The sequence below is a fragment of the Cololabis saira genome, chromosome 19, assembly GCF_033807715.1.
Source record: "Cololabis saira isolate AMF1-May2022 chromosome 19, fColSai1.1, whole genome shotgun sequence".
Classification (NCBI taxonomy): domain Eukaryota; kingdom Metazoa; phylum Chordata; class Actinopteri; order Beloniformes; family Belonidae; genus Cololabis; species Cololabis saira.
In genome coordinates this window covers 16,730,283-17,018,640 of record NC_084605.1, presented here as the reverse complement: position 1 = coordinate 17,018,640, position 288,358 = coordinate 16,730,283, and the positions used below count along the sequence as shown (strand labels likewise).

The window sequence follows — 288,358 nt, the reverse complement described above, 5'->3', positions numbered from 1 at the left end:
GGTAACAAAGTGCTTAGTAACCTTTCAGCCATGAATGTAACTGTTAAACACAGTACTTAACAAATGTACAAATATTGGGGGTACTGGCCAATAACATTTCCCAACTTGTGTCTTTACTAAAACCCTGAACTTACACCAGTCGACCAAATTCACTGCCTTCACTCAAATAACTAAGGATCTTACCAAGAAATATTCTTATTTCTAACCTAAAAATGCCATTACACCTGATAACACACATCACTTAAAAGGTTAGGTGTTTTTCCCACGTGTTAAAATTTAACTTTCATTACCGTTCTCCAATACCTGCTGTATTGGAGAAAATTTTCTTTTTTTTTTTTTCTTTACCGGGTGAAGGCTGATTTATGGTTACGCAGAGCCACGCCGTAGGCTACGGCGTGGCTCTGCGTCGATTTAAGGCGGAACCATAATTCAGGCGGGGAAGATATCGGAGAACAACCAGAAGAGTATAGAGTGGATTAAAAATAAAAGTTAAGCACTGAGCTACATGTGTCTCCCGTCTGGGCCATTGCAGACTCATTGCCTGAGCAAGATGTTACTAAAACCAAACATACCCGCCACCTCTTTCTTATGTGCGCGCCGCGGCGGCAGCGTGTTGTGTCGCATTAAATGTGGTCCGGGCGTAATACCTGCTTTGAGCTGGTGAAATTAAACGAAAAAAATAAATAGATCCCCCAACTCATTCCCTTTCACACTCATTGGCCTGCAATATGCGGGTTCATTGACGCACCCCTTCCACGTTTAACGTGTAAAAGAAAAAAAAAAAAAAAAAAAAACACTGGCAAATTTACTGGTCGCACGTGTGCGAGTGGACATGAAATTCAGTCGCACATACTCAAATTTTGGTCGCAAAATGCGAGCATTTGGTCGCAGTCTGGAGCCCTGTGAATGCTGTTTCCATAAAGGCCTCAACTGGGGTGTGGGCACTGCAAGCAACAAAAATTAATGTGAATGCTAACCTCCCCCCTTAAATAAAAAATATAAATACTTTTTTCTTCTTTTTTTTTTTTTAATGACAGAAACTGCAGAAATACTTGGATGTATTAGATTAAGCATATTACATAGATGAAAGTGTTCTGTGTTCAGAAACGAGTGGGCACATGCTCTCGTTTGAAGCAACAATAATGCACATCAGGAAATCTCAGATCTTACATAATGGCTCACAGAAGGAGCAATACAAATGTCGGATTTTCTTATCTGACTAGCACCAAAAGGTCCCCAGGTTTGTAGGCTTTTTATCTCTAACATGTTACAACTATGAGCACATAATCCAGAGAACATTTTCCTCCTCTGATCTCCGCCCAGTCGGCCAGTTAAAATGCCTGTTTGCCTGCTGCACGTGAATTAGGGTAATTGAAGCTGAGACTACTGCCTTTCATGCTTATAGCTCAACATTACTTGGCAGTCTGAGTGGCTTAGCTGTCTTTTTCCTTCTTTTTATTACTGTGGTGTACGTATGTATGTATGTATGTATGTATGTACATGAGTGCTTGTATAGGTTTATGTCCTGCTTGACACATCTGGATGTGTTTAGCTTGGCGCAAGTTCCCCCACACGAACCCACAGGAGTTACATAACGCCCCTCTTTTATGTAATGACTGTTGCAGCTCTCTGACTGAATTTGCCCTCTGTAGTTTTTCCTGCCCCACACCCTGTCCTGTCAGCCTGGCTCATTCACTGCTCCTGAGAAGTTTCTTCCTGTTAGTGATGAGTTAAACAAGCTGTTCATGGGAATTCTTCAGTAAGACATATTAGAATAAACCTGAAAAACAAGATGAGTTCATTCCCTAAATCTTCAATGTCAGGTTTTTCATTTCATTGTTTGAAAATCATTGCCTCTGGAGAGAAATAATATTAAGATGATAGTTGGTGCTTTGAGTTTCCTTGTTCTTCTTACAAAGAATATATGGTGACAGGGTTTGTAGTTTCACATGGGAAAGTAGTCTGCACGTCTTTGTTTGCTGTATTTTTCTATTAATGACCACATTCCTCTACCAAAAGATCTTTGTACGTAGAGTACATGATTTGAAATGACTGATTATTAAAGAGCAGAAATTCTGTTATCAGCAATAGCATGTTGTATTTGATGTGGAATTATCAGGATCTTTTGCTTTGTGTTAATAGTAAACTTTTGTCTTCCCTCACACAATTTTGGCTTCATAGATGTGACTCCACTTTTTATATACGTTAAATGTTGAGATGTTCCACTTGGAGGGAAAAGTAACATCTTGTTTTCTATCCTTAACAAAATATTACTTTTTATATCAGCCCTTGTTTTTGTGTGTCTGTGTGCGTGTGTGTGCGCATGTCTATTTCAAGATGGAAACTGAAGAGAGAATTTACTATATGCAACTCAATTTCTCTGATTATGGGAAGATGAGTTTAGAGCAACTTGGGTTAACAGATGTCAAAATAAAGTTAGCCACCCACTCTGATATTATCTTTCAGAAAGTTTTCAAAATGGTTAAATGTATTACTGTTGAACAATATGCGGTACTTGGATCCAGACCCTTCTATCTTTGGCCTGTTCAGGCATGTGTCAGATTGAACCTCTATTGTCTTGGTGCACACACAAACGGGATCAGTACATCATCCTGCGCAGTATGCATGCTCATATTGCTAAATCAACTACACTAGATTTAGAGACCGGTGTTTTTGTTTTTTTTACCTTCCTTTTTTTTAAGCAGCTGAGTAAAAGGTTGTTGGAAACTTACAACTTTTGGTGCATGACTCTTCCCCCTTTTTCGAGACTTTGTATATTATGTATATCATAATAAAACAGACACTTGTAAGGTGTCTTCAGAAGCTAATTTCAATCAACCAGTGCCTTTGTTGTCGGAATGAACTAGGACAGCAACATAACCGGTGACAAGTGTGTGAATATACAACTCTTTCAATGGCAGAAAAGGTGGTGTGGCTTGTTGATCCTGTATAGATAGAATTTATGGCTCAACCACATGGGATAGATAATGGTTATTACGTTGGCATTATGAACCTTTCTGATTAAATTACTGTCTAACATTCAACAACCACTATATTTAAGCAAACAGCTGTGCCATTAAACCAAAGCATCAAAACAAGCATCTGAATATATGATTAAATGAAGAAGGTACATCGATGTAACCATGAAAAATTAGGGTGTAAAAGGCGGTGGATGAACCATACACAGCCACAAGGACCTGGCACCACCTCCTCATGCTGGTCACACTGCTGTGGGATCACATCCCATTCTTCAACCAGCATTTGTCCCAAGTCAACCAACGTGGTTGTGTTGGTCATTCTGGCACAAACAACACACCCAAGCTGATCCCACAAGTCTTCAATGGGGTCGAGGTCAGGACTGCCGGCAGGCCATTCCATCCTCTGCACTCCCAGATTCTGCAGATAGTCTCTGATAAACCCCCTCTGTGGGGGTAACTGCTGTCATCTTGGAGGATAGAGTGAGTCCCAGACTGTGGAGATTGTGGCTCATCCCCATATCTCTCTGCATTGAGATGGCCTCTAATGATGACGAGCCGTGTTTTTCCATAGAGGGAGGTGCGGGGGGCATCTCCCTCTACTAAAAGATGTTACTCTATCAATGCAGCAGTCTGCATAGCGTTCTCCATGTCTTTTCCAGACTTTGGATTATATATGTGTGTGTGTGTGTGTGTGTGTGTGTGTGTGTGTGTGTGTGTGTGTGTATATGTGTATGTGTGTGTATATATATATATATATATATATATATATATATACACATACACATACATACAGGCTATATCTGTGCGTGTGTGTGTGTGTGATATCTATGGGGGGGTTGTTTTTTTTTTTTTTTCTCTTCAAATGAGTTTCCGGGACAGACCTTGTCCTGGTCGATGTTGTAGTCTTGCAGCATACACCAGGAGCGTTCTATGCAACATAGAAATTCTGTTTCTAATGCTGAATTAATATATATTGAAAGTTTGTTGCATAAACAAAAAACAAGCAAATGTTTTCACGAATTAGCAATTTCACAAGCTAATTTTAAATTTGTCCATGTTTTGTAACTCCTTTACAGGGCTTCAAGTATTCCGGCACCGTGCCGGATTTCCCGCGTATGGAGGGTTTTTTTTGTTTGTTTTTCTCGGTGTGCGGAGTTTGACTGCTTTGAAAAAAAAAAAAAATAAATAAAAGATAAGTAACTTTAACGGTTTACATTTAAATATGTGTTGATAGGCTACGGGATATTTTCAGTTTGAGTCAACTGAGTTTTTCTAGCAATGGAATGAGAGGAAAGCAGCTCTCGCGCTCAACCGAACTAACACTAGCCAATCAGAAGTAGAGGGGGGGGGCGGGTCTTTGACGGCAGCAGGGCACAGAGCGGTGTGTTTCAGCCGGCCGCAATATGAACACTTGCGTATCACCGACTTCAAGATGGAGAAAAAATTCATGAAGTCTGGACAGGATGCTTTGGTCGATAAAGGACTGAAAATTAGATGGTGCTGGGGATGGATGGGCGGAGACGGCAGGTGTTTCAGTAGATGGTGCCTGAAGAGAGCCAGGTGCTTTTGCACGCTCTGCTCTAAAACGCTACTGTACGCCAGTAGCGGGACAAAAGTTGTACCTCGCCACGAAGGAGATGCCGCTCATAGAGCTGCTGTCCGCGCTCTTCAGCACACGACTCGCTTACCGGGAGCAACAGCTGACGTACCGGCATCAATGGCCCAGCGGGTTTGTAATGCGAACATCCGTGTGTGCTCGTTCATTGCTGAACATGATGTATCCTTCACTATTGCTCAACCGCTTGTAAACCTATGTTAAAAGTTAGCTGTTGATAAAAAAGATTTGACGAACCTGACCATTTCTAATCAGCATGCCAGTTATATGAATACACATGGCACAGCAGCAGAGTTTTAAAAAAACGGCTATCGGAGAAGCTCAAAAAGAGTGTTTTCATTAAACATTGATGAACCCACCAACAACTCAACATCTGGCAAGCAGAAACGTTAATCTTGCCAATGCTTCAGCACTTATGCTGGAACTAAAAGATGTCCTGCAGTCTTATGAGCTTGAGTGGAAACAAGTCACAAGTTTTCTACTGGACAATTGTGCCGTTATGACGGGAAAGAGGACTGGACTTGAGACAGGAGCTAGGGGGGGAGAACCCCTTGATATCAAAAGCATCCATAGTGAAAAGGAAAATTATATTGTCATTTTTGTTGCTTGCAACAACCTCACAGGACGGCTTGTTTTTAAATAAACCTGTCTTGTAACTTGTCAACCTTTTAATGTAGATGGAGAGAGCTTGTGTTTTGCATTTTTGAGCTGTTGTGGAAGGAATCTGTGTGTGTTGAAGCAGGTGTGTTGTACTTCATACTGATGAGAGAAATGGTGTGCTGGCTATCTTGTATGACTTTTTTGATGATCCATAGTAATCTCTTTGAACCTTTGGCGACCTTTGTGCTTCTACTTGTACCGAAGAACTTGCATGCCAAAGGCTTTTTGACATACATATTTAGCTGTAATGTTGTCTTCCTAATTCCTGCAGTCGGTGTGCATCAACCTTATATTTAGATGTTATCAGCACAGAATTAGTTAACTTACTGAAATGCTGGTCACCAGTCATATCTGATAAGTCTAAAGGATTTATTTGCCCAGTTTTAATGGTGCAGGGACTTCTTACTTCTTCTTACTCTTAAAAGGAACCCTGGCTATTAAGACATGTAGGTCTTAAAAGATAAATGTTGGTATCAATTATAACAATGTGATATAAAAAACCTTTTTGATGTCTTCGTTTTTATAAAATTTGAAAATATAAATTTAACTCGTAGGTCGCCATTGTTGTTTACATTCTGGGTAGTGACGTCAGACGGTGGCTCCTGCTAGCCCCCGTCCACTGTTTTGACACCCAGAAACAGATTAAAACACAGCTAAACAGGTGACGGCGCACCAGAAACACGGATCAAAACACAGCTAAACATTAAGGTGACGGCGCACCTACAAAAAAAAAAAAAGAAAAGTGCCGCACCATAAAGCATGAACTATAAAAACACCATAAAACTCAGATAGACTAACAGACCACACGTTTCAACTAGCAGATAGCCGATGCTACAATAAAAACCCCAGCCAGATCTGGCGTCATTAAATTAAATAAAGATGTTCTTGCCTATTTGACGCGAAGTCTGCGCCTCCCGTTTTGTCAAAGTCCCGGGCCAGTCCCCTCAGCCTCTGGTCTGTCATCACCCAGCACCGAGTCCGGTTTTAGGGGGGGGCAGGGGTGGGCTATGCCCACCCAAACGTGCCTCCTGCCCAGTGGCGTCTCCATCCCGGCGGCGGCGAGAGCGGGTGGCGGTGCGCTGCAGGCTCTAGCCAGCCACGGCTACGCCGTAGCCCTGGCTGGCCCGGGACTTTGACGAAACGGGAGGCGCAGACTTCGCGTCAAATAGGCACGAACATCTTTATTTAATTTAATGACGCCAGATCTGACTGGGGTTTTTATTGTAGCATCGGTTATCTGCTAGTTGAAACGTGTGGTCTGTTAGTCTATCTGAGTTTTATGGTGTTTTTATAGTTCATGCTCTATGGTGCAGCACTTTTTTTTTTTTTTTTTTTTTTCTTTTTTTTTTTTCTTTTTTTTTTTACTTTTTTGTAGGTGCGCCGTCACCTTAATGTTTAGCTGTGTTTTGATCTGTGTTTCTGGTGCGCCGTCACCTGTTTAGCTGTGTTTTCAAACAGTGTAGGGGGTTAGCAGGAGCCACCGTCTGATGTCACTACCCAGAATGTAAACAACAATGGCGACCTACGAGTTAAATTTATATTTTCAAATTTTATAAAAACAAAGACATCAAAAAGGTTTTTTATATCACATTGTTATAATTGATACCAACATTTATCTTTTAAGACCTACATGTCTTAATAGCCAGGGTTCCTTTTAAACAATGTCCAAATTCAGTGCAATAGCCAAATTGTAATTTTAAGTCATTTACATCCAGCCCCTTCCTTACAAACGGGTTCCATTCAGAGAGATTCTTCTCATGTCTATTTTTAATAATGTGCCAGCATTTGTGCTATACTGTATTGGCAGTGTGGATAATAGTTTGTTTTTTTTACTCTAGATTTGGTTTATAAGCACTAATGGCATTCAATGTCATTATATTGTGAAAGTATGTTAATCATAGTTGCACTTTTAAGATAAGTAAATACTTTAAAGTATCCTGTTGATGTTTTCACAGCATTTTGTGTTACCTGGTAGCCTTTATACAGCAGTTGTGAAATGTCTGGAGGGCATAGCTTCAGTAATGAGACATCCTTTACACCTCTACATCTTAAGCCTGAATTATGGTTCTGTGCTACACCAAACCCAGAACATGAAAGAAATATTCTTAGTCATGTGTTAAACCTGAACTGAAATATTGTCTTATTTAGATGGTTAATAATTAGGTTATTGTTCTCCATGTAAACGTAGTCATAGCTTATTGGTTGTTTTAAAACGGCATCAGGTGGGGGATGGAGGGATGCTGATTTGAATATTGTAAAATCTGACGTTGATAGCATTGGTTCAGTCTGGGGCTGAATTAACAGCATGTGCGATATCGCAATATCATCAAACATGCTTTTGTAATCGCAATGTGAGCGGTTTATAAGGTTGTCGCGTGACGCAAGAGTGAGCGGAGAACTTGACTGCATGAACTTTTCATGCTACACTTTAATCTGTTGCGCAATGGCCTCTGGCTGGACTGTTTTCTACAGCCTATGAGCTAGACCAAACAGTCTTAAGTTGCAGCATCAGGTCTTCAGAGCAAGCCGTGTTAACGTGGCTTATTCACAGTTTAACTACAAATTTTTCCAGCATGTTGGAAGAAAAAACAAGCAAACAATAGACCCGCGTATGATATTTGTATGGCTAAAATGTTGAGCGCTAGTGCACCAGACATGCCAGAGACGGGGATCAACGCCCAAAAGGTTGCTCCATTTGAGTGCAGTTTAAACCGGCATGGGAAAAAATCACTCTGTCAATAGTATGGTGCCAGCGCGGTGACCAAGCCTGGCTTTACGGCATTGATAAAAAATACAGGGGTTGCATTTGTCTGTGGCTGAGCCCTGGTACATAAGCACCTGCTGCATTATCAGACACTCGTCTAAACAACAAACGATGAAATGAAACGGTTTTGAATAATTAAAACAATATTTTCAATCATTATGCCAAGGAAACTCCTTGATGGTTCTTTTCTCGCGGTAGGATATTAGATATTACACTATTAATAGGACTATTAATATTCTACAGCGCAATGCTGATTTACCTTTTTCTTTTTTCTTTTTTTTCCTCCCTTTGTGTGAGTCAGAGAAGTCATTCGTCAATCTCAGTTCACAGATGATTGATATTAAGATATTGGTAATTTAATTTAACTTTCTGTGAGCCTTTTGGTGAGTTCAACTGTCCCACTTTGAAATCTCTGCCAACACTGAAGTTAGTTTCTGGATCACAGCAAGACCAAAGAACTGTTCCAGTGCATTTTAGAGGAACGAGACCTTAGACCAGAACCAGTTCAGAAGCCGCAATACTTAAACTGTTCAAACTAAGATTAAATTAACTCTGGGACACATTTAATTTTGTTTATTATTCTACTTGTGAAAATCTGAATTAGTTCACTGTGTTTTCATTGGTCCCAATATTAAATATTTTGTCAAATTTGATTTATAAAATAAAAAAAAAAAAACAACTTCTTTCAAATTTATATTGACTTTATTTTTTTGTTGGTAATTTCACATTTACCGTATTTTCGCGACCATATGGCGCACTGTGTGGAAAGGCGCACCCTCAGTTTTGTGTGTCATTTTTGGTTTTAAAACATACATACGGCGCACCGACCCAAAAGGCGCCGTCTACGGAGACGGAGCTGCACACACGCGCGCTGCAGAACACACACGCGCTATAAATACAGCGGAAGCAAAACTTAGTTTGATATTTTATTTCACTTTTCACATCAATCAAACCCTTCAAAGGTTCATATTCTGTTTCTGCATTAAAGAATTTTAAAAAACCACCGGGTTGCTGCACATAAACCTGTCTCAGCCACTGATCATCTCCTCATCCATCCAGCCCTTTTCATTTCACTCTGGCTGGAAAAGTCTCTTTAGGGAACGCTTTTCTTTTAAAAATCCCGACCGCGGCGGTCCCGGGTCCCGCTCCCCGTCTGCTCCCTCGCGCTGGACCGGGTCCGCTCCCCGTCTGCTCCCCCGCGCTGGACCGGGTCCGCTCCCCGTCTGCTCCCTCGCGCTGGACCGGGTCCGCTCCCCGTCTGCTCCCCCGCGCTGGACCGGGTCCCGGGTCCCGGGTCCCGGTCCGCCCCCCCGCGCTGGTCCTGCGGCGGTCCCGGGTCCCGCGTCCCGGGACCGCCGCGCTGGACCCGCTCACAGGGGAGCCGGTACCGGGTTGTATGCGACAGGAGCTCCGTTAATTCAGCTGCGCCAGTCCGAATTTCCAGACCTGTCTCAGCCACTTGATCATCATCATCCCTTCATCCAGCCACCCCTTTTCATTCACCCTTATAATGACTCCGGCTGGAAACGTCTTATGCAAAGTTTTTCTTTTAAAAATCACCATACAGTTTCTGTCCATCAGCTGCGCCAGGCAAGCGCCACATAAACCAGTAAGTGTGTGTCGCGCCGCGAACACACACGCGCATGTCGGGACCCGGTACCGGGTTTGTAACCGACAGATTTGGCTGCAAATTTCGGAGGGTGAAGCTGATCTGACCTGAGACAGACCCCAGAAATCTCTGCTCGCAAAGCGGGCTGGAACCAGGTCGATCGGACCGCTTTGGGAACCAGGAAGTCGGGCTGCAGCAGCGCCCATCACCGCGGCTTTAACCGGGGAAAGTGACCGGTTCCGACCGACCGGGACCGGAGCAGCCCACATGGACTGGTAGAAGGGGTTCCCGGGGGAAGGGCACCGGCATTTCAGCCGGATCTGCAGCGGGGATGCGGCGATCGGACCCGCAAACCCACGGCAGGTGCTTCCTCGGTTCCGACATGCAAAACACACGCGTGCTGCAGAACACACACACACAAGTGTGCTTATTTAAATAGAGCGGAGCAAAACTTAGTTTGATTGTATTTTATTTCACTTTACACATCAAGCAAATCCTTAAAAGTTTTCATCATCTGTTTCGCATTAAACAGCTCAGTGGAGTCTCATTCACGTCGCAACTCACGGGGGCTTCACCCGCCCCCTTCTCCCTTTACCGTTCTCATGGTGGCCGGCCTTACATTACCGTAATTCAGGTAATAGACACGGCGCACCGTTTCAAAAGGCGCCCGGGACATTTAAAAAAAAAAAAAAAAAAAAAATGTGCGCCTTATGGTCGCGAAAATACGGTAAACTTTGTCTTTGAGGTAGTAGAGCTGTTTGGTGGTGGTGTTGAAGTAATCTGGCTAAAGCTTTAGTTATTGTTAGTCTGTATGTTTTATTTTCTGGCTAAATTAAAATATGCAATACTTGAAACAAAGATGCCTAGCCTTAAGGAGAAAATGTTATACTGAATGTAAGTAATATTGGATTAGTATTAAAATCATCCATTAGGTTTTATTGAAAAGGGGGGAAAATTGCGCATTAAATTGAAATCGCAATATTGGGGGGAAAAAACACAATAGATTATTTTCCAAAATTGTAAAGCTCTAGTTCAGGCTTGTGATGGGGTTCACATTGTCACGAGTCCCATCACAAGTCCCATTTGAGATAGTAATACTAAACAGCAGTGTGAACAGTTGCTAAAAGCGCCTAGCAGGCATTCAAATTACATGCATTATCCTTATCAATTCAGCATGAATTACCTTTTTTTGTATTAAAGAAAGCACTGAACTTGATGTAGGACACTATCTGTGCAAACTTCAGTTAACATGAGGCAACAGAGAGATGGAGTGTGGCAGCATGGATGACAGAGGAGGTCAAAGTAATGTCAGTGTCCTTAAGAAAATAGATTTTTAGGATGAAGAATCATCCCCTGCACCGATTACTTATGGAATGGACTATTGAGTGTAACTCATCCTGTTGATGTTAAACATAGCTGGGTCACACTTTTTAGTATCGTATAGGGGTGCTCGGCAACATACCACACGTGTGATCCATCCAGAGAAGCACTACAGTGGAGAATGTGCTGACTGCCAGAAAACAACGGCTGGAGCTGGAGCTTTGTGTGTGGAAATTGGGAGAGGAAAGTATGTCCTACCAAGTTTCACATGTGTCTACATGTTTCTTAGTAAGGTGAAAGTTTTCTCAATGCTGCTAGCCAGTTCCCCTCCTCTTCCTCATTCTCCTGCATCTTTGGTGTTTGGGCTCACTGGACTTCTAATTGTCTCCACGTGTTTGCAGTTTACTAAACTCAAATGCTGGCTCTTCCTCCATGACTTAGTGTCTAAAAATTGTATTTTCTTTTTCTCATTTAACTGAGAGGATTTGTTAGTTTTCTATTTGTAACAGTAATTAAACGTTAACTGGAGTAATGAGGTTAGTTCAGTGATAAGGAATGGTTTGGATCCAAAGCACAACAGTCTTCTTTTACCGTACTTCATAATATCTGTCATTTTCTGTGACGTTGGGACAACCAAGGTTTCTTTTGTAATCAAGTTGGTGGATTTTTTTTGTTTTGTTTTTAATATTCCTGTTTAAGGAATTTTAATTCTCTACTTTTCCAGTTCAACATCTTGGACATTGCACCTGGTTGATCTTTTTTTGTTGGCTCAATCCCAGGCTTAGAGCAATTTAGAGTGGTTGACGCAACAGTTTCTGCCACCAGTTTTGTTTTGAGAGGAGCCTCCACAGGGACTCATGGATGCAAATTAATTGCCCCAACCAGAGCATCAATCTGATACACCACCATAGGCAAGCTCAGGAGTGTTGCAGTGTTTGTTTAAAAAATGTACCTCACAGTGTGCGATAGCAGTACATGATTGTTTATCTGTGCAGAGCAAGATTGAGTCTGTAGCAGAACAAAAGGAAATGACACTAGCGGGAAATGCTGCAGCTGTATTTACCACACTGTCCTTGGTTCTGTATTGGAATGCAAAAACAGCCGCAGAGGTGCCCATTGAATAAAGGAAGGAATCAAGTGATCTTTGATTATTCCAATACTTGGCTGACTATATTTAAGTAAAACATTCTCTCTTCACTTGGTGAAGAGAGAATGTTTTACTTAAATATAGTATGACTACACAGTAAAGCAGGATTCCTGGTTGGATTATTGGTTATCCCAGTGTCTGCTGCGCTGTTCCCTGACCCATCCCCAGCCCAACCCCCATACTGTACTTTAGTCTGTAGATTGCTTTTAAAGCTCATCTGTTCCTCGCCAGAATGCCAGTGCTTCTCAGGCCTGTTGTCCCAGTTTTATTTCCTCCTTCCTTCGCCTCCCCCTCTCTCAGCACCCTGACTTTCTCGACTTCTTTAATCTGGATGGAGCTCAGAAAATTGAAAACAGGTTAGTTGGGGAGAAAAGAAGGAACTGAAGTGCAAGCTCTATCTTTGTGTAACATCCGAGTCATTTCCATTGTTCAGCCACAGTCAGTGCACCTCGTGTTTTGATGAAACAGTGCCCTCTGCGGCTGCTGCCTCTAAGCACAAGAGCAGACATTTTCCTCTCATGTCTGGCTTTGAAATGCCCATTCTGTGTGTCATACTGGTAAAATGGAGTACCCTGTCTTAGTTGGTCTGTTGTCTTTGCTATGCAACTTATCAGGGCAGTGGAAATGCCCCCCTTTTTTTTCTTCTATTTTTTTTAATTTCTCCTGTAATGACAGTGTCTTGTGTTTTGATTTTGACTATAATGCTTTTCCAGGCTGCCTGCAGGTGACATTGCAAGGAGCTTTCTGTAGTGCTGATTCACTGACCTCTGCAGTTTGACAGGGGAAAATGCTTTAATGATCAAAGTGTGTATTAGGTTTTTGTCATCTGCAGTCAGATGAGATGCTAGGGTCATATATGCCTCTATTAGTTGGAACCATCTAAGTTTCTGAGTAAACAACTTGGTTTAAAGAAAACAAATGATCATATTTTATAATAGTGGATTGGATTATTTTTTCTATATTTGTCCAGCTATTTCATGAAATCACTTTTAGACATGCACTATGCACTCAACTGCCTCTTTTTCCACAGATGGAAGCGAGCAGAGAGCCGCTACACTGTGGAGAGAGCTGCTATCATCAGCCACTGGAACTGGCTCCAGGCCCACATCTCGGACCTGGAGTACCGCATTCGGCAGCAGACGGACATCTACAGGCAGATTCGCGCCAGTAAGGTTAGTCACTCCTCTTTAGTACATAGGTCTCCCTTGGATTGAGAAACGTTCCAGCTCTTCTACCCATAGCTTAGCAGTTTTAACTGGGACAAGTCTTGTATTTAAACCAGCGTGATAATCAAGCTCCAGCCTATGTGACCAGGACTAAGCCTGTGTTGAAAAAAAAAAAAAGATTTTCCGATTCTAAATGGGTTCTCATATTAATTCCTAAAAATCGATTCTTATGTCTAAAGATCGAAAAAAAAATGTAAATTTATTTAAAAAATTTTTAATTATTTTTTTAAAACTCCTGAAAGGCTTAAAAGTTTGCGTTAAAGGTTTTTTTTTTAATTGGACTAAATTAACTTTTCTTTCAAGTAAATGCTCAAAGAGGGGTCACTAAAAGCAGGGGACACTGCACACTTCTCTGCCCCCTCCCGCCCCCGCTGCCCTCATGAACAAAACAAACATGTTGAGAAACCAGCGCAGAAGCTACAGAACGACCGGCCTACTCCGTACAGCTTCCCAGGACTGTTACTCTCAGGTACAGAGCAGCTTCCCAGGACTGTTACTCCCAGGTACAGGGCAGCTTCACAGGACTGTTACTCCCAGGTACAGAGCAGCTTCCCAGGACTGTTACTCCCAGGTACAGGGCAGAGCAGCTTCCCAGGACTGTTACTCCCAGGTACAGAGCAGCTTCACAGTACTGTTACTCCCAGGTACAGAGCAGCTTCCCAGGACTGTTACTCCCAGGTACAGGGCAGAGCAGCTTCCCAGGACTGATACTCCCAGGTACAGAGCAGCTTCACAGGACTGTTACTCCCAGGTACAGAGCAGCTTCCCAGGACTGTTACTCCCAGGTACAGAGCAGCTTCCCCAGGACTGTTACTCCCAGGTACAGAGCAGCTTCCCCAGGACTGTTACTCCCAGGTACAGAGCAGCTTCCCAGGACTGTTACTCCCAGGTACATAGCAGCTTCACAGTACTGTTACTCCCAGGTACAGAGCAGCTTCCCAGGACTGTTACTCCCAGGTACAGAGCAGCTTCCCCAGGACTGTTACTCCCAGGTACAGAGCAGCTTCCCAGGACTGTTACTCCCAGGTACAGAGCAGCTTCCCAGGACTGTTACTCCCAGGTACAGAGCAGCTTCCCAGGACTGTTGCTCCCAGGTACGGGGCAGAGCAGCTCCAGACTGTTAGGGCTGGAAAATACTTGCTGTTTGAGCCTGCGTCCGCTCGCACAGACAACTAGTTGCGTTAAGAAACGGACCTCGCTCGCGCACCACGTGAGGATAGTACATCATACTGTAATACAAAATTACATTCCCCCTATTACAAACGTTGCCGTTAAAATTCATGATCGTCAGCCTCTTTGTGTTGTAACATTTATGCTTTTCACTCTGCAAGTGATCCTCGCTCGTATCCTTCCATGTCCAGTCAACTGTGTGCTGGCAAAACTTGCAGAACATTTAATCGCCAGACACGTTACACACGGACACACTCTTACACACGCCCAAACCGTGCACAACCAGTGTTCAGTGCTTTGGATAATTCAGCTTAAATTTCCAAATGTTAAATTAGTTCAATGGAGTTCATAGTATCTATATTTACTATAGCTTGTTTGGTTTCTTCTGTTATCGGACACAGTTTGTCATTACATACCTGAAAAATGCCTGGTGGTTCATGGCAAGCTGTGTGTCTGGTAACAGAATAAATTAGACAAGCTAAAATGATGTTTACTGCATGAGCTGTTGCAATTTCTCTCTTTTTCTCCACTTTAAATGGATATTGAAAGGCCTATTTGAGTTATTTATTTGTTAGATATTTATTTCATACAAATAACTTCGGGATTTTTTTTGTTTATGCCCAAAAAAGGAATGTTTTGTTGGACACGAGAATAACTAGTGCCATGTTTTTGCCTTTAAATATGTTTAAAAGTATGAAAACAAGCCAGAGACCAGAAGTTTTCAGTTATAATTGCATGAATTGTCTATATTTCATTACTTTATATACTGTCTTGGGGTTAAATTAGCATAAAATGCTAAAAACCAAATTCTCAAAAATTAAAAACTGAAAAACAAAGAAATGGAAAAAATGAAAAGGGAATGTGGGGAAAAAATAAAACTGATTTCATAGGGCCTCTGTTTGCTGCCCTGGATGTGGATCCCACACGATGTTTCTAAAGCAGTTATATCAGCATACTGTGAGGTGATATGTCCTTACAGCATCATTAGCTGCCAAAACTTGCTGTTGAATTTCAATATAATACTAGTATTAATATGTTGCATAACTACACAGTCATATAATTCATGCAACAGCTCAAAAAACTGTTTTGATAACACTAACCCAAATCAATATCGGAATCTAATCAAATCGTGATAATTTATTCGGAATCTACATTTGAATCAATCCCCAGCCCTAACCAGGACCTCTGTGTAGTGTAATTTAATTGGTACTTATTTGTCTTACTTATTTTGGGGTAGAAATCTAACACACATCTCCACATTAAGGGCTCGGTGGAGTTGGGAGGTGTTGCCCCTGGCACTGTGCTCGCAGGTGGGACAGAGGTGAAGACGGAACCTGTAAATACACAGGTAAGCAAGGTGGTTTGCTTTTCTCAAAACTTTCCACAGTCTGTTTTGTGTCTTTGGCTTCGTGAACATGATACTAGTCTTATCAAGATCTTGCATTTTTTTTGTTGGTTTTGAATTATATTGTTTCCCACAGAAAAAATACCACTGATATTTTAACTTTTTAATTTGGACTCCAATAGAGCAATAGAATGCCTTAATTTCCCTGTCATGTCATATTCAATCCGTGTCAGCTCTTGGGAAGCTCCTTGTTTTTATCTTTTACCCACACTTTGACCAGGTACAAAAAAGTCTTAAATTCCATTTTCCTAAAATAAGGCCTTTAAATGTCTTTAATTTGTTTTAAATCTCCATCCAAGGGTCTTAATTTTTGAATCTTAATTTTAGAGGGAATTTATCCAGTCATTAAAAGGTTTTCTTACACTTTGTGTAAGAAAGTTTATTTAATCGTTTTGAGGAAAATCTCATGCGGAGGTTCTCAATCGGTTTACCAGTTGTTAGACACGGCTTACTTACTCTGTCAGTGTTGCCAGATTGAGCAGGTTTCCGTCCAATTGGGCTTCATTTGACTTTGGGCTGAAAAATATAGGACTAAGCGGATTGTTAAAATTTGGGCTGCTTTTCCTGGTTTTTACAAAATATTAAGGAGAAATTAACAAAGAGGTTGCCATTATGGCAAACAAAAGCAGAAACCTACACAATAAACTCACTGATATTTGATTTGCTTTAATCTACTCAATTTAATTGTAGTCTTTGTTTGGAGCCTGAAGTTTCTTTTACTATTTAGTGGTGTTGTGAAGATTCATTTGGTTATGCTTATGCATTTAATAATACGGTTTTAACATAGAGAATGTATGATCTGGGCTGGTTTTTCATTATTTAGGCAGGTTTTACATCGCGTTTGGGCTGGAACCTGTCAGCCAGATCTGGCAACCTTGACACCAGCGCTGGATTTCTTAGTGGGCGTAGTCTCGAGACAAGGCAAGCAAATATGAGTAAATGTAAATTTAGCAACAAATGTCTCAAACTCCAGTTTCTCGTGGTGGCTGAAAGCTGTGCCCAAAGATGACTGCGAGGCTACTGTGTAGTTTGCTGTAAATGATTGTAAATATCCCCACACTGGGGATCAAAGCGCTGGAGTCTCGTATGCAGAGTGGAAAACACGTAGCTTTTGCTACAGCCCGCCAATGCCAGCATCAAATCAACATCTTTTGCACCGCTAACGGAGTGTGTGTGTGTGGGTGTGGGGGGGGGGAGGGGGGGGGCTTCAGGTACCATAAAGGCTGGATTATGGTTCTGCGTTAAAGGTATAGTCAGTAATGTTGGAGAGCTAGCAAGATTTGAAAGGTGCACCTCCTCTAAGCCCCGCCCCTCCTCCCCCTCCCGTCAGTGCTCCGTCCAAAGCCACGCCCCCACAAACTTTGGGGAACGCGCATTTACAGGAGTCGAGTTTCCCTGGACATTTTGGACAGCACATTTTCTTTTTTTTATCCCCGATTTTTTTCCCATTATATCACCCAGTGCTCCTACCTAAGCTACAGTCCTGGTCATTGCCATCCTCTACCAACCCCGGGAGGGCCCTGCACTGAGCTCAGGTCTCCTCCTTAACCTGAGGAGTGAGCAGGCCGCATCTTTTCACCAGACAGGGTGGGGCTTCCCTGGCCGGACGTAGCGCGTGGAAGGATCACGTTATTCCAGCCGGATCCTCCCCACGCCATCTGGCGCCCTGGTTGGCCAGAGGGGGCATGTATAGCCCAGGACTCTGTGCATGTTTTTGTGGGGGTAGCTCACATTGCTACCCAAGGGAACACCAAGTGTTTGTGCATTCACGTTGTTACAGTTACATTGGGTTCAAAGTCTGTGACTTACTATTTGGTCTTGAATTTTTTTTGAAAATGGTATTAAAAAGTCTTAAATTTAACCCGTAGATACCCTGAGGTAGTCAGCTGCTACATTTAAAGTGAATGTGCCCGTTAGGATAATTACTGCACAGACACAATGTCTGTCTTTCTGCTCGAAGAAAAGAGGAGCAGCCTGAATGCCTCTCGGGACAGAAAGTAATTAAAGTTTTTACAACAGGTTAGGAGAGTTTTCTTTCATTGTTTATTTTAAAATGATAGTTGAGAACAGATTCTTCAAAAAGTCCTAAATATTCATTTCCTAAATATTTTTTCCTTCCATGCTTGATCATGTTTTGATAGATGTGTTACGCGGGTAGGGTTAGAAGTGATGGATTCACTCTTAAAGCTCAATTAACATGGCAACTTATGAATAATGGTAATCTAAATGAATGCAAACAGTTTGTCTGAGTCTTTATCCAGCTGTTTGTATAAGCCCTAAATGTCAGATTGGGCGATGCATGGAAAAGGATCTCAGATGTCCTTGTTCCCTGAGAGGTTTCACTGACTTACAGCCCGTTTGTTCGTGCAAATTGAGGTGTAAGGCTGGATATCAACACTCATTTCCTGAATTGATTCACAAGAGCCTCATTTGATTCGATTTTGATTAATTTCGGTTCAATATGGATTCATTTACAGATACTTACATAGCGCACATTTTTCTTGAACGTAAAGACATTTGTAGATACCCATTTTTATGAAACGCTGAGGCAACCTTTCAATTGTTTATATGTTTTTAAAAATATGCAAGTTTACAATGAAAAATGTCCAGAAGCAGTGATATGTTGCATAAATAACATTTATTTGTGAAAATAACCAGTTGACCAGTGACACATTATATCATTCTTGTTTGTTTTTTTTTTTTAATAATCTTGTCTGTTAGTTCCCACTCCAGTAAAGCACCAGACAGTAGATCTATAGTGTATAGCGTCTATAGTGTATAGCGTCTATAGTGACACGTTATTGGGAGTTATGAATCCGTGGATCTTGACGTCCAGCTGTCACAGGTTGGGGCAACCCTTGTCGTTATTCACGACACCTCGTTATTCACCTCTGCATGGCGCTTAGCTACGACCATCTCACTTACATTTTTGCATGTAGGTTTTAGTAAGTTAATGAGGCTTTGGAACCTGTCATTTTCAACAACTTATGTCTTTCTTATGTCTTTACATATGAACTGCGATCGCTTCAGTTATTTTCTGGGCCCGCTACGAACTTGAAGGCATCTAACACACAAATGCCTCTTCCAGTTGGGTTTGTTTTTGGTTGCAAACTTTCGGCTGTGTCTCGGGGTGATGCCTTGGTAAATGGTTTCTGAGATTGTGGGTATTTCCACAATATTTTACCTCCAGTTGCGAAGTTAGCTCATGGCTTTGGTTTTGTTCAGTTCACCTATGTTGTTGTTTAAATCTGTGGTGTTTATAGCGGCGAATCCCGCCATGATTCTTTTCAACACCTTAACTCAGACGTGCTGAGATCTCGCCGAGCATCGGTAAGTCACGCCAGAGTAGGGTCACTGTTGGAACCAGAAAAGTAAACATTAAAAAAATCTTATAAATCGGTTATGGCTTTATTAAATTTGAATCGATGAATCAATTTTTTATTTTTTTTTAACCCAGCTCTAGTATCTGAGATCCCCCCCCCCCCAATCTTTCAGCCTGGAATAAAAAAATGGAGCTCCTTTAGCATTCATATCCAAATGGTTTTTCTCAGGATGATTAGAGATGGTTTGTACACATGTTTAAATTTGAACTGTATTGAATTTCTTGCTCTTGACCACGGATTCTCTGGTTTGTATATTATGTCATTTCCTTTAATAGTGCGTCTGGTCTAGTGCTTGGAGGGCAAACTGGCCTTTGCCAGTTAACATAAGGTGTCGTCTCACTGGTTTTCTTATCTGTTGATGCAGGATGTTGGTTCAGAACGGCTAGAGCACACAGGCACCACCCCCATCACCAACACAGAGCAGGGCCCTTGGAAAGGTCAAAATGGGCAACCAGTTAATGGCATCCTCAGCAGGTACGGCTGGCAATGATTGCCTCATGTTAAGTTCCCAGAAAGGGCAGTTGGCTTTTCTGAGATACACATAATGGGGTTTCTTGAATGTAGAGGGTTCGTAATTATGAGATGCTGAACGTCAGAGCTGTAATGACTAGTCCTCGTATTTATATATTCACTGAGGTCGGACCTTGATTGAACACAAGTGCTGATCACATTAAAATCAGCTACATTCCATTTACATGACTTGCTCAAATTCTATTTATTGTTCAATGTGGTTCATTTATTGACTCAAGGATTACATGTAACTGAGTAATCATTAATAAGATTGGTCTTGATTTTACTTTTCTAAATGTCAAAATATCCCCAAGAACTGTTCAGCATGCAACTCTTTTAAACAGCTAAACTTTTTTTCTCAACTAGCAGCACTGCTTATAAAGCACTAGCAGCATAAAACAAGACGAAAAAGAAGAATTCAGCAGCAGAATAAGGAAAATAAGAAACACAAACAATGGATGCTACTTCCATTTTATTTATTTATTTTTTTTTTTTAAACGTACAGCACGGTCGTAGCGATTGAGATTAACAGAAGCACCTCCTGGACCTTTTACGTAGGCGTACTATGCCAACAAGACCCCGTTGGCCCATCGATTTTTATTTTTTTCTTGTAACCTCCAACTTCATCAAATATACTTGTAGGAAAATATCTCTTATCCAACTGCGTGAATGAATTGTGTTCACATGAATGTTCACATAAAGCAGAGACGAGGCAGCCACGAGGTTCCTGTTGGCCAATCTGAGTACCTCTCCTACGCCAGGGACGTTTTTTGCCCCATAAAGGTTCCTAAAAGGCCACTTTTTACAGGGCCGTTCCTGGTAATGTAGACACACGCAAACAGCTCCGCCCCAAAAAATCGACCCGCAACTCCTGTTAGTGGAAACGCACCTATATTCAGAACAAAGTTATGGTCGTTTCTAATATCTTCTCTAATACTTTGGGTTTTTTTTTTTTTTCACCACTTCATAATTTTGCTCGCTAAAGTCCTAAAATGTATCTTGTCATTTTATGGAATATAATTTCCGATGTATATGGCTAACTGGTTGTTGATGTGATAGGGTGGTGGACGGTGCAGACAGCAAGCACCAGCAGCCCATGGCCTACGACAGCACATGTGTGGCCGCCCGTACACGGCCGCTAGTCAGCTGTCGGCGGCGGCGGCTCATTCAGCCAAACACAGTGCCCAACCTCAACGGCAAGGTAAGTCGTGTTGTCCTGCCCCTCCCCCTCTATTTATTTTGCAGCTTTTAAGTGAATTAGTGAGTACTAAACACATTTGATTACTAAGTCTACAAAGGTGAGTCTTTGTAAAACAATATTTGATATTTCTGTAAGCATTTACACCTTCAGGAGCAGTAAATGGACTGTTAGTCGTGGGTGTTTAACACTGCACTTTGATTGGTTCCTTGTTTAGTAACGTAATAAGCTAAGTAAACAAGATGTCTGGCTCGTATGTATGGAAACAGTAGGCCACCGTACTTGGACTCCACCAACAAGGAACAGCCATCATCATGATGACTCACTGTTGGAATTTGGAGAAGTAAAAGAGCTGATTGTAAATACTTTTCCACCAAAACTAAAATAATGCATGAGATCATTGAAAATTGAAAAATGTTGTGTTTTTAGTACAAAAATATTCTTTGTCAGGTTCTGTTTTGCTCCTTCTTTTAATGTTTAAATATAGTCAGTAGGGCTGCAACTAAAGACTATTTTAATAGTCGACTAGTCACCGACTATTGAAACGATTAGTCGACTAATCGGATAATTAGTAATTTTTTCTTAAATTTAGTATGAGGTTGCTTTAATTATGTGGCAAATGATAATAAACAAAAGAAAGATGGGTACTTCAATGAAAAATAGATATTTTATTCAACTTCTTTGGACTGCATGCATTCAATTTAAAATACTTTTTGTCAGGCATAACGTTAAAGCTCTCTTTTAAAGCCAAAATACGCTTAATATCTTACCAAGGCGAGTCCTTTTCGTTCAACTGTCCACCGTGCTTTCTCTTCAAATGCTCGTGCATTACCGACGTGCTCCCGTGATAAGCAAGGTCTGCTTTGCAAACCTTGCAAGTAATATTTTTATTCGCCGTATCCAGGCTAAAAGGCTCCCAAACTTTTGAAGTTTTGTTACATGCAGCTGCTGTACAGGACGCCGTCATTTTTGTTTACCCGCTACCGCTCGGCAGAGACGCTATTGTGCATGTGCGACTCTCTGCAGAGATTGTATTGAAGTGAGACGCCTCACTCCATTGGAAAAACACGTCTGGCGACAATTGTCGACAATGGAATTCATAGTCAACAATTTTGATGATCGATTTTTGTCGACAACGTCGACGAATCGTTGCAGCTCTAATAGTCAGCTACTATGGCACCAGTGGCTCCAAAGAGTAAAATGTTTTCTGGCATGTTTCAATATGTCACATCTCTAGAGATGTTATCAATCAATCAATCAATCAAGCTCTTTTTATAAAGCACTTTTCATACATCAATGTAGCACAAAGTGTTATGAACGTTAACATTATGGCCTGAAATAATATGCAACCCGTGTTTGTCCCTCCACAGACCCCAAGAAGCAACTTTGTTCAGTGTAACTGCAGGGTGAACCCCAGCTGTGCGATGTGTGGTGGCTGGCCCACCCCCAGGGACGACCCACAGTACGAACTGCCCACCCTGGACCGCCTGTCAAGGCTGGATCTTGGCGTCCATCCCATCCTCTCATTCCCTGATGGTCAGTGCTGGGCTGCCCGCTCCAAAGAGCGCTTGAGTTTACGCAGGCATTTCCTACTTTACATCTAGAGGGGAAGACAAACAAGGAGTGGCTGTAGAGAAACGGCTTGGCAGGAAATTCTTGGAACATTTTTAGTCTTTTAAATCTCTTTGTATCTTTTCACTGACATGCTCATTTGAAGTGTTTTCTAAGTGCTCTTTTGTTTTTGTCATTTACTGAAACTGGCGTGCTCTCTGTATCTTCTTGTGTAAGATAACATTAAAGCAAATAGTAGTTTTCTATTTTTGAGGATTTGTTTTATTACAAATAAACATGCAGCTGCTTGCGCAGTTTGTAGAAATCGTTGACGTGTTCTCGTGTAGTTGATTGCCATAAATTTTCCATAGAGAAGGAAAATATGAAGAGTGAGGTGTTGAAAATGTATTAAAGACGTGTGTCCTGTATTCCAGATGTTTGTATAGGCCTGCGTCTGCAGCAGGTGATGAAGAGCCAGTGGCAGATGAAGTCACTGGAGAGGAGCAAACCACTGAAGAAGTTCTCGCTCAAACACAAGCTCTCCTCGTCCAAAGAGAAGCACAAGTTCACCAACTCGCTTATGGCAGTCAGTAAGTGCAGATGTGCTGTGGATTCCTTTACTTTCATACATGGGCCTACAAAGTGAAGCTTTTTGACTTTTTTATTTCTCAAAACTGCTTAAAGAAGCCTAGATAGCAATAACGTATTTGTGATTTGAATTGAAATACCAGATTTCGTTTACAGTAATTCTGAGACAGTTCTCAGTGCATCTGCTTTCTGAGAAACTCACAAGGGGAGTTGCTGATCTTACTAAGAACCGGTAGCTTAGGGGAGAGAGGTGTAACTGGCAACGACTGTGATGGTTGTTTTTACTTTATAATACTAGGATTTAAGGGTGTTAATGAGCTGAATTATGGATACCAAATATCACTGTAGTAAACATGTATGTGAGCTTGCAGACACCCTATAAAATACAAATACCTTTTCCACTGAACCACATGGCATTTCCTGATCACGTGACTGGCGCTTGCTGCTGCAGGACTTGGCCACTATAAAAACCGTGCTGAGAAGTCGAGGACTGTGGACAGCAGCATGGGCAGCAGCAGCGCTGTGCTGAGCACGGCCAGGCTGGAGGGCCAGGCTGGGTGCAAGACTGAGCGGCTGCACGGCCACTCCACATCCTTGGGGCCTTACGATAAGAGCTACAGTCGCAAGAGATTAAGAGAGCACTCACTGGACCGGGCTGACTGTAAGTTTTTAAAAGTGGGACCCTGGTGTTGGTTCGTCCTCCATATCTGCAGGAGAAATGTATTTATCATAAAGTTCTCAGTTTAAGCTTTCCAGTCATCTTAATCTGCTCATCTCCTGTCTTCCAGCCTCTCCTAAACTTTTCATGGACTTGAGCAGCCCATGCACGGCCGTGTCCAACATGCACTCATCCCTTCATAGCCCTCTAACACGCCAGCTGTCCACGTCTTCAGAGAACTCCACGCCGCTGGGCTCTAGCAGTCAGAGTGTCCCGAGTACACCTGTAAGAGCCAGGCTGTCTCTTTTCTTTTTCTTTTTTTTTTTTTAAGTATACGTTTGCTGGCTCGATAACTGACGGCTGACTGGACAGAAAGTTGTTGTTTGGAAAACAAATCTAAAAAAACTTCCCGCCTTAACATCTCTCTCCTGTGTGTGACCACAGATGAAACTGCAGTCTGTTCAGTTTTCTTCCCATGGTCATGTTTAACGGGGGGGTGAGCTTCTTTTGTTTTTAGTACTAATGGATGAAATGTCAGACTCAGTAAAGGCAGTAAGTGAATAGAGGGCCACTGCTAGCTGCAATGGGAACATCAAACATACTAAGAACTGGTCTAATTGATAGCAAATCAGTTTGATGTGAGCCTCTGATTTTGGGGGTTTCTGTTAATTTAGAGTAGTTAATGCATAATTAATAAACTGGAAGCAGACAGTTCTGGGGGCTTTCTGAAGATGATGTAACTGCCAGGCAGTGGTAGCAGACCGATGGAAATCAGTCATCACATATCAGCGCAATAACGTACTAGGCTTCACAATCGCTCCATTTATCCATATTTTTTATAGAAAAGGGAATCCACTTTAGTGTGTCTGTTTGCGTTAACGATTCAGACACTCAACTATTCAAATATTTAACAAGACAGCAGCTGTTCCCTGCACAGAAAAGACAGAAAAGACAGGACTGCAGTTGCTAGAGAGAAAATCACCCAAAACCCTGCCGGTACTTCAGTGTTGGAGGTGCAGCTGTGTGGTTGGGATATGGATGTGAGCGGCGTGAACAGGGGCCGGGTCTTCCTTTACTTGACCTGTACGGTGGCTGATTGGAAGTGCAATCGACCAATCAGACGGTATTGATTAGGGGTGGGTATTGGGAAGGACCTCACGATACGATACGCATCATGATACTTGAGCCACGATACGATACACATTGCGATATCCCGATTATGCGATATCCCGATTATTATATTCTACATAGTTCGCCGAAAAATTTAAAAATGCATTACACATCTTAAAATCCAAGTTGTATGTACATCAGATTATAGTGACAATTCATGGGACAAACTGAGTCAAAACAATGTTTTATTATAACTATACAAGCTAAAGTTACAACATATTTGTATATGTTTTTCATATTATTTACATCATATGAAATTAACATTAAATTTAGTATGAGGTTGCTTTAATTATGTAGCAAATGATAATAAACACAAGAAAGATGGAACTAAAACCAAGGACAGGCACAGTGATCAGTCAGTATAGATATAAATCCATAAATAAATAAACCTCTGTCCATTATTTTTCATTTTTTTAAGGACAGGCAATTGTGTTTATGTAAAAAATAAATTATAATATTAAATAAAACGTGGGGGTTGGTAGAGAGTGGCAATGCCCAGGACTGTCACTTAGGTAGGAGCACTGGGTGATATAATGGGAAAAAAATCGGGGATACAAATTTAAAAAAAAATCGATATTCAAATTTTGAATATCGATATTGAATCGGCTGGAAAAGTATGGCGATATATTGCCATATCGATATTTTTGCCCACCCCTAGTATTGATTGGTAATCACGGAGTATGCAGAGCTTGAAGTTTGGCTCCACAACAATGCTCAGATGAAATTTGTTGTCAAGCATGTTTTGTTGTCAAAGTAATTTTCTCAAGCATGTGCAAGAGGATGAACTGGACAGAAACCCAATGTTGCCATTTTCAGGCCCAATGCAATACGTGTTATATATAGTGCTTTTAGCTGGAGGAGTAACCCCTCCCCCCTCAGCCTGCGTCCCCAGACCCCGACCACCACCCCCTTCTCCACGACTACAGACACGTACCGTCAGCGTCTTCCAACGACAGAACCGTGTTTGCTGCCAACCCGCGTCAGGGGTGCTTCTCTCCTACAACTTCTGCTCTTATACATGCAGCTAAACTCAGAATAAAGTCCCTCTTTACTTTGTCATCAGCGCATTTGCAAAGAGTAAAATCCCGTAAAGACTGCACATTAAGAGTTACTAATTTTTTTACAAATTTGGTTTCATTTGTTGAAATCACATTTGTCACAGTCTTTATTTATTTATTAACTGATTCTCTCCTTTGCTTTCTCTACCAGACAATGAAAGAAAGAGCCTACCCAAGTTTACTTTTCCCCCTTATTTGGAAATGTGTATGAAGTTGAGTAGTAGTGAGGTTGTGAATGTGCAGCTTGTCTTGTTGACAGATGGAGATAGGTGTTAAGTGTTAAGGAGGAATACACACACTTGAATGTTTTTCAAAGAAAGCAGATAAGATTATCTTGAAGGTTTGAGTTAAAAAAGGTGGTGTAGTTGGAATCACGTCCGTGGTTTTTACGTATTGTGGTTGATAAACTAGAACAAGCGTGAGAAAACAAAAACACAGGAGCTTCAGTAAACATAGTCTTTCTGGGTTGTTTCTTCAAGACCAATAAACTTTCTTTTTTGACTATTATGGCCAGATGAATTATAATTGATAGTTATATATGTTCATGCTTGATACTTTAAGGCCTGTTGCCTTTGAGTACTTGTGAGATCATGCTGGAGTTTCTGTTCAGTCACATTTGTTTACATATTCTTTTGACCTCCAGCAGCAGCCGATCAAGAGGCGGCGAGGTGAAAGCTCCTTTGACATCAACAACATAGTGATCCCCATGTCTGTGGCCGCCACCACCAGAGTGGAGAAGCTACAGTACAAAGAAATTCTCACCCCCAGGTAAACAGCTCCTCTCACTGCCGGCCCCAGCTCAGTTCATCCTCCTCATCATCCTTAATGTCTTTATTATTGTCAAAGTTGTAACGGCCAGTTTCCTTTTATGGTACTTTTTTTCCTGTTAGTTGGCGATCAGTGGACATCTTCTCTCTGCCCATAACTGAGGAGGAGAATGAACGTGAGGTAAATGCAGCATCTCACAGCTGTCAGAAGTCCTGCTAGAACCCGATGGACATATGCATCAGTATTTAATATACCGCCCAGAAAAAAGAAGAAAAATCCCTCGCCCTGCTCCCTTTTCTGTTTGAATGAACAGTGACATCTGGTGGACAGTTTTACAACTCTTATTCAACTACCAGATATTTTTATCAAGGTCTATAATTTAGACTTTGAATATGTGAAATGTTATTAAAGCTTGGTAAAAATGGTCATCCTTGCTTTGTAAGGCATACACAGACAAATCAAAGTTGTTAATAGTGTTGGAACAACAATTCATGCTTCAAAAGATTGTGTAACACTAAGCCTAGGTAAGGCCAGTGTCTGTAGTGTGTATGAAGGTCATGATGTTCTCATGATTAAGTTGTAAATACCTTTAACATGCCCGTCTGTCATAAGGTGTAATGTATTTGTCTGAGAGACTGAGCAACGCTGCTAGTGAAGTGAATGTGGACCTTAATGTTGGACTGTACTGTCATGCTGGCATGAATGTCCACTTCTAACTCCTCCTTCCACTTTACTTTATTTTTCATACTTGTGCACAACTGATGCAAGCAACAATGTCATATTTGTATCAGTAAATGTGGCCTAGACTTGTCAGGCTAGAGATGTTTTTTCAGTAAATATAAACTCAATAAAGACGACGCGGATAGTCCTAATGCCGTGTTGACTCCCTGCAGGTGGAGGACCTCACAGACGCAGCCTTCGTCCAGATCCACCTGCCCTATGAGGAGCAGGAGCGTTCCCGCTGGTCTTGGATGGCCCTCGCTCCTGCTCAGAGGAGGGGCAGCAGGTGATCCTCGCAACCACCGCACTTTAACTTCCTTTATCTGACGAAGGACTGCAGATGTGACACTCTGGCCTGCATCCCTCAGGTCGTATAAATCCATCGATGGGCGAACCACGCCGCTGCTCTGCGGGACCAACCCTCCCACCCCTCAGCCTGCGTCCCCGGACCCCGGCCACTGCCCCCTTCTCCACGACTACAGCCACATACCGTCACCAATGAGCCCAGCAAGCCCGGATGCCTCCTCCAACCCCCACACGCCGTGTTCCAGGGACTCTCATCGGCTGCTGTCCAGTGAAGACACGCGCTGCTCAACGCCAGACTTCACCTTCGAAGAACGGGTATGACGCTCGCTGAATCTAATCCCTCTGTAGTAGGGACTAGACCCTGGAACAGCTGCTATCACATGACTGTTAGCACCTTCACATGGATCTTTCAAAAGGTCTTGAGTCTAGAATTTAATCTGTTGTATTAAAGATTTCTAGCTTGATTCATTTCACAGCTCAAAGATACAAATTTGTTTTGTAAAGATGGTCCAGGATTTTTTCTTTAGTTTCTCTGTTGGTCACATTCAAAAATGTATTTAAAGCTGCTTTCACAATACATGATTTTAAGCCTGATTTGTCAGTTACTGGGCTCTACAGACTGATCAGGGAAGAATCTGAGTGGTGTGTGAGACACAACACATATTAGGCGGTTCCTGATTCAAGCTCTGCAGCCAGACAGCAAAGCAGGAGTGGTGTTGGGAAGGGAAGCTGATCTAAACTTTACCCAGAAGCCAGCTAGTAGTGCTGGGTGGTATGACCAAAAATTTATATCACGGTATTTTTCAAAATTATATCGGTTTCACGGTATATCACAGTATTTTTTTTTTCATGCACAACTGGGTGTTAACCACATTTTCTAATGATTTGGAAAGGAATTGCTGGAGTAAATTGGCTTAGAATGGCCTATTTTACTGTCATGAGGAGGATGCCTAAATCAAATAAATTTGATTTAGGCATGCTTTTCAAAGAAAAAAATCTTTTACAAAATTACAAGGTAGAAAATATTTATTGAACATAAAAAACTGAACATTTTTTAATTTCCCAGCATTATGTTGTTTTGGTTCCACCTCCTGGTGAGTGTTAGGTAAAATTCTTATGTGGTTACTTTTTGGTTGGCCAACGATTTATGTTAGTGGTGCGCAACTGTTACGGGAGCGGCCAGTCTATTTCCTTATATTACAACGCCGTTATTAATTGTTCGTTTTTTTTCCCCACTTATTCCACCGAACACCGAAAGTGTTTTTTTGCCATTTTCGGCCGAACAATTTTGGTTGCCGAACAATTGGTGCATCACTGCTGCTAAACAGTTCCCTCACAAACAGTGTCCAGCGGCGCTACGTTCCCAACGTTGTGTGCGCTACTGTACATACTCACCGGTATTACGGTATATGAAAAATTCATATCATAAGAAAAACAAACACCGGTATTCGGTATGAACCGGTATACCGTCCAGCACTACCAGCTAGCATACTACAGTACAAGCCGGCAACAACTTTTAAAACTCACCTTAAATATTCTCTTAAGTAGAGTTCTGCTGATTGTAGTGTAAAAAGTTGATACTGCAGGATTGGAAGACTACTTGAAATCCATTCCTTTTTATTCATTTGGGTTCTGAACAAAGCAACAAAAAAAAAGCTCACACTACTCTTTTTGTGCTTCTGCCCTTTTTTATAGAAACCTATTTGTACCAGTGGTTTGTTTTAGATTGTTGACAAATGTCACGTTGGAAGGAAATTACACTCTTGTGCACTCTAAAGTGCAGGATCCTGGTTGGACGGCGCAGGATCCTAGAATAGAATACTTTATTGTCAATGTACCTGGGTACAGTGAGATTGAAAGCAGCATCACCTCTCCAGTGCAAGACAAATAAGAAATATAGGAATATAAATAATATAAAAAAGATTAAGGTGCATTTGAAGACCTGAGATCCTATTTACAGATGATAGTATATACATGTGTAGTGGAATAATCCTGGTCGTCATCAGATACATGTTTGTAATTTCCCACGTTCTTGTCTTCAGACGGTAGCGCCGTGGGAGCGGCGCAGCTTCCCCCTGGCAGAAGACCCAGCCCCCGAGCCCGAGGCAGACCCTGACCACATCAGGCCCAGAATGCGCACCATCTCAGGTTGCCGAGCAACAGCTTATGGACGTCTGGACTCCGATGACATGGAGCTGCCTTGTGGCGATGACAACGGCTCCAAACAGCGAATCTCTGCCCACCGATGAGAGGTGGACGTGCAGAGGTGGCCCGGCTGGCCCACACAGCTCCTCTCTGGCATTAACAAGCAGAACCTCAAAGCATAATAAGATATTAAATGGGTTCCTGTTGTTTGATATTCAAACATCAGTCTAATACTTTTCACAGTTTTTAGTGAATATTAAGGAGATAGAAGCCTTTCCCTACAATTGTTTTTGTCACAGGAAAAAAAAGATAAATATTTAAAAAAAAAAAAGTATAAAACAACACATTACAAAAAATAAGTTCTGTAGTAAGCTAAACAATGTACATGGGGGCTTAGTGGTGTTTCATATGTCGCGTATACACTTGTAGCGCACTATGTAGCGGACTCATCAAAATATGGCCAAAGGGTGTTTTCTATTGACTAGTTTGCTTGTAATTCCCATGTACATTTTTAGTGAAGTGACAAATAACAAAACAAGGAAAAAAAGTCCTTTCCCCACACCCTCATCCACCTCCTCCACAGAAACAGGTACATTTGAGATGTGGTTCCCTCCCTCTGCCTCTAGAGGTCGCCTAAAATCACCACAGCACTTCCCATACTGCCAGGTCTCATTTTGCTGGTTTGCTTGTTTTTTTGTTGTTTTTTTCCCCCCTTTCATGACATGTTTTTGTTTGTTTCTGTACCCGAGTAACACCATGTTCTTTGTGTGCGTTTTCTTTCTTTTTTCCTTTGTTCTTCATAATAAATCATTCCTCTTAAGCCTCCGCGGAGAGCTCCAATCTCGCCCCACAGCTGCCTCCTCTCGATTGTCAGCCGAGGTGGGTGTTTCTTTGTTTGTTTTGTTTTCTTTCCCTCCCCTACACTTAACCGGCAAAAAGCTGCTGCATGCTGAAAACAATAAAGCCAATCTTATCACAACACGGATCGCAGCTCCTTTCTCTCCTGCTGGGATGGCAGCGGCGCAGGGTCCGACTGGCACCGCCAGCAGGATAATATCACTGCTTTCATCTCGGGTTCCAGTTCAGCTCAACAGGTTTTCAGATCTTCAATATGTAGCAGCCACCCCGAGCTCAGGTTCTTCAAGGGAATATTTTCTTCTGTTCTCTGCTTCAACTTTTCCTCAGATTGATCAGATCTTGAACGGATTATTATTTTTTGTTCCATCTCATCCCGAACTCATCCTACAGTATCCATATAATTATACACTCTGACCCCACCCCCTCCACCTTAACTAATTGCTATGCAAAAAACAAAAAAAGATGTATGGGTTTCATTTTACACCTTTTTTATGTCACAACCATTCAGTCACTGTTTTTTTCTTTCTTTTTTTTGTAGTCAAGCAAGATGTCAATGTACCTGTTCGATTGTTGCAAGTTAACCTAATCAAAAATCAGAATTGTTTTTTTTGTAAATAGTACCATTAAAACATTTATGTTTAACTTGGCACAGTTGTTTTGGCCTTCATTCACCCTTTTTGAACATGTTAGAAGGTTTTGGTCTTAACTCAAAATATCACTAGGGTTGCCACCTTTCAGAAATAGAAATAAGGGACGCCCTGATTTCAGCAGCGCAGGAGCCAAAAAAAAAAGCCCCAAAACTTCTAAACTGAATAAAAATGTGTATTTTATATGAAAAAACGAAATGCTTTGATTTAAAGTTAATGTGCTTTAATAGCATTGAACTTGCATGACTGTACAGACAGACAACCATACTAGCAACTGAAATAGCCTCTTATGCTATGTATGTCCACATCAGCCAAGATGTAGAATATTGCCTACAGGTGAAGAATATGGTGTAAAAGTTAATTTATTTTAATAATTCAACTAGAATATGGTGTAAAAGTTAATTTATTTCAATAATTCAACTAGAATATGGTGTAAAAGTTAATTTATTTTAATAATTCAACTAGAATATGATGTAAAAGTTAATTTATTTCAATAATTCAACTAGAATATGGTGTAAAAGTTAACTTATTTCAATAATTCAACTAGAATATGGTGTAAAAGTTAATTTATTTCAATAATTCAACTAGAATATGGTGTAAAGGTTCATTTATTTCAATAATTCAACTAGAATATGGTGTAAAAGTTAATGAAAATACGGTACAAATCGTGTCCCGTATTAGTTCAATATGGGACGCAACATTTTTTTCTCAAATAAAGGACAATTCCGTATTTTACGGGACGGGTGGCAACCCTAAATATCAGTCACGTGAATCGCGTGTCAAAGAGCATCTTCAGTTACAGATCTTTGGTGGACGCGAGTCTCTTGGTTGGTTATGATAAAGGGATCTCGTCCCAAATACTCTGAACTGAAGACAATGTTTTATGCTACGTCACATTACTAATGACTTCAGTGGATGCCAGCATTAGTTTCGAGGTAAGTCCTTTACCTGGCGCTAAGCAGCTCAGCAACCTCGTAATCACGTGTTGGATGTTATTGCGAAGATGCTCTTCCGATTCCCGTGAATGGCAACGAGTCTGCAGGCGTGCTGGTGGGTTTAGTGGCACATTCACACTGGGTGACTTCATAGCATTTATTTCAAATACACATATACAGCAAGAAGAATCATAAACCAGTTATTGACCAAATGCACAAGAACAAGAACAACCACATTTCCACAACTGTACAGCGTCAGAAGTAACCAAAGTAAAAAAAAAAAAAAAAAAAAAAAGTGACACGTTTTGTTACTGTAGAACCATTTTAGTCACATCTACCACTCCTGTCCTGCACTCGGATGAACTACTGCAACTGAAGAATTGAGCATGCAAATAATGTTTCAAACACCTTTAATGACGACGTGCCTGATCCTCCGTCTGTGCCAGCAGAACCCAAACAGCTGAGAGCAAAGTGTGTGTTGACCCTGTATCAGTTTTCTTCAATACCCTTTATTAGTGTAGCTGTCGGAGTCCAGAGCACATCTGTTTATTCATATGTAGGATTTACAAGGAGATCACTTGGTGAAAGGGAGGCAACAGGCAGATGTGTCTTACAGGAGGTGAATGCAAGAAGCTGTTTCACTCAATGTGACAAATGGAGCTTCAGGTGATACTGATCAACAAGAGGATGTGTGAACATGTGAGCTGGGTGTGTTTCTGGGAGGGAACGCCTTTATCTGCTTGGTACAAACAGGGAAACTGTTAAATAACATCCTGAGGGCGACATGAACTTGGTGGTCAGCTGCTGCAGGATGTTTAGATCCAGGGAACTTAAAGGTGATAGAGAAAAATGAATGCTTCATAGCAAATAATCAACTAATTATTTATTCTGCAGGGAATTATACTTGTAGCTGAGATCGGCATATTCAAAAACTAACCCAGACTGGTCTCCTCTCGGAGCGTTGAGCGGGTCAGGGTTCCTAACCGGTGACTAGGTGGACTCCTCCCACTGGTGATTAACCATGAAAACTATGCTTCAAATGTTCTGAGGTGAATTTCCTCCTCGTGCGGCAAGCTTTAGAGCGTTTATGATGAGCAGTAAAAAAAAAAAGAAAAAAAAGAACACCGACAGTAGCAGGCACAATACAAATGTTTCTTCATATCAAATACATGTCATAATATCCACAGAGTACGATTAGAAAACTGTGCCCCACACAAACCAAAGTCTCTACTCTACATCCTGTTCTTTTTTGTTCTTTTTCTTTTATAGTCCAGGTAACACGTGTCAGCTGTGGTGCAGAGGGAGCGTGTAAAATAAGACCTCTGAGAGGCTGCCAGTGCCCCCGTTTTAAAGCCACATTATTTAGATCTTGGGGGGCTGAAAGTTCTTGTAATCCGTTTAGAAGATGACTTCCTCACATCAGAAAATTCATTTTGATCCAACTAAATGCATCCTCCTGTCGGATCTGTACATATGTACAAGTACCAACAGTTATCAGCCTCTTTAGCTTTATAAAATGAATTCCTGGGCTTGTAAATGGCATCTGAGCAGTTGCAATCCACAAATACCTCCTCTACTCCTGTCATTAGCGTTTGTTGGCCGGTAACCGGCATCTGGTTATGAAATACAAGCATTATTACTCCCCTCCGGGGCATCTGCAAACTCATCAATCACATCTTTAGATAAATCTCTAGCATCTGCAGACTGACCCTTAAGCTGTGAGGAGTCCTGTGATGAGCAGCAGCAGCAGCAGCTGCAGATGTGAACACTAATCATACTGATTCCTGCTGGCCGAGTAATGGCATCGTTATAGGCTACCAACTAGTCCTGTACATTAAACTTTAGCACCCCAGGACTCTACTGTACTAACAATTAGCAGCAATTATCATGTGTGGACTAGTTAGGAGCATTCCTGTATGTGGACCAGTGTCAGGACCCTGGAGGCCGAGCTGCAGAGGAGCCGGTGACTGAGCCGAGGGTGCAAACCACTAGTGATGCTGGAGATGTGTGTGGACCAACGAGCAGCAATGAATAACACAAACATGGAACTGAACTGTTAGCGGGATGTAAACGCTAACAAATAAAAGAGGTTTCCTTGGGGGAGAAATGAGCCTCAGGATGCTGCAGTTAGTGAAGGTGAGCCTGTTTATCTGTTGTCTGGCTGGATGGATGTCTGAGCTCAGGAGGGCGGGGGGAGTGACTAAATGAATGGCTTGAGCGCGGCCTCGGCGGCGGCTGCTCCAGCCTCTCAGCGGTCTTACTCTTGGCACGCTACCTGCCCCTGCTCCTACCCCTACCCCAGATCCTACCCCTATCCTGCCCCTGCCCCTACCGCGGCTCCGGGGGCAGCACATCAGGACTAACCAAAGCAGAGACAGCAGTGAGGGCTACATGAGAAGTTTGCTACTTTAAACAGTTTTTCTCTGGCCCGCGGCCCCCCCGGCCCCCCCGGCCCCCCCGGCCCCGGTAACTGCTCCTCCTCTTGCTAACAGTCTGCATGTCGCTCGGTTTTCAGGGCGGATATTCTGCATTTAAGAAGCAAAGCAAAAACATTAGCGCACACCTATCAGAGGTGAGTTCCTGGGGGCTGACTGTCTGGAGAACAAGTCGTCGTTACCATAGTTACAAGGACAAGTGCTGGAATAGAAAAGAAAGTGATTCATATGGAGATCTGAGCTCCGGGGTGCTTTAACTCTTAAAGGGTCACTATAAAAGGTTGAAATAATAGCAAGTAGAGATCAAAGACCACAGAGAGAAATGAAATACATCTCGGCCTACGTGTTAATCTGTGTTTTTTTTCTCAAGACCTGTAACAGCAACGCCTCAAGAACAGTTTCAAAGGTTAGTGGAGAATGAACAGTGATGGGTAGCTAAAAAAAAGTCCTGTGAAAACAAGGAGGAAGGCGTCACAACTCCTCTGGGTGGCGTGTGGCGGAGGCGCGCCCCGCCTTCACAAGCCCTGCTTGGCCAGGGAGGCGGACACCTGGTCGGCCAGCGTGGACAGCTGCGGGGCGTCGGCCATGTTGATGCTGCCGGAGGACGACACGGTGCTCAGCTGGTGGGGGGAGTCTTCCAAGGAGACGATCTCGGCGCCGTGGTCAGTGCGGGCCCGGGCCGTCTCGCGGAAGCTCAGCTTGTGGCTCTCAATCTGAGATCAGAGGAGGTCAGAGATCAGACAACGCTGAGGCGCGTGAAGCTCCTGCAGCCTGGAGAGCTGGGGACTCGTGTGGCAACCACGCCTGCATTTCTAATGTCCTAAAACCCTATTAAACTACTAGGGGTGTAACGATACACTAATCTCACGATACGATACGGTACGATACACGATATTGAGGTCACGTTAACAATACGATACGATATTATAGCAGTATCTTTTTAACAACCTTGAATGAGGAACATATGACTGGAAAAAATGGTCTTTTATTTGAAAGACACGAAATACAAAACAATGCTGTGCGTTTGCCCTTATTGTTACAGTTTGTAATGCTTTATAACTGTTTAAGTTTTAAAGAGCAAGCCAGGCCAACCATTTTCCACAAACTGAACTAAAAGTAAATGTCAGGTTTGCATTATGCATCTTCAGTTTCATACAAGTACAAATATTTTGCCACAAACTGAATAGTTTCTCTCATGTATGACTTGACTTTTTTCTTTTCCAGAAATGTAACAACTAAAATTAAATAAATAAATAAATAAAAGTAAATAAATAAACTATGAAAAGTCCCAAACTCAAAATGCAACATGACTGTTATTTAGCTTATGACTGAGCTAAGAGCTTCAGCCACATGCTCCCAGCCTTAGGCCGTAAGGTGAACCCTGTTATCGTTTCATCCCGCTCCACCTTTGGGGACGACACAATGTTTACATCATAAAAAACATTGATTCGTGATCAACTTGTAAGTAAAAGTTCGGAGCTCAAAACCCCGCTAGAGTCCCGTGATCGGGACCGCAAAACGGTACTAGTTTCTTCTGAGCGTAGTAAGATTTTGGTCCGCGGGTCGAGGCGCGGTCGTCACGTGATCCCGCTGCACCAATATGATGCGCGTTACTAGTAAACACAATATATTAATATTAATAACCCAATATCGCACTACAGTTTGTCACCTCCACGACACGTATCGTGATGTTTTTGTATCGCGAAATTTCGTGGCACGATATATTGTTACACCCCTATAAACTACCCACAAGACACACAAATCACACAGAGAAGCTGATCTAGTCCCTAGTTCCAAATCACCATGCCCAACAAGAACGGAGGGTGTTGTCTAAAATATGAAATACAAGTCGAAGTAATTGTGAGAATGTGCCTTCAAAACAAACGCGCTCACTCTTAATTTGATATCAGCAGAAAAGGAAAAAACAGCATGATTGCAGCTAAAAATGCATGTTGCATTTCACACATTAAAAAACAAAGGATTGGGATTTTTATTTCTGTGGAGGCTGAGAAATAAGATCTTTTAGTGAAATGTTAAACCAGGATTAAGAAACTTGAGACGCACTGAGCCAAAGTGGAAAAGCGTTCCCGTCGCCCAGACATCTGCAGTAAGGAAGGCCTTGCTTATCTCCGAGGGACAAACCAGCTGTGGAGCAGCTGGCAAACTCAAACCCTACATCCAGCTCTGAAGTTACAGTGTTGGAAAGGAAAAGATCATGAAACATAGCTCCTCCTGTAACACTGGAATAGTTCAAAATACAGTTTAACCTCTCCCAGTGTCTTTGTACGTCTAAACATTGCATTGAAATAATTTCCTCCGTCAGAAAAATGATCTGGAAGACTCATTTTCATTTACATTTTGAAAAGAGGGACCATATTTCAGGAATAAATGTTCCATCTTCAACATTCCCTGATTGAATTCAGTGAAAATAGGATGAAAGAGCCTCTTGTACTTCAGTTAGAGACGAGCAGCGCCCTGCTGCCGGAGTATGCCCTCTGCTGGGCATACTCCGGCACAACACAAGCCCACTGATGGAAGGCGGCAAAGTTTTAGTCGAAATGATTTAATGCAATTCAATGCAATCTGATTACACAAAAAAAGTAAATGGCCATGTTTTAGAACGACGCTCAAAAACCACACGAACAGGCTTTGTAAGTGTCTGCAAACTGAACATAATTGGTTTTATTTCTGGTGCTTTTTAAAGGCCGAATAAAATCAAGTCTCTGAGACGACACGTGTTGGATAAGCAGCTGCGTTCTTGCTGAGTTCAGGGCACCACGTGACACAGATACTTACAGGAGTCCTCAATCTTTATGAGGGGGTTCGTCAGGATGGGTGTGATGGGTGATGAAGGGACAGTCTGAGGTGACTGGGGGGGGGTGGTTGAGGGGGAGGGGATGGAAACGCTGTCGGAGAGGCTCCCCTCTGCGTCCTTCCCCTTCTCCCGCTACAGCCCCAGCAAGGACATGAGAAGGCATGCAACAAAAACACATGGGTGGTTTCAACAGAAAATCAAAAAAAGGCAACAGAACATGTGAAAAATGATAAATAAGCAAATGAAAACTTCTGAAGAAATGACAAGGAGCTGGATGGAGAACAGAAGAGGGAGAAAGCAGTGGTGGGAAAACGATGAGGCCAGAGAGCCGGCGGCTCTGCAGCTCTGCGGCTCTGCGGCTCCGCTTGCAGGCTCTGAACCTGCAGCCCCCTGGACCGCTGGAACTACAGTCTACGTCTCGGAGACCAGACTTGTCAGTTACAAACGGTGGGATGTTCAAAATCTGGATCCCAAAGCAATACTTCCAGTAAAATGCAGATTTGGAATGAATAAATAAATAATATCATTTTACTTTATACAACCTCAAATCTAAAAGATAATGGAACGGTTTGGAAAATGGAAACTAACCGACTTGTGTGAAAAATAATAATAATAATAATAATAATAACAATAATAATAACAACGAGTAATTACTCTGTGTATTTCTCTTACAGTTGTAATTAGGGCTGTTCGATTAATCGATTTTAAATCGTAATTGCGATTATGTAATTAGAACGATGTTAAAACGTGAAAATCGTAAAATCGATTTTTCACTTTTTTTTTTTTTTTTTTTTTACCTTGTCTGCACACATATTAATGATTGATACCATATTAATGATTGATGGAAATACCTCTCAATACCTGCAACAAGTGCCCCATCGGAGAGGCTCTTTAGTGTAGGAGGGGGCGTTGCCACCGGGCATCCCTCAAGCCAGATGCGGTAGACCGGCTCGTGTTCCTTGCAAAAAACTTGCAAATGTGAACAGCAAATGTAATGACTGACATTACACACCTCTACCTCCTTCATGGGTTGCATTATTATTTAGCATGCAAAGACCCAGTTTAGTTTAATTAGAAAATGTCTTGTTTTATTTAATAGGAAATATAACTTACTGTATGTTTGCAAGTGCTGATTTGCTGATTTTTTTTTCAGAGATAAAACTTTTTTTCAACTTATTTTACAGAGTTTTGCACTTTATTCATTCATTTTTGGTTTAATAAGAGCAAAGTTTGCACTTAAAGCCCAATGGGGCAAATGTTCAATAAAAAAACAGCATATTTGAAATCCTTTCTTTGCCTTTTGTCAATTCACAAAATAATCGTAATCGAAAATCGGATTTTGAGAGAAAAAAATCGAGATTTTATTTTTGGGCAAAATCGAACAGCCCTAGTCGTAATATGAAATGATTTAAGACCCTGGGTGTCTGACGGGGCAGCGAACCAACGCATGTAAGCCCCAACTCCTCAGTCCTGTCATCTCTTATTCACCTCTTCTATTTCTAAAAGCTGCGAAAAAATGTACTTTACAAATGAAAAAAGGCTCGTATTAACGTTGTCTGTAGGTGACAGGATGTCTCTGAGTGCCGAGGCTTCTGGGACGGCTCATCACACGCTGGAAACACCAACTGCCGTCAGCTGAATCCGGGTTTCAGGTATTTTTTGGAAGAAGGGCCATGGGCAGATACCAAAACACCACGACTGCACACATTTTAGACATTTTAAGAATGATGGGACAAAATGACGACCAAACTTCTTTGCTTCGGTCACCGATGGCAGAACACCTTGTACGTATTGTGACGAAGCTTTACTTTTTTTTTCTTTTTTAATGTGTTTTACAACTAAAATGCAAAAATTGGTTGTACGCTAACAAATGAAATGAAATGATACGTTTTCATAAAGTCCTCACCTTTTTTACCACCCTGAAATATGTTTATGGATTATTTTGTCAGTCGGGCACCATGAATTCATGAACCCGAGGAAGGTTCATGTTCCCGGTAGCTCTGCTAGATTAAAACATCATTTACTGCTCAGCTACAGCTCAGCTCTGACCCCAAGGCTTCACCCTGAACATCCAGCTGGGGGGGAGTTTTACCTTTCTCTGGCCGCCTCCAGGAACGTGGCCGATGTTGCCCAGAGAGCCGATTTTAGACTGAACTTTGAACTCCACTTTCTCGTTCTTGATCTCAACATTTCCACCGCCTGAAAGAGAAGAGAGGAAAAGTAGCTTTAGCAAGAACAGCAGAAGTAGTGAAACAGCCGCGCGTAGGAGACCCTAAACAGTAAATGTTCATTTCCACGCGTTAAACAGAGGCTGCGTGTCGAGCAGCAGGATCTCAGCAGGATCTCAGCAGGATCTCAGCCCAAAACAAAAGACAAAGCCAGGAGTGAAACCTAATTTAGAGCCCTTCCAGCAGATGATACATCTGTTTTTGGAAAACCAAATTAGGCTTCAATCTGGTGTCTGTGAGCTGCTGGTGAGCAGGAGAATGTGATTCATTTAGTGGAGTAAACAACGAAAGTCACGCACCACAGCTAGATTTACTCTGATTACCACAAACACAGAGAACGGCTACACTTTATTACACCGCTTTACTCCTTAGCATTTGTTCTGTAGACAGAGATCTCTGCGAAAGAAACTTAGATATGACTTCATAATAACTGAGGTGAGTACCTGAGATATCAGTGTACTAGCAGACCTGTGTGTTTGAGTGATGTGGAGCTGCTTTCAATTACTTAAAGCTTCAGAGATCATGTTTCATTTACAGCCTGGTCCTTTTTAAAAAGCTGCTCTGATCAAATTCAGATCTTCCTGTGAAAGGTCTTAGGATGCAGTGTAGATGTCATTAATGTTCTTAGGATGCAGTGTAGATTAAGGATGGGCGGTATGGACTAAAAAATGTATCACGATAATTTCTGGCATTTATCCCGATAAAAATGACAATAAAAAAAATACTAATTCAACTCCACCTTTGTAACTATAAACCTATCTCATCATCATTTCTTTCTTTCTTTCTTTCTTTCTTTCTTTCTTTCTTTCTTTCTTTCTTTCTTTCTTTCTTTCTTTCTTTCTTTCTTTCTTTCTTTCTTTCTTTCTTTCTTTCTTTCTTTCTTTCTTTCTTTCTGGCTCATTTCTTTCTTTCTTTCTTTCTTTCTTTCTTTTTTCTTTCTTCCTCGCTCATTTCTTTCTTTCTTTCTTTCTTTCTTTCTTTCTTTTTTCTTTCTTTCTTTCTTTCTTTCTTTCTTTCTTTCTTTCTTTCTTTCTTTCTTCCTCGCTCATTTCTTTCTTTCTTTCTGGCTCATGTCTTTCTTTCATCTTCCTTCCTTCCTTCCTTCCTTTATCGTTTTTACCGCGAGATGGCAATTTCTTACCGTGGGGAATGTTTTTGACGGTATATCGTGAACGGTAAAATATCGCCCATTCCTAGTGTAGATGTCATTAATGTTCTTAGGATGCAGTGTAGATGTCATTAATGTTCTTAGGATGCAGTGTAGATGTCATTAATGTTCTTAGGATGCAGTGTAGATGTCATTAATGTTCTTAGGATGCAGTGTAGATGTCATTAATGTTCTTAGGATGCAGTGTAGATGTCATTAATGTTCTTAGGATGCAGTGTAGATGTTATTAATGTTCTTAGGATGCAGTGTAGATGTCATTAATGTTCTTAGGATGCAGTGTAGATGTCATTAATGTTCTTAGGATGCAGTGTAGATGTCCCTATCAACAGGGTATTGTATTTCTCTGTGGCAGCGACCACCAGAGGGCTCCTAGGAAGACGGCTGTAGGATTGAGGGCTGGTTCCTGCAGGTGTGCTTTTCCACCTCCAACTCCTCACGCTTCATTCCAACCTGGATATAAGAGCTGCCACTGCCGCTGCCACTCACGCTTTGCCTGAGTGTTAACCCATGTGGTAATGCCAGCCCTGCTTGTGGCCTGTGTGCAAACCCCCTGTATTCTCTAGTGGAACTTCTTGTGCTGTTCTCCCACCTATAGCCCCCTGATATCCACCTGCTCAAAATCTCTGTGAACCTCCGCGTCAGAACCAACCATAACCACTAAAGTTCTTAGGATGCTGTGCAGTTGTGATTACAGTCGTCCAGGATCAATGAACATAGTCATCCTTTCTCTTTTGCTATATCCTTCATTCTCCTCCTGTCTAGGTCCTTCCCATCAAATATGAAAGCAGAGGGGGCAGAAAGACACACGGAGAGATGCTCTGACTTTACAGGAATATTTTAAACTGAGGTCCTTGCTCTGAAGCAGTCAGTTCAAACTACACATTTAATATGGCATATGGCAGTTCTTATCATTGTTTTGCTGTGGCATTGCGCCATGTTGTGTTATTTCTGACAGATTAATATAAAATAACTTGTACATTTCATATAAATTCCATGTGCAATGTGGGGTGAGTGAAACACTCCCTATACTCATCGTGGATGCCATAAACACTTCCACAACCAAAGCACCTATGTTCATGGGCGCCAGTTCAAGTAAACGCATGAAAACCTTTTATTTATTCACTGTTCTACGTGTACTCGGGTAATTACATTAAAGCAGGGGTGTCCAAAGTCGGCCCTCGAGGGCCGCAGTCCTGCATGTTTTAGTTGTTTCCTGCATCAACACACCTGATTCTAATTAACGGTCGTCACCACCTTGTCATCAAAGTCTGGATAGTTCTGTTGATGACCAAGCTCCTTGTATCACGGTTTGATAAAAAAAGGGACACATCTAAAACATGCAGGACACCGGCCCTCGAGGACCAGGATTGGTGACCCCTGCATTAAAGGGAACCATTTTGAGCGCCAGACGCTGTTATCGCCATGACCGCTAGGAGGCGCTTTTCCTCCAAACCTGGTTCTCAACTCCAACAGGCTCATTTTGGGACAAGTGTCTTTTTCTTCCAGAGCATTTTTGCAATTTATTTTTTGTGGGACTAATTTTCAGGTGAAAGGAGGAATGATGGAGAGAGGAAACAAGGAGGCCAGGAATCTCCTGTAAATAGTTTGGTTTGTGGAGTCCAATTAAGAGGGAGTTTGAGCTTTGTTTTTACCTTTGTATAGGTAATAATAGGTTTTACTAAATATTAATTTTGTAAAATGTTATTTTGACAAATAACCACTTAAATGTCAGATAAATATACTATAAGCCACATTATTCACAACAAATATTTGTTATAAATGCAATTAACCGGTAAAGTCTCCACTTTAGAGAAAACTAGACTGCTCCACGTGTGAATTCAATAGATACCACATTATGTCATACAATGCAGTGCTTTTATAGGTTTTTGATATTTTTACCACATGAAAATACGACCGATCTTTTACCTGGCCTGTAGCGAATGTTGTCTTTCGACCCACACTTGGAAGTAACGTTGCTCAGATCAATTTTTTTGTGCACAATTTGAACCTGAAGAGAAGACAAAACAGAAAGCAGAAGAGCGCTGCGTTAAGTCGGAGCGAGACGGAGCATCTCTCCTTGCATGCAGCACAGAGGAGCTGAGCCGCCAGCACTCTGAAACAGCCACAGAGAGGGAAACACACGGATCAATACCACACTGCTGGTGAGGGCATACCGGGTTACATGTGAAAGTTTAGAACTGGACCTGAGGGATCAGCAATTTTAAGTTTTTTAAGTTTAAGTAGGGCTGGGCGATATATCGAGATTTTAATATATATCGATATATTTTCAAACACGATATGGTACGAGACAATATCGTTTATATCTATTTAAAAAAAAATATATATATATATATTTAACTTTTTTTTTTTAAATGATTTTGATATAGCTTATTTTGTAACAAATTGACTTGAATGTTTTATTTGAGATTTGCACAAATGTTTTGTTATTTGCACAACTGTCAACCTCAGTGGAAAAGTCTGCCTGTTACTGTCTACATTGTATTAATTGCACAGTGTATTTTAATTTAATTGTTATGCAGGAAAGGGATATTTGTTTTATTTTATTCAAGAAGCATTTTTATTCTATATATGCAGGCAGTTTATTTTTATTTCATTTGTTTTATACATTTTGATATTGTGCAGACCTCTGTTAATAAATGTACCTGTGTGACATTTGGCACGAGGCTTTGTATTAAAACTGAAAATGATGCTAACAGAGATGCTATGCTATAATGCTTTGAGGGAAACCCCAATTAAGGCACAGAAAAAATATCGAGATATATATCGAGTATCGCCATTCAGCTAGAAAATATCGAGATATGACTTTTGGTCCATATCGCCCAGCCCTAAGTTTAAGATATATATTTGAGTGGATGTTAAGGGATTGTCTTCTGTTCTTTGATCTTCTGTGCGCATGCAGACTGGCTATAAAAGCCATGTTCCTTGTCTACGCATCACAATGCAAGCCTGAAAAGACCTCATCTAAATGCCAATTGTCTGGAGACACAAACCTCTCAGTCTTTCTGCACTGAGGTCATCACAGCATCGGGGATAACAGGCTCCGTTTGGCCGAGAGGCCAAGCACAGAGACTCTTTGTCACTTTGAACTATTAGTTCCCTCTGACGTCAGCCAATTGAAATGCTTCAAAAGTACCTTTTATGAGGGCTGAATTGAAACACCCACACTCAGGATTCATGCATGCTGCTTGGTTGGTTGATCACGGTCAAACAGACAGATTGAACAGAGTTATGGAGCTTACAGGCTACAAGCATCACACAGTACAGTCTGCTCCTTGTGAGAGCTGAACCACGACTGCACACCGACAAAAACATACACATTCATGCTGAATCATTGCAGGTGGAAACCAGCAAGGACGGCATGACGAGAAGGAAAGCAGTGGCGGTGTGGTCCAGCTGCAGTGTGAAATGCTCACGGCGTCCATAAGTTCAGTGATAAAACTGTTAGTAGCAGGGGTGAACGGGTCAGTGCTGGAGAACCACGGTCGGAGGAGATGAGGGGGACACACACGGGAGCTTTGGTGCAGTCCTGCTTTCAGCTGCTGCACACCTACAACCACTCACTCTTCTACTCACATTGCCACCACCGGGTACATGTTTTATATTATCTTTGGAGCCACACCGGGACTGCACATTGCTTAAGTCCAACTTCTTCTCAACAATTTGTACCTGGAAAGTCGATATGTGAAAAGAAAACACTGTTATCCTGCAGAAGCAACAGCAGCAGCAGCAGAGCTGCCATGAGCACCAGGGCTGGAGAGGAGAGGAGGTTTCACCAGGGCTAACCGGGGCTCTGCACTCATCAAGGCAGGCACTTTGCATCTGTTTTTAACAAGCATTTGTGTGAGGATCACGGCTGCAGAGAAACTTGTGACAAGATCAAATCAGATCACAAGGCTGTATGGGTTTTTTGCAGATGTTATAATCACGTCAGAGAGTAAAACCGAGGCTAACAGACGTCTGAGGTGGAAACAGGGTCGTTCAGGTGGTTTTCTGTTGTTTACCACATGGTGGAGTTAAGGAACGGCTTCAAATCAAACCAACTAAGTTGTAATTAAGAGTCAGCAGAACTTTCCAGAAACTAACCGCTTAGTTGATGCTGAGAAACGTATCTGTCACTACTTCAGTTGTGAATTATTCACTTCAAAAATAAAATGTGTCCAACTTGTCAAATGTAAAAAATGTTCTTTTGTTATTTAATATCAAAGTAAGTTGTTTTTTTAAACTGCTGCTTGGATTAAATGCTTGACAGCATCAGGTTTAGAGGTAGATAGGGGCTCAGTAGTGGCACATGTGTGCAGGGACTCACACTTTCTCCAGTAGAGCCCAGGAAAAGAAGAAAGAAAAAGGAGCGACTCAGCAAAGCTTTAACCAGGTATACATGGAGTCATGGTTCGGAAACAATAGAGGGAGAAGTGAGTTTTTGTCAGAGTGAGAGTGGAAATAGAACGTAATGACATGACAGTGTGGTCCAATGTCATGTAATATTCAGACTACAGACAAGGACGAGGTGGGAAGGTTCAGGTGGGAAGGTTCAGAACTTCAGGTGATAAGGTTTGAGGACGAACTTTTGTCCATTTTGAAAACTACTGCAGTTTTCCAAATAGAAATAGATAGTTTCTATTTTATTTAGAGCATCTTATTTCCTCGGAGCCGCACACTGGATATTACTAAAGTTAAGCTTCTGATCAACAGGTTTATCCTGGAGAAAAGCCCAGATGAGGGCCGGGGGCCGTAACCGCCCGGGCGAGGCTGCCAGTGAGGGCCCAGACACCGCCGTAGCGGCGGGAGGTCAGCCGTTGTTAATAAATCAGAATAACCTTAAGCAAGCTGTTCCTGTACTCATGGCATTGAGCCATCTGAAGCATTTAGATGAATACCAGTTTCAAAGTCAAGCAGATCTCTCACCTTGCCTCCACCAGGTGTATGCTTTAGGTTGTCTTTAGAGCCACAGCGAGCTTGGACATTAGATACGTCCATCTTCTTGTCCTGGATTTGAACCTGCAAAAGGCAAAATGAAAAAAAATAAAAATCTGATCCGGGATAAAAACGAGGAGAGCTGGATGAGCCCCAAGGGAAGGAAGGAGGATGTCAAAAGGGAAGAGAGCTAGTATACATATACTCTCTGCGTTAAAGCTGCCATTTGTAATTTTTCCGTAATCATTGAAGCTGCCCGGGGAACACAAGTCAGGATGAGCAACGATACAGAATGTAGAGTTGGGCCCTGGTTGCCAATCAGAGTACACTTGCATCGTTTAGACTGCTACTAATAAAAATAAGGCCAAAAATACTAGAACGGCCCGCCTTCTTTGGGGTGGGGGGAACATGTCAGCTAGTCTGATCACCTGAACGATCGCACCTCTGGCCATTCAGAACACCACTTCCTGTTACATCGGCTTTAAGAACTACAAAGCTCCTCTGAAACTGTCTAACGTGGGATACTGCTTCTTGGCCAAAATGTAGTGGCATCGTCAAATATGAAGTCAAAGTCTGCAAACGTGGTAAACAGATTAACCATAACATTAACAGAAACCACATGACAGGTGATAATGAACAACATCTGCCATGTTCTGTGATGCTTTTCTGGAAAATTCTGCAAGTCGTGCAAGTAAACAAGGAGGAGAAAAGCCTCCGAACTCTTGCATCCTGCAGCCCACTGAAACCAAACAAACCCGCTCCCAGAGTCCCCGCGCCAGAGCACGTCCACAGAAGGACGGCCACATGTGGAGGGTTTGGCTGCTATAGCTGATCCGTGTGTTTATGTATTCATTTTCCTATTTAAATAAAACAAAGATGTTACAGATGCCAGCTTTAATTCATTCAAGGACCGTGCTTTCTCCGAACTTCTTGAGTTTGAGTTCTTGCACAAAGTGCAAGAACTCAAAATGTGTGAGTATTTTATTGTTGATTATAGGTTCTATCATCTAAAGTGTAATTTAACATAGAAATGACTTACAAGAGAGAGTTTTTAATCCTAATCATTATTATATTAAACCATAAGTTGGTTTCAGTTGTCATAACTGCAGAGAAACTCAAGAGTCTGGTGTTGAGTTCATCCCTCAGTTACTCACTTTGCCTCCACCCGGTGCATGTTTGATATTGCCTTTGGAGCCACACTTAGACTGCACACTACTAAAGTCCAGCTTCTGATCAAGGATTTGAACCTGTAAAAATGAAAATGTCATCATTTAGATTTAGATTTTAGAGTGCACACAGCAATCAGATGTATGAAAACATTGTCAAGTCGTGCAACTGCATCCAAGCTGAGCGAGATGAAGTCCTCCTGCACATGAAGCTTCTGGTGAAGCGCGTTTCTATGTGCATGCTTTAGGCCTGCAGACCAGAACCCAGTCAGGCCTGAGGCATCTTCCCTTCTTTGAGCTGCCATTCTCTTCTCTAATTTGAACTTGGAATTAACAGATTTCTTTCATGTACTATTCATTTTCATCCCAAAATATCACAACGCGTAATCCTCTCGGCTTCACCTGAGAAGTCTTTAACATGTGACTGCAGGCGCTGTAAAATTAGACCAAAGCCTTGCAGCGCGTTGCAAACTAAAATAAAACTAGAGCTATACACTCGATGAGCACAGACGAGCACAAGTGCACGTAAACTCCTGTCACACTCACAGATATGGCACAAGCATGTTATAGTGGGCATTTAAACAGGACACATCAACATTTTCAGCACCACTCTCATGGAAGACAGATCAAAGCAGTTTTTTTTTAAGTTTTTCATCTTAAGATATCAGTTTATCAGCTTACAGTTTCATTTGAAGCGATATTTAATTAGGTCTTGTTGTCTCGCTCACGCCCCTACACCACCAGTAAAAACAACAAGCCCCCCAAGTAACGGCGGACCATTCTGGTCTTCTCTTGTGACAACTGCGCCTGGCTTTCCAGCTCAATGTCACCCATCAGCAGCAGTGGAACTAGCTCCCAAAGCTGCAGCTGACGTCACGGCAGAGGAGGCCAGGAAGCTGCATGACATGCTCAAAACATGACAGGAGAGTAGTGGCATAAACCAGACCAAACAAGAGGAAACAGTGTTGTTACTGAACTTCCACACTAGGAATGGGCGATATTTTACCGTTCACGATATACCGTCCAAAAAATTCCTCACGATAAGAATTTGTCAAAAAAAAAAGATAAATTCCCTTTGATAAAGTTTTTGTGTAAAAATGATTTATGGTTCTGCGTTAAATCCACAACGTACGGGAAGGAAGGAAGGAAGGAAGGAAGGAAGGAAGGAAGGAAGGAAGGAAGGAAGGAAGGAAGGAAGGAAGGAAGGAAGGAAGAAAAGAGGAAGAAAAGAAGGAAGGAAGGAAGGAAGGAAGGAAGGAAGGAAGGAAGGAAGGAAGGAAGGAAGGAAGGAAGGAAGGAAGGAAGGAAGGAAGGGAGAAAAGAGGAAGAAAAGAAGGAAGGAAGGAAGGAAGGAAGGAAGGAAGGAAGGAAGGAAGGAAGGAAGGGAGAAAAGAGGAAGAAAAGAAGGAAGGAAGGAAGGAAGGAAGGAAGGAAGGAAGGAAGGAAGGAAGGAAGGAAGGAAGGGAGAAAAGAGGAAGAAAAGAAGGAAGGAAGGAAGGAAGGAAGGAAGGAAGGAAGGAAGGAAGGAAGGAAGGAAGGAAGGAAGGAAGGAAGGAAGGAAGGAAGGAAGGAAGGAAGGAAGGAAGGAAGGGAGAAAAGAGGAAGAAAAGAAGGAAGGAAGGAAGGAAGGAAGGAAGGAAGGAAGGAAGGAAGGAAGGAAGGAAGGAAGGAAGGAAGGAAGGAAGGAAGGAAGGAAGGAAGGAAGGAAGGAAGGAAGGAAGGAAAGAAGGAAGAAAAGGGGAGAAGGGAGAAAACAAGGAAAGGAGGAAGGAAGGGAGAAAAGAGGAAGGGAAGAGGGAAGGAGAGAGCAGGAGGAAAGAAGGTAGGAAGGAAGGAAATGAGCCTGAAAGAAAGAAAGAAAGAAAGAAAGAAAGAAAGAAAGAAAGAAAGAAAGAAAGAAAGAAAGAAAGAAAGAAAGAAAGAAAGAAAGAAAGAAAGAAAGAAAGAAAGAAAGAAAGAAAGAAAGAAAGAAAGAAAGAAAGAAGGATGAATTCCCGTTGATGACGATTTGTGTAAGTTGAATTGGTATTTTTTAATCGTTATCGGGATAAATGCCGGAAATTATCGTGATACATTTTTTAGTCCATACCGCCCATCCCTACTCCACACCCGTCAGGAGACACTCAGACCTCAAAAACTGAATATGTTTCCTTGTGCTGCCTTGAAATCCGAACAAATCCACACTGATGTGAATAGAAAAGGGGCAATCCAAAGCAAGACAAGGCAAGGCCATATACGGCTGGGTATCGATTTGAATGTCAAGAATCGATTCGATTCCGATTCTTACGGTTCAGAAACAATTATCAGGATTTGATTCGATCGGATTCAATTCGATCCGATATTGATTTGGGTTACTGTTATTAAAATGTTTTTTGAGCTGTTGCCTGAATTATACGACTGTAGTTATGCAACATATTAATACTAGTATTATATTGAAATTCAACAGCAAGTATTGGCAGCTAATGATGCTGTAAGGACCAATAAACTTCCCAGATTGCTTTGGAGAAACATCGTGAGGCAGAATAACCAAACAGATCCAGGGCAGCAAACAGAGTTTACAGGGTTTTTTTTAACAGGGTTTACGCTCATAAACTGCCGAATGTAAGTATGAAGTTCCAGCTGATAACTACACCCATGCAGGATCCACGCATCTCTGGAATATCTCTTTTATAGTCCCAAACTTACCCTGAAGTATCGACAAGCACAAGCAAACACATTTTCATGGTTGATCTCAGTCTTTGACTGCATGCAGTTAAAATAATCACTGCTATATTTTCAGGTGAAAATCATGCACCTTTCTTTCTAAAAACTGGTCTTGAACCTCTAAAAATAACCAATACAATGAGCCTCTCTCCCATAGCTGCAGCGAAGTTTAAATCCATACGTGAATAAAATGTTGAAGACGAAGGGTCAAAGTTCAGAAATCAACATCACATGTGACGAAGCTGAGCAGAGATGAAGCGTGAGCTCCGTGTCTGTCAGGGTGGAGGTCGGAGCAGAAAACAGGACGTGTAGTCATCACGACTGCCACTGTTATGTGATCTCAGTGGGACCTAATGTAACATAATCAGAGATTACAGCTCTGCACTGCAGTATAAGTGTGTTATATTGTTATATCTGGGTCGTGTCGCTGCCTGCCATTGCACAATAGTGATTTAGAGAGCATGCAGTCACACGCCTTTCTTCATTTGTGTTATTTATGCAAGATTTCAACTTGGTTGCAGTGAAATATCAGTGGGTTGCAGTGTTTACGATGGTGAACTTCGGGGTTTTCAGGCAGAGGGTCCCGTGGAGGGAGGAAGTTGGATCCTGCTTACAAGTTTACTCTTGTTTGTTCTCCTGCATGGCAATGCTCTTGCTTTCTGTTACATCATCACATTCTGCCCACCGTGGGACAAATGTCCCTGTCGTCTAAAGTTAGCGTTGCTGGTTTTTGGAGACTGCGAGAACTAAACAAGGCTTGTTAAACATCTACCTTCAAATGAAACTTTAAAAACAAAAACAGAAACTACGATAACCCTTGGTGTTGCTTTAGAGCAGGGGTCGGCAACCCGCGGCTCTAGAGCCGCATGTGGCTCTTTAGCGCCGCCCTAGTGGCTCCTGGTGCTTTTTCAAAAATGTTTGACCTTTTTTTTTTCCTTTTTTTCGTCTTTTTTTCTTTTTTTTCCTTTTTTTCTTCACTTTTTTTCCTTTTTTCTTTTTTTTTTTCTCGAAATTTTGACTTTTTTTCTTGACATTCTGATTTTTTTCTCGATATTTCAACTTTTTTCTTAAAATTTTGACTTTTTTCTCGACATTTCGACTTTTTTCTCGAGATTGTACTTCAACATTAATCTCGACATTTCGACTTTTTTGTCGAAATTTCGACTTTTCTTGACATTTCAACTTTTTTCTAAACATTTCGTCTTTTTTCACCAAATTTTGACTTTTTTCTCGACATTTACGCCTTTTTTCTCAAAATTTCGACTTTTCTCTCGACATTTCCGCCTTTTTTCTCGACATTTCAACCTTTTTCTCAAAATTTTGACTTTTTTCATGAATTTTTGACTTTTTTCTCTACATTTCCGCCTTTTTTCTCGAAATTTTGACTTTTTTCACGACATTTTGACTTTTTTCTCGAAATTTTGACTTTTTTCTCGACATTTCGACTTTTTTCTCAAAGTGCATAATGAAAATAATATGCATAATAAAATGCAGCATGTGTTGCCTTCATTCTAAGGCTGATACAAGACTTTTCATTTTTTTGCGGCTCCAGACATATTTGTTTTTTGTGTTTTTGGTCCAATATGGCTCTTTCATTATGTTGGGTTGCCGACCCCTGCTTTAGAGGGACTGGTGTTTTTCTAATGTCAGTTTCTTCAAAACTTCCATCATGGGTGGTTCTGTCTAATGTGGCAAACCAAAAGAGAGAGAGCAGTCAGGAAACAACACGGTGGAAGAACGGCTGGAAGCAGTTACCCTTCCACCTCCAGGCTGGTGCTTCATGTTCTCCGTGGAGCCGATCTTGGACCTGACGTTCTTCAGGTCCGGCATGGGCGCTGCAGCGAGCGGCGCCGGCGAGCGGGTCTTCAGAGACCCCGGAGACTTGGGGGTGGAACGCACAACCGCCACCTTCTTCACTTTGTTGGCCTCGGCCGCGGACTGCGCTTGGCTGGCGGGGGACTTGGGAGTGCCGGGGCTGCTCTGTCCACTCGCATCTGCAGCAGTCGGAAAGACAACAGGGAGGTTTTAAACTTTTAAACTAAAGCTCATCGGTGGTGAGTGAGAGGACACTAGCTGCTGGGCTGGATGAAAGCGGAGCAAGCCTGATCCAGCGGATCAGTCTGTGGCCTGCTGGCCATGCTACGCTGGAAGCCATCGCTAATGTTTGCACACTGGTTTGTGTCTCTCTTTTACCTTTTACAGGTTTTGGAGTGGGAGGTTTCTTGGCCCTAGCTGCGTCACAAAATATACACCACATCACAAGACAATCCTCATAACTATGCTCTAAAATAAACTGAAAAAGATCAAATGAAATCGTATCACGGCAGCCGGGATTCGTACCTGGTTGAGCCGCGGCTTTGGCAGAAGTTTTGGCTCCTTGGGTTTGGCTCTTCGCAGAACCGACACTCTGAAAATGAGCAACACAAGCAGAGAGCAGTTCAACTTTCCAAGAAGAGTTGGTTGTGGCGGATCATGGGTGAGAGTTAAATCAAAAGGTAAATAAATAAACTTGATGTTTTAAAAACGGCCGAAGACGATTTGTGTATTCCTCTGAGTCGTGGAGGCGCGATGGCCCAGCAGAGGCCTGGCCCCCGTCCCTGGACCGGTACTTACTCCGGCCGGCCGGGGCCTCGGGCTCTTAACGGGGATGGAGCTGTGGCCGTTTCGAGGGGAGGCCTGTGTTTTGCTGTCCGTGGTGACAGGGGAGGAGGATGGTGAAGTGGCGGAGTGAGTCTTTGTCATGAGGAGGGAGAATGAATGAAAAACAAAACCGCTAATGAAACCAAACAGAAAACAGAAGAATGACTCAATGAACAAAGATGGCAAAAAGAGATGGTTTCATGTAAAGGATCATTCTGGTTCATTACAACAATGTTTTTGTTGCTTGAAAAACTTGTCTTTCTGCATTTTAAACAACATACTGCCGTTAGGAAACAAGGCATGGATAAAGATAAGATAAGTTACTAGTGATTACATCGTCAGTGATAAAACATATTCTCTGGTGGTGGACGAGTATCTCAATTGAAACTGGCTGATGCGACTACAGATGCTGAGGCCTCCACTTCAACCGCTGAACATATTTTTTCAGGTCTTTATACCTAATTCTCAGCTGCATTAGTGCGACTTGCTGCATTTGACCACAAAGCTTTATTTTGATGCCTTAAAACTAAATCTGGAACATTGCACACGAATCCTTTGTGCTCGCGAGGCCACAAAAAGCTTTTAAAATAATAGGAAGTTGCGTAATAGAGCGACTACATAATGGTGCTTAAGTCGTTTAAATCTTTCACCAAATGAACTTCCCCTCTTAATCAACACTTTTGTTGTGTCCCTGTTTCAAGTGCATGAGCTTATCTGAGAACAGATTCTCATCGCCACATTGCAGGTAAGAAACAGTCTGTGCATCATTGAGCAAACGCGTGGAGACTGGTAGAAAAGCCACTGTTCTCAAGTAATTCACATTACTGTTTCATCATGACATCAAAAGCTCCTCTTGATTGAATTGAATAGAAAAACCTGTTCTTAGCAGAGCTTTTATTGAGTAAATTCATACATACCTTACGCAGCAGCTTGAGCGCACGTTTTTTGCATCCATGAATCAAAATTCACCTTTGTGGAATAACAAGCCGATGAGAATAATCAATGAATAAGTACCTGGTTTTTATCAGAATCTGAGGAAGTGTGGAGGGTAAACAGGCTGCTCAGTGCAGATGAAAGTTTCATTCCCTCCTTTTATCCCCTAGCTGGCAAATACAGCTATTTTGTCAAGAAGTTCATAAGTGATGTTTGTATTTATTCAGAGGTAGGAGGGTAGAAGTTTGAGGTTCTGTCTACAAAAGCTTTGATAAACCAGAATGATCCACGAGTAAAACACTAACAAAAGTGACAGACAGCACTTAAACGAGGCTCCCGGTCACCTACCTTTTCCCCGGTATCCGCCTGAGCTTGAGCTGTAGAAACAAGACAGGAGAAAGCTTAGATCCGGACTCTTTTTTTCTTAGTTCAGCATCTATACTTTTTGGATCCACATCCACTCAGGTGCAGTAAGTTAACTCTCTCGTTTCCAAGCGTGTCACTAAATACATTCTCATGGCAAGAAAACCAACATGGACAGAGTGGTTAATGTTGTCTTTGCAGCATGCAGCGTGACACAAGGAAGCGGCGTGTTTTCAGGCTGCATATCCAGCAGTGAGCAGAGATGAAAGAAGGGAAAGAAAAGCTAAAGTGGGGGAGGACAACAAGCTTCTCCTCAGCTCCACGGTCACGTCCACTGAAATCATTTGGAGTAAGAGTGCTGCATAACAGAGAGCAGAAGCAGCTTTCAAATCAAACAAGTGGAAGGAGGTAACTGAGGAGGGCTGGTTTGGAACCGGTGAACGTGAGAGCAAACAGACCTTTGAAAACTGCAACGGGCACCAAAGACTTTCTGGCTGCCGGGGTTTGGGAGGGTGTTTTCTGGAGCCCAGCGGTGCCGGCGGTCTGAGCCACATTGCTCCTCGTCTCTGACTCATTACAAATGCCAGGCTTTGTATAGCTGGCCCTATGTAGCGATGACTCACCGCCGCCTTCAGCCCCCGGGTCACACGGCAGCTCGCTAGAGAGGCAATCGTTATCACAAGTGTTCCTGCCGCGTTGCTCTGGATGGAAATCTTCAGAATGTGATTCAGATTCCGACTGTGACAGACTCTGCGTCTGAGGAGTTTGCTGCGTTCCTGAAGTTATGACTTTGCTTCCAGAGTCGCTGCATGATTTTAAAGTTGTTCCATCAGTAATCACGCCATCATTTAGTTGCTCGGAGTTGTCGTCTGTTGCCTGGATGAGCCACAAGTTTCTGTCTCCGATGGATGTCAGGTCTTCCAAAGCGGCGCTGCGGACTAGAGAGGTCCCAGGAGGACTGTTCCCCTCTGCCAGGCATTCAGACGCATCCAGGCTGATGGCCCTCTGAGAATCAGCAGTGCTCGTGCTGCTGGTCTCCATGTCCCGTCTTAACTCTGACCTGCAGCCCAGGTCCTCAGAGACCCATTGAGAGTCACTTAGCCTCTTCCCACAGTCACCCTCCACCATGTTCCCTGATTCCTGAGAGCAGGCCGCTCTCATGAAGTCAACGCCATTCCCATCAGCTCCGGGGTCGGCAGGCTTGGCCAGTGCCAGCTCACTGGAGACTCCAGCAGCACGCCTCACTGGTTTGTTTAAAAAGCAGATTAAGGATGACATTCACAGCACTTGTTTTCCTCCCCGTTGCAACAAAAAGGTGAGAAAGTCAACAAGGAAAGCAAGACACCAGAAACTGAGAGAGAAGTTACGTGATCGATGAGTTCAGGTACAAACAGGGACAGTAATGGATATGGATCACGGTCCGGTGGGAGATGAGAGATGATGCAGTCCAGTGAACGTGATGAACAGACCATTTCATTTTAAGGATATAAACTGTATATAAATATATACTGTATATTAACTCCAAAAAAACATTTACTGATACTAAGCAGCAACATGACATAACTTACATAATATAAATACAGTATATATTTACACACACACAAACATTTATGTATGTGTATATACACACATACTGTATATATATGTAAATATATTTATATATACATATTTATACCACGGTCTGTGTGAATACTCGATTCTGATTGGCTGGCAGGTGCACATTAAAAGTGATAATCTACACCTAGAAAACAAGTTCGGTCAAATTGCCTGATAACTTTAATATCATTGCAATGGATCAACTGCCAGGTGGTAACCACGGCAACAGAGATTCAGAGAAGAGCCGGCTACCGCAGGACGGCGACATGAGTGATTTTGACGTTTCTTTTAATTTATTTGGTGAATTTAACAATTTTGATGACTGGGATGCAGAAGAGGAGAGAAAAGAAAATAGCCGAGCGGAGCTGAGCGGACTAGAATATCCCCCGTTACCAAAGAAACTGAGTTATGGCTTGTTAAAAAACTTTGTAACTTACCAGGTTACAACGGCTGCAGACGAGAGATTAAATAGTCCGCTCAGCCGCTCAGCTGTGGTTTGTTATAAAACTAATGATTTCAACTGAAAAAACATTAAAGCATGAATAACTGTTTTTATATTTATATTTTTTAGTAAGTGACCGTGGTATATGCGGGATAATGCCCTTCGAGGTGAATATTATCATAAATATATGGATGACGCGGGGGCATTTGCCTCCGCGAAGTCGGGCATTATCCCTTACATATATATATATATATATATATATATATATATATATATATATATATATATATATATATATATATATATATATATATATATATATATATATATACATATATATACATACTGTACATACATCTATATATTCAAATAAAGTGCATACACAAATTTGTATTAAAAAAAGGAAAATCATTAAACAAATGTTGTGAAAGCTTTCTGTTTATGAGCTGTGCATTAAGACATAAAAGTATGTGAAATTCAACCCTGAAAATGTACCTTAACCTCCTGAGACCTGGTGCAGTTACCTTTTCCCCATTAAGAAGTTGAATGTTATGACATTTTGGTCAAAAAACCAAAGAGATCCATAAACTTAATTCATAAACTTCATTTTCCACGTGTTAACCCACTGTGGAGTCAGCCCCTGGGCTTGACTCCTCTCTTCTCCTCTGCTCTTAAGGCTCAAACAGCAGCGATTTCAGCAAAACATGCAGAAGCTGGATGACCTTCCTCTGATCTTGGTCTGTGATACACAGAACCCCTATAAATGTAAGAGGATCACACACTAACACACTCACACACTCACACACTACGCTACAGAGGTGTGTTATGTTGGATTTCAGTACCCAAGGACAGAAAGAGTCATTCTGTCATAATACTGTATATCGCCTTAATTTTTCTCTTTTTTTAACTCAGATTTAAGGCATGTAATTAAATGAATGCTGCAACACCTTTCTGTTAATTAATGCATAATTTCTTGAAACTCATACTTTAATTATCAAATGATCTGGATTTATCTCTTCATATCAATAACACACAATGTATCTGCAATATCTGCAAGATAGTATATATCATACGGAAGCGTATTGCATTCACTTGAGAAAAAAAATCTGCTGTTTTTCTGAATTAACAAGATAATTATCTTAGAATTCCGAGAAAAGTTTTAATTAAAAAAAAAAAATCTGTTTTTCTGAATTAACCAGTCATTCACTTGAGAGCTCGATTTCATGGAAGGAAACATGTTCCGCTTGTCCAGTTTAATCCAGTTTTATTTTGCTTTTGGTTTGAAACATTGGGAGATACTCTTGTCTCTAAGTTATATAGAATATAGATGGTATTGTTATTAGTTTGTCAACTTTGCGCAGGCACCTCAGGACTTTGCGTTTGTTCAGACGGAAAGCCCATTCTGATCTGATGGACATTGCAACTTTTCTCCAGGATAATTATCTCGTTAATTCAGAAAAACAGAGCAGAATTTTTTTTTTTCATTAAAACTTTTTTTTCTCAAGTGAATGCAATACGCTTCCGTACATTCATATCCAACTTCTGCCGTAAATAAAACCAGGGAAGTCCGATCAATAACACATGTAACAGCCTACCTGAAGCGGCTCCTCCTGCTGCTGATGGAACACGACGACCGGAGGGAAAAGACAGAGAGCTTCATCAGTACTGAGGTCCTCACCACCGATCACCAGTCACTCATCTACATCAGTGCAGGTCCAGGTGAAGAGCAGCCTGAGTCAGCGCAGGAAGCCAAAGCAACGCAGAAAGCCAAAGCAGCGCAGGAAGCCAAAAAAACGGTGCAGCCACGTCTCCACAGTTTCTCTGCAGGTCTTACATCTGGACCACCCTTGAGCTTGAACTTTAGCGGTGTTTAAGGTAACGCAGCGCCGTTCACGTGGGCAGCGCATCACAGGAGTGAGTGCGTGCGGTTTGGCAGCTTCTGCTGCACAGGGACCAGCTCTGAACATCACAGGAGCTGTTTCTGCTGGCTGCAGGAGTCCGCTGGCGTATTCACCCTCACAGAGCGAGCAGGACAGAGAGCAAAGCCAAGCGGGACCCAATAATAATAAAAGAGTAATGTCCTATTTACATGGCTGGAAGGATCAAAACAGTGAGCTTTGTTTCACACTCACAAGAGAGCAGCTGATGGCTGAATATACTTATTAGCTTTTCTCTGATCAAAGTATTAAAATATAAATACAATGAACCTATTTGTACACTAAAGGGGACCTGGCCTGAATGTATTTTACTTAGAAACAAAGCTTATCTCTTATACGAGTGCTTCAAATGAAGTCCTAATGCAGCAAACATTGGCTCTGATTGAACTACAAGCAGCTGGCAGTAAGTCATCTTTGCAGATATGATGATGCCCACTGAGTGGCAGCGTAAACTTTCAGTTTGAGCAACTGGAAAACATCTAAAATGGGAAAGAGCTGTTGTTCAGACTGAGCTGTTGTTCGACTGTAGTCATAGATTTAGCAAGAAATCGGAGTTATCGTTTTACAGACTGACGAAAAATAAGCTTAATAGAGACAAATGCATCGCTGCAATTCGCAGAAACAACTGGATTCCAGGCACCGAAACGTGGATTTGCGGTTCCCATTTTGTATCAGGTAATGTTGGATTTTTGGGTAGCTAACGTTAAACGGTCAAATCATAAAGTTCGGTGTCCTCATCACTTTAATTTCTACAACAAATCCTGCCTTGAAGTAGGACCAAGCGTCAAGACTTTTGTATGCCTTCAAGCTTTGCTTCGTCCCCGGCGTAGAAATTAAGTCCATATAAATATCAGGAAACTCGATTCGTGTCCAAATATTAATGCACATTCCCTCTATTTCTGAGTGCTGGACTCCGAGGAAGTGGAGCTTGCAGCTTCCATCTCTGACCTGTGGGTCAGGAAGCGCTGAATCCACAAGCGTTTTCGTCGTCAACAACACAGCAGAAAAAACAAAGCTGAAATCAGTTTTAGGGGTGAGAGGCTAAACACGAAACCACAAATAAAACCAACAAAAGCAGCAATTCCCTGATGATATATCTGCAACAAAAACGTTATTGCAAAAAAGGCAAAAGGAATGCATAAAGTGAGAGGTGAACACAGATTAAACCATGCTAAATGAGGGTTAAGCAGCTTGTCAGGCGGCGGGACATGGGCGGTGGGGGGTTTCGGCGGCGTACCAGGCTCCCCTTCGTCAGCGCCGTGGCTGATGTCTGGCTGAGAGAGATCAGACACAGATTTCGCCCCATTTTCACTGAGCGCAGCTTCGTCTTCTGTGGATATGAGGTTAACCATGATCAGACCGGAGGTTATCACGAGAGTAACACTTTTAAATGCATTTCAAAGAAAATCTCTAACTACGACCTGTGAAGCAGAAAAAAGGACGGTTAAATGTTTTATGATCTATTCAGCTCTTTTTAGGGGAATAAAACGATTATAATCCGAGGAGTGAACCCATCACGCATGAGTCACGAGTCAACATACTGAGAGTGATTTCAGTTCACTGCTGATCACATACAGAGATGAATTTACATGTAGAATCTGTGCATCGTAAAAAGAGAGAAAGAGGACCACGGGCGCTACATCAGGACAACATCGTATGAGAAGGTTTCTTACAATTAAAAAGTTCAGACTGAGACATTTAATCAGAATTAGATTAAGATTAGATTAGATTAGATTATTAAAATTAGAAGACAGTAAATTATTAGACTCTCCAAATCTTCCATTAATGAGAGAAAATAAAATGAATGAGGATGTCCATTGATTAGGGGTGTAACGATACATTAATCTCACGATACGGTACGATACACGATATTGAGGTCACGATAACGATATGATATTTTAGCAGTATTTTTTTAACAACCTTGAATGAGGAACATATGACTGGAAAAAATGGTCTTTTATTTGAAAGACACAAAATACAAAACAATGCTGTGCGTTTGCCCTTGATTGATTCGTGCTCACCTTATAAGTAAAAGTTCGGAGCTCAAAACCTTGCAAGAGTCCTGTGATCGGGACCGCAAAACGGTACTAGTTTCTTCTGAGCAGCGTAGTAAGATTTTGGTCCGCGGGTGGAGGCGCGGTCGTCACGTGATCCCGCTGCACCAATAGGATGCGCGTTACTAGTAAACACAATATATTAATATTAATAACCCAATATCGCACTACAGTTTGTCACCTCCACGACACGTATCGTGATGTTTTTGTATCGATATCGTTTTTGCACGATATATTGTTACACCCCTACCATTGATCATCTTTAACATTGTGAGCGCCCAGTTAAAGATAACGTCCACCAGGGGAGTTCTGACCGGTCTGGTTCTGGTTCTGGGTCTGGTTCTGGGTCTGGGTCTGGTTCTGGGTCTGGTTCTGGGTCTGGATCTGGTTCTGGTTCTGGGTCTGGGATACTGGGAACAGATCCGTTAGCCCCTGTGTGAGGTCTCTGTGAACCGGGATTACTTCCCACAGATGGCTTCAGGTCCCATCACATTTCTGGTTTGCAACAACTCAAGACTCTTTTGTGGGCGTGCTCTCTGGGCTCTTCCTGAATGCAGATGTTCCCTGCAGAGCATCGAACCGTCACACCGTGGACAGGATTTACTCACGTTTCACGCTGTGTCTGAATATCACAGCTGATCAGTGTTTAAGGGCTGATGGATCAGAACCACATCTAGAGAGAAAAGCCTCCACAGGGCCTTCCCCCTCAAGGGCCGGCACCAGCCGGCGCTCACCTAACTGCCTCTGCACAGAGGGCCGGCGCTGCAGCCGATCAGAGCAACCAACCAGGCCACCCAATCAGAGGACAGAAATGAGTTGTGTAGGAACAGTGGGAATCTTTAACTGCTGATGCAAAAGCTGTTAATCCTCAACTGCAGCATCTACACTGTTTCTATCCAGATTACGGCGCCGGCGCTCTGTCGCCATCGTGTTAAACCCAGCCTGAGTCTCTAAAGGATAGACTGATTTGATTGGCTCCCCGAGACTTCTGGGCTTAGTTAATGGGCCCCGACAGCACGTTTTTTGTGCGCCGCACTCTTTGTACATGAGGCCCCTGGTCTCTGGGCTAGAAACTCACACTTATGACTTTATGTAAAAATGAAAGAAAAAAAAAGGTCACAATTAGTAACATTTCCTGCTATTATGAATTTTAAATAATGAGAAAATCATAATATTGTACTCATGAGATAAAAGGGATGAGATGGTATGAAGGTGAAAATAAGAAAGTGTCATTCTGAGATTCTTTTAATAATAAGAAACCATGTTAATACGAGCTTGTGAATTATGAGAATCTCAGAATCTTGTGATTATAAAATGCTTTCTCGTAGAATAAGATTCAAATAACCAAATGAGTTCTTGTGTGATTACAGTCCAAACTTCTAAACACAACATACAGGCGGGACGGCAGGAATGCTAACTGAGAACTAACCAAAAACCTCCCGCAGTGATTGAAGTAGCTAATAGACTAAATGATTATTTTGTAAATATGGGACCTAAATTAGCTAGTGAAATTCAAGAACCAGGAATACATAATGATAACTTAATAGATAGAAACTCAAACTCCCTTTTTCTCAAACCTGTCGTAGAAAAAGAAATAATAGACATTGTAAACATCTGCAAAAACAAGACATCCATGGATTATAACGACATAGATATGAAAACAGTAAAAAAAGTCATTCATGGGATTTCCAAACCGTTAACTCACATCTTTGACTTATCATTACAATTTACCAACAGTATGAAAGTAGCCAAGGTCATTCCTCTGTTTAAAACTGGTGACAAACATCTCTTCACGAACTACAGGCCTGTATCCATTCTCCCACGGTTTTCAAAATTCTTGAAAAATGTTTTGCAGTAGGTTAGACGATTTCATAGAAAAACATTCATTACTTTCAGACAATCAATATGGATTCCGGAACAACAGATCAACATCATTAGCATTAATTTAACTAATAGAAGAAATCACCAACACCACAGACAAAAAGAAATTTGCGGTCGGGGTATTCATTGATTTAAAGAAAGCATTTGACACAATAAATCACAAAATTTTAATTAACAAACTAGATCAATATGGAATCAGAGGTATTGCATTAAAGTGGGTCAGCAGTTACCTAAACAACAGGAGGCAGTTCGTGAAGTTGGGTGGCAGCCAGTCTACATGGTTGGACATTGTTTGCGGTGTACCACAAGGATCAGTACTAGGACCAAAACTATTTATCATATACATCAACGACATATGTAAAATATAAAAATTACTCCAATTAATTTTATTTGCCGATAACACCAACTTTTTTGCATCAGGTGAGAATCTACAGCAGCTTTTGGAAATGGTCACATCTGAATTCATTAAAATAAAACATTGGTTTGACAAAAATAAATTATCTTTAAATATAAGCAAGACAAAATTCATGATTTTTGGTAACAGGAATATGGATAACAGGGCTTCGATACAGATAGATGGGACTGACGTAGAAAGAGTACAGGAAATCAAATTTTTAGGGGTGACAATAAATGACAAAATCTGCTGGAAATCTCACACAAAATACATCTGTACTAAAATAGCTAGAAGCATCTCAATAATGGCAAAAGCTAGACACTTCCTATATAGCAAATCACTCCACACTCTGTACTGTTCAATGGTTTTACCTTATTTAAATGACTGCATAGAGGTCTGGGGCAATACATATAAAAGTGAATTGTGAATTAAGGGAACCAATTAATTTTAAATTACAGACATGTAGAACTACAAGCAAAACATTTTGCATTTTAAACGGTGGAGTGAGGCTATGGAACAGTCTGAGTAAAGAGCTGAAACAATGTCCAACCATCTACAGGTTCAAAAGCAAATACAAAGAAAAGATTTTTGCCAAATACAGGGAAGAGGAGACACGAGGTAGTGATTGTGTGGGGATTCAGCATAATGTACGTATATAAAATGGTATATATAATAATGATTATATTGTTTATGATAAGATGTGTATATATGTGTATATATATATATGTTGTATATGTATATTATTTATAATTGCTCTGGTATATCATTTATTTAGAATGCTCAGGTATAATATTTAGAATGCTCAGGTATAATATTGCAATGAAGTGCTGTAATATTTTTATAACGTACAGGACTGTCTCAGAAAATTAGAATATTGTGATTTTCTGTAATGCAATTACAAAAACAAAAATGTCATACATTCTGGATTCATTACAAATCAACTGAAATATTGCAAGCCTTTTATTATTTTAATATTGCTGATCATGGCTTACAGCTTAAGAAAAGTCAAATATCCTAAAAAATTATAATATTCTGGGAATCTTAATCTTAAACTGTAAGCCATAATCAGCTATATTACAATAATAAAAGGCTTGCAATATTTCAGTTGATTTTTTAATGAATCCAGAATGTATGACATTTTTGTTTTTTTAATTGCATTACAGAAAATAAAGAACTTTATCACAATATTTTAATTTTCTGAGACTGTCCTGTAATAAAAGGTATATTTTTTTGATAAAGTAAAGCTTGCTGTTATATTTTTTTTAATTTTAATTTTGTATTCAAGCAAAATTGAAATAGAAACAAGGGGTAGGACAAAAAAATAAGTTTTTTCTTTTTTTTTTTTTGTATTTTTAATTAATATGCTCGAAATAAAGATTTCAATCAATCAATCAAGCAGTGGGACATTTATCCACGCTAGCTGCAGCCTGCTGCTACGACTACAGCGTTCACACTCTGTCACCACGTCAGGAGATACTCACTCCGGGTTTCCCTGCTGGGTACGGTGCAGGTCAGCGCTGCGGGCGGAGCTGGCTCTCCCGGCCGCCTCCTGCTCAGACGCCAGAAGAGGGGGCGTGGGAACGGGGGGAACGCCTGCACTAACGAGGGCTGTAAACTGGGGTACGCTAGGCTACGGACTAGTTGGCCATGTGGTTTGTCGGGATAAAAGAAGAGAGACATTCAGCTGCTGACAGACTTCCAGCGGAGCATTAGCTACAAGACTGGCTGTAAAATCTAGTTCACAAGCTCATCCTCTGCTGGTTGTTACTGGACTGGAATGTGCTCTTTAATTGCAGCTCTGGAGCCCCGATGGTGCAAGAACTGAACCGGAGCAAACGGAGGAGGCCCAGGATGCAGACAGGCCTCATTCTGGGAGGCCGGACCCAGAACCGTGCAGCTGCACCCGGGCCTTCCAGGGCTCTTGTAGTCTGTAGACTGTAACTTCTCAAAACTACGCTGTTTTGCTCGTTGTGGAAGTCCCTCCAAACTGTGCATGTTTGTTCCGCCTTTCTGTGATTGTGCTGTCATTAACTCTAACATTGACTTGGCGAGTACTCCCTGGGAAGATGAACTGTTATCCACTTGTCAATAAACTTTCTCACAGCAGGAATGAATCCTCCGGACCAGCAAACTCACAGAAGTCCTGCCTTTCTGGAGGTCTGCAAACCTGCCTGTTATTATTAGATCAAGAGCACGTCATTAGCTCATCTATATGGTTCCTAGAGGCGCTGCAAGGGTGTGCTGAGATCTCCACATGCTTCCTCTGCATCTTGAATTGATGTTTGTCAAACACATGATAAATAGATGGTAAAAATGACGCAGAGTGATATGTCAGGTGGTGTCCAACTCCAACTGTGGCAGGGACCAGATGACTTGTCTTGTCCTAATGCACAAGACTTCAGGGGAACTGAGAGAGGGTGTACTTTATTTTTTAAATATGTGCAAAGACATTTTGTTTAAAGAAGAGAAGATTCTCCTATTTTTCTTCATTGAAATGGCTTACAGGGAAATAACAATGTGTTCAGGAATCTGAATGTGACAGAAAGAAGAAAGTGATGTGAAAGGATGTTGACTTTTGAAACAATCTGAGCTGAAATGTATTTTGGGACCAACGTCTCACTTCATGTCATTTCCCTCACTGTCTGGCATCTGGTTTCTCCGTGCATGTCATGTCTGACCTTTCATTTTGGTGACTCCGTTCTCCTGGCGGTGCTGGTCGCTGATGGCCATGTTGGTGAGGGAGGCGCTCACGGCGTCTCCGGGCCCGTAGCTGTTGGAGCTGTTGGAGCTGTTGTTCACGTAGTCCATTGCTGGTCACAGATCAGACTGCAAACGAGCAAAGATCAAACAAGATCAGGCCAAAGGGCCACAGCGAGTCACATCAATCTGCTCACAGGTTTCACGTGCAAAGCAGCTGAAAGGGAAGAGAGCGGCTGGCTGAAGCGGCTCAAAGCAATGACGGCGCACTTGTCGGACACTTTGTCTTCCGGCATGAAGAACCCAGTCCATCACCTCAAAATGTAAACAGACACTGTGCCTGTGAAAACCCAGTTATTTATACACACTGACGTGGGGTCAAGCGCTTCATGTTTCAACCTCACACAGACAGAAATAGTGGCTTCAGCTCATGTGCATGTGTCCTCACTGTGACAGGCTGCACTTTCTGAGCAGCCAGCGACCCGCTCTGGGCCTGGGCCTCCACCAGAGCCTTGAGGTCCCTGCAACGCCACGCTTCACCCACAACACAAGTCGCTGTGGTGCACAGGTGCCCCCCAGGTGCCCCCCTGGACCACCGGAGACAACCCCCCAGGCTCAACCAGCTAGCACGGAAATGCGTCAAACCGAATAAAAAGAGGATTACATATCAGATTAAAGTCAAGCCTCTGGTTACATCAGCCCTTTTCAGACCGAATCATATTTTTCTAACCCTCTTACTTACACACACACACACACACACACACACACACACACACACACACACACACACACACACACACACACACACACACACACACACACACACACACACACACACACACACACACACACACCACTCCAGTGTGGAGAGCTTATGCCATAATCAGTCTGGGCATCCAAACAGCTGGTTCTGTGTTGGCGTGGGGATGTAGATCTGGAAGCTTCTCGGCTTTAGTTTCCCTCTCAAGTCCACGATGGCGCAGCAACATGACGGTTTAATCTTTCTGAGGGGCACAGTGAAGCCACCCCCACCACAGACAGATCACATGATTAGTCTACAAACCCGTCTGGACGGGAACACAAATGTTCTCAGAACATTGTGCTTGCAAGACATGGTAAAAAAAATGAAAATGGACTTCCTGTGCAAGAGGAAAAGTTTGAGCTACTTAAAAGTAGAGGTGCACAAATCCATTCTGGTTCAGTTCAAACCAGACTGTTAACCAATCTGACCTCAGAGGCCTTTGGGTCGAGGTAAGTATCACAATCTGGGTATGTTGGGGCTATGAGACCAAGGCAACATTTGGGTATTGCAGTTTCAATGCCTAGACGATGCCATGGGTCTGAATGAGTTAAAAGAGAGAAAAACATACACTAAAATTCACTTTATTCATAGATATTCCACAGAAAAAGGATGTTTGAATGGATCGGGTAGCAGCAACAGCTGTACGATTTTATAACATTTCAAACATCTGAAATCATTCAATCCATCACCTAAGCTGAAATCAAGAGTATTTCATGTAACAGAGTAAATCAAGTGAGACTGTCGCCACGGCAACAATAAACAACTTAATCATTACCATCAATTCTAATATCTGATCAGTGAATCACATAAATACTGGCCTCCGATGATGACACTGGATCACATGGCTCCATCAGGGCTTTGTACTTTCTATCCTTACGATGATACTTTTATTTTGCAGGTGGTTTTTAATTACTTTTCAGACTTTTAAAAATGTTCTCAAAGCAAGAAAGCTGTCACTTTTGTTTTAGTGTTTGTCATTTATACCCACTGGAACCTGGGAGAGCTATTCAAAGTCAAAGTATCTTGGTTTACCTCCACGGCCTGAACAAGCCTGGACCCGGTTCTGTAGCACCATGATGAGGTTAAGTGGCTTCACGTCAGTGACATGACTGGATGTTAAAAGAGCTGTCTGGAGAGGCTCTGAGGTGTGAAACTAAGGAACAATTCACAATCAATAGTTAAATAAAGTCATAACAACTTTTCCTGATGTAGAATTTCAAAGTGAAAACATTCAGAAAATGGTGTTACACGTAAAAGCTGCTGAAAAGCAATGCTGTGTGTTGTTTAGGCCTTCAGGCAGCACTGCATCAGAAACAGACTCCCTGCATGGGTTTCATTAACGCTTCTGGAAACCATTGTCAGTGCATCACTGGATTCACAGATGAACATGAACACCACCATGCGAGGAAAAACACAGAAACCAGACCCAGAAACATTAGTTCCCCCTCTGAGGCTGAGGCTGAGATTATTGATAACAATGATCCGTCCCAAAGAGAGGGACCATCCCCACCATTAAAACAAATAAATAAATATTAGCACAAACTGCACATGTGCAGTATCAGCAGGAGCTACATGTGAAAAGTGTGTTATGCGGTGAAAGAAAGCAGCAGGAGGTTAAAACATGGCGAGTAAAAAATCAAAGGTTTGGAAACATTTCGAAGTTGTGAAGGCTGACCCTAAAAAAGTACAGCGTTTGATGTGTAAGCAAGAATTTGCTTACCATTCAGCAACGACAACCATGGGAAACCATTTGGCGAGGGTAAGCAAGGAGCTGCTCAGCCTATCATTTTCGTCAATAATGATTGATGTCAGCAAGTCTTTTAAGTAGTAGTTTATAGATTTATTTCATTTAAAATGCTTAAATCAATGTTCATATTACTGTTGCATGCACTGTATGTTCACATGGTTTAAACAGCACTTGGGAAAAAATCCAAATTGATACTGGGGGGGGGGGGGGGTACTTAAAAAACGAGCCGTCGACGCGTCGCATTAAACTCCCCGACTTGAGTCGACCAGCTAAATCCTGCGTCGGGGACAGCCCTAGAAGGCATGTTGAATTGCATTGTTGCTGAAATGTGCTACACAAATAAACTTGCCTTGCCTGACCTTGCCTAGCCTCGCCTCGCTTCGCCTCGCCTAGCCTAGCCTCGCCTTCACTTTCCATTAACTTAAAGGGGAACTATTATGGCATCTAATACCTATTTTAAACAGGCCTTGAATGTCTTAAAAACAAGCTTTTGATTGTTTTTGCTAAATAAATTAGAAATTCAGCCTCTGAGCCATGTCTTTATCTTCCCATTCTCTAACCTCATTATCTATGTGGGATTCTGAGTGGGCGGGGCTATGATAATGAGGCACTGTGCTGATTGGCTGCCTGAGTGACGCGATACACCGCTACGAAAAAATGGCGGAAGCTCCAGCCGGCGGAGTTAGTTGTGGGCGTGGTTTCACGAATCGGACCTCTGTAAATCGCGCCCATCGTTACGTAACAAAAGGGAGCAGAATCTGAATGGCTCGTAGATCCACATCACACTGGATGGCTCATCCGGGCGGCTGTACAGACACTGCAGAATTTGGTTGCTTTCCTACTTCTCTGAGTTGGCAGGCTGAGGGGAGACCAGTTTATATATGTTAAAGCAAGAGAAAACGTGTTTTTCATAATAGGTCCCCTTTAAGAAAAAAATATAAAAGATTCAAACGCGCCACCCTCTCCCACCTGAGTACTATAAGAAAGAATTTTAAGGTGGATCTTTGAATCACCGTGTCCTTTGAGACACATTTACAACGGCGCTCCTGGTTGCTGACGGCAGTCACGTCATGGAACAACGCAACCTGCATGAGACAAGGCCAAAGATTTAGAATAACATTAAACCTGTTGATTTTTGCAACTATGAGATGCAGGAATCCTGCCCCCGTCTGCCACGCAGCGACGGGGACCTCAGTAGTCCACCAAGACTCCCTGGGATTTTCTCTGCAACCTTAAACCTGTTTGTAGAGTCATAAAGTGTGCGGTCAGAATAAGAGAAGTAACACACCATACGTCTGAGACGATAACACACACACGTACATATATCACACTCAAACACTTTGTTGAAGGAAAACTTCTTAAAGAAAAGCTGCTGGAACACATAAATACCTGTTTCAGCTTTTTACAAACATGCATCTTGATGAGCTGGAGTGTATTTTTAGGGAAAAATTTATTTCAAAGTTTCAACTTCTTCTCACAACTTTCTAGATTCTTATGAAGCAAACTAACAATTTTCAAATCTGGCAACATTCACAGTAACCTTTTTTTAATATACTATAGGTGGCTTTTTGAAGTGCAGACTGTAGAGACCTGGGAAACAACGGCAACTGTTTGAGCGGTTGCCGTGGTTACTCTACCCTATAAAACCCAACTCTGAAGGCACAGCGGGCGCAGCGATGTGACCTTCGCTCTGTGTGCTCAGACCTTTCCACCTCAGCTAGTGCAGCACTTCGGCAAACAAATCCACCTGAAAACTTTTTCAGGAAAATATGAGTTTTCAGTCATACAGAAGGTCGGTGGATCGAGAAGATGAAGTCATTAACTCTGACTGTAATGTCAGGTTTACTTGTTTAACAGAACTTCGCGCTGTAGTTTACTCCTGCAACAAGTGAGTATTCATCCTCACCTAAAAATAGTACCCTGCAAATAGACTTCTTAATTTTCACCTATGTAAATAAAGTCTGACACAAAACATCAGACTATGTGCTTAAGGACATCCTTAAAAACGTGGAACCGTATCTGCAGAGCTCAGGTCAGTGGTCCAGTCACGTCCTGATAATGTAAACATCAGTTAATGTCTCTTTATTCAGCTTATATTGTGTCCAGTGAACACCCTTCATCTTCAGTCACCACTTTCTATAGAGGGAATGCGCATGACGTCACAGATGCGACTTCACAGTTGGTTACGCCCACTGAGTGGCAGAAAGACTGAGTGGCAGAAAGACTGAGTGGCAGCGTAGACTTTCAGTTTGAGCACTGGAAAACATCTAAAATGGGAAAGAGCTGTTGTGCGATCAACTGTACTCATAGATTTAGCAAGAAATCGTTTTACACACTGCCGAAGAATTAGCGTAAGAGAGACAAATGGATCGCTGCAATTCGCAGAAACAACTGGATTCCAAGCACCGAAACGTGGATTTGCGGTTCCCATTTTTGTATCAGGTAATGTTGGATTTTTGGGTAGCTAACGTGAAACGGTCAAATCATAAAGTTCGGTGTCCTCATCACTTTAATTTCTACAACAAATCCTGCCTTGAAGTAGGACCAAGCATCAAGAATTTCGTATGCCTTCAAGCTTTGCTTCATGTATTTCCCCGGCGTAGAAATTAAGTACATATAAATACCAGGAAACTGGATTCGTGGCCAAATATTAATGTCCATGGACCACTGGTTCTTTGGGTAACTGTACGGGTCACTGTCAAGTCCAACTGCCTTTAATTTAACCCCATAATCGGCTGTTATCCCGTCTTCTCCACTAGTTGCAGCCATTTTTGCTGATGTTTTGCCCCTCAGTGCGAGTAAGGGGGTGTGGTCCAGTGGGGAAGTGACGTCAATGCAGACCCTCTATTATTTTACGTGCTGCAAGACATCATTTTAAGACATTTAATTTTTTCTGAGCTTCTTGACATTTTTTCGCTCTTTTATTTATATTTATTTTGTGGTACCTGATACTTTAACATGCTTTCTGTTTCTTGATCCCTCTCAGTCGTTTGGGTTTTTTAGTTTGTAGAAAGTCTCCTTCATTAACAACACCAAAGACATCTGAAGTGTGAAAGCAGGATGTACTGAGAGCTTGTCAGAGAAGATGGAGAGCAACTAGTGTCATTACTCTTTTACTCATCAGTGAGTATTTTTATTAGTACGGTACTTTTCCACAAGACAGTTATCTCAATTATTTCCTGTTGTTAATTCCTGCTACAACACCACGGAATAAAAGTACCTCTGTTCTTTAAGAACGCAAGAGAAGACCTTCATTTAAGAGGAGGAGGTCCCTCTAGGTTATGGAGGGCAGAATGTGTGTCTCCCATAGAAATCCTGATGAATGGTGTCGTCTTACACAGCTCCCGCACAAAACGGTGATTGTAGCCTCACTGGTGACACAATCCAAACAACAAGCAGAAAGATGTGTACTTGCCAACAGAACAATCCCTCTGAGAGAGCGTTCACCCTGCATCCAGCTGGAGCGCAAACACTCCGCGGCTGTTGAGGGCCGCAGCCTCAACAGCGCCTTCAGCGGGCGATCGCTGACCACAGAGCAAGTGGATTCAACCCAAACGGGATCAAATACCACAGAATGGTAGCTGATAGCAGTTCAAGCTACAGTAATGATGATGAAGTAACACGAGTCCCTGTGATCAATACCGTTGAACCTTTTCTCTGAAGCAACAGAAATAAAAAGACAGTCAAGTTTTATAATGAAGGCTCAAAAACTGCAAAATCCCTTTGAAAGAGTTCCCTGCATACGTTTAGCATCATGGGAAACAGCCATGGAAGCACAAAATCGGCAAAGTTTCTGAGGCTCAAAAAACATTCCACCTCATTTCACCTCGGTACATGACCCATGTGCATCGTGTACAACTGGACCGACGTGCTCGTCACCATTTCCTTCAGGCCAAACGCAGAGAGCATCATTCAGATATGTGTACGAGCAAGCTGTGTCCTGCTCCTTGGTCTTGCTTGCAGTTGCAGAACCAATCCAACTGAGAAAACGGGCCACCACAGAGCCTACGGCGTACCATCAGGATCCCTCCGTGCACGTGGAGGTGGAGCTGAGTTCTGCTGAATCGTGGGAATCGATGAGTGGACCGAGCAGCTCCTGAAGGATCAATTCCAGTGTGAGCGCACACACAATGATGTCCACTTAAACTATGATTGACCGATAACTTTAATCACAGGAAGCCCAGATTTTTCTGATGGTGAAACCATCATCGTCAGTTGTTGATGTCTGCGCATCATCCAATCCCGCCTAAAGCCTGATTTAAGGTTCTGCGTTAAACCAACGCAGAGCCTACGCCGTTGCCGTGACGCCGTCGTGAACCCTTCGGACTTCTCCGTCACTCTATTTCGCCACGGTGCAAAACCCCCCCAGAGCGCTGGTTGATACTTTGTTTAGCTTCCGGCTTTTCCGGTCACAGTGAATCAAAGAGATAAGGACAACTATTGTGCAAAAAAACAACAAAAAAAATTACACACACGCACGAAGAAAAGGGCGCTGAAAGTTCACTACTGCTTCACGAACCGGAACCAAAAATGCGTTGCTACCAAGCAAACCAATCACAGCCCTCTCGGACTGCGTTGGGTCTGCGTCACCTCGACGCGTAGTTACATTTTTTGGGAGGTGCACGTCAGGCTACGTCGTAGGCTCTGTGTTGATTTAAAGCAGAACCATAATTCAGTCTTAACTTTTATGAACAGAACAGACGCGCTTTGTCGCCAGGTTTTGATACTTGGGCCTATGTTCCTCTGGATCCACCACTTCCTGCCGTTTAGTGCGCTGCACCCAGCGGTGATCGCAGCACACATGTCACACCAGGTGTGACGGAAGCCTAACGTGAGGGGCTGCAAAGGTCCTGCAGCAGCGAACGGTCAGACCCTCACCCGGGACCCTGCCGGGTGTGTCCAGCTCTGCTAGCAAAGGCTATCGTTCTTCTCTCCAGGTGCTTCATTCTGCAACCCCAGGTGCTGGATTTGTCCACAAAAATAACAGAACTTGTTCATGATCCTGTTTTATTGCTCTCTTAACATTTGACATAGATGTTGTTTCTAAGTGAAGCCGGCAGGCCGGCTGATGCAGGCTGATCCTCTCAGGGGCGTGTGAAAATGAAAACTTGGCTCAGACCGGCGCCCTGCGAGGAGCACGGTCAACAGAGATGTTGACACAGTTCCAGGATCTCTGAGCACACAGCAGGATACGCAGGGTGTGTGTGTGTGTGTGCGTGCGTGTGTGCGTGCGTGCGTGCGTGCGTGCGTGCGTGCGTGCGTGTGTGTGTGTGTGTGTGTGTATGTGTGTGTGTGTGTGTGTGCGTCTGTACGTGTGTGTGTGTGTGTGTGTGTGTGTGTGTGTGTGTGTGTGTGTGTGTGTGTATGTGTGTGTGTCAAACATGACAAACATGTAGATTTCTGTTGGAAGGAACCCAGTTGATTTCAACCCGTTTTCTGCAGCTCTGCACAGAGGAAGTAGGTCCAGATGTCATGGTGATGGCAGTGCTTCCAGCCCAGAGGTGTGTGCACCGCTGCAGCGCGGACAGCAGCTCTCACCATCATGTTTAGAGGGGATCGCATCATTTTGCCAAGAGCAGACTAGTAAAGGGGAAGACAAGAGTCCCGTGTGACAGAAAAGCATCTGTGCACTCATTTTCTGACTCCAAATCCAAAACGGACCCCCGTCATGAGACTTCATCCCCCAGAGAGAACAAGTTGTATGTGTATAAGCATTTGTATTCACAGTTTTCTTTGAACACTGAGCTTCACTTTTGTTTGATTTTGATTTACTGCTCAGACAAACTTCAGGAGCTCCATTCAGGTCACTTTAAGCATTCGATGGATTAATTACATAAACTGTTGATGTATTTATTTAAAATATTCAATAATATCAGATTAAAACCAATTGAATAAATAGAAAAACATTCCCTTTCCACCCACCAAAAAGGCATGTTCAGCATTTTTTCAATGCTAAATCCCTAAAAGTAACAGTTAATCTAATGTTATTTATCTAATAGCTTCACCGTGTCATAGACTGAGAGCTTGAATGGTTCCGACCAAAGAACCAAGGACGAGGTCTGAGTGGGCCTGCCGGCTCACCAGGTCTGCTGAGACGAGGATGCTGCTTAGCTCTCATGCTTGGCTGCTTCCGTATCTCTGACCTACTTTGCTCATCATTTGTCTCTTTGCAAGCTCGCCCTGCCTCCAGCCTCCAGCATCCGCACACTGACGCTACCTCCTTTAACGGTGGCCCAGTTCCAGCAGAGGAGCTGAAGGTGGGGCCTGTTTCCGCTTAGCTCGCCACGCAAGCCTCGGGAGAAGAACGTCTGCAGAACCTGCCTGCAGAGCAGCTGCAAGCATACTCCACTTAACAGTCACGGCTTCGTCATGATGCCAACTGTTACCTTCTGCTCTCACTTTAAATTGCTCGACCCTTTTGAACAATAATCATCATTATATAATCAATTCAAAACTTTCAGTCTGCAGAAGAAGACACACACTGAGACGTGTCTCAGGCTGCGATCTTTCAGTATGGAATTCAAAACATGAGGAGTTCATGTGTATTCACGCTGCAATTAAGACTGCAGCTGCTGAATGTTTGATACACACAAGACAAGCAGACACCATTCCTGGTGAAATGAGCCAAAGTCCTCCACCAGCATGGAGCCAGCTAACGGCACGCAACAATGGAGTTTACAGCCTGCCGTGCCATTTTTCCTCTCTAACGAGACGACAGATTCACAAAATGACATCTGAGCAGCTTCTGCTGAGAGACGTGACATCTCTGCCGGCCGCAGCTGGGTGTTTTTCTCCCAGAAATGTGAATCAATGCTCACGAGCAAGAAAGTACTTTGATAGAGTCCGAACCAGGGAATCCATCTGAAGAATCAATAAATCAGAAGTAGGGCCTTTCAGGATGGTTACTGAGACAAAAGGCACAAATTGTGCAACGCAATCTCCTAAATCTTATGTAATTAAATAAAAAAATAGCAAGAGGACACATTACAGAAGCTGGAGCAGAAGATTCTTGATTGCTTTTTAAATAAATATCTTGATGGAGTGTTTGAGCAGTAAATCAGATACAGTAAATCTGAGCAGTACGCAGAGACGGAGAGACGGAGAGACGCAGAGACGCAGAGACGCAGAGACGCAGAGACGCAGAGACGGAGAGACGCAGAGACGCAGAGACGCAGAGATGTGACTCCAGTGATGTTGTGTTGCTTTGGCCAGCCTAAGCTCTGCAGTCAGAGCCGTGCAAAGAGAGGCTGGCAGCTGAATGCGGTCAGCTTTGGACCGCAGCCAAAACCAGCCTGCCAGTGTTTCGCTAAATGCCCGAGAGTGGATTCATTTCATAATTGTTGATGCGCGAGGCCGGCCTACTGGATTCAATGATGCAGTGTCAAAAGACAGAGTGATGAGGGAGGCGGTGTGATTTAAAGGCACAGAGATCTACTGCTATACTGCCTGTTGGAGGCTGCGGCTACGGCACATTTTATAAAGCTTTTAATTTAGGATTCATTTCAGCCACTCCATCACTTGGAGTGAATTTGTGATTTTAACATTTAGTTTAGTGACTAAACTAATTCATGTGTCATTTTCAGCAAATGAGAGTGTCTGGACGGAGTATTGCATACCATGTCTTACAGCTCTGACCTTTAACTAGATAATGAGACTCAATGTTTCCCCGAACAAAAACAGGAAAAAAAATAAAAGCAGCACATTTTAAATGAAATCGGACATGATTGAAAGAAAATTTGGATTGTTTATTCATGTAAATCCACTAAAACCACAATATTAAACTGCCCCATTTACAAGTTACAGTCCTGAATTAATAAAAGAAATCTTCACTTCACTTGCTTTTCTATAATTTAAAGTACTTTGTGATTATATATCATCCTATATTGACATTTTCTGATGGTTAATACTAATGTGATCATGTTAATGCAGCTGCAGTTTCCTTTACTTTATCTACAATATTTAAGTGCAGATGTTTCCAGTCCACCAAAAGCTGTTTTGAATAAAGATGGAGAATGAAGATTTCATATAAAAGTAAAGGACTGCCACTTGGAAACGACCTGCTCACAGCTCAGCGCACCAAGCCGAGCCCCTGAGGTGTAGAAAAACACTTACTTCAGGTCAAAATGGACAAACTCTGATGGATTTCTCAGGAGATCTGAGAGGTGCTGCCACTCATGCTGCCAGCAGCTGTGTTGCTTCTCATTAACTTTGAACAATGTGAGTCAAGTGTTGCTAAACTGAATCGCAGGTCTGTTGGGTCACATCGGAAGTTGAAGAAAGGTTCAACTTTTCAGGCACCAACACAAGCATCAGCCAATCAGAGGCAGCCAATGACAAGCACATGGGACGATATTTGACTGGCTGTTTATTGATATAACGAAGCTGCGACAGAAACAGGAGTTGGTCCTGTGTGAAGGCTCGGAGAGGAGGTGCGTCCATCGGACCCCAAGCTCTTTTACATGCAAACTCCTTCTTTTCCCTAACGAGCCACAAAGAGAAATGCCTTAACAAACTTCCCTTGTTCATGACATGCAATGACATAGTAGGAGAACAACATCCACTATGTCTGGATTACATTCATTTACATAAAGTTCGGACATCTTTAACGGTTTGATGCAGCTCCCAGATGTGCTGCCCTGCATGGGTGTTGTGCACACCTTCTCCTTTCAGATGGATGTTTGCGATGCCATCCATCCATCCATCATCCTGTCTCCCCGGCAACAGCTCGCGCGAAGGCGCAGCACAAACTACTACTGTCATTTAGCAGACGCTTTTATCCAATGCGACTTACATCTGAGAGAACAACACAAGCAAGAAAAACACATACAGTAGGAGGGTACAGCTGGATCAGTGCCGGTAAAACTGCTGAGAGTCCAGTTGGACACAGGTGCTGTCATGTGCTAGTGCTAGAATATATATATATATATCTAAGAAAGCTACGTCTAAGAAGACACCATCTTGTCATAAGTGCATGCATCTACTAGATGACGAAGTGCTCCTTAAAGAGTATTTAGCTTGCTCTTAAAAGTAGGTCCAGACCTGCAGATCAGACAGAGTTTGGTAGGTCGTTCCACCATCGGGGAACAACGGAGGAGAAGAGTCTGGTACTGATTTCACACCACGTTGTGGTGGAAGAACCAGGCGTCTTTCACTGGCTGAGCGGAGCTGTGGAGAGGGAGAGTAGCTCTGGATGAAGGAGTGAAGGTAGAGGGAGTATCTCTGGATGAAGGAGTGAAGGTAGAGGGAGTATCTCTGGATGAAGGAGTGAAGGTAGAGGGAGAGTAGCTCTGGATGAAGGAGTGAAGGTAGAGGGAGTATCTCTGGATGAAGGAGTGAAGGTAGAGGGAGAGTAGCTCTGGATGAAGGAGTGAAGGTATTGAGGGGCCTTTGTGTTTGGTAAGCCAGAAGCCGAGCTTTAAACTTGCAGAAGGCTGTTTAAATAGCATGAATGAGGGTGAAATGTCTGTCATTCCTCTCGGCGGATCACCTGGCCGGCTGGAAGAACTCCGGTGTTGTGCCAAAAAGTGACTGCCTGCCAGAATCTGATTTCTTCTGATTTCTGGCCGCGGGAGCGCGCACAGCAGCCCGTTGAGCGATAGCGCTAAAACGTCAGATTTTCAGATTATGAAGCTCAAGAATGCATTCTTCTCATGAGATCAAGTCATATTTAGGCAGAAACAACTTTTCATTAACTGCATTTGGCCTTCAATCAATTTTTGGCAGGTGAAAATGCCTATTTTGTGTTGATATGGTCCTTTAAAAGAGTTAAAAGCATGAGCTCTAGTGTTTATATTATGTAGCTCAAGAATGAGATCCAATCATATTTAAGCAGAAACAACTTTTCATTAATTGTATTTGGCCTTCAATCAATTTTTGGCAGGTGAAAATGCCTATTTTGTGTTGATATGGTCCTTTAAAAGAGTTAAAAGCATGAGCTCTAGTGTTTATATTATGAAGCTCAAGAATGAGATCAAATCATATTTAGGTAGAAACAACCTTTCATTAATTGTATTTGGCCTTCAATCAATTTTTGGCAGGTAAAAAGACCCATTTTCAGGGGAGAAATCCGATTCTGGCAGACAATCACTTTTTGGCACGACACCGGGACGACAACACGTTAACATCGGTGCAGTGAGAGAAGCGCGCAGAGCCACGGGACAGAGGTGTGTCCCTGGAGACAGGAGCTCCTCAATCCCATAGTTTATCATCATGACTCACACAACACATTACACCGCTAGGTTTCCACGTGGGTCACACAAAGGGCTGGCATTTAAAGGCTCTCCTGCAGCCAGTGTGGATCAGATCGCGTCTGTGACCCGAGCGGATTACCCAGGCCCCGTATGTGACGGATAAGCGGCCCGGCTCAGTGCGCGGGCTCGCCAGATGAAAAATGGGCTTGGCTTTTTGCGCACAGGCGCAGCACCGTCTCCGACTCCTCAGTGTGTAAATAACGCAAGAATATGACAATATTCTGTTACAATAAAGCTGCTTGGAATCAATGCGACACACGTCCTCTTTTTTTGCACCCGTTTGGTGATGAATAGAGGAAGAAGAAGAAAATAGCGCGTGTGCAAGGCGCGCATTGAATACCCTAGAAACCATTTTGCTCCCTCGAATGAGTGTCATGCCGCGTTCCATTTGTCCTTGGAAGTGGGGATTTCCCAGTTCCCTGTTTGATTTTTCAACTGGAACGCCCCTCGAAGTGGGATTTCCCACTGGGAAAGTGGGAGAGTCTTCACCACCCCCGAGTTCACATTCCAAGATGGCTGCCCCGGTTGTAAACAGTAGAAGAGAGCTCTGTAAAAATTCGTAGCACTTCATTCTAGTTTTGGTCACAGTAAATCAGTCGTATACAAGTATTGTTCGGCATATATATGCTGCTATAGTGTACTTCACATTTTTCATGTGGTATATGAGAACTACAAACTTGTTTTCCGACTTTGTAACTGGAACGCTGATAACTCGGCTGTGACGTCATTCCCAGGTCCGAGTTCCAACTTCCGAGGTAAATGGAACGCAGCAAAAGACGCGAAAGATCCAGAATAACGAGCGAAGAGGGAGAGGATGAGGATGAGGATGGGGGGCGGGCAGTCTGAGTCCTTCAGCCACAATTTGCGCTCAAATAAATCACCGCAGACAAAGAAAATCTTGGTTCACAATCACCAAAATGGAGTAAATATGAGGCCAAAGACATGCGGTGAAAAATAACAATGCCGTGCTGTCTGTCCTCATGGGAGCCCTGAATAATGAGATTATGAATATTCTGGTGGATTAGTGGTGTCAGAGCGGGCCGGGGAGACGCACAACCTGCTCCGGAGGGTGATGATGGAGACGGTTGTCCTGGCTCCTGGGAACCAGGAGGAACCAGGAGGAACCAGGAGGAGTCCTGATGGGGAGGTGACCGCTCCTGCACGGCTGCAGCAGAACACGGAGCTGTTTTTATGGAAGATGAGCATCGATGGAGAGGAACCTCGAGCAAAAGAGCGCATCCGCACTGACATCCTTTGAGAGAAAAACGTCTTGCATTCATGTGCAAGATGTTTTCTTAACGCGGAGCGCGCATAGGCCCAGCCTATCCCACCTCATGCAAAAAAAAAAAAAAAAAAAAAAAATGAAGTGACAAGACGAATGCCGATGGAGAAGGACGCCGCGGCGCGAGCGAGGCGCGTCTCCCCCGCTCCCTGTCGTGTTCTGCGGGGATCACGCTTAGGTTGTGGTGGTTAAAGAGCGGGAATGTGTCGGGCTTTTCTTACCTGGGTGCAGACAGCGGTGTCGTCTCTTCAGCGGCAGTGGCTCACCGGGCGCGCACGGCTTCTGGTTGCAGTGCAGCGGCTGGCCGATAGGGGGCGCTGCGGCGCAGGAGCGGACTCTGTCCTGAAATGCAACCTGTCTGCTCGCAGCAGCCATCTGCTGTCAAGTACACAAAGAGCTGCACATACATACAAGCCCTCTTCTAGCCCAGAGAGATTCTTTTTTTTTTTTTTAATTATTATTGACAGATACAGAAAAGGTATGTTACAACCAAAAACGTAATAATGGCCAATAGCGTAATAACTGCCAATAACGTAATAATTTTGGCCATTTCAAATGTAATAAGGCCAATAGTGTAATAAAGTGCCAATAATGTAATAAAACTTTTGAGCCAATAACGTAATAACTTTTTGCCGATAATGTAATAAGGCATTACATTATTGGCTGGTTATTACGTTATTGGCCTGGTATTAAAAAATTATTACAAAATTATTACATTATCGGCAAAAAGTTATTACATTATTGACTCAAAAGTTTTATTACATTATTGGCACATTATTACACTATTGGCGTTATTACATTTGAAATGGCCAAAATTATTACATTATTGGCAGTTATTACGTTATTGGCCGTTATTACGTTTTTGGTTGTAACGAGGTACAAAACGTCAGGATAAAATGCAGTTACAAATTAAGGACAGTAAATTATATATCAAAATAAAATAGAAGGCTTGAGGTTTAAAGAGGAAAAAATACAATAAAATCAGGAAATGTTATATTTTTCACATAAGCTTCTCGTTTTAACCGCTTTGGGGTTTATGCTCTGTTTAAGACTGTCTGAATACGATATTAATATAGCTTTGAGAACAATTATATTTGGATGTTAGCTAGCAAATTTAGTACAGTGAATATGATATTTAGCAATAATTAAGAGAAGGTTGATTAAATATACTTGTCCCGGGCTTGTCATATCATTTTTTGATACACCAAATAGTACATGTTGAATGCTCAATATATAGGAAGAATCGACTTTAGCATTTATAAAATTATCAAGGTCAGTCCAGAGAATATGAGTATATTTGCAATTCCAGAATACGTGAGATATTGTTTCATCCAGATTACCACAAAAAGAACAGAGTGTGTCAATGTTTATCTTATATTTAATAAGATTGGTCTTGACTGGATAGCATCTATGAAGTATTTTAGAGGGAACCTCTCTTACCTTGTTTGTAATAATACATTTTCTTGACAAGACCCATGTGTTTTTCCAATCTATCTCATTATATAAGTTATTCCAATAGAAAACTGCTGCAGGTTTAGAACCAATATCTCTCTGTATAATATACCTAATGCAATGATTCGTAGCTTTATCACTTAGTAAAGGGCAAATATTATCAACATATATCATCAGGATTCAACCTAGGAATATTACAATTTTTACCTTTAGGAGCAGAACACAGTAAACTTCTAGTACCATCTGGTATTGCATCAAACACAATTGAATATTCTCTAGCAGTAACAGGAAAACCATAGATTGAAAGCAATTCTTCATAATTGAGTAATTGACCATTGTCATTCATTAGTTGACTAACCAGTAAAATATTATTATCAACCCATCTCTTAATATATAAAGATTTGTTTTTGAATCTAATATCTTGATTGTTCCAAATGAAATATTTGCGGGGAGAGAAATTGTGTGTGTACATCATGGACCAGGATAATAGAAGTTGGCTGTGAAAGTTCGATAGATTCACAGGTAATTTGGAAATATTGTAGTTACATGATCTGAGCAGAAAAATTAGTCCTAATAAATTAAACACAGGGGTAGCCCAAAGGAGCTTCACCACAGGAAAAACATACAATGACATTAAGGTATGCACCATGAAGACATGGTGCATACTTTAAATAGCCAATTTGCCAATTTTTCTCCTTTGGTTATTTCCAATTATATTAATTTGAAACACATTGGCAATTCTGGTGTTGCAGTCTGTGCATAAGAGACTCACCAAGTCATCTGGAGTTTGGAAAAAAATGTTTTACATCTCAGAGGTGATGAAAAACATTTGTTTACAAGTTCACTGATTTGATATTATTATTTTTTTTTAATTGTAAGAACGTTACCACATGAGGCAAACTGAGTTGGAGGTAACTTGGTCTCATATCTTGTTCTCATATCACTCCACAACACGATGCCCTCCCTCTAACAAAGTGTCATTTACTCTGGGGATACCATTGTTTTTTGAAAAGACTCAATCTGTTGTTAGTATCAATTCAATTCAATTTTATTTATATAGCGTCTATTACAACAGAAGTGTTCTCTAGGATCTTTCCAGAGACCAGAGCATGACCCCCGAGCAATTATTATATAAACATAACATAAACAATGGCAGGTACAAACTCCTCTAGTGGGAGAATAACCTTAAGCCAAACAGTGGCAAGGAAAACTCCTCTTTAGGAGGGAAGAAACCTGGACCAGGACCTGGATCATAAGGGGGGACCCTCCTGCTGAAGACCAGCTGGGCAGAGCAGAAAAGGAGCTCTGTTCCAGAGGAATTACGTCTGTAGATTCCCTCCACACCGTTATTGTATTCATGCATGATGTCTTGTATTCGACTTTGACAGTTTCAAGTTGGCTTGAAATTGACCCGAAAATGTAGTCAGTGACTGTCGTGAAAAAAAGGCCAATCTTCATGAACCTTCATGAGTTTATTTATGCAAACACAGAAGCGCTCAACCGCTCGGACACTAGGAGGCGCTGTTCCAAACACTTCTATATTTTCAGTGCTAACTGTATAGGCTGAATTATGGTTCCGCGTTAAACCTACGCCATAAGGTACGCGGCTACGCGGGAGGCTCTCCGTAGCCTACGCCGTAGCCTGACGTGCATCTCCCAAAAAATGTAACTACGCGTCAAGGCGACGCAGACCCGACGCAGACCCGACGCAGACCCGACGCAGACCCGACGCAGACCCAACGCAGACCCAACGCAGACCGAGAGGGCTGTGATTGGTTTGCTTGGTAGCAACGCATTTCAGGTTCCAGTTCGTGAAGCAGTAGTGAACTTTCAGCGCTCTTTTCTTCGTGTGTGTGATTTTTTTTGTTTTGTTTTTTTGCACAATAGTTGTCCTTATCTCTTAGATTCACTCAGTACGTTTACATGCAGCAAAGAAATCGGATTTCTGATCGTATCAGATAAAGAAATACAGAAGACCGAATCACTTGTCTGAGTATACATGCTGTTCAGAGAATCGGATAAATGGCCAGAGCATGGCTGACTCTGTGACGCTAGGTGTTGCTGTAACCATTGCAACCATTTCAACAAAGAGCCACTTCCGGTTTACCTGTTTTGTTTGGCGCCAATGTACGCCTTCCGTATATTTTTCCACTTTATTTTGATCTGCTCTGGTGTCCTGATGAATCCGGATCTGCCATCTCTTTTGCGATCTTCATGTTGGTGTTTAAACAACTATTTAACACGCACCGTCTCCTTTCACTTCCGGGTGAATGCCCCAGAGGAAATTCTCGAGCATGCGCAGACTGCAATATCCGATGTCTCCGTATACATGGCGTTAAAATTCCGACTCTGAATGAATTATCTAGGTGTTGCTATCCGGTTATTAAATGTCCGATATAGGTCCGAAATAGGTCCGAAGTAGATCGGATTAAGGTGTTTACATGCAGTTTAAAAGTCCGAACGATGTCTTATACGATCAGAAATCCGATTGAACTGCTGCATGTAAACGTACTGACTGTGACCGGAAAAGCCGGAAGCTAAACAAAGTATCAACTAGCGTTCTGGGGGGTATTGCACCGCGGCGGAATGGAGTGACAGAGAAGTCCGAAGGGTTCACGACGGCGTCATGGCAACGGCGTAGGCTCTGCGTTGGTTTAACACAGAACCATAATTCAGGCTTTAATAAGCATGGTCAGATGGTAGCATACAAATGATTTTTTTTGCTTCTGAATCCTTGGAAAGTCCCAGATCCAACACACTCGTAAATGGCTCAGTTTCATGATTTAAAAAATGTTGCCATTTAAAAAGACAAAACAAACTTAAAGTAAATTAAACTACTTTGAGGCTGCTCGCCTGATTTTCACAACATTTGGAACAATCTTCTTGAGACTGTGCTGACAAAAACTACTTTTTCAAAATTGTAACTTTTGAGATCATTTAAAGTTACGCGCCGTTTAAATTTGTAGGTTTTGGCCCAAAGTTGCTTTTTGGCCAATATGTTATCATCCAAATAACTCAAACATGGTATTTGTACCCCCTACAACTGTATCCGTACACGTACCATATTTGAGATAAAAACCTTAACCAGAGTTTGTGTACTTGTGTGAGGGTCAGCTGCAGGGAGGACCTCAAGTGATGCTCGCTGATGTGGAGCCTGCAGAGCTGCTTGAACTCTGATGATTAAATTCTTTTTTTTTTATATATTTTTTTTTGTTAGTATCTCATATTAAAATACGTGTTTTTTGGATGGACAAGTTTTCCCTTAAACCAATCAAAAAGCCCAATTATCCCCTTGTTGAGAATTGTTTTAAATTTGTCTCAAACTGCTTCTGGTCTGACTATCCAAGGTGGCATCTGCTTGACAGCAAAAACACATATATATATATATATAATTGTAAATATTTTAGCGGCAATAAAGGTTTAAAATGCATCAATGTGTACTTGGAAATTGGACATTTCATAGTTCGAACTGGAACCCTGAAGGCAGGATTCAGAGAAAACGAGAAAAATCATCTTGACATTCAGAATCTGACATGACTGATACTGGGATCAGTAATAAGCTAAATGGTTGACTAACTATACTGTTCTGTTGCATTGTATTCACTTAAAGTCAGACATACCACTACTTTATCAGTGTGTTACTTCTATTTGCTAAACACTGCGTAAAGTGTCGTAATGAATCTAACCTTGGTTTATGGTAGAAAAGTTTCAAGTACTCAGATTTGCAGATCAGCACAACAAACTAAAAGAACAATGGACAAATGGTTTACTAAACACTAACTAGATGTTTACTAAACACTAACTAGAGGTTTACTAAACACTAACTAGAGGTTTACTAACACTAACTAGAGGTTTACTAACACTAACTAGAGGTTTACTAACACCAACTAGAGGTTTACTAAACACTAACTAGAGGCTTTACTAACACTAACTAGAGGTTTACTAACACTAACTAGAGGTTTACTAACACTAACTAGAGGTTTACTAACACCAACTAGAGGTTTACTAACACTAACTAGAGGTTTACTAACACCAACTAGAGGTTTACTAAACACTAACTAGAGGCTTTACTAACACTAACTAGAGGTTTACTAACACTAACTAGAGGTTTACTAACACCAACTAGAGGTTTACTAAACACTAACTAGAGGCTTTACTAACACTAACTAGAGGTTTACTAACACTAACTACAGGTTTACTAAACACTAACTAGAGGTTTACTAACACTAACTACAGGTTTACTAAACACTAACTAGAGGTTTACTTACACTAACTACAGGTTTTCTAAACACTAACTAGAGGTTTACTAACATTAACTAAAGGTTTACTGAACAACAACTAGGCTTTACTAAACAGAAATGTTTGAAGTTTGGTTTTAGAGATGGGGTGGTGTCAGCCTCCCCCATTGACCAATTGTCCTGATAATGTAATCAATTGTTCCCATGTATAGAATTATGCTGATCAGCTTTGTATTGAAGAAGGTGATCATCCTCATTTAATCATATCCAACACTGTACTAAGGGAACTGTAATCCCACAACAGAGCAGGTGGACTTCAGTAACAGGATCTGTTTAAAAGTCAGGAATCAATGGATTAGAGCAAAATGATGCACATCTGAGAAGAATATTTTGATCTGCACATGGTCTTGACTATGTATTAGTTCATGTTGGTTCATAATTGTTTACATGTCACACCAGGTAGGATCAAATGCATTTATTTTTATGCATCTGTTGATGGGACAAATATTTAGGTCCTGTAAATATTTATTTTCAAAAACTTTACAACAAATGCACTTTGGTGATTCTGACCAATATGAATATAAGGCAAACTCAGGACACATACTGTAATAACGTTTCCATAAAGTTGGAATGTCAACAGCCTAAAAAGAAAAGTTAAAAATGCATACACATTTAATAGCTTTATTTATTTATTTTTTAAACTACAGTGAATGTGTACCGACTGAACAGAAGCCACAGTGATAGATCAGTGCAGTCGGCACACAAAGGTCAAGTCTTGGCACGTAAAACAGTGCACCCTTCTGTCAGCCCTCGTCCCCTGGCCTGCATGTGGCCTCGCAGCGTCTCAAACTCGCTGCCAACTTTTACACTGAGCCGAGAAACCATTCGGCTCTGGAAAACAGTAGTGGAATTATTGACAGTCAGATCTATTTGGGAATGCTGAAACCATGATGTGTTGGTTGGACAAGAGTCTTTGTGCTTTCTCTCTTTCTTCTTTCTCCTCATCTCTGTCCCGGTTTTTGGACATGTGCCCATTGTAACAGCTGCCACTGGCTGTGTGGCAGCAGATTATTTGGTTTTATCCCATAGTGGGAGTTTACTGTGGACCAGGTGCTGCAATAGGATCACTACTGCCGCTTTAAGTCCTCATGTGGTCAGCAGTCTGAAGTTACATACAGGAGCTGCTTTTTACCAGCAGACACTTTATTTTTTACATTAACATTTCTATAAGTGAATTTGAATGGGATGAAAGTTTAACTACATTTGTTTAAAGCTGCTGTTTGCATAGTAATGTTTTTCACGGCCAGTGGCATTGTCTTTGCATTGTTTTTCGTTCTGTTTGGTTGCGGGTGCAGTTGCAGCTTCCTGCCCGCAGACTCCATCGTGGGACCTGGGGCAAGCCTCCTCCTGGATCACTTCCTATTTGAGCAAAGCTGATTGGATCTGCAAATAAGGGCTCCTCCAATCGCTGAAGAGGCCTCGCTATTTAAACTGGAACATCCCCTCAGATGGGGCAGCTGGGTCTTTGTGTGAACAGCTTGCCTTCTTGCTGGGTGTTGACAGGTTGATTTGCTTGCAGTGTATCTATTGTAACTTGGTGGATAACTTTGCTTTGATGTGACCTGTGTTCAGGTTGTTTCTTTTTCTGAGGTTGTTTTTTTTTTTTTCTTATCAAATCAAATCAAATCAAATCAATCTTTATTTGTATAGCGCTTTTCATACAAATAAAAAAATGCAACGCAAAGCGCTTTACATAAAACATAAAACTTAATAATCCCCCCCCCCCAACACAAACACACACAGACAGATGCAAGCACACTACAGTTCGCACAAGTATATGGCTGAGCACTGAGGATCCAGCTGAGGAAACGGTAGCCATCCACGCCAGGAGGTCTCATAACCCGCAACCACAAGGGGGGCCTCCACAGAGACCATCCCGGTCCACAAGGGGGGCCTCCACAGAGACCATCCCGGCCCGGACGGATAGAGGAGTCCACACCACATCGGTAAAGCCGTGGTGCAGAGCTCCACAACCATCCAGGCCAGAGGCCCCCAGGACGGCACCCCTGCAGCCCAGAGTCACTCCCAGCATGGAGGCTCCCCATGAGGAAACACTGGAGCTAAAAGTTAAAAGAAAGCAGGATAAGATAGGCTATGAGGTTAAAAGTTAAAAGAGTATGTTTGCTGCCCAGGCAACCACTCACCCCCACACTGACATCGAGAGCTACGCTTCCGCAGTAATGGATTACATCTCCACCACCATAGACAGTGTCACCACCCAGAAACGGATTACCATGTACCCCAACCAGAAGCCCTGGATGAACAAGTATGTTCGTCTACTGCTGAAGGCCCGCAACACCGCCTTCAGATCGGGAGAAGCACAAGCCAGCCAGGGCTGAGCTGAAAAAGGGCACCAAGAAGGCCAAGTACTGCTACAAACTGAAGGTGGAAGACCACTTCTCCAACTCCAACACCCGACGGATGTGGCAGGGCATTCGGTTCATCAGCGACTTCAAGCCCACCAACCACTGCATAAGCACTTCCAGTTAGATGCTAACTGCATTCCATTACTTTAACATGTGCAATGACAATAAAGTTGAATCTAATCTAATCTAATCTAATCTAATCTAATCTAATCTAATCTAAAATACACACTAAAAGAGTTTAAAAGTATAACATAAAATCCTAAAAGTAGGTCTAGAAAGCAAGACCTGCTAAAACAAGCATAAGAACAACATAAAACCATAAAACCTCGGTTAAAACAAGAAGAACAGCTAGTTAAAACAAGGGTATATGAGAAAGACTAAAAGGAATCAAAAAGCCAATTTAAAAAGGTGAGTCTTGAGCCTGCTTTTAAAAGCATCAACAGTCTCTGCGGCCCTGAGGTTCTCCAGCAGGCTGTTCCACAGATGTGCGCCGTAGTAATGAAATGATGCCTCACCGTGGGTTATGGTTCTAACTTTGGGAATGATTAAAATAAAAATAATAAATATAAATAAATAAAAATAAAGTTTTGATTTGAAAAGGCTGGTGCCGGAGGACCTCAGGGTCTGCATGGGGTTATAGGGTAAAAGCAGATCAGACAGATAAGAAGGCCGTTAAGAGATTTAAAAACTAATAAGAGAACCTTAAAAATCGATCCTGAAGAGCACGGGGAGCCAATGCAGCGATTCTAAAACTGGTGCAAAGTGAGCGACCTTCTGGTCTTCATCAGCACACATGCAGCTGAGTTTTGTAATAGTTGGAGACTAGAAATGCTCTTTTTAGGAAGACCAGAAAGCAGGGCGTTACAATAATCAATACGAGTGGAGGTAAAAGCATGCATCAGCACCTCCGTGTTTGCCCGAGAGAGAAATGGGCGGACTCTGGCTATGTTCTTAAGGTGATAAAACCTATTTTTGTTGTGTTTTTGATATGAGGAATAAAATTCAGCTCAGAGTCAAAAATAACACCCAGGTTCTTTACACAGTGTGATGGTTTAAAATATTGTAGTGTTGGTAAAAGTTTTTCTGTCTTGGCTTCAGGACCAATAATTAAATCTTCTGTTTTGTCCTGGTTAAGCTGTAGAAAGTTATCTGCCATCCATGACTTTATATCTAAAATACAGTTAAGGAGACACAGCGATATACAGCTGTGTATCGTCAGCATAACTATGAAAATTGATGCCGTGCCTCCTGATGACGTCCCCAAGCGGAAGCATATATAAATTCAAAAGTATTGGGCCTAAAATCGAACCTTGGGGTACCCTACACTTGATTTTGTAGGTTCTTGAGGAGCATCCATCCATACTTACAAAAAATTGTCAATCTTTGAGGTAGGAGCTGAACCAGTTTAAAACAGTACCAGAGGCCCGCCAGGTTTCCTTATTGTGGTGGAGTGGTTTGCGTATTCCAATGATCCTAAGAGCTCAGTTGTGCGGGGCTTTATAGCCCTGGTCGGGTCACCCAAGACAAACAAGTTCTAGGTGGGTGGCCAGATAAAGCGCAGCTCCAAAGACCCCATTGCAAAATAAAAATGGGGATCACCGTTTGCCCTTACTCTGATGCGGGCCCCCCCCTCTGGAGCCTGGTCTGGGGGTGGGGCTTGATGGATAGCACCTGGTGGCTGGGCCTGCACCCATGGGGCCTGGCCGGCTACAGCCCATCAAGGCAATGTGGGTCCCCCTTCCCATGGGTACATCACCTGTGGGAGGGGCCATAGGGGTCAGGTGCAGTGTGAGCTGGGTAGTGGCCGAAGGCAGTGACCCTGATGGTCCAGAAGCTGACTCTAGGGACATGGAATGTTACTGATGGGGGAGGAGCCTGAGCTTGTGCACCAGGTTTAGAAGTATAGTCACACTCAATCCTTGAGAGGGGTTGGGCTATGTCCCACTCTGGAGTTGCCCAAGGTGAGAGGCGCTGCACAGAGGTGGTCATACTTTCCGCTTCCAGACTCCGTTCCCGGGGAAATTAGTGTTTTTTTGAAGATGGGACGCAGCTGTATCAGACAGTGGAGGAGACAGCCATAGACATGAAGGACAGAGGGCTGCCAGTCAGCGTGATTACACCGAGGGAGAGTCTGGCCAAGCAGTTGTCCCCCTCCGCCTGGGAAACAGCGGGAAGACTAATCTGGCAAGTGACAGGTGAGGAGCGAGAGAAAAGCATCAGGGAGCAACTGCGAGGCTTCAGAAGATAATTCTCACCTTCTCCACAAAGCCTATAAGTTTTGGCTGACTTTTAAAATGCTGGTAAGCTAAAGAGAACCTAAAATATGTGGTGCTATACTCACTTTTGGCGCTTTTACACTAGTACCTACTCAGCACGACTCGACTCGCCACGCCCCCGTTTTGCGCTTCTCCACTAGGGGTCGAGGAGGAGGAGGCGTGCCGAATAGATACTTTTTCTGTAACTACTCTGCCGAGGTTCTAATGGCGCTTTTGCACTAGTGCCGCCTCCGCCCAGCTCGGCTCGGTGCGGCCCCGTCTTGCACGTTTGCACTAGGGGCTGAGACGGGTAGAGCCGCTCCAAGCCGATACATTTTCTGTAACCATTCTGGCGAGGTTCTATCCGGGCTGAGCCGGGACTATTTCTGACGTCACCACCCTCCGCGCCTCTGATTGGTCGGGGGGCGGGGCCGTCAGACGTTTGAATCAGGAAGCGGGAGTCAGCGCGAGAGCGACCTGCGGCTCGCAGCGATTTTATTATAAAGCGCAAAACGTCTGTTTGGTGATCCAACTCTGAGGTGCAGATGTTCATAAACCTGGTGGCTGACGAGAGAATTAAAAAAGGGATGTAGACGGGCTGTTTTACTCTCAGCCGCTCGCGGCTTCAGCTGATTTCTCATCAGCGCCGACATGAACAAAGCGGTTGCGCAATCGAGTACGTCACAGCAGCTTCACCCCAACCCCCCCACTTCTCACCTGGCTGTGTAAAAACAAACGGGTAGAGGCGGGTAGAGGCGGGTAGAGGCGTGACGAGCCGAGTCGGGCTCAGTAAGTCCTAGTGCAAAAGTGCCACATGCGTGCTGAGTCAGCCCTGTATCTGACGTCATCACACTACACACCACCGATTGGTCGGGGGGCGGGGCCGTCAGACATTTGAATCAGGAAGTGGGAATCAGCGCGAGAACGGCTCGCGGCGATTTTATTCAACAGGCAATGGCAGCGCAAAAGTCTGTTTGGTGATCCAACTCTGAGGTACAGATGTTCATAAACCTGGTGGCTGAGGAGAGAATTAAAAAGGGATCTAGATGGGTGATAAGGAACGATCAGATCCACCAGGAGCTCTGTAACTTCATAGCTGCTCGCGGCTCCCAGCTGATTTCTCAGCAGCGCCGAGCCAAACAAACAAAAAAAAAAGCGTTGCCGCTTGAAGCTTCTTTCACTCTCATTTTTTAACTTGATATCGAACACAAGTCACAGACCCAGCAGCACATCTATCATCTCCTCCAGGTTCTACATCTTTAGTGTCTTCGTTTAGATCACACAATCAAATACGTCACAGCAGCTTCGCTCCAACCCTACTACTTCTGCTCTTGGTGTCTAGAAACAAACGAGGACAAGGCGAGTGGAGGCGGGAAGAGTCGAGTCGCGCTGAGTAGGTACTAGTATAAAAGCACCATTTAAGATATTTGCATCTATACACTTCCCCCCAGTTGTGTGAGAATACAGGGGAGGCCAATGACTGTGTTATGTTGAAAAGATCACTCCCCACTTGTACATAGTAGTTTTTGGTGGTTTGTCTTTCACGTTTGGACTACTACTAGAGTCATTTAGCAGACGCTTTGATCCAAAGAGACTTACATCTGAGAGAACAAACAAACCATTTCGCCTGGGGAGCAGGTCGGGTTAAGGGCCTTGCTCAGGGGCCCAAGGTGGTTCATCTTGGTTTCCATTCCAGGGCATGAACCTGGGTCCTCCAGGCCCCAGCCCACCTCTGTAGCCAATAGACTACCACTCCAGGTGTATGATGTATGCATACATGATGTACCGGATGTGAATGTCTAATGCTGAATTTCAATAAAAAGAAATTATAAAAAAAAAAAAAAGGTTGTTTGTGCCTGTCGTGGTGGTAGTTCCCGAAACACGCTGGTCCTAGAGGCCCTTTTTGGTCCGTGGGACTCCAGAGGTAGCAGATAGGTACACTGAGGTCCAGTAGGATTAGTATGGACTAGTATGAGGTGAGGGTTATAAAATAGTTTCCAAACAATCCGAACTTCAACATTCTACAGTGAGGAAGAATATTCACAAATGGAAAGCATTCAAGACAGTTGCCAATCTCCCCAGGGGTGGATGTCCCAGCATATTTACCCCTAAGTCAGACTGTGCAATGCTCAGGAAAATACAGAAAACGCGTGCTACGGCTCAGACCCAACAGCCTTCATTGGGAATGTGAAATGTTAAAATCCATAACAGCCCAGACAGAAGGAAAACTTTTCAAGTGTGGTTTGTTTGGAACAGTTGCCAGGAGAAGAAAAAAGAACTGAGGTTCACTATACTGCATCTGAACACACCAAACAACTCTTACTGTAAGCATAGTAAGGAAAGGGGATGACTTACAGCCACAAGACCTGGGCACCTTGCAGTGATTGCATAAACCATCAACTCCTCAGTATACCAGAATATATAGCTTTGGACAGATGGTATATAATATACCATCTGTCCAAAGCTTGGTTGAAAGTGGGTCATGCAACTGAACAATGATTAAAAGTACATCAACAAATCTACATCAGTATGGATTGGATATTATTCAGATTAGTGTTTTCCCTTTAAGTCTTTCACATCACAGTTATGAGTCTTAGGAATGTCTTCAGACGTCTCCGCTGGAAGTCTCTCAACTACGGGAGGATTGACTGGCCATCTGCCCCCAGCGGTCTGAGGAGAAGCTTGTGTAACAGGGGTTCATCTAGACAAGACAGACAAGTTGGGATACTTCCCCTGGATTCATGTAAAATAAGATCTTATGATCTCTGAGTAAGTAGTCACATGACTTCCTGTTCACCAGGATCCCCGGAATAACATTGTTTTGATGACAGTAAACTATTTCTTGTTTGATTAGAGGTTTCAATAATTTATTTTCATGTCTTCTGTAATACAACGTGCCACTTTTATTTATTTATTTTAATTAGTTTTGCCTTCCCCAAATAAGTCACATATATTTATTTTATTAATATATATATATCTATATATACATACATACCAATTTTTTGTATTTTTTTTTTGGGGGGGGGGTGACATCCGCTGCAAGTCCAAGACGCGAAAAACACATGGAAATGCACAACAAGCACACGAGCCCTGGAAATCTGCAAGAGAAAAAACAAACAGACACGAGCAACTATCCCAGGTCCCGGGACCCAATCACAGCTAAGCTAGGCTACCGCGACTATCTGACCCCCAAAACTGCGGAGCGACATGCAGGTGAACGAGCAGATTTGTATGTCTGTGTAGCTGTGTGTGTGTGTGTGTGTGTGTGTGTGTGTGTGTGTGTGTGTGTGTGTGTGTGTGTGTGTGTGTGTGTGAGCTCTGTCCAATCGATGCTCCACATGAACTGTAAATATAGCGGAGGAGGGAGGGCGCAACCCCGCCACCCGAGAGACCAGAAGCTGACAAGGAGGAAACCGGAACATCGGAACATCATCATCATCATCATCATCATCATCATCATCATTGTTATAATACGCAAAGACGCTACGTATCCTTGTTAAGTGTATCTCTATTAATTGTTGAGTGTGTGGTGTCTAAGATGTTATTAAAATCATGGGGCGGGGAGTACCGGGGCACGTGGGACAGTGTCCCCCACGCCCCGGCCCCCACGACCCCTCAGACCTATGTGTGTGTGAGTCGTGTAGGGGGGGCAGGAGGGGGAGCGGTGGCCGAAGCCAGGAGGCGGTGCCAGCGGAACTGGCCCCGGTAGGCGCCCACCCTCCCCCGTCGAGCCGGGCCAGGGCCTCACCGCACCTCCAGGAGCGCCCCCGGCGCCACCAGAGCCCCCAAGCGGAGGGGGAAATGGCCCAACATCCCTCCATTCATACTGACGACATAAGACATAGACACCTGGGAATGACTCCTGCCGCCGCCGCGCCCGCCCGCACACCCCCCGACCGGGGGAGGCCAGTCCCCAAGTGACCTAGTATGCATAGTGTGGGGCACACTAGAATTCTGTAATTGAGCCATGTGGATAAATCCTCACATATCTCCATCCAGAACTTCTGTACCGGTGCACAAAACCATAAAGCATGCATATAATTATCGGGGTGTTCTCTGTGCACTGTGAGCAGATATTAGAGGTGGCAAAACCCATCTGGAACATCCTTTGTCCTGTATAATGTATTCTATAAAGAACTTTGTACTGTATAAGTTGTAAGTTTGGGTTCTTGGTCATAGTGAAAGTATTTAAACATATTTGTGACCAAGAGATCTGGTCAGTTTTGAGAGAGAGGTCAGCATCCCATTTTGAGATCGGAAGAGAGACTGAGTTATCTATTTTGGACATTAACCTGTAGAGTTTCGATAGCAATTTTGGGGTGTTTAGATTAAGTAACTCTATTATCTTAGCGGGAAGTTGCAGATACAGTTGGTTGAGTTTATATTTTTTATTTATTATGGACTTAAGTTGTTGGTATTCTAAAAATGTGTTACTGCTAATTCCATATTGAACAGTGAGTGTATTAAAAGGTACAAAATGTCCACTTATGATTACATGTTGTAGATACCGTATTCCTTGGTCTCTCCATTGAGTAAAGTTCACCATCTTTTTATCATTTTTCAGGATATCTGGGTTGTTCCAGATAGGTGTGCGGTCACATGGAAAAAGTGAGACTTTGGCTATTTTAAGGAAGTCCCACCAGGCTGTCAGAGTTGAGTTAATATTAATGCTTTTAAAGCATTTATGATGTTTAATGTTTTGACTAATAAATGGTAAATCTGAGATTTCCAGATCATTGCAAAACACTTGTTCTGAATCCAGCCATTGACTATCTAGAGAATGATTTTTACACCATTTTAAGATATACTGCAACTTATTAACTAAGAAATAATACGGGAAGTTAGGTAAGTCTAAGCCTCCACATTCTTTGGATTTTTGTAATGGCTTTAAGCTAATACGTGGTGTTTTATTCTTCCACAAGAATTTCGACACGTATGAATCCAGTGACTTAAAGGGGCTTTAACATACATAAAGTAGTCTCCCCTCACCCTGACAACTCAGAGAAGGAGGAATGCAACTAAATTCTGCAGGGTCTGTTCACCCCGCCCGGAGGATCCTTCTAGTGTCATGTGACTTCTACGAGCCTTCAGATTTGTGCATTTTCGATACGTAAGCAAAATGCAAACCACGCCTCGGTCTCCTCCGCTGCTGAAACCACGCCCACAACTAACTCAGCCGGCCGAAGCGTCCACCATTGTTTGGAAACGGTGGCTGTTTGAACAACGAGGGACAGTACAAATGAGGTTTTGCATCGACACTTACCCTCATAAAAGGATCAGTTCCAACAGCACGGACCCGGCACACGAGTCAGCGGTAAGAACTTTAATTTTTTATGTTATTTATATTTGTTTACAAGTATGATCTTTGCATGGGCTACGTATTTAGCTTAGCTCCGGTGTTACTCCGTGTTACGGAGCTCTATTAGTACCGTAATACATTTTTCTTCTGTTTATGGTTTCAGATCTTCCAAGCAAAGCACCTGAAGCTGTTCAACGACACCTTCAGAAGATGCAAGGTCCTTCCTTGAGCCAGCAATAGTGCATAAATGTTATTTATATACAACTTATGTTATTTTATTTTTTTTAACAATAAAGTTGCCTGTAGCAGTGTGAGTGCCACGGGGGCCCGACCGACAGGATGGAGAGACACGGAGTTCAGTGCAGACCCTCTTTTATTTAAGCTTCACCAACACACACGTGCTTCCAGCTTCAACAGCTTCCAAGGGAGACCAGCCCTTGCTGCTGTGCAGCTATGCCTTATGAAGGCTGGCAGGGTGGAGAGGCTGATTGGGCCCACCTGTGCCCTAATCAGCCTGAGTGGCTGCAGCTCCTCCACCCTGCCACATTGCCATTTGTGAACCTTCAGTGTTGTGATTTCTTTACAGTTAACATGATTCATTTGTCTTGTAACATAAGAAATGAAATGATGACGAATCGGAGTAAATAACTCTAAACCTGTTTAGAATTCAATTAAATCTTCCTGTGTGAATTAGTGTGAAGACAAGGTGACTAAAGGCTGATTTATGGTTCCGCGTTACACCAACGCAGAGCCTACGCCGTAGGGTACGCGTCGATTTAAAGCAGAACCGTAATTCAGGCTTAAGATCCCACACCATGTCATAAATGCATGCGAGCGTCCGACTATCGCGTCGAGCTGCGTGACATCGGACGCTCTCTGTCCACACTGAAACCGTTAAACTCGCGGCCAGTTAGGACAGTTCAATAGAAAATAAAGCAATGGAATTGATTTTGTCGCCGAAGCTCGCTCGAATGGGACACGCTTGTACGGAGCCGCTGCTCTTCTGCCCGGAGAGGCTTTGTGCCCTCCTCTGCTACACGTCATTCAGGCAGCCAATCAGCGCAGAGCCTCATTATCATAGCCTCCCCTCCCCTCAGAATCCAGCATAGAGAAGGAGGTTAGAAGCGGTAAAAATAAAGACATGGCCCAGAGCTGAATTTCTGATTTATGTAGAAAAAACAAGCTTTTGATTGTTTTTAATACATTTAAGGCCTGAAAAATCCATTAAATGCCATAATAGGTCTCCTTTAAGGGTCTTTCTGTATATCCATTTATAAATATGTTGGAGTTTGTATTCAAGAAAGCAATGAAGGATGTTTGGGGCCTCCAGACCACCTTATAGTTTCAATTATTTTGTATTGTGGATCATTAATTTCTAGTCTTCTTGTTTTCCAGTAATATTGTGAGACCACGAGAGTGGAGGCTTGATGGGGATCATTGAGAGTAGATAAGTTACCATGGGAAGTACGGTCGTTTCTACTGCGGCAGTACTGCCTGCAAGGCTTGCTATGTTCATCCAGCATTTAAGGTTATGTTCTATTGTTTTTAAAAAATGTGTTGAATTAATACCAAATAACTCTGACATCTTGAGAGAGATATTAATTCCTAATAGTGTCTTGTTTGCCAAACTTACATTTTTTTGAGAGGAAATCGAAATTCCCAATTAATTTTTCAAATGCTCTTTAATAAGCATCCAATGAAAATATGGCCACTTGTATGTAAAATGTGATGAATTAAACTGAATAGTCTGCCAAGTTATCAGAGGAAGATCTTCTTTTAATAAAGCCCATTTGGTCTGAGTGGATGATAAGTGGAGTTATTTCCTCTATCTGTGGCTTAGTAGGCTACTTTACTGATTATGTTTTTGTCTGTATTAATAAGACCTAATGGAGAATAACTTGATTGAAACATACAATCTTTACCAGGTTTTAATATTGATGAAATACAGGTAGTTGTTCATTTCTGGAGGAAACTTAAACTTTTGCTCAATGTTAGCTGTTCTTCTGATAAATAACAGGTGCAACAATGTCCCAAAAGTGCTGATCAAGTAAGTTGGTTCAAGTAAAGAAGTTGATTTGGTACCTTTACTTTTACTAGGATCTTTTTTCACATTAAGCATCAGTAGTTCTACGTAAGTATCTGAGTACTTTTGCCACTTCTGAGTCTGTGCCTTAACTCAACATGAACCCCATGTGCATTACCTTGGGGCCTTAGGGCCTCATTCTATCCTCTAACACCACAAGTGCTGTAAAGGAGCCATGTAGACCCGATTAGGCCTAAATGTGTCTGCTTTCTAGGAAAGCTTTAAGAAGCTTTGTGAATTGTCTGCATGCTTTGACACAAATCCCCTTCTCTCCCTGTAGGTACATGTAAAAATTACCTCTTACCAAAAATCTTTTTAAAGGGAGCGAGGACCAACAAGACAGGATATGTGTTATTGATTCCTCATTCAAAATTTGTGGACCTCAAAACTATGGGACACTCCTAAATTAGCATGAACATTTTATATGTTACCATCTTAGTAAAACTGGAAATGAAGGAGAACAGCACAATCAACTAGCAAAGATACGCTCGGAGGATATTTAAGAGCGACCACTAGGGTGCCCTGTTGCAAGAAATCAAGATCTCATAAGTTTGGTTTCTGTTTAGTTTTTTTATGGTTTGAGTGCTGAACCTAACATTCTTTTTTTACTATTGTATTATTTTGCCTTATGGCATCACCATGTCATAATGTAAGATGAAGCAAGATTCCAGTCCTGGCAGTCATTTCTTATTATTTTTAACTTAATGTGTTTGTCTGCTTTCAACTTCTGTGATTCCCTGTTTGTTTCCACCTGCATTTTTTTTTTATTAAATTTTTGGCACAACAAACATTAACAGTATAAATGCACTTATGGATTATAATACCTAGGTAAAGGACATTAACAAAAATAGTCCTAAAACAAAGAAACGCACACAAAAAAAACAACTAATCAACAATACGCCTTGACTAAGTTACATACAGATCGACCAGATACTACAGTGAAATCCTCATAACCAGACTATTCGCCATAGAAACGCACCTCATGTTTCTAACTAGACTGTGTCTTATCTTCACATCCATCCAGCAGGGCGAAAACAAGTAAAACATACATACATACACAAACACATATGTAAAAAAAAAAAAAAAAAAAAAATACCCGCACACAACTAGGAGAAATAATATTACTCTGGAACCGCAGGGAAATCAAGCTTCTTAATATATGAGAAAAAAGGGGCCCATGTAGTGTAAAATTTGTCTCTGCGCCCATTCAATGTGCACCTTATTTTTTCCAATTTTATACAGTTTAAAATAGATTTGATCCAAGAGACATGAGTAGGAGCTGCTGAAGATTTCCATCCAAGTAAGATTAAATGTCTTTATGATCATTTTAGTTTTTAGTTTTTATTGGGGATTTTCTTTTCTAATTGAATTAATTGCGTGTTGTATTTGAAATTTACTAGATGTTAGCGTTCATCCTCTCTTCTCTTTGTGGGATTCTTCACAACAATAAAAGTGCCAAGACTCCTGAGTTGGATTTTTACAAAACAAACAAACAAAAGGTAAACTTGATTTATTTTATCAAAAGTAATGCAAAACCTTTCAAACTTTTGATGTTGCAGTCTGGGCAAAATTACATTCCCAAATATGGCAATCCAATCCATCTTTTATCCTCTGAAACAGGTCTGGACGGGTCATTAGTCCATCCCAGAGCAGGTTACAGAAGTTTCTTTAGAAGTGTCCATCAGATTATCATGTTGCCAAACACATGGACTGAAGTGAACTGAAGACATGCTTCAGAGGTAAGAGCTGAAGGCTCCAGACACGTACACACATTATTCTGGTTTGGTTCAGTCGCTTGTTTGTATTTTTGTACATCAGTCTTTTCTCCTTCCCACACCTTTGACCAGTCTTTGACCCTGTCGCATGCTGCCCTCTGCTGGACACTCCCACGCTTAAGTCATCTCTTCATCCGGTGTGTCTTTCCGGTGTGTTGGTCACGGTAGAAATAACACGCCTCCCGACCAGGTGCCTCAGGTTTAACTAGATTCAATTCAATACAGTTTTATTTATATCCATTACAACAGAAGTTGTCTCTACGATCTTTCCAGAGACCCAGAACATTATATAAAGAATGGCAGGTAAAAAAGATTTAATTAATTGATTAGAGCTCTTTATTTGATTTATCAGATTACTGTGAGTTCTGGAGAGTAGACATAAAAATATCTGAGACTGAATCGAAGAAGAACCTTAAATGGCAGTTCAACACCATGAGAGGGGAAAGGATGGAACACGGCAGGAATTGCAGCAGGATGGGAAAACAGAGCACAGGGATCCAGAGAGATGCCCCACTCGCAGTTCAGCTTGCAATAAATGTGACAGGAATGGACAGTGGCAGAGTCGGTGTAAAACCAAAGCAGTGAGTTTGGTTTTACACCACAACAACTCAATAAAGCGTAATGTCTGGGGGAAAAAAAAATAAAAATGTTTGCACTTTTTTGAATAATAATAATAATAATAATGACTTGGATTTATATAGCGCCCTTCTAGGCACCCAGAGCGCTTTACAGAAATCATTATTCATCCATACACATTCTCTCCGGTGGTGGTAAGCTACATTTGTAGCCACAGCTGCCCTGGGGCAGACTGCACGGCTACACGACTGCTTGAACAGATACGCACGGTGAATACTTCCTGGGATTGGTAAACGCAAACATGAGTGATGAGTGGACAGTGCAACTTTGCCTTGGTACAACACCTGCGAAGTTTAAGATCGATACTGGTGCTGACGCTTGTGTAATGTGTGAAGAGACTTTCAATATGTTCATTCCAGAGAGAGAACTGAATCCAACTGGTGTATCTTTGACCTGCCAGGGAATCTATTAGATGGTCAAGAACAATTTCAAGTTAGCACCACATGCAAGAAGAACTCATATTGGTTCCTGTGTATGTTATTAGAGGAAAGTCAGTGGATCCACAGCAACTGAAACGGTCCATGTGCCTTTGGAGAGCACGGCACGCTCAAGACGGAGCCTGTGAAGATACAGGACAATAGACGGTGCAGACTGCGTGCAGGGTCCCAATACTACTAATGTCCAAGGTCAGAGAGGAGCTGTGCAGCATGGAGGAGGTAACGCACCCAACCGATTGGTGCGCCCCAATGGTGACAGTGCTAAAAAAAAGAACAGAAAGGTGCGTGATGTCTTGATCTTAAGAAACTAAATGAACAGGTAAAGAGAGAGAGATTGATCTTACGTACACCAGAAGAGATCACAGCACAGCTAGGTGGATCTTCCACATCCCTCTGCACAATGAGAGCAGCCGACTCACCACATTTATCACCCTATTTGGTGTTGTTTCTAACTCGTTCCTTTCGGTATAATGAGCACTGCAAACATTTTCCAAAGGAAAATGTCAGAGACACTTCTAGGCCAAAGGGGGTTTCTCAGTTTATGTGGACGATGTAATTGTGTATGGAAAGGATATGAAAGAGCATGACCTCCATCTCCAGGTCCTGGAGAGAGTCGAGTCCGCTGGGCTCAACCTCAACAAGGAAAAGTGTAAGCAACTTCTTGGGCCAGGTGGTCGACGCCACAGGCACGGGGCCGGATCCAGCAAAAGTGTAAGCCATCTGGGAGTTTGCCGCACCAGAGAACATCCACGAGGTCAAACGTATCTTTGGCAGGGTGAACTATCTCTGTAAATATCTGCCGAATCTGTCCACAGTGGGACAGCCACTGTATGAATAGCTCTGGTCCACGCATCATGGACATAGGGCCCCACACAACACACAACTTTTGAGAAGCTGAGAAAAGTCTTGGTAACTTAATCTGTGTTAGCGTTTTACATTTTAGCTGACGCAAGGAGCTACGGGCTTTGTGGCGTTGTTGCAGCTGCACAAGCCCTTGGTCCCACTTATGAACAGTACTTAGACAATACCCCACTATGGGAATGGGCGAGACACGCACTCCGAGGTCGAGTGCTACAATGCGCCAGCTACTCCACAAAAGATGGACAACATCTGAGCAGTCACTGGAGCTGGCGAGAAAATGCAGACAGTGATCAGGTGGCCTGAACAAGTAGCAAACCTGAGTCATTCTCCACGAGAGACGGACTTTCAGAGTACAACGAGACGCTCATCAGAGGAGGCTGCATAGTGATACCAGAGACGCAGAGGCAAGACATCCTTGAAAGAATCACATCAAGGACTCTGAAAGTGTCGGGACAGGGCAAGGCCACTGTCTGGTGGCCCAGCAGTTCCTCACAGCTGCAACACAAGGTCTGGTCATATCGGTCGTGCTGCGAGATGAGAAGAACGCAGCAGAAGGAGCCATTCTCTGCCCCACTCGCTGACACACCACGGCAACGCATAGCTCTGGAGCTCTGTGAGCATGACAAGCAGAACTGCTCAATCATCTTGGACTACAACTCCAGATACATTGATATACTGCACATGATAATAACCAGCGCTCATTTTGCCCTGAAGCTGAAAGCGACATGTGCCCATTACAGCATCCCAGATGTGGTCGTCAGCGACAACGGGCCACAATAGTGTTGAGTTTTGAAACCTTGCCTGTGAGCTTGACTTTAAACACGTTATCTCGAGTCCACACTGAACACTGAAATAGAAGGACCTGTCATAGCGAGGTCAACAGGTCAACAGGTCAACAGGTCAACACCATGCAAGCCAACTGGAGCGAGCCCAGCTTAACTTCTAATGAGCCGAAAGATTCAAATGACACTGCTTACCCCCGAGAGACACCTGCAGCCTTCGTGGCCTGACAAGCAACACATCACAAGGCCAAGAAGAAGAGACACCCTTCTATTCCCCACTGCAGCCTGGTGGTGAAGTCCTCACCAAGCTGGACCACAAGAAATTGGGGACAACTCCTGCAGCTCCTGAAGTAGGGACCATTGAAAGTGTCACACCACGCTCGTATGTCATCCAGACGCAGCAGGGAGCAACATTCAGGCGTCACCGGTGTCTCCTTCAAGGAGGTGCCTGCTCCACATCTGGTTGAGGGGAAAGCACCTGTCTAACCTGTTCGCCAGGACATCAGTCAAGATCCGGGCGATGGCAGCATCAGCGTGGATGCTGGGACTGAAAATCTGTCACAGACCAGGTCTGGACAGATCTCTAATGCACTTTTACACTAGTACCTACTCAGTGCGACTCGACTCGCCACGCCTCGTCTCGCCTCCACTCGCCCTGCCCACGTTTCTTTTTAGACACCCAGATGAGAAGTAGGAGGGTTGGAGTGAAGCTGCTGTGACGTATTTGATTGTGTGATCTAAACAAAGAAGACAACAACACTAAAGATGTAGAACCTGGAGGAGATGATATACTGTATGTGCTGCTGGGTCTGTGGCTTGCGTTCAATATCAAGTTAAAAAACGAGAGGGAGAGAAGCATCAAGCGGCGACGCTTTTTTTTTTGTTTGTTTGTCTCGGCGCTGCTGAAAAGTCAGTTGGTAGCCGCGAGCAGCTATGAAGTGACAGAGGTCCTGGTGGATCTGGTCGTTCCTTATCGCCCGTCTAGATCCCTTTTTAATTCTCTCCTCATCCACCAGGTTAATAATAATAATAATAATACATTTTATTTATATAGCGCTTTTCAAGGCACTCAAAGATGCTTTACATTAGAAACAAAACACATAGTACAATTACAATACACAGGACAGTACATAAGGACACAACATGACACAGGACATTAAAAGCAGTTCTGTAAAGGTGAGTTTTGAGATGGGATTTGAATGCTGGGAGGTCTGTACAGTCACGGATGTGTTTTGGGAGGGAGTTCCAGAGGGTGGGAGCAGCGATGGAGAAGGCTCTGTCGCCCCAGAGGAGCGGAGGCTGCGGGAGGGAGTGTGGCGGTGGAGCAGGTCGGTGAGGTAGCAGGGGGCCTGATTGTGGAGGGCTTTGTGGGTGAGGAGAAGGATTTTGAAATTGATCCGTTGAGGGATGGGGAGCCAGTGGAGCTTCTGGAGGACTGGGGTGATGTGGTCACGGGAGCGGGTGTGGGTGAGCAGGCGGGCGGCACTTACTCAAGGTGGGCGTTACGGCAGTGGGACGTTAGCCTACAGGTGTGTGCTTCGTGTGAGAACCAATAGCTCCGGGGTAACCTGCTGTGTCTGGATATTCCATGTTTTATTACGAGAGGCATGTAAATTGTGTAAAGCATAACGATTAAGAAGTGATATAGCACAACTACATCTTATTGATGAGGCCAAAAACAGCTTGAAACTAGATGTTGCTTACTTGAGATGGACAATCACAGCAAACACCACCAGAGACGTAGAAATGCGCAGAAAATGTTTCCATTACGTTTTTGCAGTAAACTTCATTATTTAATAATATAACGGCAAATATCAAATGTATGAATTTTTAATTTAAAACTATTGTGGTATGATGGAGGTTTCAAGCAGATGCTCCGGCTCCTCTTTAGTCCCGAGGATGTGGTATCCGTGGAGTCAGAGCATTTTTCCACTTTACTTTGGTCTGTCTCAGACCAGTTTAGTACAGAAAGGGGTCCTTGCTGGATCATTTTCTTACAGGGCTTATTTTTCAGAGTTTGCTTGTTGTATTTGTGTACAATACAACAAGCTCTGCTCTGAGACAGACTTCCATCAGAACAATGTTTTAATGCGGGCCTGAATATTGATTGCACATATCTTCTTAATGTGTATTTACTAGAAGCTGAGATCAGTTTTAACCTGAGAAACATTATTCTAAAATTGTTTCACCATTTATTCACAGTTTTCACAGATTACCAGACCTTTGCCCATCTTTACTGCTGAGAGGCTCCTTTTATACCCAGCCATGTCACTGACTTGATGCCCCCTGAACTAATTACTGGCCATGTTTATTTTAATTGGACACAACTAAATTATGAACATCTGACAAGAATGACCACATTTGCTTGTTAGCTTAAACAGGATTGATATATCCTTGAATCGATCAAGTCTGTTTTTTTCTGATTTTCTGATTTGGCTTCATGAAAAGGTCAAATATCTAAATGTTTTCAATGTTCCACCATCAATAAAATATGGGTTTATGAGATTTCCAAATGATTGCATTGTGTGTTTATTTACATTTTACACATTTACACTCTGCATCCAGACTGTTTTGATTTTGGAAACGGGCCTTTAATTGTGCCGTTTTAAAGAAGAGAACCATAACTTTATGCTCTCCAACTTTTACTCATATAGATATTCACAAATGTAGACATTTTGAGCCACATTTAGGCCTTTATCTTTGCATGTGCTCTGGTCCACACATCATGGACATAGGGCCCCACACAACACACAACTTTTGAGAAGCTGAGAGAAGTCTTGGTAACATAATCTGTGTTAGCGTTTTACATCTTAGCTGACGCAAGGAGCTACGGGCTCGGCGGCGTTGTTGCAGCTCCACAAGCCCTTGAACTAATTACTGGCCATGTTTATTTTAATTGGACACCACTAAAGGAATTATGAACATCTGACATGAATGACCACATTTGATTGTTAGCTTAAACAGGATTGATATATCCTTGTATCGGTCAAATCTGTTTTTTTCTGGCGTGTCCAAACTTTTTTGAGATGTGAGGCTGCCGCCAAATTCAAAAAGAGATTTTTGTCTTCATGAAAAAGTAAAATGTCTAAATGTTTTCAACGTTCTACCATCAATAAAATATGGGTTTATGAGATTTCCAAATGATTACATTGTGTGTTTATTTACATTTTACACATTTACACACTGCATCCAGACTGTTTTGATTTTGGAAACGGGGCTTTAATTGTGTCGTTTTAAAGAAAAGAACCATAACTTTATGCTCTCCAGCTTTTACTCATATACAGGACTGTCTCAGAAAATTTGAATATTGTGACAAAGTTCTTTATTTTCTGTAATGCAATTAAAAAAACAAAAATGTCATACATTCTTGATTCATTACAAATCAACTGAAATATTGCAAGCCTTTTATTATTTTAATATTTCTGATTATGGCTTACAGTTTAAGATTAAGATTCCCAGAATATTCGAATTTTTTCAGATAGGATATTTGAGTTTTCTTAAGCTGTAAGCCATGATCAGCAATATTAAAATAATAAAAGGCTTGCAATATTTCAGTTGATTTGTAATGAATCCAGAATGTATGACATTTTTACATTATAGAAAATAAAGGACTTTATCACAATATTCTAATTTTCTGAGACAGTCCTGTAGATATTCACAAATGTAGACATTTTGAGCCATGTTTAGGCCTTTATCTTTGCATGTGCATGATCTGGGACCGTATCTATGGTTTTCTCTCTCAACAAATCCAACTTTAAGACAAACCTCCAACATGATGGCATTTGTGTTTCTTGTACTTGTTCCTGTTAACTGATGGTTAGCACTTTAAAGGCAGAAACCTCAGTCTCACAGAATGATGTAAGTCTTCACATTTTGGCTCAGACAACTGTAATCTTTTAATTAATGCATGCTTTTATTATGTCCTCATTATCTCCTTCAATCTGTCTCCTTATGTTGTTTCATATGATGTGAAATTGTGCCACCGAAAAGGACTACGTCGGCTATACTTCCACAGATGCAGAGACAAAAACAGAGAAACACAGAGCTGGCAGGAGAGATTTAGTGGAGTAACCCTTGGATGAGGCAGACTGGGAGCTGAGTTTGTGTCAAGTTTCTGTCACACTGGGAACATTCAGCAAAGAAGGAGTTAAAAATAAGTCTTTCCAAGATTAGGAAGAAAAAAAGTCTATCCTTTCCTCCCTTTCTCTGCCTCTGAATAGTCCAACCCATTGGTTCACACGGGCCCTGCCCCCATGTATGTTGTCTTTTCCTTATATAGTGCAGAGGTATCCGGCTGCACAGCCTGGGACTGAGATTTAACTCCACACAACCTGCCTGCCTCTCTCACACTGTTGGAATAAAAAGCACAAGAACTCATCTTGCGCCACAACAGCTTCTTCGCTCCTGAGTCCATCACTCCAGTTTTCTCTGCTCAGCTTTACAGAAAGATGAATGGCACAACAGATGGGAACTACGAGCACGCTCCTAATGACGGCTCCTTCATGTTTACCTCAGAGTCCGTGGGAGAGGGACATCCTGGTGAGTAGAGGGCTCCCTTTCCATGCGGCGTTTCCTCTGAGGAGCCATGTTCCTCATGTTAAAAAAAGAAAAAAGACAAACACCTTCATGTTTCAGTGATCATTGATGATTTTGAGGAATGTGCAGAGTCCAGTGGAGTGCAATGTGCAGCCACACGGAATGTGTGTGGACTGGGGTTTTCACAGTTTTCCTCTTTTCATCATTATTATTATTATCATTAGTAGTAATAGTAGTATTATGTACTTGCATTATAGTTACATGTGATGCTGGTTTGGGGGGGGCGGGGGGGGGGGGCTGTGACTCTTCTGAAGTTGATTCAACTTAAATCAAAGTTCCTGTACTTTTCTGAAAAATACTTTGTCTTGTGTACATTTGAAAAATACACAGATTTCACAGAAGTTCAAAACATTTTCAAAAAGAATTAAGAGGTTTAAGTCAATCCAAAATCGTCAGGTTTCACAAACAGATTGAGTTTTTCTCAGTTTGCAGGTTTGAAGCTCTTCTTCAGCTTCCTGAAATTACTTCTGCAGCCGCAGCTGCTACTTTAGGGGACACAAGAGATACTGCACATACAGTGCAGCACTGTATGTGCACTTACTCACGAATATTAACATTTCCACAGCAACATCTCCACCGTGCTGCTGATCCTGGTCTTTATTCATTCACTAGACAGTAGACCCTCAGGAGGACGTACCCAGACCAGGGCTGTTGATGTTTTTGACCACTCAGATCATGTGTCCTCTGAGAACATTTAATGGATAACATTCCAAAGTATCTGACATTAGTTTTAGCATTTTTTTTTTTTATGACAACAAAAAAGGAAGTAATGTGTCGATAACACAGTGCATGCTGGGGTAAAGCTGGTTCTTCCAGCATTTAATTAAAATATTAGCGAAAGATTAACCAAACTTCATGTTGTGAGTAACGTATTGCTATATAATTTATAGGTCCTGATTTTTATTCTATAGCTAGAAGGTTTCTATCAAATATTTTTTATGTAAAGTATAAAAAAAGTTCTCCAAATGTCAGAGGAGGCACGGATGCCTCAACTGGTCTTTAGTAATGAAAACACTTAGAAATTCTATAACCTTGTTAGCAAGCTTTCCTGTTGTTTCAGTCGTATAGCAAGAAACAATCCAACTTTATGGATTTCTGATTTGCATCTGCAGAGCGCCACCCACAGTCTCAGAAAGGCAAGTTCAGGTTTATGTCGCTAGAAAATGTAAAGAACCAGACAACTTCTTGGGGGTTTACTTCTAATGCTGGAGGAGCCCATCAAATGGGAAGGTAGCACCAGTTATCTGGAGAGACTCGCAGGAACTTTGATCCAGAAACAGCCACTTCAGTCTCATGTTGTTTGATCCTTTTTATCTCACAGTCATTTGTAATCCCTGGATTCTAGCTTGACACTCTCAGCCTCAGATCCAATTCTGCAGCAACACAACCAGCCAAAGCTAAAGTGACGGTAGCGACAGCATGGATTCAGCGGGTACCTATGACATGCCCTAATGATTGATTTATCCTCCTGCATCAAATCAACAACGAATGTGCACTGCACCCGGGAACCCTGGGCCTTAACCTTTGCTGTGGGCTAAGGCCTCCCCGGCCACCTCCATGAAATGTGAGGACGCAGCGGTTTGATGCAGACCCCAACAAATGTAATTTATCTGCTTGGTCGTTTCTGTCTGTAGATTTCCTGCTCCGACTTTACCTTCATCATTTTCAAGCCGGATTGCCGACTGTTGTTATTTTGGTAAATAAAAAATAAAAATTTCTTTTCAACATTTCAGAAACTCAATTTTCAGTAGAAAGTTTAAAAATAACACACACATTTATAAATAACATTTTTTGTTTCTTTTTTTCGGATTTTTGTTGTGGTGGGGGGGGTTTGGGCTCGGATAGTATACTTAAGGTAAAAATCTTGTGTCAGTGTATCAGTGAGGAGCACAGAAGAATCTTTAGGGGATTGGATGAGATCCATTCATCATTCATTCATCGTCAATCAAGGTTCAAGCGGTTCAGGCTGTGTTCATGATGATTTGTTACCATATTTCTGCTTCTTTGATGTTGTCTCATAGATTAATGCTGTATAGCATCTTCCTTCCTTCTCTTTCCAATCATTAAAATGATCATCTTGCTTCTTGATCAGAATCAGAATCAGAATCATCTTTATTGGCCAGGTTCGAACATTGTCCAACAAGGAATTTGACTGGTACTTGTTGACATATAAACAACTAAGGTGCAGCAGTTTGAGGTAGAGAAAAATTACATAAAAAAAAAATAAAAAATAAATAACGTATATACAATTATACAAAACAAATTATACAAAAAATTATACAAAAAATAGAAAAAAGTGAGAGATGCAGCAGAGTCAGACATGATAATGGTGCTTGTTACAGCATGTAACTGCTATTGTTAGCAGTTGCTATTGCTTTTGTTATTGCACGTGATTGGTTGGTTTCTCTGAGACTCTATTAGTTGTGAGAGTTCATCAGAGCCATAGCTTGGGGGAAGAAACTGTCCTTGTGTCTGGAGGTTTTAGCGTACAGTGCTCTGTAGCGCCGTCCAGAGGGGAGGAGTTGGAACAGTCTGTGTCCTGGCTGTGAGGGGTCGGCAGAGATGCTACCTGCCCGTTTCCTGCTCCTGGACCGGTACAAGTCATCGATAGATGAGAGGTTGATACAACAATGGTTGCGTTTCTTTCTTTTCTCTTCTCTTCTTTTATATTCCTTGAAAAAAAATATCAAACTTTAACAGACTCCAAGTTACCAGAAGTAACTGATGTATAAAATTCAAATAATGTACATGGGTATAGTGAAAATAACATGTAACGCGTAGTATTAACAGCAAAAACACTTCAACAGGAAAATAAGGGATGAAATTGCAAAGGTGTCCCACGAGCTTTTATTTTTTCACACTCAAGATATAGTTTAAATAACTAATATAAAAGCTAAAATGACTAGATGGATAAAAACAGGTTTTGAGAAACATGTTTCAGAAACACATCATTACAAGTACATTATTCAGTTACTGTATAGCACAGAGCAGTGTGAAGATCTGCAGCCGGGCCGGCGAGCTTTGATTATCTGTCGGAGGGGTCAGTGTCACACTGGCATGTTTTTACCACACCGAAGTCTATTCATAGCCCCACAACTTCAACAAGGATTGATGTGAAGTACTCTGATGGTGCAGTGAAAGATGATATTTCACGCTCGATCCAGGACTCTGGAGTGAGCAGCATGACTTTAAGGCCTTGATGCATTTAAACTGTTTTCTTTCCTTTCCAGATAAGATATGTGACCAGATCAGTGATGCCGTGCTCGATGCCCACCTGAAGCAAGACCCTGATGCTAAGGTGGCTTGTGGTGAGTGCATTGTGGTATGTTTACTTTCCCGCAGAGAGATCCAATAACTAATGGAGAGCTTGGCTGTTGGCCCATCACCAGCGGGAGGTCCCATACGAGCCGGCCGCTATGCAGGATGGCTAGCAGTTGAAGGCGTGGTGTTGGTGTTTCGACTCTTGGGGCAGGGAATGTCACCACTGGTGATGTAGGAACCTGAGCTCATGTCTGATATCAAGAGATACTGACTAGCTCACCTCAACGCCCACCATGGGTCCGTGGTGAGAGGGTTCAAGCTGTAGTGTGACTGCTAACTGCCCCACGACAAGGAGCATGTACATTGGGCTTCTTACCAGTAGTTTAGAGCAGGGGTCTTCAACCTCAACTCCAACTTAAAAAGAAATAAAGGCAATTTTAACCAAAATAATTTGTGAGTGTTAAAAAAAAAAATAATAATATATAGGCTATATATATATATAGGCTATATATATATATATATATATATATATATATATATATATATATATATATATATATATCACGGGTTTGGTTTGTTGAGGACCCAAACGCAGGAGAGCAGGAGGCAGGAGTTCACAAAAAGCAGGGTTTATTAACCAAAAACAAACCGAAAGCGCTGCTGCGCAGGATCAAAACTTGGACCAGGATCATGACCGACAAAACTGACGAGGAGAACATGGAGGGAGCAAACAGTACAGACCGACAGGGAGCAGGGAAAGACAAGACCAGATATACACAGGGGATAACGAGACACAGGTGCGGACAATCAGGGCAGATGGGAAACAGGAGGGGCAGAACTGAAAACACAAACTGGGGGAAATGTCAAACCCTGACATATATATATATATATATATATATATATATATATATATATATATATATATATACATACCCAGGGGGCCAAGCAGAAAAACAGACATGGAGCGTTGTAAAAGGTTTGACACCAGAAATGATATCTGACATCTCCAGGAAGATTGACCAGAAAACAGATGTTGGTTGTTCACTAAGTGATTCCTGAAAAAGCAACATCTGCTCCTGTAGAACTGATAACTGTGGATGTAACATCTGGATGGTCTCTAACTTCTGAGTGGCAGTAGCATCTTTTTCAAACAACCTCTTCACAACAGTTTCGACCTGTGATTTCCAGTGTTCTGTTTCTCTGTCTGCTGCCCATATCTCAAATGCTTCCCAGTACAGTCAGGCACGGGACCTCACCATAGCTGTGTATACAGCCACAGCCGATCATTTTGAGGATTCAGATCTGGGCAAACTGAGAGCATACAAGTTCCTGATCAACAGATCAACACTCTTAAAGCTACTTCCCCCAACAGAAGAAGCATTTCTCCTGCACCTGAAAAGGGCTGCTCTAGCAACACCCATTGACAAGAGTGCACACATATCCAAGCCAAAAATTCCCTTGTGCACAGAATTTGGATGGTCTATGGATAATGGAAAAGCAGTTCCTCTAGCAGATCTCTTCTACAAAGCCAGCCTGGCCTGTGTCAATGAACAAGACAATCTCATGTGGATGTGTCAAAGGTTGCCAGAAGAACTGTTCCTGTGCAAAGAAGGGAGTTCCATGCTACATAGGGTGCCGTGGCCAGGGACTGACAACCAGATGCAACAGATTAAACACAGTCACATTGGAGTTCAGTGGCAGCAGCAGTGAATCAGAAAACTAGACACTGATACTAAAACCTGTTATACCTGCTGTAATTTGGACATGTATTATGTCAGGTTACTTTTTTTTTTTTCTTTTTTTTAAATCACAATCTAGTTCTGGCCACGAAAATGGCTATTTTGTATTCAATTTATGAAAATCCAAATGAAAATAAATGTTTTGCTGACAGGAATTTTGTTTCTTATTATCATCAATATCTAAGTATCAATATAGGATGTTATTCAAATGATAGAAGAAGAAATAGCACTTGACCTCATCTCGTGGAACACTGACTGGAAATTCAGTTTCAGTACAATTCTTGATTTGGGATATAGAGCAGACATTTGGCCACAGCTAGTGCAGCCTTCGAGATAGAAAGGCCATCTTGGACTCAAATGAAAGCTTATGAATTAAGGAAGTTTTCTATATACATGGTAGGCATAGATATTCTCCATAAAGTACTGAAAAATATTGATTTTCATGAGAATTTGTTAGGCGAGCAGTACTTTTTTTTGTTTTTTTTGGGATGTTGAGAGTTATATCTTAAAATAGAGTTGCAGCAAGGCCCAGAATATTATTTTCCTGTCTTCCCCTATGTGTCAACATACTCTCTGCCAAATTTTATAGTTCTATGACTATTAATGCCATTGTAGTACCTAAATATTTGCAGATACATAATTTTGCCTGGAAAATGTCCCAAAAAGAGGGTTTTTGGCCCCCTGTAGCTTTCCAGCAGCTAGTTGACCGGGTTGTCCACCCAGGTTGTGATCCTTGAAGGTCCTAGATATCATTTCTGGTGTCAAACCTTTTACAACGTTCCATGTCTGTTTTCCCAAAAAATGGGGTTTTGCCCCCTGGTAATATATCATATTTTTAGGGCCAAAAATTATCACCTCTGTCTTTTCTGTATTTAGCTGGATAACATTCTGGCACATCCACTCATTGATTTGATGACTACAGTTACTTCAATGAGAGTAGGGGACTGTAGTCATGTGGTGAGACTGAAATATAGAGTTGTGTGTCGTCGGCATAAGTATGGTAGGAAATGTTGTTATGTATAATAATCTGATAATCTGAGCTAGGGGTAACATATAGATGTTGAATAGAAGCGGTTCGAGAATGGACCCTTGAGGATCCCCACATGTGATCTTGGTTCTCTCAGACTCATGATTTCCAATTGACACAAAAAAGTCCCTATCTTGCAAGTAAGATTTAAACCATTGAAGCACAGTGCCGGTAAGTCCCACCCACTTTTCCAGTCTGCTGAGAAGAATGTTATGATCAACTGTGTCGAATGTAGCACTCAGATCCAGTAATACCAGATCAGAGGATTTGCCTGTATCATTATTCAGATGAATATCATTTTAGACTTTGATGAGTACAGTCTCAGTGCTGTGGTGTGGCCGAAATCCAGACTGAAATGCGTCAAAAAGATATAAAAGATTGATTTAAAAGCATGGATTTGCTGGAAAACGACCTTTTCAATGATTTTCCCTAAAAATGGCAGATTTGATATTGGTCTATAGTTACTAAGTGTTGTAGCATCCAGATTTGATTTTTTTAGAAAAGGTTTTATTACTGCAGTTTTCAAGGCCTGGGGAAACTGGCCTGTTTGAAGAGAAGTATTTATTATCTGCAATACATCCGGAGCTATGCAGTTAAAAATTGTTTTAAAAAAGTTTGAAGGCAGAAGATCAAGACAGCATGTTGTGGGCGCTAGGAGACCCTCAACAACAGCTCACTCAGTCCTGTCATCAAATATGTTCAGCTTCATACACTCAGGTAGAGAGAGGAGCTGAGCTGATCACCTCGGGGGGGGGGCTTCGAGTCTGAACGGGCCACGTTCCTCCTCTCATTGTTGAGGTGGCCAACCACGACTGCGGCCACAAAGTTCTTGGTGCTTGTCATGGCAGCAGTCCTCAAGGCTGGTGCTGGTCAAGCCCAGGGAGAGAGGCCTTCAAGCTGAGGGAGGTTGCTTTGCTTCGGGAACTCTGAAAGCAGCAGACTGGGGGGAGTCCAGCCCGCTACAGCCCGGGCAGTTGGTCATGCAATAAAAGGGGGATGGGAGGAGTTTGGTGAGAACATGCAAAGTGACTTTCACTCAATCCAAATCAGATCCTGGTAAACCATCAGGCAGCTCAGGAGGGTGACGCTACGTATATTGATTGTCTTTTTGTTACATTTAGACTTTTAAATATATTCTTAAATGCATTTTCTTGTGCACATTTAGTTTCTGTCATTTCTGCACTAAAACAAAGCTGGGAATATTTGGATGTTCATCTTTCAAGCCCACATGTTGACTAACGCCCTGAATGTCCTCCTGTGTGTCGTGACAGAGACGGTGTGCAAGACGGGCATGGTGCTGCTCTGTGGAGAGATCACGTCACGCGCATGCATAGACTACCAGGGGGTGGTGAGAGACGTCATCAAACAAATCGGTTATGACAACTCAGAGAAAGGTGAGTGGAAACTTAAATCCATCAGTCTGCAACATAATTTGGTGTCTTTAGGGTGATGATTTCTTCATGAATAATTGAAAGTACCACTTTCAGTCAGTATTTCTTGCTTCATAGTCCTTTTTCGCATCCAGGCTTTGACTACAAGACTTGCAACGTGCTGGTGGCCTTGGAGCAGCAGTCTCCCGACATCGCCCAGGGAGTTCATATTGATCGAGTGGAGAGTGAGATTGGAGCTGGAGATCAGGTTATCTGGTCACTTAGATAGTGTTTGTGAAAAATAAAATAAATTAACATTAAATGGAACTGATTTCAGAGACAGGAAAACATCAAAAATACAGTATTTTCTGGACTATAAGCCGCACCTGTATATAAGCCGCACCCGCTCTATTTAAAAAAAAGATATGCAAGCCGCAGATATTTATGTTGTTAGATTAGATATATACTACATGTACAGAAGGATTTTGAACTGTAAATGATGTACATGTTTGTACCTAAATAGATCGTTTCCTAACAGTGTCTTTAACACGGCAGCAACTTTGCTGATTAAAACTGGACAGAACCAAGAGAAAATAACCGGTATTTATTTATCTATTTATCTGTTTGAAATCTGCTTCTACCTACTTCTATCTGCTAAAGAAGAAGTAGCGTATTCTTCTTTGCATTTATTTTGTCTTAGTTTATATTCTAATTCCGGTTAGCACTCCCCCGAGCGGTGGAAGAAAAATCCACAGAATAGCCGCACCTTTGTATAAGCCGCATGGTTCAAAATCTATGAAAAAAGTAGCGGCTTATAGTCCAGAAAATACGGTACTCTGAACCCTGTGAAAACCTCTGTAGATGTAAAAGTGTGTTCAGTGCGGAGGTCTAACCGTACTCACTCCGTGTAAATAGGGTCTGATGTTTGGATACGCCACAGACGAGACGGAGGAGTGCATGCCCCTCACCATAGTCCTCGCTCACAAGCTCAACGCAAAGATGGCTGAACTGAGACGGAATGGGACTGTTCCCTGGCTCCGCCCTGACTCCAAGACACAGGTGGGGTAAAAACAAGCGCCAACCCTTTAACCTCTGGGTTGGGTCTCATGCTGGATTAGATTTGTTGCAGTTCCTCGACTCCCATGTTAAAACGTCCAGCTTGAGAGCAGAAATAAACATATTTACAGGCTGGTTCAGATAAAACCTTTTGGTCTCAATCATTTGATTAAACACCCATGACCACTGTAAGGGGGGTGCATTTTTTTCTACCACGCCAGGCAAATTTATATAAAGCAATACATCTAATTTAGAGATGCACCACTTGACTGGTGAAACCTTCTGCGTGTACCATATAATGTACTCAGCACATTCAACGTAGAAATGTTGCGTAAACACGTAGCAGGAGTAGACTTAAATCATTTTGGACGGATGATCTGCAACGTCACGCAATAGTTTTCTGAAGAGCAGTTTTCATGTCTCTTTTTTCTCGTAGTGCAGGCACCATGTCATAAATGGGCCAACAGGAAGCCGAGTAGAACACGCCCACCTTATGTGGATCAATGTTAGCTGTGGCTACCAGCTCCATCAGCCCATCCACGATGGACGAGCTGCCGGCGAAAGTTCACAGACCAATATCTATTTCACACATTGTTTTGATGGTGACATCGGAGATGACTGCTGCTTTTAGACGAGGCCTGGTGTCCAGAGAGTGCAAACTGCTGTTTGCGTCGCTAAGCTTCATAGCGTGAAGATGGCTAATGACAAAGTGATGATGGTTAGCCATTGGCTAAGCAGTCTTCACCCCATAATATAAATATATTTACTGCTCTATATTAATTCATCTGAAGTGGTTTTAGAGCCTTATTGGATGTGAAATCTAGTAATGAAGACCAAAACTTTTTTTTGAATCAGCATTAAAATGGATTTCTGATGCAAAGTTGCACATTTTAATCTGGAATTCAACAGAAGTGAATTTATATAATGCAAAAACTTTTTCTAATTTCACCTGATGTGGTACAAAATTATAATATACAGTAGTCAATATTTGAAGTGAATTAAAAACTGACTAACATGTCATAAAAGATGTTTTAACAATATCAGTTCTTGTCTTTGATTTAATGTTTTGATCCACTTCAGTTGTTAATTACACTTATTTCACATTTGCAAGTCTCCAGCATCGCTGGATGGGATGTCGTCAGTCAATCCAAATCTAAATCTAGTTACCAGCTGTTGATGGCCTCATGATTACAATGCAGTTGGGCCACAACATCATGCATTACTGTATTAAATCAGGGCTTTGCTCGGAAGGATCATTTGAATGATCAACTGAATGATCATCCGCTGCCGTCCTTGTTTGTGAAACATTGTCTCAACAGCAGTAGCAGCAGTCATAATAATTTGTCCAAAACTTAAGCTGTTTCAGTCCATCTTCTTCTTTTTTGAAGACATGTCTTGCAGGAGGAGATTCTGGGGGAGTTAGGCTGATAAAAAGAAAAATACCTTTCAGTGGAAACATTTGCCCCCTGCAGTCGGAGCTTGTAAGGAAATCAGAATTGTCACTTTTATTTAGCTTTTATTTTATTATGGAAATCCACCTACTGGCTGCTGTAATGTAAAAAACGTGTAAGCAACATAAGAAAAATTATATTTACCGGTAAGTCATATTTAATATGGTTTACTTGACAAGCAGGTCACGTTCAGGTGTTTGTTGCAGTGCTGCCGTGGACTCTAAATCCAGACTTGGATCCAACTCACGGTTCTCAGGGAGTTAAAACCTTTAACACTTGTTACTTTTCACTCTGGCTGGATGTTCAGTCTTGATGCTCCCTGTTCCAATGGTGCTTGTGGGTGTTTTTATAACATCGTTATTCCTCCACATGATACTCTCCTCATCTGTTGTAACTGTTTGCTGTACTATGTGAAAACCATGAAAGTTACTTCTTTTGTAGACATATGTTAAGAACAGGAACAGAAGTCGTGCTGGTGATACATAGTTTGTTAGCAGGCCAGGGCTTCAGGAGCTGAATGCCCCCGTTAGACCATGCTGGTAAGAACCTAAAGTATATATATATATATATATATATATATATATATATATATATATATATATATATATATATATATATATATATATATATATATATATATATATATATATATATATATATATATATATGCATTTTTTATATAAAATATACTGTATATGATATATTTTTACATCCGCTGCTAGTCCAAGACGCGAAAAACACATGGAAACGCACAACAAGCACACAAGCCCTGGAAATCTGCAAGAGAAAAAACAAACAGACACGAGCAGCAACTATCCCAGGTCCCGGGACCCAATCACAGCTAAGCTAGGCTACCGTGACTATCTGACCCCCAAAACTGTGGAGCGAGCATGCAGGTGAACGAGCAGATGTGTGTGTCTGTGTAGCTGTGTGTGTGTGTGTGTGTGTGTGTGTGTGTGTGTGTGTGTGTGTGTGTGTGTGTGTGTGTGTGTGTGTGTGTGTGTGTGTGTGTGTGTGTGTGTGTGTGTGTGTCCAACAGTCCAATCGATGCTCCACATGAACTCTAACTGTGGTGGAGGAGAGAGGGCGCAACCCCGCCACACGAGAGACCAGAAGTCGACAAGGAAGAACCCGGAACCCAGGCCGCCATCAACCCCACAGAGGGCGAGAAGAAAGCCACCGCCAGCGAAGCCCGCCCCCTACCACCGGCGACCGAGGGGACCCGCGGGCGGGGCCCCCATGACCACGGGAGGAGGCAGCCAGGGAACCCACGTGGTGTACCGGGACCCAGGCAAACCCCGACCACCCGGGCCGGGCCGGACATGCGGCCAGGAGGCCCTCACCCTCCAGGCCAACGACCCCCACCCGTCGAGGGGCCAGCCTGCCCGGAGAGACGGGGCCACCCCGACCGCCGACGCAGGCAGGTGCACCCGCCCCTATGAAAGCGCCCCCCCCAGGAACAAAGGAGCGCCCGCCGCACGGGCAGCGGGGGGGACCGGAACCCCCCAACAAGGCCATCCATCCATCCATTTTCTATAATAATAATAATAATCATAATCATAATCATCAGGCCACGGCCCCCACCCAGGCCCTTCCCAAACACCCCACCGACCGCCATGAGGTACCCCCCCATAGACCCCCAAGGCCCCCTCCGGTCAGGGACAGGGCCCCACCGCGACGACCCCCCCATCCCCCAATCCCTGCCCCCTAGGGCCACCAGAGGCTCGCATATTCATGTAATAATTGATCGGGGTCATGTTCTGGGTCCCTGGAAAGATCCTACAGACAACTTCTGTTGTAATAGACGCTATATAAATACAATTGTATTGACTTCAATTGAATTGAATTGAATAGATAAATGGACACTTCAACACTCTTGAAAAACAAACCCAGGACCTCAAATGGACCTTCCTGAGTAAAGAATGGCTAAATGAATACATTCCTTATATTTGCTGCAAATCTCTGCTTTTCAAGCCAGAATAGTTGAGATATTGCCCAAAATTGACACATTTGATGTCTTGATCGGATAGATAAGTGAAAGGTCTGATTGGTCCTTGTTTGAACTACATCAAGGGGATTATATATCTGAGCTCATCAGCTGGTCCAGATGTCATTACGGGTGAAGCCCGGTGGACTCTTCATGCTAAGCCTTTTAGGGATTTGCATGAGCATCCCATTCACCTTGTTGCAGATTTGTCATGTTTTTAATGGCAACCACTGAAGGAAATATTTCATTTTTCAGGATGCCACCGATTTGGCTGTAGAGGAAATTCTGTCAGTGGATTGTCATGTAGAGATTGTATAGTACAGCCACTAGAAAGTGGGACAGCGACCTTCAGAATGTGTTTACAAGCAAAGACGAACCAGAATATGCCGGAATGTAACATATGAGCCGGGGCACGCCTTTCCTTAACACTTTTAGAAATGCTAAGAAATGCTTACCGAGCTAAAACTGATCCTTCGGGCTTGCTACACACGTGAGATTCCCAAACTCACCGTTGGCAAAGTCCCAAATGTAAAAACAATGTGGAAATGGTAGAATATTTTGTGCTTAGATGAAAACATTTATTTGTACCCTTCCACAAAAAAAACCCCACTATCTCTGAAAATGACAAAAGACAGTGGCATTATTTATTGAATGTTGAACTAATTCTCAGGTTTGAGGGATTACAACAAGGGTTCATAGAGGACCATTTAAGAATGTTTCAGTGTTTTCTTTCAAGCATTCTTGGTGCTTATAGCAGTGTGTTCAGTTCGACAGTTGATTATCAGAAATGCTCTGTCCTCATCCAGGTTACAGTTCATTACACCCAGGAGAGCGGTGCTGTGATCCCCAGGAGAGTCCACACAGTGGTGGTCTCAGTGCAGCATGATGACAATGTGAGCCTGGAGGAACAGAAGAGCGTCCTGATGGAGACGGTCATCAAAGCTGTGGTTCCTGCAAAATACCTGGATGAGAACACCGTGTATCACCTACAGCCAAGCGGCCGGTTTGTAATCGGTGGGCCACAGGTAAAAATATAATGGGTCAAAGGCCAGGGACACATGCACTTGCATGCATTTTCTTTCTTGTTTGTGCTCTTTAAATGTTCTTTGCAATGCTATTCCTGATGACTACAGTATTTTATCCAGATTTGTGAGAGAAGAGGGTGTAGAGGATAGGGAAAGATGGAGACAAATGTGGCAACGCCGGAAGGGAACAGCCAAAAGCAAAAGAGGAGGGTGATCTATAAGATGTGATGACACAAACTCCTGGACTTTGCTTTTCATGGTTTAGGTTTAGTAATCATGCAGCTACAATATGAAAGATTGTCCCATTTATAGAAAATAGTATTTTGACAGTTGGGTGCTTGCTTAAAGTGTCAATGTGTAGCAATCAACGCCATCTAGTGGTCAAATTACAGATGACAACCAGGTCAACTGCCACCCACAAATTATCCAGCACAATAACAACAACACATTTCATCTATTCAGCGTATTGATACCCATCAGGGAAGGAAAAAAAATTGTTGTTACTCCAAATTTTCATAGTTATGAATTGCTGCTTGAAGTCACATTTCTCTCCCTAGAAAAGAATTACCTTCAAAAAGTACCAACTTGTTGGGGGGACCTGAGACATGCGATGAGAGAGAGCAAGATACCAAGGAGCAATCAGTTCATACCATTCTGCCTTATGTGACTCTTATTTGTGATTACTTGCCAGGGTGATGCCGGAGTAACAGGCAGGAAGATCATCGTCGACACGTATGGTGGTTGGGGGGCACACGGGGGCGGGGCTTTCTCTGGAAAGGACTACACAAAGGTGGACCGCTCCGCTGCCTATGCTGCACGCTGGGTTGCAAAGTCTCTGGTGAAGGCCAAGCTGTGCAGGAGGGTGCTGGTACAAGTGAGTTCACTTCTGAAGTATATTTAGCATATCTGACGCTGATGCAGCTCTTCTGACGGATGATCCACACCACATGGACAAGGCTTTACTTTGCAAGTTTTACACTATGAAGCTGCAGTCACAAATTACAGAACATTATTTCTTTGCACAGTAAAGTGTTCTGTCTATCAATGAGAGGCTGTTATGGCGTATTGTGCCTGTGGTTTTGAAATAACATACTCAGTGGAACATGCAAGTGGAATCTTCTTGTGCTGACAGTATTTGCGCCTTTTACTTTATTTTGTTCTGCATTTACACAAGATCACTCTCCAAACCCCAGCGTCACCAAAGCCGTCTCTTTCCAGGTTGCATATGCAATTGGAGTAGCTCATCCACTGTCCATCTCCCTTTTCACCTACGGCTCCTCTCCGAAGAGCGAGAAGGAGCTACTGCAGATCGTTAACAAAAACTTTGACCTCAGGCCAGGTGTTATTGTCAGGTGAGGATTCTTGTTTTGTAAGACTGTTTTTGGTTATCATTGAGCCACATGCAGTACTGTTCAAGAGTCTTGGGGACCCCTGATCTTGTATATCAAAGTTTTAATACTGTATTTTTCAGTTTACCAAGATACAAACAAAATACAGTGATAAAGGTAGACTGATCGTTGATAATGATGAATGTTTCTGTTGTATTTAGGGGAGCCTGTTTTTTGTTCTCACTTCAAGAAACTGAAACTAAAGACACCATTAAAACTAAAATTTTGACCTGATAAAAACCAGACTCGGGGGCGCCTGCAACTTTCAAACAGTACTGTACACGAAGGCTGTATTTTCCTCGCTTTATTAAAATGTATTGTGTTACAGAGACCTGGATCTAAAGAGACCAATATACCAGAAGACAGCCTGCTACGGACACTTTGGCAGGAAGGATTTCCCCTGGGAGGTCCCGAAGAACCTTAACTTATAGTGTGTAAATGAGTATGTGTGTGTGAGAGTGAGGGAGAGGTCTGATTTATGGGCGTCTACATAACTATCCTTGTGCTCCTGTAATCCTGTAGCAAAGAGGCAGCTGCAAGTGATCATGTGAGGGTAGTATTAAGAGATGGTTCATGAAAGGGTACAAATCATTTCTGCTCATACCAGGCTAGTAGGAGGCGTTATGAGTTGAAGTGCCTTCTTGACTGAAAATAGACCCCCTCCATACGCAACATGCAGTGTTAATGGATGTGATGATGAGCTTGATGTTGCAACTGGAATGATTTAACCAAGAAGCCAAATTTATGGTTGACCTTTGTAACTGCCACCAAAACCTTCGTCTTTGGCTGCTGCAGTTCCAACAAAGCACCAAAACAAAGACCCCCCACCCCAACATATTGATGTTTTAGTGTTTTTTCCATGGACAAATGTTTGGAGGTATCCTGGCCAGCCATCCCCATCAGAAAATGGGTCTGGTACCCTTCCCATTCACAGCCATTACTCACCCGTGTCCAGGGTAGGCGCTATCCAATGACACACAGGGGGTTTCTAAGAGCCACGGTTCAAAATGACCCCGATGGCTGCAGAATCACTAACACCACTTTGGATCAACAAGTTTAACATCAGAAACCATTTACTGGTATTACCACTCCACTGAAAGTCATTCTGGGTGTTTTTTGTTTGCTGATATTAGTGTGGTTGTTGCTCTGCATCATTTTTGTTTGCATGCCTATCCAGTTCTGTGACCACTGCCTTTGGTCTCCAGGGGGTGGTAGTCAAATCCAGAGAGGAAAATAATATAGTTGGCTTGCCAAGCCACATATGGAGGCCATTTACATGACTGCTGAATTACTGATCAATAGTGTTAGACAAAAACTGACCAGAATCACATTTAAGTGAAAGACCAAATCCAAAAGGATTAACAGCCCAAACACATTCAGAAAGACAGTGGATCACTATAATGCTTTAGGTCAACTGTTTATCATCACTATGAACTGGGTCAGTATAATTCCTGCAGCTGTTAAGGGATTTAGGCTGGATTTTAACCATTAATGCCATCTTGGTCTTATTTTTCTTGCAATGAAAATCAAAAACAAAGCTCTAGACCAGTGTCATCTATTTCTGTTCTGAGGTTCAGATTCAAGACCTTCAGAAGTTTATGTTTGCACCAAAATAAGCAATTTTTCTTTCCTATAGTCATGTCAGGATTTCCAGGCAGGGACCAGGAAGTGAGCGCTTCACTAGCATGAACTTGACACTAGACTACTTTTTGGCTGCGCTTGTTACAGCTCTGCTGGCAAACATTTTATAAAACAAACCCCCCCCAAAAAGCCATCGTGCAACATTGATATAGGGTATAACACAATCGGGCAGAGCTACAAACCACCATATTATGAATCCACTACATAGAGGGTGATTATGGACCCATATAAAAGCTAAAATAATCCTAATATTCAATCAAAATATCCCTTTAAGATTAAAACAAGTCAAAGTAATTTCATACATGTGAAAATGTCCAAATATGTACTGTATTTCAGTGTTTGATCAAACATGTAAGGGCGTCAAATTGAGCTCTTATTTTTAACATAGTGCAACATTTTCTTTAGGCTATAATGTGATGTTTTCATTTTGAAAAATGCTCCCCATGGTCACAGGCCTGGTTCTTTAATCCCTGTAGCCGTGGTCCCACAGACCCCACACTTCCAGCTCTCCGCCTCTCAGAGTCAACAACCAGAGCCATTCCAACGTGGTCCAATGAATTCAACTCCAATAAAAACGTTTTTAAAATCATTGCTTCCAAAAGGAAGCCGACAGAACCTTGAATTTTTTTAATACAACAAGCACCAGGTGAAACCTCTGGACCAGAAGGGGGGCCATGTGCCTGGAGGGTTGGGGGCTACGACAGAGCAGCAACATCTGCTGGGGAGAAGGAACACCGTTTAATAAAAGACAACAATACTGTCATGAACAGAGTGGAAGTAGAAGAGCGGACGAACAGGTTGAGGAGAGATGCATCAGGAGCTCCCTCAGCAGTCCAGGTCTATAGAAGCATAACCAAGTCATGGACAAGTGAAACCGAGTCATAACAATGGAAACTTACGACATGCCATCTAATGTTACCCAGTAAAAGCAAATATGAGGCGGGAAGAATCGGTCCAAGCACTGACATGAGGAAGATTTGTCATTTATGTTAAACTGTAAATCAGATAAATGACTTAAATAAAATGCCGTTTCCTTTAATCCTAATAATATGCTGTAGTCTCAAAATAAAATGTGATCAAGTGTATCAAATGCAACAGATCAAACAGGACAAGCAGACAAGTCCACTGTTGGAGGCCACGAGAAGATCATTGGTCATTTTCACCAGTTTCGGTGCAATGATGCACTAAACCCTGACTGGAGGGGGAAAAAAACCTACATTTTTATAAGTCACTTGGACTTTCATCAAAATATATTTAAATAAAAGCGTAACAAGAGGGAAGCCTCAAAGTTGAGTGGGTTGTTTTTACATGAGAATTTCTACCGACGGCATGTCTTCAAAGGTTTAATTGAATTCATATTTATTTTGCAGTCTGTAAGATACCAACAGGAAATACAAGGATCTGACTCACCTGATAGAATGACATAGTATGGCAGTGTCAACTTTTAACAAAAGTGAAATCTGTGCTCGGTTATGTGAGGGTCAGTTCATCCCTGTGCACACATCACCAGGTGGGCCAGCATGAGCTTCTTTGGCCGATTTAAAAATGCTGATAATCACCCAACCCCTAATGCAATGGGGGGGGAGGGTCCACGAATCTAAACATCTGCCAACACTGTTCTAATGTTTCTAAGCAGAATTTGCCAAAGCTCAAGACTGAGAACAGAGGCCTATGGTCCAAAAAATAAAAACCCATTACCATAAAAACTAACATCTCTTTACTGTTGCTTACTTTACAGTTTTGTACCTTTCATGAATATACAGTATGAACTGATTTTTAAAATTACATTCACAGTATACTGTTAAATGACAAGTTTGTATCATTTATACATTTTAATAAACTATTTTAAACTACATTAAGACATGAATAGTCATGATTGCATACAGTTTAAAACATTTTAACAGATGTAACTGTCACACAACCGTGGTACAGTGTAGTCTTACGTTATATTAGCCTGATTCAACTGTGATTGCAATGTCAGAGAAAGAGGTTCAGCTTCTTATTGCACTTTACTTTTTATTTGAATGTAGAGTTGACATGCAAAACTCACACGCAGAAAAATTGCATGTTAAATGAACGAACATTACATTTAAATGAAATCAATATAATGATCACTATACATGTTACAAAACTGTAGTTACAGTTGGTGTGGAAGTCCAAGAACATTGGCAGTTACATTGGCAGTTACGACTCACTGAGACACCAAGTTTCTCAATGGAGGGAGGCAGACAAAGGAAAAGAGAATAAGATTGAGATAAATGAAGTCCCACTTAATATCCATGAGTCCAGAGTGGGCACGTGTGGGTTCACTGTGGTACTCTGGTTGTAACGTTGCCAGTTTTCTTGGTGGCTCCCAGGGTATATTCCAACATCTGGAGAGAAGAAAAATAATAATAATAATTGTTTATTCATTGTATAAAAATTAAGTTGAACTGTTTCTGATTTAAAAAAGAAAAAAAGAAAAAGAGTTAAGATAGAAAACAAGAAAAAAATTCAGCTCTACTGGATGAACTGCATGCTGCCTATTCCAGCCTGAAAAAGGTGTAATACAAGGAAAAAAAGGGCAGTAAGCCCCGTGAGGAACGTGGGCTGAACCCCCTCACGTCTGACCATCCAGCACTGAACTCCTGCCATGTCACCTGAAAGCACATGCAGAGATGTGTTTTTCTTGTTACAGAATAGTTGTACATGTTGGATTTGTAACAGAAAGTACAGCAGTGTTTTTGATCCTCATACAACCGTGGTACAGTGTAATCTTACTTAATATTAGCCTTGATTCAACTGTTGAAGCGACTTACGCGGTAAAATGTTTACACAAGACAAAGTTTCATGAATTCACTGATAAAAACGCTGGTGTCACAACAGAAATATAGATAATTATCTTTGAAACTTTAGCTAGCTGGTCAATCCTTCTATAGCATAATGTGCACATGCAGTAATCAATGGGTGAAAAAAAGAAACAAAATTGCTATACCTATACCCACCAAATAATTAGATCATGGCAGGTATCTCGCTTCACAGGTGCAGCTCAGGAAAATGCTCTTCCCAGAATGCCAAAAATACTGCATGATGGTGTTGATACTTTTATGGTAAAATGCTGTGTTTTAGGAATACATTATAGTTTGTTTATCCATCCATCCATCCATAGATTGATTGGTAAATCGAGAGCTTCGCCTTTTCGACTCAGCTCTTTCTTCACCACAACAGTCCAGTACGGTCCAGATAGCAGTGTTAACCCGGTCGGGCTCAGCCCGAAACGGCAACGTGAGCCCGCCTTCCCATAGGCTCACCACCTCCAAGAAGGACCATGACAGGCTGGTGCAATGTGGTCTGGTTAGCAGTCATAGCGGGGTGTCTTGGCGGCCCAATCCCTGGACCAGGGTTTGTTTAAATTCTTTTTTTTTTTTTTTAAACCCACTGGACGCCTCCTTAGGGAGGTGTTCCCAGGGGCGCAGCTTGTGAACAGGCAAGGCAGGTAACTGCTTGGGGCCCCGAGTTGTTGGGGGGCCCATGAGGCCCAAAAAAAAATTAATAATTACTTTTATTACAAAAGTGTTTCCTATCAGGGGTTTTGAGGACTAAAAAAGTATTGAAGGCTGTTTTTACTGTACAGATCTCAAAATGTGGTAACCGCAATGACCACATCCTCCTCCTTAAACAAACATAAGGCAATTATCAATGACATCTCAGTAGCCAGTAAGAAACCTCCCTTAAGGGGCCCCATGTTGTCATTCCCATGATCACGGCCATCCACCTGTACGCAGTGTCAAAAAAAAACTACACACAGTGTCGTGTTTGTAAATTAGCAGTGTGTATATAAATATAAATTTCATAAAGTTTTCATTGGTGTCAGTTTATTATAACATAACGGTGATGAACGCTGGTTTGAGGGGCCCCCTAGAAATTTTTGCCTAGGGCCCCAACAGACCCTAGAATCGCCTCTGGGTGTTCCAGGCATGTCCCACCGGGAGGAGACCCCGGGGAAGACCCAGGACACGCTGGAGAGACTATGTCTCTCGGCTGGCCTGGGAATGCCTCGGACTCACCCCGGAAGAGCTGGAGGAAGTGTCTGGGGTGAAGGAAGTCTGGGCATCTCTGCTGAGGCTGCTGCCCCCGCGACCCGGGAACGGACAAGCGGCGGACGATGAGTGAGTGATGAGTGAGTGAGTAAAAACCCACTTGCTTTCCAAATCTTGCTCAAGTCACCAACCCACAGTGGACCAACTCCACATCTGCCATCGTAAACTCATGTTGATTATCACAACAGCAACAACTATGTAAAGTAACAGAGTAACAGATCCCGTGGCGTCATACCGAGCACCTGTCAGCCAAATGTCCCATCAGATGTCATTCCTGAAACTCCAAAACAGGAAAGTGACCGTCAACTGCATGGTATGCTACTACTCAAAAAAGGAGCTATCGTCAATGAGACGACACACAGGGGCGATTAAAGTTGGCAGTGTAACCCCAATGCATGTAGGTGACCGTACGGTAACGGCTGATTTCTGTCCGGAGTTGACTGAAAGCACACAAGCAGCATGCTGATGGGAAGGCCGCTCCAGCTCAGTGGAGGATTTAGTGGTTCAGGTGGACTTTGCAAACCAGAACTTACAGCAACTGAACCTGTACCAAACAGTGATGAGCGACACTAGCAATGTAGCCAAAGCTGTCAATAGCTACGGGGAGGTATATAAGAAAGGGAAAATGTCCCAGTAAGCTGTTCATATGAACAAGGTCATATTTATATTCAAATTTGTCAACCAACTGAGGACAAGAGAGTTACAACTTCAAGGGTAGGAAGTCCTGGGCCCTTGATAGTTCAGTGGGTTGAGCGGGCGGCATTTGTAGAGATTGCAGCGCAGGTTCGAGTCCCAGCCTGTCGCTCTCTACTGCAATGCCCCCCCCCCCTACCCGTTTCCTGTTTACCTACTTTCTCAATAAAAGGCCACTAGTGCCACAAAAACCTGTTAAAAAAGGGTAGAAAGTCCTTGTTTGATCACCAAGGGCCCGATTTACTAAGATCCTAAATAAAAAGTACATATTGCGTGTGCACTGAAAAAGTTTGCGCGTGCTGTTTGCGTGTGGTTTGCGGGTGATCAACTAAGATTGCGTGCGCAATTGATAACAGGTGCAAACAGCAGTATTTAAATGAGGTGTTGCGTGTCTTAAGAGAGTCTGGATGGAATGCACAGTCACAAGTCACAAGCGCAAAATGAAATTTGACGAGTTGGAGTTAGAGATATTAGTGGAAGAGGCAAATAAACACATTCATGAACTACAGCAAAGAAATTTAAATATTACCAAAAGAAACGCAATATCGGAGAAAACCTGCGATAGAATAAATGCAGTTGGTAACACAAAAAACGGAAAAACGTCTGGTTTTTCATATTTCAATTTTAGGCACAGATCAAAAATACGAAATAGAAAAACGGGCCACAGGACTGAATTTGATTTTAATATTTAATTGGTCGGGTTTGCGTGACCTGGCGGTGCTCGGCATGATCTGAGGAGAAAAAGACATCAGACACAGAGCTGGAGAGCGCTTTGATTCAATCTATTCATGAGTTAAGTTTTTATTCAGATGTCCACAGTATACTGCAAATATTATATATTATATAGCAAACACTGACAGTAAATGTGTGACAGACGGGACCATCATATGGCAAGAAGAGAAGAGAAGAGAAGTGTTCAGAACAGCGCACAGAGCGCACACTAAAGGCTGATTTATGGTTCCGCGTCACACCAACGCAGAACCGACGGCGTAGGCTACACGGCGACGCACACCGCACCGCGACCCTAAGCCGTCGGCTACGCCGTCGATTTAACGCAGAGCATAATTCAGGCGAAGCTGCAGTCTCTGCGCTGATCCTGACACAGCGGGTCGGAGCGGATTTGGTCATGATGTTTAACCTGTGTTTTGTGATTAATAAGCACGGGTTTTAATTAAATGTAATTTACGAAGGATGATTTCACGTTCAATAAGATAAGTAATCAATAAAATACAAAGTTTTGGCACAAAGGCTTGGCCTGCTTGTGGGCGAGTGGAGGGGGGCACATTAAGAGAAGGTCGCAAGATATAAGGCGAAGAACTAAAGAAAAAGTGGCCTTTAATAAAACTTGTGCAACCATTTTTAAAATAGCATGCAGCAGAATAAAGACTCTCTCTCTGCGTATTCTTTGATTTTGGATGTCGCCTCCTTGCCACAATAACGGCAGCAGCAGATTAGCACCTTCCTTTCGAACGTATTAAATACAGACGCAATCACAATACGCGCAACTACTTTCAGGCTTGGTAAATATCATTGCGCGTGGTAAATGGAGCAATTTGCATCTTCCCCTCCCAGTATTTAGGATTTCTGCGGGGGTACGCCCCATATTGATTATTCATCAGGGCAAAAGTACTAAATGAACAGCGTGTGCAATTTTGCGCATTTCAGAGACGCAGTCGTCTTTGCACGCTGTTAGTAGATCAGCTGGCACTTTGGTTTGCGGGTGCTGTCAAGTTTGCACACGTTTTAACACACGCAAACCTTTAGTAAATCAGGCCCCAAGTCCACTAACCTCATGAGGACATACAGATCCTCAAGCATCCTACAGGATCAGTTTGTTTAAAACACACCACCAACAACATTACTTATGGCCCATCGTGGTTGAAAGCCCACTCACGGTACAGGCCGGGAACAAAAGACAAGACGCACAACATGTTAGACAAGACAAGATTTATCAACACTTTAAGAAAACCCACACCCCAATGACTTTTGAAGGATGCTGCATTTAACCTGTTGAAATTTTCTGTGATTACATTTTTCTCCATGAAAGCCGTTTCACGTTTCTCACAGCAAGAAGGTCCTGGGTTCAATTCCCGCCGGGGACGCTGTGGGCGCTGAAGTGCATGTTAAGTTCCCCCATGACTTCAGCGCCCACACCCTGGGTGGGGTTGGCGAAAGGGCCTTTCTGTGTGGAGTTTGCATGTTCTCCCCGTGTTCCCTTAGGCAGCTAATGAGAGCTACCCTCACAAAAACATGCAACAGTCCTGGGCTCCACACTGCCCCCTCTGGCCAGCCGGGGAGCCAGATCGGGTGGAGAGGATCCGGCCGGAATAACGTGATCCTTCTACGAACTACGTCCGGCCGGTGAAGCCCCACCCTGTCTGGTGAAAAGAAGCTGCTCACTCCTCAAGTAAGGAGGACCCAGAAGGTCCAGTATAGGCTGAAGAGAAGTGTCCTTCTTCGGAATGAGAAAGTATGTTGAGTAAAACCCATTGCTCTGTGTATGTGCGTGAACTCTTGTGATGGCTTTTTTGTCCAAGAGTTTGGCTATCTCTTGAGACAAACACAGGGCCCTCCCGGTGTCTCTGACTGAGGTTTCCCTGACCCCGGAGGGTGGTGGAGGCCGGCGGCGGAACTGCAACCTGTAGCCCTGGACAGTATTTTCAAAACCCATACATCTGGAGAATGGGCTGTACAATAGGCCAGGTGCTGATGTGAAAACCTGCCCACCGCCGGCCCGAGGCCCTCATAGAGCGCCTCGAGGATTATTTGGGGGTTTGGGGGGACGCTGGTGTTGCCCCTGCACCCGCCGAGACCGGCGGGGTGGAGGTGGAGGTAGCCTACACGTCACCCACGTGACTTTGTTGTTATTAAATCTCGACCTGCGCGGAGCGCGAGGAGACATATCCACTCCGTTTACTGCCACTGGCAGTCAGGAGGGAATGAAACAGAACCCAGATTGGAAGTTGGTTCCATAGTAATGGTTCCTGATAGTAGAAGACCTGTCCTCCAAATCTATATTTGGATACTCTAATCTGCACACTGTGAACGGAGAGCTTTATTACGAACATACTTTCAATATGAAACCTCCAAGAGTCATCAAAAACTGCATTGGTAATTATCGTACCAAAGGTTTGGATGCATTCTTTCATAAATAATGAAAGTGTGTCCCAACTCTTACCTGGCAGCATGACTGTGAATTTATTTTTGTCCAAATCATAATAGCATGATGTCACACATTTTAAGTTAAAACCAGTTTTTAGTTTGTCTCGGCGCTGCTGAAAAGTCCGTTGGTAGCCACGAGCAGCTATGAAGTGACAGAGCTCCTGGTGGATCTGGTCGTTCCTTATCACCCCGTCTAGATCCCTATTTAATTCTCTCCTCAGCCACCAGGTTTATGAACATCTGCACCTCAGGATTGGATCACCAAACACACTTCTGGGCTGCCATTGCACGTCGAATAAAATGAACAAGAAGGCGCGAGTCGCTCTTTCGCTGATGTCAAATCCTGACTCCGACATCTGACTCCCAACCCCCCGACCAATCGGTGGCGTGTAGTGTGATGACGTCAGATGCAGCAGGACTCAGCCCGCTTATGGCACTTTCGCACTAGGACTTACTTGGCACGGCTCGGTGCGGCTTTACACGGCTCCACCCGTGTGTTTTCGCACTGCCAGGGGAGAAGTGGGCAGGTTGGGGTGAAGCTTCTGTGACGTACTCGATTGCGCAACCGCTTTGTTCATGTCGGCGCTGATGAGAAATCAGCTGGAGCCGGGAGCGGCTGAGAGTAAAACAGCCCGTCTACATCGCTTTTTTAATTTTTTCTCGACAGCCACCAGGTTTATGAACATCTGCACCTCAGAGTTGGATCACCAAACAGACGTTTTGCGCTTCATAATAAAATCGCTGCGAGCCGCGGGTCGCTCTCGCGCTGACTCCCGCTTCCTGATTCAAACGTCTGACGGCCCCGCCCCCGACCAATCAGAGGCGCGGAGGGTGGTGACGTCCCCGCCCCCCGACCAATCACTGGCGCGGAGGGTGGTGACGTCAGAAATAGTCCCTGCTCAGCCCGCAAAGAACCTGGCTGAAATGGTTACAGAAAAAAGTACCGACTTGGAGCGGCTCTACACGTCTCAGCCCTAGTGCGAAAGCGCAAAACGGGTAGAACCGAGCTGAGGTGGTACCAGTGCAAAAGCGGCTTTAGAACCTCGACAGAGTAGTTACGGAAAAAGTATCTACTCGGCACGGCTAGACCCCTCGTGGAAAAAGCATCAAACCGAGGCGAAGCGAGTTGAGTCGGGCTGAGTAGGTACTAGTGGAAAAGTGCCATAAGAGTAGCCGTCCGTCCGCAGCCTCTCAGTGAAAAACAAACGCAGTCAGATAATAAGAACTGCATGGTGGACTGTGTTGAAGGCAGTTGTGAGGTCCAGGAGCACCAACACAGCAGGACTCCATGTATCCACAGACAGGGCGATGTCATTGTGCAGCTTTAAAAGAGCTGACTCTGTGCTGTATCGGGATCTAAAACCAGACTGGAAATTTTCGAGAATAACATTTTTCTCTAGAAATAACTGTAACTGTAACTTTTTCCAGTACCCTTTGACAGAAAGGGTAAATGAGAGACCGGTTAACTGTAACTATGAATAGTAATTGTAACTATGAAAAGTAACTGTAACTATGAATAGTAACTGTAACTATGATTAGTAACGGTAACTATGATTAGTAACTGTAACTTTGATTAGTAACTGTAACTTTGATTAGTAACGGTAACTTTGATCAGTAACGGTAACTATTATTAATAACTAACTATGATTAGTAACTGTAAGTATGATTAGTAAATATGATTAGTAAGGGTAACTTTGATTAGTAACGGTGACTGATTAGTAACAGTAACTATGATTAGTAACTGTAACTTTGATCAGTAACGGTAACTATGATTAGTAACTGTAATTATGATTACTAACAGTAAATATGGTTAGTAACTGTAACTTTGATCAGTAACAGTAACTATAATTAGTAACTGTTATTATGATTAGTAACTGTAACTATGATTAGTAACGGTAACTGTAACTTTGATTAGTAACTAACTATGATTAGTGACGGTAACTATTAGTAACTGTAACTATGATTCATAACTGAAATTATGATTAGTAACTAACTATGATTATTAACTGTAACAATGATTAGTAACTGCAACAATGATTAGTAACAGTAACTATGATTAGTAACTAACTATGATTAGTAACGGTAACTTTGATTATTAACTGTAACTTTTATTTGTAACTTACTATTTTTTTTTATTTAACCTTTATTTAACCAGGAAAAGAAACCCATTGAGATTAAAAATCTATTTTGCAAGGGTGTCCTGGCCAAGAGGCAGCACAAGATTTCAGATATTAAAATGTACAGAGGTGTGATGTGAAATATTAAAATCAAATAAAATCAAATGAAACAAAAAATGGAAATCATTTAAAACAGTTACAAATCAGAGATGCTGTCTCAAGTGCACTCATTCTAGACTTAAAATCACTCAGTGGAATAAGTTCTGTTATTTTTAGATCCTTTTGAAGTTTGTTCCATGTAAAAGGGGCAGAGTACCGTATGTGTATGTGATTAGTAACAGTAACTATGATTCGTACTGGTAACTTTGATTAGTAATTAACTTTGATTAGTAACTGTAGTTATGATTAGTAACTGTAACTATGATTAGGAACAGTAACTTTGATTATTAACGGTAACTTTTATTAGTAACTAACTTTGATTAGTAACTGTAATTATGATTAGTAACTGTAACTTTGATTAGTAACTAACTTTGATCAGTAACTGTAACTATGATTAGTAACTGTAATTATGATGAGTAACTGTAACTTTGATCAGTAACTGTAACTTTGATCAGTAACGGTAACTATTATTAATAAGTAACTATGATTTGTAACTGTAAGTATGATTAGTAAATATGATTAGTAAGGGTAACTTTGATTAGTAACTGACTGATTTGTAACGGTTACTATGATTAGTAACTGTAACTTTGATCAGTAATGGTAATATGATTAGTAACTGTAATTATGATTACTAACGGTAAATATGATTAGAAAGGGTAAATTTGATTAGCAACTGTAACTGATTAGTAACAGTAACTATGATTAGTAACTGTAACTTTGATTAGTGACTCTAACTATGATTAGTAATTAACTTTGATTAGTGATGGTAACTATGAGTAGTAACTGTAACTATGATTAGTAACTGTAATTATGATTAGTAAATGTAACTATGATTAGGTCTAACATTAGAGAAAACAGAAGAGTCAAGATGCGATTTTTTTAAGGAGGGTTCTGACTATAGCATGTTTGAAAGCAGCTGGGACAGACCCTGGCAAAAGACAAGCGTTGATAAAAACTAGTAAAAACACAATCAAAAACCTCTGTCAGAAACTTAAATAAAATCTATTCCATGGGGGGTTTCATGCCACTAACCAGTTTAGAGAAGGTCGACAGAGAATTAGTCTCAAACTGCTCAAGAAGCTAACAGTTAATGCTGAAGGGGAATAAATTGCAAAAATGAACGATATGAAAAAGATTATATATATATATATATTTGCCCCCTTCCTGATTTCTTATTTTTTTGCATGTTTGTCGCACTTAAATGTTTCAGATCATCAAACAAATTTAAACATTAGACAAAGATAACATAAGTAAACACAAAATGCAGTTTTTAAATGAAGGTTTTTATTATTAAGGGGAAACAAAAACCAAAACTACATGGCCCTGTGTGAAAGAGTGATTGCCCCCCCTGTTAAAACATAAATTAACTGTGGTTTATCACATAATTTATCTAGCCTCACCCAGGCCTGATTACTGCCACACCTGTTCTCAATCAAGAAATCACTTAAATAGGACCTGCCTGACAAAGTGAAGTAGACCAAAAGATCCTGAAAAGCTAAACATCATGCTGCCATCCAAAGAAATTCAGGAACAAATGAGAAACAAAGTAATTGAGATCTATCAGTCTGGGAAAGGTTACAAAGCCATTTCTAAAGCTTTGGGACTCTAGCGAACCACAGTGAGAGCCATTATCCACAAATGGAGAAAACATGGAACAGTGGTGAACCTTCACAGGAGGCTGGCCGACCAAAATTACCCCAAGAGCGCAGCGACGACTCATCCAAGAGTCACAAAGACTCCAGAACAACATCTAAAGACCTGCAGGCCTCACTTGCCTCAATTAAGGTCATTGTTCATGACTCCACCTTAAGAAAGAGACGGGGCAAAAATGGCCTGCATGGCAGAGTTCCAAGACGAAAACCACTGCTGAGCAAAAAGAACATAAAGGCTCGTCTCAGTTTTGTCAGAAAACATCTTGATGATGCTCTGTGGACTGACAAAACAAAAGTTTAACTTTTTGGAAGGTGTATGTACATCTGGTGTAAAAGTAACACAGCATTTCAGAAAAGGAACATCATAGCAACAGTAAAACATGGTGGTGGTAGTGTGATGGTCTGGGGCTGTTCTGCTGCTTCAGGACCTGGAAGACTTGCTGTGGTAAATGGAACCATGAATTCTGCCGTCTACCAATAGATCCTGAAGGAGAATATCCGGCTATCTGTTCGTGACCTCAAGCTGAAGCGCACTTGGGTTCTGCAGCAGGACAATGATCCAAAACACACCAGCAAGTCCACCTCTGAATGGCTTAAGAAAAACTAAATGAAGACTTTGGAGTGGCCTAGTCAAAGTCCCAACCTGAATCCAATTGAGATGCTGTGGCATGACCTTAAAAAGGCGGTTCATGCTCCAAAACCCTCCAATGTGGCTGAATTACAACAATTGTGCAAAGATGAGTGGGCCAGAATTCCTCCACAGCGCTGGAAAAGACTCATTGCCAGTTATGGCAAACGCTTGATTGCAGTTGTTGCTGCTAAGGGTGGCCCAAACAGTTATTGGGTTTAGGGGGCCATCACTTTTTCACACAGGGCTATGTAGATTTTTCTTTCCCCTTAATAATAAAAACCTTCATTTAAAAACTGCATTTTGTGTTTACTTGTGTTTTCTTTGTCTAATACTTAAATTTGTTTGATGATCTGAAACATTTAAGTGCGACAAACATGCAAAAAAATAAGAAATAAGGAACGGGGCAAACACTTTTTCACACAACTGTATGTGTATATATATATATATATATATTATATACATATATATATATCCAGACAGACACACTTGGTATACCCAGTAAAGTGTTGAGTCTGTGTATGGGTCACTTACTGGACTATAATTACACTACTCACAGAAGGTAGTTTGGCTCTCTCTTGTGTTTTTCAATAAAACTGCAGGAAAGAGAAAGATTAAGTAAAATTTGGACTACATTTCCCAAGATGTAGTGATGCCTTCGTTTCAAACGAATATAAAGGGATATTCCTAAAATAAATAAGAATCAAAGCCAAATTAATACAATAGGCTATAAACAATATTATCTTGTGCTAAACTTCAAGAAAAAGTGCAAGATAAAATGTAAGTTGTTTTTATTTATGACATGCTCTTTGAAGTTTACTTTTGATATTTTTTTATTTTACCTCTGTTTCCGGTGCATAAACGTTTGTTTTTTTCCCCTTAATATGCTAATTTGTTACTAAAAAAAAGTATAATGTACTTTTGACTTTTTATTAGACGAAAACCTTGCGTAAAAAATATACAAAACTTGTACGCAAATGATAACAGGCTAAATTTAGAGCTTCCAGTATTGATTATGTCGACGAGTCATCCTTACGTAGTGGGAAAAACAAGTGTCCGAGGAGCACCTGAACGCACCACAGGGCTGTTTCTCAGCAGAGCTCGCTGGAGCTCACGTCTGCCACAATCGTCAACAATGTAAGTTTATTGCCGTGCTTATCTTCAAATTTCTTCCTAATTTAATATGAAGTGGTCTCTTTTGTTGTGTATATGTTTTAAAAAGTGTTGCCCCTTTCGTCTTGTTTTAAAATGATCTTTTTACTTTCGGTTTTTAAAAGTTTTTGGTCTTTTTTTTATTTATTGTTTTTTTTTTTTACTTACTTTATGATCTAGATATGAATGTATTTAAAGTTGAATAGGTTTCACCTACAGGCGATGAAGGATGTTTTAATCATGATCTTAAAAAACAAAAACAAGCGAGTAGGAAATCGAAACCAAAGTTGGCCTCAGTGGCGGTGACAGCGCACGGGAGGGGAGCGTGTAAACATCACGACGCGACGCACCTGCTGTATCAGTCAGACTGCTGAACTGTTGCGTGTTTCCTGGCAGACTCCAACTCGGCATGGACGGGGTCACAGAGGCCGCTGATCCCTCGGCTCGCACCTACTCCCAGGTGGTGTTCCTGGACATCCCCCACTCATACCCGCCTGCAACCCCCATCACCTGCCGCTACACCCTCAGCGCTGCCTTCACGCCCCAGTCCAGGGACTGGGTGGGCATCTTCAAGGTGGGCACACCGGCCTGTGCTGTTATCAATCACATTTTATTTATATAGCACCTTTCATCTAAGTACATGAAATACAAAGTGCTTAACATTTTGACTGAAAAATAAGCATAATAAAAATTAAAAAAAACTGGGAGACCAATGCACACTGACATACAATTATGAAAAACACGTTTTTTCTTGCTTTAACATATATAAAGTGGTATGAAGGCATTTGATAAGCCTGGAAATAAAGGAATTATTTAGTTTCTGTCGTGTTTAGATTTTGATATAGTGAACTATTCATTATACATAATTTCTGTGTCCTTAGTGTGATGAAGGAAAACTAAGTATACCATGTTAAAAGTTATATTATAAACACATTGATGTGATTTATAGCTGCTAGGATCCAGGGGGTGGGTGGGTAATGTCTGGGGTTATGATTTTATTTTCATTTTCTTTATTTATTTATTTTTGCTCTTAATTTATGTGTTAATTTTGCATTGTTATACTTAATAATATGGGCATTACTTTTTTTTTTTTTTTTTTTGTTTTGTATTTGTTTTTTTTTTGTTATTACATTTATCTATTAATTTTTTGTTGTTATGTATTGGTGTTTTTTTTGCACCATGTTGTTTTTTCAGAAAAAGGAAAAAAAGAAATAAAAATTTGATCACAAAAAAAATAAAGTGGTCTCCCCTCATCCTGCCAACTCAGAGTAGGAAGAAAGCAACCAAATTCTGCAGTGTCTGTACAGCCGCCCGGATGAGCCAACCAGTGTGATGTGGCTTCTACGAGCCAATAAGATTCTGCTCCCTTTTGTTACGTAACGACGGGCGCGATTTACATCGGTTGGCCTCCGATGCATGAAACCACGCCCACAACTAACTCCGCCGGCCGGAGCTTCCGCCATTTTTTCGGTGTATCGCGTCATTCGCGTCATCGCGTCATTCCCGTCATCGCGTCAGGCAGCCAATCAGCACAGAGCCTCATTATCATAGCCTCCCCGCCCACTCAGAATCCTGCATAGATAATGAGGTTAGAGACTGGGAAGATAAAGACATGGCTCAGAGGCTGAATTTCTAATTTATTTAGCAAAAACAATCAAAAGCTTGTTTTTAAGACATTCAAGGCCTGTTTAAAATAGGTATTAGATGCCATAATAGGTCCCCTTTAATTAAAATGAAATGATAAAAGTTCAATAATTAAGGCTAAAAATAATCAGTCCACAACAATAAAATATAACAATAATAAAAACATTACAAGAAATAGATAAATCAATAAAACAAATACATCTAAAAAATGTTAAACAGAATAAAACTATAAAATTTAATGCTACATAAAAGCCAGACCAAAGAGATGAGTTTTTAGTTTAAAAATGTCCACATTTCCAGCTCCTCTCAGATCCTCCGGCAGGCTGTTCCACATTTTTGGAGCCTGGTGGCTAAAAGAGCATCACCAAATGTTTTAGTTCTACTCTGTGGAACAGCTAAAAAGGAAGAGCCAGAGGATCTGAGGGGCCTTCCTGGTTCATAGAATAAAAACATCTCTGAAATATACTCTGGTGCAAGCCCATGTAGCGCTTTATAAACTAATAAAAGAACTTTAAAATCAACACGAAAACTAACAGGTAGCCAGTGTAAGGATTTTAAAATGGGCCTAATGTGTGCTCTGTTAGTGCCTGTGCCGACTACAACTCCACTGGTTTTGTGAGAAACATACAGTTTTTAAAAATGTCACCCAAAACTTCATTTCAATGACAAACTATTTCAATACTCCACATTCAACTGTTTACAATAAAAGGTTAAAATAAAAACGTTTCTTTCTCCACGTGTGACAGCAAAGTTGAGAAAGACCACACAGTGAGAGGGGAGCCATGAAATAAAGCCAGATTGCAATTTGCAGCTTCACAACAGGACAAGGATCTTTATTTTTGTAGCCGTGGGCTGCGTTGTGATGAGACTAAAACTGTTGGATCATCAGAAATCCCAAGTATCAGGTTAGCAGCATCGTGTTGTGCAGCTGCTTTCCTGCAGGATGACTGGTGCACTTCGCTAAATGTTTGGCATCGTGAGGAGAAACGATTATAAGCAACTCTAAGCAGCCAAAAGTAGCCTGAGACTAACAAAGGGAAGGTTTTGGAGAGACGATCACAAAGTCGTGAACTCTGTTCGTGGAAGCCTGCGAACAGCACTGGAAAGGTGACAGAGGTGCAGCACTTCTGTCAGGAGCGGGCTGAAATGATTGTGAGATGTTGTTTGAACAAAGTTTAGCAGTTACCATGTCACTGTTCGGGGAGGTTGTGTGTTTGGGAGAGTTCCCAGGCTCCTCTAACCTTCTCGCTGCAGGTGGGATGGACCACGACCAAGGAGTATCACACCTTTGTGTGGGCAGAGCCAAGTCAACATGTGGAGGGTCAGCAGACGATGACGACGCATGCCGTGTTCAAGGGTAAGAGATAAGATAAGATATTCCTTTATTAGTCCCACCGCGGGGACATTCGCAGTGTACAGCAGCAAAGGAGATAGTGCAAAACAAGAGGCATCAATAGTAATAATAATAATACAGTAATAATATCAGAGTATGACACACTATAAACAGTACTGGTATATATAATAATAATAATAATAATAATAATAATAATAATAATAATAATAATAATAAAAAGACGGATATTTACATGATTGCACGTTGCAGTGAATGATATTGCACATTATTTTCCAGTATGTACATTTATTGTCAGGTTGTTATGTATGTGGTCTACTGTGAGCAGTGCTGGTTGTGTAGTCTCACAGCTGCAGGGAGGAAGGACCTGCTTTCAGTTTTTCTGGGGGGGGAGGGAGGAGCATCTCTGCTCTTGTGTGTAAAGTACACACTTTCCTGTGTGTGGTGTGTAAACAGTGCAAGCACAATCAATCCCTTAAACTATATTTATTTTGATTCTCCTTATGTTTATTCTCTGTCTCGCACATCTAAATCTTGGAGTTTTGATATGTAAAGTTCACACAAAGGTCAATAAGGGCCGAAGTACCAATACAAGATATTGAAAAAGGTATTTTATGTAGAACTCCTTTTATGACTGTAAACATCTACATTTACACTTTTCCTTGGTATAGTTTGGTTTAAAGTTTTTCTCCCACGGGGGGGGGGGGAGGGGGTTGTTTTTGCTATAATGAGGGGCGAAAGTAAGCCGGATCGGTCCAGAACGGGGATCCGGAAAGAAATATAGACTCGGATCACACAGGAAGGCGTTTTGAGCAGAGTGGGAGGAGAGAAAAGAATGGAGAGGACAGATGATCCACCTGTTATTCCCAGCGTACTGATGCTCACAACATGAGCAGAAACTAATCAAGTGTTAACTAGAAGACAAAGCATTATCTAACGCTGCCAGTTTGTCCCACAGACGAGCAAACTACACTACAGCGGTGTAACGTTATACGTATATACACCGCTGTAATGTAGAGAAAGATTTACGACATATTTAAGAGAAAAAGGGAGTCCGACTCCGAAGTTAGACACACACACACACACACACACACACACACACACACACACACACACACACACACACACACACACACACACACACACACACACACACACACACACACACACACACACACACACACACACACACACACACACACACACACACACACACACACACGTCTATTTGAGAATAGCCTTTTTACAGTTAGGCTTACTCTAAATTAGGTAAACAACACTAGTTTTAGTATGCTTATAAACCATAAGCGTACTAAAACTAGTCCTTCAGATTTGTTCACAATAATTCTGTTCTGCAATTACTTACATGAAAATAAATGTAATGAATTAATAATAAATGTAATGAAATAAATAATAAATTAATTATGCTCTGTCCTATTATATAATAGTCATTTTAAAATTGTAAAATTGATTTTTATTAGTTCCTACAAGAACTTTATCCTACTTTCCTCCTGCCTGGGGGTCATGTTCTGGTCCAGGGGGGGGGGGGGGGGGGGGGGGGTTACCTGTCCCCCATCAGACCCCAAGTGGGAATCACTGATGGTCTTTTTTTAGTATTAATATGTTATTGACATGACAAATATCAAGGTCTTTCATATTTAAAAAAAGCTAATTAATAACTTTAATCTGTCCTCCCTCTGTCCCTCTTTCCCTCCCTTCGTTGTCCCTCCCTCCCTCCGTCCATCCTCCCTCTGTCCCTCCGTCCCTCCCTCTGTCCCTCTGCCTTCCCTCTTTCCCTCCCTCCGTTGTCCCTCCCTCCCTCGGTCCTCCCTCCGTCCCTCCGCACCCCCAGAGTACTACCTGCCCCGGGACGAGGCAGAGTTCTACCAGCTGTGCTACATCGACGGCGGGGGCCAGGTGAGAGGAGCCAGCACCCCCTTCTGCTTCCGCAGCGCGGCGGAGCCGAGCTCGGAGAGCATGGACGACGACCTGCTGGTCATCACCACGCAGGTATAAGCTTAGGTCATGATACGCTTCCTGCAACCTAGAACTTCAGTGAACCTGTAGATATGGGACAGTTATGCAGAATTCCTCTGGACAAACATCCAGATCCCCACTCGGGGGCTGCAGCAGGGATCCATATATCAGGTGGTCACTTTGAGGTCTGAAAGCTGCTCACACGCAGTTTTGCTTTCGATTCCGTCATTTCTGCCACAGCAAATATTTGATGACCGAACTTGAACTTCTTGTGCTCGTTATATCTGTTGTGAAAGTACATCGCTTTGCCATGTCACATGTATAAATGAATTTTTTATTGTTTGTTTGTTTGCAATAAACACAGGAGCAAGTGGACCAGAGCCATCGGGAGAAAGGTGAGCTGCAGAAAGAGCTGCAGCTGCTGAGAGACGACAATGAAGCGTTGAGAAGCGCCCTGCAGAAGGAGCAGAAGGAAACCACGAGCTTCAAGGTCTGCTCTCCTAACCCCCCCCCCCCCCCCAGTTTGCTCATTGTGCAAGAGAGAGATTTCACTTTGAACTTTGACAAGATGACGCAGCGTGTTTGATGTGTGCAGGAGCAGAACGAGCAGAGAGGGACGGAGGCGACCAACCTGCTCCGAGACATGGATCAGCTCAGGGAGGAGAAGGAGCAGCTGAAGAAGGCGCTGCAGCTGCAGCAGGAGGAGAACGACCGCTTAAAGGTTCGTCCTTAACTCCCGCGCCAGCTTGAGTCTCACCACTGAGGTACAAACCTGACTGATGTCCCTGGCAGGAGGAGATGGTCATCCAGATGACGAAAGAGATGGAGTTACGGCAACATAACGCCACCGAACAGGAGAAGCAGAGTCAAAGCTCCAAATTGTTAAAAGGCAGTGAGGTAAGTTTTTTTTGGTTTCCCTTACCTCCGCCTCCGCCTCTTCCTGTGCCCATGTTTGCTTGTTATTTCTCCTCAGGAGAAATATGATCGAGCTTTGACGAAGATCAATCAGCTGAAGGAGGAGCGTGAGGAGCTGAAGAAGAAGACTGAGGGTCAAAGTGAGGAAATTGAGCGGTGAGTGAAGACCAGAGACTGGATAAAGAGAACTGGACGCGGATTGTGCCACATTAGCTGTGGTTTTAAAGCCTGATTGTGGGAACTCTGGTCGTTGCCATCTTCATCAGAACGACTGCTCAGCCAAACAAAAATGGTCAGGTTGTCTAATGGCGCTTTTCCACTAGTACCTACTCAGCGCGACTCGACTCGCCTCACCCCGGTTTTGCGCTCCTCCTCCAGGTTCTACATCTTTAGTGTTGTCTTCTTCGTTTAGATCACACAATCAAATACGTCACAGCAGCTTCGCTCCAACCTCCTACTTCTGATCTGGTTATTGAAAAGAAACGAGAACAAGGCGAGTGGAGTTGAGACGAGGCGTGACGAGTCGAGTCGCGCTGAGTAGGTACTAGTGTAAAAGCGCCATAAGCGAAGGCTTCCTACTGTTACTCTACCATCTGTCCATCCTAGTGGTAGACGTAACTACAAAATAGGGATGGGCGGTATGGAGAAAAAAATTTATCGCGATAATTTCTGGCATTTATCCCGATAACGATAAAAATGACGATAAAAAAAATATCTCTTCAACTCCACCTTTGTAACTATAAATCTATCACCACATTCAGTCTTTGGAGCCCCCAAATCACTGCTCTAAAAGAATACTAAATGCTACTAAACTACACCAATTAAATTGAATTAATAAAAACCAATTAAATGAGTACACCTGTACTGCAAAACTGTAATGACTCAAGCTCCTCGCTCTCAGATCCGCCATATTTGTTACACAAAAACGTCATCAACGGGAATGTTTCTTTCTTTCTTTCTTTCTTTCTTTCTTTCTTTCTTTCTTTCTTTCTTTCTTTCTTTCTTTCTTTCTTTCTTTCTCTCTCATTTCCTTCCTTCCTTCACCCACACGTACGTTGTGCATCGATTTAACGCAGAACCATAAATCAGCTTCACACAAAAACGTCATCAACGGGAATTTATCATTTTTACCGCGAGATGACAAATTCTTATCGTGGGGAATTTCTTTGACGGTTTATCGTGTACGGTAAAATATCGCCCATTCCTACTACCAAAGCAACGTTTCAGAGCCCAGGTGTGACCCCTGACCCCTGCTCCAGTGCAGCGGCTCCGGAAGAGCAATCATCCTCTTGTTAGGTCGTGCTCAAAGTTCAAAAGCTCAAAAGTTGAATTAACAGAAAACACAAAGAGATGACTGGAATATAAAATGATATAAAACGACTGATGACTGGATGTCAAATATTCTTAGCTTAAGTGATGTGGTCCTGCACCAGCACCGTGGTCGTGTGATGTGACGTCGAATTCTGAGCCCGCTCCTAGTGGCGCTACGAGGAACTGCACTAATGTTTCCTGTTTGCATCATTAAAACACGTGACAGCTTGTCTAAGTAGTTCCTTGTTTTGTCTTCAGACCTCTCACATGCTCTCCGTGTCTTTCAGGCTGAAGGCCAAACTCAGAGAAGGAGAGCAGGAGCTGCTCAAGTCTGCCGACAGCATCCCGCTGCTGCAGGTCAGCTTCTCTCCTGTTCCATGACTCTAAAGAGGAGACTCATTTATTTATTTGTCAGAGACCGTCTACAGAACACCTTAGATGCTCTGGGGGGGGGGGGTGTAAACAGGTGCAGACTTGATAATTGTTTTGGGGAAATGTAGGAGGTGAGACTAAACCATCGTCTGAGGAAAATCACTCATCAGTGAGAATAATCAGTCTGCTCGGGGGCATTAAGACCGGACTCTGGATCAAATGAAGACGGTCAGGTGGTCTTATTTACCCAGAGTTCCAGAGTGATGGGTGCATCAGGGTAAGAAGAGAGGTGGAGGAAGTCAGGCTCCCATCATGCCGGGTGCCTACCGTAGAAGCCGTGGGGGAGAGGCTAGGATCTGGGGTTGCTGGGGTTGCTCAGGTCTGCCTTCAGCAACGTTATGAGGTCAGCTGACCACCTGGAGATACTGGTCTTCCCTGATGACGCAGGCACCTTCCAAGCTGACGCTGGCGGGATTAATCGGGCTCAAGCAGTGACAGGGTGACGACCTGGTCACTCATGGAGCCAGCGTTTGAGTGTCTGGACTGGAGCCCCCTGATACGTCGGTTCAGAGGTGCAGGGTGACTCGCATCAGGGTCACGTCGTCATCAGCACGTTTACAGCTGCGCATGGGACCTGGGTAACACCGACTTCAGAAGGAGGTCGGGTGGAGGTTAGTGGCTGACTCCACCTTCTGAAACCAGCTGCTAAGCGGATCTGGGAAAGGGAACCGTTTGTCTGGGTCATGACCAGAGAAAGTCACGACAAAAACATGCACCAGCTTGTGAGATGAGGACAGAATACACCGCTTTTAGAGCACCTTCTAGGATTGCTGTGGCAGTTGCCCATACAGGATATTGAGTTGTGTCCTTCAATGCTGCAGATTGATCTTCAGAACAGCGAGAAGGAGAAGGAGGGACTTGTTGCAGAGCTGCAAAGGCTGCAAAGCCTTGCTGACGGCATGGATGAAGTGAAGAAGGAGAACCGGGAGTTGTGTAGGAGGCTGTCGCAGCAGGAAACGGTTCAGGTCTCTCCTCAGGACAACCTAAAGGTGGGAATGATTTAAAAAAGGAGGCTGATGTTCTCTCAAAAGTAGCAGAGAGTTAGTTATGGTGGAGGGAAGCCGTGCAGTTTAATGACGCTTGGTCTTCAGGTGCAGAGTCTGGGCCGCCAGCTGCAGGAGACGCAGATGAACCTGGCCGCTGAGAAGGAAGAGTCCAGCAGCCTCAGGAGAGGAGCCGAGACCCTGGAGCGCGAGCTGCAGCATGTCAGCGAGCAGCTGGCCAGTTTGGTCAAGTCTTACGACCACGAGCAGCGAAAGAGCAGCAAATTGGAGGTGAAGCCGATCCACAAGGACATTTACATTTGCTATGTGACTAAAGCTTTGCAGACGTCACGCGTTTGCTTTTTTAGAGGCAACGATGTGCCACTGGCTCTGTGGCACCAACTTAGTGCATGTGCAGAAACTTTAAAGGCAAGAATAAGGGCCGGTCCTGCCTTTTTTTTTCTTTTTTTCTTTCTCAAAAAACATAATATTGTTATATAGAGACATCATTCAATCATGTCAATCATATTTATTCATGCATATTTTGGGAGAGACGTGTATATATATATATATATATATATATATATATATATATATATATATATATATATATATATATATATATATATATATATATATATATATATATATATATATATATATATATATATATATATATATACCGTATTTTCTGGACTATAAGCCGCACCTGCATATAAGCCGCATCCGCATCCGCTATTTTAAAAAAAATTATAGAAAAAAGATATATAAGCCGCATCCACTCTATTTAAAAAAAAAAGATATGCAAGCCGCAGATATTTCTGTTGTTAGATTAGATATTTACTACATGTACAGAACCATTTTGAACTGTAAATGATGTACATGTTTGTACCTAAATAGATCCTTTCCTAACAGTGTCTTTTAACACGGCAGCAACTTTGCTGATTAAAACAGGACAGAACCAAGAGAAAATAACCGGTATTTATCAATCTATTTATCTGTTTGAAATCTGCTTCTATCTACTTCTATCTGCTAAAGAAGAAGTAGCGTATTCTTCTTTGCATTTATTGTGTCTTAGTTGTGATTCTAATTCCGGTTAGAGCGCCCCGAGCGGTGGAAGAAAAATCCACAGAATGGCCGCACCTTTGTATAAGACGTATGGTTCAAAACCTATGGAAAAAGTAGCGGCTTATAGTCCAGAAAATACGGTATATATATATATATATATATATATATATATATATATATATATATATATATATATATATATATATATATATATATATATATATATATAAACGACATGTCGAGGAAAACGTGCTGCACATGCACGCGTCCCTCCATCCTGATGGTGTCTGCACAAAACTGACCCAACAACCTGATCACATGGGACGATACACTGTAGTCAACACGTTATGGGGGGTTTTCCCAGGGATATACGTTAGTGGGGCAGCCGGTGCACATGTCAAAGACGTTGCGTGTATTTGGTCAAGGGGGGTGGGACTCGTCAGCAGTAATCAATTAAAACAACATACAAGATAGCAGATGAATGTTTTGACAGTATTAATGCTGCGATTTCCCTGATCTGCACTTTAGGTCTTTACTTGAGCTCCACAGAAAATGTCAGTTCTTCTTTGCCAGTGCTTTTCTGTGATTGCATGATCCCTCAAGACGGTGCAGTTTATTGTATTCAGTTCTTCATGAGACTCGTATTCTGGATGTGGGGAATCCTCCGTAAACCTGACTCGCATCATCTTGTATAGCTGCTGTAGTTTAATTGGTCAGTGAAGGATGCTCATGTTGTCCACCTGTTTTGGTCGTGATTATATAGTACAGATACTGTTGAAGCTAAAACTGCAGCTTCTTTTTTCTGATTCTTCAGCTGCAACTCGGAGAGATGAATGAAGCAATGGCAGATAAGAGCATCTTAATCGAAGAGAAGGAACAGGAAATGATGCTGATGACGCAGGAGACGGAACAACTGGCCCGGGAAAACAAGGTGCATGTACAGAAGCGCTGATCATTTCTGCCGACGTTCAAACTGAGTGCTGCTTTTTACAGACGGCTGGCTGCGTTTGTTCCTCCAGGTGCTCAGAGACGACATCGAGGGCCTTCGCAAAGTTTGCGCAAACAACACGTCTTTTACAGAGTTAGAATACGTGCAGCCTGACATCCTGCCGCCCGGCGGTGACACTGCAGCCGCTGGACACGGGGCGGAGACTGAGAACATAGGTGAGGAACATCTTAGCAGTGAGCAGTTGTGGGAGTCGATCTTCTGCTCAAACCCAAGTGTTTGACCACATGCATGCGCCCTTTTGGTCAGCTGAGGTTCTGTAAGATCTGCTGACGCTGCAACACTGTGGAGGTGTCCCACTTTATACGGGTGGATGTTGCACGTCTTTGTTCCTTGTAAATCCTTGTAACGCCCCTGACTTTTTCTGGATCACACCCCACCCTCAACCAGAACTGCTCTGAAGGTATGAGGAGGTATGTTGTTTGAGGGCTTCTCCCCGCATCGCCCGTTCAAGTTCGTAGGTAGATTTGTTTTGCAGTAGATGGGAGAAGGCATCTCGCACACAATGTTTACAGTCATTAATTGTCAGGTCAGGCCCAGGAGGAGCACTGAAAGAGCTCCTTATAATCAGTATCCACAAAGGTAACCTTCTTGTAACCTGATGAACCCCTAATCAGGCATCATCACTGATTATTCCTGTGATGGTGTCCCTGAGACCAGAATCAGAGCACTTAAATGTCACCAGGTGAAATGAATCGGTGTTGAATTGTTAATTTTTTATTCAAATAACAAAGAAGGTATTTGAAAAATACATCAATCGTTGAGTTAAACCAGCTGCTAAAAAGTAGTATTTGTCTAGTGCTACAATGACATGATTTAATCTTTCTCTGCAGGAGGCGTTGAAGAACTCCGGGACGAGGTAAGTCAGACCGTCCCTTCAGATCAGACACTAGAAATGCTGCATTTGCTGCAGCTCCAAAGTGGAAATTCAATAGTTTTGTACCAGATTTTTGCACTGTTGTTTTGTAATCATCACTTATTTAGTTAGTATAAGTTAGGTCAGTTATTTGACTGGATGGGTACGACACATTTGTCCACGTCTGTGTTATTGTGGCACATTGTGTTCTAATGAGAAGACCAGAAAAAAGCTATAAGAAAAGAACTCAAATGCATACTATACATACACATATACATACATATATATATATATATATATATATATACATACATACACACACACACAACTAGTCTAAATTTTTGGAAGCATTGCGCGGTTCAGTCCCATAATCGTGATCTGTTTTCCTGCTTTAGACTGTTTATTTGCATTCTTCAACGCAAATCCAGATTAGTTTTCTTCACAAACAACGTTAAAAGGCCCATAAATCCACGTGGATCATTAAGATCCAAGTCTGGACACCAGCTCATCCTGGATCTCCTCCAGTCAGTCAGTCTGGCCTCGGACCTCCCTGACCTGCCCGGCCCACATGACCCCCTTAAACAGAACACCAGTAAAAACCATTAACACGTTAAAAAATAAACTAAAGAACAGTCTGTGTCAGTGAAGTGCTGTCTGGTCCCTGTACTGGTCACTGCATACATGAAATACTGAAGTTTACGAATAAAAGCCTCGTATTGAGTCCCAGACCACGTAGATGTAGTTTCAAGCTTCAGACTTCTGCAAAAATCTGAATCTGTAATTCTTCTTTCTGCTTAGTGTCCGACCCTGCGGTGACCCCGTTGTGTAACGCTTCTACAAACATTTGTTCCGACTCTCATGTACTTCTGCATTCACATCTGTTAATGTGTCCGTTTCCATGACGTTACCGTGACTGGTCTGGGGCTCAAACTCATCACATGTCAGTTCAGTGGAGCCCAGCTGGACGGAGGATTAGAAGAGTGAAACGTCTTTCAGCAGGGAGGCCTGCTCGGTGCTGGACCGCTGCACATGACTACATTCTGCAGGACACTTTGAAACCAGCTTCACTGACAGCACACTGGCGTACGGTTCAAACCTGCTAATAACAGCCAGGGGTATTTTTTATATCCCATTACAAGGCCCATCTGGCATTTTACAGTTACGCTAATTCACAACAAGACACATAAAGGTGTAGTACCTGCACAAGAGGCAGGAACATGTCACAAATTAGATCTTCCTGACGGTACTAAGTGTCAAAGTCGTAGTATTTCAAGACATTACATTTCACGATGGACTTCAAAAAGGATTTTGCTCACGCGATGGTTCCCACTTTTTAGACTGGTATTAAAACTAGTCATGATGACACATCACTGACAAAACACCAGAGAGGAGAACAGGCCCAGCTCATGTGATTCCCGGATACCGATACCAGCAGTTGAGCCGTGTACTATTTATTTTTGAACCAGCATTAAAACATAATCCCTGATCGTAAACTATTTGGTTCCCTCTTGTGACGCTCCATCTATTTGTGTCCTGGGCAGTCGCTGGTGTGTCGTCACTGCCAGGAGTGTTTCCCCGGCATAACCCGGAGTGAGCTGGAGCAGCACGAGCAGAGCCACAGAGTGTGTCCCTTCTGCACCGTCATCTGTGACCACATGGAGCAGTCGGTCTTTGAGGATCACGTCTACGGCCACGAGCTCTGAGGGCGGCGCCCGCTGCTGAGTTGGGTTGGAACGTCTGACGAGATGGTGTCACCGTGGTCGTTTCCCCAACTATTTCAGCTTTAGGCGTCCGTGTCAGCTTACAGCAACATGAAACATGCCTGCGTCATATAATCTCATTTACTTGTTGCACAGAGATTCATCTGAACAGAGAAGAAAATGTCTGCAGGGAATCATCATAGGGTTAAATTTATGCATCGATGTTTTAATAATAGTTGAAGAACTGACTGTTCAGCCAAGTAGCATTCAGAAGGGGGTTAATCAAGTCACATATGGTTAAACACTGGGGTTGGATCTGAATGTTGTCATTTTGTCTTTACAAATGAATGTCTGTGTTCTGGATATCCACCTTTCTGAGGAATCACCTTCATGGTGGTTCTCATTAGTCAAAAATCTAAACGAGCCCAGTTGGGTCATGTGGCGTTTGATTTTGTTGTTCAAACGTTGGACGTGCTTCTAAATAAGAATCTGAATGTAATGGTTACCAGGGCCAACTTTGACCTTTATAGTCAAATACTAAACTATCGGATGAAGATGTGTCGTCTGGGTTTCACGCGAAGGGTTTGAATGCTAAAAGTCCTCATGTTTGGAACATGCACGTGAAAACCAGTAAAAATTAAATCATACAAGTCTTATGAACCAGCCTTCAGATCTTTTACAAATGCAATGATTATTTAAATGAATGTATTATGAATAGTTAATGTTTAAAACTTTATCCAGGAGGTGGAGCGAAGCTTTGCACTGACATGTTGTTGACGTAACTGATAAAATGTGCTGAACAGGAGACGCAGATATCCAAGACACCAGTTACGTAAGATTAAAATGTCATGCCTGTAACCCTGGGATTTGTGATGATTTAGCTTCTTAGATTTGTCAGACATATGACAAATCCTTTCTTTTGATTCTTTTATTAGTTTGCTCTAGCACACAGTACAAGCATGTAGGTATACAATATATAGAGGCTATAAACATGTGCAATATTTGTGTCTCATATCCTCTCGCCACAACAAGGGCAGTCCACTGAGTTCCTGTTCATTTTCACCAACTACACACCTGAGGAAAGATACTCAGATGGAAGTTTTCCAAGAGCATCACTAAAATATGTCACAGTTCAAAGTTCCCTTCTCTTGTATTTGTGAGTAAAAATAAGAGAAAACAGCTCTGTTTTGTGAATTCAGTGCAGTTCGTGGTACTTCTGTTTAAAAGAAAACAAATCTAAAATGAAACTAATCATAACCTCAACAAGACAAACAAAGGTATTTTGTAAAGCTGTTAGATGTGACCCATCAACAACTCCACGATGTCCGTCTCAGTGGTTGTCTGTCACTCCCACCGAGGAACTGAACTGTGCTGCTTTAAGGGTTAAACAGGTCACTTTTCAGGACGAACTGTGTTGACGAGAGAACCAACTCTCAACCAATGAACCCACTCACATCTGCAGGGTCTTGGGTGTAACATGTAAGGTGGGATGTTGGTCATTTAGGTGGATTTATTGGATGATGAACTGTAAGTGGGTCTAAGGAATATTAAAAACATGCAACATAAAGGGGGAGACGTTTAAAGTTTTATTCTTTATACAAGAAAACGATAGCCATCATGTTTTGAACATAGACGTTTCTGTAATTACCCCAAAAGACTGAACAACACTGCAGCTCCCGTCAGTGAGGATTCAACGCTGTGGTGCTCTCGTGCACAGCTGTGACGCAGGAAGATGTCCTCCTCAGGTCCAAGAGTGATCACAAAGGATCTTCAACCCCACACCCCCCGCCAGCGCCGTCAGCAGACCCCCCACAGGCACGTTTTGTTTGCCGACATGTCTCTGGTGCCGTCACAAGACGGTGACCCCAGTCCACTGGTCTCTGTTAAGGCGTCATCTGATTGGCCTCGTCCGGCGTGACGTCCCGAGAAGTCAGCTCCGAGAAGAGGGCGGGCAGCCAGTACTGCGCCTCCCCAGACGCCTGAGCGTCCAGCCAGGCCAGGCCTTCTTTCAGTAAGTGCTCCTGGAAATAGAAGAAACACATTTTGGGGTTTATTTACCTTCAATAATACAATCAAAACAACACTTCATCATAATCTGCTCCTTCAAAGCATGAAAGAGTGATCAGAAAGGATCACTCCTTGAACAGCTGGCCCAGCTGTTACCATGTGGACTAATGGAGGACTGTTTGTCCTGTTGTGCTGTTTGGGTCTCAACGAACCACTTGAACAACAAGAGTTGACTATAGGATGGAAACACCCTGCTGTAGTTATTGTAAGCAAATAAATAAGTCCAGACAAAACAAATTATTGATATAAATTGTAGACCACAAATATACCAGCTGGATGCTTTGTGCATGTGTTGGTGAAATAATGAAAACATTTTTAACCTGGGCTGCTCGGTGGCGCAGTGGGTTAAGCAAGTGGCTCATATACTGAGGATACAGTCCTGCAGTGGTCGCAGGTTCAAATCCCGGCCTGCGCACCTTTGCTGCATGTCATCCCCATTCTCTCTCTCTCTACCCCCTAACTTGAATAAAGGGCCACTAGAGCCCAAAAAAAAATTTTTTACCTTTACAAAATTTTAATCAAATTTATTAACCAAATTTACTTTTGTTTGGGTGCAACTACTCTTCTATGAGAAGCTGAAACCAGGAGATGTTGGGCCTTTTTGCTTTTAAAAAGGCTCACGTTAGGTCTGATTTTGATCTTTAAATGCCTTGAAAAATACTTTATTAAACCTTGAGGGGAAATGTGGGGTTTTGTGTTTGTAGCCTAGCAACCAATAAGCTGATGTGAAGTCACACGCAGCGTTTGCAGGTAATAAAGGTGAACTCTTAGTAATATGTTCCCTCAGCCATGTACAGTATCTGAAACACATAATACTGAATTCCTAACATTTCCAGTGTTCTTGCCAGGTGTTTATTCCAGGTATTACCTGGTCTACGGAAAGCCAAATCAGTTCCTTCCCCTTGGAAATCTCTTTCCCGTTTTCATGGTTACTCATCACAGCAGTTAAAAAATACCAAAATGATCACCAAAAACCCCTGCAACAACAACAACACGACATGTCCATCCAGATATGTCCATGACCTGTTGAATAGCGCGACAGGCAGGACTCGAGCCTGCGCTGCCTGCACGAGGCCTCTGTAAATGGCGCCCGCTCAACCCACTGAGCTATCCACGGCCCCATAATCTGGTTTTCAAATCTAGGACCCAACTTGGAGCCCACTGAAGGTATGAGACGTTTTTAATTGATCATTTTGGTGTTTGAAAACATCTGCAGCTGCTCTGCTCCCTCAGGAGAACTTACCAGGACCTGGCAGGCTCGTTCCTTCTCCCATCTTAGACCATCTCTGATCTCACTCACCGTGACATATCCTTTTTTCTGCAGAGAAACAAATATCATCTTGAGGGAAAGAGAGACGAGCTCCCATTTTGGGATTTTTTTTTAATTTTGGCAAAAGTGCAGTTTAATCTCTCATGTGGTAGTCGGTGTGCTGGGACGCAGCTCAGCCTTCCACATTCGTGGAAAGGGATTTGTGTTATTTAGACATATGATTTGTCAGTTAAACCAAGTACATCCATATATAAACAAGTGCATACACGACTTTATGCCAACTATGACTATTACAATAGATACTGTTTTGTAGGTCACTACAAGTGTAAGTACATATTGTCAAAGCAAGGGATGCAAATTTAGAGTTAAAGCGAAGTGGGAGCATCATCGTACCTCAGCCAACTGCAGTACCACGGTGTGATCCATGTTGAGCTCTGCAGGGACTGACTGCACCAGGTAAGAACCACCAACAGGGATCATCCCAAATCCATTCCCCATCGCCTTCAGTTTCTTTATGGCTCTGACCAAGTCGTCCCTGTGGAGCACAGATTCATCTATTCATGACACCTGTTGCGTAAGATGTAAATCATAAACAGTTTCAATACATAAAGGACCATTAAGAGAAGAAGTAAAGAAGTAAACACAATGTTTCTGTGAGTGCTACTTACTGGCTCACTTCTTGAGCATATTTTCCCCGTCCCTTCAACACTCTCTGATGAAGCTCATCCAGAGTTATAAGCCCTGTAAGAAAACTCAGATGTCACAATGTGCAAGACTGTTTTAGAGACAGTTTAGTTTTGTGATGGCTACATTAGCCATCGCAAAACTACCATTGGACGATATGTTCCATTTACTGTTGCCGACAGACGTAAACATGATCAAATTATTAGAACTGAACTGAGGTCTTAGTGGGGTGGTAACTTCAAGCTGCAGTCAAATCCAGTGAAGAGCACTTCACTTTCAAAGTACAGTTACAAACCTCCATTCCTGTGCTTCAGTGCAAGACACACTTCAATGATCTGTACACCAAGTTCATAGTAGAAATCACCAACGCCAAGCATCTCAGACCAAAATCCTTTTCCAGCTGCGAGGAACAGAAATAAACAGGGAGAAAGAAGTTTCAAAGTGTTGTTTGATTTCAAGACACCAAACGTTCTTGCATTGCTAAAAAGAGACCAGTGCTAAGCACGCATCTCTTTGGCTCATTATTGTTGCTGGTTAAAATCCAAATGTTCCTCACAGGCAAGCGGGTCAACACCAATGGTGGCACACATTTCCTGAAACTGGACCCTGAACTGTGGGTTCTTGCGGATCTCTTGCTTGTGCTTGCTGGCAAATTCCTCCAGGTTGGATTTGAATGTTTCCAACTGTTTAGACATCTGGCAAAAAAAAAAAAGAAAATAAGTACAGTTTCCACAATGCTTCAAAAAGTCATCAACTCCAATCCTGTATGTGCCCTATTTGGACTCACTCCTGAAACGCACTCCCTTAAAAGGCAAAGCTCATGTAATTATAGCTTTTTCCTCCTTGATTGCCAGACGTCTCATCCTTTCCTGGAAAGAACAAGCTCCACCTAACTTCACCAGGTGGATTAGAGATGTTATGCACTTTTTGAAGCTGGAGATAATCAGATACACCCTTAAAGGCTCCTCACAAAACTTTAGGAAAATTTGGGCTCCTTTTTAGATTATTAGGAGAGTTTACAAACACCACTGAATGACAACTACAATATTATTTTTAGAGTGAGGCGGCAGCTTCTCCTCATAATATCCTTCATTATTATTTTTGCAACTTAATAGTACACCCTCCCCTTTTTTTTTTTTTTCTTAATTTTTATTTTTTACACTGGAATAATGGACAATCATTTTTATGTACATCTGGACTCAAAGGGACAATGGGGATTGTCGGGAGGGTTGAGGTGGGTAGTGGGTGGGGGAGGGATCTTGTACACTTGTAAGTATTTCAATATTAAAGCCATACTACGCTTATATTCTCTATAACCTGTAATGCTGTAAACATATGTATATTGCTTAATGTAAAACCAATAAAAATTTCTAAAATAAAATAAGTATGGTAATAAGAATACTAATCGGAGGCCAAATTTAAATCTTTATGTTAAAAGCTAATTTGTGTAATCACTGCTGTCACTCACTGAAAACATTTAACTGAAAACGAAACGCTTGTGATCGAAACAGCATTTCAAGCTCCCATTTGCCACAAAACGAACCGACGACTGAGACCAGCAATTCTTGAAATTGAGTTTTAACTAAGAACATTTCATTATACATACATACTGATGAGTTATTGAATACTTGTTTTACCCTATGAAGTGTCCAAAAATGTTACAATTGCAAAACTATGAGATTTTAGCCTTTTTCAATTTTTTTTATAACATTTTTAAAAAAGAAAAAAAAAAGATCCAGGTAAAAGAAAATTTTCTTTTCAAATAAATTTGTCGCAAGCAAACCTCCCTTATTGTAAAGACAGATATCAGACCACCCCTAACATTTCATTATTTACATATATTTAATTCTGAAATGAACATTGATCAGATAAACTGATCCACACTTGTTTTTAAAAGCATTTAAACCGGAAGTAGTCTGAAACATGTGACTTGAACCATGCAGATCATGTCAACAGAAACTCACCTGAATAATCTGATCCTCTGCAAGAACATTTCCCCTTTCTTTGTATTTAGCCTAAATTGAAAACAAAATCAATGTTGACATTACAAAAATACTTGTACCATGTCCATTTTCTAATTTTTAAAACAATTTAACACAGAGTTTACACAGGATTCAATAAAGTATTCATGGAGCACGGCCCAAGAATGATGCGTTTGTTTCTTCATCTTAAAATAAATAAATGAATAAATAAGGCATTTTTGATCATCCTGTTTCAGATAACATGTTGTGCACCAATAAAGTATATTTTTATGATAAATTACAGTCTGTTATTTATTCATGGGAGTAGCAGGTTTCTGAAATCCCCCTGTCATGTTTGGTACCTCATTAATCAGATGAAATAGGGTTAGGGTCGGAGGTAAATCACATATGAACCGTTTCAGTAACTTCTAAATAGGTGGTTTTCTGTATTTTACACAGATACAGATACGCTGGATTCACTTTGACAACATAATGATTAAAAACAAACCTCTGCCAGCTTCTTTTTGGCAATAGCTCCAGCACCGACACCTCTCCGATGCATCTTGGTTTTTTAGTCAGAAAGATTACTATGAAACACCGAGTTTAAAGCTGGATAACTTTAGAAATCTAACGTTTAAACGTCAACACACAGGTTGGCGTTAGGACTAAACTTGCTACACGAGCTTGTTTTTAAACGTTTTCCCTGTATATAGAAGTCTACGACAATGTTACATCTTAAATGGGACGTTGGGCCATGAATTAAACTCGTTATAACTCATAATAATATGCATTTCCCAGGTATTTAATTCTCTTTTCGAGAGACTGCTTCCGCATTCTTTTGGATGGACTAAACGAGTTTCCGGTATTGTGTGTCAACACCACACATAACTCCACAGCGCCCCCTGTTGGCGTGGAGAATAGTGGGTGGAGGTTGTAATGACAGTCGATCTTTTCTTAACAATTACTGTTTATTACTTGTATAACTTGATGCTTTATTACTTTGTGTTACCTTTTATTACTTGAAAAAAACACACAACAAACAGAGTCAAAGTGAATGGAAGTTTACAGTGGCCGACAAGGGCCAAACACACTGCAACGGCCTCAGTTATGAGGAAAACGGCTTCAAGTACAGAAACGATTCAAATTCACAAACTCAAAACGAGGTACAAAAAGAGGAACGCGGTGCAAATGAAAAAACGTGCTGCAAAAAACAAAGACAAATGCAGCATCATCAAACGCACTGCAAATAGAGAAACGATGCAAAGCACAAAACGATATAAAACAAGAAACCATCTTCATAAGAAAAACGCTTCATAACCAGTCACTACAACCGGAAGTGCTCCAAAACTGCAGGGGCGCTCTCGGCGTAACAGAGACCGAACAGCTGACTGAACCACAGTGTTTACATCCATGGTTTAAACATACAGCGGGAACGGTAATGTGATTTTTATCTGACTATATTTATATACGATGTTTATATCACTGTATAACGCTGTACATTACGAGACGTTTCTTTATTATATTTTAACGTTACACCTGTTTTAATAGTAGGCTACATTAAGAAGCCCTCTTGTCACAGTCTTCCATAACATAAACCCTGTCCTTTTTTTCTTTCTGTCATTAACAAGCATAGCATGTAATGTGTATGTTATGGAAGACTGTGATAAGAGGGCTTTTTAATGTACTATATGTAACGTTAACAGGTGCTTTATGTGAATCTCTAATCATGATCTTATCTTATTAATATTATGTGCAGCCTTGTATCGTCTGGTGTCAAATATATTATACAGTGATATAAACATCGTATATAAATATAGTCAGATAAAAATCACATTACTGTTCCAGCTGTATGTTTAAACCATGGATGTAAACACTGTGGTTCAGTCAGCTGTTCGGTCTCTGTTACGCCGAGAGCGCCCCCTGCAGGTTTGAAGCACTCTTTTGAAGATGGTTTCTTGTTTTATATCGTTTTGTGCTTTGCATCGTTTCTCTATTGCGTTTGATGATGCTGCATTTGTCTTTGTTTTTTGCAGCACGTTTTTTCATTTGCACCACGTTCCTCTTTTTGAGTTTGTGAATTTGAATCGTTTCTGTACTTGAAGCCATTTTCCCTGAGACGTTTGGCCCTTATCGGCCACCGTAGAAGATAGTTACTGAAACAGCAACCACAAATAATAATACTGTAATTTAGCAGATGCTTTTATCCAAAGCGACATCTGAGAGAACACCACACCAGGAGCAATTAGGGTTAAGGCCTTGCTCAGGGGCCCAAGGTTCATCTTGGTTGCTATTCTGGGACCTCCAGACCTAAGCCCTCTACTGTAGCCACTAGACTACCGCTCACCAGGTGGAGACATAACAGATGGAGAAAATGTTTAAAAAAAATTAAAATTAAAATTAAAAAAATACTTTATCAATCCCTGAAGGGAAATTAATCAAACTTGTTGTTGTTAGGACTTTTTCTTTTTCAAAATTATGTATATTGGGGGTTTTCTATTTTTTGCCATTTACCTTTATGGATGTAACACATGGTGTATATTGTGAGGTTTATTTTGTTTGTTGCATTTTTTTTCCTTTGTCAATTCTTTTTCATCAAAATATTACATCTCTAAGTAAACCTTTCTCCACATAAAACATTAAATAAGCTCCCGTCATGAGCATATCTCAGTAACCATTGCAAATTGGATTGCATGCAAAAAGAGACTTGGACATAAAAATAACTGACCAGTGGACACAGTAGTAAATCACAGGAACGGTGATCAGGATGAGTGGACTGGACACGTGTACAAACATACATGCTATCTGGACTGTGAAGGATGAAATTAGACAAATTGCTATGTGGTAAACTATGTATCTTACTGAATTCTGTTGTTGATATGATCATGAATCTTACATAGAATGGGGCGGGACTTTGATAAGCGTCAGCTTCTCCCGTACCCTTTTCGTCATGTGTTGAGTATGCAATGTATAATGTTCTGGAGATGAAATGTGTCTATATAAACATGCCGAAATAAACGAAATAAAAAAAAAAAAAAAAAAAAAAAAAAAAAAAACTTCTGCAACATTAAATCTTTTGGATGAATTTCAAAATCCTTTTCTGTCAAGGTTGTGTTTACCACAGACCTGCTGTACAACATAGATTAATATGTGAACCAGTGAGTAGATGTGATCACAATACCCTGCCAAAGACAACCTGTTGAAGTTTAAGAGAGACGTTTGTGGGGGGGCACGGTGAAGGTCCTGGGTTCGATTCCCGCCGGGGACGCTGTGGGCGCTGAAGTGCGTGTTAGTTCCCCCATGACTTCAGTGCCCACACCCTGGGTGGGGTTGGTGAAAGGGCCTTTCTGTGTGGAGTTTGCATGTTCTCCCCGTGTTCCCTTGTGTAGCTAATGTGAGCTACCCTCACAAAAACATGCACACAGTCCTGGGCTATACATGCCCCCTCTGGCCAACCAGGGCGCCAGATGGGGTGGGGAGGATCTGGCCGGAGTAACGTGATCCTTCCACGCACTACGTCCGGCCGGAGAAGCCCCACCCTGTCTGGTGAAAAGATGCGGCCTGCTCACTCCTCAGGTTAAGGAGGAGACCTGAGCTCAGTGCAGGGCCCTCCCGGGGTTGGTAGAGGATGGCAATTCCCAGGACTGTTACTTAGGTAGGAGCCCTGGGGGAAAAAACCGGGATAAAAATATATTTAAAGAGAGACGTTAGTGTGAACTGTTCATTGTGTGGGTCTGAGCCTGAAACGATCACACCCTTTTATTGATACATTTTGGACAGAAGTAACCTGGTAGCCTACGTGTCACGGTTTGGTTTCAGTTCTGTCTTGACTTCCCTGGTTTCCGTCTGCCCTGATTGTCCGCACTTGTGTCTCGTCTCTGTATAACTTGTCTTGTCTTTCCCTTGCTCCCGGCTGGTCCGTACTGTTTCCACCCGCCATGTGTCCTGTCAGGTTTTTGGCTAAGCTCTTGTGTTTTTGGTAACCCTGCTCAGCAGCGCTTTTGCTTCGTTTTTATTTAATGAATCACCTGTTTTCTGGAACTCCTGCCTCCTGGTCTCCTGCATTTGGGTCCTAATCAACCACTTCGTGACAGTACGATCAAATTTTTCACTGTTTTGGAATATGTACAATTTGGTTTCCATAACATCAAAAGAAACATACAGAGGGCAAAGTTGTAATTAATAAACTTGCTGATCAATATAGGGAAATATAATTCAAAAGGATAGATTTAGTTTACTAAAACCATAATTTATAGATTTTGTAAAGGATACTGAAAAATACCACCGAAACATATCTGACTCCAAAAACAAGAAGGCTGCTAAAACTTTTAACTTTGATTAATTTGAAAACCAACTGTTTGCTCTTTGTTTTTCTGTTATTTATTTTTTTTTCAACTTTTTTTTATTGGGTTTTGCAGATGTATACAATCATATCAAAACATTTTGCAAATTGAGCACACATTTTTCTTTTAGGAAAAAACCACAGAAAAATACAGTGGTCACTTACGTATTGCAGCATACCCAACAACCTATATAAAACTAGAACCACAATAAAAGAAAACAAATAAATAAAATAAATAAAACTAAGACAGAAATGGACAATTGCAAAAAAAATAAAAATAAACAAAAAAAAAAATATATATATATATATATATATAAAAAATTGTAATGAGAATTATTAATTAAATAATAAAAATAAAAATAAAAAGGCACAGGCACATCAGTCAGGGAATAGTGAATTGCAATAGAGATAGCAACAGACATCCCAAGTTAAAGCTGCATACAACCCTCATCCCAACAGAAATAGCATATCTGCAGGACTGTTTTTCTGTTATTTTCAATGATGAATTGAGAGAAAGAGATTAAAATAATTCATGTTAATTGCTTCTTGACGCGCCGTCGCCCCCTGCTGGTCGTTGCCGGCAAAACAGTCCAAAACACAAGAAATGGCCATCCAACACATCGCGCATGCGCTGTTGTCGGCGCTTTAAGTCTTGAGGAGGGAACATGAAGGCATCCGAGAAACACTTAAATTGCTGTTGAGGTAAGTCTAAGGTACACAAACGCATGGCAGTAAAAGCAGATCTGTGTTATGACTGCGTGTAACTCTCTGCTTGGTACACTCATTTCGCTCGGAAGTTGCATTTAGTTGATGAAACTCGCCGGCTAACGGTAGCCAGCTAGCTAGCTGTTATTGTTTTCCATGAGAACTAAAATGGAGGATCTGAGCTGCTGCCAGCGTCCTGCACAGCCGTCCCCGGTCCCTGCTCCCGGTCCCTGCTGGTCCCAGCTAAGATGTCTGCCCGGGCAGTGCTGGGGAACCCAGCTCCTTTCAAACGGCGGACTGGTTTCCTCTTCTCCTCGTGTATTTTGCTGCGGTTCTATGGCTTAGCTTGCATTTCTGCTCCAGCAGGGGTTTTCAGTGACGGATGCACACTTTGATCGTGTACTCTTCTCTTACTTTGTTTGTTTAAGCGCTCATAGATGGTGGTCTGATGTGAATGAAACACGACACATGTGTGTGTTTTGTACAGGAGAAGCTGCTGAAACCTGCAGGATGAGAGGACGCTGCGCTGGTCATGACACTTGAGGTCCGCGCTTTATCCACATCCAGGATTCAAGCAGAACACTGACACAAACGGCTCTGATAGAAGACAGGTCGGGGGTCGGCCCCGCCAGCATCAAGGCAGAGCCCTGCGACTTCGCCATACATGTACAAGAAGTGCTGGGGGGCGCGATCCCAGGCAGGTCAAAGGACTTAGATCCGAGTTATATGACAAGCAAAGTTGCTCACGGTACCACAGTTTCAGAAAGAGTTCAAGGAGAGAAACCGGTGGGGATACTGTCCCCTGTCAGACCAATGGGGGGTGAGGGAACCCCGGTGAAAGGCAAACCCCTCTCTGTTGACAGTATGGATAATCCTCAAATGGCTATGAACAATAATCCAAAGGATGCTGGTGCCGATGACAGTGCAAAGGGGGTTCTTGGCACTGCATCCATTGAACTCTCTTCTGAGGGCAAGTGGAGGAACATCAGAAAGACCCCCGCAAGTCCACATGCGCAAGCCAACTGTCTCCGGCAGATTCTCCTCCTCCAACTGGACCTCATTGAGCAACAGCAGCAACAGCTGCAATCAAAGGACAAGGAGATAGATGAGCTCAAAGCAGATAAGGACACGGTATGTAAAAGTACTTATTTGCAGGATTTTGCAGGATATTGTGTTTTGCTTTCATGCACCATGTTTTTATATTTTTAGTACACACATCCATGCTCGTTTCATCTTTCTATTTGTCCTTTTGCAGCTACTTGCACGTATTGAACGGATGGAGCGCCGGCTCCAGCTCACAAGGAAGGATGGGCCTCGTGATAAGCGCCTTTTCCAGCCCCTGGAGACTTGGACCCCAGACAAGGAGGACATGTGGGATCTGGACATAGAGGAGAGTCCACAACCCAACCCAGCCACTCCGCTGCTCTTCAGTCGAGGTGGCAAAGGTCAAAAACGGTAAAATACACATTGGTGGATACAACTCAGAGGTTTTTTGACATTCCCTTTGGTATTAAATTAAACTCCAGTAAGGAAATGAATAGTGTAAATATTATCTGTGTAATAATCCATAGGTGCACTAATCCTTATTTTCTCCTTTGGATTCAAAGGAAATCATGTTTTGGAGATGGAAAAGTTCAGAAATCTCGGGGTAAAAGTGCAAAAGCTAGCCCCCAGAAGTTTGAAATTGAACCTGGTTCCCCCAACCAGAGAGAGCTGCGCAGTAAGGAAACCCCAGAGAAGACTATTCCTATGTGTTCAGGGGCAGAAAGGGACAGTTTGCTCCCATGCAAAGAGGAGTCTGACCTGAGCTGTCAGATGGAGGATCTGCCCTTCATGTCTACCACAGAGATGTATCTGTGTTGTTGGAACCAACCTCCTTTATCCCCTCTGCGTGAGACTTCCCCCAAAAAGGAGGAAGAGGTGGCCAGTGAGTGGACTCCTCATGTAGTACATGATATGCTGATTGTTTGTAAGCCTAACCTATATCCCACCTTCAATCACTTTATCTGTCAAATTCACTGAACACATCATCCGGGAGTAAGTGTGTCTCCTTTATTCTGTCCCATAGTTCCCTCTTGGAGGGAAAACTACATTGAGCCCCTGGATGAGGAATCCTCTTTTAATCCCCCCGAGGTGAGAAATATCAGATGGTAACATATGTAAAGTTCTGTCACATTAGATCAAGATGCATCTAACTCTTGGACGTTATGTGTAACATTGTCCTCTCAAGCCGCTGGACGACGGCGTGTTCCTGAAACGCCACTCGAAACTGGAGCTGGATGAGAAGAGGAGGAAAAGGTATCTCCTCTTTGGTTTCTGATTTAAATAAGCATGTCCTGGTTTTCTCATTTTAAAGGGAACTAACTTTCTGTGCTCCAGAGTACTTATTTGGGTGTACAAAGTCACCAGAAAGTCATCACACGAGCCTGGCACGTTGTTGTGGGCAGACAAGGTCTGAACGTTTCATTTGGGTCTGCAGAGTTCTGAAAATAATTATTCAGATCACAGCGGGATGAACCACCTTCCACTTCCTTATCTCCTCCCAACTTCACATTATGTAAAAAGCAGTTTATCATCCAACTGGAGCACTTGGTGGTACCTTCACAGGGCTGGGTTTGTTTGTCACGCCTTCAGGGTCCAGGAAGGTGAAGCCCTTGGGCCTTGATTCAAGCCTTTCGGGATTAGTCTTGACGTGTTTTCCAACGTCCCTTTTTCCCACCTTGTTGCCGGTGATGGAACGTGCGCTGATGGTGATACATCAGTGATACATCAGCAGCAGTTGCTCTCTGCATTGTCAGACCGTCTTTATTCATGCATGAAGAACTGCTCTAATGTTTTATGTTCACAGAACAATTACAAAAAAGGTCAAATATTTAAATGGTAGAAACCAGTAAAATCCTGATGAACGATCACCACGTTGAGTACGCATATTTAGCATGCTGGGGCGCCAGACTTGTGCTGGGTAAAAGAATAATCGGCAGACTTTGTTCCTGAAAACGAATGGTCACGTGTGTTGTAGCTTTCAGGCATACATGTTGTTTGCTGTGATTCCTTTCTCACTCCTCCCACCATGTCATTAATCTTGTGTACGTTTCCAGGTGGGACATCCAGCGAATCAGAGAGCAACGCATGTTCCAGCGTCTGCAGCAGCGCATGAACAGGAAGAAAGTGGTCCAGGAGATGGAGCCCGAGCTGTCGTCCTTCTATCCCGACACTGAAGATGGTACACCTGTTATCCAGCATCGCTGCTGCGTCCCAGCTGCAATGTTTCACTTGTTTTGAAGGATTTTTAACAGTTCTTCTTCTTCTTCTTCTAGTTGAATCCATAGTGATCACTCCCTTCTTGCCTGTGGTTGCGTTTGGACGGCCATTGCCCAAACTAGCTCAACAGTAAGTCAGAGATGTTCTCCTTCAGCTGCTTTCCTACTGTGAGGCTGTTTCAGACCTGTATCATGGAACATGAAAGCCCCCGAAAATAAAAAGTAAATAAGTGCCACAGTACGACTGAGAGCACACCTAAACTAAAGACTGAACTCCGGAAATCAACCGTCCGGATAACGTCACACAAAAGCAACATGTTCTGCAAAGTTTGGTTATATGATGAGGTGATAGTCTAACAAACAGCAACTACGTTTTGTCATAGAAATGTTTGATCGCGCTCCGTGTAATGATCCACACGCACGTGAGCTGTGCACAACGATCAAGATGATGGTTGCCAGAAGGGACCGCGGGGACCTGTGGGACTGATTATCCCCGAGGGGGGGGGGGGGTTCTAGTCGGGCGTGTCCTCCAGGATAACCTGATGTTTCAGCGTTTTACCTCGGACGGGACAATTAAAGCCCCAGATACACTTGCTGTTGGTGCTTGCTAGTGATGCACCGAAATGAAAATTTGTGGCTGAAACCGAAACCGAAAATAATAATAAACACTTGGCTGAATACCGAACAATACCGAACATGGTTCTTCGCATAAATCAAATAAATTTGATTTAGGCATGCTTTTAAAAGAAAAATATCTTTTACAAAATTACAAGGTAGAAAACATTTGTTGAACATAAAAAACTGAACATTTTTTAATTTCCCAGCATTTCTTAAATATTCCAGCAGACATTATACCAGCAAAGAACAATAACTTAAAATAAATAAATTACCAAACACATTTTTTGGCCATCTTTGAGCTTACGTTAGGCTTAACTGACTGAACATTGTAACATAGGCCTTAAAACAATAAAAATGCATTAAAGCGCTCAGGGTTTTTTATCATTTCAAATGATAAATCAAACTTGTAGTACTGAAAGACTTTGCAGATGTGCCCCCTCTAGATATTTGAGCAGAACATTCATTGCAAACAGCCATTCTTGTATTATTCTTGCCACTCTAAAATACTTCCATACTGCTGACATGTTTGCACCGCACCACTTCACTCCAAGCTCTTCACTGTTTGATTTCCTCATCTAAACGCACCTGTAATAGATTGATTTATGTTGTTTTGGTTCCACCTGCTGGTGAATGTTAGGTAAAATTCTTATGTGGTTAGTTTTTTGTTGGCCAACACTTTATGTGGTGCGCAACAGTTACGGAGCGGCCAGTCTATTTATATTACAACGCCGTTAATTGTTAGTTTTTTTTCCCACTTATTCCACCGAACACCGAAAGTGTTTTTTTGCCATTTTCGGCCGAACAATTTCGGTTACCGAACAATCGGTGCATCACTAGTGCTTGCCTTCGCATCCGTTCACATACACCACCAACTGCAACGTCGCTCACGTAGTACGCGAGGAAAGCGCGTCGTACCGGCGGTGGCCGATAGGGGGCAGTAAACAGAGCAACAGTTGGAAAAGTGATTAAATATTTAGTAGCAGCGGTAGTAGCAGTAGCAGATTAGAACAACAAACAAGGATACTATCACAGTTGTTGGATCTCCATGTTTTTTCTCCATCTGGGGAAAACTGTTTTACCTAGCAAATTAAAAACTGCTTAAATGGCCTCTTCCCCCCCAGGAATTTTGAGCTGCCTTGGCTGGATGACCGAAGCAGATGCCGCATCGAGGTGCCCAAGAAGCACACGCCTCACCGGACCTGCCGGAAGTGAAGCCCCTCCAGCAGCACCAGCAGATCGCTGCTGCTCCACGCCTGGGTCAGGGAGATGCTCCGTTCGGCTGGGACATGTCACCAGAGTACTGTTGCTTCTAGTCCACAGAGCAGGAAACACCTGCTACATGTCACCACAGAGCAGAAAACTGGACGCTGATGGAGAAGAGGAGGTGCTTGATGCCGCAAAGCCGCTTTCCATGTCAGCAGCTGTCGTGTCGGGAGTTCTGTGCATGTTCTGAAACGTGTTTTTCAAGTTGCAAACTCCTTAATTGACTTTTAATCTGCCAAAGTGGAGGTCCGGTCAGTTTTATATGTGTAGTGCAGACGGGTTAAACTGATGACTTAATCTTGAGCATTTGGAGGAGTTCCTTCTTTTTTCCCCCCCTCACCATTTCAGTTCAAAATCAAACTTGGACTCTTCATCAAAATCAAATCAGCCGCATTGTCTTGCTGTGGGTAGTTTTACCGGCACGTCCTCCCTGCCGTGTCACAGTCTGACTGTATCGTGCTGTGTGTTGCCTCATATCGTACGCACTCGCATTCGAGAGGATCATATCAGTGTGCAGTGTGATGTTTGGAGTCGGCAGGATCACACCCATTTTTTAAGAACTTGGGTCTTGATTCTTGAACCAGTCCCGTGTAATTAAGCTGGTCAGCAGCAAAAGAAACGAAAAGCTGTTCTACATCAATGGAAGGACAGGGAAAGATGGGCGGTATACTGGGCTTTAATTCAATCTGTTTAGTTTCTTTTGTTCTTATTTTCATGTGAATTGCATGAACTCTATTTACCTGTTACAGAAATAATATGGTAGCATGGTTTGACCTCAACATGGACAATAATCTCACTACAAAGCATGACTTTTTATGCTCTGGCAGGCGAGGACAGCGGCGTGAGCACCCTCATCCTGCGGTGATGTTCATGCTCCCGGTCTTAACACTTCTATTCACCGGATATTACGCAAGTTCTGTATATATGTTGGTCAGGGGAGCCCTTTTAGATGAGTTCTGAGCGTTCTAGCTGTGCTCTCTAACATGCAACCAGTTAATCTCTCTCTTATCTAATCTCGGTCTCGACCTCTGAGCGGCTCCTGCAGGCTCTCCTTCTTCGCGGCGTTTGTTCAGACTTCTGCAGCTTCTGTGCTTCAGCTTCCAGCCGCTCGTTTGGCAGACTTTGTTTTTCTGTACATAGCTTTCGGAAACAGATGTACATAAAACATGGCTGTTATTTTTTTATTATTTAATGTTGGAAGTGTTGAGTACATTCAATATTGTTCTATGATTGTATGTTCAAAAATTGACATTTTCAAAATAATTTTTTTTTCTTTTGGAATAAAATGAATATGTCTATGATATATTGACTTGATTCTGTTTAAAAGGAATATTATGGATATGAAACAAAACGTTCTTTTAGAATCATGATCCAGACAGACCTGGACATAGTTGGACAAATATACTTAATTTTAAGTTAGTAAACCATATTCAAGTCAGTATGGAGGGGGTTTATGACACCCTGAACTACTGTGGAACCATTTTCATGGTCTCAAATGTAATTGGCCCCTTTACGAAATCAGATAATGTTCTGGTCTCTGGGAAGCGTCTCGAGACAGCTTGTGTTGTGATACATGCTATATAAATAAAACTGAAGTGAAATAAAAGTATCAGCTACAGCCTGGAAATGACCGCAGGCAATTCCTGACCGCAGTGTTACGTTTGACTTCAGAAGAACGAAGACAAATCCCCGGCCAGGTACGTTAGGGATCATTCAGCTGAAAGATCCAGCTCCAACCTGAAGTTCAGCGAGCTGCAGATTCTTTCCTCTGGATGGCAACACAATCCTCTATTTTCAGGATGCTGTGCATCTAAAGCAGTGTCCCGGGTCCCCCCCGGCCCTGCATGTCTGAGACAGGTATCTGCTCCAGCACACCAGACTCAGGTGACTGGATCCCCCCCAGCTGATCATTGAGGTCTGCATACATTCATTTGATCGATCAGGTGTGTTGGAGTGGCTCTGTCCGCCTGTCCAGTGAGGTGCCGTCCAGTCAGCTTCTGCTGCCACACCCCCGATCTTGATGTTGAACGCTTTGCATGACGAGTCCCGATGGCTGCGGCATGTTGTCCTTCTGCCGCTCAGGTTCAGCTGTGCAAAACGACGCTGTTTCAGTCATTAGTAAGCCCTTTCCATTACTGAGGTTTATGAATGATTTGCTCCCTTGAACTCTTTTCCCCATGATGGCCTTGGGTGACAGTAGATTGTGTTTTTCACACATCTATATGATGTGATCAGGTAGCAGTGACTGATGCTGACTGAAGTAAAGCTGCGCTCTTTTAAACGGGTTATGACCGAGCAACGACCTGATTTCATAACGTGTTGAGTCATGACAACTGTGGAGGAAAGGGCTGCCTCCACCCAGAAACCAGCCTTTGTCTCCCACACAGAAGGGCCCTAGACATCTGACACATGCAGAGATCTGCTCTTCCTCTGGTCTGGATGTGAAGACCCTCCAGTTAAAGCAGAGACAGTTAGAACTGTCAAATACCAGAACAAAACATGGAGTTACTTTAATCTGGAAAAATGTTTATTGAATACAGAAAAAAATGACAGTTTCTCAAAAATAAACACCACACACTCCTTAGTATTTTGGTGAAAATGCTGCTGATCTCAGAACCACCGCTGACGGAGTCAACAGACCGAGCCGGGAGTGTCTTTGCTGCTTCAGAGGCTCAACACACCTCCACACAGTCAGATACACACCGTCCTGGGAGAACCTGACCAGTCACAGACCCCCAAATGTAACCAAGATCCTGATAAGAACACCAAACCCACTTCATGTACAAAACGTGTTGGAAATTTGTGGATGTCGTCATATAAAAATGCAACTTTCTGCAATATCACTGTCTTTTATTTGGTTTCCCGCAAATATTTAGTAATTAGTGTTAATTTAAATTGCAAAATTTGTATGCGTCCTGGAGTTAGTATTTACACAGAATATTGTATGAAATAAACATTTATGTTCACACAACCTGTCATTTGGCTGAGACCCGAATTCGCTGGGCCCATGAAGGATGGTGGCCCATATTTTTCTTTTTTCCTTATTAAGATACATAATATACAGAAAAAAAGAAGACAGCTCAAACACAAAGTCCAATACCTTTAAACAGCCTGCAGACTGCAACAGCCAGCCAGTTTTAACTTCAAGAGAATCTAGAGACAGAGATTGGAGTATATTTGTATTAACCGACTCGCCACAGCGCTTGTCTGACTCCAGCACGGTCAGTCTCTGCGGAGGTTGTTCAGGCGCTCCTCCAGGTCCGCGTCTGCGTCAGCAAGGGCGGCTTGGGGCTCAGCTTTCTTTCCTCCAGCCACAGACAGACTTCCACCGGTGCTCGGGAGATCTGAGAAGCAGAAGAAAAGAGGCAGCTTTCACTTTCATCCTCAAACATATCGGTAACAACTGTGGTGGAGGTTCTGGTTATTTCTTACTGGACAATTCATCGGACAGATTCAGACCAAGCTCGTCCAACACTTGGGACACAATGGCGTCACTGCACGAGAAACACAGACAAAACAAATTAAATTAGACAAAAGAAGAGGGAAAAAAAACATCCGTTAAAAACTATTCGGCTGCCATCACAGAAGCAGACATGAGCTTTGTGAAGGCACTGGTGTTTCCCCGACCGCCACAGGGCCAGCGCTCACACTTCTGCTGGGTGGAGGGCCATCGCAGATGCGTCTTCCAGACAAGCTCAAAGCAAAGTGTGTTTTTGTTGCACCAGAAGAAAAACACTCACTCATCACCAATCAAACACATCCTGTTAAAAATACAATTTTAACATTAAGTTAATATTCTTAGCAGCGGAGTGACAGTTATGTAGGTGTTATATTATCAATCTTCATAAAGATTCCCTGCAAGGTTCGCTTCTACAGACCTACTGATAACCACAGTTCTTGATGTAGTCCCCACATTTAGATTAGATTAGATTGTCCTTTATTCCTCCCTCAGTGGGGAAATTCGCTTTGTGCAGCAGCAGTACCAACAACACACACATCAAGCGAAAGAAGGATAAAAAGGTAAAAATATATAATTACAAAATATAAACAGTACTTCAATCTGAAGACATAATGAACACAATACAACTATAAACAGTATATACATTGGAATGAAAATAAAAGTAGTGCAGTACGAGAAAGAAAAAAAACAGTGCAAAAAAAGCAGGTAGGATGTGTATGAGGTAGACAGATATTGCACATGTTGTTATAGTCCGTTGCTACTGAGAGCAGGCCTGGTGGTGGAGTCTGATGGCAGCGGGGGGGAAGGACCTGCGATGCCTCTCAGTGACGCATCGCGGGTGATGAAGCTGGTCGCTGATGGAGCTCTCCAGGGCTCTGACAGTCTCATGAAAGGGGTGGGAGACATTGTCCATGATGGATGACAGCTTAAGGCTGAATTATGGTTCTGCGTTAAACCTACGCTGTAGGGTAAGCGGCTACGCCGTAGCCTGACGTGCACCTCCCAAAAAATGTAACTACGCGCCGAAGCGACGCAGACCCAACGCAGACCGAGAGGGCTGTGATTGGTTTGCTTGGTAGCAACGCATTGCCGGTTCCGGTTCGTGAAACAGTAGTGAACTTTCAGCGCTCTTTTCCTTATGTGTGTGTGATTTATTTTTTATTTTTTGGGGTTGTTTTGTTTTTTTGCACAATATTTGTCCTTATCTCTTTGATTCACTGTGACCGGAAAAGCCGGAAACTAAACAAAGTATCAACTAGCGCTCTGGGGGAGTATTGCACCGCAGCGAAATGGAGTGACGGAGAAGTCCGAAGGGTTCACGTCACGGCAACGGCGTAGGCTCTGCGTTGGTTTAACGCAGAACCTTAAATCAGGCTTTAGCCACCATCCTCCTCTCCCCCACCACCTTCACAGGATGGAGACTGCAGCCCAGGACAGAGCCGGCTCTCTTCACCACTTTGTCCAGTCTCTTCCTCTCTGCTGCTGTGATGCTGCTGCTCCAGCAGACCACACCATAGAAGATGGCCGACGCCACCACAGAGTCATAAAAGATCCTCAGGATTTGTTGACAAAGTGGAGCGTCTCTGCTCGTTTTTACTTTTCAAGTGATATCATCCGTTTTACATATAACGACATGTTTTTATTCATTATCATCCCTAAATTGCACCAGTCTTTAACTTTTGAGGAATTTGCTGCAGGCCTGAAACACATGGAGGTCAAAGTAAATGTAGAAACCACTAAATGAACAGAGTAATGTTAAACTCTGTTCTCACATTACTAATGAAACACAGATTATTGACCCCAGCAGTGTCAAACTGAGAGAAGGCGGTTTGATTTTATCCTCGCAGATATCAAACTTGTGAAGAACAAGTAAAAGAAATCCAAAGTGTGACCAGGCTACAACGTGATCCCTTTGAAAAACGCTGATCAACGGTTTACAAGACGTTTTTCTTCGGTTAATTCTTCAAATCCTTATGCTGAGCTAACTAGCTGCTAATAGTTGCTTTTATATTAAAGGACAACGAAAAAGTTTAAATAAGAAAATAAATCACAACCGCCCCACAGCATGAAATAATTCTATTTGAGATGCCAATGATGATAAATGTTGTTGTCCCTCACCTCTCATCCTCGTCATCCTCATCACCCATGGCATCATCGATTGCATCGTTCATCATCTCCTCTTTCATGTCCATGATTTCACTCTGTCGCTCAAACTCCATCATGATCTTTTGGATCTGAGGCAGTTTCAGCTGTGACAATGGAGCAAACAAAACTTGTAATCAAAGGAGACGCTTTTTTTCTTTTAAATGACCTCCATCACAATGTGCGTCACTGACCTGTCTGTTCATGGTGGCCATGGCTTTGGTGACGCCCTTCATGGCCTGTGCCATACTGTTGTTGGATTTCAGTGTCTGTATCTTTAGACTGACAGCCTGAATATTGGCCTTCATCATGATGAACTTCTTGACGTAGCGTCGTGTACGAACCAAGTCCTTGGCCATGATCTTCACAGCGTCCTGCAAAGATGGAAATGACAAGTATCACTGTCACATTTCTTCCTCAACAAACAAATCAGTTTCAACAAGCATGCTTCCACCGCCTTACCATTTGTCCTTGTTTGGCCATTTTCTTGATGTCAGCTATGATCTTTTTCTCCTGTTGCTCCAGCTTCATTCGCTCCCTGTCTAGCTCTCTCATAGCCCGGTTGAGTGCCCTCTGGTTCTGCCTCAACATCTCCTCCGGAGTCTTTCTCTTCCCAAACAGAAAATCCATCTGATCAAAGATATGAAAAAAAAACAAAAACATATGCTGTCAACAGCAACACTTGGGAGAGAAAGTCACAGATTCAAAAATGATTCTATTCAATAGTTAGTTGGACAAGATATACATTCTGGGAATAGAAACATAAAGTGATAAACATTGTCCTCATTATCTTCTATATATAGATTTTATTAATAACAGTGTTTGTACATTTAGAAACTTTAGCAAAGATAATCATTAGTTAGTTACAGACCGAAAGTAATCATCTAATAATTGGATTTGTATCACTACTACTATTACTACTACTACCACTGCCATTTAGCAGACGCTTTTATCCAAAGCATAACATAGGAGGTACAGCTGGATAAGTGCTGGTCAGACTGCTGTGAGTCCAGTTGGACACAGGTGCTGCCTTGCCAGTGGTGGAATTTTTGAATTTTATTGTTCCCTTTCCACCCAACCCAACAGTCCCTTTATACAAGAAAGCGACATTTAAAAAGACAACATCATACAATCATCTTGTCATAAGTGCATGCAGCTTACTCAGTGCTGAGTCCTGCAAAGAGCTGATAACTAATTCTGATGAGCAGAGAAGTTTACTAGATGCAAAAGTGCTCCTTAAAGAGCTGAGTCTTTAGGTTGCTCTTAAAAGTAGGTCCAGACCTGCAGATCAGACAGTTTGGTAAGTCGTTCCACCATCGGGGAACAATGGAGGAGAAGAGTCTAGTTACTGATGAGTATCTCTGGATGAAGGAGTGAAGGTAGAGGGAGAGTATGTTCTGTCAGGTAGGGTCGGATTTTCCTGATGTTGTGAGGAGTGAATCAGCAAGACCAGGAAACCGAGGCAACATGCTCCTTAAAGGTCAGCTGGCTGTCTAACATGACACCAAGATTCCTAGCAGAAGATGTGGGCACAAGTGTGGTGGAATCCAACTGTTTATCTGAGGAGGTGAGGAACGACTGGCTGGACAGACAATAAGCTCAGTCTTGGACAGATTTAGCTGAAGGTGACAGCACAACTCATAAAACTTCCACAAGTGATTAACCAATAAAAGAAACAAAACAATCGCTACATATTTCAATAAAACCTATCAATATCATCATATTTTTTAATCCTAAGATTTTCTGCTTCCATCTTTCATAATTGTATGAAAGATTCTAACAATGTTCCACAAAGAACCCTGCGGTCGTCAGCTGCTGGGTTATTAGAAGCTCCCAGAAACAGACAAAAGCAGATCGGTGATGCAGCGTTTGTCAACTACGCCCCAAAATTATGGAACACACTGCCCAAAAACATCAGGGAAGTCGAGTCGGTAGATACTTTCAAAAGACAACTTAAAACCTATCTCTTTACTCAAGCATTAAACATAAGATAACCGCGCCTTAGCTGCCATTTTCCTTTTATGTACCGTATATATCATTGATTTTTACTGTCTGCATTATTTTTATACTTTTAAATGTTTTTATATGATCATTTTTATCTTGTACTCTTATTTGTTGATATTTTTATCTTTTTATTTTTCATATGCCTACGACTCGTGCAGCATTTTTACCTTTTTATATTCATATATTCAATTTTTATATTCCTTTTTACATCATCCTATCTTAGTAGTTGTTCTGTGGAGGAAATTGAAACTGAATTTTGTGAGGGTTATGTTTTATATCACTGCACTTAAATATTTGTGTTTTTTGTTTTATTTGCTGTTGTTGTTTCTTATTTGTACTGTTACTGTAAAGCACCTTGAGCTGCGACTTTCGTCTGAAAGGTGCTATATAAATAAAGTTTATTATTATTATTATTATTTGAGTCTTGATTGGATCACAGGGCGTGTAAACATGTCCTCTTTGTGGACAGAGATGGCAGCAGATCAGAATAATAGCCAGTGGATTTATACATAATGAAAACTATAAATCAAGAATCCTACATAGAGGGATAGACGGGAAGATTCTTGCTTTTTACTGAAAAGATAACTACTACAGCAACATGAATATGAGAACAAGTGATGTTCTACTTCTAATCAATAGTGTTGAGGTGTGTGAGGGAGAGCAGCTCTGACACAGACAGCCGTCCCTGCTGGTTCCTGGACGACGTTAGTCAGCACTTAGAAACCTCTTCCCGTCCTACACCACAGCTTACCGTCCCCGTGAACCAGCCGTGTCACCACAAGGAGCAAATCCAGACAGCAAAATGCGGTACAGTCGTCCCCTCCGACCTAGCCTAGAACTCCAATTTAAACGATTAGGTTTGTTTTCTTTCCAACACTTCCGTGTTGCGATAGCTGCACTTCCGGGAAATTACGTAGCCACCTACGTCACTGCTGTTGCGTTACAAATGTCAAGTCGCCGGAAAACACAACACACAGGGAAAGCTTTTAAAAATAAAAGTTTTATTGTTAAAAAACAAGCGCTGGACTGTTGCTGCAGAAATATTCAGTTCCCATAATAACACATTTGTGGCGGCGATACATTAAAATAATAATAATAATAATAATAATAATACATATACATATAATAATACATATAATAATAATTTGTATTATTTATATAATATAAAATATTTATTTATGTTAATGTTAGATTTGTAATACAATTATAATTCATCCGTCCATCCATCCATCCATCCATCCATCCATCCATCCATCCATCCATTTTCTATACCCGTTTTATCCTTTGCAAGGTCACGGGGGTCTGCTGGAGCCTATCCCAATTCATTACAGGCGAATTGTCATTTATTATTATTATTATTATTATTATTATTATTATTATTATTATTATTATTATTATTATTATTATTATTATTATTATTATTATTATTATTATTAATAAATAATAATAATACACTCATTATTATTATTGTTATTATTATTATTATTGTAATTTTATTTTCTTTCCCAGAAATACCAATAATCAGACTTTTATTTTTAAAGGTCTGAAATTTAAACGCATTGACATCCGGTCATAACAAATCTCACTTGATGTACCTCAAGTTGTTCACGTGGGTAAACTCCACGGGTATGTATCTTCTGGACTATAGATAATCAACCTAACGATTAGAAACGTATGAAAGCCGATTATTGGTGAAATACGTGGCCGCCTGAACTGCTCCGTGGACTGATGGGTTTCTCGGGCAACTAAGGCAATCTTCTTACGGACAGTTTTCTTTACCCTTGGACGTACTTGCAGTTATATTAACATGTGGGTGTTCAGGTCTGCTCATCAGCACAAGTTGCTCCTGGTTTGTTACAGGAAACTGCACACGCTGGTGTCCGTGTCAAGAGTGGGCTCTCAGGTGGCGTCTTATCACATCACAGCCACTCTGCTGAGCCCACAGGACAGGGGCGTGAAACCTGCAGAGAGGAGACACCTGAGGGGGTCCAATACCTCAAAAGTCCACAATGAGCCCCCTGCAGCTGAAGGAAGGCAAGGACGCGGCGGCTGGAGGTCAGCGCAGAGTAAGTCCTTGAAAGATGAGACTGGGCTGTTCCGGACGCAGAATCAGGGAAGGAAAGAGGAACCCAAAGTCTCATCTGAACTCAGGAAACTGAGTCTGGAAGATTTCCCTCCGGACAAGGAGAAGCAGGTCAGACAGAAGCCAACAGTGGACGCCAAAGCAGAGAGCTTTGAGATGGTTTTTGGCATCGCTCCGTGTCTTCTGGCTCTCACTCAGGGAAGAAGAAAAGCCAGTAAACTGTTTGTGAAACGTGATGGGGGCTCTCAGAGGACTTCTGTCCTAAAGGTGTGTGAGGAGGCACATCGGCGAGGAGTACAAATCAGCCAGGTCAGCAAGAAAGATCTGGACAAGATGTCCTCTGGGGGAGTACACCAGGGAGTTTGCCTCCGAGCGAGTCCTCTGAGTTTCCTCTCTGAGATTGCTGCGCTCAGCAGAGGCAAGGGCACGCCCCTGTGGCTCGTCCTGGACCGAATCCAGGACCCCATGAATCTCGGGGCCATGTTGCGCTCTGCTTATTTCCTTGGTGTGGACGGGGTCATCAGCAGTCTTCGTCACAGTTGCCCCCTGACTCCGGTGGTCAGCAAAGCCAGCTCGGGCGTGATGGAGGTGATGGGAGTGTATGGCTGTGACGACCTGGAAGACCTGTTGCAGGTGAAGGTGGCGCAGGGCTGGCAGGTGGTCGGCACAGTGGGACTGGAGGCGGGCCAGCACCAGACTCGGGTCACCAGGTGTTCGGACTTTGAAATGACCTGTCCCACGTTGCTGCTGATGGGGGGTGAGGGGAGCGGGCTGTCCCAGGAGCTGCTGTCTCTGTGCCAGACCCTGCTCACCGTACCAGCTGGCAGGGAGCTGAGCCCTGGCGTGGAGTCTCTGAACGTCTCCGTTGCTGCCGGCGTCCTGCTGCACTCTCTGCTGCACTCCAGGAGGTCGGCGTGATGCGGGTCCTGAGTATGTGCCTGATGCACAACAGTGGTGAGACTGGGTCATGGATGGACCTACACATAGGCACCTAACCAGCGTATCTCACTGCTCACTACAGTGAGGGCTGGAAACGTTTGTCAACAGCTTCTTCTGTATTTGACGAGACGTTTTCAGACATGATGCAGAAATCTGAACGTGTTCTCATCACCTTTGTTTGCGTTAGGAGAACTATGGTAACTTTACGCCTGCAGTACTTTTTGGTTACTCTGTTGGGGTTTTAGTTGTGCTGGAAATGTTTGTTCTTAAATGTGGAATTCTTAATAATAAAAACATTAAATAAAAGTCAACGCCATCACGTCAGCGTTTGAGTGTTTGTGGCCACATGCGCGGCGTCCCTGGCCATCACCAAGGGCACGAGCTCATATCCTGTTGTCTGGGAGTTTGTAGGGGGGTCAGCATGTGACCGTTCATACTTGAATACATCTGTTGGATCTAACACACGTTCCATCATTTGATTCTCTCTGAAGAAGGCGGAAGCTCTGCTGAAACTGTCAGAAAAGTTTTTTTTTTATTGAATAACGGAGATTAACAGGATACAACACATATTTTACATAACATAGATGTCAAATAAAAATAACCATCAACATAGATAACTGTCAGAAAAGTTTTAAGGTAAGACCTCTGATCCTTGTCTGAACAAAAGAAAACCACAAAGCCATCATTTGATTTGCTTGATCTTTAATTCTGGGTGTCTCATTCATCCTGCTCTGATTTCTGATCAATTAGAAATAGTTATTTCATGGATGGATCTTCCTTCACCCTGCAGGAGAGACTGTTGTCACAGAGCCAAGCAATAATGATCATGATTAATAATAATAATGATTGGATTTATATAGCGCTCTTCTAGGCACCCAGAGCGCTTTACAGAAATCATTATTCATTCATACACATTCTCTCCGGTGGTGGTAGCTACATTTGTAGCCACAGCTGCCCTGGGGCAGACTGACGGAAGCGTGGCTGCCATATCGCGCCTAACGGCCCCTCCGACCACCACCAACATTCATACACATTCAAACACATTCACACGGGGCAAGGTGGGTAAGGTGTCTTGCCCAAGGACACTACGACAGCAAACTGGGACAGAGCGGGATTCGAACCGCCGACCTTCGGATCATTGGACGACCCGCTCTACCACCTGAGCTACTGCCTGCATTTTTATTTTGTAAGAAGGTGTAAGAATAAAGTTAGATCAACCAGGTCATGGCTGTAGGTCAGTGTTTTAGGCTTCATTGACAATCTTGTCTTTGACACCAAAAGATATGCAGAGGATCTCTAGTTTGCCTGCAAAACTGCGAGAAAATCATTCAAGTGCATGGGTGGCATGAACTCCAGCAGATACCTGTGATCCTGAATTGGAACAACCAGGTATAAATAATGGATAGGAGGATGGATTATTAGGAAAAGTATTTAATTAGTATTTATCAATAATTTGATTGAATAATCTCCAAGTTTTTGATTATTTGAAAATGTAGACTGATTTGAAAACTTGTGTTTGGTATTACTGCCCTGACGTTAGCCAGTCTGGCTGTCTATCATCTTTGTTAGTCCCATGCTTCCTATTAATATGTATATGAATGTGTTTGTATATATTTAACTTCAGTTTGCCGTACTAATGATCACTCTTTCACTGTTTCTTCTTTCCTTCTCGGTCTCTCTTTTTTCACAGTTTATACAACACTAGCAAAACAGACTTTCTTCAGTGTTTTTTTCTGACATTGATCTTTATCTTCACCCTGAATTGAATACTAATTAAAGCATTCTTACTTTTTGTGCATTTGTATCCATTAACATTTTGTCGCATCTAGATTTTTATAATCTTGCATTTTTTTTAATTGTGTTTTATTGTGTTCAAGCCCCAGAATGGCAACCAAGATGAACCACCTTGGGCCCCTGAGCAAGGGCCCTAACCCTAATTGCTCCCTGTGTTTTTGTTCTCTCAGATATAAGTTGCTTTGGATAAAAGCATCTGCTAAATGACAATATTATTGTCTTTGAACTTGTATATTACTTTAATTTATCTGTGCTGTTTTTACTGTGGCTGCTCTTTATTGTATCTCTATTGGCTAAACTGTCACTATGCTACTATGTCACTTCCGAGAAGACCAGATACTGGGTGCATAGTTGGATACGCGATGGATCCTAAGAAGAATAGCCCATTCATTTGGATTCCTGCTGGAAAAAAGAGCAAATAAACAACATGGAATATAAACATACTTTTGCCTCTAGAATAGAATAGAATAGAATACTTTATTATCAATGTACCTGGGTACAGTGAGATTGAAAGCAGCATCACCTCTCCAGTGCAAGACAAATAAGAAACAATAGTGCAAACAATAAGAAATATAAGAATATAAGAAAAATAAATAATATAAAAAATATAAAAAAAGGTTACGGTGCATTTGAATAGTGAAGACCTGAGATTCTATTTACAGATGATAGTATATAGTTACACATGAAGTGGAATATTGCACAGATAGTCTGGGAGAAGTATTGCACGGTAAAAAACAGTAACGAAGACTAGAGCACTGGTTTAAAAAAAAAAGGAAAAACAAACAATTACACTTTTACTGCAGTTAACATGTAGTGCCTCTGTAATGGTAATGGTAATTTAAGAGGGAATCGTAATTTTAAACAGCTTACCATCAATTCAACTCTAAAAAGTATGTGCATATCTGTTTGTGGTGTAAAATTGTGGAACAAACTTGATGAGGACATGAAAATGTGCATTAACTCAAAACAATTTCAAAATAAGTTTAAACAGACACTCTTGGCCAGCTACAAAGGACTGGACAGCTAATTTTATTTTATTTTTTTAGACAGGATTTTATTTAGTTATCATGTTTGTAATGTGGGTTTTATTTATATTCATTCATATTAAAGTTAAATGTTCTATTTTTTTAGATTGCATTGATTCATAGATTATGAATTTTCTTATGGAATTTAAATTTGTTGGGTGTCTGTATCTGTGTGTGTGTGCGTGTATGTATGAATGTGTGAATATATGTGTGTGTAAAAGGATGTGTATATGTATAGGTGTATGTGTGTGTGTGTGTATGTATAGATATGTATATATGTGTGTGTGTGTGTGTGTGTATGTATATATATATATATATATATATATATATATATATATATATATATATATATATATATATATATATATATATATATATATATATATATGTGTGTGTTTATGTTTATATATTATGTTTATGTAATTGTATTTTATATATAATTGTATTGTATGCTGTGTGGCGATGTAAGGGGGGGCTGAACTTGATAAGCTTTGCTTCCTTCAGCTCCTTCTCAAACTTGCACTGCATCGTAATGTGCTCTTTTTTTTATATTATATATACCTGCATGTTTGAGACAAATAAAAATCAAATCAAATCAAAATGGTTTTTCAATGATCATCCACTGAAAAACAAACTACCTTGACGTTTTACAGCGTCAGTACCTGTAATGTCCACTTGGTGGCGCCACGCGTCAGCACGGCCGTGTCAGCGAGTGTTCTCCGCGGAGGAAGAAGAAGCGGCGCACACAATGCGCTGCTGGGCTGACGAGGGTTGTTCTCCCTCATCTCACCATCATCTCTCTGTCCGCTGGAACCTTGCGAGGGGCAGCAGTGGAGCCTCCCCGCGTCCCTCTGCTGCTCGTCCCGTCCAGTGACACACAGACGTTGCTAATAGGACACGGCGGGTAATAATAGCGGAGCTTGTTCCGCTGCGCGCAGGACCTGCCAGCCCGGCGGAGGCAGCGGAGCCTCGGCGACACCCTGGAAATCCACACCGAGGCTTCAACATCCGGGCCTCCGATTACTATTTTTTTGTCTGTGATTGTGGACGGACGAACTGAGAGTCGAGTTTGAAGACGCGAAATACAATAATAATTAAGTGGCGATGGGCGTGTGTGAATATCTCCCGTATTCCGGCTGTTGTGGACGGTCGGGTCCCGTGTAGCTGCCAGCGCCGCTAGCCGCTAGCTAGTCTTTCTCTGCTGCTGCAGCCATCACTGTGGCAGGACGGAGATCCAGGATCCTGCCCGGGCAGCGTTAGCTGGCCTCCCTCTCCACTGCCCAACCTGACCGTTTTTGTGGGTTAATTGTAATAATATAGTTGTATTCTTCGGTTTGTTGTCCGAATATACCGTAATATGTTGCTGTAGCCCTCGACGTGCTAACAGGCGGTAGTCAACACTGACATCTACGTCAACGTAGCTGTATTTCACAACGTAAAAGTCGTCCAGACAGCCCTGTGTGATACCTGACCTGGCTGTCCACGGTGACCCGTCCCACTCCGGCCACACAGCCGGACACACGGACCTGCAGCCCCGCGGAGCTGCTGGGGAGCCCGGCCTGCAGCAGCTAGCCCAGGAGGAGCAGGAATAAAGGGACAGAACAGAACAGAACCGTGTCCTGGACGGCTTTTTCAGGGTGTAATCCACTCATAACCTCCTCTTTTGTGTTTCCACGCGTGTAACTTGTGGGTTTTAGTCGGGGCGCTAACAGCCATGTCCTGACGGCTGGGTTTGTTGTGTAACATTTCCGTGTGGATACAGAGTTCAGGTGAAGTGACATGAAACTCAAATTCCGCCGAAAGAAAGGCTGTGCTGCCCGCAGCCTGAGGTCTGAGGACGGTGAATAAGGACTGGTCCCACTAACGCCATTTTAACAGGCGCTCCCTCCCCTGCTGGAGGACTCCTCTCCTCCTCTTTCTTTTTCTTTCTGTGGTTCGGTGCCTTCCGCCGGACCGGGACTTGATTAAAGTGCCTTAAGTTCCGCTGAGGTTACAACAGGAGGTGTTTTGAAGATGGAGGGTCCGAGCCGGAGCGCCGGGAGCAGACACTGCCGCCGGTCCCGCTCCCAGCGAGACCGCGACCGGCGCCGGAGGGTGGACTTGGCCGACGGCCGAGCCGCGTCCCTGTCCTCGGCCTCCGACCCGGAGGGCTCCGGCAAGCTGCTCGGTCCCGGGGGGAAAAGAGAGGGCCGGCCCGGATCTGGGAGACACAGGCCTCCACGGCGGAGGAAGAGAGAGTCCGTTTCCTGCGAGGAAGACATCATCGATGGCTTCGCCATCGCCAGCTTTATCAGCTTGGAGGCACTGGAGGTAAATGTGCACATCTGTTTTTGTTTTTGTAAACACACGTCGTCAGCTGTCATTCATCAAACCGCATCCTGTATCATTGTGAAGACACTGACGTGTCAATCAGTAATGTGGCATGGCAGGCAGTGGGCACACTCATCTCCTCTAATTTATCCAGTGATTATGGTGTGGAGAGCAGCAACTGTTTTGATCCTAACTTTCTTGACCCCCTCTCCATCACGTCAAATCATGCCTTCTTTCCCACAGCCAAAGGTGTGAAAGGCTGCAGTTTGAACTCGTTAACTCTGACACCATTCCTCCTCTGGAGAAAACAATCCACTCGGGCCAACCCCAAACCCCAAGGCATCCATATAAGTACTGGAGAGGCCTCAATTATTCATGCTCTAGTTCTTGGAGGTGTTGATGAGCAGCCTAATGGCTTTGTTGTAAACGGAGGAAGAGTAAAAAAAACTACAGTTAGTGTGTATTAGCCTTTAGCTATTGTATTATCTTGTACTTGGATTAGAGTTATGTAGCCATTGTTTTTTATTAATAACTCATAGTGGTTGTCTATCTGTAATGGCACATAAGAAAATCAAAAACCCTTTGAGTTTCCTCTGTAGTCACCTATAGTGTATGTAATGACTTAAATGTGATTGGTGTGTGCTGCAACTTGCACTTTGAGGAAATATTAGTTGATCTGATGTCATTTGTTTGTGACCCTAAGGTCACTCTGAAAATTCCAATAATTTGTCTGTTTTATGTGGTAAAGCTGCCTATTCACACAAACACACATTTAGACTGACCCACTGTTCTCAGAGACGGCTAGATTTTCCAGTCAAATGAACCAGTGAATTTCATGATTGCTGATTGGTTACTCTGTAAGCCTGCTAATCTTTGAGGAAAAATGTACCAGTGTGTACTTTTTGTATTATGTCAGTTTTTTTTCTATAAATGTGGTATCTGAATTTGATAACAATTAATCAGTTTTATCTGAAATATAGACAGTCCATCTGTTGCATTGACAAGTTATTGTGACCTGTATTTTGTTGAGGAAAATGACATCCGCCGACCAATTTCATGTTCCTGACAAATAGTGACGTATATGTATGTGTATATTTGTGTGTACACAACACCCAGTTGGATTTTAAGACTTACTTTTGTTAGAATCTACAGACGTTTAAGTCTCTCTCAACCCCTCATCACATACAGTTTATATCTATTAGCACATAAGTTAAAAGAAACATGACATCTGTTATTGTTTAGTTATAGTTTTATTTGGATACCCATTAGCTACAGCAAAACTGCAGCTATTCTTCCTGGGGTCCGACACATAATACAGAGTACAATACAACAAAAATTAAAAGCAAACCTATAGAGGTAGCATATAAAAAAAGAAAGGAAAAACAGAAAAAATATCTGTTAATTCCTTTTTGTGTTGTTAACCCAAGAAAATGCGACTGAACATTGTTACACACACACACACACACACACACACACACACACACGTATGATGTGTAGACTTTAAAACTCTGATGCCTTCCTGTTCTTTTTAGATGGACTGTTCTCTGAAGCCCAGTCAGCGCACTGATATCCTGGTAAGGAATAAGGGGAAGAGAGGACCGGAGGAGAATGGTGGAGGACCGCTGTCGGAGCCAGAGGAAGGAGCCCCACACAGCTACCCCAACAGCTGCCTGAACAAGAATAAAAATAAGAGAAGAAAGATAGAGGTGAACTAAGAAGTTCTGACTCCACTGGGCTCTGCTGTTTGGTTGACTGTTGTCCCTTATCTTACTGATGTTGAGATAAATCTTAATCAAACAACTATGTTTGCAGTTATGTATTGCTCATGAGCTGTACATCCTGCTCTTCAGAGTGAGCGAGTAAAACTGGTTCACTTTCATGTTCTTGCACAAAAACTTCGACCAGATATACTTGGGTGTTTTACAAATAAAACTATATAGGGTGATAAATAGTGCCGCTACTAACGACTCATTTTCTAACGACTAATCTTTCGATTAGTTGACAAATGTAAATGACTAATTTCCCGCAAAAAGCATATCAAATGATTGCCATTTCATTTGTGTTCATTTTAATGAAACACAAATAATCGACAAATTTTCATCGTCGATTATGTTGACTAATTGTGTCAGCTCTAGTGATAAACATTGTTTAGGTTAAATTGTCTAACTGTATTCCACTAAAGCTCATCTTCTGTGTTTCCTAGGGTCCCCACCTGGAAACTGGCTACATTGTAAGTTTAGTTTCTTATAATTATGGTGAACTTCATGAATCTTTAGATGCTTATCCCAATGGTTTTTTTTTTCTTCCCTTTTCTTATTTTAGTGTGACACTGAGAGTGATGCAGGAGATAAGGTTTGTACAATTTGCTTGCAATATTATTAATTAGGGCTGGAGCTGAATACTTGTAGCAGCCAGTTCCAGCAGTGTGGCTCAGTGCCAGTTGCTGGTTATCAAAGTCACCTGCTGTGGGCCGCTCAGTGGCGCAGTGGGTTAAGCAAGCAGCTTATACGAGGCAGGAGGCTACAGTCCTCCTGCAGTGGTCGCAGGTTCGATTCCCATCCCCATTCTCTCTCTACCCCCTTCCTGTCTGCAACTTGAATAAAGAGCCACTAGAGCCCAAAAAAATCTTTTAAAAAAAAGTCACCTGCTGTAATACGTCAGTTCACTGAGGCACGACTGGTGTGCAACACTTAAAATTATGTGACCATTTGGCAAAAATACGCCAACTCTTTTTCTGATGGAGACTCACTTTCTCTTAACGGTGCGTGACTGAGTAGGCACCTTTGGGCCGTGTGGACCTCCTTCGTTAGGTTTCGCGTGTGTGGGCCACACTTCTTCACTGTTGTGCACTCCTTCATCTTGTCATACAACATCGATTTTGTGCCCCATCCACCTTCAACAGAAAACAAACTTTGAATGTCTCGTAATCATCTCCTGATCTATCCGAGCCCATGAAATGGTGTTTGGGACAGCCCTATTAGACATTTGAGAGTATCTATAAACATATAGACTAAAACAGATCTTTTTTATCTCTTTCTCAACACTTTAGCCTTTCAAAATGTCACTTTAATATTGATGATATCACAATGGGTGGACTTTTTGGAAAGGGAACATGTCTAATAAATCCTTTGTTTTCTGTTCCTGTGCAGGCCTCAGACAACGACATGGATCCAGTGTTCACTGTCAGCACTAGAAAAGGTTTGACACATTTACTGGCTTTTCTGCTCCTGCACATTGTTTCAGGATATCTTGATGTGACTGTAAGCTGGGTCTCATCAGGTTATATTTAGTAAATGGGCGGGATAACGTTTGGTCTTCTATCATGAAATTTTGATTCAGAGGGACATTGTGGAACTCATCAGAATAGGAGGTTTTGTCAGCTTCTGAAATGTGGGAATACATTGAATATATGTACTGACGTAAAATGATGCAATGAAAGGCTCACTGTTTTTTATTACAATCAAATTGGATTGTAGAGACTTGATGCCGCTTCTGCAGGCTGATCTTTAAGTTGTAGATATTTACATAAATCCATCAATGTTACAATCTACGGACGACTCTGACATCTGCAACATTTATTCATGCACATTAGTGGGGGAAATAAGATTGTGTTTTTTATTTGAAAAAGTTAAAAACCTTAATGGTATTCATGTCTGTTGATGATGAACCTTTTTCTTTTGTAATAGACACTTTGAGGTACTGAAATACATTAACTTAATGGGAAACTGCTGAATATCGGGGAAAGAAAAACTCCCTTAAAAATGTCCTCAATTTGACATAAAGGTTTTTAAACATACCTCAGGTGGTGTTTTGCTTCATCTAAGTGAAGAGCTCACCAAAAAGACTAGTTGACTTAGCCAACATGTTTTGAAGATCCAAGTTATCTTGCACTGAATTTTGGGGGCACCAATTTTATTATTTCAGAAATACACTGAGACTCTGTCTTTGGCTTTGCTTGATCAGTGAGGGGCTGTCAAGTACAGTGACGTTTGTTCATAAGGGTTTCACATTTTTCATAATCACCTTTAGCTGGGGATAAAAAAAGCCGTTGTTTAAAGGTTTGAAGATCAATAAATGGAGCTGGCATCTCTACCTGAACTCTAACCTAACTAGCACTCATGTGTAGCGAGTGACTAGTTTTTTGCTCTTCTTACCCGGGGGTCATTTTCTGTGTCTCTGGAAAGCGCCTAGAAAAAAAACTTGTCTTATAATAATATATATTTATATAAATACATTTGAATTGAATTCTGCATTTGACAATCTGAACAGATGCAAATTTTGAGCAACTTGTAGCTCTTTGCTACGATGGAAAACGGTCACCACAGGCCCACCCAGTCGTTGCTACAGGGACATACATACAACAAGGAGAGTTGCATGTATTAAACCCTTTTTGTGCACTCAAAGATTTCCTACAGTTCCCTGAAATGAACCATTTAAACACTACACGTTTTTGTTTTTTTATAACTGAGCCAGGAGGAAGAATTTTTATTATTTTTTTAAATGCAAAGACTGAATCTTTTCCACCTGTTCCGTTTTTTACGCAGCTTCTGGGAATTTTAAATGATTATTCATCAATATTGTCAGGAGTTATTGTTGTATAGCGTCTGTAATAAATGCACTGGACATACAGAAACTTTTTTTTAGCAGGTATTTAATGTAGATCTGTCACTTCTGAGTATAGTGTGGGTGTAAAAAAGTAAAGAAAGACATGGATTTGTGCTGATGGATGCATCTTTTTTCAGTTGTGGATCCTGCTCCTTCAAACATGGGTACGTCCATGGCCAAAAGCTGCACCCCTCTACCTTCTCGTTGTGGTGGGGTCTCAAGGTTACTGGTGACCCCGAGAGTATCTGGCCTCGAGCGAAGTCAGGAAAAAAGCCTGGAGCCGCACTTCCCAGAGCCAGTTTCTTCTTCTACCTCTGCTGCCTCCTTCTCTTGCCTGCCTTCCCACGCTCAAGTCGCAGCCCCAGGCATGCTCACCCGGCCCAGTCCCATCAATAGCAACAGCAGGGCGCACAACGGCAGCCCACCGCTCTCCAAACCCAAGCCCTTCCACACGTTGCCTGGACGATCTCACTCCATCTACAACAACAGGTCTGTTTATTGCAAGTACGTCGTCATGACTCGCACTGGGTTGATTATTTTCAGTGTATTGTTCTCCTTTCTGTAAATGGCAAAGATTCAAGTTTTATCCCGTCGCTAATGATTACATTTCTTCACAGAAGCAGTACCCCAGTCAAGCCTCCATCGACTTCATCTGTTGCGTCTTCCGCTTCCTCTATGCGTCCTCCAACTCCTTCCACGAGTGTGTCTCTGCCCTTCAGTCGGGGCTCAGGGTCCTCAGGGCCTCTCCGACCCCCATCCCGAGCCAGCACCGGGGCCGTGTTCACATCCTCACCTGGCCTGCCGCCTCCTCCACCTCTGCTGCAAGGTTCTGCCTACCCAACAGCAGCCGGTACAGTGAACAGAAATGCTACTTTTCACTGCTGTTTCAGTTTGTTGCTCTGCTTAATTTCTAAATGAGGAACAGAGTTACTGATGTATTTCAAAAATAAACCAAACCTAGACTTCCTCTGTTTATCTGGCTTTGGCTAGGGTGTTGAGGAAGCTGTCTCTTCATGAAGTGAGATTAAAAGGATGCACATTTTGCATTCCTCGTATAAAGCATTAGCTCAATGTGTAACTTTCATTTAGAGTTGGTATATGTGTAGTATTATGAGGGAAAAGGGGACAAATTCAATGCTAACTGAAGTTTTAGCCTTTTGAATGTCGTTGGATTTTTTTTGTGTGTAATTTTTGGAACAAATTTTTAGATTTGAGGTAAATATTTGTTCAATTTCAATTTATTTTGTATAAACAAAATGTATTTTGTGTAACTTTTAATTTGTTTCCCGAAACTGTCCACTGTTGACCGGTTGCCTGAAGGTCTATGTTCCCACTTCTTGATTCCACCAGAGCGTGAAGGCAGACGTAGTGTCCCAGGAGCTGAAAATAATGCAACGGCAGCAGGCCGCTCAACTCCCGGAGGTCCAGCTGCATCAAGCTCTGCATCTGGCTCATCAGGCCGGACATCTCAGAACTCTACGGGCATCCCACCGCTGGCCTTCCAGTTCCATCAGCACAACCACCAGCACCAACACACGCACACACACCAACACTTCACGCCTTTCCTGCACCCCACAGCCACTGCACCGCCTCTGGTGAGACGCTCCGCTGCTATGCTAAATATCTGTGTTGTACTTGACATACCAGTGTAGCTGAACTGTTGGTCATATTTAGTTTGAGATGTTTTAAACCATTCAGTGCTTTTCCTCTTTTAGTTTGATAAATATCCTGGCAAAATCGACGGGCTTTACAGACACCCGGTAAGTATCCCGGTGTAAGATTATTTATCACATTTCTGATTACTTAATAATTCTGCCATCAAGTGATAAAACAACAAGCTTTAAATATGTACTTTAGAGCTGTACAATAGATTCATTTAAAGTGTACAAGGTGAATGTATTTGAAGGAACTCCGTCTTTTTAGTCATTACTCAATTTTTTGTCTTTGTGCATCAGTTCTTCCCACAATATCCACCACCCTCAGTGTCGAATATTCAGCCTGTGATTCCTCCCACCGGGCCTTTTGGCTCCTTGCAAGGTGCATTTCAGCCAAAGGTAATGAAGAACTCTCTTTGTCTCTTTTATAAGATGGTCAGAGAGATGTCACATCAGTGAGACTTGAAGTAGTGACTAATTATCTACTCTGCCACGATGGAATGGTAAAGCATGACTGGGAGCAATTAAGACTGCAGACAGTGTTGCGTGCATTTAACATACTTAACCAAGGACTACTGACCCTCTAGAAGTAGTAAATTGTTAAAGCAACAATGGCACTGAAACGGTAGAGGCTGATATTCATGTGTTGGCGTGTATATCAGTGAGTTGTTGCTCATGTGTTGTGCTGTATGTGACAGCCTCTCGTCCCTCAGGGTACGGGTCCTGATATCACAGCGCGGCTTGGGGTTGTGCCTCACCACCTGCAGCCCAAAGACCCCAGGGTAAGTACAATGTGCCAACGTCATATGTTTATAATTATAGTTGTCGTTATTGAGCTTCTCTTTGAATGCATAATATACATTGTCAGTTTAGGGTAGGATGTGCTGCAACATGGGCCTAGTCAGTGCAGTAAAGAGTGCAAAACCATACTTTCTGAAAGAGTGAGATATGTTGATTAAAAGTGGTTTCACACTTCTGTTTTCTTGTAGCTTACTGATCCATTTGGGACATCGTTGAAAATCAGTAATGTAAGCAAAAACAGATGTTTTTGAATCCCTTGGCTCCTTTTCAGCCATCAGTCTTTTACTTTCTCAATGCCTCATCCTCACTCTTTTCACTAATTTTTCTTGTAATCTTAACTGCTACTGGTCTACTCTCTGCCCTTGCACACCCAGTTGGAGATTTTACAACTAGAAATAACAGTATGCAACGTGTTTGGTTCTTTTCTCAAGTACTTTTCACTTTTTCTTTCTGTGAGCTGTGTGCATGCAAACCTAATATTTCCAGCTGCAAAACCCCAACCTTGTCTAAGGGTTAGGCAAGTTATTTTTGAACCACAGGAAGAGTCTCTGACTGTGCAAAGGCTTTAAAGTTATATGCGCACTATTTATAGAACAAGGTAAACCCGTCTAACCTTTGTGCTGTGCAGAAACCGGGGAAATGGTGTGCTATGCACGTATATGTGGCCTGGATGATTCTAAGCCATCAGAAAAAAGTAAAGGTGAGTGTTTCTTACAAACAGCCTGGTTATTCATTTATTCATGCTGTACTGAGAGAATGAAGTGTTGACACCGATGGTCAGGGATATCTGATGGGAAGAGTTGTGACCACTGTGTGCATCCATTGTACCTACGTTGCAGCTGATGCAGGCTGATCCTCACAAACTGGACTTCCGTAATGAGCTGCTGGCCAGGTTCCCTGGAGCCGGGGGACTAGGACAACTCGGGCCAATGGGAGGAGCCATGCCTCCAACCCACGACCTGACCAGACCTCCCAGTCTGTTCTCAGCCACAGGTGCACGCTCCAGCATTTATATTCTCCTTTAAAACAAAACACCCAATTAGTCGGTTCTTCATTTATTTATTTAGCAAATGTTAATTCACTTCACGCCAGTTGGGGTATATATATACGCTGACAGCACTGTACACTTTACTTGTGTACTGTTTTATTTAATCTCATCATACATGTTTTTTTTAATTATTTTTATTAAAAACAAAGTCTTTTTTTTTTTGTCTCATTTGGCTTTTTCTTTTTTGTAGGCCTTTGACAGCCCTCGTAGCAGGGTTCCTGTATGGTATTGGCTTGAAGCGCATGATTTGATCTTACATTTTTTTTTTTTTAACTTAATTTGTCTTAGGTGGAGTCAATCCATCGTCAGCACCTTTCATCTCTACATCAGCACCACACTCATCTTTCCTCCCACCAACTGCACACTTGGGTAAGAGATTAGACTCAATATTTATTAATTTTAAATTTATACTTAATGCTAGAGCTTTGAGTGTTAATTTTAACTTAATTGAATATCTGCTAAGATACTGTAAAGCTGTTAGCACTGTGTTAAACATTATTCTTCACATAATGTGTCTGATGTTTGTGTCCTAGATCCATATGGCCGATCCCCGCCTTTTACTCCACTAGGAGCCCTGGGTTCTGGTGCCTTTGGAGGACTTGGCAGCCCCACACTGGGTCAGTCTTTCAGTGCCGTTACTTGTGAAACGTAAAGCTTAGGGGATGATTTCAGATGGTTATTTTTGTTTTGTCCCCAAATCATTTTAAACAGCACCCATACGTATATATGTATGGGTGCTGTTTAAAATCAACACAGACGGTTGTTCAGGTGGTAGTGTGCAGACACAAAACTGTTTTAGTTTGTAGCTGCACTGCAGCAAGAGAGAGAAACTATGACCATTCAGACAGAGCTTTATATACTATCAAATAAATAGCTAGCCAGTGTTCAAACGCATTTGTGCTAAACAAGATATTTAAGAACATCTTGCAGCCCCTCGTGAGTCAGGAGTGGGATGGCAGTGGGTGAGGAAGCTGGTTATATTTTGATATGTGGATTTTAGTATCAGTCGGGGCTTGCTGACTTGCTCCTGATCCAAACTAACAATCCTGCAGTTCTGTGAACATTTTGGATATGGATTTAGGGCTGAAGAGAGACGACAGGAGCGTCATCCATCGGCTACAGAATGAAGAAGAGTCTAGATGTTCTTCAATATCTTGTGTAGCGCAATTGAGTCTGAATATTGGCCAGTCCTAATTTAATGTTATTTAGGTTTCTGATTAGCGTATTTTCTGCCCCCCTGCTGTGTTTCACACTGTCACAGAAATGGGTTTTGTGTCTAAAAGAGACCACTTTGGTGCCTTAGTTAGTGGTTTCTGTCCTCTCTCTGAAAAGGCCACGGCTTAACCAGGGATCAGAAAGCTAATTTGACAAATTTGAAACTCGTAAGTTAAATTTCTGAACAAACACTTCAGTCAAGTGTAGAAATAATTTTCTGTCACTGCTCAACTATGAACTGAAGGATGTCAAGTAAAGGGCTGCATTGGGATTGGGTCCCGCCGGGACCCAACGCAAATCTGGCGGAAGCGAGCAGTTTGAACTTTGCTGCTAAACTTTGCGGCTAAAAAAACAATGCGGGATCGGGATGTAGTCTAGCGACAAGATGGAAATCAGTGACATGGAAAAGAACCTCAAACAAGGTCTTTACAAAACAAAGACAAAGCAAGGCAAGTCAGATATTTGGAGAAACTGCATTTAGTGTCTGTGGAGCATCTTGGAAGAGAGACACGGGATTGGGAAGCAGTCGGTCAGCAACATTCTCTTCCTCCACAGCAATATAATGGCCAAGTGATTCATTTGTTAAATTAATTTGTTTCATTTGTTAAATTTGTTTATTTTATGTTATTTATTAGTGTTATTTAAGCCACTCACAGCCTACTCTCGTTGCTATAACCTCAATCACATAATTGATGCGTGCGCAAAAGGCGAAATAGTAGTGCTGGGCGGTATGACCAAAAATTTATATCACGGTATTTTTCAAAATTATATCGGTTTCACGGTATATCACGGTATTTTTTTTTTTCATGCACAACTGGGTGTTAACCACATTTTCTAATGATTTGGAAAGGAAATGCTGCAGTAAATTGACTTAGAATGGCCTATTTTACTGTAATGAGGACGAAATATTGTAGAAAAACATTAATGTCCACAGTAGTATAAATACAGGTTTGCATGGCCTCACAAATTGATGCCGTTTACAATGCGATTATTTTTTTCAAGGTCCTGTTCTCATGTATTTTTCAACTACACAAGCAATAAATCAGTCTGTTTCAAGTAGATTTTCACTTGAAATAAGTAGAAAAATCTGCCAGTGGAACAAGATTTTTTTGCTTGTAATAAGAAGCTAAATCTTGTCCCACTGGCAGATTTTCCTACTTATTTCAAGTGAAAATTTACTTGAAACAGGTGAAAATTGTCAAATAAGTTATTTTTCTGGTGATGACTCTAAATGTTGAAATAGCAGTAAAACCACATTCATTGATGAAATGACATAAGGGATGGAAATGGGGGATGGCAGTTTTACAGGGGGGATAATTTGGATCGTTTTTATTTCAGGGGGGGATGATTTGGACCGTTTTTATTTCAGGGGGGGATGATTTGGACCGTTTTTATTTCAGGGGGGGGGGGTGCCATCACATCACCCCTCATCCCCCCTCAACTCGAGTACTGCTGACACGTAACTCAGAACTTCTTCATAAATTACTCAAAAATCCCAGAGAGAAAAAAAAACACCAGCAAACTAACAAACAAACCAATAAAGCTCACAGAGTTAAGAAAACGAACCAGCAAATCAACAACTGGCAGCCCCGCTATTTTAACCTTTTCCTGACGGGCTGCAGGTGTGGTTTAAGCCTGATTTATGGTTCCGCGTTACACCAACGCAGTAACTACGCCGTGGGTTACGTCACCTACGGCGAAAGCCCCGCGTCGATTTAACGCGGAACCATAAATCAGGCTTCACAGCGCGACTGACTGTGCTCCCGGCTCGCGCTCCTCGCCGACTCCGCGCTCATATATTTAATAAATTTATAAAGCCCATATATTTATAAAGCCTCACTTGGCCAAGCCCTAACGCCCATGGTAGATTTAGGTTACACGCGGACGCGCGGCACTGTTGACTTTTCCCTGCCGGCTCTGCTCACTGCTCACTGGCTAAACAGTCCCCACACAAACAGGGTCCAGCGGCGCTACGTTCCGCCGCGCGGCGCTCCCAACGTTGTGTGCGCTACTCACCGGTATTACGGTATATGAAAAATTCATATCATAAGAAAAATAAACACCGGTATTCGGTATGAACCGGTATACCGCCCAGCACTACGAAATAGCTTTTGCGATGATGACAATGATGGACTTGCATCTAACATTCAGTCAGGTGCCTATGAACTGTCAATTATCCATCAAGCTCCACAATGATCATGTTAACATTAAATCAGATAGATTTGTATAGGACATTTCTCTTGCGGGACGGGAGAAGACACAACATCAATGCATCTCTATTATTGTACGGCATGAATTCTCAGAGTTTTGCGGATGCGGGAGTGGATATAAACATTGCGGGAGCGGGCGGGAGTGTAACACACACACGTTGCGGAAATGGTCAGAAATGGAGCGGGATGAAGAAAACAGTCCCGCGCAGGGCTCTAGTGTCAAGTGTCTGGATAAGTCCACAAAATGCTATAATGTTGTCACTGGCTGATTATCCAGCCTCCAGTGTATTTAACATTGAAGAATTACCCAATGTTTTCAGGAAATGTGCATGTTTTCCATTTCCGCTTAGGTAAACTGCATTGAGTTTCTAATTTGCTTGATTTTTTTTGTTTTTTTTTTGTTTTTGTTTTCACGCCTCCAAGTTGCTCACTTTCAAAATTTGAGGCCATTAAAAATGTTAAATGTGGTTTTAGTGGTAATTTTTTTTTTTGAGAAATGGCCATTACTTGAGGCTATGAGATGTCCTATTCTGATGGAAATTCTGTTTGTTTAAATGAGGTCTTCAGTATATCTAGGCGCATAATCAAAAATCCTCTTCTCAATCCTGAAGTCCTTACTTGGTGGGCTACGTCTGAAGCTGACGTTATGTTTAGTGGTCGTTCAACAAACATTTTGCGTGTTCAGCCGGGTAGTCTACTGGTTGGTTTACCTTCTTTTAAATGCTTAGACATATCTTCAGTGTCCAGGCAACCATCATCTTCATTGTTGTCATGGGCAAATGCAAGTTTTGTGACAGCTGGGTGGAAGACCTCGTGAAGGACTGGCTCAGGCCTCTAGTAAGTAATAACCGACAGGCTTATTGTTCGCTTTGTAAAAAGTGTCGAAACACTGCAGGTAAACACCGCTCATTGAACTCCGATGAAGGAATTGTGGAGCTATTTACAGAAATGTTTCCTGACTCTGACGTTGCGAAGTCATTCCCGTGTGGTAAGGACAAATCCAGGTACATCATCAGATTTGGATTAGTGTCAATCTTCAAAAAACAACTTGTTGATGGCATCAACAAGGCTGGACCATGCAGTTGCCCTTGCCATAAGATTCTTCTGCTCATGAGTTCATATTGGGCCTATAGCACAGGTTCATGTTCAAATTTGTCATGCATCAACAGTTCATGCAGTGGAGGCCAGCCAGTGCTGGGACTTTCTCTTAATTGCAGATTTTATGTAGTTTGTATTATTTTTATTCACTAAGTGAAATAAATGTGTGCAATATGGGATCAACATCAGTGAGTCTATATCTACTCTGTTGTGTATAATGTTATATATGTCAAAATCTGCTTTAGAAAGGTTGCTGATTAACACTTGCAACTCAGTGTCATGATGGTTTTTAAAAACTTCTGACGGTAGTGAAAAAAGGTATAAAAAAATAACTTAAGGATAGCTGTATAAACCCTGAAACTCTGTAAGTATGATGTACAGCCTATAGTGAAGGCAAAAATTAATTCACAAGTTCAGCAGAAGGTAAAAGAAGTGTCAATTGATCAAGTGAAATAGAAGAATGAACTCTTTTACGTGAAACTTAATTTCTGCTTCTCTGTAGAAGATATGCTGGTGCACGAGTGGCCAACGCTGTTGTGAGAAATTATACTTTTGTGATGATATATCTGTATAGCTCTGTTATTACATGACCAAAACACTGACTGCACAGTTTTTCTGTCCAGAATGGGACTTCCTTTAGTACTTTACACAAGAAGACTGGAGGTATTTACTAGGGGTGTAACAATATATCGTGCCACGAAATTTCACAATACAAAAACGTCATGATACGTGTCGTGGAGGTGACAAACTGTAGTGCGATATTGGGTTATTAATATTAATATATTGTGTTTACTAGTAACGCGCATCCTATTGGTGCTCAGAAGAAACTAGTACCGTTTTGCAGGGTTTTGAGCTCCGAACTTTTACTTATAAGGTGAGCATGAATCAATGTTTTTTATGATGTAAAGATTGTATCGTCCCCAAAGGTGGAGCGGGATGAAACGATAACGGGGTTCACCTTACGGCCTAAGGCTGGGAGCATGTGGCTGAAGCTCTTAGCTCTGTCATAAGCTAAATAACAGTCATGTTGCATTTTGAGTTTGGGACTTTTCATAGTTTATTTATTCACTTTTATTTATTTAATTTTAGTTGTTACATTTCTGGAAAAGTCAAATCATACATGAGAGAAACTATTCAGTTTGTGGCAAAATATTTTTACTTGTATGAAACTGAAGATGCATAATACCTGACATTTACTTTTAGTTCAGTTTGTGGACAATGGTTGGCCTGGCTTGCTCTTTAAAACTTAAACAGTTATAAAGCATTACAAACTGTAACAATAAGGCAAACCCACAGCATTGTCTTGTATTTTGTGTCTTTCAAATAAAAGACCATTTTTTCCAGTCATATGTTCCTCATTCAAGGTTGTTAAAAAAATACTGCTAAAATATCGTATCGTGACTTCAATATCGTGTATTGTACCGTATCATGAGATTAGTGTATCGTTACACCCCTAGTATTTACTGGGGTTGGCCATGTATGAGAATCTTATGGCATAATAACCCTCAGTTGCACTTCTATAATGTGTTGTTTATTAACTGGCAGTAATATAGAGATACGACATTTGCTGCGACTGCTCGACCACGGTTCACTCAAGGGTGTTTTACACTCCACAAGAGCAGAGAAGTTGTTCTTGCTCATGGTTTTGGTGTTGCAGTGTTTGCTCTCTGTTCTCCTCTGGTAGTCATGCTTCTACAACGCCTTGCATGTCAGATGGCCTTCTTCCTCAAAACTTTCTCCACCCGGGTCAGTTCAGTAACCAAAAAAATATCTCATATTGCCACCTTGTTTTCTTAGACGGATGGAAAACTGCAGGTAATTCTTCTCCCTCCGCCACCATGAAAGCAGAGAAATGGTGCCACCAGATGGGGAGGAGTTGTTGTGGTTGTTTTGCTCGGTGAACATCTTGCGGGGGTCCCTGCACTATCATACCTGGGATACATTTTACATTACTACAACAAAGAGCAGCGGCATCACAGTTTGACATAATGCAGCCATCAGCCACTGTGGCACACCGGACTGTGTGTGTCAACATTGATAAGCTCAGTGGTGCCAGGGAGAAATAAGTTGATGGTAAATGTGAACAGAATAAAAACAACCACAGCCGGCAGTCAATATACATGCTGCATGTGTGTACTGCATTAAGTAGAATAATAAAACGCAATCAATCCCTTGGAGCAGTTCTGTAATAGCAAGCCACTTTTTTGTTTCATTTAATGCCTACACACCCATCCAAGTGGAGAGTATGATTGAACACACGATTTGGTCTTGTAATGAGTGATGCTGATGAGCTTGTTGTGGCCTGTTGACTCGTCTCTCCTGGGTTACGCCGCCTGTCAAACAGGGTCAGCTTTCTGTGTGAGCTGCAGATGTATTTGTGACTGCAGACCGATGGAAGTCCAGTCATAAATCCGTCTGGAGCTACACGAGCCACTGTTGTTTCTAAAAATGTATTTATGTGTGTATTTGAAGATCAGTGTAGATGACCAAAACTAAGGTCAGAAAGGAGTACAACATGTACATTAAAAAGAATAAATACCCATTAAATTAATAAATCACCCATTAACAACAGTTTTTGATTTGCACATCATAAAATAACACTCCTTGTTTTTATAAATGCTGAGAAGTAAGTCTTTCTACCTGAATAGTAAACAGAATTGACAGGGATGTTCGTTGTGAGCACCACGGCAGGTTCCTGCAGCTGTAAGGCTGATTTAAATGTGTAAACGATGTGTGTTGAGTCAACTGTATAAGATTATGTTGTAAAGTCTAATGGGTCAGGTACCAAAATGTTCTGGGTGCAAACGGGCCCTCTTAAATTTCCATGTCAGAATGAATGTGGTGACATGTAAATGAACTGGCAACTGTCATCCTAGCAAACCTCTTTTCTCCAAGTGCTTTGTGTAATTGTACCGCTCTACGTTGTGAGGCAGACTACGGGTGCATTCAAACACGTAAACTGGCGTTTGACTTGGTCCTCAAAAGTGGACAGACCAAAAGAATGTTGAAGAAATGTGGAAAAAGCCACAATCTAATAGTTAATTCTGCGACTGAGCTCGTTGAGTGTATTTATATACTTTTCAAATATTTTAGGTATTTTAACACCTTGTTGCTCCAAGTTAGTAATCTGCTCATTCTGTTTACTTTCTTAATCCTCCGTAGTTGCAATGTGGTCTCGTCACGTGTCGTGACATTCTTTGCATTTTTGGCTCTGATCTAGTTGGAGGTGGATCAGATCTCCTTTCCGAGGGTCCACTTGTTTGTGTGCCAGTTCTGGTGGCAGCCTTGACACTTGTCGGAGTGAACCACATCAGCAAAGTCACCGCACTACAGTTCACTTTCATTCCACCCAGCGCATTGGTGTGAATGCACCCTGAAATTTAAACCAGTCCGTAACAGTTTCCACTTAGCGGTTTGGTCCGGCCCGGTACAGTAGGATACACTATTTTGTGTTTTTCCATTATAACAAGGCCCCATAAAACGGAACCAAACTGCACCTGTTCTGGCAAGCGCAGAACAAACACCAAGTTGCTGTCCAGTCGACGTTGGAAAGATAACAGGAAAAGAATGCCTGCAAACGTCAGTGAGGTCTGGTCAGTGCAGGGACGGCAAACTTTCCCAGCTGTTCCTGCTGCATGACTTCCATCGTTGTTGTTTGTAGCGCAGCGTTTGTCGTCACACTAGTCTGTTGCCAAGTGCATGCCCAGTGGCGGTCCGACTTGCAGTGGAAACCCTCACCTGAAAGGGCTGGACCATTCGAGCCATACAGGCCCGGCCCCAACGACTCAGTGAAAACAGGGCTTTTGTTTTCCCTACTTGGATCTCTTGTCTTAATTATCCCTGAGACGTGTTTGTTATCACTCGGTGCTTTTGTCCTTTCCTTCCTTTTTGCTTTTCTCTCTTGTCTCGTGATGCAGCTCAGCTGTCACTGAGACCTGCTCAGCTGTGAATGGCTGTGTTGGAGTTTGTTGATATACAAGTACATGGTTGTATGCGTTAATTTCAGTGGACACAAAGACTGGATGCAGTCCAAAAACATGTCCACTGTTGGAGCTGGATTAAACTTTCAGGTCATATCTGGAGTACAGCTGTGGTCTGTAGGGGAGTCTCTTTGTTTAGTTGTTACTGGGCGAGTTGATAAATCTGGCCAGTGCTTAACACCATTGTTGAAAGAGATTTGATTATTTAGCAAGAGAAAACTTCAGTTATTAATAATTGTCTCACAATTATTAATAAAGACATCCATACAGACAGGTGGAAGCAAACAGTGGGATGGGCAGACCAGCAATTCAATTTTCAATTCAATTTTATTTATATAGCGTCTATTACACCAGAAGTTGTCTCTAGGATCTTTCCAGAGACCAGAACATGACCCCCGAGCAATTATTATATAAACATAACATAAACAATGGCAGGTAAAAACTGCCCTATTGGGAGAAAAACCTTAAGCCAAACAGTGGAAAACTCCCCTTTAGGAGGGAAGAAACCTGTACCAGGACCTGGATCAGAGCGAATACAGAGAGAATGATTAACAGAGAAAGGAGAGATACAGACACAATGGCTAAAGTGGCGGGGGGGTATTTATAATTTAAAAAAAATGGAAGAGAAGAAGGGTGAGGGGCACCGCCCAGTGGATCATGTCAGTGTCCCCCTGAAAACTTGATTTATAAAGTTTTATATTTTATTTTATAATTACATTCCTCTGATTTTACAGACAATACATGTGATTTCAGTCAAAATTAGAGCTGATTCTTGTAGTCACACGTATTAGGATCATACTCCATGCTCACAGAGCCTGACGTGAGGCAGGTCTCTGCACACTAGTTCCTATCCAGGTTGGAGGTGAAACTGTTTTTTACTTTTATACATTAAACAATGGACTGCTTTTTTTTGTTGACTAAAATATGAATTTTGTTCTGCAGCTGGCTCTGTGTTTGGCCATAAAGATCCACCAGCTGGTGTGGTTGGAGGCTTGTCCTCTTCTAACCATCATGATGCATGGAACCGTCTCCACGGCGGCCCGTCTGGGTTTCCTCCGGGCCACAGCTGGGCTAAAGGAATGGACAAGAGGGACGAGAGGGATCGAGGGAAGGATGGAGAGAGAAGAGACATCCCTCACATCAAGGATGAAAAAGACAGGTATAGCATTCACGTGCGCTGGATTTAGGTGTTGCAGTAGTTGTAATTTAGAAATGGCAAATGACTTAACGTGCATGGGAGCATTTTTACAAGAAGATATTAAATAGATTTAATTGAACACAAAATTACAACTGCAAACCTTGTGTTTGTTGTAAAATTGAAGGGTGTTAATATATAACACAGTACAGACCAAAAGTTTGGACACATCTTCTCATTCAAATAAATGGGGACATTTGTCCAAACTTTTGGTTGGTACTGTATATTAATTGAGGTAAACGGACAGTGTTGACACTGATAGCTTATCATTTTGAACGACTCCCACTTGTAAAATTAAATTTTAGATTTATTTTGTTCGTAGTTTTAAACATTCTTTTGTACTTCTTTTTGCAGAGACAATATGCTGTATGGCCGACAACCTGTGAGGATGTCTCCAGTTGGCCCGTCCTTCAAGCCCCGGAGCAACACCCCTCTCTCCCACATAAATGGCCACAGTGTTGCTCTGGGCGGGGGCAGTGGGCTGATTGAGGACCTCACACGAGGCTCAAATAGAGACAGAGACCGCGAGCGAGACAGAGATGGGGACAAGAGGCCAGTGCCTACCTTGTCTTCGAGGGGTCCTCCCCTCGGTTCTTCATCTTTAGTAGCAGAGAGGGACAGGCCGCGGTCTTCATCATCTTCTGTGCTCACTACCCCGCCACCCTCCAACCGCTCAGCGCCGTCTCCTTTGGACCTTTACCCTCGCTCACAGGCTCAGATGGCACACAGCCTTCAAAATGAACTCTCACATGCCCAAAGAGACAATAATCACCCTGCTTCCTCTGCACCTTCTTCCTCTGTTGCGTCTCTGTCTCAGTCCAAGAAGTCTGATCGCACCACAACACCTGCTTCCAAACCTCCCCATCTTCTTCAGCCAGTTAAAGTGAAAGAGGAGCGGAAAGAGGAGCCCGAGCACATCCCCATCACCCTTCCTCCTCCAGCACCCAATCACAGCTTTGAGCGACCCAACAGCCATCCACACCACCCCAGTTCTGGTACCCCTTCTTCCTCTTTATCATTGACTCCCACTCCTGGTGTTCCCCTCCCACCAGCAGCCCCAAACCCTCCTCAACAACACATTGCAATGATTGAACGGTCACGGGCCATTGAAGCGTACCTGGGGAGTACAGGGGGGGCGGGGCTGGTGGTTGGCCATCCAGGAGAACGTTTTTCCCACGGCCCTCCTCAAGGACCGCCACAAGGTCCACATAGCTTCACCTGGGATCCCTGGAGGGAGCTGGCAGCTCAGCAGCAGCAGCAACATCGTAGGGAAGCTTTGGCACTTCGGTCAGATCCACACTTAGCCCTGCGATCGGATCCCCACCTGGCTCGGCTGCTCCAACATCAACGCATCCTTGAAGTGGAAAGGGCGGCGGCTGTAGCGGCAGCAGCTGCAGCAGCCACCCCTCAGCACCCTCAGACTTCTACATCTGGCCCCTCTTCATCTAATGTTCGTCCCGACTTTGGTCTCATGGCTCATCACTTTGACCGCCATCCTCAGCTTGGACCCCCGGGTGGTGGGCTGATGGATGAGGAGCAGCGAGCCCAGATCCTGAGGGAAGACTTTGAGCGGGCTCGTGACTTTGAACGGGCTCGTTGCTTTGGGATGTATCCACATCTCCCTCCTGGCTCTCATCTGTCAAGCCCCTCGCATGCTGCTACTGCTGCTCATCTGGAGCAGCTCCACCCTGGCCTTCTCCACCACCCTCTCTCTTCAGGAGCCACTGCCGCTTCTCAGCACCACGCAGGCCTCTACTCCCGTCTAGGTCATATCAATCCACAACACATGCCCAATGGCCTCCTTTCAAAGACCTCTGCAAGCCTGGTGGGAGCCCTTTCAGTGGGGGCACCGCCTCCACTCATTCCATCAATGACCAGCCGGTCATCCACCCCTCCTCGCGGCTCAAGACTTGGAGGGCCAGGTGAACTGACAATGTACAGCACCCACAAAGATGGAGAGTCCAGATAGTACAGGGACAACTCTGGAGGAGATTAAGGGAAATGTCAGGATCACTGTGCTGCTCTCAACCTGCCTCCTTTTCCTCTTGAAGACTACTACACCCTGCCTTCCCAGTTACACCACCAAACCAGCTCGTCCCCAACACAAATAAAAAGTAAAAACAAACAAAAAAAGAGTAACTGTGATGGGCTGGTGTTAGTAGGGAGAAATGCAAGACTTGGAATATACCCAATGGTTCTATGAGTGCAATTTAAAGGTACATACTGTAGTTTCTGTGCATTCTTGGTGTACTTTTTTGAATACAGTCTGTTGGTTATTAAAGCGTTCAGTTTTGGAAGTTGTAAGAATAGGCAGATGACTGCTTTTTCATTTATCAGGTGAATTATGATCCATGCTTTTGAGCAAGCCTTTTCCAGGTGGATTGCAAATGACTTCCAGAAGATGGCATGAAGGCTTGTCCAGGCTTCCCCCTGAACCTCGTTGACTTCTGGATATTTGAATGCCCAGTTCAACTGAACCCAGATATTGTGGATGAGGGTTTTTAAGAAATATGTTGGTAAAGTGGTGCTTTCTCTTCTGGGTTTGTCTGTCGTTGTGAAAAGACAGATTACTGATGCGATCATTCATTCAAGATCAGTAAGCACCGTACCTCAATTTCCTGCTTTACCCAAAAATATTACTACAAACCCTTACTGACTGAGATTCAGAATTGTTTTTTTGCTTGTTTTTGTTTTCAAAGGATGAATGGTAACATGAACTGTGCTATACTGTGCAAGTGATCACAGTATTATAGAGCTTCCTGTATCAGTTTCCCCCAGTCTCCTCTTGACTATATGAGCAGGACCAGAGTATAGTAGTCTAGAAAAATTGCCTTTGTAATTATTATTCTTAACGTTATCTTCTATAATAATGAATATATTCACTGTTATGTTATTTGTCATTGTTTTGGGTATCAACCAGCACTCTCCAGGTAGTAATGTCTCAATTCATGCAAAAGGTTTTACTTCACAGAAAACGTACTACGTGTGAACATTAAGCCGTATCCATGCAACCTCTTGCCTCTTGAGGAATATCTCCAACCATTACGCTCAGAGTGAGGTCTGCCTGTGTATTACTGGTTGTATGCTATCTGCTGGGACTGTGGGAGCCTTGTACATTGATCTGTTGAGTTGTTTCATCAACAAAAATAAGTTATATACATGGATAAGTGGGATGTCTGTTCAATTGTAAAAGGAAAAAAAAAATGTAACAAAAGGTAACTAGGCAGTGGGTATCCTGAGAGTGAAGAGACTGGGTTGATTATTTTAATATGACCATTTTATACCTTTCAAACCCTCCCCTAGAGACCACAAAGAGTAATTATTAAATGAACTGTTGTTTATGCTGTTGTCTGAGTCTTTTTTTATTCTGAACCTATGAACAATTAAGTATTGACTTTTTATTGAGTTCAATAAGAATACGTTTAAAGATTCATTTTTGTTCTAAAAAGTATTTAAAATATATCAGAAAAGGTAATGCAACAATTGACATTTTTTGTGTCTGTGTACAAGTATATGTACACACAAGTGCAGACATAATTGTTGCTATATTTTTCATATATTTCATAAATGATCCACCTTAATGTAACCCAAATCTGTTACTGATCTGTAACATTCTTATTGCTGTATGCTCGTTGTAATTAATATAAAACTATTAAATTGATGACACTGCAATCTTTCCTATAGCAGGCGTATAATAAGTAATGAATATGTTTCAAACTCAGAGTATTAAGTCGTTTAAATCGGTAAAGAAATCGCAAAAGTTGTTCAATATGTACACTTTTCAAGTGGCGCGCTTGACGTCGTCTCGCGAGAGTTCAGCGTCCTGTACGTTGTCAGCAGCGGCGGTCCTCCACCATTTCGCTGCGTAACGTCTCCTCCCCGCGACCGCTGCATCCTGCGCCGAGACCCAGGCTCTCCCGGTCCGTAATTTAACTTCTTCCCACAGACCTAGTGGTACCTCGTTGGGTACCGGGAGAAAGTTTGGATCATTGGCACCACGGATTGAGTACGATTTCATTCGGATGACGACTCCTTCAACGAGAATTTAGTAAAAGAAAATTGGTCGGAAATTTCAGGTAGGTGGGAACTTAAGATGGCGGCCTTCAGAGGGAGGGGGTCAAGGAGGAAGTAATGGGGAGTGTGAGAGGGGGTTGCAGACTTGCGAAGGGACGCGATTAAAATGATCAGTATTTTAAACTAGATTTAATACTGAATGCTGTCGTAATCTACTAATTAATTACCGGCCTATGACAGGATAGCGAGTCAAAAAGCAATAACACTAATTTCATTGTAACCCTGCTTAACTGAATAAATAGTGAATGTAATTTCTGAAACGTCGCTTTTAAAGAGCCTGTGGCAATATGGTTTGGACCCCCCCCTGAATCCCCCTATTAATTATTGAGAAATGTATACGAAACTTTATAACAATATTTATATTTTTTAGTATCTTCATACGCGTGCAGAACTATAATTAGTGATTGAAATTTAATAATTGTAAGAAATTAATTTTGTAAGAGATTTGACCTCACACCGTGACGTCACTGGCGATTGTCCGCCTCTGTAGTGCATGCAGAAGCGGCTTTTAATGCGACTTTTAGGCGTTTTGCGTCTGTGTGTTCTATCTTATCAAATCTGTTGGAATAAACGTTCCTCTTTGAAGCTGTAACATTACATAAGTGCGGGAAGGATGGGGCGCCTGCGCATGAAATGAACGCACCCCACTAACTCTTGTAGCGCGCTAGTTAGCACTGAGGCTCGTGTGCCACACAATCACTGTTATTGTAGAGGCTGGTGAGAGCGAGCCGAGCCTGCGATCAGCCCGCACCGTCTCGCCTGGATTTCCTTTCCTATTCGCCCCGTATATGTAAATCACGAGCCCTGTTTTAAGCTTGTTGTCTCAGTGCCACTCTCAAATGAAAAGTGGATTTTTGCTTCACACCATCCGTGCAGCCAAGAGCACACGTCCACTGGTTAGTAACAGCGATTCCCGAAGGTGGAAGCTGCTGTTAAGAGCTGCTTGCGGGGCGGCTCGTCCCTGGAAGCGGGCTGTGTGCGGGGAGGCCTGGCGCAGGCAGCCGGCTTCGTCCCGCGTGGCTCCCCACGTCTCGCTGTGGGCGACTGCAGCAAACGCAAGTTGAGCTGCTCGTTTAAAGCTGTCCCACGGTGTCTTTTTATCCCTGCTGCAAGAGAACCCACTCACACGCCAGCTGCAGCAGTAAGCCACTATCCGAAGTGTGTTGCTGATTTTTTTTCTTTCTCTTGACGTGACATGTTACTCATTGTCCCACACTTTGTCTTATAAAGCTCATTTGAGGTCTGTCTTCAAAATCCCACACATAACTTCTCACCAGAATCGTGGTGTGTGCCAAGACTAATAGTTTGCTTTATTTGTTTTGATAAATATTTGCTCATTGAAGTTACCACCCGTTTCTCCTTTTTCTACTTCCTCAGAACATGTGGAAGGGGTCCTAATTGTATCATCCTGGAAGTAGAAAGCACAGAAGATCTGTGTCTCACACCACAGTCAGGTGAGATGCCGCTGCCATCCACTACCAGGTTGTGCCTTGTGTTTGATTATGATCTTCCTAAGATGTCTTTAAAATGATTTACTGTATTTTTAGCTATTTTCTTAAACAGGAAATGAAATTGTTTTAAATATTTTTTTTAAGGAAAGCCATTTCCTGAAATGAACTCCTGACTGTCTGCAAAGTTATGTTTCAGTATCGTTGTTACCTTTTCACACATGTACCAGACAACAAATCAGAGAGATCTGTTCTCACCTCTGACAATACTCCAGAGTGGGCAGGCAGTGACTGATGTGTAGAGTATGCACTGTTTTGATTTTAGCACCTTGAGGATGTTGAATGAGACTACCTTTTTCTTTTTTCTTTTTTCTCCCCCACAGTTAATACTAGATGTGTGGTGCCATACATGAAAGCTTGCTCACCTTGAATTATGTAGACACTTACTGGTATATTCACAACATGATGGGATACGACATCACAGTTTTATGCTAGGGAACTGGCGGGGGGAATAAGTTGGTCTGGCATTTCGGCAGTTGCAAATTTACATGCAACTGGTTTAGATGGTAGTCTCTGCACTGCAGTGAGTCAGACAGTTGTAGGTGATGAAAATATTATGTTCTGCATTTGTTTTATAAATACTAAAACAATGCACTGACTGGCTACCCTGTCCCCTGAATACTTTTTCAGGTAGTCTCTGAGTAATGTTCATGTGTTAGCCCGTCAACGAATGGCTTGTTTGATCCATAATGTTGAACCTCTTGTCTCGCCCCCAGGTGCCGTCTGTAGCAAGAGCAGCACAGGGGAAGGAAGCGCTGGGGAGGAGGCGGTGCGGCAGCACGCCTCTCCGGCTGTGGATGTGCTGGGTGGCAACCCCCAGGCTGCGCAGAATGTGGCTGGGGAGTCCCCTCGGCATGCCCCGCAGCCGGTTGCAGCTGCCCCCCGCCCAGTCCCTCCATTTACAAATCCATCCAGTGTGCCACTGCCGGACAGCAGCGACTTGGCATTCCCCGGCATGGAAAACAACCCTCCAGCCCCCTTGTCTGAAACTCAACCGTGCAGCGACTTTAAGGATATTGTCTCACAAGAAGTTCTCGCTCAGGAGCACATTGCTGGATTTGCAAGATCATTGCCATCATCCCCCAATGAGGACTGTAGTTCCTCTGCTGAAATGCAAAGGCTCTCAACCCCCTCATGTCCTCCTCTCACCTCACAGGTTGGCAGCACAGTGCAAGAGCTTCAATACGGGTCACAAACTATTAAAGAGAAAAGCCACTCAAATAGTCAGACAAACCAGGTTCAGGCGAATCAAGAAAGCCCTGGACTTGTGGCTATGTCAAGGACAGAGGACGACCAGTCCACCCCCGTGGAATATAAACCAGAAACTGAAACGAACGTGGTACTCAGAGAACAGGAGCCAATGGGTGGACGTGTTCTCCCACAACCCCAGTCTCAGACCTGTTTCACAGCCTCACCCTTTCCTGCCCCACAAACAAGCATCGACATTAACGCTGAAGACTCCAGACAACACGGTGTCGCGAAGCAGTCCCACGGAGAGCAAGACAGCCATAAACCTCCACCAGGTCCTGCACAGCCATCAGACAGTCACCAGGACTCAAACGCCTCACTCCCACTGTTCTCAGTTGATAATACAGAGATTAGACACGTTGATATTTCAAAAACACAACCTAAAACTGTCTCAACTGCCAGAGAAACACAAGAAGCAAATTCTCTGGAATCGGTTGAGGCCTTGAAGGGTGTTACGGATTTTGTTGTCACTTCTCACAGAGAAACGCATCCTCATTCATCTGAAATACTTGAAGCCCCAAAGGCCAGAGAGTCGCACCCTGGATTATACACGTCTGGAAAAGAGAGTTCAGTGCCCCAGTGCAGTCCTCCTGAAGTAGAGCAGGTGGGCTGTACCACCAGGGAAGAACAAACCAACACCACCACCTCCTCACCCGAGTCAACTCTGCCCCCAGAGTTCTCTTCGGTGCAGAACAGCTCCTTCAAACCCACCACAGAGCCCCCCCTGTTTGACGCCAGCCTCGTCGTGTCACTGCAGGCAGAGGAGGTGTCCAAGGCAGAAACATCTTGCACCTCTGATCAAGTCCCGGCACCTGAAACATCACTGATCGCTGAGATCGTGCACTCCGGGAATGCTCAAGAAATTGTGGTTGTCAGAGAGGAAGCTCATATTGATGGAGAGTGGTCCAACATGCACCTGAATCAGAGCTACCTCCTGCAACAGGAAGATGGCAGTGTGTGCGAAGCTGCCATCGTTAACCAAGTCTCCACCGAGGAACCAAAGCTGTATGAAGAAGGTGTTGAGCCAGGTATAGGGCTGTTTTCGCAGGCTGTGGAAGTGTATGAGTTCTGTGGCCTGGTGGAGGAGGTTGCTGAGGAAACGGTCTGTGCCAGCAGCAGTGCACAGATGCCTCACTCTCCAGGATATGAGGTGAACTTATTCAACGCGTTACTGGAAAACGCTGATGACTACACCATCAAAGAGGACCTTGACCCATCTATTCATGCAGTCAGTGAAAGTGATACCATCATAATTTCCCAGCATCCCTTGCCTTCATCAAGTGATAATAGTTCCCATCATTTGTCCGTGCAGAAAGCAGGAGTAGCTGCAGTCAGACAGCATTTAGTACTGGACTCTAGCCGAGCTGTTGAAGTGGCACACTCAAGTGAGGTTTGTTTAGTTCAAGTAGCTGCGGTTACATCTGACTCATTTACAGTTGAACAGACACACACCGGTTCACCAAGTGAGGCTCCGTGCTCAGAGGTGAATGCAGCAGACTCGGACCGGAGAGGTCTGGCTGGCTTCGGTGCAATGCAAACAGTTTGTCCCAAACTGGGTGCTGAAACGGTGGCTGGTTCATTATCACTCTTATCCCCGTTGATCGCTGTTACCGGTGAGGGGTTTCAGTCATCCATCGCTGTTTCAGTCCCTTTCTCTGGGCTGGGAAAGCAACCCTCTCTGGTTCAGCCTGTTGTAAGTGCCACAAAGCCTGAGATCTGCGTTTCTTCTGGTCAAGGAACCAAAGAAACTCCATCACAAAGTATTCAGAATGTTCTTGTGCCCACTAAAACCAAATCATTATGCCCCTCTCTTTCCTCTGGTGTCATAGATTCAAAGTTGCTTATTCTTAAACCAAGAGAAACTCCTCTCCTGACCCCACTGTCCTTGCAAAAGAGCGTAGATGGAAAGTTGGCCAATGCTCACAGCTCTTGGTCTGAGGAGTGCCTTCCCCGAACTGTGTCAGCAGCGCGTTCCTCGTCCAGGTCTGTGGCGCTGAGCAGCCACACGGGTCCGGCAGCAGCCCCTGCAGTACGGGAGCCTGCTTTGAGCACCACCACCCCTCTTCAGCCTGAACAGACTCCATCTGTGACCCCCACAGCTTCAACAAGCACATTTGAGGCCTTAACCTTTACCAAAACACAGAGGAGTGCAGCAGAGCACGTTTCGAAGGATGTTGCAGTGCTCACTGATGCCACCCCACCCATGACCCCAAACACCCCTGACAGGGTTGCAGCATCGGAGGAAAGGCGAGGGACAGTCACGCTGTCTGCGGTTCCCCACAACCCCACCGAGCACCCTGACTACATCGAGGAGGAGGGGGAGGACATGGAGGACAAGCCAGAGGCAGAAACATCAGGACAGGTTAGCAGTCCTGAGGAAGACAGTGATGACGAAGCTGACGAAGCTGACGAAGGCGAGAGTACAGCTCCAAATTCATCACACAAGGTACTTTGGCCAGAAATCAGGTTATTAAATGTGTTCAGTAAAGAACAAGACCGTTGGACCCTCAGATTTTGGGCATCAGATATAAGACAACCTTACATGCTACTGAAAAGTTTGACCTTCACTGCCAAAGTAAAGCAGTTGTGTCAGTTCATATTAGATGAATAATTATTGGTGCATCTTACTGTTTGTGGCAGGTCTATTTTACTTTCCTTTCTGCACCCAGTTGTGTACTAAATGATAGTTTCCTTTGGGGCTCCTTGTTTTTTTGTCTTCTGTAAGATGTGGTGATGTGCAGCATGTTGAAGTTGTACCAAAAAAAAGTATTAGGATTTATCTTTTGTTAAGAACAAAAGCGGTACCGTGCATCCCAGCATGCTCAGGTGGGGTGGTGTGTTTTCAGTGTGGTCGCTCTGCGTGTGGCCCACCTTAATGCAACGCCTCCAAACCATGTCTCTGTTATGTAGCAGTGTGTTTCACTTGAGCTGGTCGCGTGCTAAGCCCTGTGTGTGTTCCAGCACAGGCAGACAGGCCCTGCTCCCCCAGGTGAGTGGTGGTTGCACACGCTAACGTCGGACATCCACGGCCACTGCTAAAGCCTGAATTATGGCCGTTGCCGTGACGCCACCGTGAACCCTTCGGACTTCTCCGTCACTCCATTTCGCTGCGGTGCAATACCCCCCCAGAGCGCTAGTTGATACTTTGTTTAGCTTCAGGCTTTTCCAGTCACAGTGAATCAAAGATATAAGGACAACTATTGTACAAAAAACCAAAACAACCCAAAAAAAATAAAACACACACACACACACACACACACACACACACAAACAAAGAAAAGAGCGCTGAAAGTTCACTACTGCTTCACAAACCGGATATGCGTTGCTACCAAGCAAACCAATCACAGCCCTCTCGGTCTGCGTCACCTCGACGCGTAGTTAAATTTTTTGGGAGGTACACGTCAGGCTACGGCGTAGGCTACGGAGAGCCTCCCGCGTAGCCGCGTACCCTACGGCGTAGGCTCTGCGTTGATTTAACACATAACCATAATTCAGGCTTAACTGTGAAGAATAGGAACTAAAGTTTCCCTGTTGTCATGGTTGCACACGGAGGGTAGAACAGCACTGATGGACGTTTGCTTTTCTAAAACCCGTGCTGGTCACATGTTCATGCACGTGGCGTCCATCTTAAGCCTCCCGCATCTTCTACTTCACCATTTAAAAAGCAATAATGTCCTCCTCATCCTGGTCTTTCCCTCTCAGGTGCGCCAGTGGATCTCAGACAGAGGCTCTGTCAACTCGTCTCCGGCCTCGCCCTCCTCCTCCTCCTCCTTCCACGGCTCCTCGTCCACCGCTGACTGGACCACGCCACGGCGGGATAAGTTGTCACCTCTCAGAGGTCCTAGTGGCAAGTTTGTTTCTCCCACCTCCGTGGGGTACGGCTCCTCCTCGTCTCCGCCGGAACAGGCCAGCAGTCAGCGGTCCCGAGGAGAGCGGCACACGGACATGGCAGAGCTGGCCAAACATGTGAGTTGAGCTCAACATCAACTCAACCTGTTGTGTCTTGTATTGAATAAGGATGCTTTCAGATCTGTGGCCCGTTAGTTTTGTTCCGATTCAGGGGCTAAATCGATAGTTGTTTAATTTTTCGTTTGTGGTGTTTGTGTTCACAAGGCAACCGTCTGTAGCGGTTCAAAGCCGTTAACAAATTCCATGCATGAACCAACTGTTCTCTCATTGGTCAGAAATGAGTTTCCTCTTCTGTACCCCGGGAAAAACAACAATGGTTACCTTTCACATAGAGGGCGCAAAGTGCAAGAGCGGACCGCTCCGAGCTTGGTGGCGCGCGAGAGGGCGCCTGTCGTGGCGTTTGCGCCGCGCCTGCGCCCGAATTGAACATTTTTTAATTTCACCGTGCCGTGCTGGGACGACATTTCGGCACATCCAATTGGAGAGAAGGGAGAAGAGAGAAAGTTGTGTCCAATAGGAGAGAAGGTGGTGGAAGCTGCGCCGACTCTTCTCCTTGCGCCGCGGTAGCACATACACAATGAATGGAGTTGTGTCGATTATGTTCTCACTCCAAACGCACCTCTCCTAGGCGATCTCTGCTCGCTTGTTTTGTCCTGCATCCGAGTGCGATTGCTGTGATCATATATACCAAACGAATCGATCTTTAAGGGGAAACGCTCCCTGTTACAGAACAACTGCTCCAAACGGGACAGGTGTGAAAGCACCCTAAGGCAGAATTGACCAGCTTATCCAGCAAATACGTGAGTTCCTTTCCTCAGAACCACTCGGCCACTCGGATGACCTGCACCTCATTCCCCTTTATGTTTTCCATCCTTAAACTACTGGAAGTAAAACATTTAGAGATTTACAAATGACTCGGTTTGAAAAGTACACGCTTAAAACTACCTACACTTTAAACTTCTCAGATTAATATTTTTTAAAAGAGCGAGAGAAATTTCCTTCCAAATCAGTTTTGTGTGTCAGCATGAAAACCCACAACTCTGGATTACCTTCTTAATCAGCCGTCAGCAGGGTCACCGTTAATCACCGTTTCATGTCTCATCTGAAGAGGTCACGAGCATCAAACTGAGGCAGAAACGCAGCCGTCAGGCTTTTTACTTTTGTTTCAGTTCAGCTGCGCTGCAAAGCTACAAGGAGCTGATGTGGCTCAGACGCCCAGTAGATGCTTTATTTATAGCGTTTAAACGTGGGTAACGCGTCACCCTGCTGCTCCTGAGCGCTCCTGCATGATGAGAGGATAGAATATAACGCTGAAAAGAGATAACTACAAGTTTTCAAAGTTGTGCTTGATGAATCCCCCTAACATTGTGTGTGTGGGTGTTGATTAACAAAATTATAGCCCTCACTTGTGTTAGTCTTTGAATGTTTGAAAATAATTAAATAAAAATGTGGCAGCAGAAGTAAATAAGTCCAGCTGCCATTGTTGTCATCGGAAATGTGGCGGCAGGACACCTCCAAAGGAGAGAGTGGGTCGATAAAGTTTTGAAATGTCATGTTTTTCTTCTTCTTTGTTTCCATGACTGTTCAAGTTTGTCAGGGAAGGAGTTTAGTAGTATGGGTCCTGCCAAGATCACTATAAAGTACTTAAACCCAAAGTGTACCCAGATGCTGGGCTGTCCTGAAGATGGATTGCACAGTAACAGCTGTGCAGCATCTGGTTGGGTTCATCTCTTTTGATGCGTCAGCAGAAATCTACATTTGGATTTTCTGAGACAATTCTCAATAATTTTGTTGTTTTTATATTTAGTTTTTCATGTACTCGACCTGAGCCAGTAGTGTTGGGTGAAAGGGATTCCTCACTAGTCCGTCCGCTGTCTCCTGTAGGAAGCAGACATCGAGCACCGGACCCAGGCTCTGAAGCGAGAGGGCTTCTGGTCCCTGAAGCGTCTGACCCGCCTCACGGAGCCGCCGCGGCCCAAGGTCCAGTGGGACTACCTGTGTGAGGAGATGCAGTGGCTGTCTGCTGACTTCGCTCAGGAGAGACGCTGGAAGAGAGGGGTGGCCAGAAAGGTAGGAAAACTCTCTTCTTTCTCTTACATAATGATGTTTCACACACAAATACAGGAAAATATGAGCTTGATAATTGGTTGGTTTTTAACCTGCTGAAGGATGAGGAAGTCTGACATGGTACCATGTTTTTTGATCATTACCAGAGAAATAGAGGTTTGCGCGCATATGGCGCTTTTATACTAGTACCTACTCAGCTCGACTCGCCTTGCCCTCGTTTCTTTTCAATACCCAGATCAGAAGTAGGAGGGTTGGAGCGAAGCTGCTGTGACGTATTTGATTGTGTGATCTAAACGAAGAAGACAACAACACTAAAGATGTAGAACCTGGAGGAGATGATATATGTGCTGCTGGGTCTGTGGCTTGTATTCGATATCCAGTAAAAAAATTAGAGTGAGAGAAGCTTCAAGCGGCGATGCTTTTTTTTTTTTTTTTGTCTCGGTGCCTCTGAAAAGTCAGCTGGAGCTGCGAGCAGCTATGAAGTGACCGAGCTCCTGGTAGATCTGGTCGTTCCTTATCGCCCGTCTAGATCCTTTTTTTAATTCTCTCCTCAGCCACCAGGTTTATGAACATCTGCACCTCAGAGTTGGATCATGAAACAGACTTCTGCTAACGTTGCTGGTCGAATAAAATGAACAAGAATCCGCAAGTCGCTCTTTCGCTGATTTCCGCCTCCTGACTGACGTCTGACTCCCAACCCCCCGACCAATCAGTGGCGTGTAGTGTGATGACGTCAGATGCAGCCGGTTCAGCCGCTTAGAACCTCGGCAGAGTAGTTACAGAAAAAGTATCTACTCAGCACGTTAGACCCCTAGTGGGAAAGCATCAAGGCGAGTCGAGTCGGGCTGAGTAGGTACTAGTGGAAAAGCGCCAATATATATATATATATATATATATATATATATATATATATAGGCGCTTAATGGTGGCATCAGGATGTCTGAAGTACAACTAGACCCACAAGCGTGTCACACACCGGGTTAGTCTGTGGTCACACCGTTTAGCTTCTCCCCATCTTTATTCCTACTTGGTTGGTGCAAATAAAGCTTTAAACGGTTTCTGGAAGTAGAAAACTCAGAGCTTTGCGACGGTGTGCCGTATGATTGGCTAGTCGTTATGGTAGATGTATGCTGAGCCGTCACCGGCAGCTGTGAAGAGGAGAGCTGAAGAGTTTTATCCAGTTTGAAGAAACGTTTCTGATATTCGGGCCGTAGTCTTGGGTTTACAGTTTACACTGCTCTCTGCATGGCTCACGGCACAGTTCTGCCCCGATGTGCTCACAAACACACGTGCGTCCGCTCACTGTAATGTCATTTCTAATCCACAGCATGAATTAGGAATTATTGTTGTTAAGGATTCCTGTGTGTGGTGAATGTCTGCAGTGTCAAGAGCTTTGTGGCTGTAGGAGTCCGGCTGGAAAGCTCTATACAAGTGTAGGCCAGTTACCATTCTCTGTAGATGCCGTTGTTGCTGCCGTAATGCATCACTGTAAATGTTGTGGATGTGTTGCGTTATGTGTTAAGGTGGTGCGAATGGTGATGCGCCACCATGAGGATCTGAGACAAAAGGAAGAAAAGGCCAAAAGAGACGAGCACGCCAAGATCAGGAGGGTGGCCTCTTCCATCGCCAAGGAGGTCCGGGCGTTCTGGAGCAGCGTGGAGAAGGTACGCAGCCTCCTGCTCAGCGTGCAGCTCCAGAGACGGCCTCAAGCCGCCTGCCCGGCGTCACGCCCTCGTCTGTGTCTCCCTGTGTGAAGGTGGTGCAGTACAAGCAGCAGTCCAGGCTGGAGGAAAAACGGAAGAAGGCTTTGGATCTCCAGCTCGACTTCATCGTCGGCCAGACGGAGAAATACTCGGACCTGCTCAGCAAGTCGCTGGCGCCGAGTCGACCCCCCGAGACGGTTGTTTCTCCACAGAAGTCTCAGCCGCCTCCCGTAGACGAGGATGGTGAGAAGCTCTTCTTTAGATAAACCTGCCTCTCCGTGGTGGTTGCCGTTGACGTGTTACAGAACTTAGATGGCTTTCAGAGCTGGTTCATTGGAGCAGAGGGTTGTTGTCATAGCAACAACTCGATAGCTGAATGTTCCCAAGCATTGACTCAGGTAAAGTGTCTCATAGTTAGAAGAAAGGCTGTTCTTTACCACCAAGGTTGCTGGATCGTTGAGTTATGTTCTCAGTTTAAACTACCGTATTTTGACGACCATACGGCACGCCGTGTGGAAAGTCGCACCCTCAGTTTTGTGTGTCATTTCTGTATTTAAAACACACACACGGCGCACCGACCGAAAAGGCACCGTCTACACACAACAACAACACACAAATAGAGCGGGAGCAAAACTTAGTTTGATTGTACTTTATTTAAGTTATTACATTAATCAAACCCATCGAAATCTTCATCCTCCGTTTCTAAACAGCTGTGCTAAATCAAATATGCAACAGTTGTCAGGACTCAGTGCATCGGGCTTCATCCGAGCCTGATCGCGCTGAGACCGGGAGAACTGATCAGCGCTGCGACCGGGAGAACTGATCAGCGCTGCGACCGGGAGAACTGATCAGCGCTGAGACCGGGAGAACTGATCAGCGCTGCGACCGGGAGAACTGATCAGCGCTGCGACCGGGAGAACTGATCAGCGCTGCGACCGGGAGAACTGATCAGCGCTGCGACCGGGAGAACTGATCAGCGCTGCGACCGGGAGAACTGATCAGCGCTGCGACCGGGAGAACTGATCAGCGCTGCGACCGGGAGAACTGATCAGCGCTGCGACCGGGAGAACTGATCAGCGCTGCGACCGGGAGAACTGCCGCTCGGTCGGCGGTTCCTCCGGCCCTTGGGGCCCGGCTCCGCGGCGCAGATCCCCCAGGAGCCGCGCCTCCTTCTCGGTAGCGAGCCCGAATCTCCCCGTCCGCTCCAGGTGTCCCGCCACGGAGCCCGCCGCCGGACAATCACGGGCAATTCACGCGCCCCCCTTTAACTTCTCATGGTGGCCTTAATTACGTCCACCTTACAATAACGCAATGGGCACATTGCGTCATTGGGCGCGCGGCACATTAAAAAAAAAAAAAAGACGTTTATATGCGCCTAATGGTCGCAAAAATACGGTACTTGAGCTCAGACATTTGACTTGATATGAGATTTTTTTCTTGCCCTGTCCTGCTGTTAGTACATTTAATTTCCTCGCTCTGGGATCAATAAAGTCTTATCTTACAAGTCCAACATGTGTCAGAGCAGTAAAATGTTTCTGAAGCCTCTGAAGTTCTGCATTCAATGCAGCGTGGGACCTATGGGGTCTGAGACCCGGCGAACCAGTCTGCTGCCTATGTTACCCGTTTGATGGCTGGAGCCTGGAGGCAAACGGTTAATCACGTGTCCGGGCTTTTCACTCCGAGGAAGACTTAGGCCCAGTCCCAATACACCCACTACCCCTACTTTTCAGCCTTACCCCTAAATTTTGCGTGTTCCCGTGAGGGTAGTGGTGTCACAATTTCTCTTTTCACCTAGGGGGAGTGCACACATCTAGGGGTCTACGGGCCCTACAGAGCGAGGGTTTTCAGATGCACACTAGCTGACCTAGGGCCAGAAAAATTTCCCAGAATGCTTTTCGTCGTCATTTACGGACTGAATCAAAAAAAAAAAAAAACATGGCGGACATTTCTTATTTTTTAGTGAATAAAATAAATATTTTTGAGTTTGAGTTAGTTAGTTTCTGCATAAAAATGCGTTTTGATTACATTTCTAGCCAGAAATATATATTTTACTTTCATAATATTCACTCAGTGAATGTACATAATCACTCGCTTGCCCGTTGTTGCAAAGACTTTTTCAAACCAAGCCAGAATAAAGGCTGATTTATGGTTCCGCGTTACACCAACGCAGAGCCTACGGCGTAGGTTACGCGGCGACGCACGCCGTACCCTACGCCGTAGGCTCAGGATCCGAGCTTTTTTAGAGCGGCTGTCGTGCTCAGGATCTTATCTTTTTTTAGAGCGGGTGTCGTGCTCAGGATCGTAGCTTTAGCTATCGGACAGATGGCCTCATGCTTGTTTCAAGAACATTTATGTATAGAGGGGTTGGTGGTGGTGACTTCCTGGTGCTCAGGTTCTGTGGTCAGCCTGAACAACTCCCCTCTTCTGTCCACAGGACATTGTTTTGCAAATCTTTGGGTTTGTTCAGTCACAGTTTTCAGTTTGGTGATGAATGAGCAAACCCTACTATCTGAGTCTTCCTCTGATCTGCAGGTTCTGGGATGTACCACCTGGGTCTTTCTGTGTGGATTCTTAAAACTATTTACCGTCTAAAGTGATGAATTGTGTGTTAACTTGAACCATTTTATTTAGCTGTTATGCTCTGTCACCCTACGGTTGTTTGACGTGTGCCAACTAACACCAACACACAAAAACAAGTTTCTTGGATCCAAACGTGATTTGTTTCACTTGTGTGATGAAAAACTTTGCGGCTCACAAGACTGTAAAAATAAACGCTGATGATTGGACGGAGCCCCACACAGCCCCAGCATGTGTTTGGTCCTGCGCTGACAGCGTTTTCTGCTCTGTCGCTCGCGGCGGGGGTTCTGCCTGGATGTGCTCACACAGACGCGTGTACGCGCTCACAGGTGCGACGCGCCCACCAGCAGACAGAGTTTGTTGTGTCACCCACTTGAAACAAAGGCAGAAATATCGATCTTTCATCTTTGATTACTCGTTGCGGCCCTACTTTTCAGTTGTGAGTAATCTTGCAGGTACATTGAACTTCACAATTGCTTCTCTAATATCATGGCTTACAGTGGTGGACAGTAACGGAGTAAATTTACTTGAGTACTGTACTTAAGTACATATCCAGAGGATTTGTACTTTACTTGAGTATTAGATTTCTTTGGTACGTATTACTCTTACTTGAATACATTTCCAAGACAAATATTTTAATTTTACTCGAGTAAATTTCTAGGAAGGCTGAAAAGTACTTGTTACTTTCAGGTCTGCTGTTTTTTCTTCTTCCCTAAAATCCTATTGGACACAAGCTGTTTTTGTCAAAGGAGGAGACCTATCACAGTGCACGCTCTCCACTGGGATGTACGTAAAGCGGAAATACGTCAAGCCTCCTCAAAACGATACCGCCAAAGTAGCCTGCGTTTGTCAAGACAGAGGCTACGCCTGCGTCAGGAGAAGAAAGACAATCCGCGGAGTCGTCTGAGTCTGATAATGAGCCGGACTCGGAGCAGGGACTTTCACAAAATCCTTGGCCGTATCTTAACTCAATGTTTGAGTTCGACCGAGTAAAAAACGAGGGCACAGACAAACCACAGACATTTACAACTTAAACTTTCCAACTTAAATTCATTTAGAAAAAATATAGTAATTTACTGATGTGGAAAATAAGAAATTTACTCTTACTTTTACTTAAAGTACATTTAAAAGCATTTACTTTTGGATACTTAAGTACCTTTAAAAGCAAGTACTTTTCTACTCTTACTCGAGTAATATTTTGACTGAGCTACTTTTACTTGTAACGGAGTAAATTTTGACCAGTAGTATTTGTACTCTTACTCAAGTACTGGGGTCGAGTACTCTGTCCACCTCTGATGGCTTATGTCCGTCCCTCTTGGCATTGTGTAACCCACACCTGAATGTTCCAGACCAGCAAAACACCAAAATGAGGTCCGTCCAGCTGGTGGTGGTCAGTCCGTTGTGGCCTGATGATCAGCAGCCCCTGACGCAGCTTCCCCTCCTAAGTCTCGTAGAAGCAGGGTTGTGGAACTTAGTATTGCTCACTAATATTTATTGATTGTTTGGATAGTACCCATCAGATATGTTTTATTAGGTTTTTCAACAAAAAATACAGGTTTAAAACTTACTAACTTTTGAGTTTAGATGACCAGATGCCAGTTAATTTCTACGGGAACAGGAATTGGATGGTGTTGTGTGGAAACTTGTCATATAATATGAGAAATTAGTCTTTTTCATTAAAAAATGATAACAAGAGCAATAATGATGATTTAATCTTCATGCAGACAGAGACTTTGAGCCTACATGTGAAGAAGAGGATGATGAGGAGACCATCGAGGTGGAGGAGCAGCAGGAGGGCAACGATGCAGAGAGCCATCAGAGGGAGATAGACCTGCTGAAGGAAGAGGGCACGCTGCCTCTGGACCAGCTGCTCAGCACCTTGAAGCTGCCACCCCCAGAGGTACTTCTACACCCCGAGCTGCACCACTCAAAGTGCTGAATTATCCCAGTTGGTACTGTAGCCGTGGATACGTGGCCAGCTGCTGGAAGTTTAGTTTAATATCTGTTATGTGTGCAGATCTGCACACAGATCTGGTCGAGTTATGACTCAAAAAGATGAACAGTCCCGATTGTCTGGAGCTATCTCATGTCCTCTCTTGACCTTTGCATCAGAGCCGCTGCTTTAGTCACAACAACTCTTAGTGGACAAATAACCATATGTGGTAACTTCAGGAGACACTAATGGCACTTTTACACTAGTACCTACTCAGCCCAACTCGCCTCGCCCTCGTTTCTTTTCGATACCCAGATCAGAAGTAGGCGGGTTGGAGCGATATAAGGTGGTGTTGGAACACCGACGATCACAGGTTTCACCAGAATGTGATAATATCAATTAAAAGACGACTTGATGTTTGCCAATATCACCAAAATCCACCGCCATTTCACATGTTTATTTCTGGGGTTATATAGATGATTAAATGAAAAAGGACCTGTTCTTTTAATAAAAAAATATTACTAAAGGGCCTCTAATACCATGTATTGGGTATTACATTAATTGATGTGTGATTTAAGTTTTTATCCTCCCTATAGAGGGTATGCATTGCCGTCATTTTCCCATTGGACCAAGCCCCCTTACTCGCACTGAGTGGCAAAACATCAGCAAAAATGGCTGCAACTAGTGGAGAAGACGGGATAACAGCCGATTATGGGCTTAAATTAAAATCAGTTGGACTTGACAGTGACCCGTACAGTTACCCCAAGAACCAGTGGTCCATGGACATTAATATTTGGCCACAAATCGAGTTTCCTGATATTTATAATAGTAATAATAATAATGAATTTAACTTGTTATGCACTTTACATTCAATGAATCTCAAAGTGCTACACTTAGACCATTATTCATTCATACACATTCTCACCGGTGGTGGTAAGCTACGTTTGTAGCCACAGCTGCCCTGGGGCAGACTGACGAATTTATATGGACTTAATTTCTACGCCGGGGACGAAGCAAAGCTTGAAGGCATACAAAAGTCTTGACGCTTGGTCCTACTTAGAGGCAGGATTTGTTGGTGAAATTAAAGTGATGAGGACACCAAACTTTATGATTTGACCATTTAACGTTAGCTACCCAAAAATCCAACATTACCTGATACAAAATGGGAACCGCAAATCCACGTTTTGGTGACTGGAATCCAGTTGTTTCTGCGAATTGCAGCGATCCATTTGTCTCTCTTAAGCTTATTTTTCGTCAGTCTGTAAAACGATAACTCCGATTTCTTGCTAAATCTATGAGTACAGTCGATCACACAACTGAAAGTTTACGCTGCCACTCAGTCTTTCTGCCACTCAGTGGGCGTAACCCGCTGTGAAGTCGCATTTGTGACATCATGCGCATTCCCTCTATTGTATAATTTCCTGTTAAATTAATGTGGGTGTACATGGATGCACCCCAGTCCACCTCTGCCCCTGCCAGGGTCTGTGCAGCGGTCAGGAAGGTTTCATCAGTAGATGAGGGATCTGAATTTACACCTTGGCTTTTGATGAAAACTATTCAATGTTACATTTAGTCCACATAAGCAGGTTTATCAAACATTGTAACTCACTGAATAAAGGCATGTTTTCACTGCCGGTAGGACGGCGAGTCTCTCCTGCAGCTGCAGGACTCGCGTTGCTGTGACTCGACGGACCTGTGCTCAACTCTCCTACAAGCTTTTTGTATTAAACATGACTAAGGCTACGTTCACACTGCAGTTCCCAAGTGACCCAAATCCGATTTTTTGCTCATATGTGACTTGGATCCGATTTGTTTATGGCAGTGTGAACAGCACAAGTCACATGGAATCTGATCTTTTCACATCAGATTCAGGTCGCTTCCATATGTGGTTCTAAATCGGATACAGGTCTGATGTTTTGCAATGCGACCTCAGTGTGAACAGCCAGGTCGGAATTAATGCGACTTTGACGTCACACGCAGAGCCCCGAGCCGCGGGGGAGAGACGGGAGACGGCGGGGGTTCCTCCGGGCCGTCCCCGCCTCTCCTCCTCCCCTCCACCGCGCTCACCTCTTTATACGACCTCAGATCAGACGAGACAACCCGCTGATTTTAAGCATTACTAAATAAAGAAGCTGAGGATTCAAATCAGCGAAGCGGTCGTGGTCGCATAACCTGCCCGTTTTACAACGAGCTGGACCGTGTGTTAGGTGATAAACCCAGCTGAACGCCGGAGAGCAGCGCTGACACTCCGGGGAGCGGAGCTAGAGCCCTGCTATAGCGGGACTGTTTTCTTCATCCCGCTCCCGCTGCATTTCTGACCATTACCGCCCGCACCCGCAACGTGTGTGTTCCACTCCCGCCCGCGCCCGCAGTGTTTACATCCGCTCCCGCCCGCGCCCGCAAAACTCTGAGAATTCATGCCCGCATAATGATAGAGATGCAAGAGAAACGTCCTTGACAAATCTATCTGATTTAATGTTAACATGATAATTGTGGAGCTTGATGGATAATTGGCGGTTCACAGGCACCTGTTGGATACAAATCCATCATTGTCATCATCCCACGCCTCTGCGCATGCGGGTCAGTTCAGGGCCGCGATGCGTTCACACTCGAGTCGGATATAGGACACATTTTAAAAGATAATGTGAACAGCCACACGAAAAAATCGGATATGGGAAAAAATTGGAATTGAGCATTAAGACCTGCAGTGTGAACGTAGCCTAAGCTCTTCTAGATCCTGGATTTGAGTCCACCAGTGCCAGTTTCAGTGCTGTTTTGTCTTTCTTTTCTTTTAAACTTATCAAAGCTGTAGCAAGATGTTTATAGATTTAGTTTTTTTCCTTTTGGTTTGCTGTGAATGGGGATTTACAGTCTTTTCATCTTGGTTCGATGTTAAAGTAGAGATGCACCGATCATTATTTTGAGGGCCGATCACCAAAATCAGTTTCTGCCAATCCTGATATTTCCAATCACTGATCACAGTGTGAAATCCATAAATTCTTCAATATTGTCGCCTCATGTACACAACACTGACATTGTATTATTAGGTATAAAAATGAGGAGATCAGGATGTACCATGAATTGACTGTTTTATTGCAGGCCGAGGCAATGAGCAATATTTCACTCTAGAGACTCTTAGGGACGACTTGGACTCGTGTAGCTTACTAGCTTAAAGGGGACCTATTATGAAAAACAAGTTTTTTCTTGCTTTAACATATATAAAGTGGTCTCCCCTCGGCCTGCCAACTCAGAGAAGGAAGAAAGCAACCAAATTCTGCAATGTCTGTACAGCCGCCCGGATGAGCCATCCAGTGTGATGTGGCTTCTACGAGCCGTTCAGATTCTGCTCCCTTTCGTTACTTAACGAAAATGTGATTTACATAGGTTGGCCTCCGATGCGTGAAACCAATCCCACAACTAACTCCGCCGGCCAGAGCTTCCGCCATTTTTTCGTGGCGCTGTATCGCGTCATTCAGGCAGCCAATCAGCACAGAGCCTCATTATCATAGCCCCGCCCACTCAGGATCCCTCATAGATAATGAGGTTAGAGAATGGGAAGATAAAGACATGGCTCAGAGGCTGAATTTCTAATTTATATAGCAAAAACAATCAAAAGCTTGTTTTTTAGCTGATGATCAAGACGTATGAATCCATCACCTTATGATGTAGTTCTTTATTTTTCTTGCTGTTGTTGCAGTCGTTTATAGGTCTCTGTTACAGCTGAGTTAGCGGCGTTGCTGCACGTTCCTTTTCTTTGTCTGCCTTGGCAGCAGCCAACTTTGAAGGCTTATACAGGACTGTCTCAGAAAATTAGAATATTGTGATTTTCTGTAATGCAATTACAAAAACAAAAATGTCATACATTCTGGATTCATTACAAATCAACTGAAATATTGCAAGCCTTTTATTATTTTAATATTGCTGATCATGGCTTACAGCTTAATAAAACTCAAATATCCTATCTAAAAAAATTAGAATATTCTGGGAATCTTAATCTCTAGCTGTAAGCCATAATCAGCAATATTAAAATAATAAAAGGCTTGCAATATTTCAGTTGATTTGTAATGAATCCAGAATGTATGACATTTTTGTTTTTTTAATTGCATTACAGAAAATAAAGAACTTTATCACAATATTCAAATTTTCTGAGACAGTCCTGTATACTCCTTGATGTGAGAAACTTTCAAATGTCTTATCAGCTTTGTTGTGTTGAAATTCTTTTATAACATTCCTCCTCTGGGTATTTCCTTTGCACACACCTAGCAAACTGCAAATTTGTTGTCCTTTTCGGACATTGTAAAACCCCCATACGGCAACGCCATTTTCAGTGTTGATGCTTCATAGAGACGTCCCTTTCTAGAGACAGCCACGCCCCCTCAGGAGACCTGTTTCTGAGGTGTGGGAACACACGCGCTGGCGGCCATTTGTTGTTGTAAACGTTATCTGATCGGCCTGCTTTGAACTATTTTGAGAACTCGATCAAAACCGATAGGGGCATTATCGGTGGATACCGATCGGTTGCCGATCGATTGGTGCATCTCGGTGTTGAAGTTTATTATAATAATTTATTATAATAATTTAACCAGAAACACGTAAAACTGGTTTCCACAGCTCATTACCAGTCAGAATACAAACTCGTGCTGTTTTAGATGTTGAGGTGTCAAAGAAAAGGAGCCTCACTTGTATGTTTTAGTTTGTGTGAGTTTTGTTGGCTGTTGGCGGCAGATGTTTGCGTTTTATGTAACTGCTGAGTCATTGGATCACACAGGATTTGGCCTCAGGTGAAGAATGCTCGAATGAATCGTCTTCATCGGAGGAGCAGGAAGAGGAAGATGGCGAGTTCACTGCCAATGAGGCTGAGGGTAGGTTTGGTTTGCTTAAAATGGGAGGGGACTGTTGGCAAACTGTAACAGTGCAATTGTATTGAGTTTTTATTTGTGGTCATTTCTGGGTTTTTGGATCAGCTGAAGATGAGGAGGACACCATTGCAGCCCAGGAGAAGGTAGAAGGAAACGTGGATCATGCCGAGGAGCTGGATGACTTGGCCCAAGAGGGTAAATGCTCTTTTCTTCTGTTGTATAATTCAAAAAGTGCTCATTTACACGAGAAACGTTTCTGCAGTTGTTTATATCAAGTTTCTGGAAGTATATTGTGTCTCGGAGCTGGTTTTGTAATTGATCATTTCTTCCGAAGTCTGATCAAAACAGTATTTAAATAATATAGATGTGACCTTTTACTGATTTCATGTGAATGAGGTTTTCATTGGGACCTCCTCCCTGTCCCCCGTCCTCCCAGGTGACATGAGTATGGAGGACCTGCTGGAGAGGTATAAAGGAGCGTATGCGTCAGACTTCGAGCCCCCTTCTGCCTCTGGCTCGAAGGCGAGCTCTGATTCGGAGGCGTCTGGGGACGAGGAGGTGGAGACCGAAGAGGACGAGAGTGACGTGGAAAGCAACTCCTCTTCCTCAGGTACCGACCCTAGTACAGAATAAAAGCATCTTGTGTGAGGTGTCTCTTGCTTTCAAGGCAAAGGCCTCTTTTTAAAGTTTTGCTCCTGAATTGTTTTATTAAATGATTGTGTCTTTCAAATATTCTTTGTTCAGATTCAGCAGGAGACAGTGCAGAAGATGAGAGTGAGAAGGATGACGAGGAGAGTGAGGGCAAAGAGGATGGGTGTGGAGAGGAAGGGATGGAGCTTCTGTTAAAAGGAGAAGACAACAGCCCCCCTTCTTCCAGCTCCCGGCCAAAGAAAGAGATCAGCCACATCGCAGCGACTGCGGAGAGCCTGCAGCCTAAAGGCTACACGCTGGCCACTACGAAGGTCAGTGACCAAGGTCGCAAACTCGGCCTAACCCTCTGGAGTCGTTTTCAAATACTTTTAATTTCATCTTTATTTCACCTCAAAACTCTTCACCTTGCCTCACAACCTCACGGGTGAATTTACAGCTTTTTTTAATTTATTTTGACAAACAGTATTCACATATTGGACCTAAAATCACACAAAGATAACATCCAAGTAGAACAAATTTTAAAATGTTTTTCTTTTTACTGTGAGAATATTTAACCACCATTTTTATAGCTCTGAATAAAAATTGTAATTGTAAATGTCAAAACTTTTGTATAGGGGGGCACGGTGGCGCAGCTGGTAGTGCAGCCGTCTCACAGCAAGAAGGTCCTGGGTTCAATTCCCGCCGGGGACGCTGTGGGCGCTGAAGTGCGTGTTAAGTTCCCCCATGACTTCAGCGCCCACACCCTGGGTGGGGTTGTAAAGGGCCTTTCTGTGTGGAGTTTGCATGTTCTCCCCGTGTTCCCAATGTGAGCTACCCTCACAAAAACAGGCAACAGTCCTGGGCTTTACATGCCCCCTCTGGCCAGCCGGGGCACCAGATGGAGTGGGGAGGATCTGGCCGGAATAACGTGATCCTTCCACGTAGGGGTGGGCGATATGACCTAAAATTAATATCACGGTATTTTTCATCTTTTGAACGGTGACGGTATAATATCACGGTATTTTTTGGTACGTTTTGGGAGGAGTAGCCTGTCCTGTCCCTTTATGTGAATAAGGTTAATATTTTTATATATATATTTTTATTATATATATTTTATTATATATATTTTATTATATATATATATAATATTTTATATATATTATATTTATTTTTATTATATTATATTTTAAATATTTTGTAAACCTGTCTTAAAATCTAATACTGGACCTCGGTTGGGCTGGTTGGACAGCGGGTGGTGGAAAATTTCCCTTAATTTTAAATCCAAAACTTGACAGGTTTATGCCATGAGTATTCATATACAGTAATCCCTTGTTTTTCGAGAGGGTTACGTTCCAAAAAGAACCCGTGATAAGTGATATTCACATAGTAGCAACCCTTTTTTTTTTTATATAATTATTATACAAAGCTTCAAATTGCGGAGATCAGCACCGCCTCGCACGTATTTCCCTGCTCTTCTGAGCCGCTCCATCCCGACTCGCGCTGCAGCGTCTTTTTCTTCTAAAGCCCGCGGTACAGGTGTGTTTTTTCGAGAGAAGAACATGGTTATGGGTATTTTTTTGTCACTCTTTTTTTCTTCTGGGCAAAAATATTCTTTTAAACCGACAGTCATTAATTTTTTCTCCATCTTGAAGTCGGTGACTGGTATTCCTGCAGGTTGAAACAGCGCTCTGCTCCGCTGCCGTCAAAGACCCGCCCAGCTCCACTTCTGATTGGCTAGTGTTAGTTTGGTTGAGCGCCAGAGCTGCTTTCCTCTCATTCCATTGGTAGACGAATACGGTTGACTAAGACTTTTTTTTTTCTCTCAAACCTTTTTTTTTTTTTTTTTCTTTTAAGCAGTCAAACTCGCACGCCGAGGAAAAAAAACTCCGTACGCCGGAGATCCGGCACGGTGCCGGAATACTTTAAGCCCTGCATTTCTTACTACTCTTGTCGTAAGGTGTAGCAGCATAAACGATGCCTGCAGTGAAAGCTGTGTAGTCTTGGGACGTGCTCCGCTGGTGTTGCTCAGCAGGTTCTGCTCAGCGGTCCCAGCGGAGCAGCGGTCCCAGCGGGACCAGCAGCTGGTCCCACTTGCGCTCGTTTTGGCCTGGGTTGCCTCTTCATATTCACGGGCGTGCGTGTTTTTTAAGTGATGAAACAGGTTGCTTGTGTTTCCACCTCTTGCTGTCACAACACGGCAGCAAACCTTGCATATCACCGACGTTTTTAATGCCTTATTTAGGCTTATTATTTTATAATTGATTTATTGCGGTATTGACGGTATTGCAAAATCCATGTCGTGGCGCAGTTTCACACCGGTGATGACTATGACACCGGTGTACCGCCCACCCCTACTTCCACGCGGTAAAAACTCCCCTAGTGGGAGTTATTTAACAGTCCAACAAAAATCTTTCCTGAACAAAGTTACAAAATATTTTTAAAATGCAGAGCAATGCAAAACCCTGCTGTGCACAGTGTTGCTCTGCATGTTGTCCAAATGTCTTAAAAATAACATATTTGGATAAAAAAGGGCTCTGTTTCACACCCTAAAAAAAGTCATCATGCGTCATCAAGAGGCAATTACATAACATAGGAACTTTTCTATGGTGGATGGAACAAAGAAAACTGTTGTTTTTGGTAGGAATCATTTTCCGGTGGCACTTTAGTTACTGCTTACACCAAAAAAGTGTTTTTCATGCCGTTTATGACCAAAAAACCTCACGTCTTATTTTGTAATTATTATTGTCCCGTGCACAAGAGACGGGGGCGCCTCCAACATCGCTGTTGTACTGGCCTGGTATCAAAGGCGTTTGGGACTGAATTTAAAGTATTCCCATACTTTTGGTCTTTTGATGACTTGGGGCTGTTTTTTGGGGCTTTTTTGGGCCGATGTGAGGAGCTCGCAGTTTCCGCCTCCATTCTGCAAAGTGCTAACTGTTTGTTTCATGGGTGACCCACGTGAAGTCTACGTCATCGACGCATTGCTACAGGCCTACTATTAACACAATTTAAAAACTGGTATTTAGATTGCAGTCTGCACGTTTGACACAATTTGAAACAGACTCCAAAAGGCTGTGTCCCACTTTTACGTCATCGTAAACCGGTAATGTGACTTGGACGTGCCGGCTCGTCTGTCGACTCCGGGGGGGTTGAAGTTTTTTAAAAACGTAGTAGTATTGTTTTATACTTCTAAATGTACAGTTGTGAAAAACTTTTTTTCTTTCTTCTTCCGCAATGAAAGGTCAAGACCCCGATCCCATTCCTGCTCCATGGAACGTTACGGGAATACCAGCACATCGGCCTGGACTGGCTGGTCACCATGTACGAGAAAAAGCTCAATGGGATTCTGGCCGACGAGATGGGTCTCGGTAAAACCATCCAGACCATCGCTCTGTTGGCTCACCTCGCCTGTGAAAAAGGTGACTTAAATCACAGTGATGTTTATTAGCGTTTTATACTATTTTATGCAGCATGTTTTGCCATTATGTATACAGAACATAATGGCCACGGTTACATGATGTTTTTAATTCGGAATTAATTATTCTGAATTAAATAATTCAGAATTAAACTATTTTCCTTCGAGTTTACATGGAAATAGTAATTCCGAATTGAGGTTTACATGGAAAACACGTTTGATCGGGCTTAAGGTCTGGGGGTTGGGAAGGTTCTGATTGGATAGGGGGGCAGACCGGAAGTTACGTCTACCAGAAGAAAAACAAACTTAGCCGCTACAACTTTGAAAAGCTCACAATTTTTATGTTTCCTGCCATCTTTTCTTTTAATTATTTCCAGGTCCTCCAAGCTATTTATTAAATAAATCGTCTCTGCTCTTGACCACCGTTTACTGCGTGCTGCCATTTTGAAACTTTGTTTGGAAAACAAGCCCAGCGCGGAATATAAGCGTCATGGCGACAGACGGGCAAGGGAACGAGCAGCGCAGAAAGACCGGAATAAATTTAAAGCGGAATGAGTGTATACATGATCGTGGAATTATTCTATGCGGATTTAAAATCGGAATATACCAGCCATTTACTTCGGAATTAAGTTTAATTTGGAATGGCCATTTTCATTCGGAATTAGGTGTTTAGATGGTAATTTTTACTCATTTTAAATCTGATTTAATTTTAATTCTTAATCAAAGAGGAATTACACTTCCCATGTAAACGCCGCCAATGAATGTGTTTGTTTGTTGTAGGGAACTGGGGCCCTCACCTCATCATCGTTCCCACCAGTGTGATGCTCAACTGGGAGATGGAGCTGAAGCGCTGGTGTCCAGGATTTAAAATCCTCACCTACTTTGGCAGTCAGAAGGAGAGAAAGCTGAAGAGACAGGTAACGACTCTCGGCTTTTGAAGCGTTTACCTTCCAGTGACCTTAATTAATTCCCTTAATCTTGAAAAAAGCAGCCAGGACATTCTCGCTTTAACAAAACTGATCAAGATTATCGGAGCCGTCGGCAATCACTACAGAACAGCTGGTCGTACCTTTCATCATATGACATCACTTTGTAGTGTAATTATCGTTGACAACATCGTAGGTTAAGTATAACATTCAGACATTAGAAAGTATCATGAATTAACTTTTTGATGCTTTTCTTCCTTATTTGATAAAGTATAAACATTTTGTGAAATAACATTCCGATTTAAAGCTCAATAGCAGGTCATTGGTAAGTAATTATTAGGTAAATGATCTGCTCACATGTACATGGTTTAAAATGTAAAGATCGGCTCCTCCAATCTGTCCGTTTAGACCCCACTGAGGAAAAAAAGGAAAATAAGGATGAGTATCGTCCAATAACGATCAGTAGTGTAATGCAAGAGATTTGAAGTTGTCATTCTTTGATTTGATTTGCTTTATTTACTCTTTTTTTTTTTAATAACTGCTACTTCTCATGTTTCTTTTATCATTCTGCAAAGGACAACAGTTGAGCATTAGTCCTTCACCAGACAGCAGTTACTTTACCTTGGAGTTGATAAATGAAAACATAAATGTATCCAGAAAAAACAAATACTAATGTGTACATGTATTACTTTTTCATTAAACCTGACGTATATTCTACTGGTCCTTTCCTTAAATAGGCGAGAAATGAAATAAGTCACGACAAAACAATGAAAACCACACCTTCTTTGTTCTTCTTAGGGCTGGACGAAGCCTAATGCTTTCCACGTGTGCATCACTTCATACAAGCTGGTGCTGCAGGATCACCAGGCCTTCAGACGGAAGTCTTGGCGGTACCTGATCCTCGACGAGGCTCAAAACATCAAGAACTTCAAGTCCCAGCGCTGGCAGAGTCTGCTGAACTTCAACAGGTCTGTAGCGCCTGGCTGTGGGTCATGTTGTACTTCCCCCAAATTAAAGCGAAGCCTCAACACATCAGCTGTGTTTTAACACATCATAAGTGATAAAAGCAGCTGTACGTCTTCAGGTGAACCACCCAGAGAGGATTAGTCCAGTCGTATCCTCTCTGTAGATGAGCTTTCCTTAACTCCAACAGCATACAAAGCTATTGTTCTCCATCTTGATGTGGTTCAAGCTTTGGAGGTTGACTGAGCATAAGTTTAGTGTGTCTGCAGAAAATTTCAAGCATGCCGATCGTTGCTCTCCGGTGAGTCCGGCGTTGGTAACGCTTGAACTGTAGAAGTAGCCCGTTGAAACACATATTTTATGTTTAACGTTGTCTAATATCTTGGCCAAACAAACAAGTTATTTTATTGTCCATTTCCTCCTCTTTTTCCTTCTCTGTTTCATCTCAAGTACGGTAAAGATGCACCGATCGATTGGCAACCGATCGGTATCGGCCGATAATGCCCCTATCGGTTTCTCAAAATAGTTCAAAGCAGGCCGATCAGATGACGTTTAGAATCAGAATCAGACTTTAATGACAGGGTTTGAATACATCAAACAGGGAATTTGACTTCGGATACACCGTCGGCGGCATAGATGTTTATAATGCGCCTGTTTTCCCAAGGGTGACACTGGAATAGAGGAGGAAAAAAAAGGCATCTTTACACTGTGTATAAATACGCAGTGTCATGGTGCAAAAAACACTTCAGCACACAAAGCAACATAACATCATCACCAAGACTTGCATGTGGGTATGGGGGGGGCGCCGCAGCCTTCGTGGCACTCGAACCCGGAGACTGTGTTAGGGGGGCAACAACAACAAACCGCTGCCAGCACGTGCGTTCCCACACCTCAGACCCAGGTCTGCTAAGGGGGCGTGACCGGCCTCGCCGTATGGGAGTTTTACAATGTCCTAAAAGGACAACCAATTTGCAGTTTGCAAGGTGTGTGCAAAGGAAATACCTCGAGGAGGAATGTTATAAAAGAATTTCAACACAACGAAGGTGATAACACATTTGAAAGTTTCTCAAGTCAAGGAGTATATAAAGAAAAGGAGCGTGCAGCGACGCCGCTAACTCAGTCGTTTTGACGCAGAACCATAACTCAGCCTTTAGTCGCCTCTTAGAGTCTCTAGAGTGTGAAATATTGCACATTGCCTCAGCCTGCAATAAAACAGTGGTCAATTCATGATACTTTCTCATCTCCTAATTTTGATACCTAATAATACAATGTCAGTGTTGTGTACATGAGACAACAATATTGAAGAATTTATGGATTTCAATCTGTGATCGGCAATCTCAGGATCGGCAGACAGTGCTTTTGGAGATCGGCCCTCACAATCCTGATCGGTGCATCTCTAAAGTACAGTCATGTATCTGGGGTCTGTCTGGTGTTGTAATCCAGACCGAGAGGACGAGACACCCTAAAAACCAGATGCATTGAATCAGTGTGTGTTTAGTTGTGTTGTGTAAGTCTCTCCAGCACACAGAGATGCAGCGCTGGTTGACTCCTCACTGAAAGTGTGCGTGCATCCAGCCGTGACAGACTGCTGTCATTCAGTGTTAGCCGGAGTACTCCAGGACATGAAACCATTTGTGTCCAGGCCACTGTGTTGTGTGAAGTTGTTTGCAGCTTTTATTCATACTTGAAATAGTTTAACCTTACTGAAAAGGCTGTAATGAGACTACCTTGTCATCGTTTTGCTGGAGTTGTGCTCCAGCTGGTGGTCATTTCTCACCGTAGTGTGAAGCTGCCACAGAGCTGCACACATGAGGGATGCTCACAGTTTCACAGTCCTTCACTTAAGGAGCGCCCCTGAAGATGTGCAAAGCAGGAGCATGAAAACGACCATGTTATCGTCCAACAGTGCTGTGCTGACTGTCTCAAGGGAGAGACTTTCACACTCGGGTGTTATTGTCCACTGAGCAGGATGGAGTCGTGTAACCTGCTACAGACATGGAAGATGAGGGGTACGAAACAAAAACAGCAAAATCAATAAAACCGAACAGAGAAATAGTTTTTCCCTGAATTACTTTTGTTTTGTGAGGTACAAATTAGATTTTTACAACACATAGTTCAGTGAATCCGTCGTGAATCCTTCGGACTTCTCCGTCACTCCATTTCCCCGCGGTGCAATACCCCCCCAGAGCGTTTGTTGATACTTTGTTTATCTTCTGGCTTTTCTGGTCACAGTGAATCAAAGAGATAAGGAAAACTATTGTGCAAAAAACCGAAACAAGCCCAAAAACAAAAAAATCACACACACTTCACGAAGAAAAAAGCGCTGAAAGTTCACTACTGCTTCACGAACCAGAACCGGAAATGTGTTGCTACTATTTTTGCTAATATTTTTATTCGCCGTATCGAGGCTAAAAGGCTCCCAAACTTTTGAAGTTTTGTTACGCGCAGCTGCTGTACAGGACGCCGTCATTTTTGTTTACCCGCTACTGCTCGGCAGAGACGCTATCGTGCATGCGCGACTCTCTGCAGAGATTGTATTGAAGTGAGACGCCTCACTCCATTGGAAAAACACGTCTGGCGACAATTGACAATTTTGATTATTGATTTTTGTCGAAAACGTCGACGAATCGTTGCAGCCCTATTGTACAACTAAATTTTTTTGTTTTTTACTTTGCAATTTATATTGCATCAACATATTTAAATATTGTGGATGACTAAAGTCTGATTACGTCCACTTTGAATTCAGTCTGCTTAAACATGCTCGGGCTGCAACTAACAACTCTTCTGAGGGTCGATGAGTTGTCCACTATTGACATGGTTAATGAGTGTCATTATTATAAAATAGCGCTTATCAGCTCTCAGCTTTTAGATTTTGCGTAAGGCCGTTTGGATGATGTGCTAATTAAAAATGAAAGACAACAGAGATGGACACTTCATTCAGAAATACATCTTTTAATGAACTTTGCTGCCATTCGCCGTGGTGTTGCATCGGCTGCCTGTCATGGAGTGGTTATTTAACTCCTGTTTTATTTTGAAACCCGTGTCTTTGTGTTTCAGTTCTGTCTTGACTTCCCTGGTTCCCGTCTGCCCTGTGTCTCATCAACCCCTCTCTGTATATCGTGTCTTGTGTTTTCCTTGCTCCGGGCTGGTGTCTGTACTGTTTTTCACCCAACTTGTGTCCTGTCAGGTTTTTGACATACGCTTCCGCTTGGGTTTTTTGTCAATCTGCTCTGCAGCGCTTTTGGTTTTATTTTGGAATAATAAATCAGTTTTCTGGAAGTCCTGCCTCTGGGTCATATCCACTTCGTTCGTGACACTGCTGCCATATTGTTTACTTGGTGCGAGTCATGAGTAACTGCAGGCAGGGAGTAGCGAGTGACATCACAGGGGGGCGTGCTGCGAACTAAGCACTGGGCGTACCGCAAACCAAGCCGCCCAATGAAATTCAAACGCGGGGAACATATATTTCCCGACCGTTTATCATTTTATTCTTTTATCTTTGTGATCCACAATGACGGTAAGTCATTGTGGATCACAAAGATAAAAGAATAAAATGATAAACTATTGAAGAGACTTTATTGATAGAGCACCCTGAGAAACCAGGTGGGACAAAGGGGTTTGCTCTCGAGTGAATGTCCAGTATGTCGCAAATGTATAAACTCTGGTTGAAGAAAGAAAGAAAGAAAGAAAGAAAGAAAGAAGGGTAACACTTTACTTTAAGGTCACCTCTTATAAGCTCATTTTTAATAACCATGTATATACACCACCACTAAAAATGCATGGAACTATTAATAATGCATGAATATGTGATGGTAGGCAAATACACACACACACACACACACACAGTTCACGTAAACTTTTATCTTTTATATAGGCACAGCACTATTTACTATATGCTTAGTATCATTACAGATCTTCGTGATACACTAACCCTTACGTATAATTAATATTTGACACTGTTATACTACTTAGCATATCTGATGTATTTTTTGTTCTTGCTTAGTAGGCCTAAATCGCTCTGAATTAAACGTCTAAATATATATATATATATATATATATATATATATATACACAATTTACAATTTAGGCATTTAGCAGTAGCCTATATATTATAGATAAACACATACTTGGATGAATCCGCAATTATCTAATGGAAATAGTTATAATAAATTAGATAAATATAATACAAAATTGAGATGTCATTGTAAACCCACTGATTGGCTTGGATCGCAGCACACCCACTGCAGTTCTCACCACGCCCCCTTCCCTGCACCACGCCCCCCCTCCCTGCCTGCAGTTACCCATACTTGCTTGGTGCTGTACTCTATTGCACATGTGCAACTGTCAGCGGAGATGAGACAGGAGGATGATGCCTCACTCTGTTGAATAACGCGTGGGGTGACTATAACAGCCAAACGTTATTGTGCACATGCAATTCTCAGCAGGGATAGGAAAGAAAGAGATGCCTCATTCTGTGGAAATTCTTTTTCTGCTGACAATAGTCGACAATTAAATTTGTTGTTGACAAAAATCAATAATAAAAATAGTCAGCAACGTCGACCAATCGTTGCGCCCCTACTGTTAACATCCACTGTGTTTGACACAACTAATAAGCATTTGTGATTTTAACATTAATTGATATTGCAGGGAGACGTGTTGTGATGACATCGTGACTCTGAAGATTTTTACGATAAAACTCTTTTGATTTACTGTCCTTTGTCATGGAAATGTAAATGTTGCTGGCGTGCTGTCGCTTTTCCAGGCAGGTCTGAATGAAACACGCGATAGGGAAGCTATGAATGACCAAATGCTGACACTTAAACAGATTTAAGGAGCCGTTAAAGTCACCCATGCTGTGTCTGGAAAAGGCTGTAGGTACTTTACCAACACCAGACAGCAGATGGAGTGAAAGATTTGCTTTGGGTGAAAAAAATAAATAAACAAGTGATCAAACATGTGACTCAGACGTTTCAGTCTGACGCTAAATTAGCTCCATGTTTGCCAGATGTGATTAGTAATAATCACATCTGGCAAACATGGATAACAGGTAATAACAGATCCTTCATGAGTTTACAGCTCGTTGATCCAAGTGTCCAAATAGATGAATACACAGTCTCCAATAATAGCTCTTACATCAGTGTGATTGAAAACTAAGGTAATTAATTCTTGCATGTTTAACTAATCCTGGCTACACTTTACAGCCACCGGCGACTGCTGCTGACAGGAACTCCTCTCCAGAACAGCCTCATGGAGCTGTGGTCCCTCATGCACTTCCTGATGCCCCACGTCTTCCAGTCCCACCGCGAGTTCAAGGAGTGGTTCTCCAATCCGCTGACGGGGATGATCGAGGGCAGCCAGGAGTACAACGAAGGCCTGGTCAAGCGGCTGCACAAGGTCCTGCGGCCGTTCCTGCTCAGGAGGATAAAGGCTGACGTCGAGAAGCAGATGCCCAAGAAATACGAGCACGTGGTGCGCTGCCGCCTCTCCAAGAGACAGCGCTTCCTCTATGACGACTTCATGGCACAAGCCACGTGAGTTGCTGAACGATAATGTTCAGAGGAAAAATATCCGTTATTTAATCGATTTTATACAAATTCCAATATTAACATTAGCTTGTATTGTCTCTGATTCTCAGGACTCGGGAAACGCTGGCCAGTGGCCACTTCATGTCGGTGATCAACATCCTCATGCAGCTCCGCAAAGTGTGCAACCACCCCAACCTGTTTGACCCTCGACCCATCCAGTCGCCCTTCATCACGCAGCCCATTGTTTTCCTCACGGCCTCCTTGGTGCACGAGGCGTTGGAGGTTCCTCCTCTCAAGGTTGGGAGGAAACGCTACATAAAAGATTATTTCTGTTTAATCAGAAAGTCATTCCTGAAAGACTGACCCTTGACAGTTTTTTCTCCGTCTCAGCGCTGCGACCTTTCCATGTTCGATTTTGTTGGTCTGGAGAGTCGCGTGTCCCGTTACCAGGCAGACGTTTTTCTAACTCGCCACAAGGTCACCCGCCCGCTGATCCAGGAGATTGTGGAATCCCCCGAACCCCCTCCACGGCCCAGACCGGTCCGCATGAAAGTCAACAGGTACACACAGATACTGGGGAAAAGGACAAATTTAACTGAGTTCAATTAGTTACACATTGACGAGGTCGTGGTCCCACTATAACTCAGCGCTGAGCACGTACCTGTCCATCACTCCCCCCACACTCAGAACACACAGAAAAGATGCTTCAAAGGATGAAAGATGTACTTTGTTCCCTCGTCATGAGGTTCTTCTGGTTGAGATGTGGCTAAAGTTAACCAAAATGTAACAGTTAGGATGCTGTGATTATGACACACAACCTCCATTTAGCAAAAACCTAGAGTAAGAGGCTAAAACCATAAGACCTATTAGCATAAACTCAGCATTTTAAGCACTAAAACTCATCTCATCTCAGCAGCTACATTGTGAGGAACCAGTAGAAACATGTAGAGATGCGAGGAACTCAAACAGATTTAGAGTGAAAACGGCTGAAAGAGTCGGCGCAAAGCTGCTGCTGCTGCTGCAGTGAGGACGGCCGGACAACACCAACAGCTCTGTAACTGACATCGCTGCAGGCTGAAATAATCGTAAAGTTCATGGAGCTGCTGGTTGAAATGGAGCTTTTATGTTTTATGAAACATAATTACTACACATACAACCTCTTATCCCTCGCATGTTTGCATTTCAGGATGTTCCAGCCAGCACCTAAAGGTGATAATCGACCGGTTCTGCTCATGAACAAACCCACCTGCTCTGTCCCACCTGCAGCTCAACCTCTGGTCACGGAGGTGGCTTCAGCCCCGACACCTGCTCCCGTTGTTCAGCAAGGCAGGTCAAAGGCAGTAAAACTGCCTCGCAACAACAACAAAAGCATGAACATTTATTCAGGAGGGGACATTTTTCAATAAAACATTTTTTAATAGTTATTTGTGCTAATTTTTTTTCCCTTTTCTTTCAGTGGTGTGTTCAGTGGTGCCCACTCCGCCTCCTCGCCCATCCTTCCATCCCACTCCTCAAACTGCCGTGAGATCCAGCGCTCCCAAACCAGTGGCCACTTTCCGGCCTCCCACAGCGACTTGTGTAGCCAGCGTTCCTTCCCATCCCAGTCCGAACCCCAGCAGCATCATGCCCCAGAGGGTTTTACTCAGCCCGGATATGCAAGCAAGACTGCCTTGTAAGCACATGAATATTTGTGAAGCGTGTGAACAGAAACCCTTGGTGAAGTTGCACCACATTAAAGCGTGATTCAGTGTCCTTTGGTTGTGGAGGGTGTTTCAAGGCAAGGCAAGTTTATTTGTATAGCACAATTCAACACAAGGTAATTCAAAGTGCTTTACATCGACATTAAAAGCGGCAAGACACAATTAGACAGTAAATAACAAATAAAATGATAAGAAAAGAAGTAAAATAATAAAAAGCACAAGTTGTTAAAAATAAGGGCAGTAGAGTACAGCAGGTAAGTATTTAATTTAAGAGTACGCTTCAGTAAACAGTAATGTTTTTAGGCCTGATTTAAAGGATCTACAGTTGGAGCAGACCTCAGGTCTACAGGAAGTTTGTTCCACCGGTGAGGAGCAGAATAACTGAACGCTGCCTCACCTTGCTTGGTTCTGGTTCTTCGGAAAAACAACAAACCAGATCCAGATGAACCTCAGGGTTCTGGGAGCTTCATAGGAACTAACAGATCCAGCATGTATTTTGGTCCAAGACCATTCAGTGTTTTGTAGACCAGCAGTAAGATTTTAAACTCTATCCAGTGTTTCCCCTAGAATTTTTTTCGGGCCCGGTGGTCCCACCGAAAAAACCCTAAACAGACGAGGCGCGTGGGACGGCATATATAACAAAGTTTTACATTAAAAATCATTGTAGGCCTATATTGCTGAATTATATCACTTAAATGAAATCATTAGCCTTACTGCGTAGGCTCTGCGTCGATTTAACGTAGAACCATAATTCAGGCTTAAGGGTAATTGAGCAGCCCCCCTCTCCACTGCAATCTGCCCCCCTTTCTCCCGTCTCACCTGCATCTGTCATTTTTTCCTCTGTTGCCTCTGTTACTCTCCCTTCATCTATTTTCCGTGGCTCCGGAGTCTGGCAGAAAAATTTCCTTTATATCATGTTGTCTGTCGCCCGCAATATTTTTTCTTTTTTTTGACGGCGCCATAGTTGGCTAGCTACAAACTATACATCCCATAATGTATAATATGCCCGCGCTCTCAGCAGTGGTACTCGCATCGTTACTAGGCAACGAAGCAGGTTGACCCACGTTGCAGAAAAGCGCTGCGCAGAGGCGCTCCTAAACGTAAATGATCATTGATTTATGAATGACCGCCAGGCCTATTGACTCACTGGAAGCTAGTGTAGCAATTTCATGACCGGTGTAATATGGTCCAGTTTCCTGGTGTTTGTAAGGACTCTGGCGGCAGCGTTCTGGATCAGCTGCAGCTGCCTGATTGATTTCTTGTTAAGGCCTGTAAAGATGCCATTGCAATAATCCAACCTACTGAAAATGAATGCATGAATACGTTTTTCCATGTCTTGTTTAGACAGAATCTCCTTAATTCTAGCAATGTTTTTCAGGTGGTAGTAGGCAGATTTAGTGATAAACTTTAGATGGCTGTTGAAGTTTCATTACTCTCACCAGCCCTGCTTGAATAAGCATCCCACTAAAGCCAGTGTTTAACGCTGCTCTAAACAGGGTCTTCATAGACAAATGGATAGATACTTCATTAATCCTATACTGAGAAATAAATGGATTCTGAGTGTTTTTTGTAAATTGAATGTAATGCTGATTTCAACCCACATGCTTTCCTCCTTTCTTAGCCGGGGAAGTGGTGAGCATAGCCCAGCTGGCCTCCTTGGCGGGGCGGCCAATGTCGTCATGTCAGGGCAGTAAACCCGTCACCTTCCAGCTTCAAGGCAACAAGCTGACTCTGTCTGGAGCTCAGATCCACCAGGTCCCAGCAGCCAGCCCACGCCCCGTTCAAGGTTACTGTCACCCAACAACTGCAGCTTTCTTTCTCAAATACGCTTTGCACTTGTGAGATGATTAGTTTGACAACCTGAAATAAACAGCACTGTGTAAAACTCTTAGACCACCCCAGTTGTGTTAAAGTTCAGATTTATTACTGACTCTTTCCTCTTAACGAGTGTTTAATCTGTGCTGAGGGGGGTCCCACTGCACAACGACTCATGCTGGAACATTGTGTCGTTTCATTTCGTTATGTCATCACTGTTTTGGTTTTTGACCTTAAATGTTTACAGTGAAATTCCCAAAGGGATACCGCCACCACCTACACCTGCACCCACAAACTGTCTCCACCAGTCGTACTGTTTCATTAAAACTTCAAAACCTGGGGAGGCCTAATACTTTTGCACAATACTGGAGTTGCATCATTTATGCTTCATGAAACACAAATATCTATGTTCAGTAACCGTTGACATGTGATGTAGCTACTGTTAGAAGAGTTTATATGGTCTTGGACCTACTTGTGTAGTCGGGATTATATGCTTTCATGGCGTTCATAGTAAGTGTTTTCTTCCCCAGGAAAAACGAAAAATGAGTGCTCTGAAGTTATTTTAATCCTAAATCAGACAATATGACACAAACAAAATGAAGCTGATTTAATTTGACAAACCATCAAATCAGATTGATCATATATCGTATGAATCCGATTGAATGACTGGTCTTGAGCATGTTGGAAGCCCGGGGAGAGTCTAAGTCCTGGTGTCTCTGCAGGTAACGTGATGCACCTGGTGTCCAGCGGGGTGCAGCATCAGCTCATCAGCCAGCCCGCCCAGCTGACCGTCCAGACAACAGCCAACACGCTAGCTGCTAACGCTGCCTCGGCTTCCCCAGCCAGCCGGCTGCTGCACGCCGTCTCCCCTCAAGGTACCGAACCGTGTCAAGTGTCTAATTCCCATCTCTGTTTTTATTTTGGCCTAAACTTCCTTGTATTTGCCATTAAAGAGCTGTTGTTTTTATTTCCAGTGCCCTCAACTGTGAGCAGCCAAGGAGTTGTGAAGATTGTTGTGCGCCAGTCAACAGGCAAGGAGGGTGGGCCTGTGCCTACGCTAGCTGTGGCCCCTTCCCCTCGTGTTGTTCCTCACGCACCTTCCTCCCTGCACCCCCACACCAACGCCACCCCCGTCAGGGACACCGCTCCACTCCAGATGGCCCCACGTACCCCCGGCCCCGCTACTGCCCACTACACGTTAGCCCCTCCCAAACACCCGAGCTCCATCCTGAACCATCCCCAGCCCCCCCGTCCCGTCCTCAAAGTAGTGCAGCCGCCTCCCTCCAGCGCAGAGCAGCCAGGTGAGCGGCGAGCTTCGGCAGGCCCTTGATTTCCTCTACGCTGCAAGCATGTGTACTTGGCAGGAGAGCTGGGTCAGATAGTCTCCTTCCTCGGAAGCCCAATTCAGCTTTCATAGCCATTTATTTTTTTAAACCTAAATTGATTGTTAAAGCAGTTTATTTAATTAAACAAAAAGTACTACTTTGATTCTTTTCCATGTTTTAAGCCAAAAACAACTTGGGTGTTTTTTTGATGTAATCCTCGGTGGTTTGTATGGCTGACTGGATCCCAACAAACACGATGTATGTTAGACGTCATCTCTCGTCTGGTCTCTTATCAGCTCCGGCTCAGGCGACCCCCTCGTCATCTGTGTCCAAGTCTCCATCAGCACCGCGGGACACCAGCAGCAGCAGCAACCATCAACCATCTCTGACCATGAAGCCCAAGCCCAGCGTTCATCTAAAGAGCTGTCCTCCACCAAGGAGGGTGCCCCGTCCACCCCCCCGCTGTCCTTTCTACATGGTAAGCAGCTGATTGTTTATAAATACAGATGGATTGAAGCAGAGGGACGGGTGTAGGCGCTAGAGCCGCTTCAGAGATGTTTCAACATTGGAACCTTTTAAAAAAAAAAACGAAATAGCTACATCATTAAGTGACTGCTAGGGCTGGGCGATATGGACCAAAAGTCATATCTCGATATTTTCTAGCTAAATGGCGATACTCGATATATATCTCAATATTTTTTCTGTGCCTTAATTGGGGTTTCCCCCAAAGCATTATAGCATAGCATCTCTGTTAGCTTCATTTTTTTCTGAGGCAAACCCTTAAAAAAAAGTCAGTTTTAATACAAAGCCTCGTGCCAAATGTCACACAGGTTCCTTTATTAACAGAGGTCTGCACGATATCAAAATGTATAAAACAAATGAAATAAAAATTAACTGCCTGCATATATAGAATAAAAATGCTTCTTGAATAAAATAAAACAAATATCCCTTTCCTGCATAACAATTAAATTAAAATACACTGTGCAATTAATACAATGTAGACAGTAACAGGCAGACTTTTCCACTGACGTTGACAGTTGTGCAAATAACAAAACATTTGTGCAAATCTCAAATAAAACATTCAAGTCAATTTGTCACAAAATAAGCTAGATCAAAATCATTAAAAAAAAATGTAAAAAAAAAAAAACATTTTTTTTTTTTTTTAAATCGATATAAACGATATTGTCTCGTACCATATCGTGTTTGAAAATATATCGATATATATTAAAATCTCGATATATCGCCCCGCCCTAGTGACTGCACACAACTGTTGTGAGCCTGGCTGGATCCGTTTGGACCTCCCCTGAACCTCTGCAGAGGACTGCAGGGCAGATGGACAGGGATGAGTGTTCTATTTTCCTGTCACATGCCACAAACAAACGGTCTCAAATAGTGATTCTAACCACGAAGCACCAGTGTGGTTGGGGATGTGGTCCCTTTCCCAGGCTTTGATGTTGGCAGATTTAAGTTCTAAACCCAGTAGAGGCTCTTTGGTGCCCTGGAACTAGTTGACGTCTAGCTCACTTTGAAACTGGTACTATTAAGAATATTGTGTTCACAACTTTGTTTTGACTGCACCCAGGTGCCCGAAAGAGTCTCAAGCTTATGGTCATTTAAATCAGTGAATCTGTTTTTGAATCTGAAAATATTCAGTTCTTGGAAAAAATGCTTTGAGCTCCTTTTACTTTGTTGTGTTCTTGTAGTTCTAGCTGTTCCAGCTCTGTTCTGTTCTAGCTGTTTTAGCTCAGTCTCCTCTTTGTTCCTTTCCTTCTGCCTCAACAGCCATCGCTGGCCGACAGCCTGAAACATCAGCGCGACAGCCGACTGGACTTCATCTTCAGAGTCAATGAGCTCCACTGCAGCGCGAAGCCTGTGTATGGCCGGGAGGTTTTGGACTTCCTGACTTTTCTCCCCGGTCCTCATCCATCCCCGGCTGCTCTGAACCCCGGGGGGGAGTGGGGCCGCTCAGGCCACAGCAGCTGTTTGTTTGCACAATGGCAGAACAAGCACGACCTCTGGTTTCAGAGTCATGTTTTAACAGATGCCATCCACAGCATTGAGGACCGCCTCCAGATTCTCAGTGAAACTGTAGACAGGTATGTGACATCTACTATTTGTTACCGGTGCAGAAAAGCTGTGACTAAGTGGAGTAATTTGTAAGCCAAGCCTTTGCTCTTCCCGTGTTTAGGTTTACATTTGTGATTCCTCCCGTGGAGGCTCCTCCGATTTCCATGCACGTCTGCCACCCTCCTCCATCTCTGAGCCACAAGCAGACCATCTACTCCTCCTTGCTGTCGGCTCAAGTCGCTCCGCTCACTCGCAGCCTCCACCGCATCCAGTGTAGCATGAGGACCCAGTTCCCTGATCTCAGGCTCATACAGTATGATTGTGGTGAGTTATCATGACTTTATTTAGTTATTTAGTTTAATGACATTAAACAAAAACATCTGCGTAGTAGGGCTGGGCGATATATCGAGTATAGCCGATGTATCTCGGCTTCTACTCTGTGCGATGTACAAAATGACTCTATCGTGCATATTCGAATATAAATTTTCACGCGTTTTGCTTTTAGCCGCGGGCATTAAATGACAGACTTTTCTCGCACTCTCGTCTCGTCTTTCCTTCTCTGAGACATAAAACAAGCGCACCTTGTCACACATGTCAGTCACGTGTCACGTGCATTATCATTGGCCCCCGACCAGCTGCAGGTGTCAGCGCTGCTGTCCGGGACCGCCGCTCACTTCCCCGCTTTAACTTTCCCAAACTCGGCCTGTTTGCGCCGTGAGCTCATCTGCGCGGTTGCTACGCGCGGTGGACTCTTTTCAAAGCTAACCGGCTTAGTAAAGACGGGAGAGGATGTTTTCTCCTCGCACGACGCGCACGGCTCTCTCCGAGCCGAGGAGCCGCTTAGCTGGTAAAACCAGGTGAAACCTGGTCATCCTGGTAAAACCAGGACCAGAAGATGTTCTTAGCAGATGTTCTTCAGACGGGGAGTCAGAGATGCAACGTGCACTTTCTATTTTGAAACTACACTTTTTATGTTTGTGCCACTCACTGCTTAGTAACTTTAATAAATACAGTTTTGGTAAATTTGACTTATTCCCCCTTTTTGCATGAAAATTTAAAATGAGCATATATTAATGCAGTATGAACAACAATGTTTTAATGTAGATATAGAATCATCATACTGGTGTGATTGTAGGCATCAAAGTGTTAATTCAAGGCTAAGGCAAAATATCGAGATATATGTCTTGTATCGTGACATGGCCTAAAAATATCGAGATATTAATAAGAGGCCATATCGCCCAGCCCTACTGCGTAGTCTTTCTCAAAAGGTGGTGACCAGTAACCTGGTAGATTCAGATCCTGACTTCTGTCTGCCCGATTCTGAGAAAACCTTTCTTGTTTATTCAACCGCCATCATTGGCAGATATTTATTTACTGAGCTGCAAATAGCTGACCACATAAAACATCACTTAAAAGCCTGTCTGAATAAAATGTTTTCACCTGTTTTTAAAAAGCGTGGGATGGAGAGAAGGTGGTGGAGTCTCGGTGCCACCACCCCGGCTTTGAACGTTGAAACAAGAATTTAAAAATTGACCCTAAAACAGACTGGACGCCAGTCAGGATTTTTAAACTGGAGTAATGTGGTCTGTTTTTCTGGAGTTGGATTAAAGGCGTGCACCTGCTGTCTGAACCGACTGCAGGCCATTCAGGGATCTTTGGTTCAGACGGGTGAAAAGAGAATTACCGTAATCCAGCCGTGGAGAAACCAAAGCATGAATAATCATTTCTGCCTTAGAAACAAGGACAGCGAGCAGTTTTTATGCCTCTCACATGTGGAACAAACTCCCAGAAATCTGCAGGTCTGCTGAAACTCAGCTGTTGTGCATCAAGCTTGAAAACCTTTTGCTTATCAAAGCAATCGTTAATACCCCAAACTGCACTGGACTTATCCGTCTTATTCTCATTTAGTCTGTTCAGTTGATTTAATTCTGTTTTAAATGTTTCCTCTGCATCTTGCTGTGTGTTTTAATGTAAAGCACTTTGAATGGGCTTGTTCAAACAAATTGACGTGTTGCCTTCCCTCTGTGTTTGCAGGTAAGCTTCAGACTCTCCACACTTTGCTGCGAAAGCTGAAGTCGGGAGGCCACAGGGTGCTGATATTCACCCAGATGACTCGCATGTTGGACGTGCTGGAGCAGTTCCTCAACTATCACGGCCACATCTACCTTCGCCTGGACGGCAGCACCCGGGTGGAGATGAGACAGGTCGGTACTCCTGCTGTTTCTGCATGAAGGGAAGCTCTTCTTCTCTCCTCACCTCCTCTTCTCCTCCCGTAGTCCCTGATGGAGCGCTTCAATGCAGATCGCCGCATCTTCTGCTTCATCCTGTCGACTCGCAGCGGCGGTGTGGGGGTGAATCTGACCGGGGCCGACACAGTCGTCTTCTACGACAGCGACTGGAACCCCACCATGGATGCCCAGGCCCAAGACCGCTGCCACCGCATCGGCCAGACCCGGGACGTGCACATCTACAGGTGACCGGAGCTCCTCCTCACGTCTGATCAATGCGTTTCAACAGCTCACTGGGCTGTTGGCATTTTCTTTTCTTCTTTTTTTTATATATTTTTATTAGAGGGTAAGGCACAGTAGAACAGGATCAATTACACATTTACATTGAGTATCATATCATTTCTGTATGGTAATCTACAATATATAGTACAATATGTCTTTGACACCATAAAAATACTGTGCATCTCGATGGAATGAGAAAAAGATATACAGTCTACTTCCTAGGATGTTTTTCTTGATTTAAGGACAAAACATTACACAATTCAACGAAAATAATGATAAATAAATAACCGAAAATTATTTTAAGTAATAATTAAGTATTAAAGCTATACAGTATACATTAAAAAATAGATGAATAAAAAGGAAAAAAAAAAACTAAGAAAAAGTAAACAAATAAATAAAAAGGAAGAAGAAAGAGAGAGAAGAGAAGGAGGGGGGGTGTCCGTCAATCCAGGGGCAGGGACTGGAGAGAGTGGAAGAATGTAAGAAAGGGAAGCCACTTATTATAAAATTCGTTAGAGCTACCTTTCAGTGAATATCTGATCTTTTCCAGCTTCAGAAAAGACATGGTATCGTTGAGCCACTGAGTACTAGAGGGAGCCTTAGTCGACTTCCAATGGAGATGAAGGTGGCGTCTTGCCAGTAAGGAAGTAAAAGCTAAAATGTCTAGTTGAGTTGAAGTAAACCGGCTCTGGTCCTCTGGGAGCCTGACAACATGGGGGGAGATTTTTTTTAATCACTGAAAGTATTTTTGACATGGTGTCAAAAATAATTCAACCAAAACTGAGAAAGTAGTGGGCAAGAGTAGAACATATGGGTTAAATTGCAGGACGAGGCATGACAGATTTGTGAGAGTCGAGCTTTTAGAAAAGTGGACTCTAAACAGTACTTGTACTGTATAAGTACAAGATAAGCGCAGGATGAACTTGTGTAAGCTGTTGGCATTTTCTAACTGCATTTAAAACATTGCAGCCGAAGGATGTAACCTTTGCAAACAAATAAAACCTGAAAAATGTCTCATTGAAATCTGATTTCAAGAAGGTGTTTTTAATGTTGTTTTCTTCCTCCTCTTCAGGTTGATCAGTGAACGCACAGTGGAGGAAAATATTTTGAAGAAAGCCAACCAGAAGAGGATGCTGGGAGATATGGCAATTGAAGGAGGAAACTTTACTACGGCCTTCTTCAAACAGGTACCTTTTTATTTTTTTACTACAGTAAGATAAACTTGGTTCAAGCATTTTATAACCTTCTTTCTAACCACCGGTTTGTTTGACTCTTCTCTTTCGTTCATTACTTATCGTGTTTTGATGAATTATTAACCTCTGCTTGTAAGTGAACAGTGATGTATTTTGGTTGCTCTCGTGAGCTGGGTGGAGAGTTAGAAGCCCTGAGCTGACTCATTTTGAAAGTTATGGATGAAAACAAAACTGGCACCATTGATGTAAGTACGTAAGTGTACTTGATCACCGGGACCCTGATGAATGCAGACCACCCCAGAGATCCGCTGTTACTTGGTGGAATGATGATTTAATCATCACCCTTATTTCTGATCCAGTTTCTGTTTAGATGATCACGACAACCAGCTGATGTTGTTGTACACTTGACCGTAAAGGCTTTTTAACTTGCCTGATGTAAGGTCCAATGACCATTTCTGACAATTGCTTCGAGTCTTTTTGCACCTTTAACCAGAGCTGTTGAGGAGTTGAGACTGGTGCCATAGATGTTTAATCTGGAGCCCTTAGCCATATTTGTGATCCTTTGGCACCCAAAAACACAGCAAGATGATGTCTTAAAACTTGTTTATAGCTTCTTAAACAGCTGTAAGTTGCACCGTAGATGTAGCCCCTGCAGACGTCAGCGTGACGCAGGCCCTGAACGGGTTTATCGGTTGGTGTGTGAGTATTTCCTAACATAGCAGCATTTCATTCTCCCTTTTATTTGAATCGATTTAGTTTAGTTCAATTCTGTCTTTTAAGACTGGTTTTTGGGGGCTGACAGTGTGGCAGGATGTGCAGGTGTGGCGATGCCAACGCTCAGTATCTGGTTCTTTGTGTTCCTCAGCAAACTATCCGCGAGCTGTTTGACTTCAACGAAGGGGAGAAGAGGGAGGTGGCGGTGGAGCTGTCGGTGCCGCAGTCGGAGGAAGAAGAAGGTGGCAACAAGCAGAGCACCACCATTCTGGAACAGGTTCCTTGTATCTCTTATTCATTTATTTCCTCCTTCGTCCATGTGTCGGGCTGATACAACATTTAAAAGTAACCAATAGGACATGAACGGGTTTAACCTCAGTAAACATTTATTGGATTGGTCTAAATTGATCATGTCAATGAAGGGCAACACAACACAGAGCTGCCTGCAGACTCATGTGGCCGATTTGATCAAAAAACGACCCATAATCCGTCTACTCAATCTGCCTCTACTAGTTTATCCTTTTAGATCACTGCTGTAGTTCATTTTTCCCCTGAATTTCTGCTGATTATACACTAATCCTGACTACTGGTAACCCGTTCAGGCGCTGTGCCGTGCTGAGGACGAGGAGGACATAGTGGCGGCGTCGCAGGCCAAAGCCGAGCAGGTGGCTGAGCTGGCAGAGTTCAACGAGAACATACCGCTGGATGACGGAGGGGAGCAGGAGGAGGTGGAGGAGCTCTCCAAGGCCGAGCAGGAGATCGCCGCTCTGGTGGAGCAGGTAAATAGGAACATCTTCTGATCTGTAGGATGCTCGGGTATCTGTTATGGAAATGAGCATGTGTGGTGTTGAGACTGTCCTGTTGCACGTTGTTGCTTGTAACTTCTTTATGCATCAACGGTGGGTGTGTTTCAAACATCTTTATCTACTCCTTCAGCTCACTCCCATCGAACGTTACGCCATGAACTTCCTGGAAGCGTCTCTAGAAGACATCTGCAAGGAGGAGCTGAAGCAGGCGGAGGTAAGGCCTTACCTCCACCTAAGTGGTTCATATTAAAGTTCTTGTCGGCTCGGTGCTCTCGTGGCAGAAAGAAAAGCAACACAAATGAAAGCAACTAGTGTGTCTGTCTGGATGGACTCCTAAACGTGTATTTGGGGTTGGCAGCCACCACAGGCCCCATGTCGTATCTGACAGCTAAGATAAAACGCTATTCGTGTATTTGGGTAGCTGCACGTGACGTGTTTTGAGGTTTCAGCAGCGTCTCGTGTTGATGGGGGCTGTTCTCACTTCCATCCAACGGTAACTACCTAAGAACCAGGCAGCTCCTAGATCTGCTGTCTCAAAGGAAAGTACCCGACTAGTGGTTCCTTTTTAATATTTCAATATAAAAAAGATGTAATGGTAGAGGAGTCACCTGAGGCGGCTTGGGCCTCTGCCCCCTGGACACCTCCAGGGGGCAGATGTGTTCCAGGCATGTCCCACCGGGAGGAAACCCGGAGGAGACCTGGGACACGCTGGGAGACTGTATCTCCGCTGGCCTGGCATGCCTCGGACTGGTGAGGGAAGTCTGGGCATCTGTGCTCAGACTGCTGCCCCCGCGACCCCGGACAAGCAGGGGGGTTAATTAAATACATAGTAATACAATGAAGTACATTTAAACATCCCAAGAGCCATATTCTTTGTTGTGCCACAGAGGGGGTGCTGGTTCAGTTATCAAAGAGTTATTAATAGTTGTCCTTCGACAATTATGAATAATTAATAAAGTAGATTATTTATCAAAATGAATTTAAAAAAAACGGGGTACCACCTGACTTATCAGGAAAAGAATAACTAAACAGCAAAATCAGTCTCAAGGTAAGTTATTCTTCAGAATAATAGTGAAGGATTCCGAGCACAGACCTTTGCAACCAGCAGTTGTGACAAATATATGTGTAAAATAAGCACAAACAACTTCTCTCATTCAAATTAATTAATCATAATTTATTTACACAAGTGTTAAAAGATGATAAAACAACACTTAGGATAAATTCTGATGCCTAAACTACACAAACAACAACTAACTAAACATTAACTTCAGATTATATATGTGTGTGAATGAGTGTGACCCAAGACACTAGAATCATTTCTCACTAATGGAAAACCAAGTTCTCCTGATGTTTCCAACACAGAGACGCACCAGTGTGAAACTGATTTCACACGTGCGCTCTGGTCATTCAACTGGGAAATGAGGAAGGGCTTTGTTTTCTGTTGTGGAGGAACATGTCATCAAGATCCAGCAACGTGGATGAAACAGTAGAAAAACAATAAAATAAACAAACACACTTAAACTAATAAACACAGTTGTGACGAGATCAGCGGTCCGGCTTCTGCCCAGACACAAAACAGCTGGATGGTTACGCTCCACAGGTGATCCTGATAAAGAGCGGCTCTCTCTCTCCTGCTCTCCTCATCTCAGTGTGGATGAGGGGAATGCACAAGCACAGCAGCTGGGCCTCCTTCAGCTCCAGGTCGGTCCGAAGGCGTTCACGTTGAGGCATGCAGGGTCCCTGGTTCGGCTCATCTGGGGCTCTGAACATTCGTGGGGCACTCGCTGCAGCGCTCCAGACAGACGCTTCTTCGGTCACGATCATGGAGGAGGCCGGCCCGTAGCTAGTAGCTCTTCATGCTAAAATAGGAGTTGTGGCCTTCTTCATGGCTCACAGAGAACTCCATGGGGCCGTGGACAGGTCCGAGGTAGAAGAGACCTGGAGGGAAAAGAGAAAAAGAAAGAGACAGAAAGAGTGGAAAGAGCCTGCTCTTTATAGCTGGGCCCATGCCCAATGAGAGTGCTATTCCTTATCACTGAAGGGGCCGTAAATGCGAATCCTGCTTGGACTTTGAGTCATTATGGAGGTTCTTTTGTTCTCAACCATGCGGTCAGCTGTAAGAAATCAAGGCTGGTCTCAGAGTTAGGCCTCAGAGCTGGGCCTTAAAGTTCAAATTAAGGCTTCCCATGTTTACATAGGACTATGGCCCAACATCTTTAAGATTATAGGTTTGTAAGATCTAAAATGATTTATGAAAAATGAATGTGGAATCTGCAGAACGTGCAATCCTCACAGATTTCCTATTTTTTAAAGTGCAAATTAAATCTGCCCATTTTTGAAGCGTGATTTTAAAAATATCACTTTCTGTGCCTCCAATTTGTTTACTAGACGTCTTTTGGAGCCTAAACTTTTTAATCACATTACAGTATCTTATAACGTCACGACAAAAGAAAAAACTCGTCAGTCGTTTTAGATGACAACAAAATGATCACCTGGTGTTTTAAATAGGAAGAAACATCTCTAAAGAACTTCACGCTGTATTTGACATTTAAGAAAGTAAACCAAAATGAAGTGCCCTTTAGCAGCAATAACGCTCCGTCTCAGAACGTTGGTCCAAACACTGCTTCGGTTCAAGGCCAGACACTTCCACTAATAAAGTCAAGAGGAAATGGATCACAACTCCTGAATCATTGATTGAAGTTGGGCAAAGATCTGGGGCCTCATCTATAAAGCTTGCTTGCGCACAAAAAGGGCCTGAAAGATGCGCAAGCCACCTTCTACGCAAAGGCTGGGATCTAAAAAGAAAAAACTAACCGAAAAATCTGCGTATCCCTACGGCAACCCCGACCCTCCCGTAGGAACTTACTTAAGACATGGGGAACTGGCGACGCAGGCTGTGAGGTGGTGAAATGAAGCCAGATTCATGTCATACTCTTAATAATGTCATCACATATCACAACATATATCAGACCTATAATATAATAGCGCTGATCGTGTCCCTCTGTGTTTGAAGCACAGCGTCAGTCAGGACGCTCAGCTGCTGCTGCAGCTGCAGCCACGGTGAGTGGGCTTGCCACCCGTCCCTTGAAATACGGAATTGTTACGTAATTGGGAATTAAAATTTATATAAAAACAGTTTATTCCGTATTTCACAATCGTCCCATGCACGTCTGTCACACATGCACACACTAGTTAAGCCTAATTATGCCTAAATAATGGTTCCGCGTTAAATTGACGCAGAGCCTACACCGTAGGGTTACGCCGTAGGGTACGCGGCGACGCGCCCTGTACGGTGCGCGGGCCGCGTAACCTACGCCGTATGCTCTGCGTCGATTTAACGCAGAACCATAAATCAGCCTTGAGCAGCACTGAGGGGAGGAGGGGGAGCGGGACTGTCCCGTCTTCGCACAGTGTCTTGATGATTTGCGATTACAGGCTGAGCCTACCGTTAGTTCTTAAACTGTAAAAAAAAAAAAGGGGGGGGGGGGGGGACAAAAACATGAGTTTGAAAAGTGGGGGGGACATGTCCCCCCTGTTCCCAGTGGAAATTGCGCCCTTGCGCCTCACAGCGTTTTATTTTCACTCGCTTTATTTTATACTATTTATATACTATTTATACTTTTACTGTGACCACCAAATAATGTCGTTTTCCTGTCCTCCACCTCATCCTCAAAATTTCGATCTCAGTCTCCGTGAAATGTAGTGGCACGGTGGCTCGACACGTCTCATCATGCGTCTCATTCATTCTGACGCCAAACAGGCTGCAGGAAGCCACTGCGCATGCTCAGCAGGCTCATTCATATGCAAATACTACTTTGCATTGCCCTTTTAAGGTAAAAAGTGGGCTTGTAGAGGGCGGGATATGAGGCGGTTTCAGCTGCGCAACCTTCCAGCTGGACTGTAATTTATAAAGCGAACATTGCGTGCAGGTGTGCGTGCACATGGTTTTATAGATCCAGATTTTTTTTTTGCGCCCGCCCTTTTCGGCTTTTGGGTGTACGTGCACTTTTAGTATGAATCCTACGCACTCCATTTTAAATGAGGCCCCTGATCTTTTCTGCTTTGATGTGTAAAACCTTCAAATGGACTGTCTATGGTGTGCTGAGGAGGTACTTTTCACCTGAACCTGATGATGATGGTATATTTTGTAGAGGGAAACCTACAGCACATTAAATGCTGAATCTGTTCCTTTTCTATGTTTTTAAGGAGCAGGTGGAGGCTGCCAGGAAAGGCCTGGACCAGGCCAAGGAGGAGGGCCTCATGCTCCACCATACATCTGATGATGATGACTTTTTGGTAACACCATCCTCCTCTGAACCAGCTCAGCCAACTCCTGCCCGCCGTGGGCGTAAACCCAAGGACAGAACTGTCACCTCCACACGGACCAGTGGCAGGCTTCGTGGAGCATCGCCCGAAACCGAGCCTGAGCCCCTGGCCCCTGGAGAACCCCCCGAGAAACTCCGGGCTGGTCTGAGGGGGCGAGCTCCTGTTCCTGCTAGCCAGTCACGCACCGACCAGCACAAAACCTCGCCGTCAGCAAGGCTTCAAGATTCCTCCAAGTCTCCAAAAGATCACCCGACCATGAAAGGCCGGACTCAATCAAACCGCTCCCATCCCAGCCCAGTGCCTTCATCCACGACCAGCCCTCCCTCCGGGGGGAAACCCCCGTGTCCCGCAGAGACGGACAGTAAAACCTCAAAAGAGGGGGGGGGTGAGAGAACGATGTCTGCGTCTCCGCTGGACTCGAGCTGTGCAGCAGACGTTCTGACGAAGGACGAGGACAGTAAAGACCACTGTGCCATGTCTCCTCCCTCCACCAGCTCCAAATCCCCGCGGAAACGCCAGTCCGCAGACGGGGAGGTGCTGCGGGGTCTGTCGGACGACTCCCCATCAGCCAAAGTCCTGCGGAAGCTGCCAGGGAGGCTGGTGACAGTGGTGGAGGAGAAGGAGCCCCGCCGGAGGCGGCGTCGGGGGAGTGGCACTGGGGGCGGGGGCTCCTTGGAAGAGGTGCCTGCAGAGGAGGACGCAGCTGGGCTGGTGGACGAGTCCGTCAAGGACAACGCATCCCAGAGTCCTGATGACAAGACCAAAGCCAGTGTCTGCAAATCCCCACAGGAACAAGACCCGGGCCCATCAGTGCAGCCGCAGCCCGTCCGCAGTTACCCTCCGTATTCCCCCCCCCACCTGTCTCCTGACATGCCGGTGTTGAGGAACCTTCCTGTGCGCCGCCGGTTGGAGACTGAATCTCGCATGGCTGCCCAGCTGGGAGAGCAGCAGCATGTGGGCAGGGGCAGGGGCGGGAACCAACCCAAGAAGACAGACAACCCCCCAGGCAAAGACACGCCTGCTGCACCGGCCGCACCAGCCGCGCCTGCTGCACCGGCCGCCGAGTCCGCTGTAAATGCACTTGTGACCCCTGTAAAAAGAAAAAGGGGCCGGCCCCCTAAGAACCCCCCTGCAAATCCTCAGCCTGAGGTCCGAGTGGCTCCTCCCCCACATCCCGTCCCAACATGTGGGGACGGACACCCCCCACCGTCCCCCAAACGCAAAAGGGGCCGTCCCCGTAAAGATGCAACAGCCCCCACCGCCCCGGGTCACACCTCTGCTAGAGGGGGGGAGACGGTAGGCAGGGTCTGTGCTGCTGCCTCCCCTCCAGCCCAGACCGTCGAGGTGACCACGTCTGCTGCACCTGTGCCCGTGGTGGCCTCCCCCCTGCCTGTGTCTGCACCCACACCCACCCATGTGGTTGCTTCAGCTCCTATCACAGGTGCACATGCCTCATGTCCTCCACATGTCTCACTGTCCACAAGTGCGAGTGCCCCTGTCACTGCCACGGCTCCACCCCCCCCTGTCAACACCAGCTCATCCACTCCTCCATCAGTGGAGCCAACAACCGGGGTTTCCCCAGAGCTGGACCGGTCTCCTCCTCCCACCCCCGTACCATCAGCAGAACCAGACCCTGCCAGAACCACGACAGAGGCCACCCCAGCTGCCCCGCCAGCTGCCCCGCCGGCTGCCCCGCCGGCTGCCCCGCCGGCTGCCCCGCCGGCTGCCCCGCCGGCTGCCATCCCAGCTACCACACCGGCTGCCCCGCCGGCTGCCCCGCCGGCTGCCCCGCCGGCTGCCCCGCCGGCTGCCCCGCCGGCTGCCTCGCCGGCTGCCCCGCCAGCTACCACACCGGCTGCCATCCCAGCTACCACCCCAGCTGCCACCCCAGCTACCACCCCAGCTGCCCCGCCAGCTGCCACCCTAGCTGCCACCCCAGCTGCCCCGCCAGCTGCCACCCCAGCCGCAGGCCCAGCTGCCAGCCCTCCGCTCACTGTGTCCTCTGCCATGGCGGTCGGAGATCCAGCAGCAGAGCCTCCCACAACAACATTGACCGCAGCAGCATCAACATCAGTGAGTTCAGCTGCTGCAGAGGAATCCCTCACAGCACCCAAAACCGCGGCTGCCGGAGACTCGACTGTGTCCTCAGCATCGTCTGCAACGTCCATCCCGCAAGCTGTTCATGATGCTTCTTCCACACCGAGGGCAGCTGCCACCTGGACGGAAACAACCCCAGCTGGCCCTTCCAGCACCGCGGCTCCAGTTCCAACGGCATGCCCAGCCGTGTCTGGGGAGACCTCTGCACCACCGCTAACAACAATCACGCCGTCTGAAAATACCGCCATCCCAGCAACGCCAAGGACCACAATCCCCATGAAGCCTGTCTCCAGCTTCACGCCCACCACAGAAATGGCTGCACAGGCTCCTGCAAGATGCTCCAACACACCTGCCGCTTCACCCAGTCAGCCGTGCACCCCCCCCTCAGCTACATCATGTGCCAGCGTTACTCCTGCTGAGGCAACCGCAGTCCCGTTGACCTGGTCATCCACAACAGGGGGGGTCAAAGGAGGCGGTGCAGCCGTTGTCAGCGTTACTGCCAGGACTGGAGAAAAGCCCGTCGAGACTCCAGCAGGACCAGTTTCCATCCCTGCTGCAGGACCTCCTGTAACACCAACCACTGACAAACCACCTCCAGGGGACACCGCAACCGCCCAAGTGGTCGCCACGACAACCGGCTCTGCTGCTGTAGCAACAACTGCAGAATCCACTCCTACTACGGGCGGTGCTCCCCCGACGGGCTGCTCTCCTCCGACTTCCAGCTCACATGGTACTGCAGACGTTGCTCCTGATCAAGAAACCCCAGCATGTGGGGGTGCTCCAGCGGAGGTTCTAGCGGAGGCTCCTGCGGGGGTTCCAACGGAGGCTCCTGCGGGGGTTCCAGCGGAGGCTCCTGCGGGGGTTCCAGCGGAGGCTCCTGCGGGGGTTCCAGCGGAGGCTCCTGCGGGGGTTCCAGCGGAGGCTCCTGCGGGGGTTCCAGCGGAGGCTCCTGCGGGGGTTCCAGCGGAGGCTCCTGCGGGGGTTCCAGCGGAGGTTCCTGCGGGGGCTCCTGCGGAGGCTCCTGCGGGGGCTCCTGCGGAGGTTCCTGCGGGGGCTCCTGCGGAGGTTCCTGCGGGGGTTCCAGCGGAGGTTCCTGCGGGGGCTCCAGCAGAGGCTCCTGCGGGGGCTCCTTTGGGGGTTCCAGCAGAGGCTCCTGCGGGGGCTCAAGCAGAGGCTCCAGCAGAGGCTCCTGCGGGGGCGTCGGGGCAGGCGTCCCCGGAGACGGCCCCCTGCACTGATTCAGCTGAGTCTGAGTCCAGAGGAAAGTGGGACACAGAGACGGACGTAGCTGCGGCGGAGAGCAGCCAGGCTGGAGACGCAGAGCAGGACGTTTGTAAGTCGCAGGCCAAAAGACTAAAGCTGGAGAAGAGCTCTGAGACAGAGGACCTGGACTGTGGACAGGACGGAGGAGAGCAGGTGACACCTGCAGCTCCTGCTGAGGAGGAACATGCCAAAGATGGCAAACAGCCCAATCAGAAAAGGCCTCTGAGTCGCCAGAGCAGTCAGGAGTCGACGCGCTCCTCGTCCCCGTCATCGGAGGGCTCGTCATCCACCCTGACGCGCCACGCCCATCACAAGAGGACGTACGAGAACAGACATCCCACCAAGAGGAGGCGGGTAGACGTCACCCAGGAGAGGGAGGAGGCGCAGGAGGAGACCAGCACCCCCCGGAGGAGGTGCTCCCACTCCTCTTCCTCCGACTCGGACAGCAGCCAGAGCAGGCAGCGGCTGACCCGCTCCGCCCAGCGCCGGCTGCAGGACCAGGAGGAGGAGCGGGCAGGGGGGGGGCCCAACGCATCCAACAACACCTCCACGGGGGGCGAGTCGGGCAGTGACACGTCGTCCGCTAGGACCACCAGAAAGAGTGCAGCGTCTCAACCCCCCCCTCCGCCGCAGGTCCTGGGGAAGAGGTGCTCGGCCCTGAATGCCGCCGCCAAGCTGCTGGCCATGAAAGGTCGGGTGGACACCCCGGGACACACGCTGCGCAAAGAGCCGGGCGCCAGAGCCGCCGCCAGCTCCACTCCGTCGGACCGCAGCCTCAAGGCTCGAGGTGCCGCAGACTCTCCCCACAACTCTGTTCCCCTCACCAACAACAGCAGGCCGCTGATAGCCAGCCATAGCAGCCGTGCGGCGGCGCGCTCCACCAGGCGCTGCCCCGGCGCCATGGTCCCACCGCTGGATGTGGAGTACAAGAGGTCCCGAGCAGAGAAGGAGAGCAGCAGGAACGCTGACGCGGGGGCGCGCTCGTCGTCAGGGGGGCGCAGCGCCTGCAGCAGCATGAGCAGTGATGGCGAGGGTGACGGCGAGGGCGGCGGACGCAGCAGCAGGAGCCGCAGCAGCAGCAACAGCAGCCAACAGACGCACAGCCTCAGCTCCCGCAACACCCGCGCCGCCTCCTCCGGCAGCGAGCAGGAGCGGGGGCGTTCCTCGGACCGGGGGAAGGGCGGGGACACGGGCGGGGCGCAGAGCAGGCGCAGGGACAGCAGGGGCTCCAGCAGGCTCTCCCAGGAGCTGGCCAGCAGCTCGGGCGCGGAGGGCACGCCGGACCGGGTGCTACGGAGCGTCGCGGCGCTCGCCGCGGTGCAGGCGCGCTCCCCGGCCGCTAGCACTCGCTCCTCGGCAAGCCAGCAACGCAACAACAAGACATGACCGGAGCACCGACAGGACTAAAGGAAGCAGAGCGCGGCGGAGCATGACGGCGTGGTTGCTGCTTCGTCTGCACTCTGGGAGCCTGGGGAGGGAGTGCTGCATAAGCCAGGGCCCCCCCTGCCTCTTGGGCCCCCCCCTCCTCCCACCAAGAGGCTCTCCCCGTCGGAGGAGGGCTCAGGGATGCTGAACTGACACTACACAGAACTAGGACCATGGCCGCTGTGGCGTCGGGGAGCGATGGGGGGTGCAGCACCACGTCACCAAGGGGACGTGAGGGGGGACAAAGGTTCAAGAGGTAGTTCAGATCTGTACTGTAAACATGGGACTGGGACTTTGAGGCTGAACCCCACAACTGGAGCTGGTGCATGTGGCGCCGGACCTTTGTGAGTGGCCAGCTGTATCGTACGTTGGACGTTTTAGAAAGTTTGGTTTGGAGAACGTCATGAGCTGTCCTGACTATTGTATCTTTGTAGTCAGTGGATAAGTTATGCATATTTTATTATTTCTTCCAGAGTATTGGGAAGAGAGCAGGTCTGTCCATGTGGTTGCACAGTGCTGAAGCTCGTCGTTGCTTGGGGCCCTTTTTTCACGTCATCTCTGTTCATTTCAGTCCAGCCAGCCTTGGATTTCTCATTTGCACATTCAAAAAGACATTAAAGTCCCTCTGCTTCTGAGTGCGTTGTGGTGTAGTGACACGTTTGTACATCAAATAAATTGGTTCCCGGTAACTCGCAGCGTATCTCTCCAGTTTGAAAACGTATTTATTGAACTATCAAATTGTCTCCAAAATGTTCCATCTTCTGCTCTAGTCCACAGACCCATCTCCCCACAGCCCCCACAAGCCCCCCCCCCAGGCAGTGAAACGCTGCAGCCCCCTCCCCCAGTCCTCCCCCAGACCCACCCAGTCCTCCCCCTGCCCCCCCCACCCCAGGCAGTGAAACGCTGCAGCCCACTCTTGACATGCATTTATTTTGAAAGGTCAGGTAAATGTTGGTAAAATAAGAGTGCCTCTTTGGCCAAATGGTTTTCAGCCTCTAATTGCCTTGTGAAACACCTGAAGCAAAGGTGTCGAGCTTCTTGTTGTTAAAGAAAACTAAAGCCAAACAAACAATATCCAACCTGAAACATGAAATAAGTCACGGAAGCGTTTTCCTTCTCGTCACCATCACTTCGTTGCTCTTGGTTCATGTTAAACACATGGGAATAAACTGGGACAGTTCCAGATTACTGTAATTGTCAATTTCATTTGAGTAAATGGGATATTTGGTGGGGAGGGCGAGTTCCTGGTGATGGTCTTACTTTATACTTTTTTTTTCTTTTATTTTGCATTCCTTTGATCCCTTGTAATTCCACCTTGTTTTACTTGAAAATTAAGACAATTACAGTTGAATAAAAAGACCAAAAAGTACTTGCCTTTTTCACTGTTGTATTTTATTTTTCTGGGATAAATGGTGAATAAACAATATTTGGACCGTCACGTCGCCCGGATCGGCGTCACCGGGGCCCCTCCCTGGAGCCAGCCCTGGGGTTGGGGCTCGAAGACGAGCACCTGGTCTTTGCCCGTGGGACCCGGCCGGACTCAGCCCCAAACGGCGACGTGGGCCCGCCTTCCCGTAGGCCCACCACCCGCAGGAAGGACTGTGATAAGCTGGTGCTATGTGGACTGGGCAGCGGTCGTGGCGGGGTGCCTCGACGACCCAATCCCTGGACTAATACCCTCTCAGTGGGGACATGGAATGTCATCTCGCTGGGGGGGAAGGAGCCAGAGCTTGTGCGGGAGGTTGAGAGATACTGGCTAGAGATAGTCGGGCTCACCTCCACACATAGCTTGGGCTCTGGAACCCAGCTCCTTGAAAGGGGCTGGACCCTCCACTACTCTGGAGTTGCCCAGGGTGAGAGGCGGTGGGCTGATGTGGGCTTGGTTAGAGCCCCCCCAGCTCAGTCGCCATGTGTTGGAGTTCACCCCGGTGAACGAGAGGGTCGTTTCCCTGCGCCTTCGGGTCGGGAAAAGGTCTCTCACTGTTGTTTGCGCCTACAGGCAGTGCGAACAGCAGTGCGGAGTACCTGGTCTTCTTGGGATCCCTGGGAGGAGTACTTGATAGTGCTCCAACTGGGGACTCCATTGTTCTACTGGGGGACTTCAACGCTCACGTGGGCAATGACAGTGATACCTGGAGAGGCGTGATTGGGAGGAACGGCCTCCCCGATCTGAACCCGAGTGGTGCTTTGTTGTTGGACTTCTGTGCTAGTCACAGTTTGTCCATAACGAACACCATGTTCAAACATAAGGGTGTCCATCAGTGCACGTGGCACCAGGACACCCTAGGCCGTGCTCATCCATCACCCAAACCGAGGTCACTGAGGTGTAGGGATGGGAATTGAGAACCGGTTCTTGTTGAGAACCGGTTCCCAGTGTTTCAATTCCTTGGAATCGTTTGCTTTTTTCGCAAACGATTCCCTTATCGATTCCAGTGGGCGCGAATGACGTCACCAAGCACGTTGCGCAACGTGTGCATTCGCGCCCAGCAGGAAAACACGGGGACAAAGCGGCATAAACGCTCGAAAGTTTGGTTACATTTTACCAATAAGGATGACAACAGGGCGACAATTCTTGCAATGTGGACATTTCAACAAAGGGGGGAAACTGTTAGAGCCGGCGTGTGGTAAGGCTGATTTATGGTTCCGCGTTACACCAACGCAGAGCCTACGGCGTAGGGTTCGCGGCTACATGCACCGTGCGGCGCGCATCGCCGCGTACCCTACGCCGTAGGCTCTGCGTCGATTTAACGCGGAACCATAAATCATGCTTTAGAAGAGCTGTGCCACGCGGACGAGCCGGGCGCTCCGGCGGACAGCGGAGCTCTCCTGACACAGCTGCAGCTCGTCAGCTCATCTATGGAGAAGTTAAAGAGCAGTCACCGCTAGATGCTCCTTTCATCAAGACAGGGAAGAGTATCAGGCCAGAATAGATGAATGTTACCATCAGTGACTAAGTTTGTGGTGTTGAACATGTTACTGGACATTCTTGTGTAATTGCTACAAAATAATTTGTTGTTTTTAGTTTATTTCTACAGAAGAATATTTATTATTTTATATTAAATACATATTTTACTGTATATTACAAATCATTTTGTGGGGACCCCCTGGCACCATTGAGGAGCCCAAGGCTGGGGGCATCTTAAGACCTCACTTATATTTTTTTTGTTCAAAGATATAAAAGTTTTATATCTTTGAACAAAAAAGATCAGAGAAACAAAGAAATTGAAACAAAAACAGTTTTTTACAAAAACAGTTTTTTATTAAAACAAAGTTGATACTAAAATTGTTTCTTCTCCTTTTTTCCAAATGAGAATCGATAAAGAATTGAATCGTTAAGCAGAATCGAAAATGGAATCGGAATCGAAAATTTTTTATCAATTCCCATCCCTACTGAGGTGGTTCATAAGCTCCTCAGTGGCAGGGCACCGAGGGTGGATGAGATTCGCCCTGGGTACCTCAAGTCTCTGGATGTCATAGGGCTGTCTTGGTTGACACGCCTCTGCGACATCGCACGGAGGAAGGGGACAGTACCGTTGGAGTGGCAAACCGGGGTGGTGGTCCCTCTGTTTAAAAAGGGGGACCGGAGAGTGTGTTCCAACTATAGGGGGATCACACTTCTCAGCCTCCCGGGAAAGTCTACGCCAGGGTACTGGAGAGGAGAATAGGGCCGATAGTTGAACCTCGGATTCAGGAGGAACAATGCGGTTTTCGTCCCGGTCGTGGAACACTGGACCAGCTCTACACCCTCCGCAGGATGCTCGAGGGTTCATGGGAATTTGCCCAACCAGTCTACATGTGTTTTGTGGATCTGGAGAAGGCATTTGACCGTGTCCCTCGTGCCATTCTGTGGGGGGTGCTGAGTGAGTATGGAGTCCGGGGCCCTCTACTAAGGGCTGTCCGGTCTCTATATGATCGGAGCAGGAGTTTGGTTCGCATTGCCGGCAGTAGATCAGACTTGTTCCTGGTGCATGTTGGACTCCGGCAGGGCTGCCCTTTGTCACCGGTCCTGTTCATAATTTTTATGGACAGGATTTCTAGGCGCAGCCAGGGGCCGGAGGGGATCCGGTTTGGGAACCACAGGATGTCGTCTCTGCTTTTTGCGGATGTTGTCCTGTTGGCTTCATCGGACCGGGACCTTCAGCATGTGCTGGGGCGGTTTTAGGCCGAGTGCAACCGCAGCAGGGATGAGAATCAGCACCTCCAAAACCGAGGCCATGGTTCTCCACCGGGAAAGGGTGGTGTGCCTTCTCTGGGTGGGTGGAGAAGTCCTGCCTCAGGTGGAGGAGTTCAAGTATCTCAGGGTCTTGTTCACGAGTGAGGGAACGACGGATCGGTGCAGCGTCCGCTGTTATGCGGTCGGTGTACCGGACCGTCGTGGTGAAGGAGCTGAGTCGAAAGGCGAAGCTCTCGATTGACCGGTCAATCTACGCACCTACCCTCACCTATAGTCATGAACTTTGGGTAATGATCGAAAGGATAAGATCGCGGATACAAGCGGCCGAGATGAGTTTCCTCCGCAGGGTGGCTGGACGCTCCCTTACAGCCTGTCCTAACTGCACGCGAGCGTCCGACTATCGCGTCGCACTGCGTGGCATCGGACGCTCTGTCCACACTGAACGCGTTATGGGCCCCCACGTTCTTTTTTTTTTTTTTTTAATTCAAGATCTTTTTATTGAAATTTTAACAAAGTAACAAAGGTGAAATGCTGAATGTTAGATTTTGAGTAGGCATGGGCATGTTGATCATAGCATACACCAGTGTACAAAATATAAAAAACAATTAAACAGTATGAAAAGAAATAGAACAATAACAAAAACAAACTACCGACCAAACTAATCCCTCCCCTGTCACTGCCAGAATACTAATCACAATATGAGGTCATTCTAACTCCCACGTTCTTTTGATTGACAGCTGAAACTCTCTTTTTAAAAGGCTGATTTATGGTTCCGCGTTACACCAACGCAGACCCTACGGCGTAGGGTACGTGCACCGAACTGTGCGCGTTGCTGCGTAACCTACGCCGTCGATTTTACGCGGAACCATAAATCAGCCTTTATTCACCGCACTACCCGCTACAAATAACTCCTAAAAGAGTAAAGAGACCAGTATAAGATGGGTGATTACTTCTAATCTTTCTACGTTTGTACTTTCTAAACAGAAAACAAGCTTGATATTGTGATATTTAAATGTTCTTCTATTCTCTTCCTGCCGCTCGCATTGAAAGCCGGTTGAAAGCGCTGTAGGAAACATGGATGAGGAACGGCTGATCCAGTTAGTTGAAATGAGAAGTTATCTCTATGATACCTCCTCATTTCACTACAAAAACCTCAATAAAGTGGCAGAAAGAAATATTATTATATGTTATCTTATTCAGTGCTTAATTTGTCCATGAAGAGGTCCCGGAACATCGAGAGGGAGAGAAAAGGTCCCGTATAGTGGCAGCGGGGCGGGGGCGTAAAGTATTTGTGAAATTGCACCAGTGACTGTTTCATTGTTTATAGACTATTACTGCATATTATCAGTGAATGAACATATAGGAGAAGAAAATATCATTGGGTATGTTAATATACTGAAATAACTGGATGGAAGAAATTACATTTTCTGAGTTTTATTTTACCTTTTTTGAATTCTCGTGTCTGTGGCAACTTTCAGACAAATACTCCAAAAAACTCCAAACTCCAACAAATGACATTACAGTTAAAGAAAGATTCACCCATGTCGTTTCCTTTCAATGGAGGGAAATTTGAATTAGGGCTGAGTTTTATTTACAATCAGAAAAAGCAAACCTAAATTGATTGACGCGTTCTCTAACTATATGGAGCGCGCAGCACCTGTAGGCTGAACTTCACACGTATACACTCACTACACACAACAAAGCGTAGCGTTAGTGATGCACCGAATATTCGGTAACCGGAATTGTTCGGCCGAAAATAGCAAAAAAAAAACACTTTCGTTGTTCGGTGGAATAAGTGGGGAAAAAACCGAACAATTAATAACGGCGTGTGATGACGCAATCGAACAGCGTGGAGTGAGCGGTGTGTGATGTTAAATGCTGCAAACATGTCAGCATGTCAGATCATTACTTGGATGTGGGGAAAAAGCAGAGGACACGAGAAATGATCCAGGTTGAGTTGGATTTGGGAAACCGCTTGGTGATGGAGACGGTGACGGGACGCACAGCACAGGAGCCAGAGAGCGCAGAGTAAAGGGCCCTCTTCTCTTTTTTCTGATTAAATGCATCCGAAATAGACAAACAGGCGATCTATGAGTAACGGCAATGAGAAATAAAACACCGAGAGATTATGGATAATCAAATCAAATAGGTACCGGATCTTGTTCCGGCAGGATCCGGCACAAATTAAGCCCTAATAAGATTCTTATTATTATATCTTATCAGAACCTTCCAGCTCCCTGGCGATCTCCCTCCAACCAGCTTTCACTTTATTGAGGTTCTTATATTGAAATGACTGTTTCCTACAGTGCTTTCAACCGACAAGAAAATAGAAACGGGGCGTGTTACAACCAAAAACGTAATAATGGCCAATAACTGAATAACTGCCAATAATGTAATAATTTTGGCCATTTCAAATGTAATAAGGCCAATAGTGTAATAATGTGCCAATAATGTAATAAAACTTTTGAGCCAATAACGTAATAACTTTTTGCCGATAATGTAATAAGGCATTACATTATTGGCTGGTTATTACGTTATTGGCCTGGTATTAAAAAATTACAAAATTATTACATTATTGACTCAAAAGTTTTATTACCTTATTGGCACATTATTACACTATTGGCTTTATTACATTTGAAATGGCCAAAATGATTACATTATTTGCAGTTATTACGTTATTGGCCGTTATTACGTTTTTGGTTGTAACAGGGCGTCCGTCAAAAGTCCAGCTCAAAACCAGTATGGACAGTGCAATAAAAAACAAAGGAAGTGTCTGGGATGAAGGAAGTCTGGGCATCTCTGCTGAGGCTGCTGCCCCCGCGACCCGGCAACGGATAAGCGGTGGAAAATGGATGGATAAACAATATTATTCTGTGTATCAGTTACCATGCCAACTAAAAGAGGCTTCAAACAGAAAGAGGAGGCAGAATAATAGAATAAGAGTATTTTATTTAAAAACAAACAAGGGATGTAAAATGATGCAGTAGAAAAGTTCTGATTTCAAATTAAACTAAAGGAGAACTGGACTTGTTCCAGCTGTTGGCTCATCTTTCCTGACAGATGTCCTCCATCCCAACACCAACAGGTCCAGTAAGCAGAACCGAGACCAACAGAACCGACTCCATCCCTTCTTGACGTTGGTGCACATCAGCACATCTCAGCTCATGTTGGACAGACGAGGCACCGTTGTGACAACTGTTTATAGCAGCTAAAATAATGTTCAAATTAGGGGGGGGCGGCTGCTGACGCCTCTTGTGTGCAGTGCTGAGACAAGTGAGGGTTCTATTCCACACCAGAGAAGAAATGTATGTACAATAGTTACATGAAGGCATTGAGAAACGCACTGCATAAATCCCCAGCAATACTCGTTATTTACAATTATATTAGTCTATTCTCTGTAACTGCCTAGAAAGTAGTTCCTTACATTTCCAATTCATCCAGAAGCGTAACAAGGATTGAGGGTTTTCCTGAGTGCAGCATGATCGGCGCCAGAGTCGGGTTTCAATACTGCAACGTGCCTTCAAGGACACTTCAAGGTCATTTGTTCTCAGTGAAACGGGAAGGATGTTGGTTGAGTTTAGACACTAATGCACACCTTTTCATGTTAGAGGAAGACAAGTGTGAACCATCAATCCACTGATGAAGTCCACCCGTGTACTCTGACGCTGCCGTATTTACACGAATGGGATCTTTCCTTTCTTTGATCGGAGGCGTTCCTGCCGAACTGCCCTACAGCCGCTGCTACTAGCTGAAACTGGTGGCCACGGCGATGACGATGATGAGGATGAGGATGGCTAAGCAGATGGCAATCCAGAATTTTTTCTGCAGTGGAAAAAGAGAATCTGATTAATACAAGTCAACATTTATAAAGAAAAGAAAACGGCTCTGAACCGGTTTGAGTTTGAAGTTGAAGCAAAGTTACTTGTAAACGCCTGAGAAAAATCGCTCCAAACATCTTAAACTCAGGGCTTAAAGTATTCCGGCACCGTGCTGGATCTCCAGCATATGCAGTTTGTTTTTTTTTCTCGGCGTGCAGTTTTACTTTTTTTTTTTTTTTTTAAATGAAAAGATGAGTAACTTTAACGGTTTACATTTAAATATGTGTTGGTAGGCTACAGGATATTGTCAGTTTGAGTCAAAAGAGTTCGTCTACCAATGGAATGAGAGGAAAGCGGATCTCGCGCTCAACCAAACTAACACTAGAGCGGGGGCGGGTCTTTGACGGCAGCAGGGCACAGAGCGGTGTGTTTCAGCCCGCCGGAACACGAACACTTGCGTATCATCGACTTCAAGATGGAGAAGAAATTCTGGAGTCTGGACAGGATGCTTTGGTCGATAAAGGACTGAAAATGAGATGGTGCTGGGCATGGATGGGTGGAGACGGCAGGTGTTTCAGTAGATGGTGCCTGAAGAGAGCCAGGTGCTTTTGCACGCTCTGCTCTAAAAAGCTACTGTACGCCAGTATCGGGAAAAAAGTTGTACCTCGCCACGAAGGAGATGCCGCTCATAGAGCTGCTGTCCGCGCTCTTCAGCACACGACTCGCTTACCGGGAGCAACAGCTGACGTACCGGCGCACATAGCCCACCAGGTCTGTGATTAGAGTTTCCAACCGTCCCTTGAAAAACGGAATCGTCCCGTATTTATAAACTAAAATATGCTTCCCCTATAGAGCTGAAAAGGGACGCACTTTGTCCAGTATTACTGTGTAAGCCAAAAAATTGTCATAAAATGCCAATGGAAAATGGCATTGAGCTGTTGAGTTCATAAGTTATTTTTTTCTGTTTTACTACAACTGTAGCCTACAGTCATGGCCTTTGAGGCACAAATATGTTTACAAGTTTTCTACAAACTTTCTGTTTTCACGTTTGTTATTGCACTAAAAATGTGCACTATTACAGAATGGATGTTCTGCTTTCTTTCTATTGTTTCATATTAATTTATACAATTTTAAGTTAAGCAGGACAGGTTTCTGTTTAAGATACTTATTTTATGCAGTTAATTTTGTTATTTTGTATTAAAGTAAATTGCTGGATAATTTATATATATTGTCCTTTACTGAATTAAATGGTTGCTAATCAATAAATCCACCAATTAATTAGCCTGCCTGAGTTTCACCTGCCCATATAACATTATGACCTTTAGTTTAAAATATTAATTATTTTAATTTTTTTAAATTTTATTTTAATTGTATTTTATCTGTTGGTGTTTTCCGTCATTTATAACTATGTGTTGTAATTGCTGCTGCCTATCTTGGCCAGGTCTCCCTTGGAAAAGAGGTTTTTAATCTCAATTAGATTTTTCTGGTTAAATAAAGGTTAAATAAATAAATAAAAAATTCATATTTTAGATTGTAGGTCATCTTATACCCAGTAAAACACAATGACAACTAGCGAAACTTGATATCAAACCGACCGCATGTGCCCCCGCTCCCGGAGAAAAAGTTCAGGCTCAAGACTTTTTTTTTTTACTTTAAGCCCTGTAAACTAATGATACCTATGTTGGATTGCTGCTGGAGTCCATCAGGACCGGACCCCGGTGCTCTGAGCTCCTAGTGAAGATAAACCAGCCGAGGCTTCGGCGGCGGAGCAGGATGTTCAGAAACTCCCTCAGGGTTAGTTCCACCATCGGAGCCACAGCCCAGATAAATATCCGTCAGGTGCTCAAACAGATGTGACGTGCACGGCTGTGGAAGCACGTTAGCATCTAGCATGCTCAAGTAAGCGGAGACTTGGAGCGCCAGCACCGTCTCAGTGCTGGTGCACGACGCCTCTCGCTGGTCTGTATTGGACCGTTCATGACCCTGTAATGACGGGTCGTTGGAAATCATACGTGCATGTGTGTGAAAGACGGAAGAGCGAGCTGAACCGGAGCTCTGGATGCAGCTCTACGGAGCTGGAGGACCTCAATGTTTGGGAACCCTAGCGACGTCGCGCTGCAGCAGCCGCGTCGCGCTGCAGCAGCCGCGTCGCGCTGCAGCAGCCGCGTCACGCTGCAGCAGCCGCGTCACGCTGCAGCAGCCGCGTTACGCTGCAGCAGCCGCGTTACGCTGCAGCCGCGTTCCTCAGTCACGTACGTGCAGTCAGTGCTCGTGAGGACCGGGGTGGATGCTGGAACTGGGCCGAGTGGCGCTCAGAGTTAAATCCTCATTCAGGTTCCTGTTGGTGAAATCAAACGGTACCTTGCGAGCTTTCTGCTGGTACGTGACGGCTTGCTCTGTGTTTTCCTTGGCTTTCTCCACGTAGTTGGAGGACTGCTTGATGTTGGTCTCAATCCGGTCCACCATCTCCCCCTGAAACACACAGAGCATCAGAACCAAGCAGCTGGCGGCTCCAGACTAGTGTGAGGGTGGCTGCGCTGCTGCTGCACCTGGGCCTCCACCTCCATGGCCAGGTACTGGAACATGTCGTGCAGATCTCTGATGCTCCTCTCCAGCTTCAGGATCTCATCGTGGCGGGACTCGATCTCGTTGAGAGCCTGCCGCGTAGCTTGAGCATCAATCAGGATCTGTGCGCAACAGATTCATCTGTTAGGTGAAGCACGAAGAAGAGATGAAGGGATGTGGAAACCCCGCCAGGGCCAGAGGGGCTGCTCCTCTAAACCATCAGCTACAGAGGCTCTAAGGACGAGTCTAGGAGCTACACGGTCTTACCAGCTCTGGTCCAGTCCAGCAGTGGGAGGCAACAACAGAGCAAACCAGTTATACTCTCCAGCCTGGAGTCACAGGAAACGCCTGCAAACGCCGGCTCCCAGCCGGCCACGCCCTCTTCCCCGCCCGCATACTCACGTTCTGCGTGAAGACATCCGTCTGGCCGCTCTCCAGCATCGTGTCCAGCTCCTCGTCCGTCACGTTGGTGCCAGCTGCACACATTAGTTTAGAAAAGGAAGAAGCAGAAATAAACCCCATCAGTTTTCTCCGGAGCTGCCTGGGACCCCCGGGAAGAGAAGATTGCAGACCCGAGCCGACGCACAAACCCGAGCCCGCGGTTCTCCCTGCAGTGGCGTCAATTCAGTGGAAGCTAAGGTATGGCAAGGTTACGAGTCACAGAACTTAACTAGAGTATCAATCAACACGTCCAGCAAATACTCATCACAGAAGTCTGCTATGGAGCTTATCTGTGTGGTTAAGAAAATTGGAACTTTTTCAAATGCAGTCTCGCTCACTGCAAAAACTCAAAATCTTACCAGGAATATTTGTCTTATTTCTAGTTAAAATGTCAAATTTTTAGTCAAAAAATCTCATTACACTTAAAACGAGAGTCATCACCAGAAAAAAATAACTAATTTGACAATTTTCACCTGTTTCAAGTAAATTTTCACTTGAAATAAGTAGAAAAATCTGCCAGTGGGACAAGATTTATCTTTTAATTACAAGCAAAAAAATCTTGTCCCACTGGCAGATTTTTCTACTTATTTTAAGTGAAAATCTACTTGAAACAGGTGAGAATGGTTGTTTTTGAGTCTTGTCTTAAATGTAATGAGATTTTTTTTTACTAAAAATTAGACATTTTAACTAGAAATAAGATAAATATTCTTGTTAAGATTTTGAGTTTTTGCAGTGTATAATAACTAGTGAAATCAATCATGTTGTTCTGATTTGCATTTGTAGTTATTCTATATGTATTAAGTAATAGAATAATCAATACAAATAGACACAGAGTAATTCCATAAATGTATTAAAAAAACAAACATTTACATTTAACCCTTGAAGCCAAGGTGTGGCGGCTGCCATACCTTGGCATACCCAATTGACGCCCCTGTCTCCCTGTACTCACTGCAGTAGCGCCACCAAGGGGTGGCCATGGCCCCCCCTACAACTTTGCTGGCCACCCCACTTGCCTCAATAAAAAAAAAAAAAAAAAAAACACTTGCCGGTTACATAGATTCTATAGTCAGTTATCGTTTCATCCCAAATCACCAATTTCAAATGCTATCAGTCCACTGAATAGGAATTTATCATGTGTAATCAGAGCCTTGAATGGTGTGAGTAGATGGGATACTGTCTACCCGGTAGATTTTTGGGTTGATAATGGCTTTCTCTATGTATTTTAACCCAGCTACTGCTATTGAAAGCGAAACTTAATTTAAGTGGCCCCATGTGGCCCCCCCTATGAAACATTTTTGGAGGCGCCCCTCACTCACTGATCTTCAGCTGCCGCTGGATCCTCTCCACGTTGCGGTCTCGGTACTGGGCCTGGATGGTGTTGCAGTGGCCCATCAGCTCCACGAACTCCTTGGACAGGACGCCGTGCTGGAAGACAGTGGAGCATCTCTGGGTTCAGGAGGGACAAACACTTCAACTTGAAACTACCGAGACTTGCCGTCAAGGCCTTTAAGACAAGACTGTCAAACTGTGTTTGTTCAAATAAGTTGTTTTCAGAAACATGAACACGCTCTTAACTAAGACCTGTCCCTCCGTAACACGCTGCTTCACAGCGTTCAACATCAGCATGGCTGTGTTCTCTTCAACAGTATTGAGCTTTAAGATGATGAAAGTTTGGACTAAAGTGAAACAGGGGATGTTTTCTTGACGGCTGAGATGTAATGAGAGGATCACAAATCACAGACGTTTAGAGATTAATGTTTCTGGTGGACGTCCTACTTGAGTGCGCTGCATCCGAACATTTATGGGAATGTATTTTCCATCGTCGTCGGTCTTCTTGGGTTCAATACCTGTAAAGAGGTTGTAGGTCAGATTAGAGCAACTTGAGATGAAAAAATTGAGTTAAATTCAAAACCACTCACTCTTCAGCTTCCTCTGGATCTGGCTCGCCAGTGTTTTCACCTCCTCTCGCAGAGTCTGCAGCTCTTTCTTCATACCTGAGCCCAGAAGAAAACAATTTCAGCAATGGCGCTTTTCCACTAGTACCTACTCAGCGCGACTCGACTCGCCCCGGTTTGCGCATCTCCACTACAGGTCGAGTAGATACCTTTTCTGTATCTATTCTGCCGAGGTTCTAAGCAGCTGAGTTGGCTGTATCTGACATCATCACACTACAGGCCACCAATTGGTCGGGGGGTTGGAGTCAGACGTTTGAATCAGGAGGCGGAAATCAGCGAAAGAGAGACTTGCAAATTCTTGTTCCTTTTATTCCACCAGCAATGGCAGCAGAAGTCTGTTTCATGATCCAACTCTGAGGTGCAGATGTTCATAAAGCTGGTGGTTGAGGAGAGAATTAAAAAGGGATCTAGACGGGCGATAATGAACGACCAGATCTACCAGGAGCTCTGTCTCTTCATAGCTGCTCGTGGCTCCCAGCTGACTTTTCAGCAGCCGAGACAAACAACAACAAAAAAAGCGTTGCCGCTTGAAGCTTCTTTCACTCTCATTTTGTAACTTGATATTGAACACAAGCCACAGACCCAGCAGCACATACAGGACTGTCTCAGAAAATTAGAATAATGTGATAAAGTTCTTTATTTTCTGTAATGCAATTAAAAAACAAAAATGTCATACATTCTGGATTCATTACAAATCAACTGAAATATTGCAAGCCTTTTATTATTTTAATATTGCTGATTATGGCTTACAGTTTAAGATTAAGATTCCCAGAATATTCAAATTTTTTTAGATAGGATATTTGAGTTTTCTTAAGCTGTAGCCATGATCAGCAATATTAAAATAATAAAAGGCTTGTAATATTTCAGTTGATTTGTAATGAATCCAGAATGTATGACATTTTTGTTTTTGTAATTGCATTACAGAAAATCACAATATTCTCATTTTCTGAGACGGTCCTGTATATCATCTCCTCCATGTTCTACATCTTTAGTGTTGTTGTCTTCTCCGTTCACACAATCAAATACGTCACAGCAGTTTCGCTCCAACCCGCCTACTTCTCATCTGGGTGTCTAAAAAGAAACGGGGGCAAGGCGAGTGGAGGCGAGACGAGACGTGGCGCTGAGTAGGTACTAGTATAAAAGTGCCATAAAGGTCTGGTGAAAGCGTGCGAGTGGCCCTGTGTGGAGCCTTCCTGGAGACTGCTCTAGTAAACATACGTACTGTCCTCCGGCAGCGCCACGCCCAGCACCGTCTTCTGCTTGTTCTCCAGGTGGGACACCACCCTTCGGAGGTTCTGCAGCCCCTCGTTGATTTCATGCACCTGAGGACGGGAGAGAGGCTGGCGTTTAGGGATTGGTCCGCTTTAGCACCCCAGTGGAGGTTACACAGGAAGTGAACCCGGGTTTATACAGCAATCCTTATGTTAAATTTAATACCAATTTAATACCTTTTTCACTACCTTCAGATTTAAAAAAAAAACTGTCACAACATTAAGTGTTAATCACAGACCTTTTAATATTAATACAGATTTTGAACTATAGAACACTATACAGAACAGATTTATAGACTCATTGATGTTGACCAGATGTTTCACATTTATTTCACTTTGTGAATATAAATATATAATAAAAATATATAATAAAATAGACTGCTTAAAATGTAAAAGTTAAAAAATAATACCAATTAAAAAAAAAATACCTCTGACAGTGAATTTAACACTTTTAATGGCCTTAAATTTGGCAATTTTCATTTATCACTTTTTAATACTTTTTAAAACCCTGCGGAAACCCTGTGAACAGGCTGGATGCAAATCATTTCACACTGAAAGGTTGAGTCCAAAGTCAAAATTACTCGAAAATTCGTTTTAGTTTTAGGCGATTCTTCAATCAGACGATAAGCAGCCCTTCTTTGGTAATTACGATCTAAAGTACCGAAACAATCTGTTTCTACCAAATGATTTGAATGATTTTCTGAGCATTTTAATGTCACATTGCTGTAAAAATACGACTTAGATATATTACACATTTGATTAACTGAGTGACCGGCAGAAATCGCACTTCACATCTTTGTTGAATCCAGGCTGGACGGCTGCATGTTTGAGCTCTACTTGTTCAGACCGAGCCGGAACTCCAGAGTACCAACACGTACAAAAGAAAATTAAAAAAGAAAGACATTCAATAAACTGTGCAATTTAAAAAAAAAAAAAAAAAAAAAAAAAAAAAAAAGGGGAATATATTTTCTATTAAGTCTTCTATATAGTCTGAGTCCCACTGCTGGTCTGGTGATCCGTCTGCACTCGCTCGTCCTCTGAGAGAAGCTCCCTGCAGACATCAGGCTGTTTGACTCCGAAGAAGCTTTTCATTTCTATTTGCTGTTTTAATTTCACTGTCATCACTTCAGATCTCCGCGTCTGCCAGAGATCTTTATTTCATGTTCTGTGCTACTTCTGTTACAGACGCCTCGTCTTCCTCTTTGTCACGCATCTCCAGTCGCACAGATAAGCTTGGCAACTCTCTATGGTGACACGGGCTTAAGACCTATTTGACACTTTTGTGGGTAAATTTGAAGAAAACTTCAGAAATGCTGCAACTATAATGACAACAACAATAATAATAATAATAATTAATGAAAGAAAACTGGAATCTGAAGCATTAATTGGTTTGGAGGGAACAAAGCACCAACGGAGCTGGCAGAAGACGGCACTTAAAGCAAAAATACACGTCATAGTAATAAAACAGACGGAATATGGAAACAACAAATAAAGAAAACCAGTTGCCTCAAACAAACAATAGAATGAGGCAGGCAGCTCCAGTCTTCTAGGTCGGTATCTGGTCTTTGGACATTTCTGACCAGTCACTCTTGGTTTTGGATGCTTCCATTTTTTTCCTAATAATTTTAAAACGACGGCATACATTTTTTTTCCTGCATTTTGGTTTTGAGTAAAACCCAAAATATCAAGAGTCAGAGTTTCTTCCCCCAAGCTGTTGCTCTGATGAACTCTCATCCCTCAGAGTAATCAACCACTGTGCAATAACAATAATAATAATAATAATAACACAATCATATGCTGTAACAATGCACCTTCCAATAATCAGGTCTACCTCATACTGCTGCACCTTTCACTTTTTAAAAATTGTATATATGTTAATAAGAGCTGTCATTTGTCTATTGCCTCTTTACTGTACAGTGAGCGAAAATAACCGAGTCAAATTCCATGTCTTGTCTGACCTGACCTGACCAAATAAACCTGATTCTCATCAACTGTGTTCTTAATAAAACTGTGACTATAAATAGCTCGGGTCTTCATTTTCTCAGATCTTCAGCAGATCGCGTCTCTTTCTGTGTGCCGAGTTCAAAAAGTAAAGTCCCCATTTATTATTTTCCAAACCCTAAAATCAAGTCTTGCAGCACATGACAGCTCCAGTGTTTGTCTGGACTATCAGACTATGACGCGGTCAGAACTGTTTCATGGTCATTGGTCATGGTCACCTTTCTAATCTGAACTATTGAACTGTGAAATTATTACACGTTTTAGAAAGCAGACCACTGGACATGTGGACATTACTGGCCCGTAAACAGCAAAGACAACTTTGTCTTGTTAAGCCACCGGTGATCCTCAAAGGCTGCTTTTAATTTCAGGAGCTCTTTATTCGACCCCGGACAATATTTCTGGACTTGTTTTACGGTAAGTTCACCACATGACCACGTGGCTGGAGGAGATGTTGGCAACTGTCAAGTTTATTTGGAAATGAAAAAGAAGGCAAAGTTCAACTTAAGCAGGAATTAAAACTGCATGAAAATAAGGAAGTTTTATTTTTCCGTCAGCTTTTCTTTTTTTGTGTAAAGTGTTGAAACAGCAAGATGTCCCACGCTCACAGTCAGTACTGGGCTAGCGCTGAAATAGTGAAAACTATCTTAAAGTACCTGAACAAATAAACTCAAAGTCAGGTGGCAGATCTGCTGCCCCAAGTCCACGTCCGTTTTTTAGATCCAGACTTTTGAGCAGTTTATCAGCCGTCTGCAACAACGTCACCGTCTCAAATCCAATGTTTGGTTTCTTCTGTGAAACTGAAGCCAATAACTTCAACTTTAAATAAAGACTGTGTTTCAGTTTAATAAAGACCTGATATTTGGTGTTAGCATGCAACTAGTATCTTTACAAATAAATGGCTATTAATCTGGTCTGATATGTTTCTTGTGTTTTTATGAGCTATAAATAAAAAAAAACCACTTCTGACTGAACTACTTATTCACATGTGTAACTACTGAAGACCAAAAAGCCGAGGACGTATTAAGATATTGGGAGAAAGACTTGTAAAGTCCTGTCTATTCTGACACCAAAACCCAGACTTTGACTACGAGCCAGTACCAACCCAACAACGCTCACGTGTGGAAGAGGCCCAAGGCTTCTGACTTTCAGCGTCACTAAATTACCGGTACTTATACTTTTGACAAACGTAACATCGTAACACACAAACATAACGATTGAACTGCAGTTCATTTCTTTTTTTTTTTTTTTTTGGGAGTGATAGGATTTTTAATTGTTCTTCTTATACAGACTTGGGTGGAGGTTTCCACTCATGGCCATAAAGGGCTTTCATTGGTGCAAACATCTTCTTTTTTTTTTAACATGTTTCTTTATTGGGTAATCCATGTAAATTATATTACACAATAAACATTTCTTTTAAAGGGTTTGACAGAATACCCCATTTTATATTTTACCATACACACTCAAAAAAATAAATAAATAACTAAATAAAATTTAAAAAAAATAAATAAATAAAAAAAATAAATAAGGACACAAAACTTAACATAACAAACACCCCAAAACACACACACTGCAAAATATGTAATTATAAACAGGTCCCAAAGTTAGTACCAATTACCAATCAAACTCTGACTGAAGACAATAATAATAGGAAAAATAAAGTAATAAACTAAAAAAACAAAATAAGATAAATAAATAAAAATTAAAATAAACTGACATAAGAGGAACCCTAAAAAAAAAAAGAGACATGGTTAGCAATATCATACTTCTCTGTAAGTTAAATCAGATTAAATTAATCTTCCAAGGATGCCAAAGAATTAACAAAAGAAAGAATAGGTTCCCAAATATAAGAAAACTTATCAGAGCAACCCCTAATACCGTACTGCAGTTCATTTCTAACTAAAATACTGAATCCATGGGCCTCGTGGATCTGCCCCGTCACCTGATATCAGATCCAACTACTTATACAATATTGGGACAAATATCGGAATATTCAGAAACTGCACCGCTGCAGAAAAGAAAGCACTGCAGAGGGTGGTGCGAACAGCACAGCGCATCGTGGGAGGGGAGCTTCCACCTCTCCAGGAACTTCATGTGAGACGTTGTGTGGCTAAGGCCCAAAACATAAATCAGGGACATCCACCACCCCAGCCATAGCCTGTTCCAGCCACTGCCGGGCAAACGGTACCGGTGCATAAAGAGCAGCACCCCCAGATTCCTGAACAGTTTTTATCTGTCAGCAAATAGACTGCTGAATAAGACCTAGTTCTTGTGAAAGACTGAACTGAGCATGTCTCTTGTAAATAGAGATTTTTATATCATACATACAAGCCCAAGACTATTTATCGTTTCTCTATCCTTTTATTCCACGTACTGTTTTTATGTAGATTATTCATGCACTATGCACTTTGTTTTTATGTCTATCTTTTAACTGCAAATGATGAGCCTGCACAAACAAGCTTTTTACCCATGTTACTGAGTAATATGATGTGACAATAAAGATTAATTGATTGATATCAAATCAAAATCAGACCTTTGCATGGTTATTTTTACCAGCCGGGGAGTAAACGTGGATCATTGGTGTTCATGGCAGCGTGGGATGGCTCCTGGTAGCCGACAGAGTACAGTTTCTTGCATTGATTTTGGTGTAAGATACATTACTCCTCCAAAATACCCTTGTACTTGTCTAAATACTTTCAAAATGTAAAAGATGTTCACCACCATAACACTAGAGGCAGCTCCACAAATCACTTTCAGCCCAGGGTTAACTCCAAGAAAGGTTCAAATTCGTTTGCATCCTATTCTACCAACATGTGGAATTCCTTACCGACATCCATAAAAGAGAGCAAATCCCTAATCTCCTTCAAGTCTGCCCTAAAAAGCCACCTACAGGAGGCTGCTACTCGTAACTGGGAATAATCAAAGCCTCTACTGCACATCCCGCTGTTTCCTTCTGATTATTGCTTCTTGTTTTTGTTTTTTGTTTTGTATTACCTAGCTTATTCTATTTGTCTCATCACCTTTTTAGTCTCTCTCGGTGCAAAATAACAGTAATTCCCCCCTTTTCTTTTTTTTTTTTACAATCTTCCCTACAAAGTATTGCTTCTTACCTGTATGTCATTCAATGTTATATGAGTTTAAAAAAAGTCTCCAATGTAAACAAGTGTAATGCTTTCTTGGAATAATGCCTTTTAGTTGACTTTGTATCAGCGAATCTGTACTGTCATGAAACTGTACCTGATCCTATGCAATTCTTCTAATAAATTCTTCAATCAAAAACTCACTGTCAACGACACTGGGATTACCAGGAACTAAAGTGTTGACAAAACAAACTTGGGCCAGAACAGAGTTGGTGTGTAATCAGTCCCACAAGGACATGGAGAGGTGGACGGGAGGACGGAGTCTCCTCACCTTCCTGAAGAAAACCTCGTTCTCCTTCTCATCTCGGGCTGAAGTGGTTCCAGGTTTGATCATCAGAGCTTTACCCTCCTCGTCCTCGTCGGAACCATCCGGGTTCTGGGGACACAAGTGAACAGAACAGATGAGGGCTGTGGCCGGGGGGGGTCAGATCTGGACCGGGTCTGGACCGGTGTTGTGCCGAATTCAGCACCCCTGCCGTGAAAAGCACCCCCTGTCTTGTAATAGGTTAGTGTAAGTTGTTCACATCAACTCTTCTTTTGGGATATGTGTATACAAACTAGGGCTGTGCGATTAATCGATTTTAAATCTAAATCGGATTTATTAATCACAATCGATGTTAAAAAAAGTAAAATCGGAAAATCGATTTTCCTTTTTTGCAGCTGGCTGCATTACAGACGGAGCTCATCTAGTCATCTTTGTTTGGTCAAGAAAATTGTAAATGTTGTCACTTTACTAAACTCAAGGAGGATTTACAGTATCTTTCAATTGCACTTCATTCCCAGTAGGGACATTTGTTTGCTATTTTTATTTAAAAATAAAGATAAAATATTTGAAACAATTTATTCCATTGTCTTTTGTAGTTTTACCAAAAAAATCGAAATCAAAATCGAATATCGGGGTTTCAGAGAAAAAAATCTGGATTTTATTTTTGTCCAAAATCGCCCATCCCTAATACAAACTCATTAATTGAGAGCATTTACAGATTTATTGTCATGAAACCAACATGTTGAAAACACTCAACAACATCACACGAAACAAAAACATTTTTTAAATTGAGTCTTGCTAGAAAAAACATAAATAAAATAAATATATCAATAATAAAGTAAATATTCAAACAATAATATAGAAAATAACCAATAACATAAATAGAAGGAAATAATAAATAATAAGAAAATAATAAATAATAAGAAAATAATACATAATAATAAATAATAAATAATAATAAGAAAATAATAAATAATAATAAGAAAACAATAAATACTTTCAAAACCAAACCAATTCCGGTCCCAGAGCACCTTTAGGAGAAGGGGCTGAAACGGAAGTGTCAGAACTCTGTCTCCTAAAGTTCGCTCCAGGTGAGTAAAAGTCTCCCCCTGGTAGTTTCTGGGACTCAGACCGTTTTACCTTCAGATAAACTTACAGTAACATTTAACTCCGTTTCTCGTTAGCAGACTAGCCGCTAACGGTAGCCGCTAACTCTCAAACTCACGTTTCCTAATTCCTTTGTTCGATCCCGCATATTTCCGGGCGGATTTCACAGTCAGGGGACGCGGACACGGATAATCCACGCAGGACAGGAATGTTGTTCCAAAACAGAGAAATCTGCAAACTTTTCTCTGCTGTCATTCAACAAGTGAACTCCAGAAGAAGAACTTCTTCTTCTGCAGAGGAACGGTTGCAGCAGCAGCAGCAGCGCCGCTGGCGCCGCCTCGCGGCAGCAGCCGCAACGTCGCAACAAGCGTGACCCCGGGGACTTTATCAAACTGCTACATCTAAGGACTTTAAACACTTTGGGCCAATCTCAATACACCCCCTACTTTCTACCAGGGGCGTCAATTGGGTATGGCAAGGTATGGCAGCCGCCACACCTTTGCTTCAAGGGTTAAATGTAAATGTTTGTTTTTTTAAATACATTTATGGAATAACTACAAATGCAAATAAGAACAACATGATCGATTTCACTAGTTATTATACACTGCAAAAATTCAAAATCTTATTTCTAGTTAAAATGTCTAATTTTTAGTCTCTTTTTTAAAAAATCTCATTACATTTAAGACAGGATTCAAAAACAACCATTTTCACCTGTTTCAAGTAGATTTTCACTTAAAATAAGTAGAAAAATCTGCCAGTGGAACAAGATTGTTTTGCTTGTAATGAGAAGATAAATCTCTAAAAAAAAAAAACGCTCGCTCCGTAGGGACAGATTCATAGCCACTACACTCGTTTTCTTCACCACCCCTAGGTGGAAAGAGGAATTGGGACACCACTACCCACACAGGAACGCGCAAAATGTAGGGGTAGGGCTGAAAAGTAGGGGTAGTTGGTGTATTGGGACAGGGCCTTTATTTATTCACTATAAATCACCGTACAAATAAGATACAATTATTTCTATATTATATTCTTTTTTCTCTTTTTATTTACATAACTGCACTATTTTTGGTATTTGTTAAAGTGATAAAGTGATTGGGTGAGCAGAGCACCTGTGTGAGCAGAGCACCTGTGTGAGCAGAGAGGTGAGCAGAGCACCTGTGTGAGCAGAGCACCAGAGCAGCGGCGGCTACCACCACCACCGGGCCAGCAGTAGCTTCCACCACCAGGCCAGCAGCAGCAGCAGCGGCGGCTACCACCACCACCGGCCCAGCAGCAGCAGCAGAAGCAGCAGCAGCAGCGGCGGCTACCACCACCGGCCCAGCAGCAGCAGAAGCAGCAGCAGCAGCGGCGGCTACCACCACCGGGCCAGCAGCAGCAGCGGCGGCTACCACCACCGGGCCAGCAGCAGCAGCGGCGGCTACCACCACCGGGCCAGCAGCAGCAGCAGCGGCTACCACCACCGGGCCAGCAGCGACAGCTACCATCAACTCCAAGCACCAGGCCGAGCCCAGGCTCCTTCAGCCATCCACCACCAGGCTGAGCCCAGGCTCCTTCAGCCATCCACCACCAGGCCCAAGCACCACCAGCAGCCAGCTCCACCAGGCTCCAGGCCCTGGCTTCAGGAGCTCCATCCACGCGAAATCACAAGGGATGAGAAGACGGCGGCGGCGGCGGTTACCAGCAGCAGCGGCTTCTACCAGCAGCGGCTACCAGCAGAGGCAGCTCCAACTAGTAGGCCTCAGCAGAAGCAGCCTGTACTAGCACTCCTGAGTGCAGTAGTCAGTAAGTTCTTTTTGTTTTTTACTGACTTATTTTATTGTGGTAACTGGAAATAGAGGAGTCTTTCGCCCTAGTTTTGTGACATTTCCTTGGTCTTTTGTTCATCATGGGGCCGAAAAAAGTCAACCAGGAGGAGGATCTTTATTCACTGCCTATGATTCATGAGTTGCTAGATCAGCAGAAATCCTTCTTTAAAGACTTGATTGAGCAACAAGAAAGAAACTTCAAAACCTTTGTCCAATTATTCATGGACTCTACCAACCAAAGGATGGACAACATCATGAAAGACGTACAGGACATTAAGAACAGTTTGCAATTCTCACAGAAGGATATAGATGATCTCAATAAGAGAATTTCTGACCATGCCACCAGTCTTAACAGCATCTCAAATGAATGTGCATCTGTCCAAGCTTCTTTTGGCAAACTTTCTGGTAAAACAGAGTATCTGGAGAGCCAGTCAAAGAAAAATAACATCATCATTGATGGAGTCCCAGAAGAAAGGAGTGAATCATCACAGGTAACAGAAGCTAAAGTTAAACAACTTTTGGCTGACAAACTTGAACTTGACCCCAAATCAATTGAAGTTGAATATGCACATCGTAAGGGAAAATTTGAAGAGCAGGCAAATAGGCCAAGGCCAGTTTTTATGAGGTTGCTCCGTCTCAAAGATAAAGAGGAAATCATAAGGAGAGGGAAAAAACTTAAAGGCACCAAGATCTTCATCAATGAAGATTTTACAGATAACGTGAGACAGAAACGAATGGAGCTGCGTCCTAAACTTAAGGAAGCACGTGACAAGGGACAGATTGCATATCTGCGGCATGACCAACTCATTATTCACCCACCACGTCCTTCATGAATGACCTGATGTGATGATATGATCATATTTTAACTGTCACGGTTTTGATATTCATTTAGTATTATCATGACTCAAAATAACATATCAAACATACTACATCCCCATAAGATCTGTAACGCATGTAATGAAATTATAAAAGATTCAATATATGAATGTGGTATATGTAAAAGTGGCTATCATCCTAAATGTACATTTTTGAACTTTCCAGTTGCAGTAGAGTGGGTTAATTGGACTTGCGAAAAATGTTTATCTGAGTTTCCCTTCCATGATCTTGAAAACAATGATTTAATATTGACAATGGATGGCAAAACATGCTATGTTAATGATAAGACCCTTATTTTTTCCCCATTTGAAATCAGCAATAGGCCTTCTAGATATGACGAACATGATCCTGACTCAAATTTTCTAACCTTTTTACAAAAACCAGATATATGCAAATACTATGAAAACATTCCTTTTAAAGAGTTGTGCCAAAACTTAACACAATCGGTTACACCCAAAACATTTTCTATTTTTCATCTTAATGTACGAAGCTTATCCAAGAATTATGATAATTTAAGTCACTATCTCTCGTGCTTGGATCATAAATTTTCCGTAATAGCTTTAACTGAAACATGGCTGAAGGAATCGGTAGTTTCACTTTATGAACTGCCTGATTACAAAGCCACTCACTGGACAAGGGGAATGAGAAATGGGGGAGGTGTGTCTCTTTTCATTCACAATAGTTATCAATTTGTCAATAGAGATGATCTTATGATTCTTGAATCTAATGTTGCAGAATCTGTTTTTGTTGAAATTATTTCATGCCGTTTATTTGGGGGAAGAAATGTAATTGTTGGAGGTATTTACAGACCACCCAATACAGATATTGATCTCTTTAATCAATGGCTTTTGAACCTTCTTGAACTTATATCCAAAGAGGATAAAGTTTGTTATCTTATAGGTGATTTTAATATAAATTTGTTTAAGAAAGAGAATCATCCACAAACTGCAGAATTTCTAAACACTATGTATTCCAATTATTTTTATCCTTTAATTCATATGGCAACTAGAATTTCTGACACATCTGCAACCCTTATTGATAATATTTTTACAAATTTCTTTGACTGGGATTACAATAGTGGTATATTATATACTGATATCTCTGATCATTTACCTATCTTTAGTATGACTAAAACAAATAATGCAATGAATAATTCTTCTGTCAACTATTATCATCGAGTATATAATAAGAACAATAAGGACAATTTTAGATCTAAGATGGCAAATATCTCATGGGAAAATGTTCTTTGTGAGAACAATACTGAATTAGCCTATTCAAATTTCATGAATTTATTTGGTAGTTTATTTAATCAGTGTTTTCCACTTAAAAAAACAAGAAAAAAGAAGAATGATGATTTTCATAAGCCTTGGTTTACTTTAGATCTCAAAAAAATGTCTTTGAAAAAGAATAAGTTTTACAAAAAATATATTTTGAATCCAACCCCTCTAAACTTAAAAGAATATAAAACATATAAAAATAAATATGTGAATATTTTACGTTCAACAAAAAAAACATATTTCTCAAAGAAACTGAAGGAATCAACAAATAACATAAAATCAACATGGAATGTTATTAATCAATTACTAAATAAAAGAAAGAAAACATCAGGTCTGGTTTCTCAGTTTCAAAATGGAGATATTTTAATTAGTGATCCATATGAAATCGCATGTGGTTTTAATACTTTTTTTGCAAATGTGGGTGCTTCTCTTTCTAATAAGATTGATAACACTGTGGGTAGTCCTTTGGATTTCTTAGAACAACAATATCCAGATAAGCTACAATTTGAACCACCACAAATAAATGAAGTAAGGGATATCATAAAAAATTTAAAAAACACCTCTGCTGGCCATGATGAAATTAGTAGTTCACTGGTAAAAGAGATATCTAGTTTCATACTCGAACCTCTCACTCATGTTTTAGGTCTATCCATGGAAACTGGTATTGTTCCGAAGGATTTTAAAAAAGCAAAAATTACACCTTTATTTAAAACTGGTGATTCAGGAAATTTTACAAATTATCGTCCTGTGTCTATCTTACCTTGTTTTTCTAAAATTTTGGAGAAATTAATTTATAATAGAATTTTAAAACATCTAGATGAGCACAACATACTATACGAGCATCAGTATGGATTTAGAAAAGGTCACTCCACCTATATGGCATTATTGCAACTCACAGACAAAGTACATACAGCTATAAATGACAACAAATTTGCACTTGGTATTTTTTTAGATCTCAGTAAAGCATTTGACACAGTTAATTATGACATTTTGTTAGCTAAAATGAAACATTATGGCTTCCAAGGAAATATACTCAAATGGTTTGCAAATTATATGAGTGAGAGGGAACAATATGTAGTTATAAATGGTTGTGCCTCAAATATAACTCAGATATCATGCGGTGTTCCGCAAGGATCTATCTTAGGACCCTTATTATTTCTTATTTACATAAATGATTTTTCATCAGTTTGTAAATTTTCTTTTCCCATTTTATTTGCTGATGATACCAATATGATTTTATCACATACTGATTTACATACTCTAATTAATAATACAAATGAAGAAATGATGAGAATCTCAAAATGGTTCCAACTCAACAAGCTTGCATTAAATATCAAAAAATCAAATTTTATCATATTTGCAGGTAGGGGTAGGAAATATCTTAAAGATTATATTAGAGTAGCAGTAGATGGAAATGAAATTTCCCAAGTCTCACATACTCGATTTTTGGGTATTTTGGTTGATGAGAAATTGAATTGGAAAAAACATATAAATTTCATTCATAATAAAACTGTGAAGTCATTGGGAATCATCAGCAAACTGCAGAATCTCGTTAATATTTCTTGCTTATTAACTCTGTATTATTCTATGATTTATCCTTATTTGATTTATGGTAATATTGTTTGGGCAAATACATACCCTTCCAGTCTTCGTCAACTTTATTTAATGCAAAAACGATTTGTAAGACTGGCAACTTTTTCTAACTCTACGGAACCTTCTACTCCTTTGTTCAGAAAACTCAAACTTCTTTCAGTATTTGACATAAATATTCATCAGATATGTGTGTTTTTATACAAACATATGTTTTTGCCTTTTTCTTTACCACTATCGTTTTGTAATTTTTTCACTTATAATTCTCAAATACATTCATATAAAACTAGACAGGTTAATCATTTTCATCTTCCTTTTTATAAAACTAAACACGGCCAGTTTTCCCTCAGATATCGCGGTGTGCAGATATGGAACTCCAAATCTCACATTATCAAAAGCTCTGCTTCTCTAGAGATTTTTAAAAGAAATTTATCATCTCATTTAATTCACATTTAAAAAAATGGCAAGTTTCTTTGTTTCTTTTTTGTTTTTTTGTTTGTTTGTTTTTTTTTTTTTTGTGTGTGTTGATGATCTGTAACCATGTAGTCAAACCTTCTTTGTTTTTGTTTATGGTCTTCGTCTTGTTGTTTTTGTTTTTTGATTTTTTGTAATTACTGTTTTACTTCCTAAATGGAGGGGAGGTCCGTTGCATAAGCCTGTTGGCTTTTTGACCTCTCCTGTCACATTTGTTTTACGATTTTGATTGCAAGTGTTAATTTTATTGTGTGCAAACTAATAAAATAAAATAAAATAAAAAAAAATTAAAAAAACTCAGTTAGTAAAATTTTGACTGAAGACAGTATTTACACATCTAGAACAAAAGAAGAAAACAAACAAAAACATTTTATATTTAAAAAGATGTAATTTATGAATTATTAGCAGGACAGGTAACAAGAGGGAAGAAATCCCACTTGATCAAGGGAGCAGTTAGCGATGTTGTCCAAGTACTTCTTAGTCATTTTCCAAAGATTAAACTGATTTTTAAGTAAACAAAATTAGATGCTGTTGTCCTGGAGTCATCAAGTGCTTACTTCTTGTCTTAAGTCTTGTGAAGAGATTCCTGAGGCCTTTTTAAATACTGTAAGTTTATTTTAAGTCAAACTCTGTTTGACACACTGTAATCTTCACAAATGAAACCGTCATTATTGAAATATATTTATGCTTCTAGGCCTACATTTCTGGAGACCTGCCATTATCAACTGGCTACTTTTTTTTTCACTCTCTTGTCTCGTTTTAGAGTATCCTGTATGTGCCATTATTGTTGCAATTAACTTTTTTTCTCTCTCGTGCATCCCTGCACTAATCTGTGTGTTTGTCTCCTGCTTGTCTTGTCAGACCCCCGTCAGGTCGTGCCCTACATGGGTGGGGTATGCGGCTACTTCTGGTGGAGATATCCTCCTGTTTAAAGGGAGTTGTTACCTCCACTGCGTCCACTGTCACCGCCAGTGCTCAGGACACGGGGTTGCACCAAAGTCAAGATTCAATGCAGCCCAGCCAGGCTGTTGTTTAAGAATTGGTATTATATGAATTTTTCTTAGAACCATCAAAATAAAATGAACTGAGCTTATTGAATTATTTATTAAATTATTTATGGATTATTAATTAATTCCCTCACCTACAAGTGTTTAACGTGCCGCTTTATTCTGTAAACAGATTAACTGCTGGCTCCTCAGACGGTTGATTATCCAGAAAACATTTTTTGTTCGAAAAGTTTTCTCCATTTTCTTCAAAATCTAGTCATAAATTAAAAGCTGACAACGAAATTTTATTGTGTTTCTTTTTAATGAAAACCAATAAGACAGGCGAGCTGTTGCGGCGAGTTGTCAAGAGCAGCTGGTTGGACAAGACTGAGAGTTTAAAAGCTCAGATAGATAAAGTGCTGCCATGCCGTTGGAACAATAAAATCATAAACCTGATGCCACAGGAAGACAGTGAAGGGCAGCCAGCACCGGAGGGATGTACTTATCATTGAGACTTGGCTTCTTATTGAAACATCCCTTAATAAGCACTTATTCAGGATTGTTTCTGTTTTTTATTTATTTAGATAACTAGTTTAAAATGTATTACTTCTATTTTGTTGATTCTTGAGTTCACACGTAATCATTTTTTGATGGAGACCTTAAGTTTTATGAGAAAATATTAATTACATTAAGATCCAAAGAAATCTGTGACATATTCTTTAAAAAAAATAATGTTGTATCATCTGCCAGTTGTATTTAGATTAAATCCTGCCAACAATTTAAATGACTTCAGTTGGGTTGGATTTGACGTCATCGGCGGAGATCACACACGAATAGCTGCGCATGCGCAGGCAGATTTGACTCTCACGACCACAGGATGGTGCTATTTCCCTGCAAAAAGGGTTACCGCATCCCCTCAGACTGATCAATAAAACCTACTCCAAACAGCAATCATATTGACACCATTTTGGGAATAAAGGCTAAAATTAAACGTGTATCAATCAATTAATCAAATGTTATTTGTATAGCACCTTTCATCCAGGTACATGAAATACAAAGTGCTTTGACATTTTGACTGAAAAATAAGCATAATAAAAACAAAAATAAAAACTGGGAGACCAATGCACACTGTATACTATATTGTATACAATATAGTTAATTAAAATTAAATAATGATAAAAGTTCAAGAATTAAGGCTAAAAAATAATCAGTCCACAACAATAAAATATAATAATAAAAACATTACAAGAAATGGATAAATAAATAAAACAAATACCTCTAAAAAATGTTAAACAGAATAAAACTATAAAATTTGATGCTACATAAAAGCCAGACCAAAGAGATGAGTTTTTAGTTTAAAAATGTCCACATTTCCAGCTCCTCTCAGATCCTCCGGCTGTTCCACAGTTTTGGAGCCTAGTGGCTAAAAGCATCACCAAATGTTTTAGTTCTACTCTGTGGAACAGCTAAAAAGGAAGAGCCAGAGGATCTGAGGGGCCTTCCTGGTTCATAGAATAAAAACATCTCTGAAATATACTCTGGTGCAAACCCATGTAGCGCTTTATAAACTAATAAAAGAACTTTAAAATCGACACGAAAACTAACAGGTAGCCAGTGTAAGGATTTTAAAATGGGCCTAATGTGTGCTCTCCTTCTGGTCTGAGTCAGAACTCGCGCTGCAGCGTTTTGAACTAGTTGCAGCTGATTGATGGTATTCTTGTGTCGACCAGTAAGAAGAGCATTACAGTAATCTATCCTGCTAGTTATAAAGGCGTGCATTAGTCTCTCCGTGTTGCTCAGAGAGAGAAACGGCCTCACCTTAGAAATATTTTTTAAATGATAAAATTCTGTTTTTGTGACACAGCATACATGTGATTTGAAATTAAAACAAAGTAAAATATGACTCCTAGATTTCTTGCCTCTTTGCTCGGGTTTACTCCATATATATTTAGTTTAGAGGCCAGTTTCTCTCCCTGGGCTTTTGAACCGACGATCAGTACTTCAGTCTTGTGTCCTGGTTTAGCTGTAAAAAAATCTGTGACATCCAGGCCTTTATATCTAAAATACAGTTAAAAAGTGAGTCAATCGGCCCAGTGTCATCAGGAGACACGGCCACATAGAGCTGTGTGTCATCAGCATAACTATGTAAGGAGATGCCCAGGGGTAACATGTATAAATTAAAAAGTAATGGTCCTAAAATTGACCCTTGTGGTACTCCATAGGTAGCCTCATAGTGTTTGGAGACATTATTATCTATTGAGATGAAAACTTTTCTTCCACAAAGATATGAGGTGAACCACTTTGAAACAGTTCCAGCCAGGCCAACACGCTTGCTTAATCTATCTAAAAGGATTTGATGATCAACAGTATCAAAGGCAGCACTCAGGTCAAGTAGTACCAGAACCAAGGGTTTATTCTTGTCAAGGTTTGTTCTGATATAATTTACTACTTTTAGCAGGGCTGTCTCTGTGCTGTGATTTGTCCTAAAACCAGATTGAAACATTTCTAATGTAGCGTTTGAATTCAAATAGGCACTTAACTGAATAAAAACAAATGTCTCTTTATTCTAAAGCAGTTTTAAAATCAGTGGGGAAGACACCTAGCTGTAGGGAGTAGTTTACAATGGCCAGTATGTCTTCAGATACTGAATTAAAAATGGTTTTAAAAAGGGAGGTTGGGATTGGATCAAGGGAACACGTGGAGGATTTCAGTTCTGTTACTACTTTCCTCAGGGTGTCAGCATCAACCAGGTCAAAACATTCATACCTCACGTCACATTCTATACAGAATATTGGTAAAAGTGCAGCGTGCTTTTTTGCTGGCAGATACCAGACCTGTTTATTATTTTCTCCCTGAAGTAGCCAGCAAACTCTTCACATTTAGAAGCTGGAAGCTTACAGCTATTATTTGTTTTTGGATTTTAAATATAATCTATTGTACTAAAAGTCTGGGGTTATGAATATTGGTATTAATCAAATTTGAAAAATAATCCTGGCGAGACTTTCAAATTTCTTTGTTGTAGTTTTTAAGTTTTTCAGTAAGTATGTTTTGATGAATTACTAGTTTTGTTTTTCGCCATCTCTGCAGCTCTACATTCTCTTTTTAACTTCATAATATGATTATTTTTCCATGGAACAACACTTTTTGTAGTTATTTTCTTGATTTTAATAGGAGCGACTGCATCAAGTACTGTTATACCTTTATGATTAAAATAATGGACTAAAATTTCACAGGATGTGTACACATCATTGTTTATATTTTTCAGAATATAAACACTTCAGCTCAAATAATAAAAGACTGTCACATACAACCCAACCATCTTAACACCTGAGCATTTGCAGATAAAATCAGATGTGTGTTCTGCTATAAACAAATCAATAACGGGAGAAGTTTATTCAGTTTGTTCTGACCTTTATTTATACAGGATGTGTTCACAGCGCGGTAACTTCTGGTTTCAGGAATATCCTAATACATTTGTGTATTCAGTACAACGCAGTGTGAGCCATCACTGCGCAGTTACATTGGAGCAGAAGTTGAAAGGTAAAAATAAATCTCCCATCATTCCTGTGAGATTTGACTTTACGTAACTTCATATAACACCAACCACTTATAAGATCAAAACTCACCAACAGCTGATTTTAACTGACGATGCCTTTTGAAAGTGAAACGTCTTTACAAAGACATGACTTAACTAAAGGCTTTAATAGTTACCATGACCTGGATGACTCCGGGTATACGCCTGCATATTTAAAGAAAAGCAAAAAAACAATGAACAGTTGTGTACTGTAATTACAAATGCAAAGTGGGATTTATAAAAAAGAAAAGTTATTACCCCCATTTCTTTAAAAGTGCGGTGTGATAAATACATGTCATAAAGAAAATAGAGGCTAATTTGAGGTCTGGAAGCCAAAGAAGTTAAAAGGCCGCTAGAATTGAAAAAACAACAGCAACCTTGATTACAAAAGGAGGACTCAGCAGACTGGGGTGATGGCGGCCTGTTTACCCGTGCAACCATGCATACATGAATATGAAGAAAAGTATTGAGGATGTCTGAACGCAACCATGCAGGATTTACTTTTGGAGGAATGGGACAATAAAGATGAATTAGAACTAGAAAAAAAGATGAGAGTTGATCAGAAGTCACTCCCAGCTGTTAAGCACGGCGGTGGCGTGCTCATGCTGTGGGCCTGTGCTGCAGCAGACGACTATTTTCAGTAGGACAGGATAAGGTGTGTTAAACTGAGTACATGTAAATTCTGATTGGAAAGAAAACACTAGAATGAAATCCAGACGACTTGATAATACTTCTGAACAAAACATAAAATCCCGACTAGACAAATTTAAAATATGAAAACTAGAGTTTTAAATCTAACATTGGTCAGCTAAACACAATTGTGGTTAAACCAAACAAAATCAGCAAACAGGCCGAGAATCACATAAATCTGGACGATTTTTGCAGGTAAATAGTTTAAAAACTGAGAGAGTCCTATTTGATCCAAAACGCTTGTAGAAGTTGTTGTTCAGGGCTCTTACTGTACAAAATATTTAGCTTTGACTGTTTTTCTCCTCCTTTCTCTTTTTGTTATTTAAACGTGGCTTAAAACAGGAAAGTACAAAAATAAAATCCATCCTGTTTAAACTTGTCGTTTTGAACCTTGCTCCTTTTGGAGACAAATGACACCAACGTACTTAAAATCTATGTTTACCCCAAATTATTTAGACTCTAGCATATTAACTAGTCAGAAATGTAAAATATAATTAATTTACATTCAGACATGAAAAGATATGATGAAGATGGAGGAGATTTACTAATTTGCTTTTATCTTATTTCTTTGTTTCAACAACTAAACATAGAAAACCTACTGAATCACTGGGTCATGGATGTAGGTGTCGGAAGCCTTTGAACATGTCATCATACAAATAATATCTTCAAATGATGCCAAGAATCTGGAGAACTCTCTGTACACAAGGGACATGGCAGAAAACCCACATTCCTGATGATTAACCTTCACCAAATGAAAACATCTGGCACACCATGAAACAAAAAACCCAGTAAAGCCGACTCAGACGTGTCCTGTATCAGACAAGAACGAGGCGGGATGCCAACCGTGATACATATGGACCTGTAACCACTTTTTTTAAGACATGTTGCCGACAGAGTTTAAATGACCTTTTTTTTTAAATTCTTCTTAAGCGTTCTTCAGTTTAAGAGACCTGCTAGTTTCTATGTTCTGTTGTGATTAACACAATATTTTTGGGGGGCTTTATCACTGATAATTGCTTGCACAGTTATACGTTGACCCCAGGGGCGTCAATTGGGTATGGCAAGGTATGGCAGCCGCCACACCTTTGCTTCAAGGGTTAAATGTAAATGTTGGTTTTTTTAAATACATTTATGGAATAACAACAAATGCAAATAAGAACAACATGATCGATTTCACTAGTTATTATACACTGCAAAAACTCAAAATCTTAACAAGAATATTTGTCTTATTTCTAGTTAAAATGTCTAATTTTTAGTCTCTTTAAAAAAAAAATCTCATTACATTTAAGACAAGACTCAAAAACAACCATTTTCACCTGTTTCAAGTAGATTTTCACTTAAAATAAGTAGAAAAATCTGCCAATGGAACAAGATTGTTTTGCTTGTAATGAGAAGATAAATCTTGTTCCACTGGCAGATTTTTCAACTTATTTCAAGTGAAAATTTACTTGAAACAGGTGAAAATGGTCAAATAACAAGTTATTTTTCTGGTGATGACTCTTGTTTTAAGTGTAAT

At 42.9% G+C, this 288,358-nt stretch overlaps 11 protein-coding genes across 40 annotated transcripts in view; 7 read left to right on the top strand and 4 right to left on the bottom strand.

Moving 5' to 3' along the window:
• LOC133419056 (KAT8 regulatory NSL complex subunit 1-like) overlaps window positions 1-31,447 on the top strand; it is a 47,883-nt gene extending 16,436 nt beyond the window's left edge. For 3 of the 4 annotated variants that reach the window (XM_061708052.1, XM_061708051.1, XM_061708053.1), the window contains 13 exons: window positions 13,124-13,265; window positions 15,754-15,837; window positions 19,642-19,751; window positions 20,847-20,988; window positions 22,356-22,521; window positions 22,971-23,126; window positions 23,576-23,785; window positions 23,913-24,067; window positions 26,654-26,778; window positions 26,901-26,958; window positions 27,672-27,784; window positions 27,867-28,119; window positions 29,847-31,447. In XM_061708052.1, coding sequence (XP_061564036.1) covers window positions 13,124-13,265; window positions 15,754-15,837; window positions 19,642-19,751; window positions 20,847-20,988; window positions 22,356-22,521; window positions 22,971-23,126; window positions 23,576-23,785; window positions 23,913-24,067; window positions 26,654-26,778; window positions 26,901-26,958; window positions 27,672-27,784; window positions 27,867-28,119; window positions 29,847-30,053 — 1,921 coding nt within the window. In that variant the 3' untranslated portion in view covers window positions 30,054-31,447. The remainder of the gene's footprint in view (window positions 1-13,123; window positions 13,266-15,753; window positions 15,838-19,641; window positions 19,752-20,846; window positions 20,989-22,355; window positions 22,522-22,970; window positions 23,127-23,575; window positions 23,786-23,912; window positions 24,068-26,653; window positions 26,779-26,900; window positions 26,959-27,671; window positions 27,785-27,866; window positions 28,120-29,846) is intronic. The other variant, XM_061708054.1, reaches the window with a different exon arrangement.
• Window positions 31,448-34,833: 3,386 nt separating this feature from the next.
• LOC133419057 (microtubule-associated protein tau-like) lies at window positions 34,834-79,211 on the bottom strand. Of its 19 annotated transcripts, none has more exons than XM_061708061.1 (14): window positions 79,079-79,211; window positions 64,758-64,905; window positions 63,561-63,716; window positions 57,409-57,429; window positions 53,761-53,789; window positions 52,453-52,572; window positions 52,180-52,246; window positions 51,595-51,833; window positions 47,125-47,217; window positions 45,962-46,054; window positions 44,630-44,722; window positions 42,962-43,043; window positions 39,732-39,838; window positions 34,834-35,537 (listed from the first exon to the last, which is right to left on the bottom strand). In XM_061708061.1, exons 2-14 carry the CDS (start codon window positions 64,885-64,887, stop codon window positions 35,340-35,342), a joined length of 1,428 nt encoding a protein of 475 aa, XP_061564045.1. In that variant the 5' UTR covers window positions 64,888-64,905; window positions 79,079-79,211; the 3' UTR covers window positions 34,834-35,339. The 19 variants fall into 19 exon arrangements, with proteins under 19 accessions (XP_061564045.1, XP_061564046.1, XP_061564047.1 ...); XM_061708062.1 differs by lacking the exon at window positions 79,079-79,211 and adding an exon at window positions 65,631-65,727; XM_061708063.1 differs by lacking the exons at window positions 63,561-63,716; window positions 79,079-79,211 and adding exons at window positions 58,988-59,080; window positions 65,631-65,723.
• A 26,195-nt stretch (window positions 79,212-105,406) lies between these two features.
• LOC133419320 (S-adenosylmethionine synthase-like) lies at window positions 105,407-122,120 on the top strand. Of its 2 annotated transcripts, XM_061708424.1 has the most exons (9): window positions 105,407-105,640; window positions 108,928-109,005; window positions 112,996-113,118; window positions 113,250-113,362; window positions 114,010-114,153; window positions 118,395-118,613; window positions 119,305-119,487; window positions 119,832-119,965; window positions 120,330-122,120. In XM_061708424.1, exons 1-9 carry the CDS (start codon window positions 105,550-105,552, stop codon window positions 120,430-120,432), a joined length of 1,188 nt encoding a protein of 395 aa, XP_061564408.1. In that variant the 5' UTR covers window positions 105,407-105,549; the 3' UTR covers window positions 120,433-122,120. The 2 variants fall into 2 exon arrangements, with proteins under 2 accessions (XP_061564408.1, XP_061564409.1); XM_061708425.1 differs by lacking the exon at window positions 120,330-122,120 and having other exon boundaries at window positions 119,832-119,969.
• A 13,012-nt stretch (window positions 122,121-135,132) lies between these two features.
• On the top strand, window positions 135,133-149,385 carry calcoco2 (calcium binding and coiled-coil domain 2). The gene is made up of 15 exons (XM_061707571.1): window positions 135,133-135,269; window positions 135,681-135,858; window positions 138,183-138,285; window positions 140,132-140,289; window positions 140,621-140,746; window positions 140,852-140,977; window positions 141,049-141,153; window positions 141,230-141,327; window positions 142,770-142,839; window positions 143,736-143,903; window positions 144,006-144,188; window positions 145,780-145,896; window positions 145,985-146,129; window positions 146,805-146,830; window positions 148,369-149,385. Exons 1-15 carry the CDS (start codon window positions 135,148-135,150, stop codon window positions 148,528-148,530), a joined length of 1,887 nt encoding a protein of 628 aa, XP_061563555.1. The 5' UTR covers window positions 135,133-135,147; the 3' UTR covers window positions 148,531-149,385.
• A 674-nt stretch (window positions 149,386-150,059) lies between these two features.
• snf8 (SNF8 subunit of ESCRT-II) lies at window positions 150,060-157,773 on the bottom strand. Of its 2 annotated transcripts, none has more exons than XM_061707569.1 (8): window positions 157,703-157,773; window positions 154,513-154,563; window positions 153,105-153,243; window positions 152,844-152,948; window positions 152,533-152,605; window positions 152,258-152,399; window positions 151,838-151,912; window positions 150,060-150,548 (listed from the first exon to the last, which is right to left on the bottom strand). In XM_061707569.1, the coding sequence occupies exons 3-8, from the start codon at window positions 153,241-153,243 to the stop codon at window positions 150,411-150,413; spliced, it is 672 nt and encodes a 223-aa protein (XP_061563553.1). In that variant the 5' UTR covers window positions 154,513-154,563; window positions 157,703-157,773; the 3' UTR covers window positions 150,060-150,410. The 2 variants fall into 2 exon arrangements, with proteins under 2 accessions (XP_061563553.1, XP_061563552.1); XM_061707568.1 differs by lacking the exon at window positions 157,703-157,773 and adding an exon at window positions 155,018-155,364.
• A 1,704-nt stretch (window positions 157,774-159,477) lies between these two features.
• msl1b (MSL complex subunit 1b) lies at window positions 159,478-165,997 on the top strand. Of its 2 annotated transcripts, none has more exons than XM_061708520.1 (9): window positions 159,478-159,550; window positions 160,041-160,684; window positions 160,809-161,008; window positions 161,161-161,480; window positions 161,622-161,686; window positions 161,784-161,851; window positions 162,652-162,776; window positions 162,871-162,943; window positions 164,553-165,997. In XM_061708520.1, exons 2-9 carry the CDS (start codon window positions 160,280-160,282, stop codon window positions 164,641-164,643), a joined length of 1,347 nt encoding a protein of 448 aa, XP_061564504.1. In that variant the 5' UTR covers window positions 159,478-159,550; window positions 160,041-160,279; the 3' UTR covers window positions 164,644-165,997. The 2 variants fall into 2 exon arrangements, with proteins under 2 accessions (XP_061564504.1, XP_061564503.1); XM_061708519.1 differs by having other exon boundaries at window positions 161,161-161,522.
• A 1,206-nt stretch (window positions 165,998-167,203) lies between these two features.
• chmp2a (charged multivesicular body protein 2A) lies at window positions 167,204-173,207 on the bottom strand. The gene is made up of 6 exons (XM_061707745.1): window positions 173,052-173,207; window positions 170,759-170,926; window positions 170,491-170,670; window positions 170,273-170,403; window positions 168,127-168,188; window positions 167,204-168,038 (listed from the first exon to the last, which is right to left on the bottom strand). Exons 2-6 carry the CDS (start codon window positions 170,924-170,926, stop codon window positions 167,917-167,919), a joined length of 663 nt encoding a protein of 220 aa, XP_061563729.1. The 5' UTR covers window positions 173,052-173,207; the 3' UTR covers window positions 167,204-167,916.
• Window positions 173,208-173,905: 698 nt separating this feature from the next.
• On the top strand, window positions 173,906-175,632 carry mrm1 (mitochondrial rRNA methyltransferase 1 homolog (S. cerevisiae)). Its single transcript, XM_061708165.1, has one exon. It carries the CDS (start codon window positions 174,108-174,110, stop codon window positions 175,299-175,301), a length of 1,194 nt encoding a protein of 397 aa, XP_061564149.1. The 5' UTR covers window positions 173,906-174,107; the 3' UTR covers window positions 175,302-175,632.
• A 3,245-nt stretch (window positions 175,633-178,877) lies between these two features.
• fbrs (fibrosin) lies at window positions 178,878-201,599 on the top strand. Of its 6 annotated transcripts, none has more exons than XM_061709020.1 (18): window positions 178,878-180,451; window positions 181,984-182,157; window positions 182,655-182,681; window positions 182,774-182,803; window positions 183,601-183,649; window positions 185,194-185,545; window positions 185,677-185,906; window positions 186,407-186,651; window positions 186,772-186,816; window positions 187,012-187,110; window positions 187,410-187,493; window positions 187,701-187,739; window positions 188,141-188,212; window positions 188,352-188,505; window positions 188,849-188,929; window positions 189,094-189,177; window positions 198,006-198,222; window positions 198,613-201,599. In XM_061709020.1, the coding sequence occupies exons 1-18, from the start codon at window positions 180,155-180,157 to the stop codon at window positions 200,225-200,227; spliced, it is 3,894 nt and encodes a 1,297-aa protein (XP_061565004.1). In that variant the 5' UTR covers window positions 178,878-180,154; the 3' UTR covers window positions 200,228-201,599. The 6 variants fall into 6 exon arrangements, with proteins under 6 accessions (XP_061565004.1, XP_061565002.1, XP_061565003.1 ...); XM_061709018.1 differs by having other exon boundaries at window positions 185,674-185,906; XM_061709019.1 differs by having other exon boundaries at window positions 185,194-185,560; window positions 185,674-185,906; window positions 187,425-187,493.
• A 530-nt stretch (window positions 201,600-202,129) lies between these two features.
• Window positions 202,130-255,695, top strand: srcap (Snf2-related CREBBP activator protein). The gene is made up of 33 exons (XM_061708111.1): window positions 202,130-202,334; window positions 203,710-203,786; window positions 204,557-207,534; window positions 208,791-209,054; window positions 210,882-211,067; window positions 212,588-212,728; window positions 212,821-213,010; window positions 217,069-217,244; window positions 222,046-222,139; window positions 222,242-222,331; window positions 222,573-222,746; window positions 222,881-223,098; window positions 226,008-226,185; window positions 226,962-227,098; window positions 227,906-228,075; window positions 233,272-233,601; window positions 233,706-233,892; window positions 233,986-234,155; window positions 234,782-234,921; window positions 235,052-235,267; window positions 236,917-237,081; window positions 237,833-237,985; window positions 238,085-238,411; window positions 238,732-238,913; window positions 240,218-240,531; window positions 240,624-240,826; window positions 242,537-242,706; window positions 242,779-242,975; window positions 244,085-244,199; window positions 245,071-245,196; window positions 245,522-245,698; window positions 245,856-245,939; window positions 249,932-255,695. Exons 3-33 carry the CDS (start codon window positions 204,796-204,798, stop codon window positions 254,795-254,797), a joined length of 12,879 nt encoding a protein of 4,292 aa, XP_061564095.1. The 5' UTR covers window positions 202,130-202,334; window positions 203,710-203,786; window positions 204,557-204,795; the 3' UTR covers window positions 254,798-255,695.
• A 6,244-nt stretch (window positions 255,696-261,939) lies between these two features.
• Window positions 261,940-275,861, bottom strand: stx4 (syntaxin 4). The gene is made up of 10 exons (XM_061708402.1): window positions 275,689-275,861; window positions 274,470-274,574; window positions 269,012-269,111; window positions 267,754-267,828; window positions 267,611-267,681; window positions 267,151-267,259; window positions 265,796-265,869; window positions 265,378-265,515; window positions 265,190-265,300; window positions 261,940-262,832 (listed from the first exon to the last, which is right to left on the bottom strand). The coding sequence occupies exons 1-10, from the start codon at window positions 275,716-275,718 to the stop codon at window positions 262,755-262,757; spliced, it is 891 nt and encodes a 296-aa protein (XP_061564386.1). The 5' UTR covers window positions 275,719-275,861; the 3' UTR covers window positions 261,940-262,754.
• Between the last annotated feature and the right edge of the window lie 12,497 nt (window positions 275,862-288,358).

Bases quoted from the DNA above. Each gene is read 5' to 3' on its own strand.
- LOC133419057 (XM_061708055.1), bottom strand. From the start codon at position 55,053: ATGTCATCCTTAATCTGCTTTTTAAACAAACCAGTGAGGCGTGCTGCT. The intron at 43,044-44,629 runs GTGAGTAGAAGA...TCTTCTCTTCAG, and splicing joins ATGTACCCGGTGGTGGCAAT to GTTCAAATTGTGCACAAAAA. The intron at 35,538-39,731 runs GTAAAACTCCCC...CTCTGATCTCAG, and splicing joins CTGGAGGCGGCCAGAGAAAG to ATTGAGAGCCACAAGCTGAG.
- LOC133419320 (XM_061708424.1), top strand. From the start codon at position 105,550: ATGAATGGCACAACAGATGGGAACTACGAGCACGCTCCTAATGACGGC. The intron at 109,006-112,995 runs GTGAGTGCATTG...GTGTCGTGACAG, and splicing joins TGATGCTAAGGTGGCTTGTG to AGACGGTGTGCAAGACGGGC. The intron at 118,614-119,304 runs GTAAAAATATAA...ATTACTTGCCAG, and splicing joins TTGTAATCGGTGGGCCACAG to GGTGATGCCGGAGTAACAGG.
- calcoco2 (XM_061707571.1), top strand. From the start codon at position 135,148: ATGTCGACGAGTCATCCTTACGTAGTGGGAAAAACAAGTGTCCGAGGA. The intron at 140,747-140,851 runs GTCTGCTCTCCT...TGATGTGTGCAG, and splicing joins AGGAAACCACGAGCTTCAAG to GAGCAGAACGAGCAGAGAGG. The intron at 143,904-144,005 runs GTGGGAATGATT...CTTGGTCTTCAG, and splicing joins CTCCTCAGGACAACCTAAAG to GTGCAGAGTCTGGGCCGCCA.
- snf8 (XM_061707568.1), bottom strand. From the start codon at position 155,071: ATGCATCGGAGAGGTGTCGGTGCTGGAGCTATTGCCAAAAAGAAGCTG. The intron at 152,606-152,843 runs GTTTGTAACTGT...GTTTTCTTACAG, and splicing joins ACTGAAGCACAGGAATGGAG to GGCTTATAACTCTGGATGAG. The intron at 151,913-152,257 runs GTACGATGATGC...GTTTCTCTGCAG, and splicing joins TGGTACTGCAGTTGGCTGAG to AAAAAAGGATATGTCACGGT.
- msl1b (XM_061708519.1), top strand. From the start codon at position 160,280: ATGACAAGCAAAGTTGCTCACGGTACCACAGTTTCAGAAAGAGTTCAA. The intron at 161,009-161,160 runs GTAAAATACACA...TTGGATTCAAAG, and splicing joins GGTGGCAAAGGTCAAAAACG to GAAATCATGTTTTGGAGATG. The intron at 162,777-162,870 runs GTACACCTGTTA...TTCTTCTTCTAG, and splicing joins CTATCCCGACACTGAAGATG to TTGAATCCATAGTGATCACT.
- chmp2a (XM_061707745.1), bottom strand. From the start codon at position 170,926: ATGGATTTTCTGTTTGGGAAGAGAAAGACTCCGGAGGAGATGTTGAGG. The intron at 170,671-170,758 runs GTAAGGCGGTGG...CCATCTTTGCAG, and splicing joins TGGCCAAACAAGGACAAATG to GACGCTGTGAAGATCATGGC. The intron at 170,404-170,490 runs GTCAGTGACGCA...CCATTGTCACAG, and splicing joins TGGCCACCATGAACAGACAG to CTGAAACTGCCTCAGATCCA.
- mrm1 (XM_061708165.1), top strand. From the start codon at position 174,108: ATGTGGGTGTTCAGGTCTGCTCATCAGCACAAGTTGCTCCTGGTTTGT.
- fbrs (XM_061709017.1), top strand. From the start codon at position 180,155: ATGGAGGGTCCGAGCCGGAGCGCCGGGAGCAGACACTGCCGCCGGTCC. The intron at 182,804-183,600 runs GTTTGTACAATT...GTTCCTGTGCAG, and splicing joins AGAGTGATGCAGGAGATAAG to GCCTCAGACAACGACATGGA. The intron at 198,223-198,612 runs GTATAGCATTCA...TTCTTTTTGCAG, and splicing joins ATCAAGGATGAAAAAGACAG to AGACAATATGCTGTATGGCC.
- srcap (XM_061708111.1), top strand. From the start codon at position 204,796: ATGGAAAACAACCCTCCAGCCCCCTTGTCTGAAACTCAACCGTGCAGC. The intron at 227,099-227,905 runs GTAACGACTCTC...TGTTCTTCTTAG, and splicing joins AGAGAAAGCTGAAGAGACAG to GGCTGGACGAAGCCTAATGC. The intron at 237,986-238,084 runs GTACCGAACCGT...TTTTATTTCCAG, and splicing joins GCACGCCGTCTCCCCTCAAG to TGCCCTCAACTGTGAGCAGC.
- stx4 (XM_061708402.1), bottom strand. From the start codon at position 275,718: ATGCGGGATCGAACAAAGGAATTAGGAAAC. The intron at 269,112-274,469 runs GTGAGGAGACTC...TCCCGTCCTCAG, and splicing joins ACGAGGTTTTCTTCAGGAAG to GTGCATGAAATCAACGAGGG. The intron at 265,870-267,150 runs GTGAGTGAGGGG...TAATGTGTGCAG, and splicing joins CCAGCGGCAGCTGAAGATCA to CTGGCACCAACGTGACGGAC.